Source organism: Drosophila teissieri, chromosome 2L, assembly GCF_016746235.2.
Source record: "Drosophila teissieri strain GT53w chromosome 2L, Prin_Dtei_1.1, whole genome shotgun sequence".
NCBI lineage: Eukaryota > Metazoa > Arthropoda > Insecta > Diptera > Drosophilidae > Drosophila > Drosophila teissieri.
In genome coordinates this window covers 6,089,062-6,364,839 of record NC_053029.1, presented here as the reverse complement: position 1 = coordinate 6,364,839, position 275,778 = coordinate 6,089,062, and the positions used below count along the sequence as shown (strand labels likewise).

The 275,778-nt window shown below is 43.5% G+C and overlaps 34 protein-coding genes and 1 long non-coding RNA gene across 52 annotated transcripts; 16 read left to right on the top strand and 19 right to left on the bottom strand.

Moving 5' to 3' along the window:
* Positions 1-8,410: 8,410 nt before the first annotated feature.
* LOC122624594 (UDP-glycosyltransferase UGT5) lies at positions 8,411-10,282 on the bottom strand. The gene is made up of 2 exons (XM_043804234.1): positions 9,592-10,282; positions 8,411-9,536 (listed from the first exon to the last, which is right to left on the bottom strand). Exons 1-2 carry the CDS (start codon positions 10,272-10,274, stop codon positions 8,606-8,608), a joined length of 1,614 nt encoding a protein of 537 aa, XP_043660169.1. The 5' UTR covers positions 10,275-10,282; the 3' UTR covers positions 8,411-8,605.
* A 14,174-nt stretch (positions 10,283-24,456) lies between these two features.
* Positions 24,457-27,248, bottom strand: LOC122618833. The gene is made up of 2 exons (XM_043795425.1): positions 26,792-27,248; positions 24,457-26,545 (listed from the first exon to the last, which is right to left on the bottom strand). The coding sequence occupies exon 1, from the start codon at positions 27,246-27,248 to the stop codon at positions 26,820-26,822; it is 429 nt and encodes a 142-aa protein (XP_043651360.1). The 3' UTR covers positions 24,457-26,545; positions 26,792-26,819.
* Positions 27,249-27,323: 75 nt separating this feature from the next.
* Positions 27,324-57,807, bottom strand: LOC122618824. Its single transcript, XM_043795412.1, has 12 exons — positions 57,262-57,807; positions 45,760-46,016; positions 43,570-43,675; positions 39,419-39,650; positions 39,201-39,348; positions 34,468-34,647; positions 32,518-32,657; positions 32,208-32,415; positions 29,309-29,530; positions 28,861-29,093; positions 28,008-28,146; positions 27,324-27,817 (listed from the first exon to the last, which is right to left on the bottom strand). The coding sequence occupies exons 2-12, from the start codon at positions 45,986-45,988 to the stop codon at positions 27,324-27,326; spliced, it is 2,331 nt and encodes a 776-aa protein (XP_043651347.1). The 5' UTR covers positions 45,989-46,016; positions 57,262-57,807.
* Positions 57,808-76,584: 18,777 nt separating this feature from the next.
* On the bottom strand, positions 76,585-77,416 carry LOC122626438. Its single transcript, XM_043806700.1, has 2 exons — positions 77,006-77,416; positions 76,585-76,953 (listed from the first exon to the last, which is right to left on the bottom strand). Exons 1-2 carry the CDS (start codon positions 77,314-77,316, stop codon positions 76,905-76,907), a joined length of 360 nt encoding a protein of 119 aa, XP_043662635.1. The 5' UTR covers positions 77,317-77,416; the 3' UTR covers positions 76,585-76,904.
* A 5,493-nt stretch (positions 77,417-82,909) lies between these two features.
* LOC122626488 lies at positions 82,910-84,096 on the top strand. Its single transcript, XR_006326706.1, has 3 exons — positions 82,910-83,067; positions 83,130-83,381; positions 84,021-84,096. It is a non-coding gene; the product is annotated as an uncharacterized LOC122626488 (long non-coding RNA).
* A 431-nt stretch (positions 84,097-84,527) lies between these two features.
* Positions 84,528-87,172, bottom strand: LOC122626487 (mucin-2). The gene is made up of 4 exons (XM_043806764.1): positions 87,157-87,172; positions 86,781-87,099; positions 86,466-86,654; positions 84,528-85,625 (listed from the first exon to the last, which is right to left on the bottom strand). The coding sequence occupies exons 1-4, from the start codon at positions 87,170-87,172 to the stop codon at positions 84,608-84,610; spliced, it is 1,542 nt and encodes a 513-aa protein (XP_043662699.1). The 3' UTR covers positions 84,528-84,607.
* A 7,465-nt stretch (positions 87,173-94,637) lies between these two features.
* Positions 94,638-100,261, bottom strand: LOC122626547. Its single transcript, XM_043806843.1, has 2 exons — positions 98,263-100,261; positions 94,638-98,202 (listed from the first exon to the last, which is right to left on the bottom strand). The coding sequence occupies exons 1-2, from the start codon at positions 100,126-100,128 to the stop codon at positions 94,771-94,773; spliced, it is 5,298 nt and encodes a 1,765-aa protein (XP_043662778.1). The 5' UTR covers positions 100,129-100,261; the 3' UTR covers positions 94,638-94,770.
* Positions 100,262-109,428: 9,167 nt separating this feature from the next.
* LOC122626217 (testis-specific serine/threonine-protein kinase 4) lies at positions 109,429-110,883 on the bottom strand. Its single transcript, XM_043806391.1, has 4 exons — positions 110,693-110,883; positions 110,227-110,632; positions 109,846-110,156; positions 109,429-109,791 (listed from the first exon to the last, which is right to left on the bottom strand). The coding sequence occupies exons 1-4, from the start codon at positions 110,724-110,726 to the stop codon at positions 109,532-109,534; spliced, it is 1,011 nt and encodes a 336-aa protein (XP_043662326.1). The 5' UTR covers positions 110,727-110,883; the 3' UTR covers positions 109,429-109,531.
* Positions 110,884-111,146: 263 nt separating this feature from the next.
* On the top strand, positions 111,147-112,144 carry LOC122623056 (B9 domain-containing protein 2). The gene is made up of 3 exons (XM_043801970.1): positions 111,147-111,512; positions 111,586-111,937; positions 112,008-112,144. Exons 1-3 carry the CDS (start codon positions 111,425-111,427, stop codon positions 112,099-112,101), a joined length of 534 nt encoding a protein of 177 aa, XP_043657905.1. The 5' UTR covers positions 111,147-111,424; the 3' UTR covers positions 112,102-112,144.
* LOC122623050 (tectonic) lies at positions 112,104-114,120 on the top strand. Its single transcript, XM_043801957.1, has one exon. The coding sequence runs from the start codon at positions 112,104-112,106 to the stop codon at positions 114,099-114,101; it is 1,998 nt and encodes a 665-aa protein (XP_043657892.1). The 3' UTR covers positions 114,102-114,120.
* Positions 114,121-117,063: 2,943 nt separating this feature from the next.
* On the top strand, positions 117,064-118,959 carry LOC122619697 (telomerase Cajal body protein 1 homolog). The gene is made up of 4 exons (XM_043796786.1): positions 117,064-117,204; positions 117,266-117,953; positions 118,012-118,200; positions 118,259-118,959. The coding sequence occupies exons 1-4, from the start codon at positions 117,195-117,197 to the stop codon at positions 118,920-118,922; spliced, it is 1,551 nt and encodes a 516-aa protein (XP_043652721.1). The 5' UTR covers positions 117,064-117,194; the 3' UTR covers positions 118,923-118,959.
* On the bottom strand, positions 118,941-119,742 carry LOC122619707 (actin-related protein 2/3 complex subunit 4). Its single transcript, XM_043796799.1, has 2 exons — positions 119,103-119,742; positions 118,941-119,030 (listed from the first exon to the last, which is right to left on the bottom strand). The coding sequence occupies exon 1, from the start codon at positions 119,607-119,609 to the stop codon at positions 119,103-119,105; it is 507 nt and encodes a 168-aa protein (XP_043652734.1). The 5' UTR covers positions 119,610-119,742; the 3' UTR covers positions 118,941-119,030.
* A 642-nt stretch (positions 119,743-120,384) lies between these two features.
* On the bottom strand, positions 120,385-145,278 carry LOC122625892 (stathmin). Of its 3 annotated transcripts, none has more exons than XM_043805942.1 (7): positions 145,097-145,278; positions 144,303-144,391; positions 123,036-123,205; positions 122,787-122,972; positions 122,569-122,715; positions 122,086-122,241; positions 120,385-121,967 (listed from the first exon to the last, which is right to left on the bottom strand). In XM_043805942.1, the coding sequence occupies exons 2-7, from the start codon at positions 144,328-144,330 to the stop codon at positions 121,881-121,883; spliced, it is 774 nt and encodes a 257-aa protein (XP_043661877.1). In that variant the 5' UTR covers positions 144,331-144,391; positions 145,097-145,278; the 3' UTR covers positions 120,385-121,880. The 3 variants fall into 3 exon arrangements, with proteins under 3 accessions (XP_043661877.1, XP_043661876.1, XP_043661875.1); XM_043805941.1 differs by lacking the exons at positions 144,303-144,391; positions 145,097-145,278 and adding exons at positions 132,392-132,475; positions 135,369-135,496; XM_043805940.1 differs by lacking the exons at positions 144,303-144,391; positions 145,097-145,278 and adding an exon at positions 123,878-124,317.
* LOC122625891 lies at positions 124,489-126,694 on the bottom strand. Its single transcript, XM_043805939.1, has 2 exons — positions 126,588-126,694; positions 124,489-126,530 (listed from the first exon to the last, which is right to left on the bottom strand). Exon 2 carries the CDS (start codon positions 126,361-126,363, stop codon positions 124,594-124,596), a length of 1,770 nt encoding a protein of 589 aa, XP_043661874.1. The 5' UTR covers positions 126,364-126,530; positions 126,588-126,694; the 3' UTR covers positions 124,489-124,593.
* A 1,904-nt stretch (positions 145,279-147,182) lies between the features above and the next one.
* On the top strand, positions 147,183-149,450 carry LOC122611748 (prolactin regulatory element-binding protein). The gene is made up of 4 exons (XM_043785041.1): positions 147,183-147,623; positions 147,680-148,627; positions 148,687-148,849; positions 148,903-149,450. Exons 1-4 carry the CDS (start codon positions 147,483-147,485, stop codon positions 148,986-148,988), a joined length of 1,338 nt encoding a protein of 445 aa, XP_043640976.1. The 5' UTR covers positions 147,183-147,482; the 3' UTR covers positions 148,989-149,450.
* Positions 149,451-149,692: 242 nt separating this feature from the next.
* LOC122611747 (Krueppel homolog 1) lies at positions 149,693-163,905 on the bottom strand. Of its 2 annotated transcripts, none has more exons than XM_043785040.1 (4): positions 154,443-154,686; positions 152,511-153,232; positions 151,048-152,405; positions 149,693-150,975 (listed from the first exon to the last, which is right to left on the bottom strand). In XM_043785040.1, exons 1-4 carry the CDS (start codon positions 154,669-154,671, stop codon positions 150,657-150,659), a joined length of 2,628 nt encoding a protein of 875 aa, XP_043640975.1. In that variant the 5' UTR covers positions 154,672-154,686; the 3' UTR covers positions 149,693-150,656. The 2 variants fall into 2 exon arrangements, with proteins under 2 accessions (XP_043640975.1, XP_043640974.1); XM_043785039.1 differs by lacking the exon at positions 154,443-154,686 and adding an exon at positions 162,631-163,905 and having other exon boundaries at positions 149,694-150,975.
* Positions 163,906-173,335: 9,430 nt separating this feature from the next.
* Positions 173,336-174,914, top strand: LOC122626014 (E3 ubiquitin-protein ligase CHIP). The gene is made up of 6 exons (XM_043806112.1): positions 173,336-173,733; positions 173,812-174,010; positions 174,069-174,210; positions 174,277-174,382; positions 174,436-174,492; positions 174,560-174,914. The coding sequence occupies exons 1-6, from the start codon at positions 173,611-173,613 to the stop codon at positions 174,800-174,802; spliced, it is 870 nt and encodes a 289-aa protein (XP_043662047.1). The 5' UTR covers positions 173,336-173,610; the 3' UTR covers positions 174,803-174,914.
* Positions 174,915-175,109: 195 nt separating this feature from the next.
* Positions 175,110-176,386, top strand: LOC122626349 (non-structural maintenance of chromosome element 4). Its single transcript, XM_043806579.1, has 5 exons — positions 175,110-175,309; positions 175,363-175,580; positions 175,637-175,804; positions 175,868-176,197; positions 176,253-176,386. The coding sequence occupies exons 1-5, from the start codon at positions 175,213-175,215 to the stop codon at positions 176,316-176,318; spliced, it is 879 nt and encodes a 292-aa protein (XP_043662514.1). The 5' UTR covers positions 175,110-175,212; the 3' UTR covers positions 176,319-176,386.
* Positions 176,387-178,598: 2,212 nt separating this feature from the next.
* Positions 178,599-185,974, top strand: LOC122620922 (thrombospondin type-1 domain-containing protein 4). Of its 7 annotated transcripts, none has more exons than XM_043798625.1 (11): positions 178,599-178,653; positions 180,575-180,608; positions 180,996-181,071; positions 181,384-181,895; positions 182,065-182,246; positions 182,418-182,575; positions 183,739-183,940; positions 184,005-184,186; positions 184,244-185,251; positions 185,315-185,465; positions 185,525-185,974. In XM_043798625.1, exons 2-11 carry the CDS (start codon positions 180,583-180,585, stop codon positions 185,656-185,658), a joined length of 2,631 nt encoding a protein of 876 aa, XP_043654560.1. In that variant the 5' UTR covers positions 178,599-178,653; positions 180,575-180,582; the 3' UTR covers positions 185,659-185,974. The 7 variants fall into 7 exon arrangements, with proteins under 7 accessions (XP_043654560.1, XP_043654569.1, XP_043654552.1 ...); XM_043798634.1 differs by having other exon boundaries at positions 178,607-178,857; XM_043798617.1 differs by having other exon boundaries at positions 178,607-178,862.
* A 137-nt stretch (positions 185,975-186,111) lies between these two features.
* LOC122626552 (acid-sensing ion channel 5) lies at positions 186,112-188,198 on the bottom strand. The gene is made up of 11 exons (XM_043806848.1): positions 188,068-188,198; positions 187,904-188,009; positions 187,754-187,845; positions 187,448-187,700; positions 187,185-187,385; positions 187,007-187,125; positions 186,791-186,945; positions 186,674-186,736; positions 186,486-186,592; positions 186,292-186,406; positions 186,112-186,227 (listed from the first exon to the last, which is right to left on the bottom strand). The coding sequence occupies exons 1-11, from the start codon at positions 188,196-188,198 to the stop codon at positions 186,112-186,114; spliced, it is 1,458 nt and encodes a 485-aa protein (XP_043662783.1).
* Positions 188,199-188,653: 455 nt separating this feature from the next.
* On the bottom strand, positions 188,654-192,107 carry LOC122615284 (lysosomal alpha-mannosidase). The gene is made up of 6 exons (XM_043790289.1): positions 191,912-192,107; positions 191,472-191,842; positions 190,949-191,419; positions 190,268-190,878; positions 189,982-190,208; positions 188,654-189,921 (listed from the first exon to the last, which is right to left on the bottom strand). Exons 1-6 carry the CDS (start codon positions 191,993-191,995, stop codon positions 188,728-188,730), a joined length of 2,958 nt encoding a protein of 985 aa, XP_043646224.1. The 5' UTR covers positions 191,996-192,107; the 3' UTR covers positions 188,654-188,727.
* A 1,506-nt stretch (positions 192,108-193,613) lies between these two features.
* LOC122613267 (lysosomal alpha-mannosidase) lies at positions 193,614-199,025 on the top strand. 2 transcript variants are annotated; one of them, XM_043787484.1, is made up of 10 exons: positions 193,614-193,911; positions 194,990-195,360; positions 195,422-195,627; positions 195,685-195,821; positions 195,930-196,063; positions 196,433-197,073; positions 197,134-197,354; positions 197,424-197,835; positions 197,898-198,340; positions 198,398-199,025. In XM_043787484.1, exons 1-10 carry the CDS (start codon positions 193,801-193,803, stop codon positions 198,962-198,964), a joined length of 3,243 nt encoding a protein of 1,080 aa, XP_043643419.1. In that variant the 5' UTR covers positions 193,614-193,800; the 3' UTR covers positions 198,965-199,025. The 2 variants fall into 2 exon arrangements, with proteins under 2 accessions (XP_043643419.1, XP_043643338.1); XM_043787403.1 differs by lacking the exon at positions 195,930-196,063 and adding an exon at positions 196,210-196,343 and having other exon boundaries at positions 193,615-193,911.
* Positions 199,026-199,925: 900 nt separating this feature from the next.
* Positions 199,926-211,171, bottom strand: LOC122613625 (uncharacterized protein C18B11.02c). 4 transcript variants are annotated; one of them, XM_043787893.1, is made up of 11 exons: positions 210,974-211,024; positions 208,110-208,851; positions 202,935-203,027; positions 202,774-202,861; positions 202,495-202,717; positions 201,835-201,922; positions 201,415-201,635; positions 201,167-201,357; positions 200,869-201,096; positions 200,490-200,806; positions 199,926-200,427 (listed from the first exon to the last, which is right to left on the bottom strand). In XM_043787893.1, the coding sequence occupies exons 2-11, from the start codon at positions 208,803-208,805 to the stop codon at positions 200,353-200,355; spliced, it is 2,220 nt and encodes a 739-aa protein (XP_043643828.1). In that variant the 5' UTR covers positions 208,806-208,851; positions 210,974-211,024; the 3' UTR covers positions 199,926-200,352. The 4 variants fall into 4 exon arrangements, with proteins under 4 accessions (XP_043643828.1, XP_043643846.1, XP_043643837.1 ...); XM_043787911.1 differs by lacking the exon at positions 208,110-208,851 and having other exon boundaries at positions 210,974-211,171; XM_043787902.1 differs by lacking the exon at positions 210,974-211,024 and having other exon boundaries at positions 208,110-209,066.
* Positions 211,172-214,110: 2,939 nt separating this feature from the next.
* LOC122622528 (RNA pseudouridylate synthase domain-containing protein 2) lies at positions 214,111-220,189 on the top strand. Of its 3 annotated transcripts, XM_043801038.1 has the most exons (10): positions 214,111-214,204; positions 214,338-214,616; positions 218,336-218,525; positions 218,582-218,804; positions 218,857-218,944; positions 218,999-219,219; positions 219,274-219,464; positions 219,516-219,787; positions 219,850-219,999; positions 220,057-220,189. In XM_043801038.1, the coding sequence occupies exons 1-10, from the start codon at positions 214,166-214,168 to the stop codon at positions 220,129-220,131; spliced, it is 1,728 nt and encodes a 575-aa protein (XP_043656973.1). In that variant the 5' UTR covers positions 214,111-214,165; the 3' UTR covers positions 220,132-220,189. The 3 variants fall into 3 exon arrangements, 2 of the variants coding, with proteins under 2 accessions (XP_043656973.1, XP_043656983.1); XM_043801048.1 differs by lacking the exons at positions 214,111-214,204; positions 214,338-214,616; positions 218,336-218,525 and having other exon boundaries at positions 218,665-218,804; positions 218,882-218,944; XR_006326304.1 differs by lacking the exons at positions 219,274-219,464; positions 219,516-219,787; positions 219,850-219,999; positions 220,057-220,189 and having other exon boundaries at positions 218,882-218,944; positions 218,999-219,140.
* A 1,069-nt stretch (positions 220,190-221,258) lies between these two features.
* Positions 221,259-223,866, top strand: LOC122626523 (gamma-tubulin complex component 4 homolog). The gene is made up of 8 exons (XM_043806818.1): positions 221,259-221,425; positions 221,482-221,626; positions 221,681-221,966; positions 222,030-222,189; positions 222,252-222,758; positions 222,822-223,191; positions 223,250-223,523; positions 223,627-223,866. The coding sequence occupies exons 1-8, from the start codon at positions 221,357-221,359 to the stop codon at positions 223,763-223,765; spliced, it is 1,950 nt and encodes a 649-aa protein (XP_043662753.1). The 5' UTR covers positions 221,259-221,356; the 3' UTR covers positions 223,766-223,866.
* On the bottom strand, positions 223,558-226,644 carry LOC122626514 (conserved oligomeric Golgi complex subunit 4). Its single transcript, XM_043806806.1, has 8 exons — positions 226,440-226,644; positions 225,644-226,380; positions 225,271-225,586; positions 225,090-225,220; positions 224,424-225,027; positions 224,182-224,367; positions 223,892-224,118; positions 223,558-223,823 (listed from the first exon to the last, which is right to left on the bottom strand). The coding sequence occupies exons 1-8, from the start codon at positions 226,524-226,526 to the stop codon at positions 223,781-223,783; spliced, it is 2,331 nt and encodes a 776-aa protein (XP_043662741.1). The 5' UTR covers positions 226,527-226,644; the 3' UTR covers positions 223,558-223,780.
* A 259-nt stretch (positions 226,645-226,903) lies between these two features.
* Positions 226,904-228,523, top strand: LOC122621235 (alpha-ketoglutarate-dependent dioxygenase alkB homolog 6). The gene is made up of 2 exons (XM_043799044.1): positions 226,904-227,039; positions 227,102-228,523. The coding sequence occupies exons 1-2, from the start codon at positions 227,010-227,012 to the stop codon at positions 227,768-227,770; spliced, it is 699 nt and encodes a 232-aa protein (XP_043654979.1). The 5' UTR covers positions 226,904-227,009; the 3' UTR covers positions 227,771-228,523.
* LOC122621230 lies at positions 228,468-229,770 on the bottom strand. The gene has a single exon (XM_043799031.1). The coding sequence runs from the start codon at positions 229,424-229,426 to the stop codon at positions 228,551-228,553; it is 876 nt and encodes a 291-aa protein (XP_043654966.1). The 5' UTR covers positions 229,427-229,770; the 3' UTR covers positions 228,468-228,550.
* A 123-nt stretch (positions 229,771-229,893) lies between these two features.
* LOC122621215 (unconventional myosin ID) lies at positions 229,894-245,671 on the bottom strand. 2 transcript variants are annotated; one of them, XM_043799010.1, is made up of 10 exons: positions 245,520-245,671; positions 244,749-244,947; positions 236,148-236,450; positions 234,847-235,066; positions 233,021-233,246; positions 232,571-232,954; positions 232,431-232,510; positions 230,917-232,323; positions 230,640-230,797; positions 229,894-230,583 (listed from the first exon to the last, which is right to left on the bottom strand). In XM_043799010.1, exons 2-10 carry the CDS (start codon positions 244,835-244,837, stop codon positions 230,415-230,417), a joined length of 3,036 nt encoding a protein of 1,011 aa, XP_043654945.1. In that variant the 5' UTR covers positions 244,838-244,947; positions 245,520-245,671; the 3' UTR covers positions 229,894-230,414. The 2 variants fall into 2 exon arrangements, with proteins under 2 accessions (XP_043654945.1, XP_043654953.1); XM_043799018.1 differs by lacking the exon at positions 245,520-245,671 and adding an exon at positions 245,367-245,511.
* A 510-nt stretch (positions 245,672-246,181) lies between these two features.
* On the top strand, positions 246,182-246,984 carry LOC122616506 (peptidyl-tRNA hydrolase ICT1, mitochondrial). The gene is made up of 2 exons (XM_043791985.1): positions 246,182-246,425; positions 246,481-246,984. The coding sequence occupies exons 1-2, from the start codon at positions 246,264-246,266 to the stop codon at positions 246,928-246,930; spliced, it is 612 nt and encodes a 203-aa protein (XP_043647920.1). The 5' UTR covers positions 246,182-246,263; the 3' UTR covers positions 246,931-246,984.
* Positions 246,920-249,546, bottom strand: LOC122616497. Its single transcript, XM_043791973.1, has 5 exons — positions 249,420-249,546; positions 248,801-249,352; positions 248,595-248,738; positions 247,336-248,350; positions 246,920-247,283 (listed from the first exon to the last, which is right to left on the bottom strand). Exons 2-5 carry the CDS (start codon positions 249,340-249,342, stop codon positions 247,152-247,154), a joined length of 1,833 nt encoding a protein of 610 aa, XP_043647908.1. The 5' UTR covers positions 249,343-249,352; positions 249,420-249,546; the 3' UTR covers positions 246,920-247,151.
* Positions 249,547-250,354: 808 nt separating this feature from the next.
* Positions 250,355-255,757, bottom strand: LOC122611477 (long-chain fatty acid transport protein 4). The gene is made up of 4 exons (XM_043784606.1): positions 255,567-255,757; positions 252,011-252,640; positions 251,746-251,947; positions 250,355-251,686 (listed from the first exon to the last, which is right to left on the bottom strand). Exons 1-4 carry the CDS (start codon positions 255,671-255,673, stop codon positions 250,745-250,747), a joined length of 1,881 nt encoding a protein of 626 aa, XP_043640541.1. The 5' UTR covers positions 255,674-255,757; the 3' UTR covers positions 250,355-250,744.
* A 712-nt stretch (positions 255,758-256,469) lies between these two features.
* LOC122625953 (leucine-rich repeat protein 1) lies at positions 256,470-258,133 on the top strand. The gene is made up of 2 exons (XM_043806024.1): positions 256,470-257,130; positions 257,194-258,133. Exons 1-2 carry the CDS (start codon positions 256,558-256,560, stop codon positions 257,905-257,907), a joined length of 1,287 nt encoding a protein of 428 aa, XP_043661959.1. The 5' UTR covers positions 256,470-256,557; the 3' UTR covers positions 257,908-258,133.
* An 11,079-nt stretch (positions 258,134-269,212) lies between these two features.
* Positions 269,213-271,614, top strand: LOC122622059 (lipase 3-like). 2 transcript variants are annotated; one of them, XM_043800219.1, is made up of 4 exons: positions 269,213-269,646; positions 270,170-270,347; positions 270,406-270,761; positions 270,931-271,614. In XM_043800219.1, exons 1-4 carry the CDS (start codon positions 269,434-269,436, stop codon positions 271,489-271,491), a joined length of 1,308 nt encoding a protein of 435 aa, XP_043656154.1. In that variant the 5' UTR covers positions 269,213-269,433; the 3' UTR covers positions 271,492-271,614. The 2 variants fall into 2 exon arrangements, with proteins under 2 accessions (XP_043656154.1, XP_043656146.1); XM_043800211.1 differs by having other exon boundaries at positions 269,225-269,646; positions 270,406-270,767.
* Positions 271,615-273,147: 1,533 nt separating this feature from the next.
* Positions 273,148-275,068, top strand: LOC122626165 (lipase 1). Its single transcript, XM_043806319.1, is given in 4 exon segments — positions 273,148-273,660; positions 273,718-273,808; positions 273,811-274,259; positions 274,323-275,068. Coding segments are annotated over 4 exon segments (1,263 nt in total). The 5' UTR covers positions 273,148-273,486; the 3' UTR covers positions 274,872-275,068.
* The last annotated feature ends 710 nt before the right edge of the window (positions 275,069-275,778 follow it).

Genomic DNA, 275,778 nt, shown 5'->3' with positions numbered 1-275,778 from the left:
GTCCGCCCATTCAAATGTGTCAATCAATGTGGGCATAGGGTATATGGTATATGGGTATAGGGTATACTATACTCCATGTGTTGGTATCCCCCCAAAGGGTTAATTGCAATTTGAATGTGGAAAAGCGTGCAGTTGGTGTCCTAATTATGAATTCTGCAATGCAACTTCACTTCTCTTTGGTTCGTGACAGCTTGGCGTCTTCGCCGTCCTAGGGGTTGATTGTCCCGCCAGTTCGCACAAATTGAACCGTAATTGTTAAATAATAGGGGTGCTGCCAACTGCGGTTATAAAGCAATCAGTGCACCGCAGTGCAAGGGAAAAGTTTTGAGATAACAAAGGAATTCGCCGAAGAGAGTTATTACGTTAATTGCAGTTCTCTCTTTGATGTGCCAAACACATAATTAGGTGTTTAATAATTTTTGGACATCCTCCGTTCGGTAGCTTTTAAGTAACTTCCACAAATTAATAACAATTTGTAATATCGAATCCTAACATGGATTTAAGTTGAATTGAAACCGATCTATATATATAGTTTCCAGCTGTATTGTCGATGTGGAGGTACAGTCAGTTCAAAAGCTCGTTCCCTTTTTGAGGTTAGGGACCATTAGCATGTCATCTCCTTCTTTGCTGACTGTCATGCATTGGCAATGACGTATTGGCGGAACTGCCACCTTGCCATGGAGAAGCCTTTCCAGAAATTGAACCCTGATGCTGTAAAACTGGCATCAAAGCAACCACAGCTGAGGCTGAGAATCCCCGGCATTCGGCGCTTGGATTATTCAGTTTGTTTGTTTTTTGATTAAGCGAATTTACGGCGCACATTCACTGCCCGAATGCGCCACGTGTGCGCCCCTGAAAGCGGAAATTGTGGGTGTGGGAAAGGACCTGCTGCAGTTGAGCCTGAAAAATATTTATTTAAAAAAACCAGCACGCTTGAAAAATGATTTTTGGCAATTAGCAGCAACGTCGTTCGCCAAGAGTAAAGAAAACATTTTCCCCCCCTTCACCCAAATGGCTGCCACCCACCCAACGAACAACACCCAGCCAACAACAGGACCTTTCGTCCTTTATTCGCTCTTTTTTCCGGCAAAGAACACGCGTCGCTTTATTATCCTGCTGCGGCGATTGCAACCTGAGGGATTCGGGAATAAATTATCTGGTTGCACATTTCCCCCTCAATTTTTTTATTTTTTTTTTTTCACCAGCTGCGCGTGCTGGTGCGTGTGCCACGCCCACCTGGCCACGCCCCTGTTCCGGAGACCACAACGCCAAGGAATATAGGGCTGCATAATAATGTTATTAAATTAAATATTTGCTTTGGGGTATACGATTTCATAATTTAATTAATTTTTTACATGCCTGCTTGACTCGAGCGTCTTGAAAAACTTGAATGAAGACGGAGCGAGGCCCGGAAAAATATTGAATTTTACGTAGCTTGTTGTTTGATAAATGATTGCCATGGTTGCAGCTTGGGTGGCGGAGGGCGGTGGGCGGGGCTGTGGGTGGTTGCGGTGCTGCAGAGTGAATCCGTAAGTGAGTGCTGATGACGAGGGGCCGCCCAGTGGGTGGTGGCTGCCACTGCGATTGATTTCCCGGCTGGGCGAGGTGAAATCAAAAAACGAGGCTTTAAGGAGGAAACGCTTAGGTGGCTTCGGATACTGGACAGCATTTGGCTAAAGCCCGAGATGAGATAATCACGCTTATATAGGAGTATATATACTATATATACTGTATATTTTAAAGAATATATAGCTATGTAGCTTTTGTGTTCTTTACTAAATCGTGGTATTTTTCGGTTGTCCTTTTCCTGTTGATGTGCCACTTTTCAGCTTGTTAACTACGCCTTGAATATTCGCTTCTTTTCTTTTCTTTCCCAAGAATTTCCTTCCCTTCAATCTTCTTTTGCTGTAACTATCCCATTTCTTGTGCAGTTAGCAATGCTTTAGACCGCCTTCTCCTCGGGATCTTGACGACTATTAAGAAACTCATCTTTTATACAATTTGCGAGCATTGAAGGCCCGCGGCTAGAGCCTAAAAACAGGATCCCCTGCGTCCTGCCAACTCCGCCAGGCTGAACCCATTCGAGAAGAACGTGGAGCACGAGCAGAACTTTTAGCTAATTTCATGGAATTGTTTGGGGACTATGGTGCGCGTGGGCGAGGGGGGCGTGGAGGGGAAGTGGCAGCAGCTGCAAATGCAACTTTTACATACATTCTATGCAATTTGCCACGGCTCACATTTCGGGAAACCCCCGCTGCAGCTCCCCGCGCATTTCTCATTCATCTTTAAAGCGAGGGACGGAGGACTGGGCACTATGCCCATTCAGTGCTAGGAGGTTTTTGAAAACGTAAAATTTCTAATTTTATTTGCCCAGGCAACTATACAAAAGCATCCTGGCGTGCGCTTATTATCCTGTGCGTGCTGCAGCCACCCCGCCCCCGCCAGATCCTCCCGCAAGCATCCCTAGCACCAACACTGGCCCAGCTGGGCATTGTCCTGTCCCAGGACACGGGCGCCGTTGTTGCCGTTGTTGCCGCTGCCGGGCATTTGCTTTTAATGCCTATTAAGCCTAGCAATTAGTGAAGTATTGGTTTTTGAATGGGATGCATTCGGCGTGGGAGCCCCGACGGACGGGGATATACTTTTGGCAGGACAACGGAGTGTGTATCCTTGCACTCGGATACTATGATTTATACGTAGTCGCATATAATTGCCAGGCCATGGCAGAGCAGTTTGGGTGCTTTAATTAGGAAGGGAACCCAGGAGGAAACTCTTTATGAAGATTTTAAGTAAAAATACCCTTTGCTAATAGAAAAATGTATAAACTTTACTTATCCAGAATGTTGAGTTACTCAGATATATTTAAATGCGTTTTGATAGTTCACCACTGATGAAATCATACTTAGTCGCACCAGAGTTTGCTAAACAAAAAACATTAAAATAATTTCCAGCAAACTATTTTCAGTCACCTACCTCGGCAGCTTCTCCTAGCTGCGGGCCAGAACATCAACTTTATTTAAATTAATTTAATTAAGTTTAAAATTTTACGAAAAAAGGAACGGAGCCAACAACAAACAGGTAGCCCGAGGCACATTTCGCAAAAAAGGCGGCAGGACTTGGAGAAGCAACAAAAAAAAAAGAATCGGAGCACAGCTCGGAAATCTGACGGAGGTCCTTCCACTTCTGGTGGTGGTCCGCTGTCTTTGTTTCCGAATCGTTCGCCTCGGGTCACGCGATTTGGAGTCGCGGAAAGAGGCGGAGCTGGAATTGAAATGCAAATGTCAAATCCCTGGATCCGCTGCTCTTCCATTTCCACTGTCACTTTGGAATCGTTGCCCTCATCTCATGCCAGTCACGTTTCTCGATTTGTAATTGAAACGAATCTTATGCCCACGATGGAATTTCATTGTTTCTGAAGTTTCGCATAATGGCAGGATTTCAGAAACATTGCCGGAAATGCAAAATGTTTAAGTCATCGTATTTGTGTAAATAAACAATATAACTCATATAACTATGATTTTATTTCGATTGCATAGTTGGGCATGCTAGTTTCAAGGAACTCTTGCCTTAGTTCAATATATTTCTATGTATAAGCTTAAAGCACTATTTACCTTTGAAAGATATCCTTTTTAGGGATATAATGACCCTTTGAGACCATATCAACAAGCGCACTTCCAAGTTCTTGGCAAGAATAAATATGTCAACGGAAAGTTTGCACAGTTTCTGCAGAAAAGTCCTTCACCCCCAAGGATGCAGGCCTCCTGTGAGCGGAGCCATAAGTGTGTGCGATGATTTCTAATTATGACTTTTGGCCCCATTCAATGGCAAAGTTATAGTTTTCACTTACCCCCAACCCCCTGTGTGGAAATAACTACTGTCAATGGCTTTCTTGCTGGATTCAATAACAATTAAAAGTTTCGCACTTGTAAAATTATTTTAAAGCAGCTAAGAGTAGAGCAAATTGGGATGCATTCATTGGATTCATTGGATATCCTTGGTTGCAGAACAGAGTTATAATCGCTGAAAAGCTGCTAAAGTCGTACGTTTCAGGATACTCACTTTTCAAAAATTTGCTGCCAAAAATCGACATTGTTATTCGGTTATATTTAAACAATTAAATGGGCAAAATTAAATGGGCTTGAATGAGGCTTTGAAATGGAAATGGACCAGAATCAGGCAAAATCCATTAAAGAGAAAATTTGAGAGTGAAAGGGCTAATGGTATTAGGTTCTTCTCCATTTCCATCTATAATTATTTCAAGAAATCATGCATTATATTATTTCGATTATTAGCTATGGTAATGAATAACAAAAGATTTAATTACTGCATTTAATTACCTTTCCTGTAGAAATACTCTTGTTTTGTGGAAGTGCGTATTTACAAGAAATTGGAAATAGTTCGCATAATCAAATTACCATAAGGTTAATGCAGTTTGATTTATAGAACTCTCGAATGAAACCTTAAAATAATTACAGCTCTTCAACAGCAATCTGCCTTTGCAGTTGCCCCACTTATTTCATCTGAGAGCGTTAAAAACCGAACTGCATAGATGGGTGGAATGGAGCAGCGCTCAACAGCACTCGCAATTTCCTAGGCAAATGAAGGAAATTTTGGCTTTTCCATTGCTTTTCAATGCAACTGCCCCCACTCGACTGCCACTGCAGCTCCCGATGTGGAGGCAGGCAACCCAGCAACCCATGCCTGTGCCGCGTCATTTTGCTCCATCATTTGGAGCTCCATCTTCATTAAAAGTTGCTCCTGCTCGGCTCAGTTTTCAATTAAACTAAAGCGCCTCGGGCTATGCGATGCATTGATTCCATTTCAGTTTTCGTTGGCCTAATTGCAAATTAGCTTGCCGATTAACCCCCAACCCCCCAAACCCCACCCACCTATACAGCATCGTCCCACTTTTCTCGTTTTTCCTACTTTAGATCGCGCTCGCTTTTTGAAGGGCGGAAATCGCGTGGCAAGCAATTAGAGAAACTGTCAAAAAAAAATCCGACAAACTATTTTTAAAGCCAAACAACAAATGAAACAATTTTCCATGTCAGCTTGGTTGCCATCAAATTTCAAACCGATTTTTCACTAAATCGACAGGGCAACAATCCGTTGACAAAGGCGAAGGGTTCTCAGGTTTCACCCATGTCACTGAATAGATTATGGAATTATTCCATAGATATGTAAATACACAGGGAAAATCTATAATGTTGTAAGTAAAAAAGGCACTAGAGAGTTAAATGACAGAATTTGAGAACTCAACTGCACAGCGCAATGCAAGCGTAAATAACAACTTTCAAATCTTGTTAACAATTTAAAATTGAATTACATTCGTTGGAGATAAAAGCAAAAGCCTAAGGTTCATGTTCGCTTAATACTCTATACTGAATAGGAAGTGCAATGATGTATAGATACTCTTCCCGAAGACAGTTACATTCCCCTTTACTTAGTGATGACCATCATTTCATTAGAGGCAACGCGTATCTTGCTGCAACCAGGGATATTTTTTATAGGGTGTTGTGCAACAGGAAACAGGACCAAGTAAGGGCTCCTCCTATTTTTCCCATGCAGGTAACAACCGCACCTGTGGTCTGAATGCGATTTATGGCTTGAAGTGCGGTTAAAATGGTAGTGGCCACACACACATTTTCGATCCCCTAAACTGGCACATGTGTTCGTTAGGTTAAGGACAACATTAGGCTCGAATTCGATTTCAGGTAGCTGGACCGATATTTTATTTCGTGGGAAATTGCTTGAAAGTAATTATGTAATTGACTTCCATCGCAAGAGGCGGAGATGAAAAGCGAAAGGCGCCTTCATCCCAACTGTTTTATATTGTTGGCCTGTCATTTCCCAAGCCTAAAGAAAAAAAGAAGGACTTCTTACCTTTTTTATTACCTTTTCTTTGTTTTTTTTTGTCTTGGCTTAGCTCGCGTCAATTGTCAGTTTCCGTTCCCATTTGTTATTTTGCGGGCTCACGCACCTTCTTCCTTTTGCTCAAATGCCACATGTGGCAGATTATGTCATTTTGGGGGCCTTTTTCCATGTTTTTCTCCTTTTTGGCCGAATGTCAGGAGCCTGGAAAATGACGGCAAGGCATTAGCAATTATTAAACGGTTCATTGCCTCGACTGAAATTGTCAGGAAGAATTTTCCTAGCCTTTCTTTTAATTTTCAAAATATGTCGGCCAGAAAATGTTAAGACAGTAGAAAGAAACCAGTCAGCTATGAAAACATTTTCGCTTTGCAAATGTAGTTCATACTGGGCATTTATTGATACAAGATATTTATTAAAGTTTATACCGCATTTCATGATACAAGATATTTATCAAAGATTATACCGCATTTCTTGATACAAGATATTTAACAAAGATTATACCGCATATCTCGACCTGAAACAGTACATTTCCAACTCGAGGATAGGCAAAAACATGCTCTTATAAAGAAGTCGACTTTATGGCAGAAAGAAAGGGAATTTGGGAACATTTTCCAATAAATACATTAAACACAGATGTCAAGACATAATTAATCCAGCCGGAGGGAAGACAATTTCACGCCGCAGACCTCGGGATATCCGCGATCTAATCCAATCCGTAATCTACCCCTTGGCCCTTCACTGAATGGGCGAAATCGAGTGGGCCGTGAAACCGATATGTTTCAATCAGTATTTTTTTTTTTCGGGGTTCCCCCGGCAATTTGCACCCCGCACGTGCCCGGTCGCATTCCCCGAACGGAGTGCAATTGCAATTACTTTCAGAGCTCGAAATTTAACGATGGGAAAACACAAATTGTACGGTGAGCACTTGGTAGGAAATTCAATTTCAATGAGGCTCATCAAAGTTTTCCGCTGCGTGGGAAAGCGGCTTGTTGTGGTTGATTGCTTAACTTTCGCACATCCATTACGATATCACCGCCGATCTTCAGAGATGATGAAGGTCGTCCTTCAGCAGAGGGGAGTGGCCATAGAACTGCATTATGCCGCATGTCCTGCGATTTTAAATTACTTTTGCGGTGAATTATGGCGACAAGCCCAACGAGGCTACCACCACAGCACCACATACAGGATATATTCGATTTGAATTCCTTTGTTTTTCGCAAAAACCACTTCGCATTGCATTTCATTTGTTTTTCATGAGCGGCAGGGAGTGGGAATTCGCATACAAATACGAATGCGAATGTGAATACGAATGCGTTTGGTCGCAGGCTTTGTAGGTAATTCAAATTTGTTTGTGCGTAAATTGAAATGCTACGAAAGCGCATAAACATTCCAATCAATTTGTTGGCAAATGAATTATGCATTGAAAATTGCATCGTTTGGTTTTGGGCGTTACATGCGTGGGCCTTCATTTCATTTGGGGATAGCTAGTATCGAATAAATGCATTGACGAGCTGCCCAAAGTTAAAGCTGCCATATGCCATTGATTTCGGCTACAGATATGCTTAATAGTTTCACAATACGCTCGGTTTCCATTCTATCACCGAATAGAATGCAGGCATTTGCATTTGAGCTAATTTGATTCAATCGACATTCATACATTGCATTCATCACAGCATTTGGAGACTTTTCAACTAAAAATTGCATTATATCCTTTCAGATCTGAGTTCGTTATAGCATTTAATACTATTTTATAACTATTCCCCTTCTGTTAAAAAGTCCACCTCCTATTTCCCACCTGTTACATACTCTTCACCACCACAATATACCCCTTTACTGGGCGACTAATGGGCTTAAAAGGTTGTGTAAAAACAAAACGAGCCAGCCAAATGGCACTCCCTGGTGCCCTGGTGGTCAAATAAAATCAATAATCCTTAAAAATACAATATTTTACGCAAAAACATATTTTTTAATAGGCTGCACGCGACCAAAAACGGCAGAGAATACATTTTGCGAATGCAAAAAACCAAAAAAAGAAGAGCGCTCATAAAAACGAGCCAGGGATTTGCAGAATGCAGTTTTTGCTTTTGTAGCCGGCGACCAATTTGCAATCAAAGTAATTTTAATGCAAATTTTATATGTTGCCGCACGTATAGTAGTTGCAGCGCAGATAGCACCGCGTTGGCCACCAACTGAGCCCCGGAGCAGCGTGAAAGCCGTAAATAAAAACAAAAAGTGACCGCCACTGGAAAAGTCGGAAGAGGGTCGCGAAAAACTGGCGCTTAACTGCGGACCGGAGGGTCAGACAGTCAGCCGCCCCACTTCCCCATTTTCCCCACTTTCCCACTCACCGAAAGCGGTTTTGTTTATTTAAATGATTTTATGACTTTTGCGAACACCAAATGGTGACAACTTGTGGCCCTGAAGTTCAGTGCGGCCAAACAAAGAGTGCCTGTGAAATGAAAAAGAATTTGTTCAAATATGAAAATCCATAAAAACGAATATAAAATTTATACATTTTTCTTATATTTTTGCGACTAGTGCATTATATTCCGTCTCTGCATTTAAATGCAAATATCAAATTCATGCTATTAAATACTAGTTCCGGTGCGTTTCCGGTTTTAAAGCGAAATGAAAAATTGGTTTGCATATAATAGATTTGTTTTTAATCTTGCTTTTTTGGTAACAATATGGCAGGAGTTGGGCAGCTTTTTGTTATAAATAACTGGCAATACTAGCGTTGTTTCTTTTTGAGCTTACGTTCTTGATTAACTTTAGCCTTTTTAGAACTCTGGCCAAGTTTTTTAAATAGTAAACCAAAAACTAACTTAGTAATAAAGCAGAGAGCCACAATAGTGCCGAGGATCACAGCATAGACGTCCAGGTTATTGGCTTCTATGTAGCTCATGTGCACCACAGGACTCTGGATGTGCGCTGCTCCATGGTGGCGCATCACGTACTCCACCCAGTAGATCAGGGTCTCCCGCGCACTCGTGGGCCGATCCCGATAGAGATTGGAGAAGGACTTCACGGCAGTGGCGTACTTGGGGCTCTCGAGGACCTCTCGAATGCCCTGCAGGAAGCTGTCCTCCTCCAGGGTGAGCAGGCTTTGCTTTACTCCAAAGCCCTGCCTCACCATGACATCGGCATTGGGGGGCTGATCTCCGAAAACCGGAAGGGCCAACATGGGTTTTCCATGGTACTGGGCCTCGGTCAGGCCGCCCTTTCCCGCGTGGGTGATGAAGAGCGTTATGTTCGGATGTGCCAGGACGTCGTCCTGGGGCACCCACTTGGAGTAGAGTATGTTGGCCGACTTGCCCGGCACGTGCTCCAAGTCGTCCCACTTCCAGATCACCTTCTGCTGCAGCTTCGAGAGCACATTGAACATCTTCTGCACCGTGTCCGCCTTCAGGTGATCCTTCTTCAGGTTGGAGCCCAGACTGAGTAAGATAGCTCCTTGTGGAGCTTCGCTCAGGAACTTTTCCAAGTTTTGTGGTAACGCATCGGGTTGCTCCTTGACTTGTATGCCACCGACTTCGATCACAGCTGGCACATTGGGGCGGATGGGTCCTTCGCTGATGCCGTGCGAGGCGAAGAAGATGAGCGAAATGTTTTTGTGCAAGTCATGATAGCTGGGCAGAGTGGGGTCATCTGCATAGATATCTCTGTAAAAGTTTGGTAAAGTGGGTACTGCGAGTTAAAGAAAATGTTGATTCCAACCTGTAGATCTTGGTATTCTTCAACTCGATCACGAACATGAACAGCCGATTGGCCAGGCTGCCCAACAGGTTGAGTCCACGTTGTCCAAAGCCAGGGGATTGGCCACTTTCAATGTTCATGTTCAGTGCCGGCACATAGGAGACTTCCCAGGGGTTTCCCAACATGTAACCCAAAAAGGATGGTGGATTCGAGACGGCCACCACCACGGGAACCTTCAGCTTGTGGGCCAGGGCCAGTTGATAGCTGTTCATGAAGTAGCCCACCATGAGCAGATCGAACTTGTTGTCCGGGTGCTCGTAGAGATCTGTGACCAGCTGGTGCTTCATCACATCGCCTATCTTGGAGAACGCCTCGCTTATCTGCCTGACCGATCGGAACATGGACACAATCGCATTGCTGTTGTCCGTCTTCGAAATACCGCCGACCAGAGTGCTGAATGCCTGGAGGGCATCCTCGTCCATGGGCACCAGAATGTGATTGATATTCTTGTGCAGAGACGGCGGTTTCAGGACCGTCACGACAGTCATGTTGTGGCCCTGCTCGGCCAGAATCCGAGCCATCGACATCTGGATCACCAAATGCGACGGACTCAGGCTGGTGAACAGACCCAGAATGTTGGCTCCATGGGCTCCGGCAATCAGAGCCACTATCTGGAGGGCAAGGCACCTCGAAATTCCGACCATTTCACCACCACGGCGTTTGCAAGTAAACTGGTTCAGTAGTAAATTTGGTTTCGCCTTAAACGAAATCAAAAGCACTGATAAGACTTATCAACCAGCTTGGAGTATCTCGCAATCAGGGGGTGACTTGCTTGTTTTCATATTTGAATACCTATTAATTGATTGCTAATAGCACTGTAGTGCAAGAGTTCACATTAATTTGGGGCTATTAAAGAGCTTTTGCTACCTAAGAGCAACCAGACGAGGATATCGATGTTACTGGAAGCTAAGTAGCTGAAGTGCATAGACTACGCCATATGGGTGTTCAAAGGATTACTGCTTGCCTCGCCCTTAAGAATACCCTATAGTCTGCATCGGGAAGATTACAAAGCATCTGTTATCATCCCCACAAAACCCAACCACTGAGAAAGCCAGGCTGTGGCTCTCTTCTTTTTGTACACCATCATCATCACTTTTAAGCCGTGACAACCGTCAGGGACTTAAGCCCCTCGTTTGAGCTTCCATGACTTTGAGGTCGTAGTCGTAGACGGAGCTGAAACAGTAGTGTTTCATACACGATAATGTATAGACGTTCACTTCAGATGACACATCAGTCTGCCGCAGATAAGCCACTCACATCGGCTGGTTTGTTGTGCTAGGCTACGATAACCCGTTTAAAAATTAAGTTATGCAATAAGTTCACAAGCAGTCGGTGGGAACGAGTTGATAATGGGTTCCTTATCACACAAAAAGTGATTGTAATTATTTGTATGCACTTTTCTAGCTCAGTTAGCAATCCATTCATTGCGGTTAGTAACCCCAACTTAAGCGGGAAATCCAGGCTCTATTTAAGCCTAATTTGGCAACATTTGCAAAGTATTTCTAGGATTATTGTTGCAACATTCAAGATACTTTAGAATTTTCTATGCTATTCCACTATTTTTTCTATCTAAGCTGGAGCCTGGGAGTGTAGCAAACTGATTTATCAATGCGAATCAATATGTATTTAGTTTTACGCACACCATTAATCTATTCGATTATCTTCCGCTTAAACAACAAAACTAATGGTTGCCATGTGCGTGACGAAGGCAAAAGGGTGGCATCCTGTGGGCGGGCGTGGGCGTGGTCGTGTTCGCATTTTCGTACCCATTTAATCGTCTGTCTGCCCTGCAAATTCTTAATTAACACGCACACTCGAAGGCCCACAAGGCACACAAATAAATATTTATTGGGTGCGTAGCTCGCTTCGCGTTTTTGTTGGTCAGTTTTGCGCCAAGATTTCCATTCGCAGCAGAGCCCGCATTTACTATATATCCTTTTTAATCACAATGAGGACATTTTATCTATATTAACTGCGAGATTTATCGAATGCGCTGATGAAAACCCTTATTTCACAGAATTAAGATAGATGCTGCATTCCAGAGTTCAAAATATCCAACGAGTAAATTTTCCTTTTTGGACGCCGCTTAGTTAATAAAACTAGGCAACATTTAATGGAGAAAACGCGGCTCCGGCGAATGTCAAATATTTGATTAGCCCCATTACAACCACCCCTCGAACAGTCCTTGGGGATCCCAGAGCTCCGGCCCAACCCCAACCCCATCCCATCGAGTGACCCATATGCGAACGCAAGGGTTGTTCGTTCCACGGAATAATTCATTATAATTCTCGCTCATTAACCCATGGTTCCATGTGCGCCACTCGCTGCTCGGCAAAGGACCAAGCAGCCGAAGGAGAAAAACACTTTTCATAATTAAGCATTGTAATTTTTGTTTGTTTCTGGTGGCCTCGTACCCCAATGCCACTCTGCTCCACCATATCCATACCATAATAAAGCCCAAAACTTGTTTGTGGGGCCTCCGTGATGGGCGTATGATTGCTTTTGAATTGCGGCTGACCCCTTGCTTTCCCCACTCATATTTCATTAACTCATTTACCATTTACCATTTACCATAAGTTGGACGATCGATTAATGTTAAATTCAATTTAGCCACTGAATGCATGTACTCGCACTCGGGAGTGTTTGAAAAGCTTGTCAGTTATGGGTGCCAGAGTTGAGGAATTTTCAATTAGTGCAACCGAAAAATGTCCGCTCCCAGGATTCTCCTGCTCCACAAAAGCTGCCGTACATTGGAATTTTCATAATTATGCAGAGCTGGCAGGAAGTTGTTGAATTTACATTAATTTTGTAGTAAATTTAATTAGAAAACAAACTTTTCGCCTGCCTCATGTCATATCGAAACGCGCTGGCTGTCAGAGAACTCCTTTCTGGCTCGACTGCTATTCGAGAAAACCCGTCATTAGAGGGTAGCTACTAAATGCGAACTTACGGCCCAAATGTCTATAATTTCTATGTACATGGCAACCGAAAGCTGATCCCTTCGCACCGCAGTGCTTCGCAGTGTTCGCAGTGCTCCGCAGTTTGCTGAGCATTAGTTATTACTACCAACTATAATTTAAAATAAATGCCAAAGTAGCCGGGCTCTAAGCCGCAGAACCTCGAACCTCGAACCTCCAACCTCGAGCCTCTCAGTCCAAAACGAGCTATTAAGCCCACCCCGAAACCACCCAAACCACCCAAAACCACCCAAACCACCCAAAACCACCCAAACCCACTTCACTCCTTCGGTGCCGTTGCTGTTGGCTTTATAATAAATTTATAAATGAAAATATGAAAAATGGTCGCTGCGTGTTTTTGCCAAACTAAGCAGCAAAAACAAGCAGCAGAGAAACCTCTAAAAATTCTCTCTAAGAGCAGGGAAAGCTGAAAATGCTGAAAAGGAGTTGGAAAAGTGGGTGAGTTGGGACTGCAATCGGGTTTGCGGATAGGTCATCAGTGGGCCGTGGTCGATTTTTCAACTTTTCTTAAAGCAGCCGCCTGCCGAAGTAAGCTGTTGTTATTATAATGGATATTTTGCCATAAAAATAAATGTTTCACATCTCTGTGGATGTCGATGGGATGTCCGAGACTTAAGCACTTAACGGATAATAGTTTTTTTTAAACGATTGATCCATTGGAATATAGATAAAACTTTCCTTTAATGCAAATTTGAATAACTCTTTAGTATTTCGCGTATGTGCGATTCTTCTGGACCAAGTGACCTGAAAATGTTTTTGTGACATTTCAATTTGAGAGCCGAGAATACCCAACTTAACGAACTTTATCTTCAGCTGACCCGTGGCTTTCCACCATGTACAATTTCATGGATATAAGGTATACCAAAAATACTGGAAAATAAACCAAATGGGGACAGGGGGACAGAAGAAGGGGGGTTGGAAAATGAAATAAACTTTCACTGTATGAAGAGGAAGTGGACGAGAAAAGAGCAAATGGCCGTGAGCATCAGCAGAACAAACAAACACATCCTCGTCCTGTCCTCATCCTGTTTAAAGGGCACATGGTCACCAGCACCACCACAAGCGCAATTTTGATTAGATGTTGCCATTGTGTGTGTTCGTGTGCGTGTGTCCATGTGTTTGTGTGTGTGTGCAAACATATATTTTATGGCTGTTGTTGAATTCTACGGGAAAAGTTACTGCTCAAGGGCTTTGCACCATGTATCAGGAAGCAGCCGCAAAGTTATTAGAACGAGGATTTTCATCAACATCTATTCCAATGGGAAATCTATAGATTATTGATCAAATTTCCAGCTTACTTCTAACGTTAAGATGGGATGTGCCTGTTTTCTTTAAAGTTTATGTACGATTTTGATTTGATAGATTTATGTAAAATATTTCATGTCTAATTGTTCGGATTACTTAAAGACTGGCTGCAACTTTGAGCTTAAAGTCCATGGCTGCCTGCTGGGTGATTTAAAGTGTTGCAGAAGGTGGACACTTTCTACGGCGTCTCCACTTTGGAACATGGCTATAAAACACAAGAGAGTGTAAAAACTTTCGCCATTTTCTTTGCCAACTTTCCGTTGCATTTGCACAGAGCAAAATGTCTTTTTGCCAAGTAGTCAACGGTGCATATAACTCAACAGGAGACTGCACCATCCTCACCACCACCCACATCCTACAACCAGACAGCTCCACAGCTCCCCACTGGCTCCATCTATCTTGGCAGCACCCTCTGGCGGCAACAGCTGCAACTGTGCCGGACTAAGCTGAGCGTAAAAATAGAAAAATTTGCATATCCTGTGACCCACTTATAATCATTTTTCATACAACGCCAGCGAGGGAACAACAACAACAGCAGCGCCGCCAGCGCAATATTAGCCAAGAAGCCCGATATAGAATGAGGTTATGTTTGCTCTCGGCCAGCCCCCTTTCCCCCAAAGGAGGGGCATGCCCCAACCTCCTGGAAGCAGCCACACACACCCATACACACAGCATCATTTGCATAAATTGTGCATGTCAAGGTGTGGGTGCCCAAAGACAAATAAAGTCGCTCGTGGAATCGCAAAGGAGCAAAAGCACAAATTCGCCGAAGGAGGAAAGAAACGGATGAGCACTGTGTGTTTTCCCCAATTTTCCAATTTCCCATCAACTTGGCCCGAGTTATGGACTGCATTCTATTTCGGTGCTCATTAGCGTAGGCACAAACTGTCAGAGTAATTAATAACGAAAAAAATATAAAAAATCAAGGAATGAAAAGGCAGAGTGCTAAGTATGTTTATCGTCTCCATGCGCCACGAAATGGAAATTTATTTGTCTGTAATTAAACAGAAGATGCACTTCATACTATATATAAATGGCTGAAAACTGTCGCATCAAATAAAATTTGATTGCCTTCGAATCAGCAGCAATAACGTTGAAATTAATCAAACCGTTTTGGCATTGCATCGATATCTTAATCAGAATAATGTGCACACTCGTTTATTTATTCGAGTCGGCGAAAACACGGCTGTGCCACCGAATTGGGTCAACAACTCTGGCTGCCCTCTGTAAATAATCAGCTTTGATCAAATTTATTTTGGCCAAAACCAACCATCATGCACATATTGTACACATAGTACATATAGTGCATATAGTGCATATAGCATTTGTGCAATTCATTGCAGATTGCTCATGCTTCACTTTGGTTTTGCTGTTTGCTTTTGCCTTTATGCAGATTTGCACAATTTTTCATTGCAGGACTCACACACAAAGCGAATTTCGTGAAGCGTCAAAATGTATTCAAATATTCTAATCAAGTTTCGTTGGCCACACAGTTCTTTATTCACATGTAATGCATCAAATAAAAGTTGTACATAAGTGCTAAGGACATTTTTGCCAACACGGATGCGCATTAGGGTGGACCAAAGTGGCCTAAATGATTCATGATATTAATAAACGTTACATTTGTAGCGATATTGATATAAACGCTGTTATATTGAATTGATTTCTCAATGGCAGTTTCCAAACTTGTCGAATTCAATACCAAACAAAAATCAATACCAATGCTGCGCGTTTATGCCCAAAATATAAACTTGACCTATACTCATTCGCAATTTATCAAGTGCGAGGCATTCGCTGGAAGTTTAAAGTCGAGAATATGCAAATTCTCAACTTTATCGAACTTTTGGCCAGTCAGTTCATTTATCTCACTCCCTCCTGCCGTTGGGGCAGCCAGCCACACTCATAGATATCGCTTATATCAATCGGTTGCAAGTTTTCGGTTCGCGCCGAGAACGTGACGTGAATGGGACTTAAGTGATTTTAATAGTTCACGTGCTGCTTTTGACAAAACGCCGACCAGAGGCGGCGGCGGCTCCAAGGCGAGGGGGTTTCGACTGTGCGGCTTGGAGTGGCGGCCACTTTCAGCCAGGCACCATGCCAGTACTTCCGCTTCCTCCACCACCCTGTATACACCCTATTCATACATACATACATCCTATCCCCCGTTCCCATTCCCATTTACATCCCATTGCATCCCCATCGAAGGCAGTGGAACCACCGACCACAATTTCCGCGCGGCTTGGCCCGATTCTCGGCGGTCTAAGTAAATTCAGTTGCCTGATTTGATTTGCAAATGCCGCGCGCAAGGAGGCACGTGACTTAAAACTGTCAGTTTAGCTGGAAATATGTATTGTCCTTAGCCCCGTCTTTCGCTAATTGGAGATGCGATCGTGATTGGGTTCGGGAATCGTGTGAGCGGCCCAGGACAACCAACTCAAATGATAACCCTTCCAAAGTGCTTGCACTAACTTGCATGTACTTGTTGCCGATTAATGGATAAATATATGATCTAAAATATATGTAAACTAATTATTAGAGGTACTGACAATTTGAGGTACTGCCATCTCTAGTTCGTAGACCTTTCCGTATACCTGCACCTTCCTTTCCCTTTCGAACTGAAATGCGTGTAATGGACACGCGCCGGCTGACTTAATATCAATTTCGACCACGACCCTCCTCGTGTTCACTTCTCGTACACTTTTTTCCTGTACACTCTCCGTCTGTGGAAGTTTTTAAGTCAAATGAATTTTTTATGGCAGGTCGGTTGTCTTACGTGTTTTGGGTTTTAAATTCTGCCCACCTGAGTCCAGCTGGGACTCAGAAGGCACAGAACCATTTCGAAATAAATGACTTTAAAATACTTTCGATTGGACGGCGGGTAGCAATTTGCAAATGGAACTGGTGCAAAATGTGGCTTTAGTTGGGAAATTATATATCATGTTGCTGGAAAAAAAAAACAGAGGTGCTAATGGCATTATGAAGTCATCAGAAGTGATTTGGTAGAACGACTTTATAACCCATCCCCCAAAGACAGGACTTTCTATTTTAATTTCAATAACAAGCTCTACGCTCCCCGGAGGACAATTTCAAGGAGCAATCCAATCTATTTGGAGCCTGAATTTTCTTAAGCCAAGTTCCTGTATTAAAATTGAGTCGTGCCTGCCACAAACTTGTGCAAAATTCATGCAGTTTATTGAAGGCCCAACCGAAACTGCGTGTTTCAGGACTCCGGGGAAATAGAGCCTACACTGAATACATTGGCCAGATGTGTGGTTAACTCGGCTTTTACTTGCGAGTTTCCCCCTCTCGGCAAACTTGTCAGTTTGATTTTCCTCCGATGATTAAAGTTTCTCCAGCAAATTTATGACGTCGCCTATTGTCTGAAATTCGAACCTGAAGAGTCCACTTAGCGCCAACTAATTGAAACTTTGCCTAATGCCAGTTTATGACCCAAGCGGGTGAGGATTGCGAGGGGGTATTGCTGACTTACCAGATTATAAACAGCAAGCTAAGACTTGGCAATAATTTGATAATTTAATTGCACTTAACCTCGTTGAACCCAGCCTCCTTGCATACGATTACGTGTATTGCAACTGCTGTGTGTGTGTGTGTGAGCGTGTGTGTCCTGTTTCTGCGCTTGTGGTTGTAGTTGTGCTGTAGATGTCGCCGTGGCTGTGGCAACATTTTACTACTGGAAACGTATGCATAAATAAGTTGAGCGCAGAGGCCTCACTTCGCCTTCGACCCCTAACCCCTGAACCCATAACCCCTCACCCCTCACCCCTCCCCTCCGCCACTGCCTGCGATTTGTTCGCCATAGCCGCATAATTGTCGGCCATGTATCTTACGAATGCAAATTAGATGCAAATGTTAATAATCTGCGTGGATGAATTTTAATGAGCAACCAAAGTGTTTGGCGACTTGTCGCCGGCGACGCCTCCCCGACTGCCACGCCCCCGCCCTCGAACTTCTCCCAGTCAGCTACTTTATAGCTGCACAGCCCACCGAGTACGACACTTGGCCACTTGGACACTTTGGACATGGAAGTGTCTGACATGCTTCAAGGATTAGCCCTGACCAGTGCGTTTTTGGCCAGGACGAAGACGTAGGCGTGGAGCTAAAGGGGTTGAGTAAGTGCAAAGGGCATGGAATGTAGAACAGGTTGTGCTCATTATCAGGAGAAATAAAGCATTACGATTTCATGGACTACCCCACTGAGAATTAAGTGTCTTAGAAACCAGCTCCTAACTCCAATTTCAAGTAAAGGTTTTCCAAGTTAAGCAATCTGTTTAAAGAGTAATAGCACTGTTTAAGTCTCTGTGTTCAGTTTCTCAGTTATTCCTGCCTATTTATACCTATATAATTTCCGTCTTGTTAGATAGTCCATTTGAGGTGGGGAATTCTCGGAGTAACCCCAGCAGCTGTGCCCAGCCAGACATCCAAGAGGCTGCGGCTAATTAACGCCGCTGTAAAAATGGATCCAACCCGGGCCAGTGGACTCCAAAGGACGTGAGGCAGCGGGAAATGACATAAAAAGGCAGGGCAAATTACACGTGCCACGGGAATGTGGCAATGTGGAGATGTGGCGATGTGGAGATGTGGAGTTCCGCGGAGTGGCACGGATTGGAGTTATGGCTTCTGACACTTTTCCGATGCCAAATTTAGACGCGACCAGCCGGGTGACGGCGTCTGTATGATTTCCTCTCCATTGCCCTTTTGGTCATGAGCACGAGCAGATCTGAAAATGAAAACAGATGTTGAAAATCAGTTTCATATTAAGGCCAACTCATGTGGAAACTTAATTGTTGCCGCAAACTCATCGGAGCCAGACTCCGATCTATCACACTCGATGTCCTCTGCTTCGAGGGTGTTCAGAAGCACTGGCTTATCAAACTTAAATCGACAATTTATTACAGAATCGTTGATATATGAACAGAAGCACTAGCAGCTTCTATTATAAAAAAGGTATCACAACACAATGCTTTTGATTATGATAATGGGCAATTATAGAAACTTTGTTTTAAGCGTTAAAAATTACACACGAATTAAACAATTTGCGTCATAATGCAAATGGTTATGAGTCAAACAAATCGCTTTGCACAACTAATGCAACTTTCCGACCCTGCCGAATCGATCACCGAATTAGTATGCATTACATTAATTTGGCGAATCAACACACTAACAGCAAAAACAAAGGGGCATGAAATTTCGACATACGTCGCGCACATGATGCATTTCCCACATCCCGTGGCAGGGTTGGAAAATTAGAGGAGGGTGGGGGATGTTCTGTGCAACAACTACGCAATGAATCAAACAAATACACCTGGGACTGAATGCGAAAAGCCGGGGATGATTTGGCTGGACGGGAGAAAGATACGGATACGGCGCCGTGGAAACAATGGAAAAATTCATACGGAAGGAGGAATGTGAAAGGGAAAATTTTTATTTATATGCGATTAAGTGCAATGGCAAAGCGACGGGGAAGCGAGGCGAAGGGCGAAAGGGAAATGAGAGAGGCAGCATTACAAATAATGGATTAAATCACATTTTGGTAACCAACGGAAGGAACTGGCAGGGGAAATGGGATGTAGGATGTAGGATGAAGGGGTCGGCTTAAAAGATATCCATCGATGCAACTCGAGGACGTCACGGGAAAAATAACAAATGGAGAGGAAGCAGTAAGTGAAAACTGTGATGTGGTTGGCGGCAAATTGCAGATAAGCATTAGCAAGTGAAAACCTCAAGCGGGAAACCAAGCGTCTTGAAAAAAAGTGAATTTCAATGTGGCCCGTAAAAACGGAGGTCATGCCCAGCATTTTCGTTTTCCTTTGCCGCTTTTCCCGTCTCTGGCTAATATTCCTGTCCTGGTAATCCTGTAGCCAAGAGTGACTCCGGCCACGGGTGACTCCGTTGAACCGAGAGCAGGATTACGACCACACATTAGCCTGGCATGGGAATCTGTTCCGCTAAGCCGACATGACCAATGGCGAGCACTTGTTAATTTCTCATACTAATTTCCCGAAATGTATTTCTCATCTGGGGAGTTGCCGTCGTGGTGCGCTGAGTTTTTTAAGGCATTGCGCCTCTTCATTAATCACGGCGATCGGGTTTTGAGCACGAACCACAACGACCCCGCCACTATTCGCCATCATTTTTTAGGATTTTTCGGACTTAGCGCAGCTTTCCCAGTGGGAAAATGGTATGCCACTGCCCTGAGTAATGTAAATTTCCCCTGGGTTGTGTGATAAATTCGAGGGTTAGGCGCATGATTAGCGCATTTGCCCCATATATCCGTATATCCGTCGAAAACAATCGTGCTTGGCCTATGAAGAAAGCTAGCTTTATAACTATTTATAGCTCAAATTACCTGGACTTTTCCTACTACATATTCTCGGAAAATAAATCTGTCCATTTAGTTCAGTTTAATATATATTGCATCTATGCTAAACTAAAGTGCTTCTGCAAAAATATTTTGTTTAAATCAAACAATGTTTAGAGTGAAAGCTGAGATACATAATTTCCGTTTAGGTATTTAGGCTTTTTACTCATTCAGTCTCCCTGCCAAACCACAATATCAGCAGTTCCTCTTATTACGAAGAACTGCTGCCATTATCAAAATACCAACATAAGCATCCCATTAACTAGATACCAGCCTGTGAGCAGGGGACTAAGGGGACTTCCATCCACTAAGCCAAGTCGTCTGGACAAATACTTAGATACCCTCCATTCGGTGTTTTGGAAAAGCCGGCAAAGTAAAAATGGGAAAATATGCTTTTTATGCCAGTGGCGCACTCTCGTCCTTGGGTTTTGTTGTCCTTTAGCGAGGCACTCCACTCCAACAACTGTGCAAATAAGTAAAAAGTAATCCTAATTACAATTGCAAGTTATAAATAAACATGGACAAGGGCAACGTCGCTGCTGCTGCTGCTGCTGCACAGGCAACACAGCTCGAATTTCGAAAGCAGATAATAATGTAAATCCCCTAACAAGCCATAAAAGGGATAAACCTTGCGAAATGAAATGAGTGAGTAAGCCCAGAAACGGCGAGTCACATCTGAGTTTCTAGGGTAAGTTGCTTTGTAGCTGCTGATGGAAGAAGGGCTCTCCGAAAGACAAAAAACCAAATGTTGGCATGTCCTTAGAAAGCTGGAAATAATGTCATGTAAGCACCCTGACTTTGGGTCGTTATTTTTATATAACTCTTGCAAAACCCATTACGCAGTAATGTAAACTATGTCATACAACTTTTATAGCACAGCTAGGATTTACATTATACACATTTAATGTTTGGCATACAAACATCGTACTTTAAACTCCTATTATATTAAAAAACCCCAGTTGATTAGATATAAGCTGTAAAAGGGCTCTATTCTATCTACAGGAATTATTTCTAAATCATATCATCACCATACCCTCTTCCAAAACTTTTTTGTGAGCACATAGATCCCGTTTGAACCCCTCTGGTATTAGTAAAACATAATTAAAAATCTTCTATTCATCATATGTGTACAAAATAAAATTGCTTTCAATAAAGCAAATTGCCTAAATAGCGGAGTTCCGGTTTACGATGCTTCCCTCCATTCACGTCGCATAATTACGAGTGTTCCAGGATCGGATTCAGCAATGAAAGCCCATTTCTGACAATCCAATTCACCTCTGCAAATAAACACGAACAACCGAAAGTAGAAGGGATATTTCCAAGCCCTTTTTGACTTTTCTAAAGGATCAACTACATTCGCAAACAATGAACGGATGGGAACAATGGACAGCAGACTACCTGGTAGTACGGATTGGTAAAAAAAAAAAAGAAAAGGAAACCCGTCATAATCGTTCGGCGTGGCCAACTCACCCGTCGGACGCGGAGATCTGCACCCCAGCTGGTTTTGCACGGGGTCTTCCCCCTATGAAGCGTTAAATTGAAGCAATTTGACACTTTATCGTTCTAGTCATCGCCGCACACAATGCCCGGGGTGGATGCCATATTTGCATAGGGAAGTTCTCCCGCTTCGGAACCGCCTAAAAACAAAGTGGAATACAAAGTTGTCCGTTTGTCTGTCCGTTCGTCCGTCCGTCCGTTCAGTGCAACTAATGCAATTCATGCGATGACGTTTCCCTTCGATCCCACCTCCATCAGCATCTCTCTATGTATCTGTCCTTTGTTTGTATTTGTGTTTGTGTTTGCCCATGTCCTGGCAAACGTCCTGTCTGTCAATTTGCATGTTACCTTGCATCTCACTCGCTTTTAACTTACCATCTCGCTTGCACCCATCCCCGCTGCTTATCAGCAGCAGCTTCCTTCCGCACGTCCTTGCCAACTTCCTTTGTCCCGCGTGTGCGGGTGGGGCACTTGTATTTGTTTATCTAACTATCAGACTGCTGCTCTCGCTCCAATCTGCTCCAGCTTCAGATTCGAGTGTGTTAATTGCTCCACCGCCGCCACCCCCTGATCCTTGCCTCGCCACCCCGCTGCACTTTGTCCTTTGCCTTGTGTTAATATTTTAATAGCAGACCTCAGACTTGCTAGTCTACCATTTAGTTTTGTATTCCTGCTAATGCCCAAAAATCATTTGCTCACACATCTGCAAACACTCGAGCTGCCTATTTAGATGCATTTCCAGTTGACTTGTGGGCTACTAAATATTATGTGCTGAGGGATTATCATTCCCCGAAAAGTAACAGATTCTTCTGAAATTACCGATCAATGCCGTAACTTGATTGATCTCTTCCATCACTTGATTAAATAATTATTTGTAAGAATTATTCATTACAATAATAATTTATACATATAACTGATTACGTCACGCTATTTTTTATAGCCGTGTTAAATGGCTCTCGAGTGTCCAACTGCCCAAGGCACACACTTGAATGGAACGAGAAGGGGCGGTTCGAACCCTTTTTTCGCAAATATTTTCGAAAGGTCCACATAATGCGACAAATAAAGTCATTCAGAGGGACGGCAGACGACAAACGACAAACGACGACGAGTGTTACAAATTGAAAGCCTGTTAAATGAACAACGGACACAAAACCGAAAAGTGCAATGAGAATAAATAAAGTTGAATAAAATCAAATAAAATCGTTTAACACTCAGCGCTCGGCGATGGCTGTGGGTCCCAACAGATTTACTCCAGTTGACAGACAATGCGACGAATTGAGGCAACTTTTCACGCATTTTTACGAACAACAGGCAGCATCCATTGGCCAAAAGGATGGAATGAACACATTTGCTCCGTTTACCCTTCGCAAAGGGCTTTCAACTAATTTCGGCGGGCATGTTTGACAGGTGGGACAGATGGTATGTATGGGCCGCGAATTGGATGGCTGTCAATCAGCCATTCACAAGTCCATCTATTTATTCGTTCGCTGGCGTCGAAAAATCGAAAGTGTCAATTAAAACACCGCCGAGTATTTGAATGCGATTGTCTTTATTACATTTGATTTAAATGTTTGCACTGGCGTTCCCTCAGAGTATGGAGTGATTGAAGGTGCACTCTAATTCAATCAAACAAAACACATTAACTAACTAATAACTAATAATCATTTTGACAGTCTGAAAACTCATCACTCGAAATCCTCTGTGGAAAACTCCTAACTGCGAAACATCAATCTTCGAGACTCCATAAAACTTCATAAACATTATACATTTACTCAACAATTTCGAATAAACTTCGACGTATTCAGTTTGAGCTTGTTACGAACTTATGTAAACTGCTTTGAAGTCCGAACGATGGCATATTTATTGAGCAAAAGCGATGAAAGGTTTATATTTAATTTACATTACGTGTTGACCAGAACTAAACAAGAGTTTTTTCCGTGTTTGCGTACAACTTAAACAGCGGCATTTGATGGGGGAAATGTGAAAAGCTGTGTTGATATCATCTGTGTACACTTCCGGTCTCCCGGCCATCAGTCGTCGATTTGCGGTCAACAGTTTAATTATATCGCATTCGATATGTGCCTTCAATCAGAATTGGCGTGGAATTAAAGCAGATGGCAAAGTGAGAGGTCTTTGACTCACCCCGAGATCGGGAATAAATAAAAGAACAAGTACTGCACTCGATTAATGCCTCCGGGGACATCAGGGCCTTCTGTACTATTTAAACAGCAACTTATGTTTTGTTTAACTTACTAGATTGGGTCCCAAAGGACGGTTACTTTGCCTGCTCGCCGTGATGAACCGCATATTGACAGATTTTATAGGGTATATTCTTGCGAGGTTGGAGAAGTTGGAGATTGTTTACAAGAACTCCGTTGATGGGCATTTGTTTATCCTTGGGAGTATGTCTGTTTATGCAGTGCCCTAAAATAACGCAGTGTGTGCTGAGTCTTCGATTGCCGCACATCTTTCCATTTCATTGTAACATTAAAGTCTCTTGAAACATAAACCACAAAGGACATGTCATCGAGCATGTCAGAATTACACTGGCGAAAAACCCCACCTGAATTCAAAATCGAAATCCATTAGCAGAGAGCCCCCAGTTTTTAAATCGGTCTGTTTTCAATCCAAGCCAAATTAAACACTGATTTGTTGCTGTTTAAATAATTGAATACTATATATTTGCCTTTGAAAAATTTACACATAATAAATGCATTTAAATTAATTTAGAAATTAAACTAGTCGGTTTATCGACCGCCAAGCGCACCGTAAATAAACAATTTAATGACGTTTGCCGTGATTTCCAAAAGACCGGATAACCATTACATTAGTATATAAGTTTTTACAGTGTACTTTTATTAATTTTTACAAAATGTATTTTTAACTTAATGCCTAATCGTTTTATTTAGCTTTCATTACGTTTTTAGTTTTTTTTTTGTAATTTACACAAGTCTTGTAGGTAGGTTCGTGATTTGTTTTTGCTCAATAGTTGAATTTTTCAGTGGCGGACAGTGGTTTTTCTTGCAGTGTTCGATCGTGTCTTGCTGTAGTTGTTTGTTTTTTTTTTCAGTGGGCCAGTGTGTTGGCAAACCGTTTTGGTGCAGTGGAAAGTCGAAAGGTTTAGAATTTGTGCAGAAAGTTGAGAAATACATACGGACATATCTCGAAGCCTAATGTTATTAAATACTTTTAAATATTCTTGTAACCGCTTGCTTAATTTTAAGTTGTATATTTTTTCTTCTTGTTGTTAAAAACTTTGCAAATTGTTGCACAAACATTTTAAACGTTGTTTGTGTGTGGAGCGTGTGCCTGTTTGTTTGGGTTTCTTCTCTCGGCTTTACTATTTAAACTAATTTTTTTTAGTGTTATTAATGGGTGTCGAGTGTCTCGTTTCGTTTATACTTTATGCTATTTCCAACACGCCTATTGTTTGACTATGTATCCGGTTGTTTAAAATTATTTTACCTTTTGCTGCTGCTTTATTAAACTACTACGAAGCTACTACGTTTTAACTCTTAGTAAGTTTCGGGTGATACTAATGCTAATGCGCATTAAACTAAAAAGGAACATATACATGATTATCCATTAATATTAATTATAAATACGATTCTTGTTTCTTGTTTCTTGTTTTATATTCATAGTGCTTTCTTTATAGTCAGAGTCATTTGTTTTGCGGGTAGTACGTTGCGATAAATTAGAGTTAGCACTGAGTTAAGAACTGAATACTCGCATCCGCGCGTGTCTATAAATATAAATAGTTGAATATTGAATCACAAAATCATTGATGAAAACTTCATTTTTCTTGGTTTTAGGCGAAGTCGCTCTGCACGCTCTCTTGGTCCGTTAAATTCCATTACAATTTTATCATCAATCTCCCCGTGGGATCGGGGATTTTCCTACGTAATTTTGCTCAACGCGTCATCGTGTTTCCATCCATAGCAAACAATCTATGTCTATAAGTTTATACACAGAAAATGTACAGTGGGGCTTAAGTAGTGTGAGTGTAGGCGCTTATAGGGTTCATCAGATGGTTCATATCATATATATGATATCATATATAGTTTAGATAGTTCATATAGTTCAGGTTTAGTCGGGGTAGGTTCACAGGCATGTACAGTTAGTTCGCAGATCGCAGTGTTCTTCCCGAAAGAGTACTACAAATCAGTTAAACATTATTATAAGCTAGTTAGTCGTATAGGTGTTACTCAATATAATATTTCTTGCTTCGTTTTATAAACAAATTGTGTCGCTAAATGCTAGACCTTAAATTCGTCTTAATATTCTCATGATTCGTGTATAATCTTGTCGTGAGTTTTGCATGATGTCCTCGATTTCTCCTCCTTACACCATTCAGCTCCTCTCAGCCATCATATGCAGGTTCTTCACTACCGGTTCCTAAACTCGTATATTTACAGGGTGTTGTGTGTTCTTAACATGTTCCATTAGCTACGTTGTTGGCATATTCTCGACCCTACTCTATAAATGATTGGTAGGCGACGACTTGACTTCGTTTCGTTTCCGATTCAATTCGATTTGATTCGTTTTCGATTCGTTTTCGATTCGATTCGCTGCGTTTCTTGTTTGCTCAGTGGGTTCAATTGTTGGGCCTTCTAATCCAACTATTTGTGCTTTACTTGTTTGTTGTCCGATTCGCCATTTTTGGCGTGGACTTAACTCGGTGATTTTAATTGCGGCGTAACGTCCTCTTTTTAGTGCTTGTTGCATTTTCAATTCGATATCCGTTTAGAGGATCTCGCTGTAGATGATATAAAAGTAATAGAACAAAGGAGTTAATGGATGTCTCATCTCTAACTTTCTTAAGGAAAATACTCTAAGTAAACTTTGAAATATAACATAGCTAGAAGAAAACAGTTCTTTCTTAAGGAAAATACTCTAAGTAAACTTTGTAAATATAACTTAGCTAAATGAAAACAGTTTCTAATGAGTTTCGAAACCGAAACGAAGTTCTGAACAATTGAATTTGTGCACTAATGGAACTCACCTCAAATCCATTCAATATGGGGTTTTCATCAATGATACCACAGCCTGTTGTTTGGTGCCCTCATGACACCGTTTGCCACTCCGCCCCCCAGTTCATTGTCCGCATTTCCGCACTTGGCGCCGTCCTTTCCGCTGCCACTGCCACCGCCGCTGTTGCTGCCACCGATTTCCCCCATCAGCCGGGTGACACTGCCCGAAGCCTCGCCAGTGGCGGCCACCGCCTTGGAGCCTTGAGCCTTCAGGTGCACGCCCACCACCTCGTCGACGGGCAGGGGCACCCCATCCACGGCCTTGAGGTGCTGCCGCTGCTGGAGGCCATCGCGCAGGTGCTTGCCCCCCGTGGCGAGTTTGCTGTTGTGCAGGGTCAGGCTGTACTTGGGCTTGGTGGTGCCGCCTCCGCCTCCGTAGCCGGCGGCCGTGCTGGCGACCAGGCTGAGATGCTGCGGCTTCTTGGGCATGGTGGTGCTGCCAGCGGTGGCGGCGGCAGTGAGCCGCTTGGGTGCGGCGGCCACCAGCTTCAGCGAGGCTTCGAACTAGAGATTGTCGGGGTAGCTGCGGAAGTTGTAGGTCCTGGCGCGCTGGAATTCCGCTGCGGCGGCCGCGGCTGCCGAGGAGCTATTCCCGCTGCTGTACGGATTGATCATGGGTGCGGTGGCCTTGGAGTTCATGGTGCCGATGCCGTCATCGTAGATGCCACTGTGGTCCGGCCCAGCGGTGCTGCAGTGGCTGCTGTGGCTGTGGCTGCTCTTGCCGCCGCCGCTGCTCACCGTGTTGGTGTTGCTGCTGCAGCCGCTCCGCTCCGAGCCCGGTCCCTTCAGCGGCTTGAAGATGGCCGTGGTGGCATAGTACTTCTCCATGGGCGGCGGCGGCACGGTGGGTGGTCGCGGGAAAATGCTGCTCAGCGGCGGAGGCGGGGTGCGCCGCACATTCACATAGCCACCGCCGCCGGGCGCGCCACCACCACCCATCTTCGACGAGGGCATGTAATCCTGCATGTGGGGCACGGCGTAACCACCTTCCGGCACATCTGTGGTCGAGCAAAAGGGAAATGGGAAAAGCAGAGAGAGAGGGGAGAAAAAGTCAGCTTAGTCAGGGGAATTGCCACAAAAATTTATTTGCATTAGTTGCCGGCGACGCCATATTTTATGACTTTGCGCGCCAGCCAGCGGAAATGGTTAAAAGGGGTCGAGGGGGGAGATTCGAGGGGGCTTACACACCTGTATAGTCGGGCGTCATATTACACTGTAAATCATTAACCGCCGCATAGCCGTTCACACCACTCGTGTACATGTTCACATTGAAGGGCTCGTGGTAGAGGCTGTTCTTTCCAATCGAGTCGTTGTCGTCCACATTGGCCTGGAAACACAGAAGGAGCACAGACGTAGGGTTAGTTAAAAGGCAGGCAAAACTCGAAGGACCAAGGACCTCTAATGCCTTAACCTAACTTAACAGTCGAGTTGGCCCATAAATCGTATGGCACCTCATGCAGCTCGCTATGCAGATTTATGCCGAATGTCCCGCTTTTGTGGCTAGATTAAAGGGTTAGTTGATTCTCGCACTCGATTAAAGCACAACTTGGGCAAATAAATTCGCAATCCTGGCCAACATCTGTTGCACTGACTTCCAGCTGGATAGTTGCGCGACTGAAAAAATCGTGTGCGTCTTTCTTCGGTGCGATGATAAAGTTTTCCGCACACAGAACTCTTAATTTCCTCTCGAGAAAAACTTCTTTAATCGAATTTGCCCACCTCCATCCCAACTTTAAAGTTTACCACCCTACCCCCACTCACTGGCCACTTAAGCCTGACCCCGTCGCAAATCAAGAGAGCACGCACACTGTCGCCGGGCGTTGAAAAGTCCCATTAAATAAATGCCGGACGGAGGGCTTCGCACGTAGGACTAAGCAGTGTGGAAACTCCACGCTACATTGAACAATTATGTGGGAATGCGAGACAGGAATTTCCCGTCCACTACGCACACGTATCCCACTGCCCACTGCCCACTACTACAAAGTGCCCAAGTGCCCAGTGTCCCCATGACCACTACTCCTCCTCAGTGGTCCATACCCACCTTGATGCTGTTGCCATTGGGACGGTGCTTGTCCACGTTGCCGCCGAGGGTGTTGGGATTGAAGCTGTACTGGAAGGCGTCCAGGACGTTGCTGCCGCGGGCCCTCTTCGTTCGCGAGACAATGAAGAGGATGATGGCCACCAGCAGGATGATGATGGTGGTGAGCACCACGATGACCACACCAATGAAGTTCGCATCGTTCGGCTCCTGATCGATGGGGCGTGGCGCAATTACTGCAATCGAAGCGCAAAAAGAGCAAAGTGCAAATTGAAATTTTAAATTAACAAACGCGCGCGCGTCGAAACGAAATTAAATGTAAATATTGTTCAACTAAATAATTAGCCAGCATCCGGAGCAGCTTGCGCTCCCGAAAGGCCAAAAAGGGCGCAATGTGGGCAAAGTGAGCTGTTAATTGGATTTATCAGGCTTGTCGGCCAAGGCTACTTACATTGCGGCCCGTTGTTGTACTTGTTGTTGCCGCCGGAATCGCCGCCCGCCGCGGCCACGCCCTCGCCCAGGCCGCCGGCCGCACCGCCCACTCCGTTGGGCTTGTTCCGGTTGGCCTGGTGGTACTCGCCGCCCTTGGTGTCATCGTGGACATCCTGCGCCTGGCTGGGCGAGTTGCTGCGCTGCTGCTCCTGCTCGTCGGTGAAATTTCCCATGGCGGGCACTGTGGGGTTAAAGGACGAAACGCAAGGAGTTAGATTGGAGCTCATTTGAAGCCTTTCAAGTTACGAGATATAAGCGGATTAGGCCATGATCCGCTTTATAGCTGCAGTATACAGCCCTGACTCCTAGCCAAGCGACCTCAATGGCCTAACATCCCCCAGGGCAAGTTTTTCTAGGTACAACCATTCAACCACTGACCACTTAGAAAAGTGCAGATTGTCGCATATAAATGGAAATTGCTACTAATTAGTCAGCTTGAACTTGCAAAACCCAATCGATGCCATTTGGTTTATCTCTAAGTAAGTTAGCTAATTTGCCATGTGATAATCCATTTGATCCTAACACTCCTGCAACCCCGCATAGCTAATATCCTGTGAAGCAACACCTGCACCTGCGTCCACCCTGCCCACTTTCATCCAGACTCCGCTTTGATCTCCCAGGTAGCCAGCTCCCGGTTTTCCCATCGCAGCTTATGTTCTGCAGAAATGTTTTTTATCCTGCAAACATCTGGGGGGCATAACAAAACAGAGATGCCTCCTCGAGTGGGTGACCCCGTTTCTTAGACAGTAAATGGCGTAATTACTGTGTGAAGTTCTTGCGGGGACATCGTCGTGGAGTCGAGGCTGCTGTTTTGAGTTATGTGCCTGGATCTCAGACAGCGCTGGATGCTGTCTTTTGTTTCGACACTGCCATTGTCCTTCGGGTGGCAGCGTTTTTTTATTTTCGCTTTTGCCGCCTGCGAAGGGAGTATCCGACTGAGCGACCACAGGGCCATAAAACGTTTAAAATAATTAAAATATTTCGTGCCACATTTATCACACACAGTGGCTAAAAGAGTGAGAGGGACAGAGAAAGAGGGAAGGGGAAGGGGAAAGGACACCGGGGGTAATGGCGAATATGCCGCATATCCTTTGCTGCCGCTGCTGCTGTCGCATGCCCTTTATAACTAATTCCCTTTGTGTGTCCCCGGGGCCATTCTCACTGACGGTGCCCGTCATTGTTTTTCTTATTTTTCGGCCTTTTGTATTTTTAGAAACCTTTAAAAGCGTAGAAGCGTACGTAGAGTACGTAGAGTACGGCTCCCCGACAACGGCGACGGCAATCACCGCGAGCAAATCTCACAAATTGGGGTTAAATCTGTGCACACTCGCACAGTGCCTGATAAAAATATACGCATACCCTCGAAAGATGCTTCCCTGCCATTTTTGAACGTGCGTTTTTCTTTTGTTTACCCTTACCCTAGTTTCTGCCTCTTCGAGGCCTGCACTCGAGGCGCACGAAATATAAAAAACAGCTGGTTGCCCCTGGTGTTCCACGGCTGCAACCCACTCTCGCTTTATAAGGTAGAGGATCCCATACCAACCCATCCCATCCCATCCGAAGCCATCAAATCCCATGCCATCCCATGTCGTCTTGTGTGCGTGACAAATGCTTCGTGGCGACGATTCTGTTTTCTGGCTAGTCATGTAATTGCTGCACGAATGCGGGGAACTCAGCATGGGAGTTTGGTTTTGTTGTTTAGTTTTGTGGTTTCGTTTCTGGTTATCCTTGCTTTTTGCTCCCTGTTCTCACACACAACAAAAAACATTTCGCCTTGTAATGCTTTTGGCAAACCACTCAGGACTTTTGATCCTCGAGGATCATTCGAGTGGCTTTGCATTCTTTATAAACCAGAACTTGGGATCGCTGGTTTCCTTTGTGTGTCAGCTTGCTGAGCCTCTTATGCATCTTAGGCACTGAGATCTTTTGTTGTGCTTCATTTCGAAAACCTTTTCTAATATTTTCGCTAGGCATTCAGCTTATTTCCCACCCCTAGCCCGTCTAATTGACTTATAAAAACGGAGCTGCATTCGATTTACGATCAACTTCCCTGCGTAAACGATTAGGTTCCCCTATCAGTGCCATACCAAATCCGAGTGCCATCTGCCGGAAAAGTGGAAAGTACAGGAAATCCCTATTCATGCGGCACGCTCTATTGAGCTCATCAATCATGAAACTTACATATATCCCCGTGCCCTATTTCACACCTAACAACGGAGGGATTTACGTGGATTCTCCACCGAAAACACAATGAATTTAAGCGATCTTTGGTTCACTGACCGGAGCTGCAGTAATTGATGGAGGGTTGAATCTGGGGATTCAGCCCCTTGAATTGTGGAAATTTAAATCGGGACATGAATTGTCCATGGATATTCATGGAAAAATAAGCTGAAATCTGTATAGTTGTAGCTACCCTTGAGTCTCCGCTTGTTTACATTTTGCAAGCAGACGGGTTTTGCGCATTCAATTGACTTTAGTTTTCCAGCCAGAGGAAAATGTTTGTGTTCGTTTATCTCGGTGCCTTTCCCAATACCTCCACTCCCCTCCCTCTGCAGTCCATTGTTATTGGCCAAAATGTTGGAAAAATGTTTTATCCCCTGTTAGGAGTAATGCACTGCTCCTCCCCCCAAATCCATCAGCCCTTGGCCCTCAGCTCTTAGCCGTTGTGTTGTCGCATAATCGAGAGCTCGAGAGTGAAATGAAGCTGAAAAATGCATTTGTACGTATGCAATTCCATTTCCTCCAGCCACCTGCCTCACTTGGCAAATGCAATTCTCTGCAATTCACTGCAATTCACTGCAACTCATTGCGATTCTGTGCCAGATTCATTCGTTTCTACGTCTACGTGCCACACTTACCGGATATAAAGCTGATCTCGGAGAGCATAATCCATTTGACGGCAAAGTACAAATTGATTTTCAAATATTTGCCCACCCGGTGGTGCAGCTTGATGGTCACATCCCTCGCATGATCCATTATGGTATCGGGCATATAGGAGAACTGCACGGGTTCACCCGAGAAGTAGCGACCTCCGATGCTGAAGAATACCTTGGCATGCACAAATACCTGGCAAGGATATGGAATATGGGATATCATTTAGTTAGTTAGCAAATAAATAACGAATTTTTGGCTATTAATATTTCCAAAAAGACTAGAATGCGTGCTCACCTGAACATCCTTGGTGAACATATTGTTTGTGTGCAGCACGATGGCACTGAAATTGCGCACCGTATCGAACTCAAAGACTATTTCAACCGGTTTTCCCAGCAGTCCGGGCGTATCGTTACGCCAGCCAATCCATTCATAACCTGAAATGAATAAAAACCCATCAAAATGAAATAAAATGAACATTTTCCCCAATGTGGGGTTTGTGTGTGGGGGGGAAATCAATAGAGCAGCCCTGCGGAGGACTGACATGTAAAGCTATTTAAGTCCCCAACCTGGCATTGCCAATGGCACATTTGGGGTGAAGTTTTCCCCAAATGCCCCCAAAACAAATAAATGCTCACGGCAGGCGCACGAAAAGGGGGTTTTTTCGGGTTGGATTCGGTGTGGGTTTGGGTTCTGGGTCTGAGTTCTGGGTCTGAGTTTGGGGTCTGACTTTGGCTTGTTGGTCGGTAGGAGGGGGTAGACTCTGTGTATAACTAGAAATAATGGCCAATGCGACATTTAAGCCATTTTTTCAGCCGCTGCCTTGTTTGCGTGGCCCTAATTTCAGTGGGGTAACGGGAAACGGGGGTAACGAGTCCCCTACGTGGGGGGCTTAGAGAAAGGACTTCAGGGAAGTGAAGTTGCCCTTTTCCATCCAACGTACAGAAATCATGCAATATTAGCTTGCAGCCACTATACATATGCTTATGGGATTGGAGGGCAAGAGCTAACCAGAATTTATAGAATGCCCCCTTTGGGGCATGCAACATGCCACCACCAGCCAGCCAAGCGGCGTATTGATTCCCACTTATAATGCAAATAAGCGCAAGACGAGCAAATAGTTGCCATAAAAGCCGAGTTATGGGAGTGCCGGGTATTGGAGTCGGCATCGGAATCGGAATTATGCGCCGGAAACTTTGCCGTTGCAATGCGTTTGGGTTTACGACTCCGTCTCCGTCTCGAGCTCGTCTCGAATTTCCGCAGACACAGCGACTGCATGTCTAATTGTCCAACCGAACTTTGCTCCTGCGTATAGTTCTCGATTCTCAATAATTTCGATTATTGGCCATTTGCCAATGTGGCATGGGGCATGTGGCAAGGGGCATGGGGGGCATTCAATGGAAGTCGCGGGGCGGGGCGACATGGAAAAATATAAACTGGCTGGCTTCGCAAATTCCAGAACTTTTGCATTTTTGGGGCGGAAATGAATGCCAGAGTTGCCATAAATTATCAACTATGCATAATGTTTACATTTTTTACTGCCGCCTTTCGGCGCACGAGATATGGGTGAAAGGGGGATAGGGGGGAGTAGGGGCGTGGCAGTCTATATCTTGGCCTGGTATCCGGCAAGTTTTACTGCGACGCCAGCAAATGGCCCAAAGTTATTATTTATTTTTGCTTATTGTGTTGTGCAGTCAAATTATTGGCGCGGCCGAACTTTTCCCCCATCGATGTTCAATGAAGTGAGCTTTCGGCGGCGCATTGGGGGGTCAGATTGGAGCCCATGCTTCGCCCGTCTCTGAACTTTTGTCATTATTCGATGTTAATCAGTTTTTTTCTGTTGCCATAAATCTTTTCGGTTTCAATGGGCCATCGCCGCACTGTGGGCATGGAGAAATGGTTCTTAAATGGGTGAAAGTGTCTTATTGAGGGGGGAAAGTACTCGAAGATTGCAAGATCTAGAACTAAATATTGGTTTCTTCTGCTATTCCTAATATTATGGCATCCAAATTCTACAACTTCTATGGTTTTTTCTTCTAACTTGCACCACAGTGCTTCGTGTGAATTTGTTAAGAGAAAGTTATGGCTGCGGAAGGCAAACCTTTTAGACTCATAGTTTTCAGTTTCAAACGGAAAACGGAAAACGGATGGGCCAAATGGGACTGTTTTAGCCGAGAAAATTTCTCATATTTTCGGGCGAATTAATGCAAAAGTTTCGCGCCAGTGGCAAGTGGTTCAGTTACTCACCCTTTCCGAAGCCATGGATGTCGGTGCGGAAGTTATCCTTGCCCTTCTGCCCATCCACCAGCTGACCAAGTCCGTCCACATAGCGATCGCCCTGCTCGTTGCCATCGTAGGTTTTGTCCGACAGATCCACCTCCATGCCGCGTTGCACGCCCTTCGGAATGCTGTACGACACGATGCCCTCTGAAAATGGAAAGGAAATTTAAATTTCGAGTGTGGAAATTCTGGGAAAAAACTTCAGTGAAAAAACTTTAAGACTAAAATAAGGAAAATAACGAAAACAAGGAAACCCGAGCTGCCGACTAAGGGGATTGAATGCGAGATGGTTGGGGAAATCACACACAAGACATGTCAAATACTCGTTACGCGTCACGTGGGTAAGACAAATGTCTGACAGAATGCACAGTTCTGTGGCAGAGCTCTACACTCAGCCAAAAATCGGTACTACAGAGGCTGAGAGACAAGGACGAACTTGAAATTTATTAATATTAAGAGCTGGCCCTGCCTCAACTTTGAGCTACAGTGTAGCTGCCTCCCTAAAACCGCGCTAAATTAAAAGTTTCCACTGCGCACTCACTTCCCCAAGAGAAGACGAGGGAGGCATTCGGTGAGCTGCCCTTGGAGGTGTGGAGGATATTGAGTTACTTGAAACATAATTTCGTTTTGTGGCCACTTTAGAAGCACCCCCCCTTGTCTGTCATTCGGTTTCGGTGGTTATGTTGGGCATTAATCGAAGGGTATCGAGCAACTTGCTGGGTATAGTTTTTCAATGTCAAAGTCAAGCGTATTACTCTGCGTCTTGGGTGAGTCATGGGTTGTGGGGGATTAGTCGCAGTAAGCCAAAGTGCGCAGTGGAAACCAAGTAGCCGAAAAGCTAGGGCTTCAATTCACCGACTAAGGATACCAATCGGCCGGCACTCGCCAACAAACACCTGACACTAATTACAAAATCGAATGCTTGCCCCCCCAAAAAGACAATTAGATCAGATCCAGAAAAGGAAAAAACCAACAACTCGGGGTTGCCAGGCACTCGATATAATTATACCCTGGCCAAAATGGTGTGCACCGTTTGAAGGGGGGAAAACGCCGGCACACGTTTAACTAATTCACTAGAATTTCTATTTCTATTTACACAAGCGGGTCACGTGGTACACACAGGACACCCAGACAAACAAGCTCGCAGGATAGACAGTCGTAGGAATTTTCCAATAATTACCAAAAATCACATAATTACACGTAATTAGGGAACTCCCACGCACTGCGTATGCACACATGAACTCATGCCTATGTGGATAATGATGATGGGGCGCTCAGGTGGGCAAACGACCCTTATCCGATCATGATACGGAATATGGAATAAGGGATATGGGAGTGGGTGGGAGTGGGTGGTTCGTTCGTTCGAACGAAAATATTAATTATTATTCAAGGCCTTCGGACTGGCTCGCTTAATTACATGAATTACGACGCAGCCGGCAGATAAGAGCTCCACCACATTCTCCGCCTGCTGCTGCGACACGATATTAAGCCGAATGTAAACGTTATATGGCATATTTAATTAACTGCAAAGACATTCGGGGCAACGCGTTTTACAATTGCCTCGCTGCGACGAAGTTCACGCAATGCCAGCTCACGGAGCTCATGGAACTCATGGAGCTCATGGAGCACATGGAGCAGCCATGGAACTCATGGAGCTCATGGTGCAACCATGGAGCACTGGGGGGCAGCAGGATGAATGCCTCCACCTCCGCTGTCTGTGTGCCTCGTTATTCGCGTGCCTGCATGCGATCCTTATTTGCGTGTCGCGACTCATGCGGCCGAAAAAAAAGTGAGCAAAGTAAGGACAAGTCCTTGCTTAAGTGCGTGGAGTTCTGTTTTTTGTTGTTTTTTTGCCTGTATTTTTTGGTCGCCAAGACAGCGAGCAACTGCAATACATAAAATATATAAAATGTAATTTTTCTCCGCCTTTCTTGGATGTGGCACGCAAGCCAACGGTAACGGCAACGGCAGCGGCAACAATGTCAACGCGCTTCTGGCTGATGACTCAAATTGAGGAGAGGATATATCCAGATGGATGGCTGAGTGGTCCCAGTGGACTGGCCGGAACTCAAAGGGAATTGGAAAGCAGCCTTAAGTGTGGACAAAGCACTACCCATTTAGCTACACCCACCTGGCTGGCAGCTCTACTTTCAATTGCCCAACCTCTCTTCAAGCTGGAAAATTTCTTCAGCCCGCCGTGCGTTTCAACACCAAGATAGTGAGCTAGTGACTGGTGACTGGTAATGCCCCAAAATGGTCATAAATTATGGGCCCCTCGAACAGTGGGCTCCATAAATCCCCGACTTAACGCTAATCAGTTGCTGCATTTATAATGCACTTGGAGCATATGCAAACCCCATTCCCCATTCCGATTCGACGATATCAAGCGAGCTGTTGTTAAATCGTAACAAATTCCAGCTTAGCCACGCTTTGGATGTCAATGTGGGGAGATAATCTCTGGCCGCTCTGGCCTGAACCCTATTTTTAACGATTGTGGCGCTTTAACCCTAAGTCGTATGCTTCGGGAGCGGCACTAGGTGAGGCCAAAGCGGCCATTCAGATGCCATCGGTCTCCGAAATTTATGGCCTGAATTTATAAACAATTATGATTCGATTCGGGCATGTTTTCGAGCAGATTAATGATCGCGTAATGAAATCGACGCGACCACAAGCAGGAGATTTATTGATTTCTTCGCCCACTGTCCGTCCGTCTCTCTGTCCGTCCGTATCCCTGTCCGTCCGTATGAGCGTCTGGCACCTGTCTAGACCCATCTGCTGTTGTGCCACTGTGGCCATTGTGGCCCACTCTGGGCACAACAATCCATTCCCATCTTATCTTGTTTAATTTGCATATGAAATGCGCCATGTCGGCTCTCGTGCTCACATTCCCCGTGGCAAATCAAATGATAGTCCGCAAAATGTGAGCGGTCAGGAAGGTTTGCATGTCTGCCACATCCATATACACATTACCATCTACCATCCACATTCACATATCCAAATCCAAGTCCCCCTTTTCGGCGCTAATGGGCGTGTCCGCCCAGTTCCAGTCCGGCTCCCGCGCACACAAATGGCGCCACTTATCAGGGGAGCTCGTCCCATTCCCAGGGAGCCAAGTTCGTAGTTTCCAGTTCCTACCACCCTCGCAGAAGTCCCGGCTGCAAACACTGCGTTAATTTACGGAATAATTTTCAACTTCCGCGCCTTTTTCCGCTCCTCGGGGGAATTGTGGGACTTGGGGCACTACAAATTGTCATTAGGCGCGTTTCGCTGGCCAGTTCTGTGCGATTGCCGCTGCTGGCGGCGGTGGAAGAGTCTCTGCCCAGCCTATGGAAATCATAGAAAAATTTGTTTGTCCAGACTTGTTTCTGGCTCGTGCACTACTTGACAATTGCGTGCAAAACATCGACAAAGTAAAGGTTAGGAGCAGCCGACCAGGTTGGTTGGTCATGTTGTTTGCGTACACTGCGAAAAAGTATGGCTCTTCACCTGCCATTTAAATCATCCTAAGGATGCAGTGATGGCCGTAAGTCGGTAGCGATCTGATAGCAATGAATATTACTAATTAGATATCACATTTTAAATCTGATGTTACATTGTAAGCTCGTAATTTTAGCAGTGCATTAAGTTGTTTTGGAGTTTTCATGTTCTTTTTCCATTTTTTTTTTTTTTTTGGTTATCGGACGACAGACGGGGACATGGTGTTCAGCGTGCCCGGCATGTCGTCGTCTGGGATTTCGATTTCGGTCGGGTCTAGCCAGGAGAATTGGATTGCTTGGTTGGGTATTGGTATGGGATGTTTTTCCAACGTCTGCACGCGATATATATTTCAAGTACAGTGCTCATGGCGTTGAAGAGAAGAAATCGCGACCGTCAAGTTGCGGTGCCCATATGTTGGGAAAGAATCAGGAATGCGCTACACTTGGTTCCACGGAGCGTAGCAGTCACCTTGATTGGATTACGTGGTTCGGGCCCGACCCCGACGTTGCCTGCATATTCCTTGTTATGTGGTGTTTATAGTTCTCTGACTTGGGGCATGGACTCGCCTGTGGGTCATGCCACATTCGGGGGAGACTTTGAGGGCTTTCGCGGAACAAGCGCATAAAGCGGTAAATAAAGTCTAAGGGAAATAAAGTCCAATGGAAATAATGTCTAATGGAAATAAAGTTTAATGGAAATAGAGTCTAATGGAAATTATGAATTTTTAGGGGCGTCTAAGTTTGCTGGCACATGGTAGTCAAATAAACAGAACTTGCAGTGAACTAAATGGTTTCCTTACGCTAAAAACTAAAGTACTAAAGTACTTTTCTAGTGTTATGCATTAGATGCGAATGTTTAGGGGGACTGACACTTTAGCTATTTAAAGTGGCTTCGAATCGGAGATCATGCCAAGCCTTATAAGCCATCTGGAACTCGAGCATCTGGACACTACGCACTCCGCACTCCTCACTCCCTGCTCAAAGCAAATGCCATGCCACGAGTGTCCACAAGCCAATCGCGCGAACACTTAAGCCGCTTTTGCTCCTCTAATTGCAAACAGGCTGCCCCCTCGGGTTTTGCGGCATGATAAATTAGCGCTGACACTAAAACCCTGTTAGCCCCTCCACACTATCATTGCTCATGTCGCGCTCCTATCGCCTCCACACTACGATTCGGATTTGCATTCGTATGGAGATTCCCCTGGACTGGACGAGTGGACTCACCTTCCCACGGGCAGCCGACGATCTCGGCGCGCAGACAGACGGTGCGATCGTACTGGCCATACGGATAGATGCGGATCTTGGAGGCGAAGATGATCGGCTGCAGGGCGTTCTCCACCTCGCTGTATGTGTTGATATTGCCGGGCAGAATCTGTTGAGTAGGGGAATGGGATTAGCTTAGCTGGCGGAGCTCCTTCACTTGGTTCACTTGGGAGACCTACCTCCTTGCCCTGGATGTTCTTCCAGCGCTGCCACTTGTCGAAGCCCGGTCGCCAGTACTCCAGGACATAGGCCTCGGTGTACTCCTGGCCCTGACCCTTGCCAAAGCGACCCTGGGTGCGGATCGCCGTGATCACGTGCGTCTGCAGCAGATCGACCTGCAGGTACTCCTTGAGGGCATTCGATACCATGTGCTTGGGGCACCAGGCTCCGCCGTTGTTATCGGTTTTCAGTCTGCAAGGAGAAAGAGAATGCAGACGGCACAAGTTGATTAATCAGGCTCCCTCTACAGTAGTCGCTAAAAACCAGTTGGTGAGTGGGGTGAAGGGGGAATTTTTATAAATTAATTGACATTAAGCGTTCGGCACCACATGGAGCCCCCCTTTCCACTCAGCCCCCAGCCAGCCAGCTGCCCCAATCGCAACCACTGGCGTTTGTGGTGCGTCGTCTGGCAGCTCGTCTCGTTCGTTAAGCTGTTTGCGGTTTTAGACACAGCAGGATGTTGTCTGTGTAATTAAGGATTAATTTAACCTATTCCCGGACGGACGAACAGACGAACTTTAAGCAATTTTCAGCCCCTCTGCCAAAAGCCATCGATACGTTAACCACTACTACACTGTCGACTCTTGGTTTATATTTCAATTAAGTTTTACATGCTTGATTGCATTTCGGCTGCCTTAATGCCCGGCCATTACTCATGGGCCTGCTACCAGGCATAGGCATGGGCATCGGCATAGGCCTAGACCCACTTCGATCCCAGTCAAGTAAAGTCAAGTCAAGTGACTTGGTGTCGGAGTTGTAGCTGGAGTTGGAGCTGGAGTTGGAGATACTCCTGGCCTCCTGTCGTCGTTGGCTTCGTGGCAAATTGCTTCATTTGCTCGGTCGCTCGAACCTGCGGCTGCCAGCGGGCTATTGGAATTGAATTCGATTGCGTTGTTTATTTGCCGGCCAACTGGGTTTTTAAGTGCATGCTGGGGGACTGGGAATCTCTAAAAAAACTCTACAAAAAAATGTTCATGCAACGCCCCTTGCCTCGGGCGAATGGCCATTAGTAGAGCGCTTCCGCGTGCATTGAGACATCGTTTAGTTGCATTCGCATAGAATAGCCATGCAAATGAATCACTAAGAAGCCTTCTCGCCCAATACACATGCCAAATACCCCGTAGAAGTGTGTCTCGAGTGGATAAAAGCGAGGCGCTGGAAAATTGTAATTATATTACTCCCACAGTCGGGCAGAAAGGTCAATTTAATCTTCATAAAATAAGGTCCTTTCTTTCTTTTTTTTGCCCAGCAGTCCAGCCCTCAAAGGCAGGCAGCAAACAAGGCAGGAAAAAAAAGAAAGAGTGGAGAGCGGAGCAAACAAACATCATTTAAAATGCTAATATCCGCAGTGATGTGCCTTTCAACTTGACTTTAATTATTGTTATTGCCGGAGTTAACAATCTGCGCCACCGTCGACTGCTCATTCCGAGCGCTGATGGACTGGCTAACTGCCTGTGCCTGTGCTGGCCCGCAGGACTCCAAACATCTAATCGCTGCGAGGTTTTGGATTTTTTCCCTTCTCATCGCCGTAATATGTAAAAGGTTGTAAACGTAATGGCCTGGCTATGGCGATGGTGGTGGACGATGGGCGCGGTAATGAAAATCAAACAGCGCCAACTGTCATTAAACTAATCTCCGTAATTCAATAGCCCCAGACGGGACGACGGGACCACAAGCCGTCATCGTAGTCATCGCAGTCATTGCAGTCATCTCATGGCCTCCCGAGGACCCCGATCCCCATTCCGATCACCATCCCGATCCCCGGCAGCAATTTCTCGTAAGTGCATGTTGAGACCCCCTCTCCATTCCACGACGGAATGAATTACGTCGAGTTCCTTTCGAGCACATCTTTGCGAGCTAGTTAGTCTAGTTAGGTAAGTGCACGGCAGCCGCAAATTATAATGCTGCCTGCACTTTTGAACTTTACTGGGTTGACTCTGTGGAACTTTCGGCTAAGCAAATTGCAGTTCGCCTGATTGGGCATGCCGGCGAAATTGTGAGTTGCGGCTTGGGGATTGGGGTTCGGAGTTTGGGGGTTTGGGGGCTTGGAGTGGGCAGAAGATCGAAAGACAAAAGAGAAAGTTGCTGGCAGCGCGGAGTTGGAGTGGCAAAGTGTTTTCTAGCACTGCATAGTTGCGCCACCCAAGGGGGGAAATTAGTGTAAGGTGAATTGGGGAAAAGTTCTGCAACTTCAACTGGAGCACTCTTTAATTGGAGCTCCAAGGAGTAAGAAGCAAGGAGCTCCGCTTAATAAATACATATATATATATCTCCTTCAACATTTTCTCCGCGGGCACTTAGCCGCCGAGGAATCGCAATCTGACATCGTCTGTCAATCGGATTCACTTGGCGGTCCCACGGACCCTCGACTGCCAATACCCCACATCCACATCCACGGCCACGAATTCTGAGATCTCCCCACCTCCCACCAACATTCAGGTGATTCAGTTTGCTGAAGAGTCTGCCCGCATGGCAAACTTATCGCTGCCCCAGTCCGATCTCAGCTTTCGTGCCCCGTCCGCTGCTCAAATGGTCCTTAGTACAAATTCCGGTTAATCTGCCACAGAATGGGGAAAACGAAAAAAAGAGGCGAACACAGCCAAATATATTTTGTTTATCTCCGACGTGCTCAACACGCGTTGTCTTTGTGGTTATATTTTAGTACCGCCATAAAGGGGTAATGTTAATGATGCCTTTGTGGTGGTGCTGGTTGTATGGTGTGTGTTGTGTGGTGTATGGTGCTTTGGTGTGTGGTGTATGGTGTGTGTGGTGCTTGGGTTGTCAGTCAGCCCTGCTCCAGAGTGTTTTTTAAGTGCATGTCTATAAAGGCGGACAGACGGCGATTCTTGCGGGCCAGGCACTAAAAGAAGGGCTAAGAATGGATCTTCACCTTCGCCGCGCACTGTCCGTCGCTCAGTCCGTCGAATGTGTTTGCATTGATTTCTGGCCATAATTCATGCGGTAATTGACATGTTTATGGCCACGAGCATGCTGGCCCACTCCGCCAAGATATTCCATACTAATTACACGACAAGTCAAGCCCATCTGATGGTGTCATCAATCACGGCACTGCTCAACTGCTCAACTGGTCAGTGCAATTGCGAAACTTCCGCCTCAATCTGTGTCCCGCATCGCCTTACTTGGCACTTCCTGTCCAAACCCCTGGCTATTCCATACAATCCGCAGACCAGCAAACCCGTTCCAATGGCCCTTCTGTTCGGAGGCGACAATAAAATGTAAACAAAGCCGAGGAATGGAAATTAAACCAAACTCGTCGGTGGAAAACCAATCGTCTTCCACTCCAAACCTCGATTGGTTGTCACAAACTCGCTTGCACTTTGATCGCAACTCCAACTGGGATTGAAAACGAGTTTGTGCATTTCGGAAATTGCATTTAATTAGCTGGGCAAAAGGGCTGGTGAACCTTTCTTCGGCCATCGACTGCTGTCACATCCATTAAACGCCGGCATATTCATGAAGAGATTTTCCATCAGCGGTTGGGATGATCTTTCATGGCTGAAATATTATCTCTCGCTTAATCGACAGATATGCAAAACTGGCGATGGTATTTATGGGAGTTCGATTTCGGCGCTTTGTATCCGGAGTCCATACTACTCGTACTGGTATTTTGATGGGCAAACTGTTTGTGTCATAATGTAAATAACGTTGTCATTGCCGAGCCGCTGGAGCGGTGGCCAAAGTTTTCTATTTTATTGACTTCGCCTTATCGCCTAACGAAGTTGTCTATAAAATTAGCAATTAAATGGACACGCAGGCCAGCGGCATCGCAGATAAGCCCCATCCTCGACTTTTCCATCGTGGGGGTTAAATGGTTAATGAGCCGGGAGCTGTGGCAGCTGCGGGGTTCCCAATCGTAAACCAATATAGAGTCGTGTAATCTCGAAACCAGATCGCAGCCGATATCGATGATGAGTCTTAAAAGCCCAATACTTTGGTGCTGAGAAATTCAGCAAGGAGTGCTTACTGCTTAGTACTAGTTCGTGGAACCCGTTCTTTTGATTCTTTTCCCTGCCCAGGTACTTTTCCTTTGACCTGCAGCTTTAGGCCAACCTCTTCCATCAGTTTTGGCCATAGTTCTGGGCCAGCTTACCTTGCATGCTGAGGTCCAACGAAGCCCATGTCATGAGCCGAGCTCGCTGTGATTTGAGCATCTGTTATGAGTAACGACTCCATGCCCAGGGGCACATTGCACGTGGCTGGAAATGAGAGGAAATCGTATTTTTAACGTTAATTAATGACGACGAAAGCATTTAAATATAGAGCCCATGCATTGTGGTCTGCGCAATGCCATCGAATATATCAAAAAGGCCTCAAGTGTCAGTTTGAGTTTGACGCTGCTTGTAAATGCCCATGTCTGTCGCATTTGCAGCCATCTCCCGCCTTAAAGAATATCGCATTTTGAGTCAACGAAGCACTTAATCATTGCCAAAGTCAGCTCTGGACTGGTGGAACGTCAACTACCTTACTTAATTTATGGCCCACCAATTGCACTCGCCCTCCCATTTGCCTTTGCTTTGATATGGAGGGAGTCCTGAGGAGCACCGCCAGAATCCTGCCTCTGACAGTCGCCCGCTGACATTTTCGACAGAATCAACACTGATTTGACATGACTTTTGTTGCCCGTGCCCAGCAGGCTCACCACGGACCAATCCCATTCCCAATCCCAATCCCACTTTTGATCTCGTCCAGAGCAAGGTTGCGTGCATTCGTTTAGAAGTTTATAAATAATCACACGGCAAAGTGAGCGGACTTCTCAGGGGGAGAAGTCAGCCAAGCAATTCAAAGTGAGCTCTGTGATGTGGATGTTACTACGTACATATGTACACTACTGCGTACACTGAAGTGTAAATGAATCTTATTTTTAGGTCTTTTGACTGCCCAAGTTAATTGCAGCTCTGTGGGACAATATTATTTGCCATTTTATATTCAGAACTCGCACCCATACTGCATATGTACAGAAGAGCATAGTGTGTGGTATATGGTCGCCAAGTTTTGCCATTCCCATCGAGAAGTTAGCTTCCAGTGCATTCACACTTGATTGGGTTTGATAGCCGGCTACGCAAATGAAGAGCGAAGTGCTCGGATGCTTGGATGCCTAGACGCCTGGATGCTTGGATGCCTGGATGCATGGGCCAGGTTGGGTCAAAAGCCAGAGCTCACACCCCGACTCTCAATCCGACATGCACTGCATATTGCAAGTGCATTCACTTGGAAAATTGTTGCATGTTTTGCTAACTCAACTCGCTTCGATGTGTCTAGCCCCAACAACAACAACAACAACAACAGGAACAACAACCTATAGCAGAGTGCTCCTTTGGCATGTGTTTGCTTTTCTGGCGGGGATTGGAATGGGGATAAGTGCAAATATTGCTAGGGAGTTCTGGGTTCTGGAACCCGAAATGAACATGTTTATAGATTCGTATTTATGTATTTGGCTTGCTTGATTAACTATAAATATTATGGCAGCAAGATTTCATTTTCCTAGCTTGCTTGCTTGGTGCGGCATATTGTGTCAGCAGCTGAAGTTGCAAGTTGAATGTCTTCAATGGATGTCTATGGAATGTGGCATTGATGGCACCAAACTTTCGGGCTTATTTTCGTACTATTCGATTCACAGTTTCCCTCTTCCGGCATTGTAATTATTGTAATGAAGTTCCGTTTTGGGAAATCAATGAGGCAGCTCCTTCCAGGCCACTGCTTTTGCCCTTAGCCCCCAGGCACAACTTTTGGGGACAACTTTTCACTGGCCACCGCCTCTCGTGTGAGTGGCACGGAGTTTATGAGCCGCCGACATGCGATGGCCATTGAAATGGGACGTAATCCTAAGCCAGTGCGCTATGGCTTCATTAAAGCAGACTCCCATGCTGCCATGCCAAACCATACCATGGAATACCATACTATGGAATACCAAGCCATGCCTTAAATGCGGCATAAAAATGTCAATATGCCTATTAATGAGCTGGAGTTGGAGCCAGGAGCCATGTGGCCAACTTGGAGAGCCAGCAGTGGCGCTGCTGTCCAGTTGTCCAGTTATCCAGTTGTCCAGTTGAGGACTCCCCGCGGAGTGCAGTCTTCTGGCTTGGCAGAAAACCCCAACTGCGTCGCCTGTCGCGAAATGACGGGCCGCAACAAAAATGCTTTCAATGTCAATTAAATAAATAAAGCCAAGCACACAAGGCCGCCACCCATCAGCGATGCTCATCTTGGGCATTTATCTGGGCATCTTGATATATTCGTGGGGTTATGCCTTCTGACTTCTGGACTTCACCCAGGTACTCACCGATATCGAATGCCATCGTCGTCGGCGCGTTGAGCATTAAGCAGCCGCTGGCGATCACCAGCGTCCAGAGACCGAGCGTCCAGCGGGGGGCGCGGTTTGGTGGGCGGGGGGCAGCGGCTGTGGGCGTGGTTGTGGTTGTGGGTGGTGAGCGGGTGGGGTGGGAAAGGCACTGGCGGGAGAACATGCTGATGTTGCTGGAGGTCGCTTCACTTGGCGACGTGTGCTTCATGGCGGTGATTCTAGAGTGGCAGTGAGATCTGGAATGAAGAAAAATAAACCATTTAATTAAATTTAAACGGAAACATGAAATACTAAAGTGATAAAGTGATATGACAATAGGTTATAGGTTTAAACGATCAATTTGCTGTGATAAAGATTTTAGGCTAAATGCTACAAGCGTCTAACTCTATTTAAAGTAGAGTACAGGTTTTTGTACTCTTAAGAGAAGAAAGAAAGTTCGGAAAAAAGTTAAGAAGAAAGTTCATATAGAGTTAAGTTAATAGTAAATATTTGTTAAAACTTTGTATATATAGTTCGCAAACATTTCTTATTATCATGGAAATAAAGGGTTTAGATTGAACTCATTCATGGAGATTCCTCAAAAACAGTGATATATATCTACTAATTGAATGAATTTCTCTGCGTGTACTTTGCTCTCACTTCGGTTAGTTATCGCATCGTTCTGCTTTAACTGTGCTCGATTCGGAAACTTAATTGCCGCCAGAAAAGCCAAAAGCCTGCCAAATCTGCAACAGCCTGTAGTCATCCTCTGCGTTGACTTTTTCCTGCTCTCAACTTGGGGCGGCTTCAATGGATGCAAAGTGAATGTGCGTGACGAGTCAGGAGGCAGTTGAGCGGGAGGGGAGTTGTGGAGTTGGGGAAATGGGGAAATGGGAAAATGGGGTAGCCGGGGGATGACTTTGTGCTTTTCATTAAACATTATTTCGCAACATTTTCTGCCGGGGCAGACATATGAGCAGTGCCATAGAAAGCGGCCACAGCAAACAGACTGTCCGTCATCCTCCGGCCGGTTATATCCATTCACCACCGCCGCCGACGACGACGACGAGCAAGCCAGTTTTCGCTTTAATTTAACGCCGACTGTTTGGGGGGGAAAAGCGGGACACAAGCGCATTTTCAGGCAGAAGCTGCCGGGAAACTTATTTAGCTTATGCAAAGCGTGCGGCGAAGTTGGCCAAAAAGGGCCAAAGGTAGTAGAAGGGCCTAAAGATAATGAACATGCCGCCCGGCCAGTCAACCGGCAAAAAGGGACATTCCTGGCCCACTGTTTGTGTTTAGTTTGCAAATTTCTTTTGATGTCTTTTAATTTTAATGGGGCTCGGATTTGGATGAGGTGACGGCTAGCCTAAGTAAAACTCATTAGCAGCATGGAAAATGGGGCCTACAACCGGAAGTTAGACCCTGCGGAATGGCATCGATTTCTCCAGGATTTCTCCGGGTTTTCAACTACAGTCTCGCCAGAGGTGCTGCATAGGTTGTCCTGCTGCTGATTCCGATCTTATAAATGCCCCAGCATCCAGCTTGTCTTGTGTTTGCGTAGCCAGAGCAAAGGTAACCCTATCTGCCTGCCAGGCATGCAAAAACCTTCCACGTCATGGGGCAATTTGTCACGCAGCTGATGCTGCTGGATAGCCAGATACATCCTATACATCCTATACATGCCATACACCCCCTTACACACACATGTGTGTGCTCCTTGGGCTCTGGTCGATAACTCAGTGCTTAATTGCTCATCTTTCAACGTCCAGGCCCAGTTCCCTGTGGTCCGGCAACAAATTGGAAAAAATTCTCGACAGAGCGTAGAATGCCTGCAACTTGCTGCAGACTCACGATGTAGGTTAAATTAATAGTGACACTCGCCGCTGCACCTGGCGGTGCTTTTTGATACCACTTTTGATGCCACTGCCGCAGTCGATTTCCACTGGCGAATAATTCATAAATTGAAATGTACAGTTAGTTAATTACACGCTCAATTGGCTCCAAAAGAGTGGCATTAGCCGCAATTTCCACCGCCTGTCGCAGTGTGATTTATCGCCTATTGGTCGGGTAATTGCGATGGAGAGCGAGGATCCATGATCACAGCAGGTGGTGTATCTTTCGGATAGAAAGATACACAGATGGCATGACAGAAAGATATTCGAGTTGAGCATGAGTTTAGTTAGTTATACGCAGTCATCACTCAAAAGGGCCTGCATTTGAAATGTCAACAAATAGCCAGAGAAACTTTCTGTGGGAGTCTGCGGAAACCTCGAAAAACAAATTGCTGACCGAGCGCTGAAATTTAAACATCAAACTTGTGCGCTGGGCGGACTTCCTGATTAACTTGAAAGGGCGCAACGGAAAAAAGGGGAAATCTACTAAAAATTCAGCGAATTACACAAATACCATAAACCAATTGATTAATTGATGAAGCACAGTTTTCATGGAAAAGAATCTGGAGCGCACATCAGACGCACTCGAACCAACAGATACAGATACAAATGCAGATACAGATACATATATGTACGCTGTAGTTGTAGGCCACATGGCCCGTCGCAATTTGCATAAATCGAAACACAAAAGCGAGTTTACTGCGCTGGAAAACGGGAGCAAGAGATATTTATCTTGCTCTGCCCGCGACGCTCCGAGTGTTTGAATAAGTGTCAAATTAAATTGATCAATTAAGCAATTGACGTGCTGGAGCGAAAAAGGCAAGGAAAATGCGCCAGCCAGCCAGCCAGATTTTGCTGCAACTGGAGGTGGGTGGTGGGTGGTGGGGTTGGGTTGGGTTTGGGTTGGATGGGATGGGGTGTTCAAGGCAACTGCTGCACACACAACAAGTGACGCAAATTGTGCAGGATGGGTCGAGCTGGGCTGCAAAATGGGGCTGCATTGGGGGTCGCTAGTTGCGAGTTGGGCGTTACGAGCTGGGAGTTGGGAGTTGGGAGTTTGCCGTTGAAGCACACTCTGGCTGGTGACAATTTCTGTCAATTCAGCGACGCTAATCAAGCCCGAGACAGCACAGCATTAAAATGGGGTGTTTAGTAGTGGGTTGTGTTGTGTTGATAGGGATGGGGTTTGTGAGGGGAATAGGGGGGTAGCCCACTCCAGAACTAGACAAATTGGCTGGCGTTGGGCGTTGTTGAGCTTAGAGCCAAAGACATGCGGGCCAGTTCCGCATCCCAGCAGACGGCAGGCAGCCAACGTCATATAATCCATCAGCTCGGCAGACAGTTGTTGCAACCGAGGCAGCAGTGGCAGCAGTGGCAGCAAAGACGACTCCGAGCTCCCCTCAGTTGTAATCAAATCAAATGACATTGCAGACATGGGAGGCAGAGTTAGCAGCAGTAGCTTTTGTGGGAGCCCAAAACGGAAGGCAGCTGCCTCACCAGGACCGGGAAGTACGAGAGTACAGCAAACTGCCACTCGTTGCCAGCCAACACTTTTGTTGATTTAATAATAAATGGAACCTACGATTCGGTTGCGTAGTATGCCCTTTCCCAATGCCAAAGACCTTAAAGACCTTAAAGCGGCAAGGGAACAAGGGAACCATGAAGAATCACATTGAATCGCATTGAAAAGTTCCCCACCTTCGATGGCAATTTGCATAGCAGTCGCAAAGCAAAGACAGTTGACAACTTTTTTATTTCCACTCTGTCTGTCTGTCTGTCTGTCTGGCAAGGAAGTGAGCTGTGCCCCTCCTGCGTGACGTATTTGTCTATTATTGTGACAGGCTCGGAGGACCAAAAAAGCGCTCTCCACGTTGCCAGACGTTTGAAGGGCCGTCGAAAAGTCACGACGGCAGTCACTGCTTGGCATCGGTGGCACTTAAAGTCCGTTTCTATTGATTTTCGACGGCAGGCGGGCCAGTTCATTAAAGTCACATCAGGGGCGGATGTACACACACACATACCAGCCATACTCGCCGCCCACAAAACCTCAAATAGACACGGCTACAACTGCTGGGGCAACAAACAAACGGGGCAGCCCACAAATCAACGCCTAACCGCAGGGGCGTCGGACCAAAATCGGGTTGGGGGGGTGGCACAACAACAAGAAAAAAGGGGGCCTGGGGTGGACCGAAAAAACGAGACGCCGCCATTTTGTCTGTCGCCCGTTGGAGGCGCGGGCATTAAATATGCAAAAAGCAACATGCGAAAAAAGTGTTGCATACTTTTAGTGGCTGCGTCAAACCGCAAAAAGGCAGCGGAGCTGAGCCAAGCAGCGCGAAGCGAAAGCGAAAAGAGGAGCTCCCAACAGGAAGCCGGAAAAATAAATAGAGGAAGCAGCAGGAGAGAGAGAGAGGGAGAGATAGAGGAGAGAGAAAGGCTTTCCCTGCTTCTTTCTTTCTGCCTTTCTTCCGTTTCTCGCCGCCTCGCTTTGCTCTCCTTCGCGAGCCATTCATTAGCATAGACACAGAGAAGCAATATTGAATTTCTATGCCTGTGTGCGTGTGTGCGGATGGGGCTCGATAAGGGGGCGTGGGCGCAGGAGGCGTAATGGGCGCAGGGGGCGCAAGGGGGCTCAAGGGGCGTGTGAGGTCGCAAGGTTGCGAAAAAATGTTTCACGCTTTGCCGAGCCGAGGAAATCACAGCGAGGCAGTGGAGCGTGCGAAGGGAAAGGCTGCCTGCGGGGCGAGCAGGGCGTTTTCGGTTTGGGAATGGGTCCTGACAGGCTCAAGCAGCGCCTTGGGATCAAATTAGTCGAGTTTTTGAAAAAAAAGAAAGCAACACAAAAAAAGAGTGCGGCAAATTCTAGACTTTATGCATGATAAGTGGCGGGTAAAGTGCTCGAGAAGGGATTGCAGCATGGGGGGGCAGTCAAAACGCTGGAAATATGAGAGGATAAGGCTGAACTGAAGGCCCAGATGGGGCAGCCCGACAGTCGTCACATGTCAGTTAGACAAACAGGAAGTTTGCAACGAGGAAACGCAAGGATATTGGCAGCAGTTACCCTAGGAGAAAGGGCGGCGAATGATGGGCGGCTGAGGGGGCGGGTTAGAACTTGCAACTCATGGAGGACGAGACGTGAAACAAGAAGAACTGAAAGTGTTGGGGGCTAAGGTAAGCGCCGCTTGAATGGATACAATCAGGGAGCATCGTACTCTGGAGGCTCACAGCCACAAACAAGACTTAACTTTTATATTTATTAATATTTCAGTGAACCGTCAGGAGTTGACAATCTTTCGGTAGCCGTAAGCACTTAGTTATATTAATTTTTAATGGTAATTCTAAGCGTGGCAAAGCTGCAAAGACATCTTCAAAGAAGAAAGTTCAAACCATCATGTATAAGGAGTTTGGGGAGTTTTCAATGTAAACCCTTATAAATAGTGCCGTTTTTGATTAATAACAGACTACGAATCAAACTATATGTAGGCATTTAAAGGAGCATACCCCATTTTCAGTGCTCTTCGCCGGATAAATTTCCGACTGGATCATGTAGATACACTCTTATCTGGTAATATGCGCCTTTCACAACTCCTAACGGCTTCAAAGGCATTCCCAGGGTGTGGAGGGCATCAAAGCGGATCTCCTGTCTGGCTGCCTCGTTCCATGCCCATCATGCAACCCCACCAATTCCACCAACCCCGCCGGACTACTCAGGTCTGTCAATTGAAGGAGCTGGTTCAAGCGAAACTTCGCCGGTCGCTCCGCACAGAGCACATCCTGTTACCCGCTTTGTCTGCGGTTTGTCATCATCCACATTGTCATCGTCGAGTGAATCGTGAATCGTGTGTCGTGTGTGTGTGTGGCCCTGCCCAGCCTGTGAGGGAATTTTTATGAATTATAAGCCGGGCTTCTCGACAAAAAACCCCAAACGGCGAAATATGTAAAAATGCTTTTTGAAAACATTTTCGGAGGAGGATGACAGCGACAGCCAGCGACATTGACAATGAGGCGGTAGTAAGTGGCTGCCAGGCGCTCGCAGCAACAAAGCGCTGATTGACAGGAAGGCACATCAACCAGGAGACGGAGGAGGAGGAGGAGGAACAGGCAGGAGGAACTGGAGGTGGAACAGAAGGACTGGCGGGACGAAATTCCATCACACAGATGGAACCAGAACGGGTGCAGACTGCTGGAGTTGCAGATGGAGATGGGGGTGAAGGGCTGAGACAGAAGATGAGGATGAGGATGAGGCAGTCGTTAGGCCGATCAACGGAGCGTATCCAGGACATGTGGGCTGCGGAGGCCTGAGCCCAGAGCTCTATCGATTTTCTGTATTATTTGCTGGCCCCGCTAAAGGGTTCGATGTGGAATCGCCTGGTTCGCCCCCGGTTTTCGGGTTCAGTGTGCAAATGCAGCTGCGACTCTGGCGGGCTGGCCACTCCAGCCATTCCCATCTTTAACCTTTGTCTCTCGGCCGTGGCAGCCAGACAAATTAGTGATGCATGATTAAGTTTTACTGCGCGCACAGTAAGTGATAACAACAACAGAGCACTGCGTGCTGGTGGCCTCCCCATTCCCATGCCATCCAACCAGGTGGTGCTCCGCCAGAGGATGTGCTCATCAGCGGCTGTACATGTGATCGAGTGGTAAAAAGGCCGCACAACTAATTGCAGATACTCAGAGTAGGGTCTAATCACAGGGCTACTGGCTACTGGCTGTTTGCATTGTAATAAACCACAATTAGCTTGCCGACCGCAAACCGAAACTCAAGTTGGTCCGTTGGCCAGCGGACTTGGCTTATTGAAATCATGCATGTACAGTGTGCCATGTGCATACGAGTACGATTACGAGTATTTCCAGAAATTGTGTCACAGCCGTTCCGTTTGACCAGGCGGAGCTAGCGGTTCTTTAATAGCACCCGGAACAGGGCGGCGAGTTGAAAAACAAACGTTTTGGGGTTCGCCTGCGGGTTTTGCTGGTTTTGCGGTTGTTAAGCCGACCGCCGCTTGTTTTGGGCTGCTGTTTTGGCCCATTGACGGAAAAGCTTTATTGGACCGGGTCCTAAGCATGTCTAATACAAGGAAATGAACATTAAACGAATGAGTCGCCCAGCCAAAATGGGGTACTAATGAGGGGCAGAGCGGTTGTGGCCACATTAATGTATATTTCCCAAAATATTTTGCACTTTTACTATCTTTACTAATAAACTAATCGCACTTTCTCATAAATTTTGTATTAGATTAGTGTTTTTTATAACTAAAAATCCATCCGAATCGAAGTCAGTTGTTTTTGAGTTCATAGCTCAAGATGTGCATTCTTAATGGTATATTTTTGTATACACCCATTCGCTACCCTCGAAAAAAAGGAAAATCAATTAGTTTTGTATTCCCATGGTGGTTTTTTCAGTTCCATTACATCTGGAGGAACTGAAGTTGGCCCTTATCCCGTGGTTGCCATGCCGTTCCCATGCCGAACCCTTCCGCTGCAGCGAGCAACACCATTTGGCTCTTAACCCAGTAAACCTGGCCGTGCTCTAATTAAGCAAACATGTTGCCCATTTATTAGCAACCCTCGAAGTTTCGGCCCCAACCCCTTAATGACAAGGTTTGCTTTGAACATTGTCGACACCTGACGTGTGGCCCTCGATGGTATTCTCCTGGGAAAGCGGACCACGACCTTCCATGGCACAGGGTTGATCTGTCCTGCAATTGGGTCTACAAAACGGGACAAAACACACCCAGCATTTGTTACTAGATATCACAGAACGTGTTGACTGCTAGGAATAACGTTGCATGTATGACAGAGCTTTGTCAGCTTGGTCGATTACAGCAGTGGACACTTACAAATGAGTCCAGTTGCGATGCATATGCTGCCTCGATTTGTGTATTTGGCAACTTAGAGCCTAATTACCGAGCCAAATCATTTGAATCTAAGCTGAGACCTCCCGCATTTCGGTGGTTCTGTGGGTTGGGCTGCGTTGGTTGCGTTTTTGTTTACTCCGAGGAATGGAAGTGGATGTGGAAATAGGGCTGGGCTGAGTCCAAGGCAGGGCTAATGACGCTACATTGTCTTGTGATGCGTAAAATGTTTGGATGGATGGATCCAAGTCCGCAATCGACGATGTGTATTTTCGAGATGAGCGCAAACGGCGGCGACTTGCTTCAGTGCCCCTGACAAATCGACGGGGAGACGACACACAGGCCTCATAATGCATACATACTACGAGTATACTATATGTTGAGACTGCCCTATTCAGTGATCAGACATGCGGGAATTCGTCGTCAAGTTGATGAGCGGCGATTCATTTCCGCCGCGCATCAGAGGGCCAATTCAAAAACGCTGAAATACACATTTAATATGCAGCGATCGCAGTTTTGCGCAGTGAACTGTAACCGAAACTTAATTAGCTCGATGAAATCCTCGCCATAGAAGTCACTTCACTAGGGGCACACCCGGTGCCATTTGCATAGAGAGTGTTCTTTGGGCAAACAGAAGGGGCCCAGATAAGGGTCACTCCTCTATCGAAAGGAAGTCAAGCAGGAAATCTTAATGGCTGTGTGGTCCGACTTGAGGAAAAGGGTTTCGGTCATGAGTTGTTTGGAAAGGGAAAGTGTGAGAACGCTATCTGGATCGAAGATACCGAGGGCAACTTTGATCCAGCCACAATCTATCGTCCATGCCCATTCCCAGCAATTGCCATTAAATTCCATTAAATTTCTTTGCATCAGATTTCCTTCTTGTTGTCCAAACTCCTGACAGCTTGAAATATTCGGGATACTTTAACGCACTCAACTTTTTCTGAACTAATTAAGCGCCGCAGCAGAGCAAAAACCCAAAAGGAAACGAAACTGCTGAAAACCTCAAGTTGAGGGCTTTGAGCTCCCAAGACCAAGACGAAACAACAACAAATGTGGCCAACACACAACAGATTTTAAGGGACTTGGAGCTGGCGCCAAGTCATTTCATTTGAAATCATTTCATTGAAGATTTTCAGCTGCGGATGTGGATATTTATGGGCACTTTGAGCTGCCGAAACACTCAACGTTTTTTCTCACAAGTACTAGACAACGGCAGCAGTAATTATTTTACAAGTTAACACAAAAACGCCAACGAATAAAAACTAAAAAAGGAAAAACGAGCACAGGCTATAAAAACCCCGTCCAAATGAAACTAACAAACAAAAATGCGGAGTGGCAGCCACGAATTACTGCTCCTGGCGGCATTTATACCTGCAATCGAAGAAAATGTGGCACCTGTGCGCCGTCTTGGCATCTGTGCCTCCAGTTTTCCCAGTATCTGTATCTGTATCTGTGTATTTGTATCTGTATCCGTAGCTGTATCTGTTTCTTACAGAACGGCCATGTCTTTTGTGCGCCGCCTTCGGTGGCGAGCCAAACAAATAAACTTGCGGCCAAGTTATGACAGTCGAGGGCCGCAGGAAACATTATTCTTAGTTAGATGCTAATTAATTAGGAGACGCGGAGGAGTTGGAGTCTCCTCCACCAGTCTGCCTCCAATTCGGTGGCAGCCATGTGGGCAGCGACACGATCTCGTCGAACCAGCGGCAAAAAAAAAAAAAACGCCCAAAATGCACACGAGAATGACACTTCTTGGGTATAAATTTGGTTGATTGTTGTGCTCGCCAGCCCCTGAAAAATGACCTGGGGGATGCGATGTGTACAGAATGAGGTTAAATGGAAGTTGAATTCGGTGGAGAAGACACTAATATAAATTGCCGCACGTCTGTGGAATTTTACTTATTTAAAGAAGAATTATACCTTGGCATTTCAATTTCAACTTAAATAGTTCAAATCCGACAAGCAGCCTGATATATTGTCATTAGATTTAATGGTCAAAATAAACATTTTGTTATTTATTTTTGACATTGCCTGAATAGGTGGCTTTGTTTAGATTCTAATGAAAAGAACTTTTAATCAATGCTGCTTAAATGGATCCTTATTAAAATTGCAAAAGAACATGGTAAATATTGTTGCCCCATTTCCAGCGTAATCCCAGCTGACAAAAGAAAACATTTTCCCCTCCAAAAATTGAGATACACATTTTCATTTTGTTGGTAGAGGGACGCAGGTGAATAAACGAGATGTTGGTTTTATGTACAAAATAAATTCATAATAATTCCCATGAATTTTGCAAACTTTGCACACTTTGTGTATTTATAAATATAGTTTTAATACACCTTTTTAGTTTCGGGAATTTATTTCACATTTTATTCAACAGATTTTAAATGCATAACATATTTTTAGATTCAGTGGCAATGAAATATTGCATTTCTTAATTTCATTGCTAATCAATTTAAACAATTTACTGCTAACTGTTTTAGTTGGGCAAATGGCTAGTTTGAAAATGTTGAATACAAAATTGTATACAGCCTGTTAATATTAGCTTTTGGTTGTTGTGTCTTCTATGAACTTCTTTACTTTAAAATCATATTTATTTTAGGCGCAGCTTAAAGCACAATGGAGATATCTGCGGCAAATCTGTTCATTGGAGGCATACTCAAACGTCTCATTACCATAATATAGCCAACTCGATGCCGCCTGGGCCCACAACTTTTTCTTTTTCTACAATGGCAATAAAGAGTTCCCCTCGCAATCGACCGCGAAAAGTTTTTTCAGCGGTATTATGATAATGATTGCGCCCCAAACGGCGCTTGGGGGCAGATTGAGGGACTCGCCCCGTCCGCCTGCTGCCAACTTGTTTACACAAATTTTAATTGGTGTAATTATGATTTTTACACGAAATTAATTATGCATGCGCGATTGCGGCTGCATCTTCGCGGGCTCGCGGTAATCGCTACCCATCGGATGCCCAATCTCAATCTTAAGTTTCTAAACCATCCCAAGTGAGCAAGAAAAATAACTCGAGTTATTTACAAATAAAGTTGATTGGGGGGGCGAAAGCGAAAGCGAGCTCTGTGGAACTTTAATTGCCAAACATACTTCCACTTAATTACCCCGAAGAACAGCGGGAAAATTATGAAATCCAGGGGCCTCATTGCGTGTCTAGCGGAGTGTGAAGTTGCCAAAGACGCGAGGTTGAGTTTGAGGTTGAGATGGGGAATAGCTAGATACATAACTGCATCTGCGAGATAAGAATCTGTGTGCAACAGCCGTCGCGACGGTGGCACAAAGTGTTTGGAGAAAGATCTTTCTTTGGCAGAGGAGATAAGGGCCGTATCTCAGCGTTTTACGACCTGCCGCCGCTTTTCTTCATCGCTTCTTATTTATAAAATACAGCAGGTTAGTTTGATTAGCCCCAGATGTTGACAGCTCGGCTCTTTCTTAATTTGTGTTTAATTAATGAGGCAAGGGGACAGCCACTGCTGGAAATGGGGAGAACGGGTTGGAAACGAGATCTTTTGATCTCTGGAATGCGCCCAAATGAGATACATTTGATTGAGCAAATATTCTGGGTTCCATTTGGGATGAATGAATTATTTAGCTAATAATTGACATAAACTTGTTTCTGCCACACTAATTGATTGTTTGCAACTCAATATTTATTTATGCAATGCGAATATCCTGTTTATTAACATAATTGCTTCGAGCAGCACTGATTGTTTTGAAGTTAGGCCTTTCTTCACTCCCAAACTCACCTAAATATTCCAAGAGTTTTGAATTAGCCTTTGCGTTGACTTAAGGTGTATATTGATTGTATTCCGTTTGCAGTTAAGTTTGTAGCAAAAAAAGCAGCGATTTCTCTACTTCAATTTCAAGCACTGTTCACTGGGGCAGCAAAAGATACTCTATCTGCTGGTTTTTATTTTGTTTCGATATGTTTGAGCACTGCGTGGGCATTTTTCTCAGGTAACACATTTCACACACTTTGCCGCACGCTGCTGGCGGCCGCAGGTGCACAATTGCCGCATCTTGGTTGCCACTTGCACCGTTTCTTATTTCTATCTAATTCGTATTCGTATCTCTGCACTCGCGCTGCGCGGATGGCGTATCCGTATCTGTCGGATCTCTGGGCAACTGGCTGCCAGCCGATTAAGCCTGAGATGATTGCTAACTGCGATGATTCGCGACCGCGTTGCAAGTAGCCAAGGCGTTCTGTTCTTCTTGCCACGAGCGCTGGGTTGAGACTGAGCGCCGGAGGAACTGACGGGGGCACAAACGGCGACGGCGACGGTGACTGCGACTGCGACTCTTGTAACGCGCGGCACGAAGGTCGACGAGCGATTGAATCCGAATCCGATTGAATGTAACGTGCAGATACGGATACCACCACCACGACTCCGTTGCATGTAAGTGTGGATGCTAAGAGAGCGAGCGCCTCTCTTTTGTGGACTCTGTTCGGCCGACGGAGCAACTGACTACGTATATTTGGTGTGGAGAGCGCTGTAAAGGACCTGCAAGGCTTTTTATTATCAAATTAACAAATTTAAATCATAATTTGGAGTTGTTTCTAAGTAGAGTTTCCCAAAAACTTAGCATACACTTTAATTTGTATAATTATAATGTATATTTCGGGTTAAAAAGGAAGTTTTTCCGCTCTCTGTCTGTAGAATTCCCCCCAATGGTTCTGAATTTACCTGTCCAGGCGACTGGCACTTCACCTGTGCGCCGAGAAAAGCGCCCAGAAACTCCAAATCCGATAGAGTTTTTCCGCTCTCTTCCGGCGAGTATAAGAGTTTTCAACGCGGCGAAAGTGGAACCAAACAAGAGCGAATTCGAACTGTTGATTTGTTTTTACCTTCCCCGACTTTTCCTTCGCCCGCTTTTCCCGGCGAATACGCCTTGCAGTCCAAATTGGAAATGGCGGACTGCCGCCAATCGCGGACTCTGATGCACTTTGAGCCACAGATCGCATATGCAACTTGTCATTATGATGATTTCCAGCTGAAAAATGGGATCTTGCCACATATGTAGCTGCACTATATCATATGGGCATGTGTGATTTACGAACTCTATACCTTTATGGTAGGGTATGGGGAATTATAGCTGCGCACTTGTAGATTGTATCGCAGAGGTTGTGGGTTGATTGATTGGTCGCACCAGTTGATCCGCACCTTTGTTCTTCGCCACTTTCGAATGTTTGACTCAGTGACACAATTTCGAGGGGCCCACAACGAATTCCTCGAGTGGATCGCCGCTAATCAACTGATATCGCCACGGGCCAGATCGGCTATCAAAAGGCGAACAGCGTTTGGAAAGGTGTTATCTGGAAACCGTAACCAATTTGTATCATATGTAGTGGCTGTTTGTGAAAGAAGCACTGCTGCTGTTGCTTTGTCTGTTTTCTTTCTTTTAAATAAAACATGTTTCTTAGCTGGTAATATGAACTACGGACACCCAGAAAGCTATGAAATGGCAGCTTATTCTGTAATACCCTCTGCAAGAGTATGAAAATTAACTAAAAAGTATCACAACTATGTATGTAAAATCAAAACTTCCTTTCCCCCAGTCAATTTAACTTTGTAACTAATCGTATTCGATAGGTTCCTTGCATGTTCTTATCAATTGGCCATTTGTCACATCCGAGTATGCAAACAAATGTGCAACATTGCCAACTTCCAACCATAACTTATACCCAGTCCATTCAAAGCCGTTGGGCATGCGCTGTTTGTCAAGCGGCTTGTTCGGCTGCCCGGCAGTTAAACAAATCAGCGGACGAGCGGATGAGCGGCGGCCTAATGGCTATGAACAGAAATTTACACAAAAATGCAATCAGCGCGACTGACAGATAAACAAAATACATGCATAGATATTTGACAAGCAACTGTTGCGTTATCACGAGTAAATATTTACATAGCGTGTACAAGGACTCTGTGAATACAGCAACCCCATGCGGAGATAGTGGCAAAGTATCTGCTGCCACATTTGTTTATTGTCCTAGACCTTGCCTACTTCAAAAGTATTTATAGATACTGACATTCCGGATCGCCATTTTTGAGCAACCTAGAGCGGTTTTCAAAGATTAGAATGTTTATCAGACATATTTGTATCGAGTATGATCCTCATGAGGAATGTAGATGCTTCTATCCTTTGTGGTAAGACTTTACAGTGTAGATAGATAGTGTAAAGGTGGCATCATATCGAATGGTTTTGTATATATCTGGAGACAAAGAACTTCGCACTGATAGCCAGATCTAACAAGCAAACATAGGCCTCAGTTTAGGCAGTGATAGTATCTGAAAAATACACTGAGTCCTCGTTTGTGTAATGCAAGTATCTGCTCATGATAACGCGGCAGTTGTAGTCCACTGCCCATCGGCGTGGCACTCTGTATTCTTCGGCAGAAGTTTGTAAATTCATCAGCCGCGCACTGATTGCATTTTTGTGTAAATTCCCGTTCATAACCATTCATCCAGCGATTCGTTTGACTGCCGGGCAGGCGAACAAGCCGCTTGACAGACAGCGCATGCCCAGCGGCTTGGCGAGGACTGCGACTGAGTTATGGATTGAAGTTGGCAATGCTCCGGCTGTCGGCCGTTTGTTTGCGCACTCGGAAATGACAAATGGCTAATTGATAAGAATAGACATGGACGACACATTTGGCGTTTCCTGCAGGAAGCAGTGCCCAGTACCCCGCCGCACGGCCTTCTAACGTCGGTCCATGAAAAGCAGAAGTTTTCCATTCCGCCTGATACACTTTAAGGCTCGCATCTCGGGCCCGCCAACTGCCAAAGTTTCCACTGACTTGGCTCACAAGTTTGCCCTAATCCGCCCCACTCCACCATGGAGCCACTGCCGCCCCCCGCCCTTCGCCCCCCTTCGCGCACATCGATTCAATTGCCCCTCCGACGCGGAGGCTCGCCATTCAGCTCACGTACACGCATATCAATTGTTACTGCTGCGAGGCTTTGGCAAATGATGGCCCGGGAATGGGTGAATGGGTGGATGAGTGAATGAGTGAATGGGTGAATGGGTGAATGAGCGAATAAGTGAATGGGTGGATGGGTGAGTGACGGGTTGCCTGGCACAGCTATAGCTTGTCTTGGCCCAACTTCGACAGCCGATGCCTGCCCATATTCAGATTCTATATTCATCATATCGACTGTATGCACTGAAAACAAGTTCATGCGTTTTTAATAAAACGCATTAAAACGTAATTAATAATGGAAAAGTTACGAGAAATTTGGTGTTTTTGCTCTGCGGAAAAGAAAGGAACATACATAAATATATGAGTTGATGGAGGTTTGAATAGTTTTAAGAGGGCTTATATCGGTTAAGGATTAGTTCGGCGTAGATTATATAATTTTTTAAGTGTACTATAAATATTTATTGTACGCTGTATACTTAATTGGAAAACTATAAATATTATGTACTATGTAAATTAAATAATATTTAGAACCATTTGTTAAACTTTAAATAAGCAGCTGACTAAAAGGAAATGCTGCCTTTGAGAAGCAGAGTTAAAATCTGATTCCTGGCAAACCCCAAATGGCCGAAGGACTCTTCAATACAAAGTTCCATAAACTGCGTTCCTAAACAGATTTTAATAACTCACTCTGCTCCAATCTGGCCAGGAGAGGAGACTGCCTGCCGGCGGGCATCCCGTCCATCCATCTCCCGACTTCTTTTGACTACTTTCTAATCCCTGAAGCGCATCAACAGCAGCAGCAGCAGCAGTAGTAGTTGCAGCTGGAAAATGTTCTGGCAAGTAAGTGGAATTGCCCCCACCCGTTGGCCAGTTTGTGTGCCGACTGGACGGGGCTTCTGCTCTTAACTCGTTGATGTGTTAATTGACCAAAGGTTCGTACACACACCAGCTGCAGGCAGTGGCAGTGGAGGTGAGATGGGCGTAATGGGATCTGCAGATAGTCGATATTAAATCCCTGTAAAACTTAATTAGAAATTCCATTTTTGGCTTTTGAGAGCATTACACGTGACGCGTTACCAATTATCGACTCAATTCAGTTCGCTTCGCTCTGGTTATTTTTGGCCAGCCACCCAAATCGCTTCTGTGGGGGATCTATAGTACTATCCTCTGTACTCTGGACTGCTGGACTGGTGAACTGCCGAACTGCTGGACACAACTCTGCCTGCTCTGCGGATTGCGACTGGTATCCCCGTTGCGTTAAGCTGCCGTATATACATCTCCAATTAAAAATGCCTTTGAATGGGGCGATGCGACTGGCAAAAATGATGCCGGCAACAAAAATGGAGCACTTATAACATTTACCCCACTCACACAGGACTGCTCTTTTCCCACTGATGATGCGCTCGTGATTCACGGCACTAAGATTGGGATATGCTATAACTAAATAGATAGTAAATAGTTCAAACTTCTAGAATCTCTAAGTTTCCCATTAAAATGGTTTATTTTTTGTTTTAGATCTCTACTGCTTAAGTGCTATTCGCTGCGCTGTTGGCATGGATCTATTTGGTTTGGCTGGCAGTGAAGGGTCATCCCCAGTTGCGAAAAGGCCAACTGAACCGCACGTGCGGCTGCAGCGGAAATGCGTTTGCAAAATGGCGCCGACGTGCGTGCTAATGAACGCCATCACGTCAGCCGGACGGACGGACGGACTGGACAGGTAAGCAACAAACAAAATGAAGGCTCAGCCGGGCGGGCACGGCATCAATGTTAATTCGACAAAGCAGTAGGCGATGCCAGTGCCAGTGCCAGGACCAGGTGATCCCAAGCCCTGCGCATCCTGGACGGCACACCCAGTTGTCTATTGAAAAATCACAGGCCTGAAATTGAACACATTTTGTCCATTTTGCGGCTGGCGATGCAGCAGCAGCAGCAGCAGCAGTGCAACAACACAACATTGCAACATCGAAACATCACAACATCGCAACAGTGGCAGTGGCAACAATTGAAGCTACCCAGCACAGCTACCCAATTCTGAGCGGAATTGGAGGGTTTGTTTAGTATGCAAGGCAGCGTGATGTTAACGTAAAACGCAAACGCATTGCGAAATTTCACTAGATTGCGATGGCCGGCACTAGGATTTGGTTTTCGGGCTTGGGTCGGAGTAATGACAGTCAACTGTCAAAACTTTGAATGCATGAGCAGCATGATGAACAACTCGGGCGGCGTCCATTAGCCGAGCACGCCCAACAACTGCGGTAATCTGATGGGGATACTTTGGGGGAATATTCGAAATTTTGCACAAAATTAGCAAAATCGGGGGGATAGCAAACAAGTTTAAAGGGGGAGCCCAAGTTTTGACTGGGAGTCTAGGAAAAAGCTTGTCACCTCTTCGGAAGTCATGATTCCGTTCGGGCAAAGTGTCGGCTTCCTCTGGCAAGCGGAAATTTCAGAATTTAAATATTATTACAGTAAAGCCTGTAATGTTACGACTTGGCTGACACTTTACGCAACAACGTCGGCCCAAATGGTCGACAGCTGTCATAAAAGTGCCACGGCTGCCCACTCGAAGCACTAATGTTAGCTTTTTGCAATTAAATAAAAATGTCGTAAAACGGTTTCAAGTCTTTACGACTTCTCGTGGTCTCAGCCCTTTTGCTAGGTGTCAGAAATGAGCGTTAAAAACCGTCTAATTGGGAATTCATAAACAAAAGCGGAAGCGCCCAAGCGGCGAGAGTACGACTCTGTAAATGATTTTGAACGTGACGCGGTAAAAATCGAATAAAATGATTAAAATATTTACAATGATCCATAAATTGCAGGCGTAAACTGCCATTGCACGTTTGCATAGTAACTTGAAGTTCGATATTCACAGTGGTAAAATTCCTCAATTTTCCGTCCAATTTCGTTAATTGAATTACGTTTTTCATTTAACATTACAACTAGATATCATCTAACTTCTAACGCTTCACCATCTGAGTAATAGGTATCTTATAGTCGCGACGCTCGACTACAGCGTTCTTCCTTGTTAAATCTGAATGCACATTTTATCTATACAAGGGGTATCAGTGAGTCGTGGCACTCGTCAACGATGTTCCCTCATTGTTACAATGATTTTGTACTTTTAATCTGCGGAAACTGTTTGTATTATGCAAACCTTTTTTTTCGCTTTTTTTCAGCGTTTTATAATTCATTTCCGAAATGCACTAACAGAATGTCCGAAGGCATTTTTTACCTATAGACATAACATGCAAATACTATTGGCCATCGAGCTTTTAGCATCACTGTAATAGAATTATAATATGCCGCCCCCAATCCCATGGGATGTGGGATGCGATGGCTCTCAAATCACCCACACAATCGAAATTCCAACATGTCACTGGGTGGTGACCACTGATATAGAACCTTTGTGCCTCGCACTGGATTTGTATATGCAACCACTGCGATCAAAGTTCACACAAAATCACATAGTATAGTAGCTGTGTGTGTGTGAGGGGACGGTTATACAAAGTACAAAGTGGGCGTGGCTACGGCCATGTTTTGGTCTTGGGCCTTTATGTCAGCAACAATTTGCTGGCATGACGTTTTTCATCACCGACATGGGCCCAAAGTGAACTGCTCTCAGTGGCGTGTCGAATAAATTGTATTTAAATAAATAAATTTTCCATTAACCGCAAACATGGATTCTGGTGCAATTGCATAAATGGAATGTAATAAATGAAGTAGCCGCTGGGAGACTCGGGGAGCATAGCACTTTGGGGGGGTGGGGCACTATTGTTGTTGTTGTTTTTCTGCGGTAGATGGCGTGTTGACGTGGTCGCTTTTAGGATACCGATTTTCAGGTTACATGATTCGCTTCCATTTCTAGCACTGGCGGCGCCAGGATTCGTTTTATGCAGTTTTTTTTCGAACTGAAAATTAGTTTGTAATTTGTTTAGTTTACATCGAAAATTGCCGCACATCGCAGTTACCAACTAAACATTATGTTTTGCGGTTACATTGTGTTCATTGCCATAGAAGTTGTTCCAGTGTTGCCAGTGGTAAGTGCTGCGAGTGGTCGCTTTGAGTTTATAAATTTGAGGCAGTGGCAGGATCGGCGATTTACTATTTACTTTAGTTTTTTGAAATTGCAGTTAACTTGTCTGTGCAGGAAGCTAAACCAACTAAGCTTGACATTTCAAATCTGCTTGTCCTTTAAAATTTTCCCAAGTGACACTAGCAGTTTTCCTGACAACGTGGAGTAACCAGCACATGGATAAAAATCAAATTCTCAAATCAATTTTCACAATAGCTGCAAGGACATAAAACTTCCCCTTCTCGTTTACTATCCGCTCTCGACCGCCACCTGTTAAAAATGCAATCTCATGGTTTCTACATGAACAGAACTGACAAAAAGCAGGGGACGGATAATAAAAGTTCAACTAACCGCAACGGATCAGGCATGTCAGCCAAACTTCAAAATGCCACACACAAAAAAAGGCAGACATTTTGGCAAAAGGAGACAGAGTTGCAAGTGTCAGGAATGCAGGTTGAAACCTCTGAATGCATTGATGAATTCGTGTATTGGCATTTTTATTTGCATACTTTCGAAACACATTTGTATTCATTCATTTCGGATACAGAAGCAGAAACCGACTGAATGGACCAACTCTTTAGCTGCATGCATAAAACTTACGATTTTGTGGCAGTCATATGCAAATAGCACTCGAATTTGGCTTAGTTGCACTCGTAATTAAATTTGTTTTAATTCACCTGGACATGAGTTTAGCATACCTGGCTTTCCTTGACTCCGGCAGATGGCATTTTAATTGAGTGCGTCCAGAGCCGAAGAATGCTCCATGAAAATGATAATGGCCAGAATACGAGTATTGGCCAACGGACGACAGGATCTGGTGTTAAAGCGGCGTTCATTTCACGGCGGAACAATAATTCACGCCGCTCCTGCGGACTCGTATGCCCACACAAATGCAGACGTTGGCGCATAAATATTTAAGCCCAATGCGTTTTCATTCCACCGTCGTTGGCAAATAAAACAAACTGCCAATGAATATTCCTCCAACGAAAGTCCTCCCAGGTGTGCTGCTGTATCTGTGTGTGTGTGCCTGTGTATGTGTAAGTGTCTGTGTGTGTATGAGTGTTTGTGTGTATGTGGAAAAGTGAAAAAAATGCGACGAAGCGTCAGTTGCCATTTTTGTTCGGCACACGTTGCGTATGAATAATTTATTTAATGAACTTGTAGCTGGAACTCGCCATGACTTTTGCTGCCGGCCATTGTGCCACACTGCCATATAGCCAGATCCAGATACAGATACCCAACTTCCCAACTGCCCACCTGTCCGTTTCGGTAGCTCAGCGAGTATCCTTGTCTCTGCTGCAGATATGTTGTAAGGCTCTTTTTGTTTTTCTTTTGTTTCCGGCGATTTGTTGCCGGCGAACGTTATGTACCGCTCCGCTACGTTCCGATAGTTCTTTTTCCATTTCCCCCCCCCCAACCTCACCCTCAGTGCTTCCGTTTTCCTGACATCCCGAAAAATACGAATACTTTTTGGCAGCGTGTGGGGACGGCGGGGAGTTTGAGCAGTTTCCACATACTTATTACTTATCATTTAGCTGTCACACACAGAATTCAGTAACAGAGTCTTCTTCCAAACAAAGCGATTATATATTTACTGATATTCAGAAGAAACATCGAGAGCCATCGAAAAACATTGTCCTTATGAATCGCCAGCATCTTTAGAGTCCGCCCTCGCTGTCGTTCTTCGCAATGACCCCTGAACCCTGGAGCTGCTCGTTCGTCTTTCTTGCGAGTGAAATTATTTATTTATAGTTCATTTGCGAGTTGGCATTCAAAGTTGTAATGTGCAACGAGGTTTCAGCCCGTGGACTCCGTGGCGCAGAATGGCGAACGGAGGAGCGGCAGTCGGATCAGTACTCTGGCCAGGAGCTGGGGGAATTTATGTGTGCGGCTAAGTACGACGACAAATTGACTTTGGGAGAGGGTCAAGTTCCTGGCAGACGGTCGAGTCACAGCGAGCCAGGAGCAACAGCTCCTTCGGCATCTGATAGATACTTTTCGGTGGACAGTCGGTTGCCATTTGGGGCGGAGGAATCCTTCAATTAGCACGGCCATTTAGGGCGCAACCGAGCATTAAACAATGAGAGCGGGCCAAGTGGGAGCTGCACTTGCTGTCGGGGGTTGTGGGCCTCAACAGGCATTAAAATTGCATTTCCCTTGACGAGGACGATTATGCTAGCTAACCGCAGGATGCACAGAGCACTGGCTCAAAGCAGGCTACTTAATTTAAAATTTTAAAATCCTCTTAGGCAAATTCCATTGACCACACTAAAACACACAGAAGCCGCAAGAGTCTGCTGCAGTCGCCGAAATATCTGAGCCAAAGCCCACTTGATGCGACGTCCGGAGATACATTTGTATCGCATTGTGTGTGCATGAACACACACACAGAAGCACACAGAGATACACACTCACCGACAACGACAGCTTGTTGTCACATTTACAATATCCTTCAGAGTTTATTCAAGCACACACAGAGAGAGAGAGTCGACAGGAGCTATTAGATTTGTAATGTCTTTTGTCTGAGCTTATTTGTTTTCAAGTTTTCTCCTGTCAAATGTTTCTGTATCCGCAGCTGCAGCACTTCATTATCCACACACGCACGGCTGAGAGTTGCAAATGTCCTGCCACTGACAGCCTCGAGTGTCCTGCCCATACATCTATGGCCATATCGAATTTGCGTCCCAGCCGCACGAGTCAAGTATCTAACGGATACTTTGAAGCCTGCACAATTAATCAAGTGTATACTCGTCGTATACATTCCCCAAGTCAATGAACCTGACCCGAACATATCTCCGCACAGGTCAACGATTAATTCCGACAGCAGTATTATAGTATAGTGTTAATTTCCACTGAGACATGGCGGCACTTCCTATAGTCAATGCAGTTCCTTGCCAATCTCGATCACGGATGACTCACTGGCTGCCATTTTCGACTTTTGACTTTCGACTTTCGGCAGTTCAATGAACCGCCTCCTCCACCCGCTTTTCAGTGCCCCCCTACGGATAGCGGAGCTCAAAGCACCGAGCTCAGCGGCAAATCATTAAAAATGTATTTTCAATTTCGTCGCAACTGTGAGCAACAAGCGGGGCGGAGCGGGGCGGAGCGGGGCGGAGCGGGGCGGTGGTTTGGCTTGGCTTGAAAGAATCCGGAATCCGGAAGACAAAGGGACGGAACTGCTGCCTGCAATATCCCAATGTCGCGTCGCACTGTGCTGGCAAAAAAGTGGCAAACACTCTGCTGCACCGCTGTCACAGGCGGAAACGGATGACATCCCCCGCGAAAAGGTTGTTAGAGTGCATCTCCGGCTTGGAATTGATGCGACTTTGGATGCAAGCAGCCACCTGCATCCATGAGATACACGCCCACCTGCAATCCGAAATGCCGAGCAGCGCGCTTAATTAACCGCCGACTTAGTTAAGACTCGCGGCCATGCTTCGCCCCAATAAAACGCATCATCAACAAGTCGAGACCGAGTGTCTTTCACTTTGCAATCTTGATGATGATCTTTCTGCCTTACAGCCCCCTCCCCCCTCCACTCTTCACCATCTACCAACATCTTGACTGGCGGAGTAAATTGCGTGCACGCCTTTTTAACCCAAATATGAAGTGCCCCCTCCGCTCCCCATCCCCCACCCCTTCGCGCCGCTTCGCCGATTGTCGCTGGCTGATAAGCCAAGTCGCGTGCTTTTGTTGTGTGGCAACAACCAGCTGGCAGAGGTGGCAGTGTGAACTACTAGACAACCAGCGACTATCGCGAAAAGGCAATCTGGTGTGTGCTCTTAAGACCTATAATGTGGTTAGATACTTGCTTAAAACTGGCGAAGTTTATTAAGGAAAATGTCTATCAAAAATGCAGTTCAATAAAATGGGTACTAATAATTTTAAAATATTTAAGACGTAAGTATCGGTCACAGAAAAGTGAACTGACAAGCAAAGTCTATAGCCTGTTTTCTGTAACACACGCCATTTTCTTAAACTTTTGGCCTTGAAAATTTGTATAATATTTCAAAATGCAGTTTTTTAAAGTTAAAAATTGTATTTATTAAAAAAACTATCTGATCGCAGTGCCATCGCCATGTGGTCGTCGGCGTCCGCGTGGATTAATGAGTCGCGATCAGCGATCTGAGAGAACGGCGGCTGGAAAACATTTACGTGACTGAATTTTCAATTATTTTTTATTGCACTCGAGTGCAGTGGATCGGGGAACAGGACGGGGGGCGGTGGGCAGCGGTCGGTCGACTTGGCCTTTAATTGCAGGAAGTTGCATTTTGAGTGTGCAATTTATTAAGAAACTATTTATTGTTGAGCGAAATTGATTTTGAAAGTCGTGTGACTGCCTCGTTGTGTGGCACAGGGTTTCCGCGTAATTAGGCTGCGCACATGCAGTTGGAGTTCGAGTTGGAGTTGGAGTCCTCGAGGTGGCGCGGTTCTAACACCTTGCCCCAATGTGTTCCGCTCGTCATCCTGCCGCCGAGCTCCATTTGCACGATCTGCTCTTTGATTTCCTGCCACACCCACTGCTGGCCACTGCGGCATGGAGTGGAGTGGAGTGAAGTGGAGTGGCTTCGCAATTAATTTGAAATCTCAAAATGCAGGAGGCAGCGGTGCGGCTCTCTAGCTCATTGCCAACTTTGGAAGAGTGCATGGCGAGCTGGCGTTGAGTAATTGGACTCGCTTTGATCTCCTATAAATAGCAGTTGGCACTTTGAAGTGCATCGGAGTCAGTTTAATTAAAACTGCGCCTATGAAAATAAACAGACGACCAAGTGCCACCGTTGTTGGGCAGGTCGACCGGAGTTCTTCCACATTTGCCACATTTCCCGCACTTTCCATACTTTCCACACTTTCCACTCCGCTCAGCCGCGCTGCGAGTTGAAATACACTTGGAAAAGTCTTCGCTATCGGTTGCCTTGTCCAATTTCCGCATTTCCCCAGCCAGGCGGCCCTGCGATTTCATCGAACTGGGTCAGGGAAATGCGACTTAAAGAGTTCGCCGCCCCAAATCGCGACCATGCCATATCTCGCCCATTGCGCCTCATTAACCAAATTAAATTGCCGAGCTCGGCCTGAACGTATATTGTCTTTGGGTCAGTGGCATGCCGATTCCCAGCTTGGATTGCTTGGATAGCTTGGATAGCACAATGTGCCACCATGAGTGGCCGCGGGTGGGGCACGCAAGCGATGCAGTGAGCCGCAAAGATTCCGCTGCGACAAGGATGGTGGCGCTTCTTGCCGCATGACGCACTAATCCGTAGTTAAGAGTGAAGCAGATTTCCCTTAAGCTTAAACTTCTTAGCTTAAAAAGTCATAGAAAACCCACCACATTTATATTTACTTAATATTCATAAAATAAAAAGTCATAGAACACCAAACACATTTATACTTATTTAATATTCATTGTATACTGTTTGTTTGATTCTGTTTATATCGAAAGTATACATTAAATGCATTGTTGATTGTTTGTTTGTTTCTGTTTATATTTAATATATTTAAATAATGAAATCTGCACTGATATAATATTTGGCTTGTACTCTATATGCTTTGAACGCTGTGTTCTGTTCGTTACACCGCAGATATTTCATGAACTTGCACCTAGAGGCTGTCTTAGACTCCATCTGCCACAAGGTACTGGTACTCGAGTACGAAATCAACACTTCTGCACCGCCAACCTGGATATCATGGGGAGCCCACTCCGCCTAGGTGGATGGGAGGATGCAACGGCAACATATCATTAATGCAATCAATTTGAGGCGCCCATATGCGTAAACCTCAGACGACAGGAGCTGCACTACGTAGTGCCGCACTACGGCGACAGGTGGCGCCCAGCACTCACTTCTTGTCCTGACTTTTTCGCTCAATTACGCGACTCTTGCCCCTCCCACCCCTCTCCACCACACCAGCTCGATTGTCTTTCCGGCGGCGTGTGGTTTTCCTGCACCACCTTGGTGGTTTCGAGTGCTCCTCCAGTGCCACCAGCTCTCGAGACACGCGCGCCCCGCATCGATTACGCAGACTGCCAGCATCTCGGCATCTCGGCATCTCGGCATCTTGCCATCTTGGCATCTTGTTGTGTTTTCCATGTAAATACTTGTAATTTGTCATTTAACGCAACCTGTCACGCCCCGTCTCCTCCAGAGAATTCGCCGTGCAAACGGGATGGGGATGGAGTGCTCCTTGGCAATGGGTCATTGAGTTCTAGCGACGGAGCGAGTAGGTAGACTATGCAAATGCCACCCATTAATCTTCTAATTGCAATTATTAATAGCAGATTACTTGAAACACATTGAAATAAAGCAAATTCAAACAACACATACGCAACCGAAAGTGCTGAATTTATTTACTAATGTAGTGTACTAATATTGTACTAATATTTTGTACTATTTTGTCAGCTTGATTACTGATGCTGCGATGGCCACTGGTGACGTGCGAATACTTAAAGTATCTCAATTTCGTTTTTGGTGAAGTGCAGATATTTAAAGTATCTCAATTTCGTGTTTGCAGCATTCGTAAGCTCTTAGTGCAACAAAGAGCGATCCTTAATTGGCTCCAGACACACATTCGGATTGGGGTCAGCCTGGTGAGTGGCTCGTTGAGCAAGCATTTTCACTCACGCCAGCTTTTAAATCATTTCGACGCCACGCAACGTCGAGCCTGAGCTCCAAAAGAGCCTGTCACCTCCCGTATTCAACCCCACTGGCTATAGAAAAATTCCGAAAGACCCATTTTCTGGGCTCCGAAGATCGCATGCCATCGAGTGCGAACAGCAGGGACTTCCCTTACTTCCCACTCCGCACCATCTTCTTGGGCTGCAGTGTCAAAACATGCCGAAATGGAAAAAATAAATAAAAAAGGGACCTGAAACCACATGCTGACAATGGCATGAGCCTCATAAATTGCCACTATCTGCGGGCATTGTATCCGTTTGGCATTGCTTTTGTATCGCGCCAGCGAAATAAGCTGCTAATTGAATTGAATTCAACTCTGGACTTGCAGTTCGATACATTTGGCACCGAGAGCTTCCACTTGAGCAGCTAATGAGTGAGCAAGTGCAAAATGCCTTTACTTCTAAATCCACGCCTCTTTCAGTTCTCAGCCAATTAAACCAGTATCCTGTCACTTCCCCTTGCAGAAAAGTCATTTTCTCTTTTTATGCCCTTCCAAGAAAAAGCAACAAGAATTGGGTGGTGTAAAATCAATTTTAAGTATATACTTATCATTACTCCACTTTCACATTTAATAGCAGCAGCTTTATTCGTTTTTAGGCTAGAAAAACTGGGAATAGGTTTATAAAATCCCATGTTTCTGCTGTCGGAGGGTATTCAGAAAGCAGCGCAATAATCTTTTTAGAGCTCCTCACTCGTTCATTTGATTGCAGTCCGTTGAAATAACAAGGCAAGTCTGTCTGCTGCGTGCAGAGACGCCCTCATAATCAAGGAGGATCCCCCTGCTCCACAGGAGTCCCAAGCCAAGTCGTCTGCGCAGTCGCAGCCATCGGTGGAGTTCTCCGTCCACTGGGAACTGAAATTAAGAATGAAGAAATGAAGAAACGAAGGGCAAAAAAGACAGCGGCACTTAAGCGAAAACAATTTCACAGAAAACGTGCGAATGTTTACTCAAAAGCAAAAAAGCAGAGCAAACGACAAACGAACAGTGAAACTGCTAGCAGAAAAAAAAAGAATATTTCTGCGAGGAAGTATTAAATACATTGTAAAGTTATTCACCCTAACGAGCTGCATATCAAAACAGAAACTAGTGCTTAATACTGGAAGGAAACTTTATGATATAGATGTGCATAAGTCATATTTAAACCAGTCCTAGAATATGTTAATCAATTGATTAGAATAAACTTCTGAATATCTATCTTTGCCTGAGAACTTTTAGAAATCATAAAAGGTGTGCAACTTCCTTATAATTAATGAAACTTTTCTATTTAAGAGCTTCTTTGTCATTCATCTGAAAGTGGTCATCAATGATTTATGAAATTCCAGGTGAATAACCAGTGCAACGTATTTTTTCTCAGTACATCCAGAGAACTGAGGTAGCCCAGTGGCGACTTGGCCCACATCAAGTATTCCTTTGCCGCTCCTTCCAGCGTATTTCAATCAAAATCAAGTGCAGATCTCCATCAGCGCCGAGTTCGGCTTGCATGAAAATTACACGCACAAAACACACAAAACTAATTTTCCAACAAATTAGACGCGCAAGTAGATGTTGTAGATGTTGAACCACCCCAAAAACTCATGCCACCCGCTTGTTCATAATTTATTCGCCATTCTTCTCCATTTTTTTGTGTGCTCTTTTTTTTTATTGTCCAGGGCAATTCGTGTGCGTAATTTGCCTCTGTTAAGTTTCAATGTGTTTTTTTTCCTTTTATTTTTTGTGTTTCGCATAAGAAAACTTTACTTTGATATCCGCTGGGGTCGGCCTGCTGCTAATTTGGGCGCATGATAATTGGCCGAACGTGGGGGAAAGGTTTCCCAGTTCTCAGTACCCAGGTCTCAGTTCCCAGTTCCCAGATGTCAAGCTCCTGACTCCCAGATTCCTGATTATTTTCGGTCGACATACGGAATGCTGCATTTGATGCGAAAGCATTTTCCTGCCGCATGCATCGCCGCACATCGGGAAGTACTTAAAACCGGCCCACGTGACATTAATAAGACCTGCCACCAAAAGGGGCAGTCGCACTACCCCAGATGGGCAACCTTCCCACCATTGTTAAACACAACTTTTGTGACTTCAACTAAAGTTTTTTTTTGGGTTCTATAGCAAATAAGTAGTAGTTGTTTGCCTTTTTAAGTAAGTGTAATTTCCATTGGTATTTTAAGGCAAGCAAATCAAATCTAGCAAATTACGCATTCGTCGACTTGTAAGTAGCGACTCTTAAAATCAGTGAACGACATCACAATCATTTCATTGAGCCGCATTATTTCCCATTCGCTTTGTACCTTTGAGAGGGCTCAGCCTCAATTGCAATAAATTTCAATTATTTACTTAAATGCACATTAAGCTGAAATGCCGCCGTTTGTCCACGGCTGAGTGCATTATCTCTGATAATGTGAACGGTTGCCGGCTTTGAGCTGATTATTAAAAGGTTATTACGATTCTGCGCGGGCCGGCACTACTATATACTACTCCGTATCTACTATATATGTGAACTTCATTTAAATTCTTACAAAGGGGTATTTGTTTGCTACTCTATGTGGCACGGATCGAATTACAAACAGGAAGAAAGTGTACAACATATAATTGCTCATATACTTGTACTCCTCTAAGTCGTAATAAACACTGGATTCCTGACAAAGAAAAACAATAAAAACATTGAAATAATATTAGAAATAACTATAATACACTGCAGTTTTAACTTATTGACCAATGACAAACTATAATAATTTTAATACTTGTATACTTGATCTTGACTAATTGCTGCATCTCCACTACAAGTTCTTATACCATAAGTGCTGAGCTTCAGCGAAATTAAATAATTAAAACCATAAGCAATGCAGTTTTGTGGAGATTTCAAGCAAGTGCCCAGAATTTAGACAGCTAAATCCGGTGAAGAGGATCCTCCGAGCTGGATCCGCACCAGGTGGCATGGTGGCAGCGAATCTCATTCGCCAACTGAATCGCAGGCGCTGAGTTTTGTTCATTAGTGTCTCCACACGAGTGCGTTGCCCAACTGCCGGTTGGGTCGGAGCGCCAGGACCTTAGTGGCTCCAAGCCCCCCTCCTACCACACCCTCCCTAGCAGTGTTTTCGGTTCATTGCTCTTTTTCCCCGTTTTTCGGGGGCATGGAGCTCGGTGGCACGAAGCACGAGGCACAGAGCTCGGAGCGGAGAGCTCCTGCTGCGAACAGTTGGAGCTCTGGCGAGTGCCGCTGGTGCTTGAGTGTGTGCGTAGCCCCCATTAGCCAAAGGATTTATATTACAAGCGCACACATAAAAAGCACCGCAGGATATTCGGTTTTATTTGAATTTAATTGTAGTTTTAATCCGACAGGACGAAGGTAGGTAGGTGGGTAGGTTACTAGTGGTCCATCGGACCACTCCACTCCACTCCACCACAATCTCAATCCCACTCCACCTTTAATGATGCTGTGCCCGGCGCTCACAGCGTGTGCTAATTTAAATTAATGGGAATGCATTTTTAATAATTGCAGGGCACACCAGTCGTATACTCGATTTGGGTTCGTGCCGCACACGGTCGAAAGTCAGGAGCGCGGAAAAGTCGGTCAAGCACAAAAACCCCAAGGACCAAGGACCCTCAACCGAGGGGACTGCCCCTCCTCCCCCCGCACGAAACATCAATAAGGAGCGGGATCAAAGCGGCATAATGTACAGCGAGCGGTCTTTCTTAGTGAAAGTTTTTGGGTTATATATTTTAGGTATGCATGAAATATGCAAACATTAGCAAAAAGTAGCCCAAAACAAAGTATTCCGAATACGCCTAAGAGAAAGCGAAGTTAAAGCCACATTTCAAATGAATGCCTAAATGTGGGCTGATTAAATCCAATTGTATAACTAGCAATGTTTTTGCACTCCAAATGGAAAAATATGAGCTCATAAAAAATATCTCCCCTTTGAATAAGCAGAACCTGATGACAGTTTGCTCGGAAACTGATAAAAAAGAAAAACTAGCCACACAAGAGCAAGTTTGTGGGGAGGTAGAAGTTCTGCAAACAACTTGTTCGCTTGGCCAAATGCAATTCTTCTGAAAAAGGCTTAGAATATAGAGTGTGCTGGCTGTTGGCCATTGTTGTTGAGATTTACTGACAAAAGCACCAGGCCACACATACAAAAAAAAAACAAAAATTTGATTAAATGTACGTAACGCAAACTTTTGGCGCACTCAATATTTTCGGAATGGAGGAAGAGGAACTGAATGTTTGGTATAAAGTTGAGCGACAAAAGTTGAAAATATTTGTTTCCGCCGAGATACATACAATATTCATAAACACACACAAATTTATCCAAATGTGGCAACAATAACAAAAGGCAAACAACTAAGATAAAGTTCAAAGGAAACATGGTTCAGGAAAAGGAAAGAGAGGGCATTATCGCCGAGATGAAAAGGAAAACAAAATAATAAGAAAGTTATGTGAGCAAAATAAAAAGTTCTTCTGCGGCTTTGACTTTCCCTTTTTCCTGCTTTTCTACCATATTTTCCTTTTTTTTTTTTGGTTTTGCAGTTAATAAAATCGCTTTGGGAGCACACGCAGATGCCTGAGGGCCAAGTTAAAGTTGAGTATTTGTGCATTTGATATTGGGCTTAGAGGTATTCGATTATTTGGCAGATTTTAATTCCTGAAAATCAGGAAAAGAAAAGAAAAAGATACTTCTATCTCAGTGTTATGTTTGAGTCATGGCGCCTTGCTGAGAAAATAAAAATCAAAATTGCAAAATGAATTGCATACATTAAAGCGTATCACTTGGCGTTCGGCTTTAAATTGATATTACAAGTGTATTTTATACTGTCTGCCTGCTGGGGGAAAGCCAGGAAAGTGGGGGAAAGTGGGGAAAAGTACGTGGAATAACTGTGCCACGGCCCCGTTTGTTGTTTTTGCCGCTGCCACGTTGTTTTCCCCACATTTCGTTATGTTTCAGTCGGTGGGGCGTGTTCCATTCATTTCCTGTTGCGCCCTAAGTTATGCAAAGCATATGGCGAAGTGAGCAAGGACGCGGGGTGGCCAGGATGCGGATGTGGATGTGGATGTAGATGTGGATGAGCGTGGATGGCTAAATGGGCGACAGGGCGCTAAAGTAAGCGTGGCCAAAGTGGAGAGATGGCAGCGGAAGAGGTCCTGAATGCGTACCAAAGAAAATCCAGCTCCGCACGGAAACCATCTCCAATGAAACATTTCTTGAAATTTGAAACTTTCGAGTTAAGCTTGTAAAAAAGATGACTTTAACAATGATAAGTTGGATACTTTCAATATGAAAACGTGCTGTTTGAAATGTTAAATAAACTTTAGAAAAAGTCACTTTGTTCTTAGCAAGCTCAAAATATTTATGTTGCTACTAAGACATTCATTATACCAAACATTACTATTACTCAATGAGTATGAAAGTATGTATACATATGCACAAAGTTATAAATTAGTTTGATATTGGCTAACCGTATTTTTCGAAAATTTTGCTGGCTTAAGTTCATAACCTAAGACTTCCAAATATATTTAACAATCTCGCTGCTCCCCAGATTTTCCATTTCCACAGAGTTTTTGATAGCTGACAGCCATTCCGTTGACATTTGTGAGACGCCCCGAGATGCAGAACCGGAAAGTGAGTGCTCGTGTTGATGTCTGAAGAAACCAGCCGAGTGGAGGCTCCTCCCCATCCTTCTCCCCATCGTCAGGCGATTGTAATTGGTAGCAGATGTTGGTGGCATTGTTTCGCTTTTTTCAATCATTCCCTATTCGTAACTGCAGGAGGTGCCACCATCGAGTGGTCGTTACTGTCGAAAGCAGCAGCATATTAAAAGTTCGATGGCCATGGAGTCCACTTACAATCGATCCAAGCTCTCTGACCGCTGTTCCTCCTCCTCGGAGCAGGCCAAGTGCTCGTCGGGCTGGAAACGTGGCATGTAGATGTGGAGGGCACGCCGCAATCCCCGTGATGTGGAGCGCAGATAGAGCCTGGCCGGCGGCACATTCGCATCCAGAGCCGCCTTGGCCGCTCGCCGCTCCGCCTCGCAAGTGCTCCCGTAGCGGATTCTCTTGAAGCGGTATCCCTTATCCGCGCTGGCCGAGCTGGAGAGCCGATCCCGCGGACAGGGTCGCATGAAGTAGGCACCTCTGGGCCCCAGGGAATGGTACATGGCTGCTAACCAAAAAGTGTGCCTTAAAAACTACACGCTGTTAAGTTATTTGACAATTTTTTTTCAAGTGTGATTCCATTTCAAGTGCCTACTTATAAATGTAAGATATAATAATGATAATAAATGTAAGTTTGTTTGTGGCTTATACAACTAATGCCAGTTTTTTGTGAGCATTAAAAGTAAACAACCTTATATGCAAACAAAAAATGTTTCCACTGCGGAAGTTAAACTCATTAATATACGCCATAAAAATAACTCAGTAGCAGAAAACGGTGAAAAATGCTTGACACACCATTCCGATTCCGCTGATTACCATACGGCGAAATCGCAATAAAAGTAATTATTTAGATTACATTTCTAACGGACGTCGTGTCAGACTAATGGTGGAAATGCGCATTTTGTGGGTGGGATTGGGGGATTGTGGGCGGTGGTGCGGTGGTGCGGAGATGGCGATGAGGGATCGGGAACGTCAAAAGTCAAAGAGAGGCGAAAACAGACAGACACATGTATAAATAATAAACACGTCGGGAAAATGGTACACAACGAAGAAAATGCTTTGGAAGGCGGCAGAAGTTCGGGATGGTGCGGGTTTTTTGGCGGGGACTCACATCAACATTAAAAATGGATTTTAATGTGTCGCCTGTTTTGCCCATTTGGCTGCTTGTTGTCGCTTTTAATGTCTTTCATTTGGCAGGCAAATATTCTGGCAGTGGCGTGACCCCTGACCCGCGCCACCCACCAAATACCACCCAGCCATCCACCATTCACCACCCACCATCCACCCACCTGTCAAGCGGGAACAAAAGACCATTAAGCTAAAAATCTACATTGCGTTTGTAAATCATAAAATGCTGTCAAATTCCCAAGCCCGCCCCGTTGTTCGCCATATTTGTCTTTGACTTTCAGCTAATTACTTGTGATTTAATTTGAAATTGTAATTAGCCGGCAAAATGTAATTTTTCTGATGGCTCTGACAGCCGGGTAGCTGCCAAGGATCGGTCTCATGTGTTGCTGCCTTAACGCCTTTAATTTCTAATTGAAAAACGTAAATTAATTAAATATTTCATTAAATATCTAACAAGTAATGTGACTTATTAGTTATGTTGACAACTATGAAGCTCCTGTTAAGTTTATTAGGGAAAAACACAGCAAATATTCACAGATTTGGCCAAGAACATATTTGTGTGAAACATTCATCTAAGTTTGGCCATTAATTTCTGTGGCAAATTTATGAGAACTTGTAATCGATTTGATAAGAGCGGAAAACTGGCAACATCGCCAGAGAAACCTGTCAGCTGCAGACCCAGATCGAAATGAATTTGCCTTCCACAATGCAAATTCCCCAACGAGAACTTGGCGTCCCTCGTCCAGGGTAAGAAAAGCGCAGCACCACCTGGCCACCAAATCCAGGACCAGGACACACGGTCCTTCCATCGTCCAGGTGCAAGGAGAAGGACTTTCGGGTACAGGCAGTCAACCAGTCAGCCGGCGAAAGCTGAAACGCTGCTATCTAAAGCTGTTAATAAAGCGCACATTAAAATATATACGTATCTAAGTATCTCAAAGATACAGCTCGGCGCTCCTGGTAAGCCAAGGTGGAGCATCATGGGTTGGGTTGGGTTGTGTTGGGGCATTCAAATCAAAAACCGTGAGAATCAAAGGAGCGGACAAGTGGAGCGGAAAGCTTTCAGTGCGTGAACATCGCCGGCAAGGGGCAGTTACGGGGGCGGGGCGGTTGTGTCCAAACCAAAGACTGTTGGGGGCACTGAAGTCCTGCAAGGAAGCCCCGCCTCCCGGTGAGTTGTTGAGTTTCGTTCTTTTACCTTACGTTTCATTTATTGCGCAGGAGTTTTTCCTTTTTCGTTGCGTTGCGTTTCGTATCGTATCGTTTCTTTTTTGTAAATTAAGAAGAATTTTCCCTCAGCTTTTTACAGCTTCTCAATGACTGACTACGCTCATCCTTCGCCAGCCCGAGCGGCTGGAGTCCTGGAGTCCCTCAGCCAGGCCGTTGGCGTTATAAAAGCCTAACGCTTCATTGCACAAACATAGTGGAGGACCGGAAGGCAGTCAGGCAGGCATCGTCTATTCTAAAGGCCTAAAGGCACGGCGGACAGGGTGGGCCACAGCACTCGGCTCGGCCAAGAGGAGCGGCAACTGGAGCCGGCGGTGTGGCATCGGGATGGATGCGTTCACCACTTAACGGAGCACACAACTTGGCTCGGCTTGGCTTGGCTTGGCTTGCGGTGAATACTCGGCTCAAGAGTTGTGGCTCTCGAGGACGAGAGGGGCGTTATCATTTATGCATACGTGAGCATAAAATACTTACAGCAGTCTTTATACGCTGTCTGCGGTAAAGACAAAAATTCGAATTAAAATTAATTAATACAAGGCAAACAATAAAAAAGGAGTTTGAGAGCCTGGGAGCAAAGAGTATCTGGGCCAACGCCTCAAGGGAAAAGCTGTAAATAAGCTACTCAGCAAGTGAAGTCTTAAAATCACGGCATTTGAATAATGTCCTCCTTTTTGTTAAGTTTTTTATTACCTATATCTACTCTATTTACTTACTGTAGAGAAGCAATTAAAGTGTATATTCGATAGATTCACAAATTCAAAGGAAACAATGTAGCTATCTTGTGATTAAATATTTTTATCTCAAGTGCAAATACTAAAAAAATAATTAAATGTCAACAGAGATAGCGCCATAAAAATTAACTCGTCTTTCTCCGAAGATTTGCATTAGCTAACCGAGAAAAATGTGCAGCCGCCCACTAGAAAATATGCAAAGAAAAATTCAATCAGCCAAGCAAATGCTCAGCAGATCCTGTCGGCAGGACGGCAAGTCCTTTATGACCAGGCGGCCTTATAAATTTATCAGGGAGCAAACACATCGCAGTCCTCCGCCAATTTTACCTTTTTCCCTGGGCACACGTTGTATATATACCTTTTATGGACCCACAAATAAACGTACCTTTGTCGTGCATATTGCCAAAACGTGTCCTTGGATACGTTCCGCACCATTCGTGATGGTCTAAACATGGAAGAAGGAGCAGCCAAATTCTCACGCTTTTACCGGGTTAGGTTGTAGAGACTATTAACTGTCAAAGTAATAGGTTAAGTGCAAAATAGACACACATATTCAAAACATGTTTATCCCTGCGGCCAAAAAGGGATATACTGTTCTTTATATTCTTTATATTTTATATAACTAGGCAGGCGATTCACTTTTCATTCTCACACTCAACAGAGCTCCTTACCGCTAAGATGTATGTGTTGGATCGGTTTAGATAATATTAACATTACCGAAAATTGGAAATTTACACCTATTAAAATACCTCTTGAAGGCTTTGCTATATTTCTTATCAGGTGCAACTCAGTTAATTTTTGAGAAGGTGGAAGTTAGGAAAGCATACTTTTGGGGCAGGAAATTTATTGAATACAAAAAAATCTAAGAAAACGCGCCAGTTTGATGATATCGCATGTTTAAGAAACAATACCCGCAATGAGAAAACTGTATTTTAATTTGAATTATATTTTAGTTACAAGTGCAGGTTGTTTACCCCTTTGCCCTTTCCAATGTCTACTGAAGTATTGGTTCTATTAGTTAAAAAAAAGGGGAAGGGGAAGGAGAAGCGTGGGGCATCATAAGAACTTCTGCGGCAGATGCGGGCTATTATCAATGTTGCCACTTCATTCAAATTAAGGCAGGACCCTCTGACTGTCGACCGTCGACTGACGACGACTGTGACGGTTGCCACAAAAGCGTCTTTTGCCTTTCGCCTCAATGTTCAAATTTTAATCGCATTTCTTGGTCGTGGCCGAGTCCTTTTCACTCGCCTGTCCTTTGGCTTCGACACTATTGTCAAAGTGTTTGTGGGCTGAGGTCCTTTGGCCAAGAAGGCGCCGAAGCAGGAAAAGGGTTTTTTCTGCTTCTGCCTCCGCTTCTGTCTCTGTGTGCCGTGTTTCGTGCTTTGGCCCGCACGTCAGCTACTCATTTGTTTTTGTCTTCCGTTTGCTGCGTTTCCCGCAAAATGAAAATGGAAATTGGTTTTCTCTCGGTTACTTACTGTCCTTACCAGAAGCACCACCGCCACCACCCCAGCAACAACAAACAGAACGGCATTCATTTAAAATGTAAATAAAGTGACAAATTACCTGAATTAGTGACACAACATTCAGCGAGTTTACGTTGCTCGTTTCGAATGGTTTTCGCTCCGCACCTTGGTTTTTTTTCGTTTTTTTTTGTTTTTTTTCTCTGGCTCGTGAAGTATTTACTTTTGTTTTTATTCTCCACCGCCCCAATTTAGCTGTTGACTTTGGTTAGGTGACTTCTTAGGGGCAATTAAATGATTGCCCTTAAAGAGCTAATCGCAGCAGAAAGAAAACTGACTATATATGTATGTATGTGTATGTGGAATGCCACCTTTTCACTACCATATTTCCAAAGGAATTTCCCAGCCATCTATTAAATTCAATTATTGCCCAAGCAAAATATTGAATCAACGAGGGTAAGCCATGTATATAAACTTCCCAGTGGCGCCCGAACAGGCTTAAGACCTTCGCACAGCTGTCGTGTAAATATTTAATTTACGAAATTCCATAATAAAATTTTCCCTCATGCCGACGACGTTCTGTTCTGCTCTGCTCTGTTCGGTTCTGTTCTTTTTGTTGCTCCTTGGAGGCAGCTGGGTTTTCATTTCGCATGCCAATTGTTTGGCAAGTGTCAAAATAATAACAAGCCAACCCCCACAAGCGATGCGATTTTCGGGGGAATGCGGCATACGAAGGCCAAGTGTCAAAATATTTCCGAAATTTTTTATGTTAATTTTGAATTAATAAAATAAATATTAAATCAGTGCGGCAAGAAAACGGCGCCAGGGGGTTGACAAATGACAAATGGCAGGGGCATTCGAGCAGACGACTATATTAGAGACCAAAACCACTAATTTATCCCCAGAGAGAGGGGAGATCCTGGCAGCTGTTGCCCATCCACCCACCAACCCACCTACCCACCCACCCATCCATCCACCCGGTCGAATCCACCGAATCTGAGCCCGATGAACCCACCACCAACAAGCTGGAGTTGGCTTTGATTGGAGCTTTGCTCTCTCCTCCCCCCGGCGGGTCGTCGTTAATTTAAATTTCCAAATTTAAAGATCCCTGAGCCAATTTGGTTATTGTATTATTAAATTTAACACTCGCGGCTCGTTGATTTTTATGGGATCCGCGGCATTTTCATTCCTAATTGCTCAGCCAACTCTTCCATTCCGGAATCCCTTCGGCTTCGCCAGAGGCACCAGGCTGCTTATTACCCAAGCTTTTCATTTCACAATTGGGGGCTTAATGTTTTATGTGGCAACTAGGTTACAGTACATTGCTTCTTAGCAGGACAAAGCAATATCGATTTTTTGCCAACTGTCAATTCTAGTAATGTTTGGGCCATATTCTAAGTATTGAGCCATTAATCTTAGGCATAGTAACTTATCAAGAAGTTCTCTTTTCTGAAAAGTATTTAAATATTCATAAACATTTACTTGACTTGACTTTAAAGTGCTCCATAGTGTGCCATGAAATAACATTCAAGCCGAACTTTCTACGACAGTAGGTATGCCGCAGCTAAACGATCAGTTGTAATTTTTATCTGGAGCTCTCAAGTCAGGCCAAACAGGACTGAAAATCTCTGAATAAAAATTCACTATCCAAATTCCAAGTAAACACCTTAAGCTTTTCCGTTTCTTAATCCGTGAAGCCTAGGTGAGTTTTGAACAAAAGAAAATACTACATAGCCGATTCTGTAAAGAAGCCTCTCTCTAAAGCAACATCATGTGCGGTTATGGGTGCGGTCCCTATGGCTATGGACCCTCGGGTCCTTGCGGCCCATGGTGCGGACCCTGGTGTGGTCCTTGCGCCCTCTCACTAGGACCTTGTAGCTACTCCTGCTGCGGCGGACCCAAAGGATGCGGACCGAGCGGACCGGCCTGTTGGCCGTATGGCTTGTACACCTGCTAGGCTTCAGAAGGATGTCAGAAACGTGTGAGCCATTCCCCAGGAAATGTAATTCAGTACAGGTGAGTGTAAGTTACTTTGTTCGTGTGTGGGGGATGCTGGGCAAATTGAAATTTTCTTAAGGGCCAATACAAAGTACCGAGCGTTGGCAATAAAAATTTCACCGACTTTCGGCTGGGGGTGGAGGGCGGTTAGCGTGTTCGAGGGGCGTGGCAGTTCAATAAATCTTTTGCAAAAGGGCAGGCGGCTGCTGTGGCGCTCGTTTGTAATCAAAACTCTAATTTGAATTCTTCAGCTGCAAAAGGGTGAAGCCGATTTTATTTTAGAGACCTGCCGAGCGTTTCCGTTTCCAAAAAGAACGCGGAAAAGTGAGGAGCTGTATATGCGATGCGGGGAAAGAGGCCATGTGTTAGGCTTTATTGCGAATTTTTCATTCCTGTTCCTTGTTTATTGGCACTGATTTTTGACCGCCTACTGTGCGAGCTTTGACTTTCAACATTCGGTCCCATTGATTCTAGCCAACTGGAAAAGGAATAGCGTCCAGTAAAATTTGGTCTATATATCTGAAACTGCGAATATCCCCATGGTCAGAAAATTTTTCATGCTATTCGCGTTTTATTACTATATAGTACAATACCCACATTTCTCGTATTTTAGAAGATGCAAGCACTATTTAATCCAACTTTTCACTTTTCTTTCAGCTTGGAACATGACAATCAGATTGGATAAAATAATACAAATAAGTTCTTGTTTTTCTCATTAAATACCATAATAAAATGTGTTGTTTTTCTTTTTAAAGGGGAAAAAGGAAGTTACACCTGTAACAAATTTGTTCCACAATCCGTTCCTGAATCCGTGGACTTAGCATAAGCCTTTTACAGAAAAAATGTTGGAAAAGCCAAAGCACACCACCTTGTGCTTTTGAACCTATGTTCTTTCCATTGCCAGACGTGTCTTGGCAAATTGCTGGTGGCTAAAAAAGCATGTTTGCAGCCTGTTATTCGCTTTGAGACCTGAATGTACCGAGTCGAGTTTTAATGTAATGCGTTGTCACGTATACATTAAGCTCTGAACTAAAGGGAGTGCGGCTATTTTTTTATAATTCCCAACTTGTTTACATCAATTTAACTTCAACCTTTTTTTTAGCTTGTATTAGCTTTTGCATCTAATGAAATTTTATTTAATTTTAAAAAGCAAACGATCGGGCACAAATTTCAAGGTGGGGGTCAGTTAGTGCTTTTCGAGGCTATTTCGTAGGTGATTTCAATCAGGAAGTCATCATGAAGTTTTATGCTTGGGGCTGCACGCAACGCGTGTTCTCTGGCAGATCGCAAATGCCCTTCAGACCGTTGAAGTACTTATCGCCGCAGCTCACCAACAATGGCTTTCCATACCGGCAGATATAGTAGTCGGAGCAGCTCTTCAGGGAAGCCAACATGAAGCCGTCGGGCTTGTTGCGGCACACGTACTTAGTATAGGTGGACATGCTGAGCTCTTGCGCTTGAGGAGCCGACACCTGATCGATTTCCAAAGCGGGACGAACGGCAGGGCGCACGGGTCTCGCTGGTCGCACTTTCACAGCTGTTGGCCTGGCCTTCGAAGAACCGGCCTTTGCTGCCTCACCTGGTGAACAGGTCGTGGTTGTAACTTCTGGTGCACAGGCTGTCGTGGTTGTAACTTCTGGGGCACAGGCTGTCGTGGTTGAAATTTCTGGAGCACAGGTTGTTGTAGTTGTAATTACTGGAGCACAGGTTGTTGTGGTTGTAATTTCTGGTGCACAGGTTGTTGTAGTTGTAATTACTGGAGCACAGGTTGTTGTGGTTGTAATTTCTGGAGCACAAGTAGTTGTAGTTGTAATTTTTGGTGTACAGGTTGTTGTAGTAGTTATTTCTGGTGTACAGGTTGTTGTAGTTGTAATTACTGGTGCACAGGTTGTTGTGGTTGTACTTTCAGGTGCACAGGTTGTTGTAGTTGTAATTACTGGAGCACAGGTTGTTGTGGTTGTAATTTCTGGTGCACAGGTTGTTGTGGTTGTAATTACTGGAGCACAGGTTGTTGTGGTGGTAATTACTGGAGCACAGGTTGTTGTGGTTGTAATTTCTGGAGCACAAGTAGTTGTAGTTGTAATTTTTGGTGTACAGGTTGTTGTAGTAGTTATTTCTGGTGTACAGGTTGTTGTAGTTGTAATTACTGGTGCACAGGTTGTTGTGGTTGTACTTTCAGGTGCACAGGTTGTTGTAGTTGTAATTACTGGAGCACAGGTTGTTGTGGTTGTAATTACAGGAGCACAGGTTGTTGTGGTTGTAATTTCTGGTGCAGGGGTTGTTGTAGTTGTAATTACTGGAGCACAGGTTGTTGTGGTTGTAATTTCTGGTGCAGGGGTTGTTGTAGTTGTGATTACTGGAGCACAGGTTGTTGTGGTTGTAATTACTGGTGCAGGGGTTGTTGTAGTTGTAATTACTGGAGCACAGGTTGTTGTGGTTGTAATTTCTGGTGCAGGGGTTGTTGTAGTTGTAATTACTGGAGCACAGGTTGTTGTGGTGGTAATTACTGGTGCAGGGGTTGTAGTTGTAATTACTGGAGCACAGGTTGTTGTGGTTGTAATTTCTGGTGCAGGGGTTGTTGTAGTTGTGATTACTGGAGCACAGGTTGTTGTGGTTGTAATTACTGGAGCACAGGTTGTTGTGGTTGTAATTTCTGGTGCAGGGGTTGTTGTAGTTGTGATTACTGGAGCACAGGTTGTTGTGGTTGTAATTACTGGTGCAGGGGTTGTTGTAGTTGTAATTACTGGAGCACAGGTTGTTGTGGTTGTAATTTCTGGTGCAGGGGTTGTTGTAGTTGTAATTACTGGAGCACAGGTTGTTGTGGTGGTAATTACTGGTGCAGGGGTTGTAGTTGTAATTACTGGAGCACAGGTTGTTGTGGTTGTAATTTCAGGTGCAGGGGTTGTTGTAGTTGTAATTACTGGAGCACAGGTTGTTGTGGTTGTAATTTCTGGTGCAGGGGTTGTTGTGGTTGTAATTTCAGGTGCACAGGTTGTTGTAGTTGTAATTACTGGAGCACAGGTTGTTGTGGTTGTAATTTCTGGTGCAGGGGTTGTTGTAGTTGTTATTTCTGGTGTGCAGGTTGTTGTAGTTGTAATTAATGGTGCACAGGTTGTTGTGGTTGTAATTTCAGGTGCACAGGTTGTTGTAGTTGTAATTACTGGAGCACAGGTTGTTGTGGTTGTAACTTCTGGTGCACAGGTTGTTGTGGTTGTAACTTCTGGTGCACAAGTGGTTGTGGTTGTAATTTCTGGTTTACAGGTTGTTGTGGTTGTAGTTTCTGGTGCACAGGTTGTTGTGGTTGTAATTTCTGGTTTACAGGTTGTTGTGGTTGTAATTTCTGGTGCACAGGCTGTTGTGGTTGTAATTTCTGGTTTACAGGTTGTTGTAGTCGTGACGACGTCTTCTGGGCACAATGTTGTAGTTTCCTCGGCACACGGAGCTGCGGCTATCGAGCCTCCTACAGGCGATGCATTCTGATACTCAATGCAGCCGGTGTTGTAGTTGACACATCCCTGGACCGTAGCATCGAAAAAGCGGGAGCAGACATTGACGAGAGCCACACCAGACTGACACTCGTAGTACTGGGAGCAACTTCCGGGGACCAGAGCGCGGAATCCATCGGGCTTATGAACGCACACGTAGCGGCGGTAGAGTTGGTTGTCGATCGCCTTCACGCCCGGCTGCACACTGGCGGCATCGATGCTGGCTACCGAAAGGGCAGCACAGGCAATTACTGCAAGGATAAGATGGTTTAGTCCTTGGCAGACGCTTTGGTCTATAAATTCGTTACCTATGGCAAATTTCATTCTATCGACAGCTATTCCTTTTTGCGACTCCTTTGCTTGCACAATATCAAGTCTTGTACAGACCAATAAGCTGTAATGACTGTTTCGCAAGTGCACCGCCTTTTATATGAAGCACTCTGTCACACCTTATCAGAGTTTCGACTAAATTATAGGAAACCTACTATTGCGACTTTGGCGGAAAGCGTGATCATATGGAATGGTAATTGAATGGCTTCCGTTATCTCTCTAGTACGTGCGTTGCCCAAAAAAAATCAATTTCTTTAATTGTTCTCATTCAGCGGAACTGGAAACGAGAAGACATGGTTTCCGTTCCTCCTTTTGATCATTTAATGCAAATAATTTAGCATTTTAATTGCAATTCCTAATTGGAAACATTCGAGCCCTATCGTATATCAGAAAAACCTTAACTTGTTTATTTAAAATTGATTCACATTATATTATGCTCATATAGAGACATTTTTAACATCGGTTTCTTAACAAAATTTAACAAGAGAACCTAAATTCTAGTTTGTTCCCTTTTGAGAATATTTGAAACGAAAAGTATGCTACAGAAATTGGAAACCCTAACCTTCAAAGTGCAGGATCTGCTACTTCAGATAACAAAACATGCACACAACATATAATTATAAATGGTTTCCGCATGATTCTGACTCAAGTGAGTCAAACCAACGAAAGATAAATATAGGTACTTGATTTTGGTTTTTATCAACACGAATATAAAAACGCAGCATTCTTACCAATAGATTCTTATCGGCAATCAATAATTTTCATCGAATAGCAAACATGTGTCGGCCCGACAATCTTAACATTGTATCAATGTTGCGATAGTTTTAAACGTACTACGTATTTAAGTGAGCCGGAAGAAAACACCAATTGTTGTTAAAGTTTTAATTTATTTCTGCCAAATTGGGTAATAATAAAAAGTAACTCCCATAGCTGACTATACGATCTGAGTACTAGGCTCCAAGGACCCACTCTCATCTCCCCTGACTGGTGTTTCACATTGCCCCAGTGCCAGCAAATCCCTTTTTAGGCAGCCCAGCAACCCCTTTAAATTAGTCCACCTTGTTGAATGGCCCAAAAATACTAAAAACACTGGGAAAACGTTGAGGCAATTTGCGTTTGCGACCTCAGCGCTGATTATGACAACGACCAGGGCACATTAATGCTGATGAGATGTTGCCGCTAAGTAGCATTCCCAGAACCCATCTCGTTCCCATTTGCAGTCCCATGCCGGTTATGCCCGGGAATCAGGTAAGCAAGTGCTCCGAAATCTGCTGGATGTGGATGAGTGGTGAGCGGTGAGCGGTGGGCGGTGATCCCGCGGAACAAAGAGAATCTTAGTGGTTGCTAGGCCAGCTTCAACATTCTGCCACATTCGCTCCACCCACTCCGGCTGTCTTTTTCTCTTGACTTTGCAATTAAATATGCACATTCTCATTAAAAGTTTGCGCCATTAATAAACGCCAACAGGGATGTAATTTAATACGGTTAAAAAGCACAACACACGTGTGGGGTAAGTGGAGCCAGGAACCAAGAGCAGCGAGTCCTGGCTGGGTGGGAATTTGGTGGGCGTGGTGAAGCATGGAGCATGGAGCATGGAGCACCATGCATTACATTAAACATGCAGACATGTGAGAGCCAGACCCGCCCACTTGCCCACCTGCCCACATGCCCACTCGTCCTCGCATGGAACAAAGCTCATAAAATTTGCAAATGTAAATAATTTTCTTAACGAAATTTTCACGTTTGCCCGTCTGTCTGTTTCCGGGCACCGACTCCTTAGCTCTCTGTGTATTCGTGTCCTCATGTCCTTGTGTCCTCGGCCGCATTAAAGCTCGTCAGGATCGGGCTGCAAATTTGTCAACGGAACAGGACACGACACATATGGCCAGCTATGGAGGCGGCCTGCCCCGCCCGACATAAATAATAAATAATTGAAAATGTCTCACGGGAATGGCGTTCCATCGCCTTCGCGTGAACTTTGCCAGCCAACAACTTGGCCCTAATATTAGAGCAGGTCGATGTCAAGTCGTGGCCACCCTGTACATAGTTGCAAGTGGGGTATATCGCTTTAGTGCTCTTCATTGGTTGGTAACAACATCATCTCAGTTGTTACAATTTTCGGGTAATTATAAAAATTGGAATCCGATAAGATAGAGCGTGGCTTCTGCCGACGCACGCAATTAGCTAATATAGGAAACTGGTCTTACAAAAGCCAGTTACATGTGCCCTGCATCATCAAGCATCCCGATAGATTCGATGGAATCTTTGAACTCCAATCTATTGGCCCGAAGCACGCCGAGCACATGACCCGCAAACAACTAGGCGCTGCGTTGGCAAATTGTTGACAGCTCGCCTTCTTGGCCCGCCCGGATGTGTGTGTGGTGTGTGTAGTGTGTGTGGTGTGTACTCGCTTATTGCCTCGGTTTCTTGGGCCAATTCCGGCGGGAAATTAAAGTAAAAGTTTATGATTTTTAGCCGTACGCACTTTGGCCACTGCCACGCCCGGCCCCTCGTGTATTCGCCCACATGTGGGGGCGGAATTGTGGCTCATTATGTATTTATGTCAATTTCTGACTCTCCACACTATGCCCGTGTGTGTGTTTGTTTGTGTGTAGTGTGTGTGTGGCGGGGGGGGTTGGGGTCGGAATGACATGTAAAACCTTTTTGGGGGAGCCTACGAGTGTGTCTTGGCGGGGAAATCCCCCACCTGGCCAACAAGCATTTAATGACCTGGCTTGCTCTCTTTTGGGCCGCGTTTAGCGTGTAAATTCACTCTACATTCCCGAGCCGTTACAATTTTTACTCCTTCAGCAATCGTAAATGTGTGAGTGAGTGTGTGTGAGAGTATGGGTGTGTGTGTGTGTCTACCCGGCTGTAAGCATATTTCAGGTATTTTTATTCCGGCATTACATTTTATGCACTCACATATGGACTCTTTTTTTTTTTTGCACAGCATTTATGCTTTTTTCGTACTTTTACACGCTGGTGGAAAAGCTGGAGACGCTACTTGGGGCTGCAAGGAGCATTTGGGGTCCAGATATTGTAAAGGGATTTGCGCCGTGCGCTTGAAAAACTCTGATGCTGTCACTGAGAGCGTCGTAAAAATAAGTTTTTATTTGGATTTAGCACAGACCGTCATAAGTCATACGTTTTCCAGTGGTCCAGTGTCGCCTTCGGATCGGAATTAATGGAGCGTTCAAATCATATTTAAAGCTATTTTGAGTACCATCTTCTGCGTAAAATAATATTTTTAAAAAACTGTATAATTGGATGGGAGATTGATGAGAAATAAATATACTTTACCGAGTCAAATAAGGTACCTTTTTAACACATATCAAATACATTATAATATTTCCAACTTCTTATAGCTATAGCCTACAGAGCGGGATGCATAGTGCAGCTGTAGGACTGCTTTGTGTGGTCCTTGTCTCGCCTGTGCCACTAATGTATCCCATTTGTTGCTATTCGGACTGCTTTTTACATCGAAATGGGGCATCTGAAAGAAGACGCACAACCCCACTTGTTGCTGAAATGTTTGAGTGCAGGTCGGCATCGATGTTTGCGAAACTGTTTGCCAAATTCCGATTTCGGGCGCCTGGCAGGAGGCAAACTCAAGTTTCCGCTCCTTCGCTTTGTTTCTTTTTTGCAGTGAAATCATTAAACTGATTTATATTCCGTTTGACTTGAGTTCCGCACTACCTCATACCCTGCTCCCCTGCTACCCTGCTGCCCTGCTCCATTCCGGCGACTGAATTCGAGTTCAAGTTGGATAAAAGGGTCGCCAACCCACCCAAGTCAATTTGGCATGTGTCGGGGTTGCTCAAGGGTTAAGTGATTTCTTTTTCCTTTCTACGCTTTCTACGCTGCTTTTGTTTCTGTCTGCCATTTTCGCCATTAAATCAAATCAACTTGAATATTTATTGATAAAGGTTTAGCGCCTCTGCATGGGAATTTAAAAAAAAAAGCTTTTTATGAACTTAAAATTATATAGTTTTTGTTATTTGGAAGTAGAACCAGTGCATGCATTATATAATTTCTTTATCGAAACACATAGATTAAAATATTATATAAATATTTGACATTCCAATCAAACAATTATTGTTAAGCTCCGAAAACGATGATGCAGAATCCTGGTTTAATCTTAAGTAATAAATTGCGAACATCTATGAAACTACGATATGGCTTGTGTAATTCAAGGTGTTATAATTGACGATTTAAGAATGGCTGATACACGATTGCCATGTTCAATGGCTGATACACAAATTGCTTTCCCACTTTTTCCAGACTGGGTGTAACAACACCCCCTCATTCGGAGCTGCGATGTGTTGCGCATTTTCTGTTCTTTTCGTCTATTTTATGAAAGTGGAAATAAAATGAAATAAAATATTTGGCGCTTGATTTATTCAGAAACTTCCACAGAGATTTGTATGATGGAACAGGAGTTGGATTGCCGCTGCTCTGATGTAACATACAGCGTGTGACTGACTGCGTATATATATGCATATATATAAATATATGTATATTGTGTGTCCTGTGCGTTTGTTATTAAATAAATTGACTGACATATACACACGCACACGAGGGCACAATAGTCCAGTCAGTCACAGCTGAGAGGAAAGCCGAGCTGAGTCCTGGCGCTGGATCTGCTGCTGGCCCTAGGTAGTTCATCATGTCATGAAAATTGTATGGAAATTTAATTGAAAACATAAGCCAAGGATAACAGGCCAAAAAGGACAGGCAATCACACACCCACGGACACATCCTGCCCGAAATGGTGGCCACTTGCCACATTGGGGCCGTGGGAGCGGCACGGAGTTTTCCCGCCCCAAACTCTGATTTTCCGTCCCCTCCTTTCTGTCGGTCCTGCTCATTGTTTCCTGCCGTGCACAGAAAGTGAACGAAATGATATAAATAAATAAACAAACTACAAGATAAAGCTATTTGCAATTTGATTGTCAATTTTCATGAGCCCTAGAACGGCAGGGTGGGGCTGGTGGGATCCTCTCGGCTTTGCGAAAAGTTGAGTTTGGATTGTCAGGACGCAGGACGCAGGACGTCGAACGCAGGACGTTTCCGCAGGAAAAACGAACATTTTTCCCTGTGAGAGTCGGTTCATCTGTCAGTGGTTAAAGTCACTTACTCATTGATGCAGTCAATCAAATTTCATGAGTGATTTTCGTTATGCCAAGGAAACTTTGTTGCCCTCCTGTCAATTTTCATTTACATTTTTCGCTTGATTGCCTCGAATGGCATTTCATGTGCTTTCCATTTAGTTATTGCCTCACCATTTCCATCCAACTCCAAGTTGAATTGCATTTGGTCCATTTTATTTTCTTCTCTAACATTTAACACACAGTTATGAAGTACACCGCCCCACTCCGCCCACTGGCATTTGCAATACACTTGAAACCACCCACCCACTCATTAAAATGACCACTTCAAAGGCCACACCACCAGCCCCTTCGAAGCCTAGCTGAAAAAAAAAATAGGAAAAAAATGAAACCTAATTAAAAAGCGCTTAATACTGGTTGAACTTACTGGGCGTGTGCTAATTTCATAATCCAAATAAAGTTTCAATTAATTTGGCCGGCAAAAGTTTGAATAAAATTTCCCATTTGAGTTCTTTTCACTTTTTTTTTGGGGATTATGAAGTGTTTGGCCTCACCAACAAATTGAGCGAACAGCGAATTGTGTAATTGGGGGAGCAATAAAATCTGTATGCTCTTGAAAAGGTACCCCATATTTATCAAAAAATACATCTAGGTTCCCAATGCAATTAACAAAAATTAGAAAAATTTTCAAATACATATTAGCAGAACGTAAGGCAAGCTCAGGGAAAGGACTCAAACATCTCAAGGAATAAAGATTGCTATATATCAATGTCTCGACTATCTGATACCCGTTATCCAAATAATCAGTTCAATAATTTTATAGAGAAGGTGTTTTTCTGACTATAAACTAATAAATAATCAATGAAATATGTCTGACTGTTTGACTTTAAACTAATAGTTTATCAATGAAAGATGTCTGTTGTAACTTATTTCCAAATTTAGTTAAAACTCTAGTTGAGACTTGTAAAGGATAAATTAGGCACTTCATGTCCCTAATTTAAATGTGGTCTCTCATCTTATATACAGGACAATCGCATTCAAATGAATGAATGACCCCAATAACTTCGAATCAAACGCGAAGCCCAAAGTGGCATTAAAAATTAACTGGCAGCGTCAATTAAAAAGAGCAACTATCGCGATTAGTTTCCTAGGCAAGTTCAATGGCCAAAAAGCAATCTTACAAGTGCAGATAGCCGGAGTATCCACGGGATTCCGTGCGCATCAATGGCGACCTCAGCGCGTTTATTGAATGAAATCGAACGGACGGCGAATGGAGAAGCGATTCGATTCAATGGAGTTCCACTGGCTGGTCAGCCTGCCATAAGCCTAATGTAAATCCCCCCCAGCTCCTCCGCCCTGCGCCCAGCAATGTCGTCACAGTCTACAGTGGAAACGTCCATTAGCTAAGCAGATTAATTGCTAAAAGGTATTTAATTCGTGATGCTTTTATATTTCGCCGATTTCACTTTGATGCCCCCACTACTCCCCCCCAGGCATCTATTGGGATTTGGGCCAACAAATCCAGCCAGCTATGCCAGCATCCACAGTGCTTTCTTTTCTTTATTCTATTCAGCTCTTGATTTTATTTTATTTTATTTTCCCGACTCACTTCGCCGATGTGCTTTTTGCACTCCCTCAAAATATGGCGTTAAGTATTTCGTGTTGGCTTCCCTTTTCCTGGATTTTTTCTCGCTTTTTAATGCTTCATTAGCTGCTAATGGAAATTGTGTAACGCTGTGTGGAGGACAAGTCAAGATGCTGGCAAGGACTTTGATTTCCCTGTGCACGAGAATAGCTCAAAAATCCTACGAAATGTGGGTTTCCATACCCAACTGCCATGGAGTTCAATGTGGCGAAATATACAGCGACTATTTAAGTTAATGCTTTCAGTCTTTTAATGTTTTGCCTGTAGTCTCGCTGCAATGGAAATACATTGAATGGCTGTCGTCCCGTGTTTCCGGCAAAGAAAACGCTCTGCCACGAAACTTGTGTGATTTATGTGCAAATATAGTACAAAAGCTATGCAAGTTTTATGCCGCGGACGAGAAAAAGTCTATGCAAGTGGCAATGAAGTAAGACGTCAGGTAAAAAATTAAAATTACCGTCGCAGCTGTTGCCCAGCCAAACAAACAGAATGACGAAGGACGCAGGACGAAGGACGACGGGCCAGCAACAAAAAAATGTGTAAGGATATAAAGGAGGGACTGTGGGAGTGCTCGGTAAGTTGGAAAAACGTCAGCTGCATCGGTAGTGAAAGCGCTGCTGGGAAGTTTCACGTTTAGCTGGAAAACTTACTACTTTCAGCTAGTATTGCAATACACAAAACAGCGTCAGTTCTATGCGGTTTATTTGTATACAATTTCTGCAATTTGTAGTTCTCTAAGTCGTTGTATTGTATCATAAGAAAATAGCTCGAACGATTTTGATAGTGAACTTGAAATTTAATCCAATGAATGCGTTAGAAAATAAGTTATGCTGTTGCTAAATCACGTTCTCGTACATCTTGGGGTTGCGCTGGATGTTCTCCTCCATGATCTTCTTGTGCATCGCCTCCCAAACCTCCAGCCTGGCCAGCACATCTGGGATTACCTCGCGCACCTTGAGGCGATTGAACTCGGGCCCGTCGCGCATATCCACGTTGGTCCTGAAGTTGTAGTTGGGCGTGTAGCCGTTGATTTTGAGGAAGTGATCGAAGTAGAAGGGCACGATCTGCTCCTGCATGTTGTCCACGGTGAGCAGCGAGGTGTGGGTGATCTGGTCGCCGGTGTAGCCATCCTCGCGGAAGGCACGCACAAAGTTCTTGGTGTTCTCGGATATCACCAGCACCTCCTTCTCCTCGGGAATGATCTTCTTCTTGAGGTACAGCCTTGGCAGGCGACCCTCGCGCTTGGGCTTCTGGTAGGGCGGCTCCAGGTTGCGGCGCACCTTCTTCATCTCCATGTCGATGCGCCGCTCCACCTGGTAGGCCTGGTAGGAGAGCTTCTCCCGGTAGCGGCGTCGCTTGCGCAGCGTGGCCTCCACGGACCGCACCTTCTCGATGTCCATGTGCTCGAACTTGGAGAGTATCTCCATGACCACGTCGCTGATGGCGGCCACCATGTCAGCGGCGCTGGGCAGCACGTCGCTGGTGCCGCGCACCGAGTCCGGAATCACGCGGCGCCACACCTCGGCCAGCACGGCGCGGTGCTTGTTGAAGTCCTCGTCCGCTATCGTCTCCTCGATGGGTCGGCCGAGGTACTGGTGGACTCGCTGCTCCATCTCGCGGGCACGGTCCTCCATGAAGAACTTCTTGGCGGACTTGCGGGCCACGTACTCCTGTTTCTCCCTCAGATCCTTGGTGCACCAGTCGACGAAGGTCTCCAGTCGGCCCTGCAGCTCGGTGTGAATGGACAACGTAAAGTGCATCTCCAGGAGCAGCATGAAGGTCTTGGTCTTGAGGCTATCGAGACCCTGCAGAAAGGACTCGGCGTCGGGGAAGACCTGCAGGATGGGGTGGATCTTCTGCATGTAGACGTCGTAGTAGAAGGCGCGGATGGCCCAGGCATCGTCCTTGTCGCGAACCCGAATGTTGACTATGCCGCGCTTCGCAATGGACACGTCATACGGCTCCAGTTCCAGGTCCTCCTCGTCCACCTCCTCCGCCGCCGCCTGCTCGTCGTCGGCATCGCTCTTGGCACTGCCCTTGCGCGTTTCTTTGGGCACCAGGTGTATCCAGTCGTGCTCTGCGCGCCAGTCCTGGTCGCCCATCAGGTAGTGGAAGTTCTGCAGCATGATGCAGCGGATCCAGTGGCCCTCGATGAACACAATATCCATGTTGAGCATCATCAGCTCGCGCTCCAGGTCGCGGTACTCCTGCTTGAGCTTGTCGGTGGTCTCGTAGTACGACTTCACCTGGTACACCATCGTCATGGCGGCGTTGTACTCCTTCTTCTTCCACTTGGCGAAGAGTGCCTCGTAGAGATTCTTGGTGTTCTTCATGTCCACCCAGTGGCGCTCGTTCATGCGATCGTAGATCTTGGTGCGCACCATCTGGCCCTGGATCAGCAGGGACTCGTACTTCAGCCGCATGGCGTCCTTGAGCAACTGGATGCTGGTCTTGAACTTGAACGACTTGATGGTGGCGCGACTCTTCAGCTCCTCAATGTAGTTCTCGTCCAGATCGGTGATCACCGCGCCGTAGTACTTGCGGCTTCCGGGACCGAGCAGCGTCTTACGCACATCCGGCACTTCCACTTCCAGCCGCAGGCGCAGGCTGTTTCGCAGCCGGGTGCTGAAGGTGAAGAAGGTGTCCTTGGGCCCCAGCATGTCGGCCTGCTCCTTGTGCTGCCCCGAAAAGGGCAGCATGCGGTAGGGATCCTCCTCCTCGGCATTCACGTCAATCACCGCGGCATGGAAGCGTGCGCGCCGCATCTCCTCGAAGGGCACCAGTGGCTTCCGGATGTAGTCGAGGGGCAGCTTGGTCTTGTCCTCGATGACCATGTAGCTGCCGCTGTCGTTGGACAGATCGGTGCACTCGGAGCTGGTCAGCGAGCTGAGACAGTTCTCGATGCTCTTCAGATCCTCCTCCAGCTCGGCGACCACCGCCTTGCGATCCACCAGCAGGCGCTCCTCGCCGGGCTCGATGTCCTTGGTCTCGTAAATGGCCTCGCGCGTCTCGCGCAGCAAGTCCAGATACTGTTTGCGACCGGGGAAGTCCAGTTTGGCCAGCTCCTCGGGATCGCGCGAGTGGAAGACGAAGTCGTATGGCTGGCACAGGTCGGGCACCACTTCGCCGGCAGCCTCCTTGTTGTCGGTCCGGGTGGCGGCCAGGTGCTGGGTTATCATCTGATTGAAGTCGTAGCTGGGCATGGTCAGGTCCATGTTGACGTACTTGCTGCTGGGCGGCTTGGCGCGGGCAAATTTCACCACCGGCTGCGGCACCTTCTTCTCCACCTTCGTTATCTCCGGCATTACGGTCTTCGGCTGATACTGAACGTGCACGTTCTTCACTTGGGTGGGCGCCCAGTGATCGTGGTGGTGTCTGGCCTCGAAGATGTCCGTGTACGGGCGCTTCTTCGTCCGCACATTGGCAAAGCGCAGCTTCTCCGGCTCCGGTTGCTCCAGGAGCGGCAGCGCGGAGTTCTGCAGCACCTCGTTGAAAACCGCCGACGGAACTCGCTCTGCGGCGTAATCGCGTTTCCGTCGCGGATGAATCGTCAGCGTCTTCTCCCGCTCCTTGGGCGCGGGCATATTTCCGCGCCATCGTGCCGGCTGGGACTCCTTGCCGGCAGCAAAACGTCCCATGGCGGTGGCATCCTGCCCAGAAGTTCCGGCTTTCAAGGAACTGGCAGAGCATGCGGCATTGCGAGCGCATCCTGGGACCAGGAATTGAGTGGCTGGCGATGGTCCTTTTGGTGGTCGGTCGCATCCGCCCTCCTGACGCTGCTGTCCCTCGCCCTCGTTGTATGCAGGCTCTGGTGTGGGCACCCAGTCCACGTCCAGTTCCTCCTCCACCTCCAGGCAGGGATCTGCCGCTCGCAGCTGTTCCTTCTCGATGCACGGCAGGCCGAGCAACTGCATCCGGGCGAGTTTCTTCTTCTGCCGCTTGGACTTGGCCAGCTGCTGCTTCATATCCAGGTACTCCAGCGTGGTGTTCACCTTGGTGGCGTCGAGCACCTCCATTTCCTCCACCGGAACGCGATCGTCCGGCACAAGCACCTTCTCGGGAAACACATACCGGATGAGATTGAACTTCCTCACGTTGTACGCCGGCTTCGGTTTGACAATCTTCAGGTTCTTGCGCAGCCGCCGGTGGTAGTGGAGTCCCAGCTTCTGATTCACGAATTCCCTGACCGCGCTTTGCCGTTCCCGCCTTCGCACCAGCAGGGGCTCCGGCGGGAAGAGGTCCAGGTTGGGGTCATCGGGGTCAAGAACCTGTAAAGAGGAGGAAAAATTATATATAAACGATGAGTAACATCCGGAAGCGTCACCCACCTTGATGATGCCGCGCTCCACGTCCAGCTTGATGGGCTCCTTGTGCGGCACCAGCTGGTTGAGCCAATCCTCGCGCGTGAGGCAACCCTTCACCGTCCGCTGGCCCTGCATGATTTGGTGGCGATGCAGCTTGCCGCGCAGCCCGTCGCCGTGCTTGAAGTGGAAGCCACGCAGCTGGAACTTGTCGCCGATCTTGCCCACCTGCAGGTAGTCCTCGTCGTCGCTGCTCTGCTCGCTGGGCGTGGAGCCGACGCTGCCCTCGATGCTCTCGTCGCAGGCCAGCTGCTGCTCCGCATCCGGCATGTACTTGTGCTTGCCCGTGCGCTCCAGATAGAACTGCTGGGTGACCCTTGCCTTGTCCCGCCGCACACAATCCTCGCGATGCATGATGGCCTTCAGACGCTCCGTTTCCGTGAGCGTCTTGGGAAAGACCTTGCGTTTCCGGATGATGGGCTTCAGCTCCACGTGCTTGCGGAAGCTGCGCTCGATGGCATCATCGATGACCGCCACATCGGCGCGCAGATCGGCCTCGGCGACGGTGCGACCCTCGATCTCCTTGATGGCCGCCTCCTGCTTGCGCCGCTCCTGCAGCTGCTCCTCCTGCCGCTGCTTGTTCCGCAGATAGATGTCCTTGTAGCGGGCGGCCCGGCGCCGGCCCTCCTCCTCGATCTTCAGCTTGTTGGCCGGCTTGTCCGGACTGCGGTACAGGTGCACCAGTCGCGGCGATGGTGGCGGCGATGGCGTCTCCACGGGCGTGTCCTTGATCGTTGTATTGAAGCGCAGCGGCACCGCCAGGCGCTCCTCCTTCAGCTCCGCCTCCACATTCACCTTGGTGTTCTTCTTCGCCTTGCGCCGCGCCATGTAGCGCTGGACGCGCCAGAAGGTCAGCGCGTTCTGCTGCTCGATCTCGTCCTGCTCGTACGTCGTCTTGTAGTCCATGCCGTGAAAGTCCAGGCGCAGCGGATTCTGCAGGTCGATCACCTCGCAGATGTGCGTGTCGGACGTCTCCGATGCGGAGCTGGCGCACAGATTGTCGCCGTGCTTGACCAGCTTGCTGATCAGGCTGAACTCCTGCTCCTTGGTGAGCGGCTTGTGGCGCAACGCCACCGGATTGACCAGGCAGTGGGTCTTGCGCGGATCCTGCGTGAGGAAGAACTTCTGCCGGGCGGGCGTCAGTTTGGCCAGCTGCTCGTAGTCCTTCGGACACTTGCCGATACGCGGCCTCGGTGCTCCGGCCACAAAGCTGGCCGGGCACGGTCGTCGCCACTCCTCGCCCTTGAAATGCGGTGGACGCGTGGAGGGCGTGTGCACGGAGTCCACCAGCTCTTCCGAATCGGGTTCTCCATGGGAGGACTCCCGCAACGAACCGCTGTCGCTCTGCGCCTTCTGTGCGGTGCTCGTGGTGGAGCACACGCCCTTGCGTATCTTGACCGTCTCGATGCCATCGCGGAAGTGGGAGTTGCTCGAGCTGGCGAAGTCGCGTCCTCTGGCCCGGATGATGCCCTTGCCGCACTCGTCGCGCTTGTGCAGCTCGGTGCGCTTGATGTTGACGTCGGGAAACTCCAGATTCTGCACGGTCAGTATGTTGTTCGAGTCCCGCTGCCCGAAGAAGTCGATGTTGCGGAACTTCTCGATGGTCCGCTCCTCTCGCGTCTTGCGCTCCGGATGCTTACGCGGCGGACATTGCCGCTTGCCGGTGTCCTCGCCCTTCGGCTCCGGCTTGGCTTTGGTCTTCGATTCCATTTGGGATTGGATCGATTGCAATTCCCTTTCCTTTTTGGTACGGGCACGCATCTTTATTGTGCGATTCACCGTCTCCATGCGGTAGTTCTTGGCCGCCACGCTATGGTGCATCATCGACGTCATGATGTCTTCCCGATTGCCCAGTATCCAACTAAAAATATATAACCTGGCTATATGTAACCAAGGATAAGGCAAGAGGAAGTATTTCAACAGCACAGTCCACACATCTGTGAACTGGACGTAGTTCGTTGAAATTTAGAGACAAAGCTGCCCAGTTGTGCCATAAAACAATATAGCGAATGCTACTTATTATGAGCACAATTAATAAGTAAGAGTGGGAAGTAAATGAAAATAAATTGCTGAACGGATTGTAGCCTTTCTCTGACATATGCGACATTTTCCTGGAGCTCTTTATCGCATTTTCAGAAGTTCGCTTTTTGAACGGATTTGAATACCAGTGGGTTTTTCGCCACCGCCTCCATTAAATTGAATTAAGTGAAAATTGAATCCAGCGCGCAAAAATCAACCTGACAGGCACCACAAAGGCACGGATGTTGCGAAAATGAAGGTTGGCGATGATTCTGATATTAATGGCACTGATGATGATGATGAGGATGATGATGACGAGGTGGTGGCCGGGTCTGAATTCAAACCGTTCAACATTTCCGTTTAATACGGCTTCACTTCCGTACAAATTTAATTAAAAACTGGAATTTTTCTTATTGCGCGTGCTGGTTATACAACTGCCCACTCCACAACGACCCCACACACATGTACATATGTGCATTCGGAAAATAATGAATAATTTAAAATGTCTGCACTCTAAAAAGTAATTAAATTTCATCACAAAAGAACCAACAAAAAATTAATAAGTACAGTAGTGCACAAGGCGATCGACTTCCTCAAAAACGAGAAATAAGATGAACTATTTATCGAGAAATTCTGATTTACAATTCTGATTAATGCATATATCATTCTGTTGTATTACTTATGAAACTAAATATTTATGAATTAAATATATTTTGAAAAAAAATTGGGAACTGTGCGGATTTCTAGATATTAAAGTTGTTTCTTCTTTTAATTTTCATAAAATAAAAAGTTTAATGTCTCTAGTTCACTTACTTTTTTTCAATATGATTGCTCATCATGTCTAGAATTATGAATTATAGGAATTATGTAACAGGTATAGAAATCTGTGCACATCTAATAGTGATTAAGTGGTGAATTAAGTACACAGCCCAAATGCAATTGCTGTAATCATGTTCAATAAATTTGCAAATCCGCTTAATTCAATTAGTGTTTTGTCTCTGGCTAATTTACAACAGCACTTAGCATTCGGCAGAAAGTATCGGAAATTACAATTGAATATTAATTGACTTTAAGCTTCAAGTACAGTAAGCACTCGAACGACTGATAAACGCATTGTTGGTTAAATTAAATTACGTTTACAAGCCGACACACACACACACGTGCATTCAAACACAAATATGCAGACAGATACACATACATACATATGTGTGCATAAGTACATTGTGGAATGGAAGTTTTATAAATTGAATATAATATATGCAAGTTAAAATTTTGGTTTGTGCGTTCAACAATTTGTACAAATAATATTATAGAAGGAATATTAAGTTGTATGTAAGAATGATATAAAATATTGCATAATTGGCAGCACATTGAATAACCCATGAATATCTCTATTCATTCTATTCATTCCCATACATTCTTTTTGCATAACTAAATAAATTTGCACAGAAACTAAATGAGTTCTTGACTTTTTCTGACAGATGATGGGCAGTATGGTTATAATAAATAATATATATATTTTTAGAACATATTTTACTACTTTCAGGCTCACAATTCCTGTGAACAAGGGCAGGGATTCTACCTGTAACACAAGACCCCAAAATCAGCCGGATTTTCACGTGGATGGTAATGGCAACGCGTTTATTAGCTTTTTAGCCTTCGGCTGAATACTGAGCCGTGTTGTCAGGCGAGCATTCGAGATTTCAAATTAAATTAACTTTCTTTCATTTTAGTGACAAACATGCAAAGCATTCGATTCGATTCACTCCGCTACCTTTCGTGTGAATTTCTTTTCGACATCCATTTTTTTCCATTTTTTTTCAATTTGTCTGCTAAAACTCACTTTTGTTGTTACATTTCATTTTCTTTGAGTAATTTAAAACCGACGTCGCCTGAATCTTCGCAAGCCACGGTGGAAAACAGATAAAATAGACTCGGATGATGTAAATAAGGACGAAGCTGAAGGGTATGCTCCTTGGAGACCCATTTTCCTGAGTATTAGGTTTCACTGACTGCTTTTGAGCAGTGAAAATTTGCCATCTTGGGGGAAAGACGTTTGTGGGAACTTTAAGGATGATGTTGCTATAAATGCACTCCCCCAAATGTTACTTCCTTGCATGCCAAAAATGGGTGTTATCTCCAAACAACATTACTATATCTCAGGCTTTACCAAAATCTCCATGGTGAATCCCAATTTTCGAACAAAAAAGGCAATGTTACAGGAAATGGCATGTTTCTTGAAGTTATGGGGAAACTTTTCTTATCAATTTGTTCACACATGCGGAAAAGAAAGCTCTCTGTTGGTCCGTCCATTCACAGAAGGCTCTAAGAACTATGTATGTCCTCTGTCCTTTGTCTATGTCCTGCGGGTTCCTTCGTTATGTGCGGCCAGTAGACGAATGCAATTGACGCTGCAAATTGCATTACCCATACATTTTCCACTGCTCACACCGGGCAATCTCTTTTAGCAATGCATTGGTTTATGACGAAGTGCCGGCAAGTCTATCAATTTGAACGAGACTCACAAGGATGCACAAAGGAGCTTCATGCTCATCACAAAAATGTGATCAACTAAGGTCAGACTGACTGGTTAACAGAGTCAGACGGGAATCATAAAAGCAAGCCAGTGAGGTGATCCCTGATTCCTGATCCATATGAACAATTTCCGAAAGTTTCTTAAGTTTTGAAACCACCACTTTCGATGGCTTCCAAGCCACTGATGGCGGATAGTAAAGCATTGCGATGGTTCTTAACTTACTGATGATACATAATAAAAGAGAACATGGCACAGCATGTCAGGATGGAGCCTTCGGTTGGCTGTGTGGCCATCGATGGGAAATGGAAAATGGGAAAAGATGGGGAGAAGCACAAATGCTTTTAAATGACTGACCTGCGCTTGGCTTTTTGCAGCTGTAATCAATATGCAAACAAACCATTTGCCGCATTAATTACAAAGTAATGCAGCAGCGAGCGTGAAATGTAAAAATAAACGGCAGATGCTCGCGATTTGCTTGATGACTTGCCCGAGGATTGGTGGATTGGTGGATTGGAGGACTCAGCCACGCTGGTGTGGTGGTCACAGTGGGTCGGCAACTGGGTTTTGGATGCTGGGAATCATTTTTGGAGGGGGCTCATTGGGGTCATGCCAGTGGAGGGAGGGAGGGTCTGTGCTGAATGACCGCCATGCGCATGCCAATGATGAAGCCATTAATTTGCAATTAAATCTATGATTGCAAATAAGCGCAGTGAAATATAAGCCAACTGTATGCAAAAAGAAGTTGGTGAAAGTGGCGGAGTTGAAAAAATCCCCGAGAAAGAAGGTGAACGGACACGTTGCACGGGCTGCTGTTTCGTTTATAACTGCGATTGCACTGAATCACGATTGTGTATCTTGTGGATACATCTGTAGTGAAGCAGGTAAGAAATTCGTTCATTTGGCATAAGTTGTTCCATACTTTAGAGCGAAGTTTGTTCGATTTCAAAGTCCACTAAATGGGATCCTAAACCCCTGCGAGTATCTGTGTGCATACAGTTGGCCCAAACGTTTCTCCATCAACTTTGGCGGACATTCAATTAAAAATTACTTTATTTGCAATTAAATCGTATCACCAGCTTTTTACCGCCATCTGCTCTCCCGCCAACTCGGCTCGATTTTCCAGTTTTTCCTCAGTGGCTGTTTTGTTTGTGTTGCACTGGTACACTGCTACACTGGGTGGAAAAACGCTTGGGTTGCATTTTAAAATGCCATTTACTATCATGACTTTGTTGCTGCTGCTGCTGTCATTTTCCAACTTCCCTTATTCCATATAGCAGGGGTAGGGGTCTATAGCAATAGCTACCTATCTATGGGGCTGGCACACAAATCACGGCAATTTATTTATGACACTATTTACAAGAAGCAAAGGGGGGCAGACAACAGCTGGCCGTGGCCGCCCCATAAATGCAAGGACAACAAAATTGAGGGGCTCCCGTTTGCAGAAACTTAGCCTTCCCCTCCATCTGCCAGCAACCACAGCGCCCTTGTGGGCTCCACGTGCACTCTACTTAAATAACAATTTCAATATATTGAAATTTACTTTGTCACATGAAAGCTAAACAGCTTGCACTCAGCGTCAGTCACGACAACGGAGTCCTGGACTGGCACTCTCTCTATATATATATATGTATATACATATATATATTCTGGCACCATCCTGTCAGCCAACCTCTGGAGCCCCGTGGGGTGATGACTTCCTCTCTCATGCCTTAGAAACTTTTGAAATGTGCTGGAATTGCGGGTTTTTTATGTTATGATATTTACATTTTCATATTTATAGACTACGACACACCGCCGAGCGTTTTTTACTTTTGCTTACGATTGCCATAGTTTCGCACAGAACTTTTTGTCACTGGGTGGAGGAGACATTTCCAGTTCCAGTTCCATTAAACATAATTAAATTGAAATTGCTTCTCGGAATAGGTGTTTGCCAATTTGCGGCTCTGGACAAAGGCGGTTTTCTTTGTCTGCGTTCCGATTCCTAGGAACTAATCAAATTGCGGCTTCTTTCGTTAACTGCTAATGCATTGAAGTACATGTGGCTGGCGATTTAAAAATACCCATAGAATGCATATAAGTAAACATATATTGAATAAAACTGTGAAACTGGTTACCCATCAATCATTTTCTTAACTCAGTTTGGCTGAGTAATCGAGCTAAACAAGCCTACTCTACTAGATCTATCTCTCTCATAGAATTTTGTTCTGCTTATGAAAACTATTTTCTTAAAACACAATTAACCTGAAAACTATAGCTCACTGCTCTTTTTACACTTGCTTTAGCTGAGCAAGGGGTATCGGTTAGTCGAGTCACTGGACTATAGCGTTCTTTCTGGTCTTGTAATATTTTGTTTCACCGAACGCTTGTCCGCTGGCCCTTCTCTTATTTCTCCTATTTTTATTGTGTCCCATTTCGAGGCTGTGTGCAATTTTTAAGGTGGTGCGGGTGAAACTGAATGACGATAGGGGCTGGTCGTTTGGTTTGGTGTCGCCGTCCTTTCAAAACGACATCAGGTGTTGCACGTTGTGCAAGAGCTTATCTCAAATGATTTATAAACTTCCAAAAGTACCGAGGCCAAAGCTATTGTCATTGCATAAAATATGCTAACAGTACAGAAGTAGGAGGCTCCACATCACAAAAAAAAATAAAAAACAAGAATTCAAAGTAAACCAGATGGAGTCACTCCAGGCAGTGAAAACGCCCGAAGGAGGAAATTCCGGAGCAGAAAAACGCCATATAAGAAGTGGTTCTTGCGTTCGGTTCATAAAAACTTTGAGTATAAAAGCTATATTCAGTTAAAAGAATATTTCAAGTTTTTTTAATACTTCTCTTATTGTTTTGTGAACAGTAACTTGGGAAATAAAACAAAAATGGTCATTACTTTATATTTTATATATAAAGGATTCAAAGTTTGTTATGTTAATGGGAAATCTAATCTATTTTATGGAACTTCAATATGATTATTTCGATAGGTATATTTTCAGGTGCATAGTTAAAGGAAAGAATATCCGGGCTTAAACTTATACCGACATACATATACTCTGTGCGATAATAGAATGAAAAGCGACAGCCGCCCATCAGAAACCAGAAACGGTAATAAATTTCATTTTGGCAGTTGCGGCGCCCACGGCTCAGAAAAATAAACTTTGAAAAATACTGAGCAGCAGAAAATAACATAAATTAATATTCAGTTAAAAATGTGCAAATATTTCACGCACGCATGTTGCTCCTTTTTCTTTTCCCACATCCCCACGGAGATTGCGAGCGGCAGGATGTGAAGGGAGTGCAGGAGAAGAGCGGAAATGTGTGGATATCCCCCTTTCCGCACTTTACGGTCAGTGGATTTTGTAATTCTTTTTTTCGTTCACCATTTTTTTTTATTTTTATTTTACTTTTTGTCTGTTTTTTTGGGGTTAAATTTATGAATTATTTGCGCGCTTGCTGTTGAATTTATTAAATGTAAATGCCGCTTCGTCTGCCAGCCGAGCATTTATTGGGGAAAAATACCGTAGCATACTTTTCTGAGCCAAGTGACTTATCTGCGGGCCAGATTTCATATGGTCGTGGCGAACTGGAGAGCTGTGCAGAGCGGATGGCATGAAAAATATCGCCACGAGGTAATTTACATGCATTTTTGCTATAAATTAATGCGACTGCAGGTCATGCCAGTACCTAGAATATGGATGTGTACAAATGAGTACCACTATAGTGCACTATGACTGCGTTTTGTGACATATGAATGTTTTTTTTTTTGTGAATTTCGTCAGTGCATCCGGCTGATTATTCATAGAATTTTACATGAACTAGTCGATGTATATAGAAACATAGAGATTTGCAGAGAAAAAATAAACAAAACAGTGTGATTTATTATAACGGGTGTTTTTTTTAGAGGTATAGAACTTTAAGTTGGCATTACTGTTCAAGATGGCGACCGATTTAACAGCTGTCAAGTGATTTATTCTCAGTTTGGTTTGGCAATTCGTCATGAATAGACTCACGCCTGAACAACGCTTGCAAATAGTGCAATTTTATTTCGAAAATAATGGTTCTGTGCGGAATACGTATCGCGCACTACGTCCATTTTATCGTCGACAAAATCGTCCATCAGAGCAGTTAATTCGATTAACCATGGACCGTTTTCGCACCGCGTTTACTCTTATTGATAACTCGCATCCCCAGAGACGCCGTACGGTGCGTACAGAAGAAGCTATTGCTGCTGTAGAGCGTAGCATTGAGGAAGACCCGAATGAGTCCATCCGCCATCGAGCACAGAAATTGGATCTGTGTCCATCCACTTTATGGAAGATTTTGCGGAAGGATCTTGGTTTGCGTGCTTACAAAATCCAACTCGTGCAAGAATTGAAACCAAACGATCATCAAGCAAGGCGTAGATTCGTCGAATGGGCCCAAAACGAGATTGCTGTTGTTCCCGATTTTCATAAGCGAATTTTGTTTAGCGATGAAGCGCACTTCTGGTTGAATGGCTACGTCAACAAACAAAACTGCCGCATTTGGAGTGAAGCTAATCCTCAAGAGTATGTCGAAACACCGTTACATCCAGAAAAACTGACTGTTTGGTGCGCTGTATGGGCTGGTGGAATCATTGGTCCGTACTTCTTCAAAAACGATGATGGCCAGAACGTTACAGTCAATGGTGATCGGTATAGAGCCATGATTACTAACTTTTTCATTCCTGAATTGAACGACCATAATGTCCAGGAGCTGTGGTTCCAACAAGACGGCGCAACGTGTCACACAGCTCGTGCCACAATCGATTTATTGAAAGACACGTTTGGTGACCGCCTAATTTCACGTTTTGGACCTGTGAATTGGCCTCCAAGATCTTGTGATTTAACACCGCTAGACTACTTTTTGTGGGGCTATGTAAAGTCATTGGTCTATGCGGATAAGCCACAAACGCTAAACCATTTGGAAGACAACATTCGCCGTGTTATTGCCGATATACGGCCAAATATGTTGGAAAAAGTCATTGCAAATTGGACGTCCAGATTGGACTACATCCGAGCCAGCCGTGGCGGTCATATGCCAGAAATCATATTTAAAATGTAATGCCACAAGATTATCTTTCATGTCAATAAAATTCATGTCAATCGAATAATCCATCGTTGTTTTATTGCAATTTAAAGTTCTATACCTCTAAAAAAAACACCCGTTACAAGCGTAACGAGTTTAAGTTTGACCAGACTTACAAAAATGCGAATCATATGATATATCTTTAATAATTATATATGTAGATCCTGGGAACCCAAGAGACGAAGTAATGTTAATGACATGTGGACACATGAGGTGGGGAAAAATGAGAAACAGACTCAACGTGAGAAGGTAAAGGTTGTACGTATTACCGCAAATGAATGGCCATTTCATTTGCATGTTGGGGACAACAGAAATGAGAGAACGTCCGAAGCTAACCACAAAAATGGACTTTGCTTCATTATGCACAAACACGCCAATAAATGTAACGAGAAAGATAGTAGAAGAGAGAAGGACGAGGCAAACAGGACGAAGAGTCGACGAGTGTTTTTTCCAACGAAACTCTTAATCGCTCCTTTGCAGGCTTAAGCTGACAGTTATTACGTTTATGCCGGCGATTTCCCGATCTCTCAAAAGCGTGGAAACCCAGTTTATGCGAGTAATTATCAATTCCCAGCTAATAGAGATCTTATGAGCTTCTTATAGTAACGAGATGCTAAAATTGAGTATAACAATTTACAATGATTTCAGCGCAATATCAGATTAAGTGTCTGTATTTCCGGAATTGTGTAAACAGCGTTTTTCTCGGTGTACGCATGCACTATTTCAAAAATATTTGAGGCATGCCTTTTTTAATGACTGTGACTTTGGCTGGCCAACTCGGGCCGGTCGTACACCTCTAATGGCGATTGCATCCATATGATGACCTGAAGTGACACAAACCACAATGCCAGAGCTCTCAGCTGGGAGCTTGGAGCTTGCAGCTTGGAGCTGCTGGCTTATGGCTCTCAGGATGGGGCAGATCCTGGCGGCTGCTAGCTCCTTTTGACTCTCGCAAATTTCGCCCAACGTCGCATATTTCAGTTGTCATTTTTGCTGTTTTGTCAGTTTTGCGTGTGACACAACTGGCGACTCAGGGGGGCCCAGAATGTGGGTGGTGGAAGGCAGAAGGTCCTGCGTCCTCCCATCTGTGTGTGTCCATTGCAACGGCATTTCCGCTGGCAGGCGACGCAGCTGCGGTGGCAACTGCCACAAACAATTTTGACATTTGCCGAGCGGAATTGCGAAGAGCAAGCCCCGAGCTGAGATGCCACCATTGCCTCCAGCAGGATGCTCGCAAGGATATTGTGAAATCAACGTGATTACAGGACATTAACATGCATGCTCCAACAAGCAGGAACAATTCAGGGGAAAGTGCAGAGCTCACATGTGGCACGTGAGTAAGTGTGCCACATTATGTTTTGCCTTATGGAAAACCGTGATTATCTTGTAGCATGGACGCAACCAAATGACTGACCTTTTCAATTTCAGTCAGTTTGCAGCATTAAACATTGCAAACTAACTTATATATGCAAGTAAGATAGTTGTTGCTTATCTAATAAAATTTATTTGACCTAAATCGAAAATAAACGAGTCCGTAATGTGGAAATTTTGTCAACTTTGTTGCACTGCACCAAAAACGAGTACCAACTATTTAGTTGGCGAGTACCAAGGGTCCTCCTTGACCTGCGGAATATTGTACCTGATCTTCACGGGAGCCAGGATGTGCATGATCATGTGCTTGCACTCGCTGGAAGCTGACGGCGATTTCGGGAAGACCAGCGATTGGTTGATGCGCTTGAGCAGGATGTGCACATTGGAGCCATCGTAGGGTAGACGACCAAAGACCATCGCATAGCAGACGACGCCGCAGGCCCAGATGTCCGACATGAAGGGATCGTAGGCCACGCCTGCAATTATATGGATGTTGGAGCAAAGGATAACGTTAAGGATTCGAGACTCACCCTTGAGGATCTCTGGACTGGCGTAGGCGTAGCTGCCGCAGAAGGTTTTCGAGAGAATCACTTGATTGTCAGAGGTGCGGGTGTCCTTACGCGCGAATCCAAAGTCGATCAGTTTCAGATTCCAGTTCTCATCCAGCAGCAGATTCTCGCACTTGATGTCCCGGTGCACCACTCCCTTGCTGTGGATGTACTCCACGGCACTCACCAGCTGCTTGAAGAGCGTGCGCGACTGCGGCTCGTCCAGGAACTTTCGCTCACGCACGTAGTCCAGCAGCGTTCCATTCTCGGCCAGCTGCATGATCAGGTACACCCTGGATGCAGCATCAGGAGGAATGGAACAGGAGCTCATCATCTACGGGCTCAAGAGCGGGAGCGACTCACCTGTGACTGGTCTCGATGCTCTGATAGAAAGTTATCAGATTTTCGTGGTGCAAGCCCTTCACCGCCTCGATCTCCCGCGGCAGGAACTTCTGCGTGTACTCGGTTGGAGCCTTCACCTTGGAGATGATCTTGACCGCCACCCGCTTGCCGTACTCCTCCGAGAAGCCGATCTTGACCTTGGCATAGTTACCAGTGCCAATTACCTTGCCGAGTATAATGCCGTGCTCCTCAAGAATGGTTTTCTGTGGCTTCGACTTGTCGTCGGGTTTTGCCGCAAGTGCACCCGATTGTGCCGCTGGTGGCTTCGGTTGTGGCGGCCGGTCACTGAAGGTGTAGACCTTCTGCTCCTGGCGACGACCCGAGTTCTGGTCGGTGACAAGGTCCTGCGATGAACTAGCGCCAATTACTGGCGGGAATCGCATGGGTGTTTTGAGTAAATCGAATTGGAAACGCTTTAAGCACATACCTTGGTCGTTTTTCCGTCTGGAAGATGTCGCCATTAAAAGGGGTACCACGAGTGCGGTTCACCAACGACGCCAATAATTCGGGAATATCGTGAACAAACAAAGTGTCATTAAATATTTATCATATTAGGAAACCAGAAATTTTGCGACCTTTTCTTTAATACTGTGACATACAATGAAAATATACATATATTTATATGTGTACTTAAAAATATTTCCAACTTTTGATTAGTCTATCTAAGATCAGAACTTCCATTACAAAAGTTTCCTACAATGCTACTCAACTAAATTATATACAAAATTGATTTCTTAAACTATAAGTGCATAACAGGGAATATAGAAAAAACCTGTTAATAATAAATAGCTATTACTATAAATATATGACGGGTATAATAATAATAGTAGGCCTTGCGAGCGAAAACAAACTCATGTCGATAACAGTATAAAGAAAATAAAAACTTGTATTTTATTGAATAGGAATTTTTAAATAATCGTTATGAATAACAATGATCCTGTCAACGCGAACCAGTTCCTTTGCCTTTCCGCATGAGTTGGCAGCACCCGCCCCGCCTTACCGTTACTTTGACAACGGTCAACTGCCAAAACAACGAACTCAAAAATTGTACTGAACGCCAGTCACTTGTATAAGGCAGTAATAAAAAGCGACCAAGAAGCCGACTAAAAAGCCGATTAAGAAGCCAACTAATATTAGGTACAGAGTAGTAGATGAATTGATGGCGGAGGTGCACATAATCGGGCAAATATTGAAAGCAGTTGACTTTGCCGAGCCGCACCTGTACTGCAAGTGGAGTCTGCAGAGCGGTGAGTTCCCACGCAGCAGATGCGCACACCTGTCCTCCGGCTCAATTAACCTGATTGCTTTCCATCTCGGCAGGAAACGCCTGGCGCCTGGTTCAGGGCGAGGTGCAGGGTCAGAGTCACGTGGCAGCGCACCGGCTCCAGAGCAGCTCGGACTTTGCCCAGCCCCTGGACATCCACCTGAGCACCGCCTCCGTCCAGGGTTGGCCTCGCCTGCTGGTGGAGGTGTACGCCGTCAACGTGCTGCAGCAGTCGTGGCCCGTCGGCTACGGCTTTGTGCACGTGCCATCCACACCCGGTGCCCATCGCCTGGAGATCGGCACCTGGAAGGTTGCTCCCAACGGCCTGTGGCAGTCGCTGCGCGAGCGTTTCGGTGGCGGAGGAGCGGCCCTCAGCAAGACGGATCTGCTCTACTCGGGTGTTGAGCGGTGAGTCAAGGAGAAGCTAGGAGAAACTAGGAGAAACATTGCTATTTCATTTGTATATTTCCTCGCCCAGCTACAAGTTGCAAACTCTGAGTTCTGGAAAGGTCATTGTAGAGCTGAACCTAATATTTCGGAAGTTCGACGAATACGGCGTGGAGTTCAAGTAGCCATGAAAAAACTGTTGCTGCTAGCCGTGCTGTGCCTGGGCACATACCACACGCATGCCATTAAAATTGGAATTTCGCACAACCACAATACCACAATATCGCCAACGGCTTCCACTACCACGGAACCCCCAGCCACGACTGGTGCGCCAAGCAGTGAAGCGGTCAGCTCCAGCAGCACACTGCCGGAGGCGGAGGTGACCACCACTACTCCTGCAATCACCTTTCCACCGCGGGTCCCACAGAAGCCCAAGGTGGCAGTGGCATCGCCAACCACTTCAACGGCTGCCGAGGCGGAAGCGCTACCTTTGAACTCCACTGAAGCAACCTCCTCCTTGCCGAAATCCGTGGACCATACCTATTACTACTGCGCCTGCGATCTTCAGGCAGACAGATGCGATCTCAACTGCTGCTGCGACAGCGATTGCCCTCCCGAAACGCGCCAGGTTTTCAACTGCTTGCCGAGCTCCTTGCTACCGCAGCTTGAATCACGCTTGGAGGACTTCCAGTACACCCATGGCTTGCCCACCTGCCAGATCAACGATGGCTGGCTCTGCGTCTTTCGCAGCAACACAAAAGCAACCACAACTCGGCCGCAAGATATGAATGTCGATACCTCGCAGTACAGAAAATGGAGAGATAACTTGGAGTACCAGGAATCGGACTACACACAGTCTCGTCCATTAGCTGGGCACTACAAGTTCGGGCAGCCCCTTCAGTTGTGGCAGCCAGAGACTAATCAATTGGCCACCTTTGAGTTGCCCGCCGCCTACGAGAGTCCCAATTGTCGGCTGAAGCAGTCCATCTGGCACTTGCAGTCGATCAGGAACGTCTGCAGGATGAAGGACTCCGCGCAGCTGCAGGAGACTATCTGGGGCCTACTGAACCAGACATCCACCTACGAAGTCCTGTCAAAGCCACGCGATCTGGAGGAACAGGAAGTAAAAGGGCTGATTGTACAGGTGTGCCTAAAAGAAGCGGAGAAACCATTGCGTTGTCTGGAGCGAGGGAACGACACCCAACTGGACATTATAGTGGATCAAGTGGATCTGCAACTGGTTCACAACTATACAAATATTCTAGAAGCGAAGCTCCTTCTGGAGGAGGCCAAACTAGCGGAGGATGACAACGAGCCACTTTGGCTGCGCTACAATGTTGAGTTTATAACTCGGAACGAATCGCTGGCCAAGCCCACTTCCGGTCCACTCGGTTACCTACCTGGCTCGCCCGTAATCCTGTCCAGAATGTCACCACAGAACAGCAGCCAGGATGTGCAGCTAATGAGCTATCATCGTTCTAACCGAGATATCAAAGAGTTTCACTGGCTTTCCCTGCCCTCCAGGAAACCACGAGGGAGCAGCTGCCAACGCAAACTGGACCACAGGGAAGCTCTGCGCTTCGGCGTGGACCTCCTTACCCGCTGTGAACTGCACCACGCGGCGCCGCTGCTCCAGGAACACGCCAACCACACCGAGTACTGCCAGAACTTGCAGGCCACGATTTGGAGCCTGCTGCTGCCCCACGACTCCACCCAGCTGGAGGACGTGGCCAAGGTGTTCGTCTCCCAACTGGGCAGACCGGAGCCGGACAAGTGGCTGCCCATGCAGCTGCGCTACCCGGAGAACGTCCACGAGATGCCACCGCCCGTTCAGGCAGTTTACGACGAAATGAGGCAGAGCCTGAGCTGTCGCAACATCTTCCTCAGCATTGGGTACGAGTTCCACGTGGCAGATCTGGCCCTGGTGGAGGGCAGAGCGCCACATCAGCATGTCTTGCAGCATGCACGCCTGGTTCTGGGCCAGCGGCATGATCTGGAGTTCGACACCAGCGAGATGGAGGTGGCTCTTCCTCTGAGCGTTTCCGCCATGTTCTACCGGATGCACAGGAAGGCCCTGAGCAGTGGAGCTGCAGTGGCAATCGCTGGCCATTTGGTGCTGCTGGAAATGATTTATCTAGGAACGGTCGCTAGGCTAGTATTTGGATTTGTGAGATTTTTGAAATGAAACATTTAAAAATGATAAAGGTGCGCTTAAAAGGAAGATGCATTTTTATTAACATGGCTTTATAATGCAGCAGATTTACTGTTTAAGCTGCATAAGCGGTAAAGTATAGAATATATCCTTGCTTATATTTGTTATAAACATTTTCCTACATAAAACAGTTTGAAAAGAAGCGAATTTGTAGCGAAATTCCTTTAAAATCTAAATTTACTATTTAAAAATCGCTGTTAAGCGGAAAGTGTATATTGGCGCTCTCCTCGCACGGTCACACCAAAGACATTAGAATAACAAGATGCGTAACGCCATACGATTTTTTTGCACACGATTTTTTCGTGGTGGCTTTTCAAGTGGCTTTTCGCTCTCTCGAAATTTTATTCAAAAGCCAGAGAGCGGAGAGCTCTAGAGCCACCAGCTCTCTTGTACGCATACAGCGACAGCTGACCACTGTATTGGTGCACACGTATGCACATGCATTGTAAAAATGACAAAATATGCCCTTCATCTTAGAAGTTCTTAGACTTTAAATCTATATTATTTTTTATAAATTGACACCACTTAAAAACTCTAGTCTTGCATTGCCTTAACATAACAATTATTCAAATTTAACACAGAAATAATAATAGCACAATCTATGTACAAAAAAATGCATAATAATTTTAAAAGATGACTTTATATTACAATAATTTTCATTAGAGTATTCACCGTGCGACGTGTGAAAAATATAAGAAGACAATGATTCTTCGGTGCTTATGTCCGCACTTCGTGCTTCAAGAAATCAATTTTGCAATAAACAGATTCCATATTTTTATTTATTTTATAAATATTAATTTTTTAATATGAATTATTTGTATGAAATATTTACTTTTGAAATGTAATTTCTTTTTTTGGAAATTCTTTGTTTTAAATTACAGTAGTAATAATAATTTACTTTGTATACGTTTTAATTATTTACTGTAGTTATTTAGTCAAATTACTAGTATGAAAATTAAGCATTTTCAGTATTTAAAATGCAACTAAGATTCATTTAAATTATTTTCTTATATTTCATTTTGTTGTTTTTAAAACAGCCCGCAATTATGGGTAGGCAGAAAAGCGCGCCAATTTTTTTTGTTTTTTCTTTTAATACGTTTTTTTTTTCTCTTAAAACGTTTGCTTAAAGCTGACTATACGTATAGCTCCTCGATTTTTTTAAATTTCGCTATATAATTGTATTTATAATCAATTAAAGTCGTTTTGTTGCATTGGTAAAGTACGGAAATATATTACATATATTACATATTAATAATTATCAATATAAATATAAATATAAATATGTAACCGGTAGCTAATTCGAGCGGCGATTTTATCAAACGAATATTAAAAAAACTTCTTTCAAACCATAATAGTTTTGAATCGAAATTGACCAAAACATTAATCAAATTCGTTTCTTAGATCAAAATTGATTTCGGCCCGAAAATCGTCTTCTAGCAGAAGCACGCACACATACACACTATCTCCTTTAATGTTTTAACTCACACAAGTAAGACAATTCTATTTTTAGATTTTTACGCTCTCAATTTTAGGCGAGCGAAAAGAGAGCAATTTTGGTCGTCACCAAAAAAGTGGCTGCATCAAAGACATTAGAATAACAAGATGCGTAACGCCATACGATTTTTTTGCACACGATTTTTTCGTGGTGGCTTTTCAAGTGGCTTTTCGCTCTCTCGAAATTTTATTCAAAAGCCAGAGAGCGGAGAGCTCTAGAGCCACCAGCTCTCTTGTACGCATACAGCGACAGCTGACCACTGTATTGGTGCACACGTATGCACATGCATTGTAAAAATGACAAAATATGCCCTTCATCTTAGAAGTTCTTAGACTTTAAATCTATATTATTTTTTATAAATTGACACCACTTAAAAACTCTAGTCTTGCATTGCCTTAACATAACAATTATTCAAATTTAACACAGAAATAATAATAGCACAATCTATGTACAAAAAAATGCATAATAATTTTAAAAGATGACTTTATATTACAATAATTTTCATTAGAGTATTCACCGTGCGACGTGTGAAAAATATAAGAAGACAATGATTCTTCGGTGCTTATGTCCGCACTTCGTGCTTCAAGAAATCAATTTTGCAATAAACAGATTCCATATTTTTATTTATTTTATAAATATTAATTTTTTAATATGAATTATTTGTATGAAATATTTACTTTTGAAATGTAATTTCTTTTTTTGGAAATTCTTTGTTTTAAATTACAGTAGTAATAATAATTTACTTTGTATACGTTTTAATTATTTACTGTAGTTATTTAGTCAAATTACTAGTATGAAAATTAAGCATTTTCAGTATTTAAAATGCAACTAAGATTCATTTAAATTATTTTCTTATATTTCATTTTGTTGTTTTTAAAACAGCCCGCAATTATGGGTAGGCAGAAAAGCGCGCCAATTTTTTTTGTTTTTTCTTTTAATACGTTTTTTTTTTCTCTTAAAACGTTTGCTTAAAGCTGACTATACGTATAGCTCCTCGATTTTTTTAAATTTCGCTATATAATTGTATTTATAATCAATTAAAGTCGTTTTGTTGCATTGGTAAAGTACGGAAATATATTACATATATTACATATTAATAATTATCAATATAAATATAAATATAAATATGTAACCGGTAGCTAATTCGAGCGGCGATTTTATCAAACGAATATTAAAAAAACTTCTTTCAAACCATAATAGTTTTGAATCGAAATTGACCAAAACATTAATCAAATTCGTTTCTTAGATCAAAATTGATTTCGGCCCGAAAATCGTCTTCTAGCAGAAGCACGCACACATACACACTATCTCCTTTAATGTTTTAACTCACACAAGTAAGACAATTCTATTTTTAGATTTTTACGCTCTCAATTTTAGGCGAGCGAAAAGAGAGCAATTTTGGTCGTCACCAAAAAAGTGGCTGCATAGTGCAAAACTAATGTATGGCCGTTACGCATCTTGTTATTCTAATGTCTTTGGCTGCATAGTGCAAAACTAATGTATGGCCGTTACGCATCTTGTTATTCTAATGTCTTTGGTCACACTGTGCTTGAGCGGCAAAAGTGAACGCGATGGACGATTGTAAGTGAAGTTTTGAACATAAACAGCGAAAGATAAACAGTAAAATAATGATTCCCCCAAGCCGTCAATCTAAGCACCAGCATGGGCGATGTGGAGGCGTCTATGCTGAATCACAACGTGAGCTTCAGCAGCACCATGGTCACGTCCAGCGGCGATCTCTCGTTGCCCAAGCTGAGCGTGACTCTCTCGGAGGCGGAGATCCTAAAGCTGCGTTCCCGGTGTCCAAAGAACGGCGTTGCTTCGCCGGAGGCATCTGTGCCCATTGAGACAAGCTTGGCTGTCGAATCTGCGCAGGAGGATGTGGATGCGAATGAAGAAAGCGTCGTCCACTTAGAGGACACTTTGGAGCCGACGTTGAACGGCAACCAGGTGCAGCCGGAAGAAGCAGAGCCTGTGGCCGATCCTGCAGCCGATCCTGCAGCTGATCTTGAGGCTTATCCTGTGTATCCCGAGTATTTCAAGGGCTCCATTGTTGAGCTTGCCCGACGCTGCTGGACCTCGTCGACGGAGGCCCAGCACTACACCAAGGGCTGCTACTGGTCACCGGACGGCACGTGCCTTCTGGTACCCATTCACCTCGATGGCATGCACGTCATGGAGCTACCTGTCGATCTCTACTCCACACCAGCGGTGCAGTCGACACGCCCGCTGAGCAAGCTCCAGTCGGCGGTGCACGTGCCCGAGGGCGGAACCGTCTACGACTGTGTGTGGTATCCGCAAATGAACAGCCTGCAACCAGAAACCTGCTTGTGAGTAGCCACCTCTCTGGCGCTTTACCCAATCTTACATCAATTGCATTTTTTCCAGGTGGCTTGCCACGCGGCAACACGAGCCCATACACATGTGGGATGCCTTCGACGGCTCCCTGCGATGCAGCTACAGCGGATATGATGCCGTAGACGAAGTGATGGCGGCCATTTCCTTGGCCTTCTCCCACGACGGCGAGAAGATCTACGCGGGATACAAGCGCTGCATCAAGATCTTCGACACCAGCAGGTGAGCCGGCTACTTAGCTCCGTAGACCATGTAATCCAGCTCCAACTGCTCCCCACAGACCCGGACGTTTTTGCGACGATTACCCCGTCAAGTTTGCCATATCCTGCATTGCCCAGACCACTGCGCACCCAAACACACTGACCTGCGGCAACTGGCATGGCTACATCCAGCACTTTGACTTGCGCTGCAGCCACAAGCAGGGTCCACTCTTCACGCTGGGCGGGCACAAGGGCGGCATCACACAACTGCGCTACGGCGAGATTGGTGCCGGGGAGTGGCATCTGTTCAGTGGAGCTCGCAAGTGCGAAAAGATCTTGCAGTGGGACATGCGCAACTACAAGAAGCCGCTGGTGGAGTTGAAGCGCCATGTGGACACCAACCAGCGCATTCAATTCGACTTCACAGCCGACGGCCATTGGCTGGCCAGCGGCGACACATGGGGATCCGTTAATGTTTGGGATATACAGAGATGCGGAGATCCCTCGATACTGCCCCTGCATTCTGACTGCTGCAACGGAGTGGCCCTCAACCCAGCTATGCCGATTCTGGCCACCAGCTCGGGGCAGTTCCACTTTACAGACAAAAGTGCCCATGGGGACAACGTCACCTTGAACGGCTCGGAAACGACGGAGTTGCCGGCGTCGGTCGAAGTGAATCAAAATCAGCGGGAAGTAATCTACGAGAACGCAGTGGTCCTTTGGTGGTGCGGCCCAACTGGATAGCATATAAAACTGGTGTGGTCGAGTAAATAATACAAAATCCGTCTTTATTCTTGCATCCATTTGGAAATACTAAAGCATCATGACCGGGTCCACCCTGGTTGCATTCACCTGCAGGGAATGGAAGGATGTGCACGAGTTAGTTGGTATCTGCACCATCTGATGGCGTGGTGAAGCACTCACCTAAAACCGTTTGAGGAACTCCTCGGCGCAGGTGCGTGCCCTGGCGTTGACCGCCAGTTTCATCTCGCTGATCTCCTTGTCGATCTCCTCCATGAAGCTGATGACGAAGTCCACCAGCTTGTGCTTGTACATCTGCTCCGTGTGAAAGTTGGTAATGAGGAAGCTAATGTCGTAGCCCTCGATGGGCTTGCGGCGCAGTATGACGAACGACTCGGCGCGCCGCATCATGAACCTGGTGAACTTGTGGCACAGGATGCGCTCAATCTCGTCCGCCTGCTTCACGGCGATGCTCACGCGCACCGAGTTGATGGACGGCTCGATCAGCACCTTCTCGCGCTCGTTGCGCGACACCACCACGGGCGTGAGCACCAGCTCCTTGCTGGAGCAGATCTCCACCTCCGGCTTGTTGTGGCGCTCCACCACCTGCGAGGGGAAGTCCTGCAGGCACATCGCCGCCGTCAGCGAGTGGCGCACGGCGGTCAGGTAGGGCTTCAACGTGGCTGCCATTGTGTGTGAGTGGGTGTCCGGTCGTTGTCGGTTGCCTCCGGTCTGTTGTATCTGCACTTTTTACTTAACTTATTATGATTCACAGGCCCTGGAATTTATCAACCCGAAACAGTGTGACCCTGCGCCGCTGTCATGAAAACACCACTGCTGAGGTGCGGCCACAAAAACATAGGGTGGATGGACTTAAGCAAACAAAATAATTTAGGGAAATTTATTAAAATATTAATATTGTCTTTATCGTTTTGAGAAAAACAAGCAACAGAAAACTTGTACATTCAACACTAAATGTTGAGCCCTATTAAAAACTTGTTTATGTTGTCCAGTGCTAAGCTGGTAGGAAACTTGACTATGGAGCTCTTAGCCGAGATCCACCCCGCTGTTCCATTCCATTCGTTTCTTAACAGTTTGGAATTCTTAAAAGTGCAACAATTTAGGTGCCCTTATTTTTAAAATCCAATTTAAGTTTTAACAATTTAAAAGCAAAGCTAAACTCGACGTTTTTAACTTAAAAGTAAAGAGTTACTGAAATTTTAAAAATACGTTTACTATCTTATCTTTTTGAAGGCCGAAAACTTTTAGTAAATTAACCCAAAGAGGAAAAATGTTAATTTGGAAGAAAACAGCATACACCAATTATAAATATTTCATTTATTTGTTTTATGCACTTTTATTATACAATTGTTATAAGTATTTTGCTCGCATATGGTCAGTTATTTGTGGCTTATATGAACTTAAATTACGCGTGAACCTAGAAAGTGAGTTTTTAAGCAATCGTCATTCAATACTCAAAAATGTTTCGGCTGATTATTGCATTGGATTAGACATTAATATATCATAAATTGAGTAAATATCAAAGCATTTGCATCAATTGTATTGATGCTTTACGTTTATATTTTCTTTGTATTTGTTTTTTTTTTGTTTGTTTCTTGAGTATGCTTGAAAGTTTTCGTGTCTGGGTAATTTGGTGTCCTGTGCGTGTAAGTTGCTTTGCCAATGCAATTTGTATTAAGAGATTTATGTTATTGATATTCATTTGTAGAAGCCATAGTTTTACACGAGTACACGATACATATATAACGATATATAAGATTTAAATTTAAGCTAATCTTTAAAGCGCCCTTTGGTGCAAAATTAGAAATAACTCGCAGGTTTTGGAAAAAATTTTCCTAAATATTCCATTTGGTTTGCCCTAAATACTTTTTCTTTATTATAACCCCCACATTCACTCATCTTAAACCCATTTCTAAAAATAACCCGACGTTAGACAAAATATGCATTTCCATATAATATTACACACATTAATGTATGCTTATATGTATGTTAGTATCTTTTCTTTTATATTAATGTCTATATCAGCTTGTTTAGTGTTTGTGTTGTATGTAAATAAAACAAAAATGCGTTTCGTGTGTTTTACATGGTATTTGATTTTATTGAATTGTATAAGCATTTCTTATGTATTTTTTCTGTTAGACATTTATTTTATAGATAGAAAATGCGAAACTTATAAAAACAAATTATTCGTTAGTGTAAAACTATATTCAGCAAGTATATGTATCTTGTTGTTGCAAGTTAGTAAATTAAAATTAACACTAAAGTATACATTAAATTAATTAAAAACATTTTTCAAATTTTTACTCGCGAAAGCCTTTCATAGATGCAAATACAGCGTGCTATTATTATTTTGAGAATACCTCAGTCGATGCCACAGCAATTTAATAAAAAAAATAACTTGAACATTTAAGACTAAGACTTTGAAAATGATGCATCCAAAACTAGTAAAACATTTTCGAAACTAAGGATAAAAAGTTTTAAACTTTCAACTGAAATGAACGTGAACTTTTAAAAGAATTTAAAATTTTAAATGTTAAATGACAGGCATTCAACTTGCATAGGCTCTTTTTTGCCTGGGCTTTTAAGTTTAAATGTAGATTTCCTTTACTAATTGTTTTTTGTATTAATTTGCCGTAAGCATTCATTTCTTTTCGCTTTATCGTAGCTTATTCGTGTAAGTGTTTCATTATAGAGCTCGTGAGAAAATGTTTTGTTCTTAAACGGCTCAACTCGCTCAGCGGTATCTTGAGACTTTGCCCTCCTCCTCCTAGCCCTTCGTTTGCTTTCATAATACTTGGAAATTTTGAGAAATCGGTTTCAGTTTTAAGGGTTTTCTTGCTTAAATATGTGTTGGTGTATTATGCAGTGTTGCTGTTCTTTTTTGTAGTCGCCTTTCGTTTGCAGTGGGTGAGCACAGCTCACGATCCAAGAACGGCCTACTTAGCCGGATGAGGCAATGGCGCTCTGCTGACCATCCAAATCCTGGGTCTGTGCCTTGTTTTGGCGCACCAGCTCGGCACGGCGTTCCTGAAAAAGGAAATGAAAGCAGTCAAGGATTAGTATTCGTTAGCAACCGGAGGTGCAACTACTGCCAAGTGCTACGCAAACAATAAGGCAATGGGTCGCTTTCACTGGGGAAACGTACGAGTTTTTGAACTTTTTCAATTTTTTTTTGCAATTCCTTTTCGCGATTCTGCTCGGCGGCGAACAATTTGTTCTCATAAATGCGCGCTTTCTCCTCGAGCTTTTGACATTCCAATTGATCGTTCTGCGATTTGATTTCGGCAATTTTGATTGTGTTCTAAATGAGAGGATATAAGAAAAATGAAAAACCAAAATTATATGAACGCATGATAACTTATTTATAGTTTGTACACTCAATGACTAACTAAATGGTATGTAAATGCATAAAACGAATCTACAGGACTACAAAGTCCAGTCAAAATGTCCAAATGATGTGCCATTTCAATTTCATATTCCAGCACTGAATGTAAGTAATGTATAATTGTTTAGACTAAAGCTAAGTAACGTAATTCGAAATAATTATGTACATATATTCATTAAATCATGGTACTATACTGAACTAGTTTTAATGAAAACTTTTGGCCATGCTGCTTCACACACTCACATGCTCCTTTAGGCGATCCAACATTTTCTTGATATTCTCATCACGAAGAGACTGGGCAATCTTCAACTTTTCCTCGATGGCCTTCTGCTCGTTGGCCTTCTGCTGCTCAAGAGTCTCACGCGTCTTCTCGATCTCCTGGGCATGAATCTTTCGATGAATGTAAAATAGTTACGAATGGTTAGTTAGGAATTTTATTACAATGGGATGCAACAGGTAACCTTTAGCTTCTCCTTCATGTCACTGATGATGGCCTCTCGCTTCTCCACATGCAGCTCCATTTTCGACTCCAGCTGCTCCTTGGTCTGAGTAATAAACTCATTGGTGATCTCATCCTTCTTGCGAGTCGCCTCCTCGACCTTAGCCAGCTTGTTGGAGATGTCGGCCATCTTCTTGGCTTCTAGAGACTGGAAAACATTTTTGTTCATTATAATTTCGTTAGGTCCAGCTTTAAGTCTTAATGTACTTACAATACGACGTTCCTCGGCCGCCTTAAGTTTCTGCTCAATCTCCTCGACGCTAACATTCTTGCCGGGGGTGACCGGCCGCTTTGGAACGGCCACATTGGGTGCCGGCTCGGCCAGGATGACCTCATAGCTCAGCCCCCCGCGGGACTTCTCCTGGCAGCGAATCTCTGTGGCTGTGGAAGAAAGAAAAAAGCGAAGGGAGACTTAGAGAAATTCAATATTTGTGCACTTGGGGTGCATCGAATAGTTGTGGTTAAGGGTGAACCTCGTTCAACCCTCCAATTGGCTTTCCCTCCATCAATATGACATGACGTCATTTTTACGCTTCCTCCCTTAAAAACTTGACTTAAAGGTTGTTCTTTTAACCAGTAAGTTATAACCAGACTCTAGAAGGAATAACTAAATCCTTATTCTGCAACGAAAAATCCTAATCAACATAAATGGTTGTCTGCTCAATGGATATTCTGACTATCTTAAATCTTAATTTGTAGCAAAATTCACATACAACTGGACAAACAAGAACGAGATCCATCATATGGGATGCAGGACAACGGGAGGACATCTAATGAAGTGGCAAATGATTTGTCAAAGCGAAAGTATATATATATATATAGTTTCCTTGAAGATGAATAGGGACAAGAGGGATAACGATAACTAATGATGTTGCCACGGCAGCCGCCAGTGGACACCTTTTATGTGCCATATCCATATTATTGTTGACACACATTTTGCTATTATTACGGAGTGTCAATGGTGGTGACACAAGCTTTCGAGCAATCACAATGAGTGCGTAGAGATGGTTTACCCAAAATGTGTGTGTGGCTTAGCATGGAGCCATTCCTCACCAATTCTGTTCTCTAAATCTTCCTTCCTCATCTTCTCCTGCATATCCACCAACGTATCCTCAGGCAGGTGCAACTTCAGCTCCTCGGCGCTGAAATCCTTTCTCCCGCAGACGGCGCAGTTGTAGTTCTTCGAAGCATCGCCGCCGTTCAGCAGCTCCTCGCCGTTGGAGAATTTGTCAGGAATGGACCGGCCCTCATCAAGACAGTAGTCGCAGTGCATGACCTTTGACCCGCACTCACTGCAATCGTACCGCCGGTCGAAGTCAGGGCGACTTCGCTCACATCCCATACACTTGGTGTGCATTGTGGAGAAATTGGAACCCATTTCAAATGATCCTATATCTCAAATATCAACTGATCGAAGTGCAATTTGGCGTCGTAACTGGGTTTATCGGAATTTGTAATGCTTTATTTATATTTTGTTCAGCTCTATACTCGGATGTCGGAGAAATGGTTTTCAATAACAAATACAATCAAGTCTGGCCCGGAATAAAATGGAAAAGCGCTGCCTACTAGATGTGCAAATAGGATTTGGTGAATGTGCTTTCACTAGCAGGCGGAAACCACAAGAAAATCCTACCTATAACTTTGCAAAACGAAAGAGATCCAGATTTCTTTTGGTCAAATGGCACACTTGTTTATTCTAAAATACAGCATTTGTAATTGCGAAAATACCGAGACACATTTTCTACAAACGATGGCTAGGAGACGTTGTCCTATTCATCCTGCATGACCATATCTATTAAGTCGGCGATTTGAGAAACAGCCGATTCGGAGAAGTCGGAACCCGAAGCTTCCTCGCCCACATCACCGTTCTCATCCTCGCAACTTTCCTCGTCCTCGTCCTCCTCGAATCCGCCTAAGTCCCCATCATTTTCTTCGGCAGGCAATTCGCTGGCCTTTTCCTCTGGTGCACCAGAAGCACCCACCGCTTCATTGCCAGACTGATTACTATTACCACTTTCCAAATCATCCGAGGCGGAATCAACGTGGGGAATAGCATCGCTTAGACTTGGGAAATAAGGCGAGCTGCTGGATTCGACAGACCCTTCAATTGCCTTGCTATCGGCTGCCACATCCGCTGGGACGTTCTGGTTGGCCATCCAAGTTTTGTACTCAGCGAGACCCCGGTAGAAGTGTTCCATCAATTCCATGGGTTGTACAGGATACAGCAATACTTCGCCATTTGGTTTGAAATTGCCTGACGGCTCGACTGCATTGGGCATCCTCCCTTGGGTGGCCGACAAGAAGTTCACAGGCCAGGGCAGACCACTGGGCAGCTGGATTAGCTCTTCGTCCGCCAGCATCGAGCAGAATATGGCCTCGATGAAACTGGCTTTAAGCAACTTGCTCTCCCACTTTTGGCCATTTGCTTTATCATCGCCCACCAATTTCGAGCACAGAAAGCGCTTATCCTTCAGGGGCGAAGCAATGACAGTTGAGATCTTCTTGGCTGCCTGACATCCTTGCGCCTTCACTTGCGTCGGCACCTGCCGTTGCTTGGCTACCACAGATCCCGCCTTGCCGCTGCTGGAAGACGCAGCCACCGCCGCTTGAAGAGCCATCCCGATGGGCTCCCCGGTACGCCTAGCCATCGGTCTGCGTACCATTGCGGTCTGCCGGTCCACCAAAGCGGGCGTGGCAGCACGCATCCCAATAGCTGATGTAGCTGTAGTAGAAGCAGGGCCGATTGCTCCTAAGCGGGCCAGCCGATGAGATCCGGATGCGCCGCCCAGACGTTGCCGACGATCGGCCATGCTTGCCACCACCTGATCTTCGATGACGCGAACGTACGACTCAATGGCCTCCATGTCCGGCAGTCTGGAGTTGCTGTGCTGGACAAGCAGCGCTTCGGACTGCTGCAGTATCTCATGGCAGCGGTCGGGAAAGTCGGCGGCAGTCGAATCCATAGTGTCCAGCTGCAAGACCATTAGGGCCAGGTTGAAGGCGGCCTCAAAGAGCTGCTGGGGCCGCTGATCGTTCTGCGTGTTGTTGCCACCTGGTGGGGCACGAACGCTTGCCGTATTGGGGGCTCGAACCGGGGGCGTATGGCCGGAAACCTGCGACAGCGTCTGCCCCATGGCGCTGTCCGCCAGATGGAGGGCATTGACCAAGGTCAGGTAGGCCTTGTGGTCGCGGTGGCTGCGATGCGACTGCAGCAGGTGCTTGTACAGATTGGCGGTGGTCAGGCCGCGCTCATCGCACAGGGCGCACTTGAAGCTCTGTTCCACCTTGTGGTCGCCGTAGAAGGGCTCGCCGCCGAAGTACAGCTGGTACTCGGCGTAGGCATAGTACACGCTCAGCGGATGGTAGTACAGATGCTGTGGCGCCTCCGGCAGCCGGTTGGCATCGAAGCACTCGCCGCACACATTGTAGTCGGCGCAGAACCAGCAGCTGTAGCGGCGGCCCAGGAATTCGGATTTCGAGCAGTTCCTGCAGCGGAAGCCATAGTGGCGCTCCGGCGGATAGCACACCCGATCGGCCATGGAGCTTGAAGAGATTCTGGTGAACGGCAATGGAAAGTGCGCTTCGGGATTGGTGCACGAATGCTACTGTGTAATAGTAAGCTCGTCGTTGGCCAATAAAGCGCAGAGAACGTTGGTGAACAAAAAACGCAGAAGTTGCCTAATTTTGTTTACGATATTAGAGCAGCCTATTTAGAATTGGAAAAGTGAGCGGCCGTGCCTTTGATTCATTCGTTACAACTTACTGTTTTCACAAATCACCTCAGACTTTGAACAAAACGCCTTTACTCGCCAAGAACAATTATTTGACTGACCTACGGTAGCACATCGAACTGAAAAATGAGATTGAAAGCTAAACTCCCAAAGGCGCTGCCAACTCGATTCTATCAACACACGTGGAAATTCCGATAATAAGGGAACACGTGCACGACGAGAAGTTTCTTTTCCTGAAGAAATTTCTGTGGCCTTCTAAATTACTTTAAGTAGGGATATGTAGGGATATTAAGATGTACAATTGAGTGTATATAGCAAAAACCATATTTATTTGCCTAGTTTATACCTATGTATCTGTTGGTTTATGCGCTATAAAAACGTGTACTTCATGGAAGTAGCGTGATTTTGATCAATATTTGACTGAAATCATAATTATTTGTATTATTACGCTTTTGCATGTAAGTCCCTGCATTATTTGTAAATTCCCTTGAGTTTTAAGATATGTTCCCACTTTTTTAAGCAGGAAGTATAAGTAATGGGTGTCTCAAAGTTGGAACAACTTGGATAGAACATTCGCATTCGTTGTTTATATATTGCACATGGTTGCCAAGAAGGCATATAGTAAACACACTGAGTCATTACTGTTTGTGAAGTAATGCATTTTATGTTTCGTGGACTGTATATATATTTTGATTATGACTTTCCGTTTTACTCTACGCAGGCATTCAACCTTTTTAGGTGAAACTAAAAGCTTTCATTAAAATAATAAGCATCATTATAATAATGAAAAGCAGCGGAAAATGCATCCACAAACACATGTAGGTACCATATGCAACGCAATGCTGGCCTCAATTACATTTTTGCAAATTACGCGAAAGAGAAAGCACCTGCGTGTATTTTGTATTTCATGTAGTTTACAGAAGGGTCTTCAAAATTTATAAAGTAAAAAGAGCCGTTGACATTTCACGGTTTTAATTAAGAACCCAGACCCATTTCAATAGGGTCTGGGTCGTGTTGATGGGCTGGTTAAATTGGATTTCCATCAACTATGTCGGCCCTTCGAAAACATTGTTTTCGGCATAAATGTTGTGTTAATATTTCGGCTTACATCACAAAATAGTTAAATCAGTAATTTTACTTACAAACAATAGTCCATGAAACCACTGAGAACCAAAATTGTTGCGATTAGTGAATTGCTGTAGGATTAGTGAAAGTTAATCTCACGAAACTCTTGATGTTTTCAGTGTAATGGCCAAACGAAATAACACTTTAATAATTATGGCACAGAGCCGGAAAATGCGGAGCAATGAAAATGGAAAATGTGCTCAAAACTAAGAGGATGAAAATTTCACAGGCCCTTGAGAAGTTTGTGTCGTCGCCTTTTCTTAATATCCCTAAAAGCATTTTAATTTGCATTTAATTAAATTGCTCGCATGAGTCAGCAGAATTGCTTGCAGAACGCACACTAAAGAGTTTTCCCATTTTCACCCCATTTTCCAATTTAGTCAAACCAGTTAAAGTCAAGCAGTTACATATATTTTCACTTCTGTACGAAAGTTGTTTCCATTACGTTTCCATTAAGGTGGATGTGTAAGGTGATTTCAAATAAATGAAATATTCTAAAATAGGTGTGCCCAACAATTTTACTTACTATTCAAATGCAAATTAATGGCCACCATTGTAAAGTGCACACGGATACACGAGACGACGAATGGAATTTTATAAAAAACTAACTTTTTGTGTTCGTCTGGAAAAGCTGTTGTCGCTCAGATATTCGGTGGCCAACTGAAGGGAGTAGTGACTAAAAGTGTGATGAAGCCGGCAACGGGCCACAAGCGACATAAAAAGGTTGGCTACACTCGCACACACACATATACACACACTTTGGGCCTGGCCTGCAGGATCTGCAGTTTTTATTTCAGTCGTGTAGCATAGTTTTCGGCCTGCGCTGCAAAGCCAAAAAGCCGAAATACAAACGGCGGCTGTCGCTCGCAACGATGTGCACATATTGCTGTTGCTACTTTCCGGCGACAGACGACTGCCAAGTGGACCCCTTGCCCTTGGTCCTCCGGTGGCCCCCACCCATGGAGCCGTCCATTGGGATGGAGGGGACGGGGGGAGGTGCCCCTAATTGCTTTCGGTTGCCAGCTGAGCACGACGATATCGCCGCGAGGACCAGCTGATGAGTCAGCCAATGTGGAACTGCGATGCAGGCATGCGGTACTCACAGAAAGTTTATTCGAGTTGGAGTTTTGCTATTATAACTGTTATAGCATCAAGAGATCGAAACTTTGGAGTAATGTTTCCTTGTTTGGCGGAAGTTATCTGAAAATGTATGTTCCTAACAACTAGAGTTTGAATTTCAGTTGAATGCATCCAATATTATCGAAGAAATTCATTCAGCTAAAAAATATGCTGTGCAAAGTATTCCAAGTTAATCCATAAGATACACAACATGACATTCATTAGAGATTATATTAAATCTACTTTTTTTTATTTTTTGGATAATAAGTACTACTACTTTAAATTTGCCCATTGATTTTCTTGGTGAGCATACTAGGAAAGAGCATATTTCTTGAAAGAGTATAACATGTATGTATGCTACAAAGTTGCCCCCTTGATTTTTCTTTTGTGGCACGTGACTTTTAGCCAGACGCGCTGGCATTGATTGCCTCAAATGTCGCTACCAGGACAAAAAGACGACTTTTATATTGGAGTCTGGAAAAAACTGCAACTAGCCAAACCAAAGAGAAGAGACAAGTTAATGCTGAAACTATACGTTTAGAAGCTGAGGCAGAAATCGATGATTATTTTGTAGTTTAAAAGTACTAACAACACAACAAAAATGTAGAAACTTTAGATTTCGCACTATTGCATGTGGCAGGTCCTTTTTGTGGCATGCACCGTGGTAAGCCGCTGCACGTGCTGCATTAGGTAGTTCAGCAGAACCGTCTGTTCGTGGTTCCCTGGGGTTTAAAGTATTGGCCAGGAACAGGCAAGACGTGAAAAAAGAGGCTACTACACCCACTTAAAAGTTTTTGCATTATATAAAGAGACCTATTCGCGTGCCTATGTAATCCGTAGATATGTCTACATCCTATGTAGTCGCCCTTCTTCAGCAACTGCAAAAGACGCAGTGACGTGTTTATTTGCAAAAACAAAAAAGAAGCAGTAAGACATAATAAAAAGTCGGGCAACAAAAAACACATTTGTTGGCCGGCCACTGCAGTTTATCACCTTGGAAATGCGGCTAAATGGCTATACAACTACCACCTTTCCTTCACCTGTGTATATAAATGGGAATGTGTATGGAAAAGGCTAATGCACTATTGATTTTCCGATAGTTTTCCCAGCGCTATGTACATTTTCCTCTATTTTCTGTGCTTGTTGTTGGTTTTCTTCGCACTGACGAGCGAGAATGAAGAAAGTCCTGTGGGTTGAGTCAATTGATAGGTACTCTATAGTTTACTCCACTCTATTTCCTGGTATTTTCTAGATATGATTCTCTTTGACAATTTTAAAGACACTCTGGCGGCTAAATTCATTTTGAGAGCTTTTGGTCAAAAACTGGAAACACCAGCAATACTCATCTAAGATGCGCATGTGTGTGTGTGTGGAAAAACACGAAAAAGCGTAAGAGGAAAGGCAATCCAAAGGAGGAAAAACTTAAGCATACTTATGTGCGCTTAATGAAGGAAACGACATAAAAGCCCCGTCTAAGTAGCCATTGTTCCCGCGGAAAAACGGGAAACACAAGGAGTGAAAACTACTACAATACCGAGATGCACAAGAGTCGCTTAAAACAAGAGTAAATAGTGTTTGCATTGAAGGCATTTACTCGAGTCCGAACAATGAAAGCCTAATTTCCACGAAAGTCGTCGCCGGATTTAGAGATGAAGGGGGAAAACTCAGCATGGAAAATGCTGAATTACAGGTAATGGTTGCGCACAACTGTTGCTTTTCAAATTATTTGCTGTACTTTCAAAGCTTGGACTTAAAAGGCATTGCTTTGTTGAATAAAATTGAGAGCATTTAAAGAAAACAAGGGAATCGACTATCTGATACCCGTTAATGTATCGTTTGTATACTTTTTATATTATAAATATTGGGAAAAAGAAGAAGTTACAAATCTCTTTGACATTTTCTAGAATCTCTTTGTAATAAAAAGGAAAAAGGGTCAACTGCTCCATATTTATGCTAGCAATTTCACAACTAAAGTTCAACTTTCATCTTTAATGACAGCACTTGCTCTTAACCATGACTCAGATCAGGGGCATCTAATTTTTTCCACTAAGTCGCCATATATGTATGTGCGTGGTACGTGTCTCGTAGTTCGGTTTTATGAGCGTTCAAATTAGTTGGTCGCCATCGTAGTTTTTGCCATTGTGGTTGTGGCAGCTTAACTCCCGTGACGCCGGCGATGGTGTATTGTTGGCCAAGATTGTTTTATGGCCGGTGGTCGTTTACTTTATTAGTCGCCAACATGCAGGTGTGGTAAGCGTCCTTCTGCCACGCCGGATATGTCAACATACGAGTGTACGAGTGTGTGTGTTGTGTGTTGTTGTGCTGGATGGCCGGCTGTAATTAAAACCGAATCTACGGAACCAGATACCGAAAACAGTCGTCAATGTGGCGCCGCAATTAGAAGGCGAACGAAGAACTTTCCATGACGAACTTCCATTTAATCAAATGCTGCTCTTTGATTGAAGAGATTTGGATGCCCTTTGGTATTTGATTGATTTATAGCACTCAACAAATAGTCAAGAAGAATTCTAAAGGCTTGCATTCATGGCACCACAAAAAAGTAGTATTTTTTTTGCATTTTCATGAGGATATTGCGTACCATTCCGCATTTCAGCAACACACACAACGTCTGTAAGGCATAAATAACAATTTTGAGGGCAAAGACCACTGTTGTCTCTTCCGAGGACAGCAATGAAAATATTTGCCAGCAACACATAGAATAGGCATAAATCCATGGCAGCAGATGTCAAGCCACTTTTGCCTCTGCTCTATTCAAATATTTCTGGTTCCCTTCGGGGTCCTGAACATTCGCATTGGAATGTGGCTAAAAGCAGAGATAGGGCGATTGGGAGTACTGGTACTGACTCGGTGGGTTTCATAAAAACACATCGAAGGGATGGCCATGTTCACTTTATTCTTATGCAAGTCATAAATTGCAGGGCGTTGCAGTGAGATGTTTTAAACGAACGTAGAAAACGGAACGAGATAACCATTTGTCCTCAATGCCCCAGCTGCACCCTTTTCCACTTCACACGGATTTCCCATGTCGCCCATTTTGAGGTCAAATCTCCTCCAATCCCATGCAGCTCTCATTTCCCGCCGCTTTTCCCCACTCTGCTCGAGACATTTGTGGATGTCATTTTCACTGCGTTTTACTATCAGCGCATGTCCCGTTCTCACCCATTTTCCGCCTCTTGAATTATGCGGTTTGCTTTCTGAAATTGAGTTTTTATAAAAACCATACTCGTATATGGTTTGCACTACCACATAAGTATATGTGTGTGTGTGTCTGTGTATTCACATATTCATTGCACATTTTTTGCAGCAAGTGCATTTTATCTGCTTCACGCATTGCTGGCCAATAAATTTAACACAAGAACATAATTAAGTATTTAAGTGCTCAATCCAAGCACTTGGATGTGCTTAAAGTAAATTGTAATACATTTGCATTCAGACCTATTAAATACATGTTTGTACTATACTAACATTTCAATATTATTGGGTAGTTTAGAGTAAAATGTTTTATTTATATAAAATCATAAACACAACAATGTACTATATCATTTTCATTATAAAAATTTCGTATACTTACTAATAAATTTAACTTTCTTGCTGAGACGCGGCTGCTTGGAGCGAATCTTATTATTTTTCTTGATTGGCGCAGATCTTCTCGACACTATTTTTTTACATGTTCCAAAGATAAATGCCGCATTTTGGATTTAAAAAATATATTTTAACTCGTTAGAATGACATTAACTTATTAAATACTTTTTGGTAACCGTTTGACCCCTACTTATACTTATGAAAATCATTGTAGTTTTTTGTGCACTACAGTCGGATTACCGACCTTTTGAAGTCTCGACCATTTTCTTTGATGTTTAATGATTTGAAATAAATAAACCACAATCTTCATATTAAGTTTGCACCTTTAAAAGAGCCATGCAGAGAATGTCAGTGTCATTGTTGAAGTGTTTGATTGCCGGTAGAGCGGTGGGATTGTCGTAATGGGAATGCAGCCATGAATTATTCAACAGCAGCCCACGAGAATCCTGCCCAAGTGGGCGTGAACTTAATGGGGAGGAGTGTCCTTTCCGCATAGCAAACACAGCGTAAGGATCTTTGCTCACCAAACAGAAAATATGCAGTTTAAAATTTTGACAGGCAAAAAAAATGTGAAGATCTTCACCTTATTTGTCTACCAAAGAAAGTCGCACTGTTGTGGTTAATAATGTCTAAACAACTGGGTATCTGATAGTCCAGTTACTTAGCATTGAAGTGTCGACTAAAGCTGAGGATATTGGAAAACGAAACCGTGATCCAATTTATTGGCATCTAGAGGAATGCCAAGGACAAACTCGCCCAAATATGCAACTTCATTAAGTTTTTCTCTTGGCGACATTTGCGAAGCAGCTGAGCTGGAAAACCAACTAAAGAAATGAAAATTAAGTAATGTTATGTATGCGTCTGTTACGTGAGTAGCATGCAAAAGAAAAAGGTGGGGGACACAAAAGGACCTCAGGAGCCTGCTGCTTGAATAATATGGAAAAATGCGGCTGCTACGTGTCAGAGTTGAACATGTAGTGATGAGATACATATATACTTGTATATCTCGTAAACCGAGTTAAAAAGTTGCTTTAAGCCTCGGGTGAAATACGGAAACAAAAAACTCAGTTATACGAGCTGCTAAGAAGAGTGAGAGAAACTAAGGCGTAAAGGAAACAATCGAGTTAATGGAAGCCGCACTACTGTACGTGATTTAATTACCGCCAGTCAGTTAGAACTATAGACGCAGGCAAGTAGACAGAAGTTAATTAATTGGTGTTTAAAGTTATTTAAAAGATAAAGTGACTTGTCGATATTATAAACGAAAACACAGCAATCATTGGAGAATTTCGAAACATTACAAACATGGCCTAATCTAATATATGCCTATTAAGCCTAAATCTTGGTAGTCGTCTGTCCGTACCTCAATTTTGCATCTGGTTGCCCCAAGAACATTCCAATTTCCTTGCCTTGCAATGCACTTCAAAATTCATCATCCTGTTGCTAGCTTCATCCTGTCGAGAAGATTTGAATGTGACTTAACCAAATTAATTTCCTAACCGACCTCAAATTATGTAGATGACCGTTGGCTCTTCGTCTTTGTGTGGTGCGATATTGTTTCAACTGATTTATGCCCCAAAGGAAGAATCTGTCCAGCTGTTCCCCTAAACTCGAAAGCTCTAAATGTTATTAATGCAACTTCTGGTGGGCTTTTGCGTGTCGGCCAATTGTAATTTATCTAATTGCTTGCCGGATTATTCATTTCTCTAATGAAGTTTGCCATGCTGATGCATTGTAATGGATTGGGATCGAAAAGCATAGAGGCGATGATGCTTCATAATTAAACCCAATTTATCAATTTATAACCAGAGAATCTCGGTTGAAACAATCAATATACACGTATATTATAGATCCCATTATTTGAAAACGTCAATTATGTGTACATCCCCTCTTAAATGCCACATCGTTTAATATCAAATGAATCCAGCTCATAAAGTTAACATCTCAATCGTCACGTCTACAATGACAGCCAGAAGTTATGCATTGTGGCAAGCACCTCAGAGGACCTTCTCTATAAGGCGGTGGTGCCCCCTTCCATGCCACCCATCGAAATAGGCAATTTCGCATGTCGTCAGACTTTGCTGCCTCTATACATGGCCATTTTCATTGTTTTTTTTTTGTTTTTTTATATATAAGAGCCGACCCGGCGCTGTCAATAAATCAATATACGCCGTCCTTTGTCGTCATTTCCCTTGTGTTGTTGTGTTGTTCGTTGGTCCGTGTGAATATTGCGCAATCACTTTGCCTAATATGTGTGAGTGTTTGCCATTGTTTGCGGTGATTACTGCGTTTTAATATCCCAATAGAATAAAAATAAATATAAACATGTATATAAATCAGCACATAACCGCACTAAATGTGCAATCTACAACACATTCAAATGCACTGAAATGAGCCCAATGTGTGCTGCCTAAATTAAAACCCAGCTCCACCACCAGCCGACGCTTCGGTGACTCACCGTTGCCGGCTGACTGGCGCCTCAAGCGACGTAGAAAAGGAAAAACTCCTTGCGGCCTTACCCCTTCTTCCTTGGGGTTTTCTACATATTATATTCCGTTTCCGTGCCAGTTGCCCATGCTAGAGCGAGATTTTTCTACCGCTTCGCATATTACACAACTGGTTATCCAAAGATCTCTGGCGTAGTAAGAAAATCCAATGCCAAATTAGTTAATAAGTTAAGAAACAGAAAGGAATAAGAAGAAAACAGCATAAAATAATACTATCCTATTATCTTGAAGGTACTTTCTTCATGTTTTCGACTTCAGGTCGAGTTAATTTCTTGCAGTGCACCCACATTTGCTGACATGCAGATTGATGTACATACATATTGCCTATTTTTGGGGAGCCTGGCTTATTGTGCATTTTACGGACCGACTGCAGATGATCAAAAACACTCGGTTGGACGATAAGTATCGGGTCAAACGGTTACCAGGACTCGAATGCGCAGCTCCATCCTTGATCCTTACCCGCTGGCAGAATTCCAGGTGCTCGGCACGTGTGGCAGAAGCACTGCATCACCGAGTCGCGTACTAATCCAATCAGCATCGTGGAATCTGGTTTCTTTCTTTTGCACAACTAAAGAACTGGTAGTGTAGATTGCTGGGATATGTCGGGATGGTCGGTCTGCTTGTTGCCGGTGTATTTTATATATATTTATTCGCTCCTCTCGCCAGCTCAAAAAATCAATTTGTTGCACCGCGAATGGGATTCGATTTGTTTTTTTTTTTTTTTTTTTGGTTGCAAGAGGGAGAGCAACCACTTGCTGCTGAGCAGAATTGAACTTGATTGAATCGATTAATGCGTATTGCAGCAGTGTAGCTGCAAAGTGTGCTACGAAATTTGTATTTGATTGCGCGACGGTGTGCCTTTTTTGTTATTGTTATAGTGTTGTTGTTGCCACGGCCCTAAGTCCTGTGTGTCCTGTGAAAACGAGAGAAGGTGGCGACGATTCGTAACGAGCACAGCGAAAGACAAAGACCAACTAAATTATGCCGAAGTTAATTTTTCAGCAGCAAGCGAACGACTGACGACCACTTTTTGCTGGCGCCAGCGTGGCGTCGAAATTGGATTCGGATTCGGAGTTTTGGCGTCGGCGTCGTCGTCGTGGGAAGGCAAGGACAGTGCACACAGAAAAGGACACGGCACACAGGACACACCAAGTCACAAGCGCAAAGAGAGAGCGCAGAGCGGCCAGGAGAACGAGAGAGTGGAAAAGCTTTGAATGTTTGTGGGGGTGCATCTGGAAATGCACTTGGCACTGCCAAATATTTAAACACAATGTTAAATCTACGTGGAAATAATGCTCCTATTGGAAAATAAAATATTGTATCGTCTGACTGACAGGACTTTGTTTGGAAATTTCGAAATTTCAATAGCGTCGTTTTCGAAATTCCAAGCCTGCGCAGTGGCGAAAAGCGGAGCAGCAGTTGGTACTGAGAGCTATCGATTGGGAGAGCGGAAGAGGGCGCGCTGAGCCGCAAAAATGCATTCGGAAAACCGGCTGCTTCTTGTATACCGAACCATTGGAACCTTAACCCAAAGCAAACAAATATGCACCGACACCAGCGAAACTGTTTAGCACACTTGAAAGACTTACAAAATACTAAAAGCTTCAATTACAAAATTAAACGTTTGTTAAAGATTAACTTGAGATTTTATAATTTATGTTATTAGAATTTATTTATTTGTAAGATTTATTTTGTAATAAATACGGAATAATTTAAGTATTTATTTATAGTATATTCAATATTTTGATTTTCAACACTGAAAAAGTTTTGAAACACTTTCCAACACTTGGTTGGAAAATATTGAAAGTAAGCTAATAAATTTTAGAAATTTGTTCGCTCGAAGTCTTAATTTCTTTCCTTATATCTGTAAATATTATTCATCATTCGCGTATAAACTAAGTTCGAAAACGAAATTAATGTTAAATTCAATTAGGCGCACTACAAACGTCAAAAATGAGAGGGCGACGAAAATTTGGGGGAAAGCGGCAGAGGAAGTACAAAGAGAAAAACTGTCTAGAAACAATAAATAAAACAGCGATGACTCAAATGCAAAACTGGAGATGAGAGAAATCGTAACTATGGGCCAAAACTATTCATTTAGGAGAACATTAATTTTAGAGCTTATTTGCTTCTTCATTGTACACTTTTTTAAATATAAATATTCTAAGATATATGCCAAACAAGTTAACAAAAAAATACAGTTGGTTCATTAAAATATGTTTTAAAATTAGCATGATTTATATAAATCATTAAAGTTCCTAAAACTCCAACTTAAATGTTTAAATTTATATTTTAAATTGAGGTCAACATTTTGTTTTATTTCCATAGCTGATTAAGGCAGGCGTCAGAGGCGGTCAGCCAGGACACGATGAGGCTGACAAGGACATTGAGCCGCAACTTAAATGGCAGAACGGCGCCAGCAGAACTCACCACGCTGCAAAAGACCGATGAATCACAATGTGGACCAAGGGAAGAGTGCAAGGGGACGAGCACTGTTCGTGGTTTTCTTGTTTGGCGTAAAAAATATGGGTTTCCTTTAATTTATATGTTTACCAATCATGCAAATATATATATATATTTAACGGCAGGGAGCGAAAGTTAAATGTACACTTGATAAGTTTTGAAATAAAAGGATCTGGCCCGGTCCGTTTCTCAAAATCTTTGTCCGTTTGTTTGTCCGTATGAGCGGCCAAGTTAGATTTAACATACAGAATAATTCGAATTTTAAGTAATCGATGGGTCAAATTAAAATAAATAAATATATTAATTATATTAATATATATAAAGAATAAAAATATATTTTTATGACGCGTTTTGAAATTGTACAACCCATTTACATATGCATTTCAAGTTAATGTTTATAAGGTAAAGCTTACTCTTTAAACTTATTTATGTTTGGAAAGACAGTATAAAAATCTCACCTAAAATGAACCCTAATGAAAACCCTAAGCTGTAAATTTAATAAAAAAAATTTATAATCATAGGACAAAAAAATTTGAATCACAGCTTGCTGGGGAACATGCTAATCTCTGCTATTTTTGTCCAAGTACACAGACAAATTTTTGTATAGATTCGCTGTCTGCTGACGACTTATTTTGTTATTGCCCCAATGCATGACTCACAGGAACCCCCCTCGTGCACTCCAACCATCCCCACCCGCGTGTACACCCCTCGGTGCCTTCAGTACCCGAAAAGGCGCAACTAAAATGTTTGTAATAACAACTGTCGCCGTCGTCGCCAGCCTCGTCGTCGTTTTAGTAGTCTCGTCGTGGGCTGTCGTTTGCTGACTACAACCCCCTACAACCCCCGGCGGTAGTGCAACTGGCCTCCCCCAATCGATTTCCCCCTCTTGTAGGCGACAGGTAGTGCAAACTGAACAATGAACAGCTGAGCAGCGGCGGTTGAAGTTCAATTGCATGTTTGGGGCACATTATAGGCACAAGTCCCTCAGCAAAGCATACTGGCACCACACACTATATACCATATAGCATATAGCGGCTGTATATCACAATCTTTCGCCACTTTATATTGGATTGCAAACTTCGAGCCTTTTTGGGCTTACCTACTCTGCCAGTTGCGTTTTATTTGCTTTTGCTTTGGAGTGCTTTTTTGTTTGATCAGGACTTAATTAGTCACTGTGGATGTTTCTCTAAGATCTTAGCCATTTTTACATTAATGTTTTAAATTATTTAATTCACCAACACTGACTCAGAACACCAAATTAGAGTAACACAATACACAACATTAAAATATAGGTATCTAATAGTCGAGGACCTCGACTAAGCAAAATCTTAGCTTTTTCTAAATGATAGGTTAAAACTAAAGGAACAACCGTTCTCCGTTTTTAGAAAACCATCTCTGCATTTATTTTTGCAAGTGTATTTTATGGATTCAAGTTCAAAACGACCGTCTGTTCCGGCTGTAACTGCAAACCCAAATTGCCGGTATCAGACAATGCAGCCAATGTACGCTTCTTGACATGCTCCTAGGGACGAGGAGTTCGAGCAAGGACGACGTTGTAGGACACTATTGCCGTTTATCGAGGATATGAATCGTCGGTCATCACCTCGTAGACGGGACCGGTGCCTTTGCGTAAGCCAACCCCAGCTGTGGCGTCCGATAATGAAGAGATCAAAAGGATAAAATATCTTGCGGAAGTTCGGTTCGCTATAAGGCGACTACTGCGGCATTGGCCATTGGCATTTCCTTTTGTGTTTGTGGGGGGTTTTTAGGTGCATGGGGCTCTATTGGTAATAGAGTAATTCGATATTGAGTGTGGCAGCCACTGCAAACTCTGAGTTTTCCCGTCGCTTGCTATTGATTTTCCCTTGTGCATCTCAAAAAACTCCTTGCTGCAAGTCCCAAGAATGCTTACATACTTACAACGGCATCCAGATTGTTGATTTCACACTCTTTCGGTACGATGCTATCAAAAGGATTCAATGGCTGCTGATTTTTTCAGGACGTCGTTGACAATCCAAACCCACACCCGCAATATACAAGGCCTAAGCCGGAACAAGTAAAATCGGCGTAGATGGATGCAAAGAAAACCACTTGAGGAGTTGTGGACCCAGACGACGGCGACGATTATGAAGATTTCAAAGCTTCAGTAAACGAGTGATGCATGAAGTAAGTCACTTTAAGTCTAAGAAGTCGCGGAAATGCTGGAAATATTAAAATCACTAATTTAAACGCAACGAAGATGACGTCTCTGAGTCCACAACACCCACCATCGAAGTTTGTATCGATAGAGGCACAAAAAAATAAATAATTTGATTGTAGCACGCATATGTGGCCATAAATTGGCCATTAGACTAGAAAGTCCGAGCTCTTGGGGGATAAATTTAGTCGACTAACATATACTCATTACTCTGTTTATTAAATATACTGCAAAAACGCTTTAAATTTTTGGTCTATATGAGAGTTTCTCATATGTTGGAAGAAGTAAACTTGTAAAACGATTTTTTGTATATTTAACCTGAAACCTGCTAAGCTAAAAGTCTACCTGCCGCAATCATCTTCGATTCTCCCTTTTTTAATAATGTTAAAACGTTTTGTTGCCCACAATGACAAGCGAAACACTTGAAAATCAAACGTTTTTCCCCCCTTTGTATGTTCTGCCCTTTTTTTGATGCGCATAAAGAGCGTTGTGCAAGAGGATTTCGCAGTGGCAATACGCAGGGGATCTGGGTTCAGAGTCCAGAAGGGTTATCCTTTATATCCTGCTCCACCGTAAGCAGGTCGAATAAATTTGCTGGCGATTTGAGGCGCAACAGCTTAACGTCAAGGATGCTGAGCAAATCAAATTCTTGGGCGCAAGCCACACTGCGTCAAATATGTTTTATATCCTGCCGCGTCCCTCGACTTTTCTGTTTCGCACTCCGCTATTTTATTTTTTTTTATATTTTTAATGCCTACCTCCTGTGGAATTTGCGAGGTGCAGCCCCGTTTTAAACCGCCGTGTTGTTTAAAGTCAGTCTTGTATGTGCACATAACTTTTTATGGGTAGAAAGGGCAACAGAATTTATCCGCACACACCACTGCCGTTCTCTTTCGCTCCTAGTGCCACCAGTGTGTGTACTCCACGTTAGTGTACGGATGCTGGAAAATTTCTGTTTATGTCACTGGAGAAATTTACGTGCTACCCATCAACGTCGGCCGTCTGGCAATTGCAGCACTTTAAAGAACAGTGTCGAGGGTGATGATATCTGTCCGCCTGTATAACCACTGAAATCTCTGGAGCTTTAAAACATAGGGCTACGCACATCGCTGATGAATTTGCGCCTTCAAAAACATGATCAAAAATATTATCCAGTAGGTGGCGTCTCTTGGCAAATGTTAATATAAGTTTTAAAAGTTGTCAGGGGAGCAATGATACGTTCCTTCTTGTTTTTTTATCACTACCTCAGAGTATTGATCGCACATCAATGCCATTGGTTTTTAGTCTCAATTCGCTATTCCTTCGAAAGACTCATTAAATATTACTTGAATAATGTTTTCTAGTTTTCTTTACCCGCTGAACTTGTGTATAATTTTTTTTGGGGGATGTTTGCTTGTGCTTTTAGGGGTTGAATCACCTGTAAGTGTGTTGTGTTCCACCAACATGTTGCAACAGAAGCCCCAAAAACGACAGGAAGCAGCTCACCAAAACACTGCCTTACTGTTTCAATGTTATCACAATACAAACTATACACTAGTCGAAATATATATTCTGACTTATGGACTGTTGCAGCCTTATGTTTTTGCTTTTAGTTAAGTCTAGTGAATAAGATGACTAGTTAAACAGGTTGTTTGTACACACTATTTTACAATTTTTCTACATGATATTATAGATTCAAAAGGAAAGCAGACAGCATTCAAGACGACTCTGCTGTCATTTCTGGTTTTTCCTAGTGCAAAATCCATTCGAATTTAAATTGCGAACGGACAGCACTGAGAACTCAACCACCAACCAGTTCCCCATCGTAATGACCACCATATGCCCACCAGTTCTCCAATCCTCCAAGCAATTCCCTTCGCACACGTGACGCTTAACGCGGAGTTCGTCCTGCAACGTGCGTGATGCACACACATCATTATTAATACATTTGCACACGTAAGTTAAGGAGCGAGCGAAAAAGGATAAAAGAAAGTGAGTCGAGGGGGTGTTCAATTCAGCTTCAATTCACCTTCAACCCCAAATGGCAGTCGGCTCCTGTCGCTTTCCCCAAAGCCACTTGTAGCATGGCCTTTTGAACTTTCGGAGTGGGTAGGAAATGAAATGCAGAGACGAAATCGAGTTCACAAATTAAATTCAATGCCCCATGGGTCCTCCAGGACCAAAAGCTAGTCTTTATAGACGCTACTCGTGGAATAAATTGGGTTTTTGTGCAGGGGAAAATGAGACATTTTCAACGCTTCTTGATTGGCACTAACGGTGAAGTAGATCTAGCCAATTAAGTATTTACGCCCCTGATTAACGGCCTATTTACGGACTATGTTCCACATTTAAGGTAGCCAAGCTTTTACATTTCACCAATAAAATATTTCGTTAAAAAGTAAAGTCTTTTCCCGCTTTAAGAAACAGTATCATGCTGCAGGTTGCTCCTGTTCAGTCTAGACGTCGTCTGCTGGGTATAAAAACGTATATAAAGGTGTTTGGTGGCCGAGTAATTGCGAAAGGATTTTAAGGATGCCGTAAGTGCTCGTTTCTCAATTTTATGTTATACGCATTTTTATGGCTGCAGGTGGCTGGACACACGTACATACACTGTTAAACCGAATAGTTAAACGCTATGCGTTCTTAAATGTTACAACAGAAAAAGGAAAATAAAATTCCCCTGGATCTGCGCCACAAACTTCCTACCAAATTTCTAATAAACTTTACAGCGGTGCGTGCCTAATTTTTTGTTGTATATAAAGAACTTACTAAACTCCATCCCTTCATTCAAACTTCTGTGCTTTCAGCTGTCATTTGCATCACTTAAACAACAATTACGTGGCCTCAGGACATCGCATCTCCTCCTTGAAGTGAAGGACCAAGGGAAGCAAGCAAAAAACGAGGCCTTCTGGTGACAACCGAGGAAGTTCCACTCCCCAAAATCGCAGACACAGTCCCGTCTCCGTCTCCCTCCGTCGTCATATGAATAAGTAATGCCTGAATTGGTAAGCGAAATCTGGGGGAAAAAAATAACCTTAAGGCACAGCCGCATCGCCTTCCATTTTGGACTTTGATATTTGAGAAAAATATGATTTACAGAGGAGGAAAAAACGGAAACTTAACATGGCAAAATCCCGATCCACGCTCGCGGTACAGACATGCAGCAGACACATGACCGGAGCCTTGGGACAGAAACTCTGGCTGGAGTTCCGAGGTTCCTACTTGTCCTGGATGCGCTGCATTGTTGCCGCATTTCACAGGCGGAACCGCCGCCACTCAACTTCCGGTTCAATAAACTTTTGCGAAAAGTGTTCGCGCACATAGTATGCCTCTGACTCTGACTCTGCCTTTTTCCCGCCTGGCCTGCCCCCTATATTCTCCCTACACAATTGTATATAATGATAACGATTTTCCCCATACTTGAACCCCTTTTCGCTGTGAGTGTTGCACCAACTGACATTTATTAACGGCCTTTATGTAGGTCTCCTGCGTTAGAGAGTCGCACTGTGAGTGCAGGCAAAGTTTGTTCCATTATTAACCTTTTCCGGAGTAAATCGCCCAGTATTGCGCAAGGACCACGAAGTTGTGTGGCTAACCGTGCATTTGCTGCGTAATCGTTTCATGTGGCAGTTGCAATTAGAGAAACAGTTCCCTAAATGCTCCCAGTCCACACCATACAATATCACTTGGCTTCATTTACTGGTTTTTAAATCATAAGGTGCCACTAACTGTCCATATATGTAAATATATTTGGCTTCACCTTATGCTTGTCAATCAAAAATTAATGCAATTTGATGGAAATAACAAGCACAAAGCAATGTCAAAATATTCCTTTTGCGTAACTCGGTCAACAGCAATAAATCAGTTATGAATTTATTGGCAAATGTCGCGACGCCAAAGGACCACGTGCCCCACCTCTTGGCCACACAAGGCGATGGCTGTTGGTAATTACAAAGCCATAATACACAAATGCCACCGCTAAATATGCGGTTAATGATTCCGGGCTCCATTTCCGCAAAAGTCGTCATCATCATCAGGAATCAGGACGTGGAGAACGATAAACGAAAGCGTATCCTTCATTTAAATGAATTTTATTTTGGATTAGGCAAATGAATTCAGCTTAAAGAGCGCTGGTAATATATTTTTAAACCATGACTACTTTAAAAGCTTAACAAAGACTTAAATAATTAACGAACATGAATTTGTTATGTTACAAAATGTACTTTAACAAACTGAGATTGGCTTTAAGTAACTGAATCCTTGGCAAAGTCCACAATGTTCGACCAGAAACACAAATGCAGTGAAGGAACGTGCAAACATGGTGTGCGAGTTGCGAGTTGTAGTAGACCTCCACCCCCCACTTCTACTTCCCGACTTGTCCTAATCATGATGTATTCCTGTCATGTGGCTCCGGAACATGTCTTAGTCTCAGCATTCCCCCGGCTGAAAACTCACTAACAACTTTGGCATCTGTATTTTGCAACGAAATTTGTTATTTGAACTAAATAAGACAATGAGACGGCTCTGAAAACCTGCTACAGAAAATCAATATCCGACTTCCTGCACTGTATACAACTAGAGTCCCTAATGAGTTGAGTTAAAAAACCAAGCTCGCCAAAAATGATTCAAGTGCCATAATAAATAATAAGTAACAAAAAAAAAAGACAAATAATTTAATTTAATCATTGAAACAATCCCACAACAAAATGAAATATAATCATGAAGAGATAAATATATATTGTGCAAAAACTTACCTTCTGTATCAACAGTGTTATTCACCATTTTCAAATTTTAAATTAAAAAGGTTAAAGAAAATAGATGAGTTATCACAGTAACTAATGCTCTGCAAATATAGTGTAAAAATAATATTGTTACAAAAACTATAAATGCAAATAAATAGTTTAATGCTTAAACGAAATTCTTGGGCTAAACTCATAATTAAGCGACTTAATTATAAGGTACATATAAGCTATAAGCACGGCCTATAAAACCTTTAACTGATAAAGTTTAATACTTTAAACAATAAAAGTGTATTTTCTCTGTGTAATTGCGAAGTTATGTACATATGTACGTATTTTGTTAAAGTCAATGTACAGGATGTTTGAAAATATAACAGTTGCGTTTTGCACTATTTAGTACAACGCATTTGTACATATGTATGTATGTATTTCAGTTCGGCACAGCTAAATCGTTAAATACATACATACATACAAGCTTAAGTACGTTGAGGTGAGTGTAGATATGCATATAAAAGAAATTTAGATAGTCGCTGACAGCATTTTCAACTTCGTTAGGGCATTCAAATTACATTTAAGTTTATATATGCATGTATCATATGTACGATGTACCACCACACAATGTACATATAATGCGTACATACACACCGATCTGCACTTTGTTACGGGAAAAACGAAGAGGTACAAAGCGCAAGGCAAAAGCAACAAAAGAGCTCTGCGCGAGTTGCTGTTGTTGCAATTGCGCAGTTGGGAAAAAAGGGATCTTGCACTGGATCAAACCAGATTGCATTCGAGTTTCAGGGGCCACTCACCTATAGATTGCTCTCCAATAAGATAACTTTTCACACTCACAGTTAATAATAGTATTCAAATAACAATAGACACACTGGACACTTTTGAATTGCTAACAGTTAAAATACGTTGAGAGAACTCCGGCAGTTGTTTTTTACAGTTGTGATCGCGTCGGCGAAAATTTAGCGAATGAGCAAGGAAGAAACAGAAAGCAGAGAAGAAAACGAAAGCAGCGACGCAGCGTCGCGGTCGATGGGCACCAGCTGTGCTTTGTAGTTGTTGCTGGTCGGGAAGCTGTGCGAGTGGAAAAGAGATGGCGACAGTGCGTCTATTTGTTTCTGTTTGTTTTCTTTTGTCGGTTGCAATTCAAATGACAATTTTGAATTTTTTATGTATGTACGCCCCAAAAGTTCGTTGGCGTTCCCAAAAGTAAGGCCCTAAACTTTGCGAAATAATTACCAATAAATGTTGTAATACTTTAAAACACAACAAAATTGATCAAGTCTTCTTCATCCAAGCTTATTTATGTACATACATATTATGTATCTATGCGTATGTAATATGTGCACATATTTACATGTGTATGTATGTAAGCTGATGAATTTTGATAATCTATGCTTATGAATGTCAAATGATGTAAACAAAGGAAACAATTATCCAAAAAATGATATAACAAAAATGTTTAATACTTTTTCTCCTACTTATTAATTTGTTCCTAATAAGGAAAACGATTACTTTGTCTTTACTTGGTGATGGATATATAAATAACTGTTTCAAGTTACGTATGATCATACATATGACTAAGCAGATGTATATGTATGCATACATATATGCACATCTGATTAAGTTCTTTACGTATTTTATGATGAAAAATTATTAACATTTATTTGATCTTCATATAATAAGTATGAATGTATGTAAATAAATAAAAATAAATACATACATAGTTCTTCTGAAATACAATGACTACGACGCTTAGTGCCTCAAAATGTGTTTTTACTAATAAATAAATGCACACATAAATCAGATTAACAAAATTGACAAATCATTTAAGCCACCTTGACTTCGATAAAAGTGAAATTTGATCAAAGTGCCGGAAAAACTTGTTCACGCACTATGAAAATAATTACAACAAAACTAGTTCAGGTGCGTAGACAGTCAACAGTAGACAGTTTTCACTTTGACGCCCATTAAAACAGGCTTTAAATTTAAATACAGCCTATGGGAAAAATTGATGAGAAATCGAAATTGAAATCTGATAAAGTTAGCAGCACAGAGGTGACAAAAGCCAGTAAATCGCAATAGAATAATCACCCAAGAGGAAATTTTAGATGCTGCAGATTTGAACAATAACTCGTTCAACACGTTTCACACCTTTGTCTGATATACATGCAGACATATGTATGTCTGTATGTATGTACATAACTCCCACGTAAAGGAGTATATAAGTATGACTTCGAAGTCGCCTTTGTGCCGCCCACCAGTGATTGAAGGTCGTCTGCTCAAAACAAAGAACCAGGAAGACCTCTGCTGAGCTCCACCGCATCAATGACAATCCTGAAAAATGATATTTTCTTGTTGCACTTTGAAAAAAAGAAACGGATGTAATTTGTTTTAATTTTTAATTCTATTTTCTTGCTAGTACAATAAAGCCTAGATCGATGTTAAAGTCTACAAAACTGGTACTGGGCACGAGTTACTGCGTCCGCGGTACAGGTTGCGAGGAACAAGGTACATGCAAATTAGGTACATGGTACATTGTATAAGGTACAGGGTACAGGGTACATGTTATGTAGTGCGGTGGGGTACAGACTATAGGATACTTTGTACGTTGTCCAGAGTACTGGGTACTGTCTGATAAATCAACGAAGTATTGAATATGCATACAAATTGCATACACAAATTCATTTAAAAACGCTAAGCTTCATGCGATTAATTTCAAAGTTATCCATCGATTGGGGACCAGCTTTCAATATTTTGATACTTCCAGCTGTTAACGTTGTCCATCAGCTGTGTGTACACCGCAGCAGTCTGGCAGCCCTGTTCGCAGGCTGCAAACAGCCGACTGCTATGGCACCCAGCACCATCTAGCCATGTCAATTGATGTATCGATGAATCGATAGCTCGCCCTGCCACCGCTATTCAGTGTACGTGGATTTTTAAGACAACTTTCTCGATCCAAAACACAATAGGAATCACATAGCAGCCCCATGAGCAGCGTCCACTGAAGCGACCCACAATTCCCAGCCAGCTGAGTTGGACAGCCGGAGTTCGCCAGCGGTCGACCCAATTAGATGTGCCTGCCCCGCGGCCAGAGCTGATAAACTCGACTCAATCACTCCAGCCCTCGCCCCCAAATAACCCCGCCCCCTCCGGCGTTCGGTCGATTGTGATACATTATTGATAATGGCCCACACCCGCCGTCCCAGCGACGGCCTGCTGGCCCGCGTGAACTTCCCGCTGTACGCCGTGGACATGCTGACCAGCCGCCACATTCTGGTGGCCGGCGGCGGTGGCTCCAGCAAGACGGGAGTGGCGAACGGCTTTGTATGAAGTGGCCCATCATCTCTTGATGTTTCTAATCCTGCGTCTCATCTTTCCAGGAGATCTACGAACTCTACCACAATGGCAGCCACTTCTGTGCGGAGGAGGTGCTGCGCCACGAGACCGGCGCCAATGTGGTGATGAACTTCGCGGTGCGCAACGGCGGCCGGAGGGGCTATCTGTGCGCCGGCCAGGAGGCGCACTGCCAGATGTACTACGTCCAGCCGCGCGTTCAATCCGAGGAGGATGGCAATGGCAACGGTGTCGGCGTCGGGGACGGAAAGCCTGCTCCGGAAGAGCGGCCGCATGAGAACGGCAATGTGCGCCAGCGAAACGCACACTCGGGTGTGGAGCCAGTGGCCAACGGCCATAGGCCACCGCTGTCCACTGCCGACATATTGCGGCAGTTTCAGCGACTGCACTTCGACATCCAGGCGGCGGATGTGGTGCAGACGGACTTCCTCAAGGGCGCCGAGCCCCTGCAGCGCGTGGTGCGCATCAGCGGTAACGGACGACTAATGGCCACTGGCGGCACGGACGGAAAGCTGCGCGTGTGGACTTTCCCCCAGATGACGCTGGCCGCCGAGCTGGCGGCACACAGCAAGGAGATCGATGACCTGGACTTCAGTCCCGACAGCAAGCTCGTTGCCAGCATCTCCAAGGATGCCCAGGGCCTGGTGTGGGACCTGGCCAGCGGCCAGCTGCAACACAAGCTGCAGTGGAAGACGCCCGAGGGGGCAAAGTACCTGTTCAAGCGGTGCCGCTACGGCACCGTGGAGGCGCAAAAGGACCACTACCGCCTCTTTACCATCGCGAATCCACTGGGCAAGGTGGGAAAGCAGCGTGGCTTCCTGCAGCACTGGGACAGTGCCAGCGGGCAGCTGCGTCAGGCTGTTGCCATTGACGAAAGCCTCTCGTCACTGGCGGTGCGGGACGACGGTCGTTTTGTGGCCGTCGGCACGATGTTCTCGGGCAGCGTATCCATATACATTGCATTCAGTCTGCAGGTGAGCAGAGACTTTTAATCACACTGCACTTGTATGTCTAACCCGCTCTTTTTGTACAGCGCGTGCTCCACATTCCCCATGCACACTCCATGTTCGTAACTGGCCTTCAGTTCCTGCCCATCACCAACGAGGAAGGACCGCCCATCTCCAGCGACACGGAGGCAGCCGTTCTGTCCATTTCCGTGGATAACAAAGTCTGCATCCACAGTCTGCCCCAAAGGCGTAAGCAATAAGCGAGGAAACTTTGAAATTATCTCACTGCCAACTTCTTTTAGGTACAATTCCCGCCTGGATTGCCATCGCCTTTCTGATCGTCATGATTTTCGCCGTGTTCGTGCTGTGCTCATACATTGGCATCTGATGTTCAATGGCCAGAAGAGAGTTAATCAATTTGCATTATTAGTTTGTAAACAGGGTTTAGTTTTGTTCAATAAGCCACAACTCCCCTCAGCACTCTGCGTCGTCCCACCCTCTCCCATCATGTTAATTAGTTTAAGTGTATAGTTTGTGCCGGCTGCCTTATCTCTTATACTAATTGCAATGTTTGCTTAGTTGTATCATAATTTGCTTATCTCTCTAGCCCCCGCAAGTGAAGCGATGCTCGTTTGGCAGCTCTGACAGTTGTACATGATTTTTTTTAATTTAATTGATATTTCACTTAAACGAAGGCAAACAGAAATACTGACTGCGGCTAGTTAAAGCAGTCAAATGAAATGTAAAACCATTTTTATAATCAAAATGTTAGCTAATCGAACTGTGGTGGGTTTAGCACACCATTCTTATAGTCACAAGTGAATGATATATAAATGCATTCAGTAATGAAGTTTCGGTTTTTTATTCGTTCTCCATGCGAGTGGGAACTCCTATGTAAGTGGGAACTTCCGTCGAAGTTTGGTTTCGGTATGGTACTGACCGCTTAGCAGAGACTTACTTCTGAAGAAAGTCCTGAATCCTGATGCAACCATCGGATTTTCACAACTAATTTGAATTTGATATTTCCAAAACGAAGTGGGTAAGCTCCTGTTTGAATTAACTGGAAACCAAAAACGCCCAATAAAATAAGCACACACCGATTTTGTTTATTTCACGCTTGTTTATTGACTTTCAGATTTCATTTGCGTTTTTTCATGCAATATTTGATTTTACAATTTAAAACTATGTATTAACTCTGCGTTTACAAAAACTATGCTGACGCTCTTAATTATATTTGTTATCTTCTGGTTTGAAAATGTGTAAACCTAGTTATGCTTGCTTTCTTCTTGTTTATCAGTTCAATATTCTCCGTGTGTAAAATTAAAGTTACCGATCCATTTTTCCTCAGTTTTCAGTTTTCCCTTATTTAGTGTATAAAATGCATATAAAATGATGGGTACATGATGATGTCGAAGATGCGGTTGACACTAATGGTGGAGGGGTAGGAAGAAGTTTGGCGAGCAGAGTTTATAATAAATAAGTATTATATTTTAGGTATTTTATAAATATTAAGCGCCAATATGGCCTTTGTTTTCTTTCGTTCTCATTCATTCTCATATGTGTATAATTATGCACGTAACTTATTATTGTGTACGGTTTGGGATTGGGACTCGTTAAGTGATCGTTAATATATGTATAATTAACTTAGTTATGCTAATATGCTTAATATGCATAATGCCAATTGTTGCAATTTGACTAAGTGACAACACAGGAAAACAAACTATAACTACATGCTATATGCCAAACTAAAATGAAATTTTGCAATAGTGGGGAAACTTTTTCAAATCAAAACACTCAACAAAAATCGGATCAAGCCATTTAAAACGTAATAGGAGGTAATATTAATTTTAAAACAAATTTTTTCCTTTTTTAATACTTTTGGCATTTTCATTTTCACCGCTTGAAAACTATCTCTCTGCCATATCCATCCGTCGTCTCTGTGGTTCTTTTTTGATTCCAGGCCTAGTCCCGGACCTCAGAGAAAAAAACTTAAGCTAATTTCAGTTAGAATTTGTTTGGACAGTCTTAATGCTGATTGGGGAGTGGCCTTGGATCCCTACGATGCCTTGGCGAACTGAATGACCGAGCTCATCCGTATCACCTTGGAACCGGGTCCATCCCCGGCGCCAACGGAAGCGACGCCACTGGCGGCGGAGGAGCCATCTCCGCTAGCCTTCTCCGCATCCATGTGGCCATCGTCGCCCTTGTTCATGTAGTGTTTGCGCTTGCGCAGCGGCAGCGTCATCACGTTCCGGTCGGCCATCATCAGGGAGTCGCTCTCCGGCGAGGAGCTCCGCTCGGGCGACTCCGTGCTGGACCGCAGACCAATGGCCGCCTCCACGCGTCGCACGATGTCCGGATTGGGTAGAGCGGATCTAAAAGGGAGTAAAGTGAACAAATTTGTTTTAGTTTAACTCCCAAAAGGAAAAGACAAGCGAAATACTCACTCATATTTGGGCACTGGTGCATAGCCCTTGTGCAGTCCGTGGCGAGCGAGATCGCCCCGCTTGAAGTGCTCGATCAGCACGGTGGCTTCATGGGTGTCGTCGTAGTTGGCGGCCAGATCGCTGACGTGCAGTGTGGGCACCAGTGGCTGGTGGTTCGGCGCCGGCTGCTCCGCCGGCGGTATGGGGACATGACCGCGGCGCAACTGCATCATTTGCCAGGCGGCTGCGTGCACATCCTCGTCCTGCACGTGGTCATCGTTGTCGTCATGGCGACGCGCCATGCTGGCCGCTTCGAGCAGGGCGGGATTGATGGTAAGACCAGCGGCTTGGGGCTGCAGCTCGAGTAGACTCGGCGGCGCCTGGTAGTAGTCCACGGTGCTCTCTGGCACCTGACCCTGGACCTGCTGCATGCTCAGGTCGGTGGGCTCCTCGTCCGCATAGGTGCTGTGGGCGGGCTGGGCGCTGGACACACCGCTGTCCCGGCTCAAGGCATCCGCCTCCATCTGGACGGGCAGGTAGTGGGCCGATGTGGGTGGAGGCGAGGCCAGGCTGCTGGCCGATGGCGAGTACGTGGAGCTGAGCGAGCTGGGCGAGAGCGGCGAGGAGGTGGGGATGGAAAGGGTGGCTGCGGCGGCTTTGGAACCGCGCGGCTGGCGCGCCTGGCGAGGTTTCTTTGTGGCCGGTGGCGAGCTGGGCGGCGAGGGGTTGCTGCTCTCGGAGTTACTGCTGCCGCCTTGCAGGGATGGCGATCCGGCGGAGGAGCCGGCGGACGTGGATGCTGCTGCCGCTGCCGCCGCCTCCACTTCGTCGTCGGGTACTTCGTTGGCATGGCCCTTGATGTGGGCCTCCATCTCCTTCTTGTTCTTGAACGTCTCGTCGCAGATGGTGCACTTGTAGCACTTGGAGCCGTAGTGCTGCACGCGATGCAGCTTCAGCACGTGGTTGTAGCCAAAGTCGCGGAAGCAGATGTCGCAGTGGTAGGGCTTCTCGCCCGTGTGCGTGCGCGAGTGCACCTTGAGCTGCTTGGAGCAGGTGAAGCCTTTGCCGCAGCCCGGCTCCGGGCACTTGTACGGCTTCTCGCCGGTGTGCGTGCGCATGTGGATCACCAGCTGGCCGGACTGGATGAACGTCTTCTCGCACACGGAGCACTTGTGCGGCCGCTCGCCGGTGTGGATGCGCATGTGGCGATGCAGCTTGCCGGAGTGCTCGAATGCCCGGCCGCACACATCGCACTTGTACGGACGCTCCTTGGTGTGGATGCGCCGGTGCACCTGCAGGTTCTCCTTCACGCTGAACAGCTTGTGGCAGAACTCGCACTCGAACGGCCGCTCGCCAGTGTGGGTGCGGTAGTGGCGGATCTGCAAGGAGGCGAAGGAGATACGTTTATTAATTTCCATGTTTTGTTGTTTGAATACTACGTAGATTTGGTTATCTATCTATAGATATGACTAGGAGACACTTACCAGCCTGGCGGGCACGGCGAAAGTCTTCTGGCATACGTTGCACTGATAGGGATCCGCACCGGCAGCCACATTGGCCAGCGGCTTGATGGTGGGACTCTTGGGTATGCCCACCGGCAGACCCGCATCATTGAGTTCGATGGCCGCGGATGAGGCAGGCACAGCCACGCCGCCTGCAGCGGCGCCATTGAGGGAAAGATCTTGGTTCTTTGCGTGCGACTTGGTGTGGGAGGTGTGCGCGGACTTGCTGCCAAAGGTCATGCCGCACTGTTCGCACTTGAACTGCGGCTTGCCGGCACTGGACTTGCGCACCTGCGTCACCATGGCTGCTGCCGCCGCCGCTGGGAATCCGCCGGCGGGTTCTGTCTTGATCCGCTGTGCCGATGAAGCCGCCGTCGGTGCTGCGGTAGTAATACTATCATGTTGCTGCTGTTGCTGCTGCTGCTGCTGCTTCTGGTGCTGCTGGATGGCCAGTTGGTAGCTGACGAACTGCTGCTGCTCCTGCTGTTGCTGGTCCTGCAGCTGCAGTTGCATTTGTCGCTGCTGCGGCGTCTGCAGAAGCTCGAAGTGCTCCTGCTGGCCGCCGGACGGCGGTACTCCGATGGAGGTGGTCGTCGCCGTCAGGGGGGGCGGCACCTGGAGGCAGAACTGCGCCTGACTAGATTGTTCCGTTTTTATGAGCAGCTGATTGGCGGAGTAGTAAACCATTTTGGTTGTGGCTGAATCTGAAAGAGAGATGAATCCACGTTAGATTTGTGACAAAAAAAAAGATAGCAAGATAGTTGGTTCAAATCTAAACCTAGTTATTATAAAATAAAATTACATAAATTAGATACTCTTTTTGGTAAGATACTCGTATTAACATCCTAGTGGTTGATTGGGCCATGGATTTTGTAGTTAATCATCTAGCATATTATCCAGATTAACCATAGTATCTAACATCTAACTCCCTTTCACCTTTTACATCGATTCAGATTCTGCGTCTCAGGGAAAACAAGGAGGCAGATAGAAAGTGCAATATACGGGTGGTTAGGAAAAGCCCCCGTAGGAGGCAAAGGAAAAAAGGGCGTAAAGGGGAAAACCCACCCCGTGGATTTATACTACGCACTTTCTGTTATTGCCGGCCGGGGTTTTCCACAACAAGGAAAACCCGAATGAGCTTATGGGGGGAGGAAAAGCGGAGGAAGACGCAAGAGCGGGAGAGGGAGAGCCCGAGGAAGTGGGAACAATTTCATTGAGAACCCTGCCTCGAAAATGTCCCACTTGGGATATTTGCGAGTTTCCAACCGGCTTTTCCCGTTGCCATCCTGCTCGCTCTCACTATCTGTCTCAGTCGCGCTGAGTCGTGCTTTTCTTTTCGTGTTGTTGTTATGATAGTGTGAACCCCACCACTTCCCCCAAAAACCAAGAATTGCGTATACCAAAACAAAATGGCGTCGTGAGGGAACTTTTTCGTTCAGAACTTTCCCGAAAAGCATCTCAATTACCTTTCGCCGGCGATTTCTTGATGGCAACAGCCTTCGCAGGACTCTTGGATATGTCGAGCAACTCAGTGCCCGATTTCTTGAGAACATCCTTGATCCAAATTTGTTTGGGAGCCCAAGATTTCGTATCATTCTTGCTTTCAGTCATCTTGCTACTGCTTCATGTGCTTCCTAATAATACTTTTCGATTGTCAAAGTCCAATCGTTCAATTGCACGCAAGTCTAATTGTGTGACTTATAAATTTGTAGAGATCTTTACTTATTAAATGTGAATACTTGTAAATTTATTCATTGATTTGGGGCAAATTTGCAAAATCAGACTTTAGCTGAACTTGTGTCAGTTTTTCAGTATCAGTCCCTCGTTTTGTATATAATCAGCAGTCTTAAGATTTATTCATTCATTTAGTAGCGCTCGTTTTATGACATTTTCAGACAAGGATTTTCATTTGACGGGTGATTTTCTCCTTGATCAGGTTCTTCTTGATGATTTTGATGATTTTCTTCAAGTCCTTCGACTGCTGCACGGGATAGGTGTGTTGGTAGTGCTGCATATTTTGCGGAGGCTGCTGTTGATGCTGATGGTTGCGGTATTGGTGGTGTTGACCGCCTTGGCCCGAGCCCTTATTCATGCGCATTTTCCTGAATGATCTCAAAATATCGTTCATTGAAAAGTCGGTCATTTTCGTGGTGTTGACCACACACACACAAACACAAACACACACGCACACGCACACAAGCACACGCACAACACCCGTACAAACAACACTTAGTGCGGAGTAGATTGGGATTTGGATTATGTTCACATCGCCGCTCTCGAGGTTTTCGGTTCGATGGTGTGACGGAGACTGGTGGGTGAGTTCCCGAAAAATCAGCCTCAAACCCCGTCACGGAAAAACCAACCACCAACAAGAAGAGTGGTCCCATTGGATCCGAAATTTCCCTCAATTGGAAAATGTTTGAGTGCAATGTCAAGGGGAATTTTCGAGTGTTTCTTCTTCTGAGTGTTTGAGTGTTTTACGACCACCAAAAATTCCCTGAGCTCAGGGAAATTTCGTTGGTATCTAAGCTAACTGCGACATGTTTTATTCCAAACTAATTGAAAATATGTATACAGGTATTGAATAAACTTTGAACTTGAGTGATTTCATTTAAGTGATGTAATTAGTTGGGCTTTCATAGATAAGATTCTAGCATTTGAGCCATAAATACAACGAATTAGGCAATAAGTTCTGATACTTCTTATCGCAGTCTTATTGTTATTATTTATCAAAGTAACAAAGTTCAACATACTTGCCACACTTAGCATACCAATTAGCTTACAGTTTCAACAATTGTGCGTTTAGAGGCCGCAAAATCTCAGGGATCTATCGAGCTGTCCATCCATAGAAAGCCAACGACCAGTTTCCACCTTCAACAAGCGAACATTTATAAGAAACCCTCCCAAAAAAAAATAAAAAACAGAATGAGCACGAGAAGCAAATGTTGAAATACAAAAGTTTCGGTGAAGGCAGGTTCAAAAAACTTTATCGGCTTTCGTTGTTATTGTGCCTGATGTTTATTCGGCTGGCTGTGCGTTAAACTAGCGCAAAAGTTCATTAACATTCGACACAAAAACTATTTCTGAGTGTGTGTGGAGCGTGGTGTTGTTGTTGTTGTTGGCGGTGGAGGGCAGAGAATATGATCAGCGATCCCCCAATTCGTGTGCTCGTGCTCTTTTGGGCTGCCCGACCAAAAAGTTTCTGAAGGTACGAACGACACAATATTTCGGGGGAAAAAAGATACATTTATCTCTTATGCGTTTTTGGGGGGCAGCTAGAACGGGGAAAACGAGGGGAGGGGGTCAGCTGTGGCTCGGAAAAGTTGAAGTGCCGTTATTTTGTTGGGATAGCTCTGAAATACAGCGACTTGAAACTGGTCTTGGCTGGAAGTGATCGCCGTGTTTGGATAGATCAGTAAAGTTGCTCGGCAGGCAGTATGAAAGCTAGACACAAACTTATACTTAACAGATATCAGCTTTTATTTATACATATGTATTAAGCAAAACAAAAACAACTAAGAACAACAAATCTTTATGCTTTAAATATAAGGAAATTCCCTTAAGTTTACCTCCAAAAATACGCTCTATTTACACGTAGCTTTCTTACACGTGGAGATACATACGCACAGATACAGATACATAAATTGACTTGGGCGGTTTGGATTCGGTGTTGGTTTTTGGTGTCTTCTTTGTGGACTTTTGATGGGGTCATTGAACACTTAAATATAAGCAAATTGTAAGCTTTTCCCTCCGCTTCTCCCCCTCCGTCGAATGCGATTTGTTTATGAACTTATTTCTGCTTCCGTCGGGAGTAGCCATTCGAACCGGAGGACTGCGGTACAATTTTACATATTCTAGCGGAGGTTCGATGAGCCTGATAAGATAAGGCGATAAAACACGACACGCTCGCAGTTTTTCAATTCAGTGGAAGTCTCTCAATGAAATTGTACACTAATGTTGGAGCTCTGGGCGGAATTATCACACGAGAACTATTAACAGCGATAAGATATTGAAATTGAACATTGAATTGGAGTGACTGGAAATTCCCGGGGGCGGAATATGGCCGGAAGAATGGGAAATTCCACCTTCTGTTTATAGGCATTTAATTTGCCTTAATTGTGGTTAAATTTCTTATTTATAGTCTAAAGTTGGACTACTAAGATTCGAGTGATAGAAATGATACAAGTTTTAAAATAGATATGCCTAGAAATTGTAGGACTGTTTTATAGATATAAAGTTTTTCAATACGAATTTCGAAAATGTCCGAATGGAATTTATATTATCTTTTCGAAAACAAAATGGGTTTTCTAAATAATCTTTGCATATGGAACACAGCGTTACTGAAACATGAGAGAGCTGTATGACTGAGCGAACATGCCAGATTTAGAAATTTTAGCATTCCACTTTAGTGTTGTATTTATATTGCGAAGGTCTAGACACGAAGTCTGAGCTTAGGCTGCGCTGCTGCTGCTCTGCCGCCGCCTCTGTCGTCGCCTCTGCCGCAGTCCGCGTCGCCGCTGCCGAGCCACGCACAATTTGCGTGGGCTTAGCGGTTGGCCTAGGTCAAAAAGCAAAGACACGCACGCAGGCAGTCAGGCAGCGAGTTACGGTTAGGTACAATGAGCGAGAACGCTCACACACACACACACACACTCGCACTCGCGCAGAGGTGGGGTATAAGGGGGTGTGAGTGTGCTTCATAATCGCTAAGCGTGGCGTAATATTCCCAACTTACGTTGCGCTAGTTGGCGAAATTGAATACTAGCGCTAGAATGCGAAAACAGATATCACATACAAACATACATACATTTGCAGAAGGTGGCACTCCAATGACGTGTTTTCACTTTTTCAACATCTGCGTATCTCTATATGTACATACATAGATACATTCAAATGTACTGATGTACATATGTACATACGTAGAACGCTTGCTACAGAAATGGCGCAGCCAGGAAACCTTCCCTTTCGTTAGGCCATCCATCCAACACAACACCACACCCAACCACTGGGCGTTGTTGTTTGTGTTGTTGCCGCCACTGCAACAGTCACCGCAAACAACATGCTTACTCATTGCAGAGAGCGAGAACGAGAGAGCGGGGTGAAAAGTAGCAGAAGAAGAGCGAGCCAACACGCGCATTGATTGTGAGGCTGTCGAAAACTCGCGCACGACCTCCTTACGGCAGCCCGTGTTGCTGTCGCCCGACGAGCGAGTCGAAAACCCATGCACGCCCTCCACGTGTAGTTCAAGTTCAAGACAACAGCGAGAGCGAGCAAAAGCAAGAGCGTGTGGGTGAGTAGGCACGACGCACACAATGTCGCTGCGACTGTGACGCGAGTGTGAGAGTGCAGCGGCCGCGCTGCCTGCGTCGACGCTGCAGTTGGCGCTGCAGGCGAACTTTTTCTATGACTGTGTGTGTGTGTGTGTGGTCTAGGCAACTTTGCATTGCATACTTTTTAAACACTTTTTGCATTTTGAAGGATTTAGTTAGATTTCAAGGTATGGATTAAAATAGGATGGATTGAAAATATTTATATATATTTTATCAGACATAAAAAAGAAGTAATGCAACCTCTTAAAGAAACTGGTTTCAGTGCAGTGGCAGAATTGCCTAACGCAGTTCGGCTTCAACTTGAATTCTGCTCGATAAAACGCTGCCATCAGCGGCAAGCGACGTCGCTGGCGACGGAGCAACCTCAATCCAGCCAAGGGTTAACGAACTACGAAAAAAGCTCACAGCGATATTTTTTCAAAAAGTGTAGAGAAAAGAGATCCAAAAAATAAGTATGTATGAGTGTCTTGGTGCCGCAAGAAGCCCCAAAAAACACTGCTTTTTGTGGGGGGGCGGGGATTCAGATCCAGATACAGATACAGGAACAGACGCAGATACAGATGCGATCGGAGCAGAAGCGAGACAACCACAGTCAATACATAATGTTTTGTGAAAACCCCAAAATAAGTACGATAAATAATACGAGCAGAGATCCCAAAAAAGAAGCAACAAAGGGGCGGCATGCACAAGTGCCGCCTTTACGTGCCGAATTTTCTGTTCTTTGTCCAAAAAGGGGATTGAATTCACTTTACATACTCGTTCCTTTTGTTCTGCCACCAAATTGAAACACGGTTTTTACGCCACCTTAAAAATAACCAGACACACGCATTCGGGTGAACATTTTCGGTTGTTTAATTTTTGGGGGAGTGCCGAAGCTTTCCATATTTTGGGAGCTGCATTAGGGGAAGGCAAACGAGTTAGCCGAAAGCTTCCGGCATTACGGATAAACACTCTGACTAACGAAATCGAAGGGCCCATCAATTTCGGGGGTGTGTGTTGCCAGAACTGGTCGCGTTTAAGTGATCGTGATGCGCACACATCAAATGCCAATTTATATTCTACACCAGTTACCCAGCGGAAGATTCCGAACGCGGTGTGTATCTTGCGGATACATTGAATATTGAATGTGTGTGTGTTATTTTTTGGCAAAAACAAGTTTGACAGGTTGATTGCCATTAGCCACAAAAGTGGTGCCAAGTACTTGCTGGAAATGCAGCCCTGTTTCCGAATGCACTTTATTGGACTGAGCTAGCTGCTCTTGATTAAGCACATTGTTATGAAATATTCACATATTACTGCCCATTTTCGACGCCTTGAACTTGAGTTTCGAAGCAGCGCAACTGGCCTTCAAGCGAAGCTCGGTACAGTGAGCACTCGGTACGAAAGAGCTCAGCTGTGGCGTGTACAGCCAACGAGCAGCGTCAAAAGCTGACGCGTCGCTGCAGTCTTGTCCTTGAACTTGGCAAACATTTTTGCTGCTGTATTTTGCACACACACAAACACACACTCTCTGCAATTCGAGCATTTCAAATGCACACAGCTGCAGCTGCAACGAGGGCGCATTGCTCATGTGTGTGTGCACACATACACGCACGACGCTTGTGTACAAATTTAAGTATCTGTGTGCCACACACACGACCATAATGTGGACACAGTAATTTAACGTTTTTATGAAGAACATTGAATAATCATTGCTGAACCTAAAATACATTTGTATTTCGAAATTCGCCTTTGTCAGAGTGAGATGAGAATTAAATCACTTTAATCACCAGCTACTGTTGTTTCGGAATTTCGCAAAATTATTCATTTATTTGGTCAACTTCTGACTTTAGAAGAATTTTAGATTAGACCTCTTCATTTTATTCCAGGTATAATTTAATCAGAAGCAGAAACTACTTGTAATATTCAAAGAAAACCCCTAACTGATGAAATATTTTTAATGAAAACTTAAATGCGAAGAAAGACCATGATAAACTATCATTCGCATTTTTAATAGATAACAATAATCTAGGAAACATGCACAGCTGTGTGTTTCCCATTTAGCAGAGCCTTATCATGGGCTTTTTGACATGGGTATACTCCCTTATATCAATAAAGTTCCCAAGAACTTGGCTGGGTACATTTCAATAACGAAATTCACAAAACACTGACCATAGAAAACTTCTTGCCGAGCAAAAACTCTGTATATATTGGCAGAACCGGCAATTAGGAACAAGAGCCAAGAGAATATAAGCTGCTATAAAATTTGTTAACCAAGGTCAACATTTTTTTATTTATAAAAGTATCAAAAGAGCAACACTTGGAATGGCGAGAGGGGGAGGGGGAGGGCGAGTGGTCAGACATCCTAAATATATGCATATATGTATGTATATACAGCACTCGAACTTGATAAACAAACAAGCGATAGCAGCAACAACGCTTCCGAAGAACTTCCAAAACGGCACCAGTAACAAATTCACCAAAAATATGGCGGATTTGATAGGAGGCAGGGGCAAGGGATGGGGGTAGGGGTAGGGGAGCCATGGGGGTGCCTATAGAGATACAGAAATTTTTGGCAGCACACACAGATACGCGTGCACGCACACACAGGCGCAGGTTTTACGCATGTCTGCGAACCGGCTTTTTTCGCTTTATTCCCCATTTGCGTTAGAATATCTGGACGCGAGTCAGTGCGTTGTGTGTATCTGCCAAAGATACACGGATACAGATACAGATACAGATACAGGTACAGAGCAACAAAAGTCTCCCTACTTGTTTGCCGCCGCGTTCCAACATAAAATTCAATGGGGTAGGCAAAGGGTAGGTCCGTCGCCTAATCAGCCCGAAATCGTGGGTTTCGCCACGAGTTGGTCATGTGACTTGGTCAACGGCACAAAATGTGGCAGAAAATATGGCGAATATATAGCGAAATGCTATATAGCCTGCATGAAATCGGAGAATTTAGAATGCCTGATAAAGCGTTCGCTTCATTTGCGCTCTTCGCTTTCGATTTCGCTGATATTTGATCGCAGTTTGCACATTTACGACCAGACACAAGCCACATTGTTGCTGTGTACGGCTCTAAAAATAAATTCCAGTTATAAATATCGCTAATTTGTTTTATTGCCAAAGTGCCAAGTTAAAAGTGCTAAGAATAATTGCGGAATGCAATCAGGTCCAAAGTTACAAAACGATACGATTAGAAAGGGCAAACTCGATATGCCTAGAATGCTTTTTACTGATACAGTTTGGAAATATGATAGTTGAATAATGATGAAAACATACTTAACAAATATGGATTGCAAATTTGCAAGTTATCAAATGCGGCAGATACAATTCGATGGAAGTTCGCCTGCTCCATCGACCGAAACTCACTATCACTCGTTAGCATTTCCGCCTTCCAACTTTTTATGGCGAAATCGCCACATACTCGTACAAGCACATATAATCGGGGAATCGGTCATATATCTTGGCATCCCCATCCGCAGCCCCAACTTCAGCACCATACAATCTGAGCACGGCACCATTCATAAAGCAGCTGCTCCCACATCAAGCGTACATTTGAATATCGCGAGAGTGATTTGATAAGAGTGCCAACAGGTGGAACGTGAATGAACGCAGCTACGACAACCGAAGTCAGTGCGGGCCGAAAAGAAAGAAAGTCGAATCAAATCGGCTTGGCAATGGCAATGGCAGCGATAGCGATACCAGCATTAACTTATTGTGTTTTCCTCGCTTTATAATCGGTATTTTTGTTTTTGTGCCCTGCGACGACGACAATTTCCTGTGAACATAAATACCTCAATATCAATTCTCCGAGATTAAAACAGAAAAGAATTTTTTCGCCACCTACTAGTTGGTGTACTCTCCGACTTTCCAATTTGTTGAGCTCGTTTATTTATTTGTTCTTTCGCCTGACGTTGGCACTGACCTTCGGACACAAAATTGGCAAATGATTTGATAAAAGGTGTGATAAAATCAAAGTTATGTCATTTCTGGCCAACACTAGCATCCGAATCTCCAATCATGACTGTCAAGTTGAGTACTTATTATTCACCACTTGAATTGTCATGCTTATTTGCCTAATGCTCTGGTTACTGCCCAAATCGTCCTTATATACTGCAGGTAATCGAACTGTAGGAAATATGTTGAAGAGTTATGATCGTATAATAAAAATAATAAATGCTACAGTTCGCAAATGCTTTCGCTTTCTATGGGGCTTCTGGTAAACGGATCACCTTCTGATATGGTTTCGCTATCACAGTTTGATGGCATGATCCTGGTCAAGTGTTAAGGCCCCAGAACAGTGAATCATCACATGAGTCACCAATGCTTAGGAAACCCCTCTTGAGGATCGAAAGAGCCATTATCAAAAGTGGCGAATACCTAGAACGATTTATATTAGCCAATTGTCATGATGACTCAAAAGGTCGATTCTTAAGCTAATTGGGTTTTGAGTCACCATGAAACAGCTGGTGTTTTTGGGGACTTTTTTCTATGTGCCAAGAGATACTGCATTGCGGTGCTTGGTGAAAATGACCAGAGGAAATTAAATGGGGGCATCATGGGGCGTATGTGTGATTTTTTGTACTGATTGCGTATTTTTAGATCTGTTATGATACTTTTTTGGGGCTTATCATTGCCATATTTAGTTTGACGTAAGTGGCGAGGATTGCGTATACGACACGTTGAACCATAAAAATGGGAGTTTTTAAGTTTACTTTTTGGTATGCTGCCCTTACTGATTTAAAATTTGTAAATAATTTTAAATGTACTGTATAAAACCTACTCACCATAAAATTGATCAATAAAATCCGTAGAATTCAGTTTATAAGTCCTGCTCGATCGCAAAGGTAATCCAAGTTGGCTTTCTGATGTGTGATCACTTTTTTGGTGTTTCTCCAATTTTGTTCCTTTTCTCTTTTTTGCAAGTTCTGAGGGAGTCGCGCGTCCAAACACGCAAATCGACCAGAGGCAAGTGTTTTCCGCCTAAACTTGTTCACTTTTTCACAGCGCCGCGTAACCGTAATCGCAATCGCAGCGACAGTTCTCTGCCTCTCCTTCACTCTCTCTCTCTCTCTCTCTCCTTTTCGCAGTCAACGATGACCAATTACAAAATCCACTGAGACCGTTAGAAGAGGAACGTTTCTGTTTTTCGTTTCGCAGTAATATTGCTATTGTTTTTGTTATTGTTATTGTTATTGTTGGTGGTAGCTGGGGCTAGCACTGAAAGGCGCTGAGCAAGCGATCGTACGTATACTTGATGTGCGGCATTCGGGTACACTCGGCTCTCTTCGGGCGAGCCACTCGTCACTCGTCGTCACTCGTCGACAACCTTCGCGCTTTGATATTATAAAATTATTAGTTTCAAGTTTAGAATCGTGCTGCTCTCTTGCACCACTCGTCTCTGAAGCACTGATGTTGCTTTTGTTTTCGCTTCTGCCTTTGCCTTATTTGCTCTTGTTGTTCTTTTCCGATTTCCGTGAATATGTTCTAGTCACGAGTGTGTGTGTATGTTTGTGTGTGTGTGTGTGTGCGAGTGTGTGTTATTATCTGCTGAGCAACTAGCAATCGTTGTTGTTATCTCTGCGCACATTCATTCACACGCCACTTTAAACAATATTGACCTAGGTTGTTATGTAGTATTCGGGCTATACATACATATGTACATAACGTTATACAGGTTCACTAATTCACTAATTCTTAGCACTTCCTATTTCTGTTTGTGTCAGCTCGCCGGAATTGAACTTAATTTCGGCTCTCCGATATATCAGAGCTGCTGTCAGTCTTTAGTTGTAACGTACACACAACGTAAAAAATTGATTTAGAAATTGCACTTGCGTTTGAAAACTATAACACTTAACGACCACCACTTTACTTCTACTTCATAAGGCAAACGAGATCGATTGGTAGGTATATATAGTATTTAACGATTTGATTGGGTTCTTTGCGAATCGCAGCTGCTGCTGGGCATTAACTTTCTAAAACTACTCGAGGTCCAAGTTCCCGTGAAATTCGGAGAACGTCACGTCCGTGCGCGTTGCCTGCTCGTCGAGAAATACGAGAACCGAAAAATTCGCCGAGAACAAAGCTCGCTGCGGCAGCGGCGTCGACTGCGCAGCCAGCGCAGAACGAAAGTCGCTGCGACGCTCGTATGCCTATGCATGTATGTGTGTGTATCTGCGTGAACCGGCATTTGCCGCAGCTGCCAAAGCACACACACACACGCACACACAATAATTAATAAAGGTGGTTCGCCGCCTTCGCAGTTTTTGTATAATTCGCAATTGTTGTTGCTGCCACTGCTGGCGGCGACGTCGACTGCGACGGCGACGGGGGCAGCACCGCTCAACTTACTCAATAAAATTTTTATTATGATATCGCCGCACACGTTAAAAATGTCGACGTTTTGAATTGTCGTTGGGCTCTCGTTCTTATCGCCGCACTCAAATTCGCCGGATGACGTAGCCCTTGGAATAAGAATAGTCCGAACCTCAGATTTGTTAACAAAGAGTATGGCCGTTTTAAGATAGTCAGTGACTTGGATTTGCCAGTCAGCGTGCAAGGTTCATCGATTGGATTAGATACAGATCGCAAATGCGCATAAAAAGCTGCCCCCAAAATGAATTGTGAAGTAGACATTAAGGTCCATGATAAGAAATGTTAACCCAACAAAGTAATATTGTTTTATGTTACGTACAGTTCAAATATAGCTTTCATATAGAACATTTGTATTATCCGCAGCACAAGAATATGAATGAAAGTTATTATTGTTCCAGGAAAGCATTATTTCAGTTTAATATTCAGTTAAAACAATACAATAAAAGCTGGTTACAATTATCGAATGCAATTAGCCATTTTATACATGCTAAAAAGTTTCGTTCCCATTTGCCATCCAATCCCAGACAGCATTTACTCCAACCACCCGCAAAATGCATTCGTATTTTGTTTTATGTACATACATACGTATGTACATACATTTGTTATTACAAGGAGTGTATTGACCTGCGATTTCTTTTGTGGCGACGATAGCGTTGACAAAAATGAAAATGACAATATTAAAAGAATGGCGTGTATAAATAAACGGCGCGCTGCAGAATTCGAAGAACCGAGAAATTTCTTAATTTCCATGGGCGCAAAAAAACCAAAAAAAAAAAAAGGAAAGAGCCCAGCAATTTTTGTTTTTTGGCGGCGAAAGAAAGCCGAACGCATTTCCTGCGCTGCTGCGGCGCTGCCACCGCGCTGCTGCCGCGCCACTGCCGCTGGCAAAAGGGGGGCGAGTGGATCGCGGGGGTCAGACGGTGCAATAAATTCGAGCTTCATCCCTCCTGCGACAAGAGCAACAGCAACAACAACAACTGCGACAACGACAACGACCAGCAGCAAACTCAAACCCAGAAGGTCTGGCAACTTGCAGAAAGGGCAGCTGCGACGCCGACAGCGCTGCCTGCAGCGGCAGCATCGTGCGCAGAGTTCGCGTGGCGGCCGTGCAACAGTTTTTGACGCCATCGAGAGGCCGTGCAGCGGTTTTCGCACATGCTGCACATGGCTATGGAAAATGGAAATCATGCATGCGCTTCATCATGGCGTGGGTATCCTCCACGGCCACTTCTTCCCATTCAGCCGCTGCGCAGTCGCTGGGCACAGTGGGCGTGGTCATCGCATCGAGTGCCAAGAATTTCGTCTAATTCACTTTGTGGGTGGACCCACCGCCCAGAAAGAAAGCATTCATTTTGCTGTTCAATTTGTTGGTTGCACAGCGGTGCCGGCTAATCGGCAGTACTTGTTTAAGTGAAATGCCGCAAAATGGTGATCTAAAAATAGAAAAAAAAATTTTAACTTGATAGTCATAATATATATGAACATATGATGAACAGATAGGAATATTATTGCACTTTTAACATGTGTAAGCGGGTGCATTATGATGTGCTTTTGGAATGTAAACAATTGTTCAAATCCTCACTTCACCACAAATCGCACAAAGGAGTTCGTTGTATTTTCAAAAACAACAAAGCGTTAATTTTTTTTAAATAACTTTATGAGCAGACAAAACGACGTTAGAATGTAGATGCTAATCGAATAGTTGCATATTTACCTTATAGGTTCCGAAATAGAAAACAGTACTGCGTTGCTAATTAAATTGAAAACTAAAATTAGAATACCCCCTGCAAGGGTAAAACGAAACTTCCAGGTACGAATCTTTGTTTTTTTTTCACCAAAATGTGAAACGCGGTTCATTGTGGGCGCATTTGGCGTTCCGTGAGATTACGAGCTTGTTAGCGTTGTTTACGCCTAGATAACAATGACAAAAATAGTGCGCCATCCAGAATGCGGTTGAAATTAGATACGGGAGGGGGGGTTGGCGGGGGTGGTTCGCAATCAGAGTGCAAATATTAGGGAGGCACAACGTAGATGTAGTGCCAACACTCGTGTGGAGCATATTACATCTGCCGAGTAGTGCGCAACAAGTTGAGTGTCATGGTTACCGCAACTTTGTAAATGCCCTATTATGCACTAATGTACATATGTACACACGTATGTACCCTTTCGCCCAAGATACCTACTGTTCTGCTGCGCTGAATGCTTATCGCGCGGGACTTGCATAACTCGGTTGGCATTAAAACCACCGGTACCACTGGAAATTTATGGCATATATCAAAGGTCCAGCCATGCGATTTGCATATGCACGTCTTAGTAAATGTGGCTAAATAATACACAGAGTATAGAGCTATAGTAATGGATTTATTCCATCTGATGTAATTCCTATTATTGCGATTTCTATAGTGCAATAAATTTGTTTACCAAGATGCAAAATCAGCGAAGGCAGAGCAAATACAAGGCAAATAGACTGCGATTAGTTGACTTGGTCCGGAAAACGCTCTCCACGCTCACTGTCTAATTTGCATGTTTATAGTTCCTACAGGCAAATGCATAACACTTCACACATCGACAATAGGTAGTACATATGTATGTATGTACATATGTGAATAAATGCATCTGGGTTTTCATTGTCAATGCCAAATGACGTAGATGTAGAGGTCGTTGTAGATATGCAAACTAGGCCTATGGTTCTACAATTTAAATGCATATAGCAATATAAATATGTAGTTTATATGGGCTATCAATTTATCTGGTAATTATTACCGATCTATGTTTCCTTTTAGGCAAGAAACTTATTCCCTTCAGTGAGCATTTAAATTACTCATACGTAACGTATGCCAATGGAATTTTATGTAATACGAATTACAACTAATTCAGTGCATTCAATGTTAATATTTCGAGCTTTATACTATAACTGCAAGCTAAGGGTTTCTAAACAAAAAAAAAACATGGTTTACTACAACTTAAGCTGTTTTTCAGTTGTTGTTTACATAAGCAGAAACGTAACTTGTATTAATGACAAATTACGAAAACAGGCTGCACGCGAAGAGAAAAGATTACAAAACACATTTCGCAGTTGCTTTCATTTGTTTTTCCGACTAATCCATGCATATGTACATTCATAATGCACTTGGCCTCAAACCGCAGGCGCCATTTGTTTCTCGGCTGCTGAATTATCGCTGGGGAATTGTCGGTTGCATTAGGCATGCAGTTCGTTATCCATATTCACTGCTACATACAATGTAGCTCCACTGTGCTGAATGATCGATAACTTGTATCGATAACAGGTGGCTTGCGCTGAAAGGGTTGATGGAAGGGTGGCGGGGGGCGGCATTGGCATTCTGCACGTAGACAGACTGCGTCAATAATAACTGCATTAAACGGCAGTGCGCTCTCGCTCTCACGCCCTTACTCTCTCCGTATCTTTGCTCTCCCTGCACTTACACTTACATTTACACTTACATATGTGCATCTGCTTTTCTCGCTCGCTCGCTCGCCCATTCGGTTCATTGACCGCCAACACGTGCATCGCAAACTATTGCACGTCCTCTTCCATTTGCAATGGACAACGGATGTCGAAAACCCATGCACTGCCTCACCACATTACACGTTGCATTTATCGCCTGCACATGCTGGCTGCACCCCTCCCCCCCAGCACACCACCAGCACACCACCACCGCTCGCTCCATCTCTGTCGCCCAACTATAGAACGGCTTATAATAGCTAGACAGCACTCCCCGCCCGCCCCGCTCATTCATCGTTCGCTGCAGTCGCTTGCTGTGTCTTGCCGCCTGATTTTTCGATTTTCCGCTGTTTGCCTTTCTGCCGCGCGTGGCCTGCACTTGTGTGTGTGCGTATTTATGTGTGTGTGTGTGTGAGCTCGTGCCCCCCTCTCCTCTTCTTCTTCATGCTGTTCCTATCTCAAGGCAAATTGCAGTTGAGGAATACGAGTTCATAAGACGGCTAGAACTTGAAGTTCTTGAAAATTGATAAACTACTTAATTGACAACTCGGTGCAGTTTCATTCATTAGATGGTGAGTGGTGAGGAATGAGGAATCCTGTGTGTCAAAAATTACGTAATAAACTTAAATACTTCGTTACAACGTAAACGCAACGCGGAAGTATTGCCAATGTAGGCAACCTTGACCAATCCACAAGGCCAGTTCCAGCCCGGCCATTGACTTCGTAGCTTCAGTGGGCCGGACGGACGCACCTCCCACCGCCACCCACTTGACGATCGGTTTCGAGCGGCTTTTACGAGCACACGCGCCATGCAAGCGAACGTAAACGTCGCAGGTGAAAAATGCAATGTGCCGAACGTAAATGCAAAACTGCAATATTTTCTATTATTTATGATGACACGATCTATTAGTGCAGCGGGCATTGTGAAAATTTGTGCACAGATTTGAGTTGAATTTTACAGATTTTACTCATGGTAGTTTCAGCCAGCGCTGGATGGGGAGAACGTGTTTGTTATGTAAAAATTAATACCCTAATATGCCATAAACACTCAAAGTGAGAACCTTAATATATTGACTTTCGACATTATTTAGAGAAGTAGTTGATAAGGTTTGCTGGGTTGGCGTAAAATTAGTAAGTGATATCAGCTTACATCGCTATGAATAGCACGAGTACTATAATACTAGAAAAGCCACTTAAAATGGGATAATAAAAGTTTGTCGATCATTAAAAAAAATGTAAGCAATATTCTGAGATTTGTTGGTGCGAAAGTGGTACATACTGGTATACACAACTTAAATTCAAACATATCATTCTACTTATAAGCTTTTTTTAGACATGATATAAATGTAACGTATTTTAACGTATTCATTATAGAAGTAATTGCGGTATAAAAATAAATTTGTAATAATCTTGTCAGCACGTTAACAAGTAATCAAAGTGCAAGCGATAAGAATTTGTATTTAATGAACAAATACATCAACGTAACTCGTATTGCCATGTAAGTCACTTGATGTGTTTTGTCAGTTATAAGAAGCTACGGTTATAAACTTATTTTAGGGATTTTAGTAATTACGATGTAAGAAAAGATTTAAGAATGTTTGGTGTGGGTAAATACTAGTAAAACTAAAAGCACTTAGATAACTATTTCCTACGCTTATAATAAAAACTTTGCGTAATTGCGCCATCTAAATATGCAATCAGTATAATGACCTGAAATGTAATAGGCTATGCGATAATGCATTACACATATTACACGGTTATTGCTAGATTGATTATCCCTGCGGACGGCAGCCCACGTAGTGACGAAGCACACCGGGAGAGTGCGCGTTCGTTGGAAAATTAGGCCGGAATAAGAATTATTTATATAAAAATAGTAGAGAATGTTAAGTTCGATTGCTATTCTCTGCTCCTTGCTGAAACATAAGTTCATTATATTAATATATTTAAGGGTTTTTCTTTCATTATTAGACTTCTGCAGGGTTTCCCTATCTCGAGTCATATGAATATGTGTCACTTTGCTCCACCTTGAAGGTATTCCACCCCGTGAGTTCTAAACTAAGTGCATGTCACGCACAATCCTCCAAAATCCTCCTCACGCAAAAAATTTCCTTTTCTAGTTTTGGGGGTTGGTTTCCAGATCTCCAGGATTTTCCTGCGGCTTCTGCGTCTTAGTATATTGGTTAGCTGGCTAGCTATGCTTTTCCTTGGGTCAACGACCTCGAACCTTGCCAATTTTCTTTTCGATTTCTTGAAACCGAAATTTTCCTTCTCGGGGGTGGACTTGCCGGAAAGGATGAGGTGCGAGGGTGGTTTGGCCCATTGACATGCGCGTACTTTTCCTTTCAATGAAATGGGGCGACTTTTCGATGCCTTTCAACATACATAAGCTTTGACCGGCCGGCTTAGTGAAATGATATCCAAGAATAGGGATTATGAACCCCAATAGCACTGCATATAGACAGATAACAAATTTTAGACGCGTAGAATATAGATTTTTTTAACCTAAGTGGAGCAGCACTGTTCTCTGGTTTTTTAAACCCATTTAAACATGCAAAGACTAAAGATCAATTGGATCAAACATAACATTGCCACTTGAGGGAAGATATATGTGGGTATGGGCGCCACATAGTTAAGTAGTGCCTCCCCCAACTTGAAAAACTATTTAAATAAAGCTCCATCAGAGATCAGCATAGTATGTACACACATAAGTTGAATGTTTCTGACATAAAAATCATGGAAATGGACAGACTGCGGGTAGAATTGAAAACCAGATCGTAATGGAGTATAGAAAACTTCCAGCAGGGGAAATCCCCTGAAATCCCCCAACTTACATAATACTATGGATACCGTTAACCAAGAGGTCACTGGCCACAGCCAAAAAACAAAAAAAAGATAAATAAATAAATAGAAGCACTTGTACTCCAACCAGAAAACACTCACACGCACTCACATGCGTACTCACAGCCGGTTATGTCATGCTCATTGAATGCAATTGGAGGGAAATTCTTGTTCCCTTTGAGTTTGTTTCAAACGATTTGAGGCAATTTTGTTGACTTCACTTGGGGGAATTTCCCTTTTGAAGGCATTTGAGTAGAAACTCTATTTGTTTGAGGGAAATTCCCAATGCGCTTGCCTAAAGCGGTTTGAGTGAAACTTGAATTGTTGAGGCGGGATTTGGATATTTCATACAAGTTTGAGTGGGAAAAACTTAATGTGCAATACAATTGAAATAGCTTTGAGGGAAATTCTGCGTGGTTCTTAGAGACTAATTCCAATTGAGACCGGGGAAATTTTTCGATTTGGAAAGTGCTCAAGTCGTGACCCATTTTCGTACAACATTTGGTGAAGAGTTCAAAGACCTCTTCTTATGGTTCGTGGACGGGAAAAGGGAACGGCAACGGAAAGGGGAAGGGGAACGGGAAAAGAGGCGGACAACCCCAAATGCGTGGGGCTTATTTTTCAGTTGTGCTTTCTGCTTTCGCTTTCGGTATCTAATTTAGTTTTCACATTACACTCACGAATGCGAACAGCTAGTGCAACTGCTTTTCGGGTGTTTCTTTTGGGGGCTGACATGATGTCATTTGGGAAGTTCGTTTTATTTATTATTTTTTATTTTGTGGGGGGACGACGAGGGTGGAAATGCATAGGCTCTTTGCTTTGTGCCCAAATTTTATGCGTGTCCCAGGCCAAAAAATTACCAGGGGGTTGCTATTCGAACCCATATGCCAAGCAGAGTGGTGGACTCCAGTGGGTTAGCTTGACCCATTTAAGCCCATATTTGTTTGACTCCAAGTTACCAATAGAAGTTCTTATTTGATAACCGAGATTGACAGAATTATTTTGCGTAGATTCGTAGTGATTTAGAATAATTAAGTACACCCACTTTGGATACATTTTATCTATAAAACATGGGGTATCTTCAATAGGTCCCTAGAATTATTAATAACAAATGTTAGAGTACATGTTTAACTGCAACCATTTGCTTTTTACCTATTTAGTTTAGGGAAATAGTAAAAAAGAATATTGCCTTAATAATACAAAATTCCGAGAGTTTAGTGGGAATATTGGTTCCAGATCTAATAATTCCCTATATCCTATGCTTCAGCTTTTCCCCCTATAGAACGGAAGCTACAAATCAATGCCCTTGCTTTTGATTTAATAAAGAACTTAAAAAAGCCGAACAAATTAAGTGAAACATAATCTTCGCCACAAAGTTCCTCCCGCTGTCTTCGGATAATCGGAACAAGAAAACAAATCTTTGACAGAGGTAAAGTTCAAGAACCCCATGAAAACATCAACACGCATATGAGCATGAGCGTTGTTGCCTCGACACAGACACCACTCCATGCCATAAACTCACTGGCTCACTGGCAGTGCTATTGGACGGAATCCCTGCCTCCCCGCCGCCAAGGAAAAGCCCCTGCCCCAAAGTTTTCCCCGCACTGAAAACGAAAGTGAGTCGTTCCACCCACAACAAAGCTCGGGTGCCTTCACCCTCATATTCGGGCGAACATTTCATTTGGCGCTGTGCAAGAAGTTCATTGAACTTGGTGGAAATTCGGAAGCAGAACAGAGCCAACGACAAACTCCCAACGCCCTCGCCTCACACCCAGAAATCATTTCATTAGTTTCAGTTTGGGTTGCTGCTTCGGTGGTGGAAGCTCCATATTGCTCCATACCAAACCAGTCCAGCCCAGAGTCCAAAGCCCGCCAAAGTGATGGAAGTTTGAAAAATCGATGTCGATCCATGTTTACAGAGTAAAACATCGATGCATCTCCTAACATCGGTGTCAACAAAAACATCGACAAAAAAATATAAGGTCTATGCATCGATGTTTTTTTAAATAAATTCTTTAAAATATTTAAAATATAGTTATGATATCAAATTTTTTTAAATAAAAAAAAAGCTGAATTATGTTTATGCTTCTTTAGCAAGTCTTTTTTATTCATTGAATTAATAAGGTGGATTCTAATTGAATTATCTTTGCATAGCAGATCGTGCAATTACTTTCAAAGTATGTGCAAAACATATCGTTATTCTCCTTATTGATCTTATGGGCAGTACGGAAGAGGTATATCTTGTTACTGGTGTTTGCAGTTTCAAGTTGTTTGGCGCACTTGTTGCATTTTACAATAATGGTGGAGAATTTCCAGCAAGAGCTTGTCTTCTGTCTTGTTGTTATTCTGGAATAAATAGATTGAATAGAGAATAAATAAATTATATATCCATGTTATATATATTAAGTAACTAATATACTTCGCCCTTGCAATTCTATTTCGTCACTTGAACTCCAAATACAAATGCCATATGTTGTAAAATTAACCGACCGATATTTTGTTTGCCAAGCATCGATGCATCACTTAATATCGATATGAACACAAGCATTGAAAAATATCGACAAGAACTCGATGCTCCATGCATCGATGTTTTTCTGCATCACTTGCCCGCAGCTTCTCACCATGCACCCTTTACTCGAATATTACATATACGCACATCCACTAGTTTAGAATGAGATATCTGATAGTCGAGAAACTCGACAATGGCGGTCTGTATAGTTTTTTAAATTTGCGAACGATAGTGTGCCAAAAGTATCGCTTGGGTGATGACAGTGCAATCGATGATTGTGAAGCTTTTTTTAAGATTGTGAGCTTTGACAACTCTGGAAACACATCGATTAACGTAGCTGAAAATTGTTTTATGTTTAATTAAATACAGGCGGATAGCCCGAGTTCTATTTGGTGTTATGAGCGTTCAAACGTCACCACCTTTGCCCACTTAAAACATTCTTTACTGTGCAGTTCGTGCAGCAGTTGCCCAAGCCTTGAAAAGGGGAATCAAATTTACTACAGCTTCGGTGTTGTTGCACACACACTAACTTTTCATCGGTGGAAAATCAAATTCGGGACCAGACGTGGAAGATTCGTCAGGATGACAACCAAACACATTTATTCCACGACCAATTTAACAGATCAGCAATTGAAGGAGCAGGGAAATTGCCTATTTGCTGCACGAAAATATGACGACGCAATAAACTGCTACTCAAAGGCCATCGTAGGTGTCCCATATATTGTGTTATTGTAATGTGTACTTTGTTGTCAACATATGCACTATGCTCTATGTTATGTGCAGATTAAGAACCCCACAAACGCCACATACTTCACAAACCGCGCCCTCTGCAACCTGAAACTCAAGAGATGGGAACTGTGCTGCCAGGACTGTCGGCGCGCCCTCGACATCGATGGCAATCTGTTGAAGGGACACTTCTTCCTGGGCCAAGGACTCATGGAAATCGACAGCTTTGACGAGGCCATCAAGCACCTTCAACGGGGTTAGCTAATACCTGGCCTTGGATGTACTCTACACTAACCATATACCAACAATTATAGCTTACGATCTGTCCAAGGAGCAGAAGCAAAACTTTGGCGATGATATTACACTGCAGTTGCGACTAGCCCGCAAAAAGCGCTGGAATGTTATGGAGGAGAAGCGAATACAGCAGGAAATCGAGCTGCAAAGCTATTTAAATCGGTAAGTTGCCATTAGAACACTTAGTTACGGAATAAAGGCAGTTTAAAACTTTATATTATATTTCAGCTTAATTAAAGGAGACATGGAAAGCCGTTTGGCTAACTTAAAGCTTAATGGAAATGTGCAGGATGAGCAGCTGAAAGACAAGCAACAGGAAATTGAACAAGAATGCGTAGGTCGTACTAAATTATTGTAAAGAACGATTTGTAATGATTACTTTTTTAGGACGACCATATTCAAGAACTAAACAATATATTTTCTAAGGTTGATGAACGTCGAAAGGTGAAAATTTTAAGCTAACCAATTTAAAAAAAAGAACGGTTTAATTATTGTTATAAACATATTGCAGAAACGCGATGTTCCCGATTTTCTATGTGGCAAAATAAGTTTTGAAATATTAACGGACCCTGTGATAACTCCATCTGGAATTACCTATGAACGAAAGGATATCGAAGAGCATTTACAGCGCGTTGGGCATTTCGATCCTGTCACACGCGTTAAGCTCACTCAGGATCAACTAATACCAAATTTTTCAATGAAGGAAGTGGTTGACTGCTTCATTGCGGAGAACGAATGGTCTTTAGATTATTGAGTTATGTATTAAGTTGACATTGTCATTGTAATTGATTAGATGTTAGAACCCAGTTCCCGTTGTCTAAAAACCAGATTAGTGATAATAAATGTGGATCTGCAACTGAGATTTATATTGTAATTGAATGATTTGTAATTATTGAAAAATTGAACAGCTGATTGTTAAAAAATCAAACAAAAACAGCTTTTGCACGATAACAGTGACCCATGTTATCGATAAGCAGTTAGCGGTAGTGTGAAAACAGTATCGTTTCCAAACAGTCTAAACTTGGTTATATCTTGACAGCACTAAATATCGATATACAGTTGTTTACAGATTTCTTGAAATCATTTTCAAAGGAACTTCTTGTATTCCATTCCAAATTGCCATTAACTTTAATTCGTTTTCTTTGGTATTTAATTAAGAATACTATGGATTCGTCACAAAGCCAATCCCAAACGGAGGGGTCGGCCCAAGATGCACGCATTTTGTGTCTGCAAAATCTAATCGAAAAGAATATTGAGATAGGTAAGTTAATATGTTACAGTATGTTAAATCTTAAATAAAATCACTAATTGCAGAGCAACAGATCGAAAGCACTACCTTTGGCCAGTCTATCGCGGCCATAGAGGAAATCATTCGAACAGCCAACGATATCAGCAAGGGACATGAAGACCGCCGTACAAACTCCACGGAACTTGTCCTGGACACGGAGTTACTGCGTCGCAACCACGAAGTTGTGGGCAAAGCTATCCAACACAACACCAACTTTACGGATCGAATGGTGGTCACGGCGATCGTAGGTGCACCATATAGTCTATTAATGCCTTGCCGTAATGCTTGATCCTTTGACAGAACGATTTGGTTTTCAAAGAGCACGAAGAGGATTGGGATGCAGTATGTTCATTGGCTATTCAGTTCGGAAGAACGCTCTTTACCAACGACAGTATGCTGCCCTTCATAGATGTTACTCCAAAGGAGGTTGTTCAAAAGCAACGTGCTCCCCGCAAACAGAAATCTCAAGTAAATCAATAGTTAAACAATTTTCCACAGTACTATTTGTTCACATTACTATTGATCTTGTAGGTAGATGAGAAGCGTCCAGAAAAGAGTGACCAATTGGAACGCAAGGACGAAGGAGCAGCGTCCGTGACCCACATGATGAAGCAAATTAGACAAATATATCGAGAAAGCGATCAACAGCCGATTCCGTATTTTAAACTAATTTGCAATCCAAACAACTTCATGGAAACCGTTCAGAACGCCTTGCAACTATCCTTTCTTGTCAAGGAGAACTATATATCCATCGAAAACGGCGAGGATGGTTTGCCATTGGTCCGCGTTGTCAATTCAAGATCAGTAGAAGGAAACGAACCGGCTCAGGCTATTTGTTCCATCGATGTTACCTTCTGTGAGGTTTGTACCGCAGCTTATGTTTAAAATATAAAAATTGATAAGAATTACATTACAGAAAATGGTTAAACACTACAACTTACGTGAGCCAATGTTGACAAGACTTCCAGTTAGCGAAAGCTAGATACATAAATTAGTTTCTAATAGTAGTTTGTAATGTTATGAATAAAACACACAGAACGCTTAAAGTTACTCATCTCCTGGCATTCAATTTTTTTCTACCGACGACACATTAGCACACATGAATGTTATAAATAATCGGGTAATTGAAAGTGTTCTTCCCCCCAAACATTAAGTAATTAACGTAATATCAACACAAAATCATTAAATGAATTTTATTACTCAAACAGTTACTTCATAGTTCAAACAGTTCCCCCAATATTTTACTACGAATCCGCCCCTGCCATTATGTCAATTTTTATGACCGACCGCCTACAAATTGTGAAATATGTAGTAGGGGAAATTGTGAAGTTATAGCAATAATTGGAAACTAAGTATTAGATAGAATTGACCTATACTATCATACTGTATATATACTACTATATAATCTGCTTTACAATCTGTTTTGGATTTTATTATAAATGTTACCTGAATTCAATAGGTGAGATACTAAGAATTACACTACTACATGGCACAGTGGAAAAATGAATGACCAGCTCTATTCATTAAAAAATCACTCCTGCGCCTGAAATAAGTGCACTTTCGGTGGCACAGTGTCATTAATTGAATTCCGTTAACTTAATTCCACAAAGAGAAATTAAGATTAATTAAGATTTATTGCACAATGAAGCTTAGGGTTAATTGCATCTTTGCGGTCGACGGAGTTTAAAAGGCTTTCCGTGAAGAAAAGCCTTTATAAAAGGGGCAGTGTTTCTATTCAAACTGAATATAGTAGATCAAATTACTTAAAGCACCATTGTACCGAGATTTTGGGCTTTCTACTTCGAGGAAGCTGAAGAGAGTTGACCTTAGTGCACGAAACTAAGCTAATGTGTAATTATATATAAAACCAAAATGAAGATTTATTGCTCTATATCAGCATAGCAACAAACGACCTAATTAATAGCCACCCAATCTTGAAAATACAAAATTAATGATGCACAAGCGCAGTTTCAATAAGTTGCCAAGTTGGGCTTTGTGTTAGTAAGGTCCACATTGAAGAGATCTACTTGTATGAAAAACCAAGAAAATATATAACACTGCTATGAGTTTCAGCAAAGGCAAATAAGGATTTTTATGTCATAGCTTTTAAATAGAGGATGAAACCAAAGGATAATCTTGAAATTGAAATTACTGAATGGATATTTGTTTTGTATGCTAGGAATATGTTTTTATTTCCAAACTGCAATTTAGCTTTATATTAAAGTAAGTTCATATTTTCAAGTTTTATTATTTTTTATCTTATCTTAAACTTATTAAGTTTTTGCTATTTTGGGACCCTTCTTCTCATAGTTTCTGTGTGGGAAGCTCAAGTCCGGATTGAGTTCTGCTAAATTATAACCAATTTGGGCTCCATAAATTTCCTCGGATCACTTTCGCATTAAGCGTTTGCGTAAGGTTCGAATGTACATTTGTTCTCGCATTGATATTCCGCTGAAAGCTACATAAAGTTAAATGCATACATATGCAGAGACATCACCCACATTATTGTAACTCACCCGTGGTTACAGGCACACCAGCGGTCAGCTGAATAGCATTGCGGATTTTAGACAAAGTGTAAGCTGTAAACTGTGTGGGGTTCTTATGTTTATTGTTAAAAGAAGTGTGATATTTATATTCCTCGCAATACTTCAGTCTTAATAAAAAAAAAACTTTTAGGATTATATCTGGTATTATCTTGCCTTCAATGTTATATGAAGTTGACTTTTTACAAGAGATAATTTAACTGGAGAAATGTGAGTTAAGGTAAGAATTATAAGTAAATGTAATAAGAAAGGCAGAATAACTTGTTCATGCCGCATAAAGTAAATAAAGCTTAACCTAAGTATTCAGCTTCTGATCAAATATTTATAACTAATTTTCGTATCTAATAAATAGTATCTCAAAGTTCGTTTAGCTACTTTTTCGACCAGAAGTGTGCCGTGGATGTGCGCCTATCTGTATGTACGCACGTTTGGCTCCAGACTTTTGGGTGGCGCTGGCAATCGACGCTATGCCCATGTGAGTGCTGTGGCTGGGTTTGGGGGATGGGGTCTGGGTGATGGGGCACCACTCCTCCGCCTCCTCCTCCTCCACCTCCTGCTGCTCCGGGGGAAATCGGGGAGCCACGGGTGCCGTTGTTAGCACCACTCGATCGCCAGAGCTGCGCTGATGCTCGCTGCGCGCTCTGCCTCCAGCACTTTTGTTCCCAAAGCGGCTTTCCCGAAAATTCAGTTCGGATTTCAGTTCGGATTTGAGTACCACGCGATGAAGACGACGGCTTCAATTAATCCAGAATTAGGCGTGCAGTGATACACGGGGTGCTATATTTTTTGCCAATATCTAATCGAGCGAAAAATGAAGGAAAGCTTGGAAAATTGAAACAAAGAAAACCCTGTGTTTCTTATTGAGTGATTTAGTTGCAACATTTAAGCTGAGATCCTTTAAGTTGATAGTCAAAGTAATACCCAAAAACCCAAATTCAAAAACCCAGTTTAAGCTTGTTTAGTGATCGTAACGAAAGAGTAAGGTATTCCTGATAATTGATCGTTTTGAGTGACATATCCTTTTCTTTTCTTTGAAGACCTTTTCAGTGCACCTACATCTTGACAATGGTTCGGTTTGTTAACTTTTGGCCTCTTCAAAGGTCCGAAGACACTTTGAATATGGGCTTAATTGCATTTTGGGAAATGCGTTTAATTGATTTGGGTTTTCGTTTTTTTTTCTTTGGGACAGACCAATTCACCTCGCTCAAATCGAGTCGTTATCTGCCCGATGACAGTAATCACTCAAGTACTGAATGCATAATGAAAGAAAGCCCTCTGTCGCTGGGGTTTTCAATTTCCCGAAAACCCAACATTATTTCGCATGCCTTAAATGTGGCAGCGTAATTGCAGTCATTCGGTTTTGGGATCGATCGGATAATAATACAGCAGGCAGTGAGCCGCAAAAGTAGTTGTCCAAATCTGACAGCGAAATCAAATGACAGGCACTCGCACTTTCCACCAAAATCATTCGTTAAACCATTTTAATTTAAACAATCCCATCTGCGCGCACACACATGTTTCAAAATAGTTTCCCGTTTTGCTAATTGCGGAAGTTTCACATGTAGTTTATGGTGAAGCGTCAATGACGAAATACAAGAATGCTAGGAAGATATGACATGTGTATCAAAATATTTTGGGGTAATTTGCCTTCCATGGCCGAACGATTGAACATTTTCCAAACACTTCAGTTTAATGCAAGTTCTGAAGTTCCTCAGAATATCCGCACTCTTTGAATTGAGTGTTTCTGAGTTCAGTGGCATTGTGAAGTGCTAATGCCATTGCAACACACATGGGCAAATGCAGTTTCACTGCACGATTGGCTCAAAATGGCTCAGAATGGCCCTATTGACACAGATAAGTGCGCAAAGTCCATTGTGACATTAGGAACTCGTATACCCGCCACTCGTACACTTCTAGGGTATGCAATTGCCGCCCAACGAATGTGTGTCACTGGCGGCAGAGCACTTTGCTCTTTATAAGGAGTCTCTTCTGGAACTGCTAATAACATATATGTACAAATATGTATACAATATGACATGATATGTCATTAAGGCCAAGATTTCATGTAGCTTATGTGTAAAAGCTGAGCTCTAACTATGATAATATTATACTAAGCTTATACTTATTCAAAATAAATGGTTTCCAGACGTTTTCAGTCTCCTTTCAGAAGAGGTTGTATATAAGAACTTGATTTAAGCGACATTCCTAAGCCCCAGCTTGAGAACCGAACTGATTTATATTGTAGTTATATAACATATCTGATGTGCGTATTCGTAGTATACGCAATAGTTGTGTGCTCATACATAGCTCCAAAATGTTGAGTGGGTGTGGAGGCTTCTAATGAAATACGCCCTTCCCATTTTTGTTCACGGATGTTGGTAGTGTATGCTATTTGCTATATTGTATATGCTATATGCTATATGCTGCCGAAAGTACATCCATTCCAGTCGAATAGTCACGCTCGGTTTAATCGTAATCAATGAAAATAATGGAACTTGAGTTCCTCTGTGCCGAGCTGCTAATACAAAGCCTGTACATGCGTTAAAGATCGCTTAAATCGCTGGCGAATTTATCTACAAGTACATAGCAAAAGTATCCAAATATATGTAAAATATTAGGCTTTAGTTTATGGGAATTTCAAGATAATTTGATTTAATAATACTTTACAATAAATGTATCTCCTTGACTTTTTCAGGCTTAGAAATGGCGAAGCTGTGGTTAATATTCAGGTAAGAAAATAGTATCTCGAAACCCTGTGAAGCTCAATCTCTTCCGAAAACCGAGTAAATGGTTTTTTTCAATAGATACAAATTTGATGGCAAAAAGAGGGCGGGGTGAACATCTTGCTCAGCTGGATTTAATCAAGATCTGTTTGCCCTGCCGCCGAACAGTGGCTCGTTTTCACAGAAAACGCTGTAAAAAGCGTAGATCTAGATACTTCAAAGAAGTTTTTTGCCTTTAAAATTGCACTGATGTGTTGGGAATCAATCGGAAGTGATTCAGAGATGAGATTGGCTTGATGAAACATTCAATTTCCGCTCTTAAGCTTTTTTTCAGTACGCAAAACATTAATAATTGGACTATATTAATATTACTTTATTTAATTATATTTACAGTATTCTTACAATTCTCGCAACGATACACGATTCTAATTTTGTGCAGGCAGATTTAACAACTAAAGAGCGAATAAAGGTAGGTCCTTCGATATGAACTAAAAACATTGAAATTTAAATGTTAAATCTAATTACCTATTCAATGCATACTCGAATTTACTCAAAGTTCGATGCCCATTTGAAGTGTTATTATAAATTGAAAAATATGTCATGTTGGTGTTGATAAGCTAGAAGTTCAATAAATTTGATTAGACGGCGCACATTTAATGTCAAACTAATGGTGCTTCATGACATAAATTTGTTGTTAAGTGCTTTATTAATTGTCATGAATTTATGAAATCTATATACTATATTGTTTTTGGCTTGCTTTGTATATGTTTATGCTGAACAGAAACATCAAGATTGGCTTAGAGAGCACCGAAAGCCTAAAACGAAAAAGAAAATCTCGAACAACTCATATTATGAGCTAGCCAACTTGTGGCATACGAGAAAAGATCCATCGACCAAGCAAAAACCAAATAACAAAAAAGACTACTTGGAGAACGAGACGACTAGTAAAATATCCAACAAAACCGACGAAAAAGTATTAAGGTCAACGATTCTATTCCTCAATGACACCCATCCAAGTACAACGACATCCAAATCCGCTCTGGAAACCACTACATTACCAAGTGTGACTACTAAGGATCTCTTCGAGCGTGGCAGTGTTGCAACCACACGACAGACTCCCAATGTGGAGGAGGTGGTCGTCTCCTCTGCCAATCCACCGAATGAGGCAACCACGAGGAAGGCGAAGAAGAAGGTGTATCCATATCCACGCTGGGACAAGTGGAGTGACTGGAGTTCCTGCTCCCGCAGCTGCGGTGGTGGCGTAAAGCACCAGGTTCGGAAGTGCATAAATCGGTGAGTTATCATCATATATACTACTTCCCAAAATATGTACATATATGGGGCTATGTTTGGATAGTTTTCCACTATCTTTACTTACAACACTGAACTATATTCTCTTTTACATACATTGGCATGGTTTGGGTTAACATCGCTAAGCACTCCGCTCTTTTTCCGATTTCAGAAACCTATTGACGAATAATCAGCTTACGAGTAATGCATGTGTTGGATACTTCAAGCGCTATCAACTGTGCAATGATGTGCCATGTGACGAACAATCCCCGGATTTTCGGGCCTCCCAATGCTCCACTTACAACGATAAAGAGTTTCATGGTCATCGATATAGGTGGGAGCCCTATGTGAAGGGTATGCATTAACCGCGTTCAGTAATATGGTTTCATTAAAAAAAGTAAAAGTATAAGTAGGTCCCATTACCCATAACCTACCCAAAAGTTTCTCTATATATTTTATTTTAAATCCTACAAATTGTTGTAATCGAAGCTATTAACACTTCAAATTGTTTATAACCATTTATAGATGACGCTGAATGCGAGCTGAACTGTATGCCATTTGGAATGAAGTCTTTTGCCACACTAAACGAGTCCGTAATTGATGGAACTCCTTGTGGCCATCCAGCTGAATATTTTAGGTCACAATTTTGGGATCGCGCTGTTTGTGTTGATGGAGCTTGTAAGGTAAAATAACCAGTGAATTCAAGAATTTGGTCAATTTATATTTTATTTATTTTTAAATATATTTTGCTAATTTCCTTTTGCAAACCAAAATGAGATAAATGTGCCACCACCAGCAACAAAGCAGCGATCGCACAATAAAAGCACTCATTTTCCGATACTAAAGCTTTTTCAAGTACAAGAATCGCATTGAAAACTTAGTATTGGTTTTACATTGAATCCAAAAGCACGCAACATTTAAAGTGATCCGTAATGAAATTCAACTGATACATTTAAACACATTTCGGTGTATATAAAGTGTTAAGGCATACTTCAATTTCAACCTTGATTTTAGTGATTTTTGATGTTCGATCTATTAAACTGAGTGCCTGAGTTAATTCAACGATCGTATATTAAATTTGAAGTGAAGCTGATAACCAGTTTAAAAATTTAAGATTTATCCAGTATAAGCTATAATTAAACACTTTTTTTGTTATAATTATTTGACTAGATTTGAATTGATTTGCCATTAAATGTAATTTGCATTGCAGTCTGGAACCCTTTTAACCTGGTTTTTTAATTCAGTTGAATTTGTCCAAGGCTTCGAGTTTTCAAAATGATTCTTGAGAACCAGAATAGGTCAGCAAATCAAAGTAGAAATAATTTCGTGAAAGCAAAAAAAAAAAAAAACTGGAATAAGTCCAATGAGCTTAATTTCAATGAATTATTTTAGTAAACACACATTGCCGCAGTTGTGCGTACAGCAAGTCCATCCAAAAAAGCAATTGCTTATAGTAGAACATATGCCCCTTAATATGGCTGACTTAATGTATTTTGTACGCATTTATTTTGTTGTTTATCTTGTATGCTTAATAAGTGGCCAATAAATAATGTTTTTGCAAAGCCCACGAATTCCACTCGTATTACCCTGAACTTACTATATATAAGGCGTATTTTTAATGTTCCTCTGCAGAAGCTGAACATAGTTTTTGTGGAGTGGATCGCTATAAAGAATACTCAACGTTTTATATATAGATAAAGTAGATCAAAAATTAATCGGTATCACTGATAATGATATCATTAGTACCCTTACTGTTGCTGGTGAGTAAGCACAATTGTTACTGAATATATAAAATTCTATAATATCTATAATTTCTATTATTTTATAACAACTATATCCCATTTAGGCGGTGCAAGCCAGTGGCGAAATTGATGGACTGTATGCGCACAGTGGATCCGTGAGCTGTGGAGGATTGCTGTGTCGTCCCATCACGGGCATCTTCACGCGGGATCCTCTGCCGGAACACGCCTACATACATGTGACCACACTGCCAGCGGGTGCCTCCAATATCTCCATAACTGAACTCAAGAACAGCATCAACTTGCTGGGTAATACAATACTTCTTCCAATATTGCATAATACCCATGATTCCCTTTCGTTCTGCGAATCCAGTGCTGCGCACCTCCAAGGAGGTGTCCATCTTCAATGGGGAGAACTCTGTCTCGGAAAGTGGATCCTATGAGGCGGTGGGTGCCGTCTTCGACTATCACCGCATCGATGGAGCCGAGGACAGCAATGGGGTGACGGAGTGGATCACGAGTATTGGGCCCATCCGGGACTCCTTGCAACTTATGGTAGTAGAGCAGCTTATATAACGCTCTTGCTGGATATCTACATGTGGTTTTCTTTAGGTGTACACCAAGTCGGCCAATAACACTGGTGTGAAGTACGAGTACATGCTGCCCATAGTGTCCGAGTCCGAGGAGAACGAGATGTCGCTGGAGAGCAGCGATGGCCTGCTGAGATCCGGAATCGAGGACACCAGCTCATCGAGTTCATCGAGGGCGGGACGCAAGCGTGTCTTTAATTGGAAAGTAGTTGGGTTCAGCAGTTGCACAAAGTCCTGCGGCGGCGGCACCCAGACACCCATTATACGCTGCATTCGAAAGAATCCACTGCGTTATTACTCGCAGCGCCGTTGCATGCACTCCGTGAAACCGGTGTTGAACGAGAACCTATTGCACTGCAACACGCAACCGTGTCCCGCGTACTGGAGATTGGACGATTGGGGCGAGTGTCGCTGCTCGTCGGGTGTCGGCCTGCGGCGCAGGGAGGCTAGTTGCGTCCAGGAACTGGCTTCCGGCCTGGTCATACACGTGGATAGCGCCGCCTGCATGGAGGATCAGCCCGCCACCCAGAAGCAGTGCGAATGTCCCAAGAACCGGCGACGCAATTTGTCGCGCTACCGCCTGTCTGGCAGTGTGGAGTCCTTAGGGAATAGCAGCCATGTGAAGAGGAGCAAAATCGATGGCACCGACGCACTGGCCTTTTGGTTGGTGTCCGAATGGAATCAGTATTGCTCGGTCACCTGCGGCACGGGCGTTGAGTATCGCACCGTATTCTGCGATCGCTCCAAGGCCGGCGAGCAGCGTTGTGATCCCAGCACAACGCCCGAGAGTCGTCGTCCGTGCGAGAAGTCCGCCTGCCAGGTGGGCGATTGGTTCACCGGTCCCTGGTCCTCGTGCAATGGCGACTGCTTCGATCTGACCCGCAGCCGCGAGGTGCTCTGCATCCGCAACCAGCTGATCACCGAGCACAATGAGTGCACGCCGGAGCTGAAGCCGCAGTCCGTGGAGAAGTGCTCCCACGAGGAGGTGGAGTACTGCGCCGCCCGTTGGCACTACTCGGATTGGTCAGAGGTATGCATTTGATTGGTGTTTCCTTTTGTGTTTGCCTTGCTAATGTTGCATCGTTGGTTGCAGTGTACCAAGGCCTGTGGTGGCGGAACCCAGCGACGCACTGTCAGGTGCTTGGAGTACGACATCAAGATGAACGCCTTGCGGGAATCAACGCATTGTCGGTACACGAACAGGGATCCCATATTCCGCAATTGCAATGTGCAAACGTGTGAAGGTGGGTTTTTCATCTTAAATATATTGTTGAATTTCTATGTAATATTATTAACTTTACAGAGGTTCAGAAAGCTGAAGTGGCTCCAGCCTGCGCGGATAAGTTCGCCAATTGCCAATGGGCTTCGCAGGCAAAGTTGTGTAGCTACGATTATTACCGCGATAATTGTTGTCTCTCCTGTACGGGTGGCATTTAATCTTACTTAATTTATAAACCGAATATTTAACAGAATAGCTGCAAAATATTATCAAGCTTTACCCCGCATATGACATTTTGTTAACTCTAGAACTTAGTATTTCTGACACTAAAGCTCAAAAGAAAGCTTGCAGGGAAATGCAAAAGTTAAATGATCTATCAAGAAGAATGTATTAACGCAAATGAATAACAGCATACTAAAGTAAACTAGATGAAGACTAAACCATAATATTTAGTGAAATTATAATAATCATAAATGTAACATTAAGAAACGAAAAAGGATGTTGTTTCATACGCAACCACATGAATTTCAATAAAAACGGAGATTAAATGAAGGCAGTTACTTTTCTTGCTCTGGAAATGAATGAGTTTATTAATGTAATAAAAAATGCAGTTTCTTAAAAACATTTAAAAAGAATATGAAACAAACATTTAGGTTATGGTATACGCTTTTTTAGAGGGTGTAACCACGTATTTGCCAGACTATCCTAATTGTGAAGAAGTATATGACTTCAACCAATCCCAAAACACTAAATCCCAGAAAAAGTCCGGCTGTTCCGCCAATTGAAACTAGAAAAGGAGCAAGTTAAACAAAATATTAAATTAAGAAGTATTAATTTATGTAATTAGTTACCCATAAGATCGGTCAGTGAGAATATAACTTGTCTCCTTAGTCGACTTTGTGGCCAAGTTTTCACTGAAACAGCGCTTCCAATTCCTCCCAGTAATTGCTTTGCTCCGGACATGGGCTAACAAATTAATGGAATATAAATTATTACATTTTTCTATGTTTTTTATAAATTTAATAAGGTTAGTCCTGTGACCTACATTCATGGCCTTCATTGTAATCACCGAATCATGGCAGTTCTGTTCGCAGTAACAAGTAGCTGGTTTCTCGTGTTTGCCATTTTCCTCGTACAACTGCAGAAAAAAACCTAAAAATAGGTAAACATATTTTATACTCAAATAACATTATATCACTTAAAATTGGTTCATTTTATTTGTAGTGTACTTACTTGCATGGCGGGGAAAGCACGATCTTAAAGTTTTATAATCGCACACAGGTTTGGGATTGGCGACTAAAGGACACAGTCAAGATTTTCAGATTTCAAAAAAGTATTAATGAAACTTACTGCGATTGGGATAAAAATGTGGGATACATTTGCAAATTTTATATGCCAGATTGATGCGGCACTCTTGCTGACAAATATTTCTGGTGTAGAAGGAAAAATGGGTTAAATTGTATTCGTGGGCAAAACGGCATCTTCTCATGGCCACCGTGGTATCTCTGGGAAATATTGCATTATTTTAGGTTTTAGTATACCTACTAAGAGGTCCTGGGAACTCACTGCTCTAGGTTATCCTCGGCAGTAATCTCTTCGGCGCTGAGGTCGTACAAGACACCATCGATAGCATAATCGGAGTTGGCATCCACCTTCATTACGTCAAATGCTGAATGTGCGAAAGCCTTTCAAGTGCACAGCACTCAATAAACTATCTAGTTAATAATTAGTTTAAGGAACTCACAATTATTGCAGGACCCTTGAAGCCTAGTAAGGCGTATTGCGTATCCTTCTGAAAAAACGAACCAACCTGATATGGAAGTCGCACGTTTTCGTACTCATATTTGTTGTACTCGGGATGCTTTCCGTAGATAAAATACCGGGAGCTGTATTCCTCGGTTAGTATAGAATTGCACAGGTAGCACAATCCCCACTCGGTAAGAACCTGTCGGAAATAAATATAAAGTGCACTCGAAAGCTTTAAACTCAAAACTAGATTTCAAGAACCTGGCGAACATGTATAAACATCGCACCATCCATACATCGTATGCGTTCATTGAAATTGGGTTCATAGGTTCTATCGTAGGTTAGATTGTGGATTAATTCGATGTAGTGTTCCGGTTTCAGACCTATGTCCTTAATTATTTGATCGATCTGCTCGTTTTCGGGAATGTTCTGAAAGTTGATGTACGTCGAATTGGCCAAGTTCTCGAAGAAATCCCACAAAATATCCTTTTGCGGCCCCTTGATGCCATAGTTACTTGAAATGCATTGTAAATAATATGAAAGATGGGAGAAATATTGAATATTTACCGACAATATTCGCCGAAATATGTGATATTAAGTCGATCCACTGGACAAACTGTAACGCTCGGCAAGGTGGTATTCCAAAAAATGAAATTACGCTACGATTGAAAACAATGAATTATTTGTTGATTTTAGTTCTTAAGTATGCAGCAGTACTTCGATGCCGATATGTATGCTTTTGGTGTAGTAGCGATCTATAGATGCTAAGCAGACAACGATACAAAAGTATATCGAGGCAACCAGCAGGATTAGCCACAGGAATCTAGAAACACAAACATAACTTCATAATTTATAATAGGTTTTAATCATTTTTAACTCACTTTTCGAACAGTAAAAGCATCGAATCCGTGAGGTAGCGAAATCCATGTATGCAACAATTGTTGAAATACAATACAAAGTAATTAACAACAGTTTTCGACCACTTTCTGTATTTTGAGTTCTTCGAAACCATTATGTTAAAATTCTAAAGATTTCTTTTTTTTTCTCATTAAAAACAAACATTAAGAGTATGGTTCCAGTTCTTGGGCGACTAAATAATAGTTTTCTGGACAAGAAATTTTATACCAAATTTTCCTCTTGGAAAGCAATGAATTCTTTAGCGTGACTAAGCTCGGAAATGGCTTTCTGCTATTAGGCAGCAGCTAACTTCATTATTTATTTAAAACTATTACATTTTGCACTTGTGCCACTCTGCCAGTTGGAATGTTAGATGTTTATTATGCCATACCTACGTACGTGTAAGCCATTATTTCAAATAAACTGCTGGTCAGCTATAAACAAATCGCATTTTGTTAAACTATTTTTTTAAAGAAACTCCTCGGAGGAACACAACAAGTTTGTGTTGGCATATATGAATTGTATAGCAATCTACTATCTAAGTTAAATTCACCCAGTTTTAAAATAACTTTTAAATGCATAAGCTGTTTTTATTTTTGCATGGACTTTATATTCTTGTTATTACTTCATGATGGAATAGTTAGCTATTTTTGCTGGATTATAAATGTGCGAATCTGCATGGGAACCAGTGTGACTACGAAGGCGGAGGCGTTCATCGTTGAATTGGCCAGCAAGGGAGTGTGAGGAGCATAATAGTACTCAACGGAGGAAGGAATAGTACCGGAGCCATCTTGGGTAAATTTGAATCTCTTCACGTCCTCCAACAGCATATTGCCATCCAGAGTGGTTTCCCAAATCTGATCTCCACCCAGCGACTCGAAGAGCGGGTAAATATTGAAGCTAACTACGTTTCCTTCCGTGTTGAAGTTCTCCACTCGCATTAGTACTTGGTCCTTGGAGTAAGGTTCCAAGGACAGCAATTCGACGGACTTGGGAAAATCGTAGAAATCGGGAATCAAGTGACGGTTTACAGAGACGACGCCATTCGACTTGCTGAAGAACTTCCAAAAGTGCTGGTCCAACTGGTGTTGCAGCAATCTCTGATTTGGTTTCCCAGAAGCAGCTTCCAGGATTAGGGAGATCTTGCCCCTTGCAATCAAACCAGTGCCATATTGTGTCTCATTCAGGGCTTCGCCCACGCCAAATGCGTCATCGTTCAGGAGGCGACGATGGAGCATCAGCTCCAATTGGCCATCCTGCAGGCTGGATCCTCCCTGGGCCCTGTCATTCAGCAGGGTGATTCGTTTCTCGTCATCTTGCAGGGAAATTTGACCAGTCACTGGGTAATAGTTACCACTTATGGCCTCCGACATATCCGGATCGAAGTGCTCCCGCTGGTTTCTCTCGCGTTTCAGCATTTCCCGACCATTTGAGTCGGTGTAGAACTTGCCCTTCGACGATATATTGCTCGAGAACCGTGTGATTATCTCCTTGCCAATCTCATCATCCGTGGGTATCGGTCCGACTAGCCATTCGAATTCTACGCGACTCACGTCCTCATAGATCCGGATTACCTGGGAAATCCATTCGTTCACATGCTGATGGACTTCCTTGACCCTGGTGCCATTATAGAACGACAGCTGCACCTTGTTGTTCAGTATTTCAATGTCGCCATGCGGACGGAAGACATAGGCGCCGGATGATCGGTTGCTCGATTCGCCATTGTTGCCGCGATAGCCCTTGTATATCCCAAAACACTGCTCAATGTTTTCTGTCAGTCCGTTCATTTCCACAGCTTTCAGGCCACCCGTTGTGGTATCAAAAGTCAGTCTAACCAGCTGAAATGTGTTAGTCAAAGTTATTGGTTTATATATCATAAGATCAAGCTATATCCTTACCGAAGTCTCTACGGTTAACTCCTGCGACTTCTCCTGGACTTGCTCTACGGGGAAATAAACTTGATCTTCTGCAGTATTTTTCGGTGAGGGTAGTACGCGAATCAAAAAGTTGGTTATTTTATCAACGCTGGCTTTGAAAACCAACTCGTGCTGGGTGTCATTTGGTCGATGCTCCAGGGCCAAAACTTGCCAAGGCACGGGCACCACTTCGGAAAACACTTCACGACCTATTTAGAGTTTTAGAAACATTAGTTATTATTGCAATGCATTGATATGGAGGGCATACCTTTCTCATCGGTGACTAAGTAGTTCTCGTTCTTAGCCGGCACACGCACATACTGCGTTGAGGTGTGAGCCAATGGATTAACTAGGGTCACAAGCACATTGTTAGCGGTGTTCTGGGTGTAGGCACACACACTTATGTTCAGTTCCAGGCAACTGCTGAACTCCCCGGAGCTCAGATTGGTCAGCGATCGTAGGGCATCCCGGGCACTGTTCTCGGCCCCCACGATGGCCTTGTACAACATGCGATCGTAGTCGCTGGCCACCGCCTGTTTCTCGGTACCCGTAACAGCATCATGATGCTGCATGATGCCCATGGCCTGGCTGAGATTATCCAGGTCCTCGGAGTGCTGGGTGCCACTCAAGTTGGCCAGCACACTCAGTTGCTTGACGGTTTGGAAGAAGTGGTTGCCATCGCGGTGAAAACGCTTTTGGGTGGGTCGTGAGGTGAAGTATCCGGTCCAGTAGGAGTGCGAGTCGCTGGCGTACGGAAAGAAGTCCTCCGTTTTGTTTGGCCAGGTTTGCATCAACTGATGCAGTTCGTAGAGATAACAGGAGGGTGTGGAGTAAAACACATTGACTTGGGAGCCCGCCGATTGGCGATCGTTGACGTACCTGATAAGTATACGAAATAACACCGATAAGAATGAAAGTTATGTTGAATACAATCTATTGTTGTACTCACTTAATAAGCTTGTCCATATTCTTGAAATTAACTGCCGCATCTTCGTACTGGAAATCATCTCCCATGGGCACCATGATGTGAGTGGATCGATAGGACTTGGACATGTTCTTCACATAGTCTATAAAGTCACTGACTCTGGCATCCACGTTGTTATCATAGCTCTCGCCATCGATGATTGGAGCATCCTCGCAATTGATATCAAAACAGAATCCCGGAGGAGCCGCATAGTGATTGTAGAGCATCCCGGTGAAGATATTCGAACTCTTTAAAGACTCGCTCGACTGCCAAATCATCTCCATTTCCAGATCCAGCATACGTTGCTTCTTGTCCACGTAATCCATGCGAGCGAAAAATTCACCATTGAATGCCATTTGTGCGAATACGGAAGCCATTTCCCGGGAGTGACCAAATGGATCGATCTGCCAACCAACTGTGGGACGTCCACAATCGCCAAAGTTATCCTTAAGATATCTACATTAGAATCAGTTATTATATATCTCATAGTTTATAGTAGTGAACCTACCTTAAGCCCAGGTTAAACTGATCAATAACACTTTGGTAGTGAACGGTGGCCTCATCGTTCATACTCCAAGCTCCTCCGGCGAATTCCAAGCGTCCTTCGGCCACCAACTTTTTCACTGCCCTTTGGACAGTTTGGGTTTGCTCCGAAAACCATTTGGCGAAGAAAAACGTTTCCACCTGGATGAAGCGCCTCTTCGAGTCCTTCAGCAGCTCCTCCACCACGGTGTCCAGTATGTATTGCACTCCAGCGTGCTGAATCTTATTCTGGCTTCCATAGTAATACTGATCCACTGTCTTCAGCCATCCCACGTCGTCGTGTGAATGGGGCACCAAGTGCACATTGATCATGTTTAGTTTGGGTGCGGGACATGCCTAGAATTAGAGGAAATACTTTATGATATATAATGTGGCACTACATTATGTACTTCAGAATTTGGTTACCGCAAATCCACAGGTCGTCTCGCATATCGCTGTGTTCAGTAGGAACAGAGTGATAAAAGCGAGGGAGCCACTGAAGTATTCCATTTCGGTGAACGCAGAGCTCCTCGGAGGGGTCTTATCGCTACCGTTGAGTCGAATAAAATGAAACGAGAAATGAGGCAACTCCTTAGACCCCAGCAATGTGCCACTTGAGGCGATAAACCTTGTACTGCGATCGCATTAACTTGAGTGGGATTATGAAATTAAAATCCATTTAGGACCTCCAGCGATAAGTTTTTACAGCTCAGTACACCCTAGATAGATGGGAAATACTTAGTATTATTGGTTTGTTTGTACTGATGCCAGTAAACCCGCATACACATTCGCTAAATATAATATAATGCTTATGTATGGGAGTGAACTTTAGGTTTGGCGCTTATCAGCTGAACTTTCAAAATAAACATACATATTCGAATTTGTTTATGTTTCATTTGTAGTCAACGACTTTTGTATTTTGCATTATAGTTCTTATCACTGCTGCAATCGTTTCAAGTAATTAATTATTCAGATTACGAATGGCAACCGCGTAGCTTTATGAATTTGTACTCGATCAAGTGGTACATACATAAATACGAGTACTATAGGTGGTCTTGTTAATTCTGGAAAATCTACTATTCGATGTACTTTTTATAGAGCTACTTTTTTATAAAGGTTATGTGTGCTTTGCTTTAATAATGCGGTTTTTATGTTTTTTCTATACAACCAATTTTTCTAGGGATGACTAGATTATCTAAAAAACTCTATAATCCTAAGTTTCCGAGTTTTGTTGGCGAACGTGGTTTAGAAAATAATCTTTTACTTTCCAAGCGAAAAGTTTAGGAAATGCCATCGATTTAGGTCAAGTACAACTTTGGAGGTCAATTCATGCCCTACCACCTGTTATAAGGCAGAATAATGGGATTTATATAAATAGAGCTAAGACTTCCGATCATTAGTATGTAATCACTTTGCAGATATTTGTAAATATTAGTGCAGATCTTGGTTTTATTTACTTAATCAACTTTAGAGCTTTATTATACATAAAATCTATTTCTAGTGGATAAACACACAACAAATTCTATTGATGTTCCTAGTTATGAAATGGGAATTGGGATTATCAGTATTCCATCAATCATCTCTCGCATCTACATTTACTTCTTCCTTCGATCTCTTGAACTCACCTTAGGAACTACAGCTTACTAAGTAGTTATAGGCTTTATAGTTTTATTGCGGTCACTGGGCAACCATAGTCCAGCACTATTATTACCTCCTGTTGCTGAAGTGCACCACTCAGACCCTTTCTCGAGTTTTCGATAGTAACATGGCTTACTAGTTATCACGAATGCACTTGTATGGGATCGGTTTTCAGAAACCAATTAGGCACTTGAGCAATTTATGGTGTGAAAACGATTAAATGGATCAATCTAAAGCCAGTTTAGCAATCTTTGAAGGAATACGCGTACTTAAGAGCGCGCATGTACATACTCGTACTTTACAAGCCTATCAGTATTTCTACCCGGCGAATTACCGCACATACCTACAAAACCATCCCAAGTACAAACATACATATGTGTGGGAATGGGAATACTTGCTCACTTTCTCAATGTTCGTATGCACACGAGGCAGTACAGAATCATTCTCAGTTCTCAAGTGGAAGTAGGTCTCGAGCTGAGTTTGCGGTCTTGGTTTGAGCAGTCCGCATTGAGAGGCCGATGCGATCGCTTGGGACGGTTGGAACTTCCTCTATAAGTCGGTGGTTCCTGCGGAACCTCTGTGTGTGTGTGTGTATATATCGGTCTGTACTGAGCAAGTGAAAAATCAAGAGTTGAATGTAAACTGCACAAACGTAAATAAATAATACGAAAACTGCAATGTCTGCGAAGACGTCGGTGTGGCTGGCATTCTTTTGCGTCCTCGGTTGCCTAATTCACGATGCCGATTTGCGGAGTATTCAACAAAAGGCATCCCAGTGCGGTTATGAGGTAAGTTACTCAAGCCATTCTTGAAAAAAAAGGCCTAAAAGTGGTGGGGCATGCAACATGTTGCTTGCTGCGCAGCCGAACAAGTACAGAAAACTCATACAAGCCGAGTTTAAAGTGCGAATGAGTATATATACAATTTGCCGGCAATCTCAGCCTTTATTTCTGGTATGGTAAAATATAAAGAGAGGCCTGTTTATTTTATAAGCATTTCGGTTTTGCACTGATAAGCGAAAGAGAACAAGAGAAAACGCTATAGTCGAGTTCCCCGACTATCTGATACCCGTTACTCAGCTAGTGAAAGTGCGAAGGAGTCTTCAGCACTGACAGTTTTTGGCGGTTTGTGGGCGCTAGAGTGGGCGTGGCAAAAAGTTTTTTGGCAAATCGATAGAAATTTAAAAGACTAATACAAAAATGAAAAATATCAAACATTTTCAATAGTGTGGGCGTGGCAGTTTGGGCGTTTGTGGCGTTAGAGTGGGCGTGGCAAAAGATTTTTGGCAAATCGATAGAAATTAAAAGACTAATACAAAATGAAAAATATCAAAACATTTTTTAAAAGTGTGGGCGTGGCAGTTTGGGCGGTTGTGGGCGTTAGAGTGGGCGTGGCAACATGAATCGACAAACTTGCGCTGCGTCTATGTCTCAGGAGTCAGTATGCTTAATCTCAACTTTCTAGCTTTTGTAGTTCCTGAGATCTCGACGTTCATACGGACAGACGGACAGACGGACAGACGGACGGACAGACGGACGGACAGACGGACATGCCAGATCGACTCGGCTATTGATCTGAATATATATACTTTATATGGTCGAAAACGCTTCTTCTGCTGTTACATACTTTCAACGAATCTAGTATACCTTTTACTCTACGAGTAACGGGTATAAAAATGAGAAGGAACCAGACAGTTGAGTGTGGATACACTGCACTTACTGAACTATTACAAAATGGTAAAACAGATAAAATAAATAATATAATTAGCTTAGTTAGATGTGCTGAGTGATTAAAAAAATGAAAAAATATACTTGTTTTGGAAAAAATACCTATATTAATAACTATATAAATAAATTTTAACTACAGAGCTGCCATGCTACGAAACCCAACATGCTGAACGTGCACCTGGTGGCCCACACCCACGACGACGTGGGATGGCTGAAGACCGTGGACCAGTACTACTATGGCAGCGAGACCAGCATCCAAAAGGCCGGAGTCCAGTACATAATCGATTCGGTGGTGGAGGCTCTGCTCCGGGATCCCGAGAAGCGATTCATCTATGTGGAGTCTGCCTTCTTCTTCAAGTGGTGGAAGGAGCAGAAGCCCAAGGTGCAGGATGCAGTGAAGATGTTGGTGGAGCAAGGAAGACTCGAGTTCATTGGCGGCGCCTGGAGCATGAATGACGAGGCCACCACCCATTACCAGAGTGTGATTGATCAGTTCTCCTGGGGATTGAGGTATGAGTCCAAAGGCCATGCTAAACTTAAAGTGGCTATTAACTGAGTTTTCCAATTGCAGACTTTTGAATGACACCTTTGGAGAGTGCGGACGTCCGCGGGTGGGATGGCAAATAGATCCCTTTGGTCACTCCAGGGAAATGGCATCCATGTTCGCGCAAATGGGCTTCGATGGAATGTTCTTCGGCCGACTGGACTACCAGGACAAGGACGAGCGCCTGATGACCAAGAATGCGGAGATGATTTGGCATGGATCTGCCAATTTGGGTACTTAACTCTCAGCTATGGTAAAACCTTTTCCTAAATCTACTTGACATGTTGCAGGAGAGGAAGCGGATCTGTTCAGTGGCGCCCTCTACAACAACTACCAGGCACCAGATGGCTTCTGCTTCGATATCCTTTGCAACGATGCCCCCATCATTGATGGCAAACACAGTCCCGATAATAATGTTAAAGAGCGCGTAAGCACTGATAACTGATACCATATGTGGTATATTCTATGTTTTACTTTTGGCATTGGTTGAGCTTCTGTTACGTCATTCATTCGTGTATCCCATTCCCATCATTAGATCGATACGTTTTTGGATTTCGCCAAGACCCAATCGCAATACTACCGCACCAACAATATCATTGTCACAATGGGCGGTGATTTCACATACCAGGCTGCCCATGTCTACTATAAGAACCTCGACAAGTTGATACGGTAATTGCATATTGTTATGTCCTTGCGCAGCTAAACTGTTAAAGAAAGCCCCTTCAAATTCGAAATTGTTCTGTCCAAAACTGTGCCGTCGTCTCCATCAAAAATCCAGTTAATCCAGTTGACTGCCATGTGTGTGTTAAAAACAGGTGGACACTTTCCTGGCGTATGTTACGAAAATGGCCGAACACTATCGCACTCCCAACGTGATTCTGACCATGGGTGAGGATTTCCACTACCAGAACGCCGATATGTGGTACAAGAACCTGGACAAGCTGATTAAGTAAGTAGGGGCTTTCCTTAACAGAGCTGACAGCTGATGAGATAAGGCATGGTCTTCACTATATAGTGCCCCTTTTTACCGATCCATAGATATGCCAATGAACGCCAGGCAAATGGTTCGAACATAAACCTTCTGTACTCCACTCCGTCGTGCTATCTGAAATCGCTTCACGATGCCGGCATCACTTGGCCCACCAAGAGCGATGACTTCTTCCCCTATGCCTCCGATCCACACGCCTACTGGACGGGTTACTTCACATCGCGACCCACTTTGAAGCGCTTCGAACGGGATGGCAATCACTTCCTGCAGATTTGCAAGCAGTTGAGTGCCCTGGCGCCCCAGAAACCCGAAGAGTTCGATCCCCACTTGACTTTCATGAGGGAAACGCTCGGAATAATGCAGCACCACGATGCCATAACTGGAACCGAGAAGGAGAAGGTGGCTCTGGACTATGCCAAGCGAATGAGTGTTGCCTTCCGCGCCTGTGGAGCTACCACACGGAATGTCCTGAATCAACTGACGGTCCAATCGAAGGAAAATGTCAAGGATACAACGGCCAAATATGTTTTCGAGTTCAAGACCTGTGCCCTACTGAACATCACCTCATGTCCCGTGTCCGAGGTGAACGATAGATTTGCCCTAACTCTGTACAATCCGCTGGCTCACACGGTCAATGAGTATGTGAGGATTCCAGTGCCACAGTCCAACTACAGGATCATCGATAACAAGGGTATGTTGCCAAGCGAAAACTGCCAGAGGTTCTATATCTACAGGTATTCATTATTTTCAGGTGTTACTTTGGAGAGCCAAGCAGTTCCGATTCCCCAAGTGCTGATCGACATTAAGCACAGGAATTCCACAGCCAAGTACGAAATCGTTTTCCTAGCTACCAATATTCCGCCCTTGGGATACCGCACATACTACGTTGAGAAACTGGATAGTACTGAGGGTAGCACTGTATCCAAGGCTTTGCCGAAGGCAACTTCCAGCGTTACAGTGATTGGAAATAGTGTAAGTTATCCAATTAACAGAGATGTATATGTATCGCTTATATTAATTTATATTTGTTTATGTTTCTAGCACATTCAACTTGGGTTCGACACGAATGGTTTCCTTGCGGAAGTCACAGCTGATGGCCTAACCCGATTGGTTAGCCAGGAGTTCCTGTTCTACGAGGGTGCTGTTGGAAACAATGCAGAGTTCCTGAATCGATCATCCGGTGCCTACATCTTCCGACCCAACGAAGACAAGCTTCACTTTGCCACCGACCAAGTCCAAATCGAAGTGTACAAGGGCGATCTGGTGCATGAGGTGCATCAGAAGTTCAACGACTGGATTAGCCAGGTGGTGCGTGTGTACAACAAGGATTCATTCGCCGAGTTTGAGTGGCTGGTGGGACCCATTCCCATCGATGATGGCATTGGCAAGGAGGTGATTACTCGCTTCAACTCGGATATCGCGTCGGACGGCATTTTCCGCACCGATTCAAATGGTAATTCCCAGTCATATCATAGGTGTTAGAATCTCGATTTCAAGCTAAATTCCTTCTTACAGGTCGCGAGATGATCAAGAGGAAAATCAACCATCGCGACACGTGGAGTGTGAAGATCAACGAAGCAGTGGCCGGCAATTACTATCCCATTACGACTAAAATAGATCTGGAGGACGACACAGCCCGCATGGCCATCCTTACGGACAGAGCCCAGGGCGGCAGCTCCTTGAAGGACGGATCCTTGGAACTGATGGTGCACCGTCGTCTGCTGAAGGACGATGCCTTTGGCGTGGGCGAGGCCTTGAACGAGACCGAGTTTGGCGATGGACTGATTGCTCGAGGCAAACACCATCTGTTCTTCGGCAAGTCCACGGACCGGGAAGGTGTTTCCCTCAAGGGAATCGAACGGCTTACCCAGCTGGAGAAACTGCTGCCCACATGGAAGTTCTTCAGCAACATGGAGGCTTACAGCGCCGACGAATGGCAGACAGCCTTTACCAATATCGTAAGTGCACCAAATACATTACAATTATTTTACTATATTTGAATTGAAATCTTGCAGTTTAGCGGCATTTCATTGGTGTTGCCAAAACCCGTGCATCTTCTTACCTTGGAGCCCTGGCACGAGAACCAACTCCTGGTGCGCTTCGAGCACATCCTGGAGAACGGCGAGGATGCATCCTACTCCCAGCCCGTGCAGTTCAATGTGAAGAACGTGCTGAGTGCCTTCGAGGTGGAGGGCATCCGCGAAACCACTTTGGATGGCAATGCCTGGCTGGACGAAAGTCGACGACTCCAGTTTGCGCCGGATCCTGAAGAAGCCGCCGTTAACACATATGCCACATTTTCGCAATCCGCCGAGTCCGTTCACCTGCTAAGTGCCGAGAAACCCATGTTGGCTGTTAAGTACGCAGATGAAGCCCTGCCAGCTGGACAACTGGGTGCCGAGAGTAACCGCATTAGGCGCGAAACCGACTCGCAACAGGACAAAAAGGACGAGGGACGCAGCTCCAAGGCGACTGAGGGTCCTTACAACTCCTTCAAGGCAGATAGCAGCAATCAGGAATATATTATCGAACTGAGCCCCATGGAAATCAGAACATTCATTGTATACCTAACACCAACGTAAAATGATTTTAACTGTAGAGCAACGAAAGTGTATGTTTAATAAAATTTAATGAGTAATCTAATCTAGGGATGATTTGAAATGCATGGAAATGACCAACTATTTCGGAAGCTCTGCTGAAGCTTCCTTGAATTTTTTTCTATAGCTATACTTACTTACTAGTATAACAATACATTCGGATTATAAATTAGAATGACCAACAATGTAAGTTTCAAGGAAAGAAAATCCTTTGTCCTCAGGCGATGAGACTTGATTTATGTGTTTTGAGTTGTCTTAAGAGCGTACGTTTAGAATTGCGGTCAGAGAAGATTCCCTGAGATAATCATCCATCAAAGAAAAGTATATGTATTTCAATTCTTTAAACTAGATCAAACCCAGGATATAGTACACCAATATAACAAATGCTACCCCTTTTTATTACTCTGCAGTGAGAATTTTCACAGAATTGCAATGCAGATGAGTTAGTATTAATCATGCATTCATATTTAATAAAGCTTACCCCAATTTTAATTTTAAGCCAGGGGCGCGAATCCACTTAAATATACATGTGTGGTGAACGAGCTGCAGTCATTGCACAAATGTTTAATAACTTTCGTGCCACAAGGGGTAACAAAAGTCCATTTGGTACATACGAGTATAAGGGTGCAAGTGCTTGTATGTTTACCCTCTTTAATAAAAAATGCATCTATTACTTTTGAAGGAGAACGAAGTAGTGGAACGCCAAAGCGCATTTTAATGAAAAAAGTTGCAAACTTTCATGGCAAAGGGGCAAGTCGTTTGTTCTTATTCCAGATTTAATTGCGTCTAGTTTTCTCATTCGTTGGGTTTTCAGGGACTTCAATGTTTAACCACAAACCATCCAAACACCATTTAAATATATGTTTATTGAAGGCTGGAATTCCTTGAAGAAAAAGCGTCACATTTTCTAAGAAACATTTGTAAAATTTTATTTATATTCACTTTTCCGTATATGATTTTGCTTTACACTCATATAAACTAATTTCTATAAAGTTGTCTATTCCGATTACAGTATAATATATTGCCTTTCACATATCATTAATTCAGATAAGTGCATGTCTTGTATACATATAAATATACCTAGTATTTTGTAGTAAAAGCTTCGAATTTTTTGCACGTCTTTTCAGCTCTTTGATTAGCCTATTTGTGGTTGATTGTGAACTTGATAGGATCCTAGTATGCGTATATAATAATACAATCGATCTAAACGCCTTTGTGTACATAAATATTATATTATCGTATAACGCATTAACAGAAGCGTACGCATGCTATGCTATCCAATCTTAAAGGCACATCTTTTATGTATGATATATATAATTTTGTTGATTTTGGTCTGTTTGGTTGCTAACATACGCGTATGCAGTATTGTGTACTCATGCCGAGTCTAACTGGTCCCAATCGTTGCGGGCCCAACTCGGTAGCTCCGTTTCGTACTCCCATCCAGGGCCCTAAAAAAGATAATTTTCATATTAGAGAGTTCATATATTAGGCCTTGAATACAATCACATACCTTGTACTTCCATGCGTGCAGATACATAATAAGATCCTTTGACTTCGGATCACGATAGTGCACTTTGCACTCGTAGCAATGCTCATCCACTGTGACCTTGTTCACATTGCAGCCACCTCCGCTCAATGGAATCTCCACTGCCTCCAGTGGAGCTGGGCAGCTGTCCGAGGAAGACTTCTGTGCCACCAGTGGATACTCCTTGGCTGCATTGGTGCGTTCTATTAGTTTCACACTACTCTCGGACTGCTGGGCCTCAGTGCAAGGTGGTGTGGTTTCCCGGGAATTGACGCACCCATCATCATCGCTGTGATGAACGACTGCAAGATGTCATAAGATATTAGATACTCTGCAGCATAAGATAGCAAATAGGTCGACGCACCGGAAGTGTGCTCACTGCTGAGACTTTCCCGATCGGCCTCGTCCTTGGTGGTCTTGAACATGGATATATCCGAGTCACAATCGATGCCCAGCCAGTTCTCCGCGTTGTGTATGTTTATGAGATCTCGTATAAGCTCCTCGTCTGACTTTCCACCGATGTCGCCGGATCGTCCCTTTAGCGGACCAAAGACTTCGTGATTGTACAGTGGATCATTCAGAATGGGATAACCTTCGGGGAAATAAAAAGCACTTTCATTTAGTAACCTGTGTTGCGAACAGCTGCTTCGAGATTATCTCACCTAGGTACTGCAAGTGCACTCTTATCTGATGCATGCGGCCAGTGAGTGGTTTGCAGAGCACCACACTGGTGGTGCCGTTTTGGGAAAGCTTCTGGAAAGTGGTGGTGCAATCCTTGCCCTTTGACGACACTTTGCACACGCCAATCTTGTAGCTAACCACTTCGATGGGCTCCTTGCACTCCACGATGCCACTGGGAATTGCACAAATGCTAGCTAAAAAGGTCTTTGCAGTTGGGCACTTTACTCACTCTGGAAAGACGCCTTCCACGCGGCAGATGTACTCCTTCTCCACCTGGCGGTTGCGAATCTGCTGCTCCATTTGGCGCGCCTTCTTTGGACTGCGTCCGAAGAGTAGAAGTCCCGATGTCAAGCGATCAAGTCGGTGAATTGTGCGTAGGTTCTTGAGATTGAACTCCTTGGCCAGTATGAAGACTACGGTGTTGTGCCTATAACGTCCACAGGGATGTACCTGTAAAAATGGAGGCACAAGGAATGCTTAGATATCTCGTGTAATAATTGGCTGATCATTAAAATCGGCGTATACAGATGTGCAGGAAGTAGGTTTTGTCTGACAGTAGTAGTGATAACATTAAAATACAGCCTAAAGTCGAAGTAGTTAACGATTTCTGTATTAAATGTGTAACATGGCGGTCGTTTAAGCCACTTACAGGTATCGATGCTGGCTTATTTACAACTACAATGTCCTCATCCATATGCACAATTTTAATTGGTTGACAAGTCACAGGAACTTCGTGTCTGTAAAGATAGCCATGAAACTGGGGTTAGTTCGATATATCATCTCCGTCGGCTGTATCACTAGAGATCGGCAAGATTATTATTAAACTAAACGGATGGGCTACTTTTATGAGGCCATTCATTGGCTCACTGAAGTCGGTTTTAATGGGCTGTAACTTGAAAGGCTTTTCATATTTATGGTTATGGGTGTAAAAAGTTTATGTTACTTTTTATTTCCTTCTAATGGTGTATAATAGAGAAAAAGTCTTTCATTTGACTCACTTAGTTTGGTTTAGTTATGAATTGTAAGTATGTTTCAGAAATTAAGAACAATTATTCGTAATATTAAAGTCAAAAAATAATAATGAGGTTTTTGAGTCATTAGGCATTTATAAACTATGAATTATTTATTGGTATTGATGATTTTGGGACAGTACAAGGTACATCAGTCTCGACAATGTATATCATTTAAAGCGTTACTTTGCTTTTTAGGTGAAAGACACATTTAGAATAAATAGACGGGTTATGGAGAAAGTACACTGAACACATTATGAAAGTTTGGCAAAATAGAAGAAGTATGAGCTTTAAATTACCTGTGAACAATATTTGCGAGTAGATCGTTATGTTTCAGCCGGTAGTCAATGGGTACCTTCTCAAAGTTGACTGTCAGTGTGCCAGTTTGAATACAACGTTCGTATTCCTCGGCGGGATGTGCCCGAAATTCCCGGGAGAATATATCCAATATCTTTTCGCCCACCCAGCGTCCCTTTGTAAATGTTGTGAATGTGAAGTAGTACGGATATACCTTGCGAAGACCTACATAAAAATGCATTCTATACAATAGTTCTTCTGGGATGTGGAGAATGCCTTACCATTTTCCATATAGTAGGACGTTTCCTGGTATCTTTCATCCGTGAATCCCGGCCTCTTAGCCTTCAATGCTTTTGTCTCCAACTTAGCCTAGAATAAAATGACAACACCTTTTAGTTTATCTTCTTCACAATGAGATAAAACCTCATTGAAAGACACTTACTTTCTTTAGTTCTTTTATTTGATCATTATCATCTGTTTTCCGCTTCTCTGGAACCTTGATTTTCAGATGCTCAGAGTCCCTTGGAGAAGTAGTCTGTAATGAGTAATACATAAATAAGTTACTAATTAAGAATAAATATTTTACTAACATATTTTGAATGAGCTGCACATTTAACAGCGAAAGATATTCTCAAAATTTCACCTCAGCCTCTAAACCTGACCGCAATATTCCCGAAATCTATTTTCACCTTCGCCTCCATTTCAATCGATATCACTTTGTTTATTTCCCCTCCATTAATCTTTAGAAGACCCAATCCATTTGGGTTAAAGTGAGATGCTCTTGGTGGGCAAGTCAGCAGGTCTTATGTTACATTATGCTTTATATTACGTAAGTTCGTGCAGATACGTAAATATTGTTCTAGGAACACATATATATATTTATAAACAGTTTGGGATATGTACTTGGCTTCGACGCTTATATGTCTGGTGCCTTCATAGAGCTACTATTGGCTGACGCTTGTCTTCTATGCGCGGTACTCGAAGGTAAGCAGGGTATATTGGGCAATTTAAGATAGATGTACCTTAAATTGGGAAGCGAAACAGACCTTTTACTGCCCTATGGGGGAACATTTTAGTATAAGAACGTAAAGATGAAGATAAAGTTTCACAAAAATTAAAACAAAACTGAGTGAAAAATATTACATTATCTTAATGTACACCATTTCGTAACCATTAAGTTTTCAGTAGTAGTTAAAGGTACTTGATTCTACATATCCATCTAAGCACCACCGAAAAAAAATCCTTGAGCAGCTTCTGCCCTTTTTAAAAGCCCCCACAAGAGGGTATATGCTTTTCAAGTGCCCGGTATCTGCTAGTCGCATTACTCCATTATGGCATTCCGCTGCTCGTTGCTTTCGTTGGCAGTGCGCCCAACGGGTGATGGAAACATGTTGCATGCCCAAAAAGTCGCGCGGGAGAGCCACGGACCACGGACCACAGCCACGACCACGGGGGATACCATGGGATACCATGAGATACTATGAGAACAGAGATCTCGTCTCCGTCGTCCGGTGCGGGGTACGATTCTCAGCGAATCTCCCCCCAGTTACAATGGGTCTAAAACGCGTGGATACACATATGCATGACCGTGTACACCGTGCACATTTGAACAACAGTCTCAACCCAGAACAATGCACAGAAGATACACTCGAAGTATATGAATACGTTTTAAATTTAGATCATTATGAACAGCGGAACATATAGTAGCGCTGCTGTACTAACCCAAAATAAACCTAAAACCATGGTAAAAGCTAACTGCAAGTATTTTTTTTGGGTCGTGTCGATGATATCTTATTTACCATAAATCCCAATTAGACTTTTATTTCTCGGCATCATAATGTGTCAAAAATTTGATTTAAATCGGATTTAATAGCAATGGAAACAGCTCCTCTTTGTTTTTGAAAATGTAAGGAAATATTGAATGTTTCAGATAGAATTTCTAATTTATTGCCGGATGTAAGGTACTGTGAAATAAAATGTTTAAGTTACGAGCTCGAAAACTATTTCTTACGTTTGTTAGGCGTTAGAAAAGCATCATGACTTGTGCAACTCATCAGGAATTCTGAAATTCCGGTTAAAATAAAGTAGGTAAACATACGATATGTATCCGCAACCTTAAGTATCTCCGCTCATCTCGCGCCATGTAATTGCCAGTTTTGATCAACTTGAGATGAGACTAGCAGATAATTGTTTATTTTTGTTTAATTTCAGCAGTAAACACCTGCTGGCAACGAGTTAGCGTTTATACAAGGCAACTAAAGTGATGTACAAACAGGCGGGCAGTAAATATTTGCTATGCCACATTAGTGCATGTCCTCCACTAAAAATAAATCAGTTCTGATTGACACAAGAATTTAAAACACATCAACTAATAACATCCGAAACCCACATGGTCTTGGCATCGTTCAAAGTCGAAAAGTTTCCCCCTTTTGTTTTTTTTTTAGAAGAATAATAAAAACTCGAAATCTGACTATCCCGAAATTAGTTGCCTCAAATGAAATGCGTATTGCGCTCGTGTGTTGGCCAATTACCGGTGATGATATCCATTGAACACAAATGAATGAAGACCTCCTACACGCTTTCCACGTCCACTCATCCATGGGAGCTGAGTATAAACGAAGATGATCAATTAATTGAATCATTCAACAGCGGCGACCTGTTGCCAGCGATCTTGGCGCACGGCGGTCCCCATTCCCATTCCCATTCCCATCCCCATCCCACATGGCACAATCACATCCACATTCACATATGATCATTGCTAATGTATATGGAAATTCTATAAGTATGTTAGATGTATATATATAAGCAGACATTTGCATATATTCATGAGCATATGCACATACAGCTACTGAGATGAGCCGCATAATGCATATCCAATTATACCTGATGGCTGCGATGGCACAGAGTATATTGGTTTCGCCGGAACTGCCACGGAAATAGCTTCAGTGAAGTTACATTCGATCATATTCTAAATTCGTTCTTTTATGCCATCATGTTTGCTTGCATTTCCGAGGTATTTTCGCTGTCGGCAAATTGTGCAAAACACCATTTGGCTCTTTGATATCAGCGAGTGCGGTGTGCGGGGGGCGATGCCGGCCGCTTGGAAAATATATGTACGAGTATTATAGTGTCTCATTCTGGCACCCGGAACATATTTATGAGTCCGCCCACCCCAAGGCTGTTCATGGAGAAGCTGCAGGGGCGGGTGGCGACGGGGGCGAAGTACAAATCGCGGGCGGCACGCTTTTATCGCCTGCACACCAATGTGTTGCGCAAGGTGCGAACGGATCGGCGAATGTCTGGAAAAGCGGAAAACTGAATGCTGAATGCGGAATGGTGAATGGTGAAAACTAAGAGAAGTGAGCAGTACACGTGACCACCACCCACCCATGGCCATATATTAATTATCTATTTTCAAGAGCACTCATTATACAACGGACATTCTTATTTAACATCAATTTTAAAAGTGATTACGCATTTGTTCCACGCATGGAAATGTATATTCATACAATACGCTGCTTCTTGTAAACAAAAGATTTTTCACAAACCTGAACTACGTCATTGAAATGGCTGATATAATAAGCATAAGATAACTAGATCTGGCTGCTAGAACATCGAAGAAAAATGGAAAACAATAAAAAACTTGGACACAATATGCGCATGTGACACTGAAAATGGTTTAAGTTTCTAAAACTGCAAATGACATTGGCGCTTTGCTGCCAGTAGACTAGACTTTAGTATTGGAAACTCAATTTTAAAAATGCTATGTTTCGAGTTTATCGAACTTTCATAGATACCAAACCGACTGCAGCCAACATTTGCAGCCATTCGGAGAATTGTGATGGCGTACCAGAGCTAGCAATTAAATTGCCCAAGTGATTTGTATCGGGCTTAACTGTATAAACTTAAGCCAGTTTCGATTGAGTAAACTAGATTCCAGTAAGTGGGCTTATTCCAAACAAGGCAACTTGTTGACGAATGCATTTAGCCGGACAAGTGTAAGAATTCAGACGATCTCAGGCTGCAGGAATGGTCCAATGACATCCTACTCAAGTTGTCCCATAACGGCGCTTCTTGCCTACTTAGCCATAAATGATGCGATTTTCCAGTTCTTGCCGAGATCAAACTCTGAAATCCTATGCTATATACTCGTATATGCCGACTTATGTGCATCGTGCATTCGCTTGCAGTGGCTTACGTCTGGGTTTCTCAAGTGGTTATCTCAAATGGGTTATAATGAATCATTTCAATAATTCTATCAATAGATTTTGAGGCAGATTTCTTGGAAGCCCTTGTAGCAATCAATCACTAATGCAATCAAATTGGTGTGGGCGATACTTTGCCCCTTGTACCAGCCACATCCATCAGATACTCCCCGCGTATGTATCTATATCTACATTTGTATAAACGTGAGCTATCTCGCAGATGCAACTAACTTGATTTTCATGGTCACTCGCCGGCAAGTGTAAAGTTATAGACACTGCGCCATGCAAACAGCCCATGTGCATTAAACAATGGAAAACATCGTACATCTACATCTGGGAGCCACTCCACTAGTTTAGCTATATGTTCGGAGTAAGGCTATAGCCGACTACGAGTATAACCTTGACCAGCTGCTCATTCGGCTGCCCGCTCACCACTTGGCTTATGAAATCATCGGGTTTCAAAAGATAGCCACTGCGGCGGCACTGCAAATAGCGGGTAAGTAAGTAAGTAGGTATATTATAAGGCGGCTTTAGCCATGCGGAAAATCTACAATCTGAAAGCCAAGAGCTGCGTGTACGGGCCGAAAAAACGCAACTGGCTGGTAAAAACAAAAAAACGGATCGAGAAGATTTTATTGTTAAATAATGTTTAGTCCACCAACACACACACACACACACACACGACCATATGCTTTCAAATGTGAAATAATTTGTTATTAATTTTGACATCGCTGTCGGCTTGAATTGTGCAACACCTCGTTATGGGGCAACATCGGCGCTTGGAAGAGCAATTAGTGGTGGTTTGGTTTTTATTTGCTCACTCGCGGGATTACATTTTAATTGTGGATTATAGAAAGGAAATCGAGTGCACTTCGTGCATTAGGTGTGAAATTGTAAATCACTGCCATGTTTCGTAAGCAAAGAATTAATTATTGACAAATTCGTAAGTGATCAAAGTTTTTATTTGCAATTGCAGCTTATTTATAGTTACATAAAGAACTCAAGTACTTTCTATGTTTATTTCTTGATTAAACAAACGAAGCAAAACAGCGATCCATCAATTATTTTTCTCATTAAAAAGATTTGTGTTTCTTGTTGTTCTTGAACTAAGAAACATGTACATATGTATTTTTTATAACAAATGATTGAATATGCCAATCAAGTAGATAAATCTTAAGCTGAGCGATCAAGAAAACAAAAAAAGCTATGATAATCCCAAAAAGCTCCTCCCTTCTACAAGAAATATTTCCAGCATAAAGATTATAGCTTAAGGTGAGACCCTATTTGGTACATTAGCTAACCACCTTTCTAAATTTTCCCTCAGTGCACCTGTCTGCGTAATTTAAGTACTAGCCTTCGCTCAAGTGCGAATAGCGCCTATCGTTACAAGTACTAAGCAAACTACAACTCACCTTTTTATTAATCGGCACCTCGGCACTTGGCAAAACCTGGATGGCTGGGAGCGGAGGAGCCGGGCTGCGCAGCAGGTTGAGATTGATGGACGACAGGTGATTCAGTTCCTGGTGCGGCAGGCAGTTGAGTGGCTGGACCATGGAGCAGGCGGCAGGAGCTGCACGCTGGGTCATCTGCACGGGCACCTGGACGGGCACTTGGGCAGCCGTCTGCTGGTTGGCCAAGTGGCCAGCCGGTGCTCCTCCAGTGGCGGCCAGTAGGGATTGCTGGGCAGCCGATGTCAGGGGAACGCCACCAAAGGCCGTGTGACCTCCGCCGGCGGCGGGTGCATAGTAGGCTCCAAGTGGCAGGGAGGAGAAGTGCATGGCGGAGTGCATGAGTGCGTTCTGGTTCAGCTGTCCGGCGTTGAGGAGCTGTGGTGCCAGGTGGCTATATGGGGATCCCATGTGGAAGTGTGCTCCTGGAGCGGCGCTTGGATGCAAAGCGGGCTGCTGGTAGTTTGCCGGCGGTGCTGCTGCCGTGTTGGGCGACAGTTGCTGCTGCATCTGCGGCTGGCCGGCGAAGATGCCGCCCACCGAGGGGGCGCCCATCTTGTCCAGAAACGGTGACTGCATCTGCAGCATCTTCTGCTGGTGCTGCTGGGCGGCCAGGGACCAGGGCAAGTACCAGGCACATGGAGCCGGGGAATTCTGCATTGCTAACACGCGCCTATGGGCTATTATTCACTTCACTGAGAGGAAACTGCAGATGGGATGGGTTGGGAATTTTCGAAAATGACATTAATATCGGTTTGCTTGGTAAACTTTGTAAACTTCACGGATACGTTGCCGAGTTATACGATCATCTGTTTACATTGATTGCGCAGTCCATGCGAAAGCATTATGGCTCTTAAAGTCAATTACAAATCGTTGTGTACGTGTTTACCAATTGTCTTGGCTGTACAGATGCTGGCTGCTTGGCATCGACTGTTTTATTTGAAAACTCGAAGCGATTTTAGGGTTGTATAATGCGAATTAAAAACCTAAACAAACTGCTTATTTATTTTTTATAGTGTTTATGAACATCTATTCCCGGGTGTATAATACTTGGATATTGGGCTCCACGAAATGTGCTAATTTGTGGTTTCTATTAGCGGATTGCCGTTAAAAAATACACCATCTCATCCAAAAAAAAGTCGGAACAATATGTTGATTAGCTTTTGCACTGCATTAACTTTTGTCTATGGGGCGATCATGTGCGCTGTAATATGTTTCTAACAATAATATTTTCATTGGCCACAGAAGCGTTGGATCAAAGAATTTCTTTGCTTCTTTTCCCATGGGGCTTAAATGAATCCTATACAAAATCATATACAAAATGAAAGCCAAACGATAATGGAAACTTTGAAAATACATTTGGAATACACGCGGGGGCCATCTGCTATGCGGCTACTCTAATTGCACGAGACAAAGTCTAATATATCCTCTAAAATACGTATAAACCTACATTTAGACGCATACATGCGTCTGTCAGAATTGAGAATTCTGGCAAGAAGAAATGCGTATGGGGTGCCTATATATCGTGTTCTATGGCTGTGTAATGGAATAATACGTATACGCGTACGAGGCAAGGCATTAGGATATCGGCTCAAGATTTTGAACGTTTGAATGTTTAGAAAGCATCGGCATCGAAATCAGGTATATACTACATACGTCATATGTGTGCGCATATATACCTCACCACCTACTGAGACAAATGGCACAAATGCGCACGTGTAAACATTTTCATTTGCGCTAGCAGCTTGTGCTAAATTAAGTTTTTGTATATTACTAGGTCCCCTTTGCTATCGACAAAATACCAGAATTTTAGAGAATTATTCGAGATTTCGTGGTGCCTTAGGAGGACGCAAGAATGTACATAGAGACGCAGATATAGGCACCACTCATTTTTGTCATCAGTCTTCTTTTGTCTTAGTTCCATTTTATCAGCCACAATTGTGTATCTTCATCTTCGCGAGTGGTTTTAGTACTCAATTTCTCAAACAAAAGTCTTGCATAACTATATTATGTAGACAATGGGAAGAAAGAATTTTCAAAAAATAAAATCAACCTATATATACGTACGCGCGTGTGAACGCTCGTGTGTAAGTCCCCAGATCTCAAAATCACCAGGATGACAATAGATCATGGGCTTAAAAGCACGAACAACAATTTAGTGAGAGCTACTTCTATATTTATAAGAAAATTTTGGTATATGTGCGCTCGCAGAAGGTAAATTTCGTTGCTAAACTATTGGTAACGAAAATACTAAACTAAAACGGCTCAAAGAAATTCATAGAGCACAACACAATATTTTTAATGGACCATTTTGTGCCCCAATGGAGAATGTTATTAGTTTTGGGTTCTCCTATTAATAAACCCATAATAATCTGTCTATATAGCAATGAATTCTGATAGAGGCCTAATTTTTCGCACCATTTCCTTCAAAGTACCATAGTTCAGCCACTAAAATTCCAATAAAATGTGTCATAATATGATTGGTTATGGAAAATAGGAATTATAGTTTCTCTTATGAAAACTTGTATTCTCCTGCCAAAAATGTCGGCGCTTTTTGATCGTTCACAACAGCTATTATGTTGTTCAAGTTCTGACGAAATCATGTTCCTTTTTGTATTTTTAGTGTACTTTGTTTGCAGGCTCCTCACATTAATTATGCTTTGAAAAATAATAGAACCATCACTTCCACATCGACTTCAGTTGCATACTGTTTTAGATCTATTCTACAACGTTCGCAAAGTAATCAACGCATTTTGAATGTTTTCTAGGCACAAATTGATTACAAACTCGGGGGAATCACACGCGAAGGTAGTGTCACGTTTTAATACCTGACCGACGATGGCATTCACGCGGCAGCATCTAAGTCCACCGAATCCAAAACACCGAATGAAACACCGAAAGCTGAAAACTTGGCGCAAACATAACAAACTTGGGTTGCCGTTCGCCGCCGTGGTGAATTTGCCACTGCACGGTGGGGTAGACACCATGTTTGGATGTACAAATTTTGTGCTAAACGTATTATCCAATTTACGCAACTCTTGAATTATTATTGTAATATTGTATTAAAAATGTAATAATTTAGGGTTTCATTATTTGGATGTTAAAATATACTTAATAATAATTGCATACATTTTTTATACAGATTATGGATATTCATTTATGTATAAGTAAGTTTCTGTAGAAGCCTAATATGACAACATAATAAGAATACCTAGTACCATTCAACTAAATAAATAGAAAAAAAAATTTTTTTTAATTTTTAAAATTGGTTTCTCAACTTAGTAAATAACAAATTCTTTCTTAAGAAAACATTTTCTGTTCGCTCCAAATGGTTTTTTGTCCACTGTTTAGTGGTAAGTTTGCCTGCGATATCGAACTTTCGTAACTTGTTTGATGCAAAGGTAAGTTGTAAGGTTTGTAATGTTTATCTTTTAAATTTTATTTAGTATCCTTTTAATTCTTCTTCTTAAAATAATTTAAAATCAAGTTCATAGGACTCTTATTATTAGGAAACTTGTCTTATGCCACAACGGCACAGAGAAAAAAAAAATCAATTTATTGAGCATTTTCAAGTAATTGCAGGTGTTATTAGAATGTCTGTCTATTTTGAAGTGCACCAATTAAAACCTACTTGGGTAAACTTTTTATTTGTTGCCAAACAATTGAATTAAACATTAATTTGATTATTTTTTTCTGCTAGCCTTTGTTAATCCAAAATCCACCTATCCTATTCAAATTGGTTGTAGTTGCATTTGAAATGGAACTGCAACATGCAACATATGGTTGCCTGCTTGCAACATTTCAACATTACTTTTTTAGCATATTTCTAAAATAAAAGGGACTTTATAAATTAGGCCAGGAATTAGTTTTTCAATGGTGCTTTTTCAATACATACTTTAGTTTTAAATGGTCTTAGAATTTTGAACTTTCTAAACAAAAATTGGTTTAATTACATACGATCTGGAATAATTTGCTCTTGAATTTTTCTATCAACTCACTGATGTGCTTGCAAAGCCACAGGGACCATTTGACACAATTCCTCTAAACAAATGAATGGTAAGTGTCCTCTGGCACACCCACATTTACTCATATAAAATCCACTTTGCTAGAATGCTCGAAGCAATTTCATATTCAAAATCAAGTCTCTGGTGTTGCAGCTACAACCTTCTTATATCAGTTACGACTTGCACCAAATAATCATTCGAAAGAATTCCCTAACACCTACATACCAACATGTATATTTTGAAAACAATGCGTTTGCCTTTTCCGATTGAAACAGTGATAAAAAAAATAATAAAAGAATGTTGAAGCTGATGATGATGTGAAACAAAAGATTGAGAGATCTGATTCACCAGAAGTGAAATTTGCAAAGTAGAGCTTATGACGGTGAAGAGATTTTTAACTTAAAATTGAAAGCTTTTTTCCTTTAATAACTGATTTTCAAAGCACTCAAATTTATGGATAATCGTTCAAAATATATTTTCGACTTTCAAATAAGGACATTCACTAGCCATCCGTTTTTAGCGCCAAAAAGTGGGCAAGAAATAGGTCAGCAAATTAGAGAAAAAGCCTCTTGAAAAATTCCCAACCAAGCTCATGTTGATCATTAGATAAGCAAAGGCCATTGAAACGACTCCAAGATAGTTACATTAGTTTTAATAATTTTTTCCAATTAGCGGTAGCCGAAACACAGAAGGCATTATGTTTGATCAAATTTGGGCTAAGGCTCCGCGAATTGCGTGTTTGACTGCGTGACTTTTGTTTTCCGAAACTCACCCACTTTCGCACGGGCCATTCCATTCAGATCCAGACGCCATGGACTATATGGACTACGAGTGTATGGACTATATAGAGTGGAGGTCTCCTTGAAACGCGGTTGGTCACGAAAGCGAACAACAAAGAAAAGGCTTGCCCGTCATTTGAGGCAACATTTAATGGCCACTGGCTATGGGGCTATATGGCTAAAAAGCTATAGGGCTCATCCTGAATAAACAGGGGTTGGTATGGGTGTGTGTGCGTGTGTGGGTGTGTGCGAGTAAGTTAGTGTGTGTGTGTGTGTGAGGAGTTGACGTTCGTTTGTGAAAACGAAGAAAGTGATTAAATCAGCACGATATTTTGTAGGTGTGCGCCAGCTCACCCATTAAATTTCTCCCCATCCGCATTGGTAAGTGTGTGTTAGTGTGTGTGTGTGTGTGTGTGTGAGCCCGCACACACACCTGCACATTTGAGCTACTGTTCTAAATTGACTTTTCGCCTGGACAAAACTAAAAATGACGGCATCGCGTTTTTTTTTTGTCGCTTTCATAGAAAAGCTTTGCCTCTAAACATGCCCATCAACCGCGTGTTTATAAACAACACAGATCTTTTACCAACCTGTATATAAAGTATACGTAGGGTATATATAGAGTATATATAGAAAGGTGTGCTGGGCCTCGTATTACTTTACCACATGCATGTTCGCACACATGTATGCAGTTACCAAATATGGGAACACGTTAATGTAATTAAGCCTTAAGGCTGGATAAGAAGTAACTCGGCTCGTATATTATACGCGATATTGCAGGCAGTTATAAATTAGCTTCTTTATGACTGCTGCTAATCCTGATTCTCAATTCGAGTGTTCGTTATTTGGGTATTCATTTGAAAGAACTGAATGCTATCAGCGTCCAGCTTGAAGATTTCAAAGTTACATTTCAATATCTAGCTTTTTAAATAGTTCCTTTAAAATCCTCTAGCAATCAGGTTTCTCACAGAGTTCCTGGTAAAAAGACTGGCAAAAGAGTGAAATCTAAGTCTGTATTTGTAAGTAAGCGAAATCATGTGAAAGAACTTTAAGTTGAACCTTAATTCGCATATTGTTCTCCAGCATTTCGAAAACGATTTCGAGTGGTTTTGAAACCTCAGCAAGTTCCGTGCAAATACCCCTAATGCGGTTCAATTGCCGCGAATCAGTGGTTCACTCGCTTATCGATAGGCAATGTTTTGGTTTTGTTCGCTTTCGGCATAAAAACGTTGTTTTCATGCGGTTTTTGCGGCAATTTTGTGGCGTTTTTCCTTTGGCAAGTGCTGTTTGTGCTATGAATTAAAGTAGCTTTTAACTTATTTAGCTAAATCAACGCGTAAAGCGGAGTGTTTTTGTATTTCGAGTTAAAATCTGCGCACGTGTTGACTAACTTGTTGTTACATTTATAGCGTTGCACAGATATTCTTACAAATCGACGGCCGCAAATCAAAAACTATAAACAATTCTCGTGCCTGGCGAAAATGGAAAGCTCGAAACTGTTGAGAAACGCGCAGACCCAACATGGAGATGCCTCCTCCGTGGACGTGGAAAACATATTCCTGTACCGGCGTATGCTGTCCACAAATCCGACTTCTGGAGGCAATATCACCGATCGGGAAGAGTCTCCCGAATGCGTGTGGTTTCCAGATGATACGGATGCGAGTCCACCTGAAAGCGAAGATCCACCGGTGAGTAGTGATGATATCTATTTGTGACCTTCCAGTAACTAGGTTAATGATACTCTAGTCCGGTTACTTAAAGTTTGTTCTAATATATAATATATCATGATTTCAAGAGTACTGATAACTGAGTATATCTAGTCTACTTCTACAAAAGAAAACAAAATTTTAAAAAATATATACGTATGCATATTAATTGTATTTTTCATTAGAAAATACAAGTGTGCATATGTACGATATGGTATGATATTTAAATCGTTTTCTTCATTTTATACTATCAAATGTATAGCAACTTTTAAGAAAGCTACTCGGAATTAGAGTTCGTTTTAAAAAGATAAATAAACACATTATAATATAACACTACAGTTGGAAGTATTCTTATATAACTTTTAGATCATTTAAAAAGTTATTCTTATATAACACTACAGGTACATATGTTTATAACTTATTTACAAGAATATATAAAATTCATCTGGACTTGTGCACATTTTTCTACCATGGAGTGTTCCTCCATTACTAATTCCCATTTATTTACCCGCTTTACAGCGCCAAGTCAGCGAGAAAACCGCGATTTGCGACCAGTTCTCGAACTTTGACCGATTCGCAGCTAGTAAAAGAGCATATTTATCTTGGGGGAATCGAATGCCCAAAACAATTTAGTCGGGTCTGCTAGCAAATTGTGTGGATTCGGATTCCTGTCCTCACTTATGCAGTATTATTGGTGTCGAGGGAAATTTCAATGCAGCAGCTCCAATCGCGCACTTAAAACTTAATTAAAAAGCTAATCAGGGAGTCGCCAATGCAATTTGCTGCATTAATTTAAACAATTAATTAGGGCTGAATTAAGCGTCAAGTTGAAACTTACTTGACGTAATAAAACTAAGGTTTTAAATCTTATAAAAGTTGTCAAACACGTTTGCCCACAGCAAATTAGGGTTTTGATTGAAGCTGAAAGTGGTGGGTTGTATATATTCTTCAGAATATTTGAGTAATTTTGAAGAAGGTTTCAAACAAATTAATACCAATAAGTGAAGGCAAAGCTTAAACATCATTGCGTGACTCCCACACATTCGTGTGCGAAAAATGGGTTTATTTCAGTTTTATTCTATTATCTTAAAGTTTCGACAGTCATAAAATTGGATATAAACATGCGGTGGAGCAGGAAGGAGTAGCTGCACCCAGGCACCTGGAGATTTAAGCTACTTTTACGAGACTTTGAGTCACAAATGCCCCAGTAAAGGAGACTGCAGTGGCTGCAGCAGAGTCAACGTTCTGGCCGGCATAGAAATTTAAAGCCACCCTTAGGCGTCAGTACATTCTTAAAAATTTAGGGCTCTGCTAAGATGTGCAACAAAAACCAGATTTTAGACAAAACCCTTAATGGCCCCACAAAAACCGTACAACCAGGCAGGTTTTTGGGCTTTTTGTTTGCTGGTTGTTCTTCTTTCACCTCAACGTACGTGACAGTGGCAAATGGCCTTAAATATTTAGCCAGTGTGTACACTTAAAGCGCAAAGCCGTTCCTAATTCTCTCTCGCTAATTAAACAATCAATAAACTAAAAACCGACCTCCTCGGATTAACATGGTGTATGCATACGCAAATATACATACACATGTAGGGGGATGATTCAAGGATATCGTCTGGGTTATCGTGCTCACGCAAGGAGTTAAGTTATGTGTGGGGACCAACTGGACGGAAGTCGGGCGGACGGACTCGTTTCACTTACCTACGTATATATTTTACCGCGGATTTGTCATAATTAGTTCTTTTTGGGGGGGCCTCAGCGGGTTTCTAGTGTCCCGCCATCGCGGTGGCTGCCTAACGAGCTACTTTTGTCAAGTTGGTCTGTTGGTCGTGATGTTTCCGCAATTATTAGTGTCAGTGCCTTGTGCTTTCAGCAGGGCGGGTGGGTTGGTTCTATGGGTATCCTAAGTGCGGTCCTCATTGTTTCCGCGATGCGCCTTTTGGGCCAGTCGTTTTCATAATTCTTACAATACCATGTAAACACACATTACGAAAACCGCCGTGGTTGGCGGCTGGAGGATACTGGTACTGGTACTGGGTTGCAGGAAGAGGAAAATCCCTCTAAGACTTGGTCCGCTGCAGTCCTTGCCATTTTCCATTCCACTGGCACTGGCTTGCGCCATCAAACTGAGGAATTAAAAAGGAGGAACGGCGGCTTTTGGGCTAAGTGGCTTTGCGGATCAGGACCACTTTGCGCAATTAACTAAATTATAAATGTATAGAAAAGTAGTAATTAGGAACACATAAGCCGTGTGATTTGAACATTGGAAGTATCTTTAATTTTTGCCTTTTTAAAAACTCTTGCTTGGCTTTTTGCACGGAAAAAAAAATTTTATTTCTTTTAGTTTATTAACAGTTGGCTGTTTTGAATAGGAATTCAAAACAATTTTATGATTAGGTTTGATTGTATCTTTATTGTAAGTTATAATACAATCCTCAACGATTTTAATTTTTGTTTTGTGGCAATGTTTATATAACTGACTTGGAACAATCAAATGTAGATTTCAGACAATGAAACCGGTAAAAAATGTAATTGAAGTGAAATAAATATTGAATATTTGTCAATGAATTTCCATGATTCAAGTTAAAATCATAAAGAAAATAAAAAAACCTTTAGAGATGGCACTTTTAAATCCTTTGTGAAATCTCCAAAGCGCCAAATTAACGCAATGCTGCTCCCCAGTAAATTGGTCTGGCAACGCCGTGACAAGGTTGCGTGTGTTATCAATGTAGGTGAATGTGAAGAAGAAGAAGCGTGGGTTTGTTTACAAAACAGCGGCAAGCCAACATGTAAGTTGTAAGCTATAAATTGTTTGTGTTGTTTTTACCCACAAGAGACGAGCATAAAACGCCACCGCAGGATGAGCTTTTTCTAAAGTTCATGCAGGAGCACAAGGACACCGCAAGGACCTCTACGCGTGGCTACAGATTGGAAGTGAATGTTGCTTGCCCATTCCTATAATAATTTGGATGCATTGAAATGTCATCAAGAAATGTGATAAGCAGCAAGGACGACAGAAGAAGCTACATCACTCAGTTGATAATTCAAGCGATGATCGGTACAATGAACTTAGAGATTCTCGAAGCTTGCATGTAGAATGTGAAAGAAGTAGAAGATCGCAAAAACGATGGAGTTCATGATATAAAAGCATCCGAATTGCACAGTCACGACAACAGAAACAAGATAAAAGACTTCTGGAAGCTGGAGGAAGCAGAGCAAATGGAGTGAAAATTGTGGTAGCTTCAGCCACCCACCAAATAGAAGGAAAATAGAGTCCTGTTTAATCTGTTTTATTATGGACTTTTGTCTATGTTTGCTTCCTGGCTGGAACATATTGGCTGGTAGACCAGTAACTAACAGAATTCTGCTGGTTCGAAGCCAATTTGGTAGTTTTTGTTTTCCTTTTCGTGTCCAACAAGGAAAAGCAAACAGCCTGTCTGAAAATTATGCTTGGCCAGCGGAAAGAAAGGAAGGAGTTGTTGGCACACAAAAACCTGAAACAAGGCTCCTATGTGTTAAAAGCTGATAAGGTGATAAGCATATATGTACACATGTATGTTGGCTTTGGCACGGAATGCTTTCCTATTATCTGCATCCTTAAATCCTAGTGATTTTCTAAATAGTAAGCAGCTATCCAGCTTAAATCAAAAACTATAAAATTTCAAGGTATTTTTTATCACTCTATTTTATTTATCTTACAGATTCCCATATCAGAGGAAAAGTCTGAAACGCAAACAAATGAAACTCTGCCGGAAAAACGAAAAGCTAGCGGCGCAGATGAGGAAAGCAGATATGTGAAAAAAGTAAAATTAGATGCCAATGGGCTTAAAACCAAGCGTCCTGGATTCAGCGATGAAAGATACGACGAAACTTCGTATTATTTTGAAAACGGTATGCCGAAACCATTAAAAACCAATATCCTAAATTAGTATTATCACAATCTATAGGTCTGCGAAAGGTGTATCCCTATTTTTTCACATTCACCACGTTCGCCAAAGGACGTTGGGTTGATGAGAAAATTCTGGATGTATTTGTGCGTGAATTCCGAGCTGCACCGCCGGAGGAATATGAGCGCAGTCTGGAGGCAGGAAAATTGACTGTTAATTATGAGAAGGTACCCAAGGACTATAAGATCAAACATAATGATCTGCTGGCCAATGTGGTTCATAGGTAAGCATCAGTAGGAAACCTCATTTGAATATGCAACACATTTGCATTCTAGACACGAAGTCCCTGTTACTTCACAGCCCATCAAGATAGTGTACATGGACAAGGATATTGTGGTTGTGAATAAGCCGGCATCAATACCAGTGGGTATACTAAATTAAACGCAATCGAATATAATAACAATCGCATTTCTTCAGGTACACCCTTGTGGGCGATATAGACATAACACGGTGGTTTTCATTCTGGCCAAGGAGCACAATCTGAAGAATCTGCGAACCATCCACAGATTGGATCGACTTACTTCTGGTCTTCTCTTGTTTGGACGAACTGCTGAGAAAGCCCGCGAGCTGGAGCTGCAAATCCGAACTAGACAAGTGCAAAAGGAGTATGTTTGCCGCGTTGAGGGACGCTTTCCAGAGTAAGTCAGAAATATATCATTAAAATATTGATTCATTTGGCATATCTATCTCAGTGGCACAGTTGAATGCAATGAGAAAATCGATGTCGTGAGCTACAAGATCGGTGTTTGTAAGGTTTCACCCAAGGGCAAAGACTGTAAAACCACATTTAAACGAATTGGCGAAGTGGGTAGTGATAGTATTGTTTTGTGCAAACCACTTACAGGACGAATGCACCAAATACGCGTACATTTGCAATATTTGGGTAAGTCATAACGAGATAATTCCATGCAATTATAACACTCGTATTCAACAGGCTATCCCATTTCAAATGATCCCTTGTACAACCACGAAGTTTTTGGACCATTAAAAGGAAGAGGTGGAGATATCGGTGGAATAACCGAAGAACAGTTGATCAGTAACTTAATTAGCATTCATAATGCCGAGAACTGGTTGGGCTTGGAAGGGGATCAAATCGTATCAGCGAATATAAAAGACGGAGCAACAAGTACTTCAGTAGTAGAAAATCCTATCAGTAGTGGGACTGCCACTTCTGTTATTGTGGAACCCCTTGTGCCAAGTAACGAAGTAAGTAATTTCAAATATGTTTACAATTCTGGAGAATACAATGTTTTTACTCTACTGCACAGACTGCCACCCAAACGTGCTATGAAGAGCCAGACAGGTCGTTTGATCCACAAAAGGCAACTTCGGACCCTCAATGTTCCGAATGCAAGATAAACTACAGAGACCCCGGCCCAAAGGATCTCATAATGTACTTGCATGCATGGAAATACAGGGTTCGTTGTAAACTCTGCCTTCTAAGGGTTTATTTTTAAATGAAAACTTATTTACAGGGTGTTGGCTGGGAGTACGAAACAGAACTGCCGGACTGGGCTTGTAATTCGAATATTGATTACGATCGATTGTAAATGAAAGAATTCCTTGCAAACATGACGCTTAAGTAAAAAGTTTAATTTTTACAGAGTATACAAAAATTGTGTTTCCATATTAAAGCTCTTTGTTTTTTTTTTGTAGCATTGATTTATTTGCCATATACTAAATTTTATATTTAAAATGAATGCGGTTTTCCTCCTTTTGCTTGGTTTGCCAGTTGCATCGATTGGACAGCTGCGAAATAATTCAGTCGAAGATATTGATCCCGAAGTACTGAATCATTTTCTGAAGCAAGGAGATGTCCTCGTCGAATATTATTTATCGTCTTGCAGCGGATGTCCTAGGATGCGAACCATCCTGGATGATACTCTGCAAGAACTTCATCTTACCACTCTGCGCGCAGTAGTTTCGATTGACTGTAGAAAATACTTTAAACATTGCATAAGAAGGCAAATTAATCAATATCCGCAATGGCTTTGCATTGAAAAAACTGGAAGTATAAGAGTTATTGATAAATCAGAAACCCTCTTTGAATCAATAACTAAATACCAAATATCAAATGATAATTCAACATATAATAGTTTTCCGATGCAAGTAAACGAAAGCCACTGTATAGCTGGCCAGGTATTTAGGCTAAGTTATAATAACTTTTACTCCTATGTGAACAATGGAACCTTCTTCGTTAAATTGTATTCACCAAATTGTGTGTCTTGTATCGTTTTTTATGCAATTTGGAAAGAACTTGCTTCAGAATTGGTAAATGAAACCAGTGTTTGCATTGCGGAATATGACTGCACAAGTGGAATGCAAATTTGTGAGAACTTGCAAATTTCGCGAGTTCCTTCCCTTCTTTGGTTTAGAAATGGAGAAAATGTGAAAAAGTACATTGGACATCTTGATAAAAAGGGCTTGAGAAGTTTCGTTTCCCATATGATCAATCAAGAAAACCCATCTGCTCGTCAAAGTACTTTTCTAATTTTTTTTATGTTTATGATCGAACTATGTTGCACTGCACTTATGTTTGATAATGATAATGATAACGTTTTATAAAACATAACACAAAAAACAAGCAAATTAAATTTAAGTAAATTAAATTTGAGAATTTTAAAAATGTTCAATAAATAGTTGGCGGGAAGGGAATGCCCCCAATTCTGTCGATTAATTGGTTCTTATCGATAACCAACGGCTCAGAAGCTGTGTCATCTCTGTCGGACATCTGGCGCAAATGAAATACAAATCCCGAATTATAGCAGCGAAATAATGATACACGATTTGCTATTGGCTTGCAGGAGCCATAATCCGGAGAAGCTAGGAATAAAAGCATTCCATGTAAGCAAAACGATCCCAGCGAATTACTTCCAAAGCCTTACACGCCAACTTTCCAGGACACCACAGTCATTGACCAGTTTATACATCCTTCCGAGAGGGAGATATTTATGAGCATTTTGAAAATGATTAAAGTTTACCAAGAAGTCGAAGAGTTTACCCATTCGATGGGTACGCAGTCCAATACACTTGAAGAACTTCCAGGTATAAATGGCAACATGCATATGCTTAAATAGATTTTAAGTTGTTCTACCGCAGATCTTTCGCGCGGTTACTACTTGCTCAATTTGGCCAAGGGCATTGAAGTGGCTCTGGAGGAGTACTACGCGGAGATCACTCGTCTGGAGAAGTATTGCTTTGGAAACCAGCGCACCTCGCTCTCATATGTCCACGATGCCCTGCAAGTCAAGTTGCCACTGCTGGTGTTCCTGCGTAACCTCATCATGGAGGTCCAGGTGCTGAAGTTAAGAGGATGCTGCTTGCTCCATTACCTTAATCAACAGTCCCAGAACGGCGACATTCAGCTGGAGAAGGCTATGAAGAAGCAAGTGACAACTAACATACAAAAAGCCTTGTTTCTATAATCCGAATGCTCTCCATTATGCAGAATTATTAAGCCTGTTAAGAACGCGTTTTTCTCCAGCCTGGCTCGCTGGCTGTTATTTGGGGTGATCGACGATGTCCACTCGGAATTCTTCATTAAATTCATTTCAACGGATGCGGTTGATGGTAGCTTATTCAGCAAATCAGCCAGTAGCTCCCTAATGGTAGGAACTTTACAAATAATTACCATAAACGTATGTTATAAATAGCACATTTTCTTTGCCAGAGCGCAGAGAAAAACCCAGAGGACTACATATGGCAATACGAGGTCAATTTGTCGCAGCTGCCAGGATTTCTGTCCTTCGTTTTAGCTGAAAAAGTTCTGTTTGTGGGACAAACAGTGCTGGTATTCAAAATGCGGCGCAACGTAAAAGTAAAAGACAAAACAGACCAACTGGCAGTAAAACTGGCTGAGTTGAATCGTGATGATATCTATCAGCTGTGGAACGGCAGGGAGTCCGAATTCTTCCAAATGGTTGTTGATCTGTGCAACGATGACACAATCAATGTGTTTCGCGTCGAAAATGTTATTAACGATATCAAGAATTACGTTAGCACCCGCTTGTCGGAGATAGCTGTGAATGAAGTGGATCTGGAGCGGCAGATGTCACTGATAAAGGACTTCTTTTTGTTGGGCAGGGGAGAGTTCTACTTGGAGTTCTGCTCTCAGATGATCGGTAACATGGAAACATATCGCGAAGAGCGTTTTAAAAACGTCACTAGATCATTTGAGGTACTATTTAACCGTATATTCTTTAATATGTATATTACATGTACATTTTTACCTTATACTCAGATTGCAGCTACTGTTACGGGAATCTCAGATGACTTGGACAAGTTTTCACTTAGCTGCCAAAGACCCACTGGTGAACCAGATGAAAACTCCGACTTTCATTTTCTGCAAGGCCTCAGTCTGAAGTACGAGTACGAGTGGCCATTGAATCTTTTGTTCTCCCCAAAAACTATTGAGCGGTACAACAAGATATTCAGATTTTTACTGATCATTCGAACTTTTCAATACGAAATACAAAGGGTCTGGGCCAAGCAGACTTGGAAGGCAAAGAGTGTGGATGTGCCTTTAAATAGTAAAATCATAAGTCTTCGCAACTATCTTATGTTCTTCCTGAACAACATGCAGTATTACATTCAAGTAGATGTGCTTGAAAGTGAGTTTTTGTACGTAACACTAAACTGCTAAGAAAAATAACTCGCATTTTGTTACAGGTCAATTTGGAATTTTGTTGAATGTGATCAAGAACAAGACTGATTTCGAAGAAATACAAAGGGCTCACACTATATTTTTGGCAAATGTTCTTTCCCAATGCTTTCTGCTTACCGAATCGGAGAACCAAATGAATGTCACCGGGTGCCAAAACCAAAATCCCATTTATGGAACCCTTCTTAAACTCTTTAGCATATGTGAGGAGTTTGCGCGAATGACCCAAACGAAGAATCCGCCCGATGACTTAGTGGCTGAAATCGACCGACTCAATGAAAGGTATGTCCTTACATTTTGTTAAGCGAGTGATAAATAATGTCAATCGTTAATTTACTTTATCAATTATCGTGGGTAATAGTAATAAAACTTTGTTTTTTTTTAGTTTTGGTGTTCAAATTGCGAGCCTTATCCAACTATTAGTCGATGTAAAATCAGCATCTTGCTTGGGTCCGCTTTCTCAACTGCTTTTGCGATTGGATTTCAATCATTGGTTTAGTGCCAGTCATAACACGTCCGCATGAATAAAATGTTTTTGCCTAAAGTTGGAGTCGCTTTATGTCTTCTATACGAAAGTCGTTTCTGCAAAACAATCGTACGATTAATAAAACTGAAGAAAATGTTATATTTTAATAAGTGTTCACTCTTACCTTAACGTTAAAAATGTGCGAACTTCGTTAGGTGTTAGATGCCAAGTTGACATCTCTTTGTTATTCTCGGGATTCCAATACTCTGCAAGCTCCGAAATCTTGTCCAGATTGAGAAGGGTAGCAATTTGGGAAATACGTGTCATCTTATCCCTGACCGACCAAGATGTTGCTCCTGTCAGGTAACTGCCCAAGGCACGAACTTCCTGATCAAGCACCAGACCGCCGAGCTTTTAAATAGAACATAATCTATTATTAATCCGCAGGTTTAATTTTCCTGCTTGGTTACATACTCTGTTAAAGCTGATTTTTTTAATAGCCCGTTCCAATTGAATAGTCACTTCGGTCGCCAAAATGCTAACGAGGGCATCATAGTTGCGCGGACTCAATGAGTTCTTAAAAGAGTTGAGGAGTCCATCCAATTGCACTATGAAAAACTGGACGAACGTCTCTCCAGCTTCGTAAGCAGCAAGTTCCTCCTAGAACAAGAGATTGCATTAAGTTCTCATTTAGATTCCTGAGTCCTAGCTCTTACCTCATTCAAATTGTGACTGTAGTTCAAGAACTGATTGATCCAGGGATTGAGTCGTGGCTTTATAACACTGGACCGCAGCTGCTGCATTCCAAAATCAACCGTGGCTTTCAACGCATCCCGAACTGCTTTAAGTTCCGTGAGGCAGCTGTCCAGCAATTGACGCTCCACCGGCGTCGTTTGTGGAAATGTGCCAGCAATTTCTTGTTCCATCGTCTGACACAGTGTCTCAATATACTCCGTCGATATGTCGGCATTGTTTAGCTGCACCAGAAAGTTGGCTCGACCTCGATCGGCATCGCTGGAATGTAGTTTTCCCTGCTGCAGGGTCGTTTGGATAGCATTATACGCCTGAGCCAAGTCGATGTAGCCCGATGGGTAGCCGCTTTTCAAGGGCGCCTTAAGTGCGCTCACAAAATCACCATCCAGGCAGGCAGCAACGTTGTTGATCACAGCACAGGTTCCGTTTATCGACTGGGTTGTCAAGGCCCTTCGAATAGATTTGCGAAGAATGAAGAATATATCGTCCACCATGGATGAACACTGCTGCCCAGACTCGTAAGTGTCCAAGCCGATGGCCTTAAGAACGCTCTCCTCCATGAAATATCTACAAGTATATATATGCATTTAGAACCGTTTAAGCAGTTGGAAATACTTTTCGAAATCTACCTTTCCAGGAGCAAATAGGTACTCAGAATTTCCTGCATCTGGCGGCGCAGATCGGAGTTCTTCATGATCTTTTCATAGCGTTCCATTATCTCCAACTGCTCCTTTTCTGGTACACACGTCTCCACATGAACCTGCAATTCTTATAGTTATAATATATTCCATAAGAGCATTTTCGCCTTGCCTGTAAGCGTCGACGCATAAATCGGAAGTACAACTCGACCCTGGCGTGCATGACTGTTATTTCAGCTATAATGGCATCGATTTCCTTGGGGTTTAGCTTGTCCACCGAGCCGCCAGAGGGTTTCCTATAATGACCCAGTGCCTGGATACTGTTGCTCCCGAGAGTTCCGCCACCGGCCGACCGCTGAGTGGACTCATTTACTTGCTTGCTGCGGTACTGAATCTGCCGGTTCTTGTTGAACTCCATTAGAAGATTCTTAACCTCCGTATCGCATTCATGCTGCAGAATGGCCACCATGTCGATCAGAGACGATGAACTGCAGGAGAGTCACACATTTAAGAAGATTCTTTCTTGCCATAACTAAGCTACCTACGCTTGTCCGTAGAATGCTTCGATTATCGGCTGATTGACTTCCACCACCCTTGCGAAGTTTTCCAGAATAGCAGTCAGTCGATCTGCGTAGGCCAATTGCAGGCGTGATTCCGCCTTGGCTATGTCCTGGGCGTTCCTTAGTTCCTTTTGAGCCTTGTTTGCCAACTTCTGGCAAATGTAGAGCGAGAACTTTTCAATCCCAGTGCGATGGCAACCAACAAGGGGAAAGATTTTGAAGAATCTTTCCACAGAGGCCAAGTCATCGGCTTTGACCGCCTCATCGAAGCGCTTGGCAATCAGGACACGGGTCTTCTCGGTGGCATCCTCCAGCGTCTTGACCGCATCGCTAACCGACGTAATGGAGCCCTGAACGTCGTCGGCGGTGCGCCGCAGCAGTTGCTGATCCATCGCCAGGAAGCGGGCGATGTGGGTGGCGCTCTTCTCGTAGTCCTCCTCGCCGATGGCCTTCACCACGCCCTGGCTGCACAGGTGCAGGTCGATCAGATCGTGCACCCGCTGCTGGCACTCGGAGGCGCGACACCTGGCCAAATCCAACCGGCGCACCTTGGCGCTCACCGACTCGGCCAACTGGGCGGTGTTTACAATCTGGTCGTTCAGCTTGTTGGAATCGCTGTCCACCGTGTGCAGCAGGCTGAGCGATCTCCCAATGCCACTCATTCTGGCCTCAATCTGACATTGTTTGGCCAGCAGCGACTCCAGTCTCTCGTTAACTTTTGCCTAAAACGATGGAAACACATGAGACTCAAGTAGAGTTTTGTATTGACTTGGCATTCCACCTCTTCGTCGGCAATCCGCTGCAGGGTTTCGTCCACTTCCTCATTTGTGCCGATGTCTAGAGCACCCAGTTGTTCAAGAACACTCATCCTGCTGCCGTCGGTCCGGATTTCCGGATCTTCTATATTTATTGATCCTGTTTTCCAATTGGATAAATGATCGGATACGTGGAATGAAAAATTTGTTTTGCTTTGGAATAGCGATGGCAGTTTGCCGTTCTGGGTTGGATGTATCGAAATGTGGTATATCGATAGCTCAAAATGCTGGCAACGCTGTTTAAATGCTGTTTAATTCAAATTAAATGAATTTAAAAGGATGAATCCTCGAATCGAGCTCAAAGAATTTATATTCCGAAGAAGTATAACTATTTATTCTTTAATCAAATACAATCTTTCAAAGCTGCAAGCTCAAAAGTAAAAGTAGCAGTCAGACCAAACGTTACAGAAAATACGGGCACCCTCGATTTCCTGAACAGCTGATGCAGAATTCAAAGCTTAACAAAAGTATTGATTTGCAATTAAAGTAGAATTAGCTTTAGCGTAGCATACCGATAGATAAGCGTAGGCCTAGTCATGGATTTCACGGGCTTTGAAGTGCGCAAGGCAAGCTGATCACCCCATGAATCTCGTGTGAAGTCCTCGTTATCCTCGCTTATCCTTTCCAGTGCCCACCGACTGTCATGTACATTCCGAACTTCATCACTTCCGAGGAGGAGCAGCGCATCCTGAGCCACATCGAGCGGACACCGAAACCTCGATGGACGCAGCTGCTGAACCGCCGGCTGGTCAACTACGGCGGTGTGCCGCATCCCAACGGAATGATTGCCGAGGAGATTCCCGAGTGGCTGCAGACCTATGTGGACAAGGTCAACAATCTGGGTGTGTTCGAGTCGCAGAACGCCAATCATGTTTTGGTGAACGAGTATCTGCCGGGTCAGGGAATTCTGCCGCACACAGATGGACCACTATTCCACCCCATCATCTCCACCATTTCGACGGGCGCTCACACTGTGCTGGAGTTTGCCAAGCGTGAGGACACCACTGTGGAAGCAGAAGCTGGTGAAGATCAGCCGCCTGAGATGGCCCGTGAAGTGCGCTTCAAGCTGCTCCTGGAACCGCGCAGTCTGCTCATCCTGAAGGACACGCTGTACAGCGACTATCTGCACGCCATCTCCGAGACCAACGAGGATGTGCTCTGTGACCGCATCTGCAACTACGATCTGTGCGAAAACACCTACAAGATCGGGGATCACTTAGTACGCCGATCTCCGCGCATCTCCCTCACCATCCGCAACGTGCCCAAGACCAGCAAGATGAAGCTCAAGTTCTGCTAGGTTCATTCCGCCATTAAATGTTGTTTGGCATTAGAGATTACAGATTACACAGACACACAGATGTTGACTAGCCGCACGTTAAACGAACCCACTGAAGAGATCCCTGGGATCCAAGAACTATGATAATCTGCAACTCGTATCTTCCGCTAGATGTTTAAGCACTCCGCACTAGCAGCACACTTGTTCGCAAGCAAATCCATGTTGGCCCACACAAAAGTGCTTTATTTATACCGCTAGCATTGTGTACATATATATAAATGTTTGTATTACGTATTACGGAGCAATAAGTTGGCCTGATCGGCGGACAGGCTCGAGCTGTATCCTCAGAATCCACCTGTCCGCCGGCGGCCTTTAGATTTAGTTGTGCGAGCAATTAATGGATGCAATCCATGGCCTAGATTTGTGAAATATGTGGTTAACTTTGTATATGGGTATGCGCACCAACTGATTTTGGTTATGATTGGCCCAAAACTGTGCAGATTATACAGAATTTATGCAAGATCTTTATGATTAAAAATGTTCCTTACGTTAACTACTAAGCAAATCAATTGTAACCAAAGAAAATCATAATGATGATCAGTTGGCGAGGTACCCCTTATATGTATGTTGAATGGAGCAGCCAGCACACTGGCTGCACACTCGTGTGCTCCATGCTCCGGCCTCCCGTGTCCAAGTGTATTTTTCTAACCGTTTTTTCCACCGCGCACCGCAAAAAAGAGCGAAGAGTTGCCAATAAACGTTATCGTCCACCCACTCATCCGTTTACAACGCCTTAATCCACTAGGCCTCCGCATCCTGCCACTCCAGCCGGAACTCGCGCTCAAAGACCAGGCGGTCGTACAGCCGCACCTCGCTGATCCTCGCCGAGATGTCCAGCCGCAGTTCGCTGACCGCCAGGTGGAAGTTCTGACGGACCGTTCGCTGTTTGTCCGGTGTCAATTGATTGAGAGGTTTCCGGAAGATGCTGATGATGCGCTGCAGATGGTACTCCACGCTGGCACAGCGACCGATGCAAACCCACAGGTTCTCCGGATCGTGGATGTTACCCGGGAAGCGGGTGCGCTGATCGAAGGGCGCCTTGCCGGACAGCAGAGCTCTCACCTCGGCCACGATCTCCTGGTGCGTCCTCAGGTCGCGGGTGCTGAGGGTGGTGAACTCATACTTGTCGCAGAAGTACATGAGCTCGGAGATGGCCACCCACGACTGGGAGCAGAGTGTGGCATGGTGATTCGACCAGTTGGTGTAGCCAGCTGGACTGGTTGACTTGGTGGCCACGGCAGCGGTTGACGAGGAACTAGCATTCGGAGTCGGAGAAGTGCTCGGTGGGCTGCCTGTCTTGGGTTTGGGCGTATCCGAACCATTTATGATGGACCTTCGCTCTGTGCGCTGCAGCTGCTCCATTTCCCGCTCGTGCTCCTTGGCCCTCAAATAGGCCTCCTTCTTCTGCTGCAGCTCCTGCAGCTTGGTCATCTTCGGTGGCGACAAGGACTTTGTGAAGATCGAGGGCGATGGCGGCAGAGGAGCAACCGGCTCGCCGTCTGTGTGAGCAATCGGAGAGCCGTTTGTGTCCAGCGATGCACTGCGTCCGTACTTGGCCCGGTAGCGCTCCAGCGTGTCCAGCGAGAAGCTGAGCTCCTTCTTGATGGCCTTCTGCATGGTTCTGGTTTTCTGGCTTTATGTAATCACCTTGGGTGCTTCGATGCTCCGAATTGCACGCGTTCCCTTCGAGAATTTACAGGCGAATGCGAGCACACATTCCGCATAAAGAGAGGCCGATCTCTTTATTTTTATCTTTTATCAATCGGCGGCGAGCCATGTGCACTTTATTTCGGTCTCTGCCAATACATTTTGATCGCATTCGCATACGAATGCGTGCGGATACGTTTGGATTTGAAGCACCATTTGAAAAAGATTCATAGATGCAGATACTCGCAGATACTCAAATGCCGAACGCACAATTTGGGGAACTCTCATGACGAAACCGAAATTTCGGATGGGTTCAATTCAGATCAAGGTTGGGGTAAGGAACTTCAATAGGAAAGCAATCCTTAACATTCCTATAATGTTATTTTCATCTAGTTTATAACCTATTCATTTCTAATAATGAATGCTCAATTACCACCTTTCAAGTACAAAGTTTACATCTTTTATTTCGTATATTATTCAAATAATATTATTTGCAAATGGCACACATATGTTTGTGAGTTTTCGCTTTAAGTACAAACATTTTACTGATCGTTACAATTGGGTTCTTTCGTGTGTGCTGTGAATCATATTTGAAGAAATGCACAAAGTACATTTAATACTTTTCGTTATCTTGTCGGCCAGCTCAACCGGCGGAGGTGGTCCTCTCACATGGATGTTAAATGTTAAATAAATATCGCCTTAACGCATACGTAATAGAAAAATGTACAAAATTACAATCGTGTCGTCGATCAAATACACAGAACAGATAAACAGATAGCACTAACTAGAGGACGTTTTAAAAACTACAAAGCGGGTGTTTGGCGGAAGGCACGGTATACACAGAGTCGTCTTGTCCTCGGCGGGACAAATGGGTCACAAGTAGAAAAGAGGGCTGACGAGCCCCATCTTAAAACTAGGTTCCATAATTTACAGTACAGATGGGTGGAGTTCATACCGCCTAAACGCAATACGCCGCCGGCACCTCGAAGATGATGTTGCCCTCTTTATGATGGAAGTTGGGCACCTCCACATTGGACGCCGCCTCCACGGTAATGGTGCGAGCCTTGTCCTCCAGGCGGCAGGCAATATTGGTGCTCACATTCACACGCAGCTCGGTTCCCGTGAGGCTGAAACGTAATCGATATTAAAATCTGCCAAACAGACTAATTGGGGTTCCACTTACTCATGGTATTTCTTGCAGACAATGCCCACCAGCTCGCCAATGCGATCTTCCTTGAGGGGCGTGTACTCGCCCTGCAGGGAAAACACCAAGTCCTTGTTTTTCGGCGAGTGGAAGACGATCAGTTGATCCCGACCGGGTGAGACGCTAATGGACGTCAACTGTAAGTGGAGTCAAGATAATAAATTAATATTAAATTGATACATTTTAAATCACATTTAAGTAAAAGCATTTATAGTTTTGAATTGTGTTAACATAACTAAAACCGAATTGTACTCACCTCCCTAATTTTAATGTTGCGATCCATGTCCTTGAATTTCTTCTTGATGCCTTCCAGTTTGTAGATGGTGGAATCGGAAACGATGAAGGCGCGATCGGACTGCTTGTTGCGATGGTTGAACTTCTTGGCGAATGAGGAGAAGAGCACTTGGCGGAAGGTCTCTCCGTTGGCGAGGTGGTTCTTAATGTTCCTTACGCTCGCATTGTATGCATCGTATCCGCTGTTGTCCTGCGAGTTGGCCAGGTAATCGCCCAGCCAGCGGCGCGCTTGACCCCAATAGGGTCGTCTTCCGGCCAGCGCTGTGGCGGCGATAATCTGCAGACGCAACTGCGGCCACTCACTGCGAGGATATTTGTGCAGGATCATGTAGGCTCGCCAGAAATCGAAAATGCGGTGCAGCTTAGCCTCCGCCTTGCGTCCGGCGAGCGGCGGCTGGGGCCACTGGATGCTCTTGCCGTAGTCGCGCATCTGCTTGGCTTTCCGGAAGCGGTTGGCCAGCTCCTGGACGTAGCTGCGCAGCTTGTAGGTCTTATAGGCGCGCATGATCGTAATGGCCGCCTTCATCTTCTTGAAGTTTCGCCTCACAATCCATCCACGCACTCGCTTCTGGAGCAGCGTCACAATGTGTGGTATCATCTCGTTCCTCTGCTGCTCCAGGGCAAACAGGGTGTGTGGCGAGCGTATAAATATCTTTGTGTGGCCATACTTCACGTCCTGGGCGAACTTCTTCTCCTCGATCAGCACACGGACACCATCGCGGTCGGTTCCCGCCCGGAAATTGGGCCATGTGTACTGCGAGATCATCTTGTAGCGCAGCAGGAACTTATCATAGCGCTGGCGATGAACGAATCCGGCGCGACGGACGCGCAAGTTCTCCAGTAGGCCGAGGTATCGCACCTGGTGCTGCACGCGCTCCTCATCGAAAACTGTGGAGCTCTTAAGGTCATTGGGCTTGATGCAGCGCACATAGAAGGGTTCCTTCTTCAGCAGAGTAACCACCAGATCGGCCATCGATCTCTGGAACAAGGTGCCGGCTGTCAGTGGCCTCTTGGTGGTTTTCTTGATATCCTGTGCTCCCTCGGGCCACATCTCGCTCAGGTTGGCGTCCTTGGAGTTGTGCAGCAGGCGCTTAAAGTCCTGGTACAGCGTATCCTTGTTCTTCTCGATGAATCCATTGATGTTGTAGATCACATCGCCGGCATAGTGGGTGATACGGAAATCCTCGCGATGCTTCAGCTCCTTGTCGGTGGGCTTCAGCTGGCGACTGGTGTAGTGCGGATGCTTGCTCAGGTTCTTGTCCATGGCCCCCAGAAGGGTGTCGTCCGTCACCTTGCCCACGCTGAGGCAGGCCTCGTCCATGATGGCAATGATGCCCTTGTGCGGCTGCTCCACGAGATCGCAAATGATCTGGAATCGAAGGAGTTTTGGGTTAGTTGATTATACTTATTTCACTTTGTGGTATTGGCAAGAGCAACTTTAACAATTCAAAGTATGCTAATGTCATTCAAATTCACCTTGTTGTTGAAGTATTCAATATTGGTCCATTCTATGCCCTCACGCTGGTACTCCTCTTGCTCCTGTTTAAGCACCAGTTCTTTGGGGAATAACACGGATCATTATGATATATCCCGAATAACAGACTCCATTATCATACCTATGAATAACTGCTGCAATTTCTCGTTGCAGTAGTTGATGCAGAACTGCTCAAAGCTGTTGCAGTCGAAGATCTCGAAGCCGTAAATGTCCAGCACACCGATGACCGAGTTGAATCTCGCCTGCGTCTTGCTGCCGCGGAACAGGATCGCCCTGTTGATGCGGGAGATGATCCAGGTGAAGAGCCGGTCGTAGATGGCCTTGGCCAGCGCATCCTTTCCGTACTCCGCCTGCGTGGCGTTGTGATCCTTCTGCATCACATTGCCACCGGCCGCAATTACCCGTGTGGTCAGTGCCGTGGCCAGTTCCGATTCGGTGACCTGGAGCAGCTTGGCGGTGGACTTCAGGTGCTGCTTGTTGCTGATCACCAGGTCATCCTCAATGGCTGCAATGCGGAAACAGGAAATTAAGAATTAAAGGAAATTGGGATCTTAATCTTCAAGCAACTTACTTTGGAACTCCACATTTCCCAGATGCAGGACAGCGGCGATTGTGCGCCAGATGGTCTGCACCTCGTCCGTGGAGAATCCCAGGGTCTTGAAGGCGTTGCAGGTGCCCTTGTAGTCGGACTTCTCCGTCAGGATGTCCATGCTGCCCTGGTTCAAGTAGTGATACTTGCCCGTTTCCTTCTGCAGCTCATATTGCCGCAGTTCGTTGTCGTTGGCTCCACGAAGCAGCTATAAATGGATGAATTGGTGGGGGGTATTAATTAAGCGATTCCAACTATTTATAATTAACCCAACTTGGTCAGTGCAACATGACCGCATCCATGTCCCAAGAATTTGGCACACCAGACAATTAGCAGACGTGCTACATGCAATTGAATTTCCGTTTCCTGTCGAGCATTTGTCGGTTGCCTTTTGTATTTGTACAAGTTCTAGAGCCTAAACACGTGCTATTAAATAGTATCTTTTAACATAAATAACTTATAGCTAACTACATTCTATTTTTGCCGAATAAATCATGCCAGATAGGTAAATTGATATCAAATCAGTTGAGTCACTTGGCGACTTTGAAAGATCTTTGGCGTTGGGCAAGCCATAAACTAGGTGATCAATAAAAATCTACATGCTTATCAGCGTTTTTGCAGGTGTGAGTTAATTGAGCATTGCGCACTTCAAGATACCCTGGCTAGTCATAAATTATATATTGGCCAAGTTCGGAATTTATGAGCGATGCAGCCGAGGCTGTAAACCAATTCGTAGACCTATTTCTAAAACAAGCATTCCATAATATGGGCAAATATTTATTTTGACTCAATTCAAAAATAAACAACTTGCACTTTTCAACAAATAAACGAATGTTTCCGAACTCTCACAAAAGCCAGATGAAGCCTTCGAACGACTTGATGAAGTGTTTCCAGATGATAAATGTGCTAAAAGTGTTTCGAATTGATCAAAAAGCTACACATCGGAAATAGCGATCAATTATCACCTCAGCAGGCTAAATTTACCAGATCAATGGGTGGGTATTATATATTATATATGGAAGTTGGTTAACGCCTTGAATAATGAATAAGCGATTGAGTCGTGACGTGATGATTTTTCTTGTTTATTGAATGAGTCTTGGCTACGCCTATGTTATCATTCTGCGAGTGATATCATCGATTTCTAGCTACCTAGGAAGTGAGCAATATAGAATAGGCCTCCAGCGGCCATAGAATTTAATTAAATCAATTAGCAGTTTGAGACTTTAAGATAATTGGCAGAGGAATCTGCTGTTTTTGGGTCAATTAACGAGTGCTGCAGAAAGTAAAATTATTAAATTACTAAGGCAAGTGTCATGGTCTTGTTTTAATTTCTTTACAGCATACTCTAAAATATTTAAATATTTTTATAAAGTAGATATAAAGTAGAGGGTATGTGATTTATCATTTCGAAGCTTTATCAGTTGCCAAACAACTTAGTCATCCGACTGGAAAGTCTAATGAAGTTATATTAACACTAGGCCACATACAATGTACATGAATTCCCCTCATAAAACTGTCTCAACACCCAATTTAAATGCCCACAATTGTTTACACGGTAGTGGAGGGGAGTGCTGCACCCACAGAAAGCCAGCGACAATAACTGTCTAAGCAGCCGAAAAAGAGCAACTTCATCACGGCCACAACAAGCGGACACCCCCAGGTAATGGCAATGGACGCCCCACTGGCCAGGCACCCACCCATCCCACGAAGTGGAACACCTGTCGTCACCTGGCACGCGTCACGCTGACTCGCTTGGTAAATAATCGTGTACTTAGTGCCACACACGAATAGTTGGGACCACCACTCACCTGGTAGAAACTGTGGAAGTTCCGCTCGCCGGGCTGCTGCTGCACCACGCGCGACTTCTCGAGGAGATAGTTGGTGATGATGCCACCCACGGGATCCGCCTTGTAGTCGAACTCGATGTCCATGTACTTGCCGAAGCGGCTGGAGTTGTCGTTGCGGTTGGTCTTCGCATTGCCAAAGGTCTCCAGGATCGCATTGCTCTGGATCAGCACGTTCTTTACTCTAGAATATTAGGGGAAGATTATTTAAGATAAACGATCGTTTCTCATTAAAGCTTTCCTATGAATATGATTTTTGAATTTTAATCTGCCTACATAATTAATTTTCATGCCTGCAAGACTATAAAAGAAACGCTCATTAAAACCAAATCGACATAATTAAAAAAGGAAATCAACACAATGAATACGTTTTTAATGCACATAAATTCTTCTCCCTTTTGTGGCCGAGCAATTTGGGAAATGGCACTCACCCTAATCCCCGAAACTATAGTAAATGTCGTTTCAAATTTCATTCGAGGCACTAAAAATTGGCAATTTAGAGAGGGCCATTGTGTTCTGGGGCTTGGCCATGGAGGTTTCGGCGCTTGGCTTTTATGGAGCACCTTAAACTACACCCAAGTGATAAAAGTTTCCTTTGCACAAAGTGGTTTGGGTGGGCAATTAGTGGGGCAATTAATTTGGCAACTTAAGCTGCAGTCCGGCCCACTGATGTCATCCGGGGTCATGGGTCACGCGATGACCATGTCAGCGATTATGACCCATCTGGGAAATGCTTCATTAGCCACTGGCAACAGGCACCTGGCACTCATCCCAGACCCAGACTCCCTCAATGAGAGTTCCATTATTATTCCATTACTGGCATGCAAAACAATGGCTAATTGTGGTGCTGCTTTTCACTGGGACCTACATGTTATAGATCGGTTGGAGGTTCCCATTGTCTGGTTCACAGTATTGTGAAAGCCGAAAGCGCGCCATCAACCTATGTAAATATGTAGCCCAGCTTGGTGGCCACTGATTTTGATCCACTAATTTACAATGTAATCAGTGCAAACTGCTTGGGAAGCTTTGTGCTAGTTAAACATATTTGCATTGCCTGGTATTTGGTTCTATTAGTTGGATTTCCCGTATAGAATCCCTAATTAAAATTGGCCTTCTTAAAGACTTAATCAAGGTTTTACCTATCGAACAAGTTGTTTAGTTCTTACTATAATAAATTTTAGTAAGCTTCTCTCCTAATCAGTTAACTTTATATCAGAGTATTTACTGGGAACTTGGTTTGTTTTTAAATCTTAAGCATGACTTACCTCTCGATTTCGTTCTGACCCTGCGTATTCGTCACCGCCGCAATGTACTTCATGATGATCTTGGAGGCCTCCGTCTTGCCCGCTCCAGACTCACCGGAGATCAGGATGCAGGTGTCCTGCTGGCGCTGCTTGAGCACCCTGTAGGCGGAGTCGGCGATGGCGAACACGTGGGGAGCGTTCTCGAACAGCTCCCGACCCTTGTACTTGCGAATGGTCTCCGGGCCGTAGATGTTCATCTGTCTGTAGGGATTCATCGAGACGCACACCTCGCCGATGTATGTGTAGATGGACCCGTTCTGGAATCTGGAGGAAGAGTAATTGGCGGTCGTTCATTAGTTGTTGCAGTGTTTGGATACGCATTTCCCCGAGATTACGAAATACATTTCAACTGGATGCGTGGCAAGTGAGTGGGAGTGACAGGTGGGGAGCCACCACCCGTCGTTGGCGCCTGCAGCTTTCAATTCGAAAATTGCTTTTTCAACATGCGGGTCTATGCGATATACACGCTCCACATGAGGCCTACGATCGATATAATCGAGCGATGTTATGTATGTAGATCAAATTGTTGATCTCTTTTCCCGCTTTTTGATTGACTGCAATGGGGCGTACATGTGGATGCATTTACTCTGCATACACTCGATGTGTAAGGCGCCAAAAGATTGGGCATACTATATAAAAGTGTGTTGTGTTCATAAAATGCATTCGGTTCGCTAAGTGGGTCACTTTTTCTATCGATAGACAATGGGTAAAAGAGCTTGAGAATTTCAAGTGTTTCACTTGGAAACTACTATAACCAAATCTTTAGTTGATAAGTAAGAATTTCAATAAGTCTTTGCCATGATACAGGTTATCTTATCTGACGCGACAGTGAGTACTTGAAACTATCAATTCAACTGGATTATTGTTGTAAGTTTGATACTAAGATGTGGAAAAAGATTGAAGCCATCCATTTCATTCGTGTTACTTGTTTAATGAACTTTGTCACTTCACAAGTATTTGTATTAAAAATGTGTTCAAAATTTTAACATAACCGCGCTGTTTTCTAGGTTTTTTTGGACAATTCACTTGGGACTAATACATTTCGTTGGAATCGGAAAATAATGAAGCAAGTTGAATGCAAATTACGCGTTACGTTTCCCCAGAAAATTACCCAGAGCGTTCCGAAAGTAAGAGTTACACCATCGGCGACTGCTGATTACCCCAGATGAGCCACATAACCAAAAGTCCAGCCCAAGACTGTGCAACAAGTGGGCATTACAAATGGCTGGACAGACTGTGTTTTTTCCTCCTACCAAAACCAGAAAAACAAAAAACCCCAAAATGAAAATGAAAATGAACCACTAAATTAGCAGACAAAGAAACGGAGAAATTGTTTCAAGCCAGAGACGAAGTCAGAAACTAAGCCGAAACCAAACAGCCAACAGTTTTCGTTAGCCCGAAATGAGGGAATGAAAACGATTAAAACAATACACTTAATACGCGCATTTGTTTGTATTTATGTTTTGGCTGCTGGTTTGGGGCCCATTTTTCCCTCGAACACATATGTTTTTACTTAACTTTTCAGTGCTTATTTATAGACGGGTGTGCGCTGGCTTTTCAGCTTTCTGTTTCGTGTATTTTGTGGGCCTCTGTGTGCCGGCACTTCTGTTGCCTCTGCCGTTGCTATTGCCTTCTCCACACATCTAGACTTTTGGGTCAAAAGTGTGCGACGAGTGACAAACGACAAATGGCCATCTGAACTCCAGCCAAATGCATGGGCAATGTCCAGGAAAGTGACGCCGTTTAGCGCGCCTCTTAACTTCTTTTTGGGGCCATCACATTATGCCACATATGAGTTGCACTCAGCGGCAAAAGGGCAGGCAGCAAATGGCAAGCCTCTTAGCGGCAAAGGAAACCCAATCCGCAACAGATTTCTACCAGTATGAGTTCCACCCCACAACAAAACCATATTGACACCATGTGCACGCTGTACTGCGAAGGGCGGGAAGGGAAGTGTGTGTGTGTGGGTGGGGATCGCCCACGGGGCGTATGATTGACATCATGTCAAAATTTGCTTTTGGCCCGCATGACCAGCACACTCGCCTTTTGCGGAGGAGGGCCTAATGGGGCTATAGAAATTGTTGGCCAGGTACTACACTTATGGCCCAGACTCAATGGAAAGGAATTGTGGGCTTGATGGCACCGAGCATTTCAATTTGGTTTCAGTTCGAATTATCGGGGTCATTGGTCGGTTTGAATGAGAAAAGAAACCACATTAAAGGGAATCATAAAATACAAATACCATCATGTAAATGTGAAATAATAATATTTTTTATGGGTTTCTGATAATCCAATGAGTGAGCAATGAAATTAAAAATGCTTTATGTTCCATAAACAATTAAAATAAATAAACTGATTAGCTAGCCCCAGCTTACAGCATGCAAGTACTTTCAGCATGCACATTTTAAGATAATGATTGTATAAAATATATTTAAAATATATCTGTAAAAATATCCTGAAAATTATAGATATTTGTCATAGGGAGCATATAACAAATGCCTTATCTAGCTAAAACTCTGACTCATAGTGCTTGAAAGCCAAAAAACCCCCAACTGGCTTATCACTTCAGAATTCACTGCACCCCATTTGTCATCTATATATGTGTAGTATATAGTATAAAGTTATCTGCCCTCCAAAAATTACCAAATACTGCTCATGTTTTTATTTGCCCAAGTGCCAACAGACGATGTTGGGCTCTCTTTCGGATTCCCCAAGCAAAAAACATTCATAAATTAAAAATCATCTTGCTGGCTTCGCACATTTTCATTTTCATGTTCATTCTTTCGCGCACTTCATAAACGCGACTGGTTGTATTCACTTTAACGACTGTGAGTGTCTTTCCTTATTCCGATTCGAATGACGTAATCGAGATAAAAGCCAAAGAAAATAACTAAAGTAAGAAAACAAATATATCGACGCTTGTACGCCGAGTATACAAGTATGCGAAATTCCTGAATACTCAGCCGCAGTTTGTTGTGATGCATTATGTGCTTGTATGTTTCACTTCGATTCAAATTTACTAGTTTTATTGACTCATCATCCTGAAACTGACATTGGCATCTTATATTATTATTTAATAACAAATTGTTAGCTTCAAGTGCTAACTTCATGACTCAACATCGGCTATTCAAAGTGCGATTTGCATATAGCCATTAGCCATTAATAATTTGCAACGCCTTCTCGCGCCTCCCGCTGGTGAATCACTTACTGCTGAAAATCGCACTCCAAACGCAGACGGAAAATCAATAAGTTAACAGTGCACTTTTCATGGCCAAAAAGCGACGAACATGCGTTCGGAAAATGTTTGCTCTGGGCTGACGTCATCAGTTGGTCAACAAACTTGGCTCTTAGTGGGTCAATGTTTCTATTTGCCTTAATAGGGGTTTGTTTACGCTGTTATCTAATTGAATTTGGCCGATTTATTGACTGAAACTTTGGTGTAACGTGGAGATACCATAGTGGAAATGGTGGGTACACATAGTAAAATATATTTATATATATATCAATTGATAGATATTCTATTACACAGTATATAAACTAAGGGAAAGCGTTTGAAACTAATAGATAAAGATATAAGTTTATATGGTTCTGTTCCCAGCACCCCAGACTACAAACAGATAGAAAACATTAAGTTTAATGGAAAAGATTCTCTGAGGAATCTCTGCGCACTGATAGGTCAAGTCCCTTGCGAATTTCTTGAACGTCTGCCAATTCATGGGAACCGCAGCAGATCGCCGGCCAGAAAAGCGTTTCCCTCTCATTATGGAAATCATTTTGCTTTGCCCCGTTTTCGCTGCCGTCTACTGACCATCTGCATCATTTTCCCCAGACTCTTTTCATCGTTGCATTTCATTTTCCTGTTGGAAAGGCATTTTTTCTGTATTATTTTCCCCTCAATTTGCGCAATGCAAACAATTGCATCTGGACCGCGGCAAGGAATTAACTTCAATTTACACCCAGGCCAATCAATTAGCAGGAGCAGAAAAGTCTAGGAAAAGTCTGGAAGGCGGCGGGCCGCTAAAGATTTGTGTAAACGAAGTGCAGATGCCACTGGATTTTCCTCCCATAGAAATACTTCCTGTAGAAGTATTGAAGTTATTGCAATGCGAATGACAAACATTGCCCGGCTTTGGGTAAACAAACAGAGTGGGGAATAGTAAGGCGTCGTCTAGACGGGATTGGGATTGGTATTGGGATTCTCAGGTCGTTCTCCCTGCTTCTCCCGTTTTCCCAAAGCTTTATGCCTTTCTTCCGAGAATTCGCGCACTAACCAAGTTTATGGCATGGAAAGGAGAAAAACACCGGCAGAAAACTGTGGTTATGCTGGGTAAATGATTTGATTTCCTTTCCGGCACTCGTATCAAAAGTGCTTATCTTGGCAAATTGAGGGGTTTGATAGCCGCCTTATCGTTGGAATGCCCTCCATTGCAAGGTGAAAAATGGCCTGGAGGATTGGCTGGGTGTTTACCAGATGAAAGGGGCTCCCTTTGAACTGGGAGCACTGCAATGCTCCTGCACAAATAAACAGACAAACTTCAATTGCAATCGGAAATCCCAGAAGCGCTACTCTACTCTTTAATAGCTTTCTTCCCCTACAGAAGAACGCTCTGAATTGTTTACGTTTCACGGCTTCTTTAATATTTTTCCACAAAACGAAGGCACACGGCTATCAGCTGGGAATGTACAAATAAATATTCGATATATGTAAGTACTCTTATAAATGGAAACCTAATCCAGTGGAAGGTCTGCCCGCTGCCATTGCGTAACCAAGAGTTCGCTTATCATCTTGCCAGTAAGTATTGCCCATGGCTATCGAACTATATGCTATATATAGGTGCCTATATGGCGACGTGTTTGCTGGAAGTTGGCAATCTTATCGCCACTTTGGCACTGCCCAAGAACCCAGTACATAAATAAATACGAAGGTGGTACTTTTAGTAGCTAAAAAACTGAGAAATTTGGGGTTTTTACTTCACTCCTGATAAATATGCAGTATCAATTTGGGCTAGACGATAAGACCTAGACCTATCAAGTGCTGTCCTCTGACAAATTCCCCAAAACTCTATCATCATTGATCAACAAGTCAGCTTTCCTAGAAGCCATCACTTGCTCCGTTTTATTGGCTCCGTTTTGCGATTTTTATTTGCCCATAAAAACTCACTTGGCATTGCACTCAAACGGAAAGTATTTCCCTGAGTGCACTTTATTGTCGCCTGTGGAATACTAAAATCAAAGCCTTGACCAAGCCAAAAACTCAATAAAATAAACTCGCTAGGCGCACAAGTTGGGGAGCAAAGTGAGTAGCATTTAAATGAAAATGAAATGCAGTTTGTGGCTAGCATTGAAAGTGGATATCGTCGTGTCTATGAATCATCAGTTTGTTGGCCAAAACAGCTCACATTTTGTTCACTCGATTTTATGAAGTGCCTAATGGGAAGACCCACTTCGAGCTCTCAGGAAATTTGCTTAAGTGGGTGTGCCATGATAAGCTTATAACACTGATAGCAATGGAGTGTAGTACAGTCTATAAAGGATTTTAATAATTTACGGTTTCAACGCTTCATGATAATTTATATGTATTGGCAGAGACTCGAAAGTTATTCGCCTTGCGTTGTAAAAATGTCACAGCATTTTTGCCATGCATACATATAAATATGTTTAATAGGCTTCTTCACCTCGTCACATTTATAGAATTTGGAATTTTTCGTAATTTTCGTTGTCAAACAAATCACTTAATAAAACCCAAAAATAATGCTCCAGATTCAACGACCCCAGTGAATGTTTTCCCCTAGAGAAAATACGATTGCTTTAGCTGCTAGATCCCTTTGAAATATAGGCCAAATAAATGCGTAAACAATTGTCGAAAATGAAAACAGAACTTATCAGCTAAATAGACTCGAAATGGGGCACTTGAAAGTGTTGCATGTGATGCATTGGGTGTATTGGGTGCTAAAAGGGTCAGAGGGCAATCGATCAGGGATTTTATGGGCCACTTGGCCCTCCCATGAGGACACTCGACTTAATGACAGTCGTAAAAGATCAACTTGTTCCGAATACTGCGAACTTGGATTGCGTCTGCTTCTTTTGGGGGAATCGAGGAATATGTGGGATCGTTTGGGGCAAAAGAAACAAGTTTTCTTTCAAACACACACAAACACACAATGGTTTTTTTTGTTTCCTCTATTTGGTGGGTGAGTCTCTCGGCCAAACTGACGCCATCAACCGGTTCGTATTTTGGCTACGCCATGGCATTTTTATTTATTTCAGTTTTCTTATGGCTTATTGTTGACTTGAGTATCTGCAAGATACTCGTACACAGTGTGAGTCACATCCCATGCAAATATATTTCCCTTTTCTAATAAAATATTGGATTTGCAAGCTGTGTATGTCTGATGTCATGTGGCGAACAAGTAAACTACATATGTGCAGCGAAATGCATTCGTTTCCCCATTTGATCGATGCCAAATGAAAGTGAGTTTATTTCGCAGCATTTCTTTTATTTCTTTCACGTTTTTTCATTTTTTTCTTCGCGCATTTTCCAATTACGTGTGCGTTTTTCTCCGGCTTTTGGCGCGTTTTTGACCCCCAATTTGTTGAGGGGGTTTTCTCAACTCGGTTGCGTTTGAGTTTTCCGGCTTTCCTGTTAAATATTTATTAACAAACAGCAAATTGATTCGAGTTATGCCACGATTATGCCGTGCAGTAAGACATGAAAATCGCGTTTGCTATTGCCAGCATTACTGTGATTATGTAATTAGTCCAATTTGAAAAGCTTAATTTGATGGCGATGCTTTGATAAGCGTTTTTGTGAGCCACCAAAGTGGGTTAACGCATCTTTGGCAGTAAGTCTGCTTTAATTACAGTCTTATGCAAGCCACTAATCAGCCATGGCGATTTTACCAGCTTTAAGTCAGCTGGGTTTCCAGCAATTAGTTTCCTTTGGCGATGGCAATTTCAATTATGGCTTTTGTCTTATCATACAATCATCATCGTAATTGTGATGAATCGTCCGAGTGTCTTTAGCAATTAAGTGTATATAAACAGATTAGATGAATCAGTGCTCGGAACCGTAACACCATTTATTTATAGGCATTGCCAAATATTTGGAAAAAGAGCGACCAAAACAATCATTTAAATATCAAAGAGCTTACTCATTACCATAAATGTCCCAGCGAAATTCCATATTTCCACTGTTTTGCAAAGCTTTTGCTAATCTGTTGAATAAATGTATGTGGTGGCGAGAACTTTTACCGATAACGATCGTTTCCACATGAAAGTTAGCCAGCCATGCAAACCAGCGACCCGCGGAGATGGAAATGGATGGGGATCCATTCGTGCTCCATTCTTTCATCCAAAGGAAGCGGTTGCAACAAGTTGTTGACACTCGGGCCGAAATGGAATGAAATCAAATGAAATGATATATGCTGTCCGTTGTGGGTTGTGCTGCGTGGTCGTCGGGGGGTTAAGGAACTTTACATAATGGTCATGTATGAAGGTAACCACCTGGAACCACAGTGCCGGCCACACAAATATTGACACGCGACTGGGCGGTTGGAAGTTGTTTCGGAGTGGGAATGTGACAAGAATTTCACTTTCGTAAACATTTAACTTAGATAATGGTAGCTGTGTAATCTACAGATGCAGCTGCCACTTGGAATCTACTAATTTGAACAACAACATCGATTCTTTGAAAGGAAATCATGCAGCACATTGAAAACTAAATCATTTTCTTATTTTTATACATGTAGTTTGTAGTTTGTTTATATAAAAACCTATTCCTTTGCTATTTAAATTAGAAAATGATATTCCCAATGACAAGGTATTGTGTTTATCACCAACAAAAAGCCTTTAATTATACTAAATAGATCCCATTTCTCGGGAATTCTTTCCCCTTTCCATAATTGAATGAAAATGCCGCTAATGAATGCATTTAAAACCGAAAGTCATGGCACAAAAAGCAGAGTTTAACACTCCAAACGAGCATTCAAATGGGTCCATTGAGTGCCCTCTGGAGTGGAACCGACAAGTCGGAGGGAAGGGGTTAAATGGGGGAGATAAGGCCGGCTTTAATTGAATCGCCGATAAACAAATCCAGTTTAATCGAGGCGGAAAAGCACAGACCGAGAAGCACAGGCCAACCTGTTTTTCCGCTCGCCAATCGATCAAAACAGAAGCCTTGAACTAGACCATCGACAGGCGGAAAAGTGGTTTTCCAAGAGGCGTGGAGTTCGCGGGGTGGCGCTTGGTGGCTTGTGGAGGGGAGTAAGTGGACAAGTTGGCGGAGGACAAGGCCACCGGAGGAATCAATAGACGCGGTGGTCAGCAGACAGCTTGAGTTATTCTTAATGGCTGATTGCTAGTAAGTACTTTATTTTCCAGGAAGAGGGTTTTTCAACGACTGTTACTAATTTTGTACATTAAACCTTATATAGTACGTAATATTAAAGAAATATATTAATAATTTCTTAGACAAACTATATAAGTTAATAAACAGATTGAAGTTCTATACGTTAGTTTTCATTGCCATCTCCCAACTAAAACTAATTTAGATGGCTTACTCACCGCTTTCTCAGGTTATCCATGAACTTCTCCATGGTCACTTGGTCGAGGAGGACAAAGTCCTGCACTCCAGCTTCCCGTTGCATCGCCATGGTGTCCTTTGATCCTTTGAAACACAGGATTTTCTCTCGGTTCGTTAGATTTTCGCTCGCGAGCGGAGGGAGCGATATTCCGGGGATCGAGGGGGGATGCTAATTGCCGGCTGCAAAGGTGAGAGTCAGAAACTCAGGTAAGAACGAAAGGAGTATCCCGAAAAACACGCCGTTCACTTGGTTTTTGTTTTGTTTCTTTTCTTGATATTTGCTTGTTTTGTTTGCCTCGCCTTTCGCGTCTCGTTTCGAATTTTAACTATATATATACAATATGTATATATATTCAGTGTGGCTGCTGCTGCCAAGCGATTTTTTATGTTTTATGAGCCAATTCGAAGCGCTACTGCTGATGACGACGAATAATTCGCGGCGAACTCGAATTCAGCGATCAATAAAGAATAATTCTGGATTTCTGGACCGATCGAACGCTTCCAATTGGAATCGAGCAGCAATAAGAACAAGAACAAGAACAAGATCGCAAGCAGAACAGATAAATACAACGAGAACTCGATCAACAACCACTATCTACCTCACTGTTTATTGAAAACCGCAAGTTTCGCGACGCCGCACGATAATAAACATTTAGTTTCGGATTGTCCAGTTTTTGATATATGTAAGCTATATCTAAGATCGGCGCAAACTAGTCCGGAATGTGCAGCCGATGATCAGTGTGATGGCCCACCTGGATTCAGTTTCGTGTTCGGCGGATTAATAACAATAATCGGCCGTCGCACAACCGCCGTTCGACCGAATTCAAAGAAAGTTGCAGAGGGACTGTGGAAGGCGATTTCAAAAGGCGATAGCTTATTGGACCTCAGAGATGTGACTACGAGGAAGTTATCGAGGCCTAGTGGTGGTCTGAAATTTGTCGTCGATAGTTCCCTAGAGATGTAATAGTTAAAATACGTATATTGCAATACGAATATTGTATATTAAATTGGTCATTTTTTATTCATCAAAATGGTTTACCTTACCTTTCATTTCGATATTACGTTTCAAAACGTTTTAAGATTATAAAACATACTTTCACATAAACCCAATACTGCAGATATTATTATATTTTTGTTGCTTTTTACCTGTGTAAGCTTAAGCCGAATATTAAAAAGTCAAATACAACATGTTATTCTTTAGAAATATTATTGTAATAACAACTGTGTACAATCATAAATTAAAGCATAAGAGATCATTTTTAGGCAGTCTTGTTTATTTTTGTTTTCTTCTAAAGATGGTTTGGATCTTCGGAATCGCGTCTTAGCGCGGACGTCAACCAAGAGTCTTACCTTATGAGCTTTTCACACTGTGTCTTAACATAACATTAGGCAAGTGTGTTCGGCCACACTGCACTGAACTCACCACGAACAGCTGTTCCACAACCGTCGTTCTCGTAACATTTAATTTAGCTAAAGTCGTTGAATATCGGCATAAAATGAATAAAATCACGAGTGCCTTCATCAGAGTCCTGCGCCAGAGCAGCTCCTCCGGCGGCACCAGCGCCCTCCTCGGTCGCCAACTGTCCTACAAGAGTGATTTATCCCTGGACAAGCTCTATCCCAGCGCGCGATTGCAGATCTACACGCCACCGCCGCCGGTAAGTGGATGCAGTGCCTCCAGGGATCTCAGTCATTGATACATACATCCCTCAGGCCAGCGGCAGCGACAAGTTCAGCGGCTTCATTCCCATGGACAGACTGGAGATCACCTACAGCAGGAGCTCCGGACCCGGTGGTCAGCACGTGAACACGGTGAACACCAAGGTGGATGTGCGCTTCAAGGTGGCCCAGGCGGACTGGATACCCGAGCAGACGCGCCAGAAGCTGCTCAAGGTGCTGGCAAACCGGATCACCAAGGATGGCTACTTCTACATCAAGAGCGACCTCACGCGCTCCCAGCAAATGAACCTGGCCGATGCGCTGGAGAAGCTGCGCACCATCATTCGCTCCCAGGAGGCGGTGGAAGCTACCCCGCCCAGCGAGGAGACGCTGGAGAAGCTGCGCCGGCGCCAGGAGCGAGCGGCCCGCGAACGACTCCAACTGAAACGTGGACGCGCCCAGGTGAAAGCGGATCGGCAGGGACCCAGCGGAATAGACTTGTAGTTTTTATCGGAAATTGTTACACAAAGATGCACATTATACATATACACTTAACTATGCTATGGACGCCATTGCAGGTTAGCACTATCACAGATTTTGTATGGGCATACCCCCTGCTGGAGTATAACAACTAATTAATTAACTTTACAAAAAAAAAACAATATATTATTTAAATATTATACGCAATCTGTGAGAGTGGCAACCCAAATGGACTTGACAACATTCTAGGGCTGTTCATCAACTCGAGCTGGTGTGACTGTAAACCTCTTGGAGCTGGTCGCTTGGATGGATGCTTTCCTCGCTGGCTCGTCTTTGTCTTCCTGCACTTGTGATGGCATGCTCGCGAAACGTGGACGCTGGAATAAACGAAATAAGCACTCGGAATGGACAGCACTGTGAGCTACTTACGGGTTGTGGCGGACTCAAATTGATAGAGACCTCGTGGCTCCTTTGCGATGGCCTGCTCACTACACTGTGGCGATGGCGGCGCTCTGCTGGTGCTATACTACTCCCAATTCTCGTCGCATACAATTGTTCCAGGCGGTGGATGGTGGAGAAGCCGGCTCCAGGCGGTTGTGGCATTGAGAAACTGTGTCGGTTGCTGAGCGGCGACCAAGTGTGCTGGTAGGTCGACTCGTCCAGGTGGCGCAGGAACTGACGGTTGAGGGAGCCCATCGCCTGCTTGTCTTCGGTGGCCAGGTTGGCCATTAGCTCGTTGAGAATCTCCGACTCCGTCTCCACTTTTCCATGACGCGCCAGCTTTATGTCGTGCTTCCAGAACTGCCGGTTCTTGCGCCCAATCACCGGTGCGATCTCCTTGACTTTCAGCACCAGGATGCCCATGAGATAGACGCACAGCACGTTGGACAGTGTAAGGCACATGCTGATGCCGCCGAGCACGGCCAGTTCCTTGGCCTGGTTGTCCGAGTAGCGGCGCGACTTAATCACATCCACGTAGAGGGAATCGTCGTGCTCGAAGAACTTGTAAATGCAGGCAACCGCCCACAGGAGACCGGAGTTCACCGCAGGTGGCAGCAGCGAGGCTGATATGGCCACGCCAACCAGGGAGCCAATGTTGCCGCCCAGGATGCCGATGGCCGCCGCTGCTCCCGATGGAATGGCCGTGAATACTCCAACGACCAGAGAGTGCAGATCGCAGCGGGACAGCATCTCCTCCGTCAGCCCCTCGCCGATTCCGTACTTGTGATCCGTGGTGCACACAACCAGGCCGAAGAGGAAACCCACCAGCGTGGCGGTCAGTATGCCAATCAGCTCGTTCAGCATGCCCAGCCGGCGGAGCGATCGGTCCTGGATCACAGTGCCGAATATGGCCGCGATTATGGGACCCATGAGCGGGGAAATGAGCATGCTGGAGGCGAGGAAGATCGTGCTATTCTCCACCAGGCCAAAGCTCGCCAGAACTCTGGAAGGGAATGGGTGTAATCACAGGTGGCCTACTACTTGCAGATATAGAATCCTATTGGATTTCGAAAAGTGCTACATCATTTTTGGTTACGAAATTGTATTACAAGCTTAGTTCCATTTAATGAGCTGAACTATTAATTTCTAATTAGGGTTTATTGATTTCAAACGTAGATTATATTTATGTAGTGACACTTTTCGAAATCGCAATACTTTAAATATATATATTTAAAGTAGTTTCTTACGCTGCTGACACGAGGAGTATGCAAAAGTCGAAGGTAATGGCCGCATCCTGGCGCACATCCCTCACGATCTGGGCCACATTTAAGCGGGAGCGCACCGAGTTCATGAACCGATCCCAGATTCCCTGCTTCTGGGCATTCGTGTGTCTGCAGAATGTGCATCCTGTAAACTGTAATCGCTTGGAGCTTCCCATTTTCAGCGGACTTACTCTGTGCTAGAGGGCTGGTCTTCCTGCTCCTCCGTATCCTCGCGCTGAGCGTAGGATCTGTGGGCCAGGCAGCTGACCACGGATATCGCCGAGCCCTCCCGATCGCCGATGCCGAATTCCTGCAGAGCCTCGTAGAGATTCTCGTAGCGCTCGTCAAAGTCCATGGAGAAGCTGATGTGGTAGGCATTGCCCTCCTGGCTGGGCAGCCAAACGGCATGGGGAATGTGAAATTTCTGCAGGATCTGGCGCACCACCTGCTCCTGGTCCGTGTCCAGCGGCATGTCGAGCAGCTCATCGTGCGACGTCTGAATCTGGATCTTTGGCAGCGGGGGATTCGGGACTTTGTGGCTCTTCGGCTCCGGAGATTCCCCGCTCCGAATGGTCGACAAGCTATCAATGGTCGAGGTTCTGCTGGCGGTGCCCATGGCCCCTCCCATGCCCACCTCCCCATTGACCACCTGCACGTACCCCTTCTTCAGGCGCTCCTCCTCCGCCTTGGTGGGAATCGTAATGCTGAGCAGCACTGCCGCTGTTCCCGTCATCGTTGCGTTTCTGGAAGTGAGGTAAACACCTCACACTCTTTATGAAATCGATCTAGTGCACAATCATCCGCACTCACACGTGGACAACTGGGCGGATCGAATCCGCCAATGCAACTGCAATAATCTTCTTTGTACTGGAAGCGAGTTGAAGCCCCGCTTGTTATTGCCGCCACTGATAACGGTTCCCGACTAGGTGCTGCTTCCCGCCGATCTGCCAGTCACCCGGAAGAGTCACCCACTTGACCATATTTAGGATCTACGAGGGATCGAGCTTTTGCACCTCCCGCCTTCCAAACTATTTAAATTTTCCATTACGAAGTTTGTTATCAAATGGAAACATTACGCATAAGTTTCAGATTTCCTAAAGATTCAGTACTGATTGCACTACACCCATAAAATAAACATCATTTGTAGTCCCAAAGAAATGGAAATAATCGTTTAGTTTTTTAAAAAATTGGTTTTATTAGTATCTTCACTACTTTATTATGTTTTTCTTAATGAAAGATTTATTATTCCATTAAAATATTAAAAAGATCTGCACCATTTTCCGGTTGAGTGGAGCTACAAATGATAGCACTGGTTAAAAAGCGTACTGCTAGAATATAATTACCCATTAATTGCCGTCAATTAAATGCATATCACTAATCGTGTGCTAATGAACGAGCAAACAGTAGTTAGTTGTATTATCAGCTTGTCAAAGATCATAGAAAACGGAATAGACCCATAATTAAATTAAGGGCGCATCTTCTATAAAGCGTTATTGTCGTTAGCTGATTCACTGATTATATAATTCTATTAAGCATTCTCGTTAATTTCATGCTGCACTTGAACGTCGACGAGGTTCAAGTTTGGTTAATTAAATACTCACGTCATGGGTATATCTCTATGAGTATATCTCTGTGCATTTCTATAGATCGGAGAGTCAAGCGAATCAGTCGCACATAATCATTTGTATGCAGGTGGAATGGTGTCATTCTGCGGCACGATAAACTGAGAATTTAAATACGGTCCGTGGTGAAGGAATAAACTTTATTTGATACAAAAACATCAGAGCTTCTCATATGTACAGGCAAACGCAGCGAGAATGGAAGTGTAAATGCCACTAAAACTGACTAAACAATAGCTGAAATTGCACTTAACAAGGTTCTTTAGCATGCTAAAAACAATTAAAATGCGTGTAGGGGGCTATCATCTACACAAATGCACATACAACTACATTTGCGATATATATGCTTACGATATACAAAAGTGCAATGTTGACATGGAAATGGAAATCTCTCCTAGGCTAAATGATCTCTGGTGCCGGTTTCCCCCGTTTTTCCTCTCCTAGACTTAGTCTTACAAACTAATTAACAGCATATTGGGCAATAGGCAAGGCTCAGACACAACTCTATCGCAGCTCTTAGAAGCGGATCTCGTTGCGCTGGACCTGGTCGTAAACCTGGGGCGTGAGCAGTTCGTACCGCCCCTTGGATGTCTGGTAGTACAGTGAGTCCTTGATGGCGTTCGGGTCGTAGCCCTCCTTCTGCAGGTCTACCTTGCGCAGCTTGAAGGTTCCAGTCAGGTCCACCTTGGTGAGCAATCGAATGATCTGGGGACGAGCGTAGGCGGGCAGCACCTTGGCCAAACTAGCGGCGAAGACGTCGAGGTCCAACTCTCGCTCAGGATCGTAGATGGCGGCCATGCCGGCCCTTCCCTCGGTGTGCGGAATAGTCACGCCGTAAACCACGGTGTCCTTGTACCCGGCCACATTGCTGACCTGCGCCTCCACCTCGCTGGTGGACACGTTCTCGCCCTTCCAGCGGAAGGTGTCACCGGTGCGATCCTTGAAGTACAGATAGCCCTTCTCGTCGGCAACCAGCAAATCTCCGGAGAGGAAGGCCATATCGCCGTGCTTGAAGACATCCTTGACAATCTTCTTGGCGGAGGCCTTTTCGTCAACGTAGCCGAGGAATTCGCGAGAGGGATTTCCCTTGACGATCTTGCCGATGAATACGCCTGGCTCGTTGGGAGCGCACAGCTGGCATAGGCCATTCCTATCCCTGATGGGCTCACCAGTGTCCTGATCGGCTCGAATGATCGAGATCGGGTAGATCTTGGGCAGGATGCGCGACACAAAGCCGATGGCGCCCACCGTGTTGTCATGGTTCATGATGTTCGCATTGCCCTCGGTGGCGCCATAGAACTCGCCCACCTTGGCGATGTTGAAGCGCTGCACAAACTGTGGCCAAATCTGCGGTCGCAGTCCGTTTCCAAAGACTAGACGCACTCGGTGTTTCTGGTCGTATTCCGAGGGCTTCGTAGCTAGAATGTAGCGGGCCATCTCACCGATGTACTGACCAATCTGGAAATCACAAAAGCCGAATTAGAGAGTGATTTAGTTAGGCCATAAATCCCACTTACTGTTGCATTGTACTTGGCGCAGTCGGCGAAATAGTTGGATGCCGAGAACTTCTTGCGAATGGAGACCGTGGAGCCAAAGAGCACCGACTGACCCATGCACATGATGCCTCCAGCGGTGTGGTACAACGGCAAGGGCGTGTAGAAGATGTCCTCCTCCTGGAAACCCATCGTGTAGTGGATGCCAGCGGCGATGAACAGATACCTAAAGTACAAATTTGTTTGTAAGTGGCGCAGTACAATGAAGTTAATAAATTAATAGACTCACCGGGAGTGAGAGATAACCGCTGCTTTCGGCAATCCTGTGGTGCCGGAGGTGTAGATGTAGACCAGTTTGTCGTGGTGGTTCACATTCGTCTTGTTAGGCTTCTCGTAGCTGGCGGTGCTCAGCAGAGCGTTCAGGTTCTTGGCCTGCGGAATGTTCTTCTCCGTCTGGCTGTTGTTGTTCTCGTTGTTGAACTGGAAGAGCGTGAGGTTGGCAGGCAGATCCTTGGCCACATCGGTAACCGCCTCCAGGAAGTCCTCGCCGTAAATGAGAGCCGTGCAGTGGGCCACCGTGATGCTGTGCAGCAGGGAAGGACCGCGCAGATTGGTGTTGATCAGCGGAGTGATAACACCGATCTTGGAGAGACCCAGCCAGGTGGCCACGTACTCGGCGCGGTTCTCCAGCAACAGGGCCACCACATCGCCCTTCTTGTAGCCCTGCGCCTGCAGCACATTGGCCACTTTGTTGGCGTGCTCGTTCACCTGCCGGAAGGTCCAGCGCTGCGTCTCACTGACCACAGCCACCTTATCCGGATGGGCACGCACATTCCGCTCGAAGACCTCCGCCACCGTGTAGTTGAGCCGCTCATGGCGCTTCGTGTACCTCAGCAGCTTGATGTAGGCCCAGAGAGCTCTGTTAAAGAGAATGGAGTTTAAATTGGATTAGTTACATCCATTGGTGCCAAAAATCAACTATGTGTTATGCTTAAATGAGCAAGTTCTATATAATTATGATGACTAAACAACATTGTTGAATCAGCTCAGACAACGTTAATAATATTTATCTTGTTAGTAATGGAAAATCCACAAACCACTTGTAAGCCCAACGGATATTGATATGTTCCTCGGTTTTGGAGGGAAAGTGTTTGATTAGCTGCTGGTCGAGCGAGGGTAGTAGCCGTGCCGGCATTATCTTCCCCATCAATCGCGTGTGTTTTATGGTTAGTGGTTGGCGTCTGTATAAATAGCCCACAGAAATCGAAGCTCGACAAGCGCAACAGCCGTGATGCGATAAACCCATAGATAAACCCGCCTGAAGTGGCTGCAATCCAATCCGAACGTGGTAACCAAGTACGACCAAGCGAGCCGCAACTTAATGACGCTGCTAATTTCGAGCTGAGTAAGGCAAAGTTCACGGGAAGGTTGCGAAAAATCGTATTTACTTTGCCAGTTCCAAGGGCTTTTGGATTTTCCGGTAGGACGCCACACCTATGTACATATATCTACATTTATCTGCTACTGACAGTTGCATTTTCATTTTCAACCGTATAATCATAGTATCTTATCTCTTAGGAGGATTAAGCAATAACTGCTGGTTGACCCATGTTTATCAATATTGAAGAAGCTATCGGCAAAGTAAATAAACCTTCAAACTGAACGAGGCAGATAATGTGTATTGACTTACAGGTTGAAGTAATCGCACTTGTATTAACAAGTGCGAGTTAAGAAATTCGAATTATTTGTAATGATGTATATTTGCTATACAGATATGTAAAGCATACACCGTATTAATTGATAAACTATAAGAAACTGCCTCTGTAATTCTTGGATAATAGCTAAAGTCCACAGCCGATTCCACTTGAAGATCTAGCCAAACTGATGTTTCGGTCTGCGTTTCCGAGCACTTAAGATCTACAGAGATTTGATACGATAGGTAAAAGTGTGAGGTAAAACTAATCCAAATACAATACAGTTCGATGGGCCCTGTATTAGAAAGGGGAACACACCTTGCACTCGACTTGGGACTCGACCACAACGACGATCTCAATTTGAATTCGCTTTGCACCCGTGCGTACTTTGCACCGCCAACGGGGCAGTGAAGTGTCGATAAGATTGCCCGGCTACAGCTACAGCTACAGCTAGTTAACTTAGCTTAGCGCTTAACGCACATTAGCCGCGTATTTATAGCGGTTTAATCAGGCCTTATGACCCCCATCGAGTGCTTTGTTTGGGCATTTTTGGAGTTGCTGCACATGTTTGCTCTGAGATAAGTCAACTTGCTTGCTTGCTGGCCGAGCAAAACGAGCCAAACTTCGATACGTGGCCAAGGCTGACCGGCCGGACTTGAAGTTGGTCTTAAGAATCTGTTGGTGGGTAAATTGGAAACCAGTGTTGGCCTTGGCATGGAACTTGATCTGCTGCGTTTGACTCATTAAGCAAAAACTGCCGAGCAAATTAAATGCTGAGAATACTTGCTGTTTTAATGGCTTTAACTATAGTTTTCGGGCCTTATTTATGGTCGAAAATAATTTTGTAAAATGCGTTGCAATGTGTGAATTATATAGCATGTTATTAAGAGACTTTGGAATGTTTTTGAAGGCTAGAAGATATCAATTTCAATTTTAATTGAATCTTGAAGTACTTAGTTAAAATGAAGTGCGAAGATTTTACTTCAATTAGCCAAGGTGTTTGGTTATATGTTTTTTTAGTGTAAAAACGGATATAACCAATATATTTGTGCTAAATAGCAATATCTATAGCCGTCAGCTCTTCGGAATACGTACACAAGTCAAAAGGCGACACTTCCGCTTTTTTAATTATCGTAAGGTAAAGCCAGACACAAAGTATAATGATGATATATACATAATTTTGACAAGCTTGTCGTTCGTTTGTTGCTCGGCCTACAAATGGAATAGTTTGAACATGAACGTGGCTACCCTGGAATTGCAAAACTTCCACTGCAACCATAAAAAAGTGAATCATACTATTGTTATTTTAAAATCTATAAAATCTTATATAAACCAAAAATTTAAGACTGAGACAATTTTAAAAGTAATGGTACTTAGCTGGCTAAATACGAGTATTCTGCATACAAAACTATCTTTCTGCTAAAATTTCAAAACTTAGGCAGACCTGGCAACCCTGGAAAACTGAAAATTCCGAGACGGAGGCGACACTTCCGCCATGATAATTACCCTAGCTTGTGGCTCCCTGGCGTACGTTTTCAAGAACAGATCGGTTAGTGTGCCAGTGGTCTTCCGCCTGACGCACTCGATCGGATTCGGATTGATTAGTATGCGCGGAGGGTTTCGCTGGGCGACGATCGTACGTAGTCAATGGTAAATAAAAGCGAGTTTTGTTTTGGTTTCTTGTTTTTTTTTCTTTTTTTTTGGGCTGGGCGACCTTGAACCTGAAGAAGTCAATAAACTGCTCGCAATTGCTGCTAGCAAAAACTAATAATTTGCGTTGACCATTCGTCACAATGGTGAATGGATAATTTCCTAGTGAAGTTTTCTCTTTTACGGTTTTCCCAACCGACAACTGGAAATGAATGCTGCGCAGCTGGCGACCCAAATAGATGGAAAACGAGTTTTTTTCCCTGTGGCTTCGCGGTTTCGTGTACGAAGTGAACCTCGCAGTCGGCTGATTTTTCAATTCGCTGATGTTCTCAATCGATTCACAAAAGAAAAGCCCCACAGATATGGTATATTGTGTATTGAAATGCGAGCCGCACGGGGGCGGTATTGTAAAATTATCACTGGACCGTCTTGGGTACAGTGTGCCCTCGCCAATGGAGGACCCCCCAACACCCCAACACCAACACCAGCAGCAGCACTCACGTCAGATCGCGACTAGCGGTCGCACCCGCTATGTAGAACCATCGCCAGCCGGGTTTGGTCAGCAGCAGAGCCACCAGTGCGACGAGCACAGCAAATATCCAGCCCATTGTGTGGAGCGTGTAGATGACGCAGGCGATTGCCAAGCCGAAGGCGACCGTTGCGCAGAAAAACCGAAAAATGACTAAAAACCGCTGGCGGCGTCGTCGCTGTCGATCGTGCGATCCGCCCGTTATCGACTTTCGATCAGCTGGCCGCTGCGGTTGCCAGATCGGCGGAAAGGAAAGAGATCGTTAGTATTCGAATTGGTTATGAAATTCAAATTAATTTCGAATCTTACATTGGTGCTGTAGAGCGCGCAGTTGTCAATGTTGATTATCACATTGCTGTTTGCATAGTTGTCCAACAAGCTGTTGTGCTGCAGAGACATTGTGGCAGAGAAGAAAATCTGTTATAACACTTTTTACAAGTTTTCGTTAAATATTTCAAAAACCTAGTCAGTGCATTGGAGCTTTGCAGATTTGAGTGCATTGAGTGACCACTGTACTGCTCCATATGTTGCACCCATTACTTACTGTAAGCTCAGGCCTCGGATGACCAATACTGGAGCTGTTGTAACGCAAACGCTGATATCGTTCGTTGCGCTGTCACAAGAATCCATTGAACATGTAGAACGGCAGAAAGTGACGGCGCGCCTTGCGAAGTAGCATTTTCCGGTGTTTTAATGGGGGTTTTTAAACGTGGCTTGTTTTGGTTTGGTAACTTGTCCTGCGCCGTTTGATTTCTTTTCAAGAGCTTTTTATGCTGCACTTCGAAACTAGTTCCAAAAACCCAAAACATAAGCTATCGCTATGCGGTCCACCCCCAACAATCGCATGGCAGCGCAATAGTACCAGCTGTCCTAGACACCAGGTGGCAACTCTTGAGACCAACACAAATGTTTTGTTTTATTTAGCGGGTTTTTTTTTGTTTATTCTCTAAACACTGCCTCGCCATGAAAATTTTGTGCGAGGTTCAGGTGGTGAATCGCAGCACTCAGGCGAACAAGACGCCGCGTGCCGTGAAATCCACACTGGCCATCGGCTATAAGCAGAGCGCCAGAGATGCGAATGGGAACACGAAGAAGGAGCTGGAAATGGTGCTCTTCAGCGGGCAAAACAAGACTGGGAATCGCTACAAGGTAAAGGATAACATTCACGCCGTGCACACCAAGTTTGTGCTGGATGGGAAGGCCACCATTGGCTTCCTACAGCCGCCAGATAACCTGCTGATCAAGTGCGATCCCATCCAGCTGAAAGGATTCCTGCAGACCCTCAAGCTGGGCATGGATGGCAAGGACGCCATCAATTTGAGACTGAACATCGCCGCCGCCACGGCAATTCCGCAGAAGGCACAGCCCCAGGTGCGCATGGTAATCAGCAAGCGCAGCGAGTATCCCATCAAGGGATTTCCGCGCACCCTCAAGTCGCTGACCATCAACAACAGCCAGCTGGTGAAGCTGAGCTTCGAGATATGCACCCTGCGCAACCTCACAAAGCTGGATGTCAGCGGTAACAAGCTGACCAAGGTGGATAGACCAATAAGTTATCATCGTGGCTGGAACTAAGTTATGCTTTATGTTGCTTTTTAGATTCCCATGGAGCTGGGTCGCCTTGCGCTCACCTCGCTGCACCTGGGCAGCAACTTGCTGGGTGAGCAGAATGACTGGTGCTGGCTGCGGGGCACTAAGCTGAGTCAGTCGCTCGGCGAGCTGGATCTCTCCGGCAACGGGCTGACCTATTTTCCTCCGCCGCTGGTTAAGTTCCAGGCCCTCGTATCGCTAAACCTGAACAACAACCTGCTCAGTCGGCTGCCCTTTGCCATTCGCCGGTTGCACGCACTGCGAAAACTCTACGTGTGCAGCAACAAACTGGAGTCCCTGCCCTCTGCCGTCGAGGATCTACGGATCGACCTGTTGGATGTGTGGGGCAATTGCTTCAAGGAATTTAATGCAGATGCCGCGCAACAGATGTCTCAGCAAAAGGTGGCCTCCAACTCCCCGCAACCTCTGTGGCTTCTGGCAGCCCGGGCTGTGGATAAACATAAGCTGCCTTTGCCGGCAGGCTCTGTGCCCGCTGTGCTCATCGACCTGATTTGTGAGGCTCCCAGGTGTCCGTGCGGTGAGCTCTGCTACGCGCAGCGCAAGGAAGACCTCTTCCAGCGGGTTGTTCAGCCGAAATTCACCTCCATCAAGAACCTCACATACAGTCGCGAGCATCAGATCTATGCGGATGTAGTCCTCTGCGGTTCCAGTTGCAGTGCATCCGTTCAGCTGAAGGAACTCTTTAGAATAATCTTTTCCTGATTGGATCAGAGGCTCGTATCTGGTGCATATTTTTAGCTATTAGTCAAAGATTTATTCAAATTATTGGCTTACCACATCATTGGTTAAACGTATTTTATACGTATTTTTATATATTTAATCATTATCTTGATTTATATTACTCAGTTATGTTTTCATTCACCATACACATTCATCATTTTGTTAAACTTGTACTGCCAATAAATGCGAATTTACGATTAAAATAGAATTTATATGAAAGCCCAGTTATATTCTTTGTATTGAAGGTTAGTCGTCTTAACTTGGTTTGTAAAATACTGCATAAGTTACTATGTTTTATATGTATAGGCTAAACAACTTGAGGATACGGCATTGATTTCTTTTTGGGCAATAAGTTGAATATTCCTTGGATGCAGTGAATCCTCCTTTTCACCACAATTTCCGTGGCATAAAGACATTCACACGCACGCTTGGTTGCTTACTTTGTTTTCGTATTACAGAAGCTCGTTGTTTTTATTATTAAAAGCTTCGTGCGTATGTGACTTGCATAAACGATTTTTTATCAGTCGGCTCACCTACTCACTCCACTTTGCGACTCCTTGCTGTTCCACCACATACGTCCATCCGATTTACTACACTACCTGGTTGTCACTTTCCTTTCTCGTTTAATGATAAAACAATCCATTTAAAAGAAAGATGCATTTTCTTTTTTATTTTTAAATAATTATGTTATGTTTAGTACCCAAGACTGTCCCAATATATCGCTCACGTCAAGGACTTTACTTGTATATATTCTAATCCTTTGAAAGGGTATCCGCGTATTGGATAACTCATGTTCCCTTGGGCCTCCTTATCATTTGCTGTTCTTTGCTGTTCTTTTGCTTTTCTTTTGCTTTATCAAATCAAAACTGGGAGGCGACGCCACTTTTTTAAATAAGCATAAACAGCGACACAGCCTTCAAGGACCTCTACCACTCCAGCTCCTTTGCAGGGCTTTAATGTGCAGCTGGGGAATCAGGCGGCGAAGGCAAATATCCTTTCAGGGCCAAAAAGGATGAGCCATGACTTGTGGCAAACTCGAGCCTAACTATAAAAATGTTTATCAGCATTTGTCTGTTGGTGGGGATGGGTGCTCCACCACTTCTCTAGGCTGCCCCAAATCCAATTTTGAGCAGCATTTAAGTGTCCTTGCTCCGCTTCCGCCGCCCGTTCTCCATCTTCATACCCGCCACTCCCCTTGCAGACTTTCCTTTTTGTTTGCTATGCAGATGCGTGAGTGGGTGGGTTGGGTGGTTTTGGCTGGTTGGGCGTTTGTCGATTCGTGTGTGGGTGTGTAAGTGTGTTTGCCCACACGATGTCCTTTTTGCTGTTCGGCCCCGACTTTGTCGCTTTGTGTGCGCAAATATTTGGCATGACTTTACATTTGACTCGGCCTCGGCCAGGAAGCCCAAAAGAGGCAATAGGATCGCCTAATGGGGGCAAATCTCTGCTATGTGCATATGGAATTTTCGCTTATGGTTGAATGTGATTGTAATGTTTAATTGGAAAAATAAATATGTACATACGTAGTTTATAAGTGTTCAAATTGACATAACAGGTTTTGGATATTTTATTTAGGGGTTTTAATAAATAATAATCTAAGAAAAGGTTTCAAGTTTAAACTTAAAAGGCTAAATTACTTGAAAAAACGAAGAGTTTAAATGCTGTCCCATTCCACTTTATAATTTCCATTTTGCATATTTTGCTCTGTGAATTTCAGGCCTTTAAGGGAAAGCACGAGGCCTTTAACAACGTTGTTAGCTGGCAAATTTGTATATTTTATACACCCATAAATGTAAGAAATCCTTATAAACCATCCAGACCATATAAAAACGTTCCGAAAGTTGGTCTGTCTGGCCTCCAATCCCATTCCCAATCCCATTCCCTCGATAAAACCAACCAACCCCGGAATCATTTGCACTGCGCCCAAAAACCAAAAGCCAACATCAAAAAATGTGCCAAGTCAGCGCAGGGAATGGAAATTTGGCGAGTCCCCCACCCGAAAAATGCCCCCACTGCCACATAAAGTCCACGTTGGGAGACAGTAAAAACTCCATTAACTGTCATCAAAAATGCATTTCGCATGCATCAAGCCGAAAATGGTAATGGCCAGGGTATCATCAAATAGAATAGAATGAAATGGCGCAAATCAAAACACATTGGCATAAATCAAAGGGCCGGGCTAAAAACAACAAAAAAAAAGAACTGAAACTGCGAGACCACTTTTATGGCTAATCCTCGAAGGAGGCCAGAGATGACTCCCCTGGCAACATTTTTATGCGCAAATTAACTTTGCAATTGCCGGCTGGTTTTTTTGGGGGCAGTGCCAGGGTGAATCTGAGTGAATCTGGGGTGGATGGTTGTCTGATAGTCTGGGTGTCACTCCCCCTGCATTACATAAAATTTATCCCCAATTTGCGTGCACCGGGTAAACATTTTATTTGACTCGTCTCCTTTCTCGGCGCGTCGCTCTGCTCCACTTTGGCTTATCAAATTTTATTAGCAGGCCGGCAAATTGTGCAACAACAACGCAGCAACACCACATTATGGCCCAAAATAATCCGTGGAGCCACAAGCTACCCCAAAAAATACCACCACAAACATAGACCAAGTGCAGCCCCAGTTCTACGACCTCCTCTCAAGGTATGATTTGTCGCCGGCTATCAATTTCTTTAACACAATACACCAACAACCCCCCCAAAGGAAAAGCTGGAAAACCGGCCGGAAAAGTGCAAACACACGCGAAACTGTCGGCGACCCCCTCGCTTTTCCCTCACTTTTCTTTTGGGGCGCGTGCAGGGATCTAATAAGAACGTTTTCATAGGCTTATGACCGCCTTCCATGAGCCAAAGTCCCGAAGTTCCTTCACTCCCCCCGTGTATATTTGTCTTAATAATATTTCACATTTACCCGCTAACTGTTACAGCAAATTTAGATAAGAGCCACAGAAAATCAATAAGCTCGCTCGAAGAATTTGCCGAGGGGGTTGGAAAAAGTTAACTTACCTTGGGTAGAGACTGAAGGAATGCCTCTAGAATGGGATCTTAAGTTGATAAAGTGGACAAAAAACGAAAAAAAAATATAAATTAATAACTCACAGCTAGGCAAATAAAACCAAAAAAAGATTAATTATATACCTGATGGGCCCATGATATTTTACATTCCACTTTATGCGACTAATAGCACAAAATAATACCTTGACAGTAATAAAAACCCATGTTTTTTTAAAATATGTTAAATTCTGTTTACTATTAAACGATGCAAGAAAATCATCAAAAAGTGCACAGAAAAACCCTTCATATTGATGCTTTTATGCATATAAAAATACTCGGATTGCTATCCGAAATCAGATAAGAAACCCAATCTGTTTCTAAGCAAAGGCCACCTCAATTGGGTATATCATTTCCTTTGGATTTTCCATATTTATGTACGATACCAGAAAAAATCAATCAGAATGGGCAATCCTTGAATATGGAATCGAAAGTCACTGAGGCGCACTTTTGTTGGGCAAATGGTTCCAATACCCAAACTCCAGAATCAATCGTAAAAAACTGACCAACGCGGGCAGTTAGATGGAAAAAATCAAATGCTAGACAAACAGCAAGGAATTGCGAACACTCGAGCAGGGGGGAAAATCAATTTTCAATTTAAAATTTAGATGCTCATCCCCTCGATTCCATTTGGCTTGCCATAAAAGATAAAGATGAAATGCGTTCGAGCGCAAAATGTAAATAGAACTCTCGTTTAACCGAAACTCAGGCAGGCGAATGAATGCCACAGGTTGTATTTGTGTTTGTCTTTGTGCTCCAGTGGGTGTTGGGTGGTTGGGCGGTGGGTGGCACTGCGTGTTGGCCACGAAGCGATTTCAAAGCAAAATATTGCCGCATAAATCTGACGCAAAAAGTTTTGCTCTGCGGTCAGCAGAGGCGGGCTCTCCTCTAGGGTATTCCGGAAATTGAATGGGTAGATTAGGCCATTCCACAGCTATAATCTATAGAAAGCTATGTATCATAAAAAATACTCGTATAACACAAGTGTCATATTTATTGCTTTACTTTCCTTTAGTTCCTTTAGTTTAGTTAGTAAAATATGATTAAGAAACTTAAAATGACAATTTATAGTCATGTTTGAATTTTTAAATGTTATATTCAGCATAATTGCGATTGCATTTAACATTACTTATTAAGTAAATTTATACGTACATACATATTAGTATTATATGAACGCAAACAAGACTGGGTATCCTACGGTCGAGTCTAGTTCTTTGGCCTTTCTATTGAATTCAAGTTGGCAGATATTTCCCTTTGATTTTTATCGTGTGGTGAGTTTTTTTACGAGCTCCTAGGCAGCTCGGTTCGACTGTGGTCCTTATTGTTGTTCCCGCTCCGTAGTTGATTATTTGCCCAGTTTTCCGGAGGGGGATGGGGGAATGGGCAGGGCGGAGTGGAGCGTGCATTTCATTAGCCGAATGTATCTAGCAGATACCGTATCTCACAGATACCGCATCTGTATCTGGGCGCTTTGGCATTTGGCAAACGATTTTATGCCGCACCGCTTCGACAAACAAATTCAAATCTGTGACTAGGAAATTGCTTTTGCCTACTTCCGACTCCTTCTGCCATCCGAATTATTTGTTTAATGCAACTATTTAGGAAGCGTTTCCAATTTGAATGGCTCCCTCGTGTAAACAGGGGCTGGGAGATGATTAAAATTTAACAACATCAAATATTTGCAGCCGTCTTTGATGGGCTACGAAAATGTTTAATAATAATATTAAATGCATAATTCATTTTGGAGCCCCGGCTAATAGGAGTTCGTTAAATTTAATGCACTCGCCGGCATGTCTTTGGGCCAAAGTAAATGTTAAATATCAGAAGCAGTTAAGGGCGGCAAAGTGGCAGGGGGACTCGACTTTATTGCAAGGTTCCTGCGAAAATTAATTCATTAGCATTTTATTACTTTGGCATAGTGACGACAGCAGCCGAGTTCTTGGTTCCCGCTTTCCGCTTCCTGTTTTCTGCTTCCTGGTTCCCGGCGATGATGACGTACCTCTTCCCTATAGTACCATTATAGCCAACTCCCAACGCCATCCACCATCCACCACCCAGCCATCTTTACTCCATGATCTTCTTCGCTGCTTTGATGTGTAATTAAATCAATAATCACTTTGCAGTCGCCGTCGGCTGGGGGAAGTTTATTAGTTGATTGAACCAGCAGGTGGCACAGGTGGAGCAACGGAGCTGTCTGGGCTGGGAATTTACTGCCATGCTAGTGCAACTAACTTTAAACTTATTATTGAAGCGATTTATAGAGGGGAATGAAAGTCACAAGCCAAAGTTCTATACTATATAATTCATAACAGTCCCTTACAAGCAAATGCGATCTGAAAAATGGTTCGTAAACATGAGAAACAAAGCCGAAAAAATAGAAACCATCTGAAAAATGGTTTAAAAACACGAGAAACACAGCCGAAAAAATAGACCCCGTCTAAGAATTTTCCATTTAATGCCCAATTAACGCATTTTCCACTTGGGATTCACCGAAGCGAGAGATTTGTATACCTTTAACGGCAAAAGGCAGAAAAACAAAACGCAAACAGGAATCGTGAACGTGCCACAAAGCAGAAAAGGCCACAGAGCCGACGGAGTTCCAGATCCTGGGATCCCGCGACTCCTCTCCTCCACATCTCCGGGTTTTCTCGGTTCCCCGAGTTCGCCGGGTGCTCCACCACAAATGGGAATGCGCAGCATTTGTCGCTTGGCTGCAATTGCAAGCTGCATGGAAGAAAGGAAGTGGGTCTGATGGCGATGGTGAAAACAGGAGCTGCACTTCATTAAAAAAGGATACCGGGGCAGAGGCAACTTGGTCGTTAGGAAACTCCCGACTTACAATCACAAACACAAGCACTTTCGCAAGGACAGCCGCACAGGCTGCCTCGAAATGAGTGATGTAATGTGCCTAACAAGGATCTCCCTTCCATCCTCCTGCTCCTCCTTATCCTCCTCCTCCCCGTTCCACTCCCACTTGCTCATTGTTGCTTGTTGACATAACGAATGCCTTAACATTTTTCGAGTTGCCTTCACTTCACTTCTTCACCTCAGCTCTGCCCCGCCCCTTTACAGTACGCCCACTGTGTGCGTGTGTGTGTGTGTGTGTGAGGGTGCACTTCCGCTCCACTTACACATAACTCGCCTCTGCCGACGTCGCTGCCGCTGCGCATCTGGAGATGGGCAGTAGTTATAGTACTGTAGTATCGATATGGTACAACAAACTAATTTCCATAAACATGTACAGATCTTAGAACAGTTTCTTATAAGTGGCCAATTTTAAATGTTTTTTTAAAATGCTTCAAAGATTAATATATATTTCAAATAATTAATAGTTTAAAATCAGATACTGCCAAATAACCTTTTTTTTAAACTAAATGGTATAGTACGAATATTTTTTGTACAGAGAATACTGCAGATAGCAGAATATAAGTCAGATGGTTCTGTATATAAACATTAATATAATTACTTTATAAACACATCCTTACAGAATCATCTAGATATATCTGGGGATAAGTACAATATGGATTATTGTTGAATACCTTAATATCCAATGTACATTTTTTCCTTAGATATATTGAAATGTATTCCATCTCTATTTTCATTTATTTAATAGAAACATTAAAATCCCCTATAATTTATTAAGATATATTGGTATGGCTCCTGCCTATAGTTTCATATATGTAGGGATAGTTGCAATATTGATCATTGTCATACACCTTTAAATTCCTTATAAGTTCTTTAATATATTGATATGTGTGCCATCTCTAGCTGCTCGGCTGACGTTGGCGGTTTGTCGAGTTAATGACTTTGGCAGCTGGGAGGAGCGGCAGTGGATGATGGCTGATGTTTGGGCCTGTCAGCGGCCCTGAGGCGTGCAAAAATCATTTTTCTCGCACATTTTTATAAATCACCCTGCCTCCCTGCCGCCAAACAATCGTCAAAATTTATTTACATTTTTCATTTCTCACATTTCCAGGGGCAGCCGGCAGAATTGCCTATAATTTCCAGTGTAGGACTGCTGATCCCTCAAGGTGTCGCTTAGCAGGAGGGAAATGGAAAAGCGGGAAATTCCGACGTGTGACTACAGTGGTGCCTGCAGTTGACAGTTAATTATTGGCATAAATCGCTGCAGATGTTGCGGCCACTGAAGGGTTAAGCTCAGACGCATGGAATTAAATGTATTTGAATGTTACGTGCGCAAATGTGCGAAAAAATTGGATACACGATATACATTCTGGTCTTTGATGTCTTTAAGGCTTAAATTTTATATTAATTAATTCATCTTCTTGTTAAATGCATGTATTATTATAGTCATTTAGATTAAGCTAGATAGATACACTTTTTATCTAAAGGATTTATTTATTTATTTAAATCGATGTGTTTGCACTAAAATATTAAATTGAAATAAACTGAAATAGTTTTCTGAGCCCTCTTTCATACGCCGTTCTCATTTTAATTTCTTGCTCGACATGAAAATACATTTCTATTTAAAGGTAATATATCAAGCCCCCTTCTTTTGCCAATCGAACGGGTATCGCATTACAGGATGAGGATAAGGATTGATCCTGTTGCTCTTTGTTCTGCTATCCTTGAGCCAGCCCTCACTTATCGTGCGTATGGTGCTGCCTTTTCAGCCGCTTATCATGGCCCAGCAACTTGAAAACAATAAATATTTTATGGGCCCCTTTTTGGCGAGCGCATAAATCTTGTTCTGGAAATTGATCCGAGCAACGAGCTGAGTACTGCGAAGTACGTACGTGTTTCGGGGGGTTAGCACTGAGGTGCAGATACAAGAAGATACACCGATGCCAGATACAGATACAGATACATTTGCCACATTGACACACTGAGCACTTACGGGCTCAGCCTCGCAAGCGGGTATTTGCGAAATTTGTCTTCTGGCGAGGGAATTCCCCATCATACACAGCATATCCAGCATACCCTTCGTACCCATCCATCCACCCCATTCGCAGAGGTCCCAAAACGCCCGCATCCTTTGAGATTTGCACATTGATTTCGCCCCCCTTTCGATGCGAAGTGTTTAGTAGGTCGCAGTTTCAATGCTTCAACAGATTTCTTGTGTGTGCTTTCCTGGTATTTTCGGGGGCTCTTTTGAAGTTAAAGTATTTAGCATTGCGGCAAAGGAATTCAACTTGTTGCCACAGGCAAAGTGAAAGTCTTTTTAATACAATGTACGCCACAGAAATGGCATATTTGAGAGCAAGTTAGGCATTTTGTCTGAAAAATTCAAGATAAGGTGGTCGGAGATAATCTAATATCTTATGTAATTTAAAATTTTAGGTAGCAAAAGAAACTATTTTAATTTGCGATGTTGTATGAGAAGAAGCAAACTGACTGCCTAACCCACTTAAATAATCATTTATTTTCTAATCGCATTAGGTTTTTCCCAAATATTTAGATAGACATTATCTTCAATAAATAGTTTTGCTGACTCACTTTCACATCGTTTTCGAATAATATTTGTGATGGGATTTCAATTGATTTTCTGAGTTTCTACGCCAACTTTGGGAACTAATAAAAGTTTGAATATAACTTTTCAAGTCAATCGGCGTCAGTTTGTGGCAGTTAAATCGCTGGCAGCTTGTGGTGAGTGATTCAAATGCCCAAGCGGAAAATTAATATGGCTGAAAATACCATGAATTTGTGGTGTTCGCAAGGGAATTGCAATATTTGCATCCAGAAAAATCTAACTAACTGCCCAATGAATAATGTGAAAATGGACTTCAAAAGTCATTGAATTGGTCAAAATCTCGATTAGTGATGGGCAGCATGTTGCCAGCTGCAAAATGTTGCCGAAACAAAACGAGTTTTGAGTTTTGAGTCGTATTGCTTTTCATATGATAATGCAGTTTGTAGCTGACATTGCAAATGCCCGATTGCTGGCGAGTTGAAGGGGCGGGGTGGGGCGATAATAACATGCATAAATTTATACATTTATGCTCGGCAATCCATTTAATGAACTGCGCATTGTTCGCTCTGATTTGCATAGCAAGTAAGTGCGTAGCTGTCGCCGCAAATGTAGCTGTATCTGCGTAGATACACTGAGAAAAACTCAACAGCAAGGAAAACAAAGAAACAGTAAAAGCAACTAGGCAGCAACGAAAAATGTTTTATTTTATTTAAAATAAATTCTTAATATTACAAATATTTTAATTTTAATCAGTAACTATTAATCAATTTTGGTTGTGTGTTGCGTTGATTGTATGATGTAATACTCGTTAATTATTCGTTTTATATTTTAATATACCAAAGAATAAAATTTTATTTTCTGCGAGTGCATGCAATGCTTTCAGTGTGTGTAGTATCTGTGTGACTACCTGCCACTGTGTGCGAGTGCGTGTTTACTTGCTCGTTAAATGCAGAATGAGCTACACTTGGTAATTGAATAACACTCGTTGCTACTTAACTCAACTCCCGCAAATGGTCAGCGAGATAAGCAGAGATTCCCCAATTCATCTCTATCACAGCATTTATGTTTGTTTACCTCTCGCAAATACGAAATTTCTAAAATTAATTTCATTTCGTGTGTCCGATTTGGATTCGGTTATCGTGCCCTTGCCACGCCCTCCGCTCAAGTGCGATAAAATTCATAAATGTGTATAAATAGCAAAAATAACACTCATATTCCCCCGTCTGGCGTCGTTGATTGCACTTTGATCGGTAAATAATTAATAGGTAATCGCTTATTTTGCTGCCGGCGGTATGCGAATGAGTAACTTGTTGACCAAAAACTTCGGGTTCGCTGTGTGGAAGGTTATTATTTAGTGGCTTATGAACAAGAATGAAAAATTCAAAGCACAACTGGTTAATATTTTTCAAAAATTGTGCACTAATTTGAATAATTCAACTGGCTGCGCCGCTTATTTAAATATTTATAAATAAAAGAAGCTAAACGAGTTTTAAAAATGTGTGGGGATTTTGATGTTAACAAGATTTAAATATTATTAAGCAATATAAAAATGTAAAAATATTTAATTTACAGTCATGTATTCATATATAATTTTTGGTAATTTATTCAAGTTTTTTTGAAAAATGTGCATGCTACTTTACACAAATAATAATTTTAAGCCATGTGTAAATTGATGTAAATTTATTTATTAAGGCCGCATACCTTTTTTAAGTCAGTTCTGTTGTTTAAGCTTATTATTCAATAGTGAATGTGTCGTTTTTCCATAGTTTGCAAAATGAAACCTTCATTAGCAATCACTTAACATGCTTGATATCAAAACCAATACCAGGGAAACTAGAATTTTTTCAATAAATTTATTTTGATTTACGCAAGAGCACTTAACTTTTGAAGTTAAGGTAACGGATATATAACGCATATAAACTATTTAGACGAGTGTCCCATCATTGAAATGCCACATAAAAAAATGTGTTTATTGGTTCTCTAGTTCAAGCTAGCTTGAAATCTTAGTTTACAATAAAGATTTACTTGTATTCTAATAAACTAACGTAACTAATGACTTATCAATATAATTGAGTGTGCCGGGGATCAAGGAAAGTGGTTGTGGGCTTTCCAACTCACGTAATTTATTTGAAGGTCTGCTAAGCCAGATGAAAAACTTTGCATTGCGTTGATAGTTTAATTGATGGTTTTTAGTTATATTCTCAGTGCTGGACTTTGATTAGTTTTAAATCAGTGCTAATCTTGACAGAACTTATTTTTTGAAGATTACAACTTGGGATCAAGGGGTGCTAATCTGAAAAAGATACTACTTAGTTTGTGTTTTTTTTTGTATTGCATGCATCTGGAAAATGAACCAGCAATGAATCACTGTTTCCAGAACGCGTGGTTGTAATTAATAATTTTTCACATTTTTCTCTTTCCGGCTGAGCAGAGCAACAACCAGTTGCTATTTTTTCATGGGGAGCGTTGAGTTGGCGTTGAGTTGAAGAGCTGAGCTGAGCTGAGTTTGGGCGAATCAATTGGCCTGGCAACATGTTGGATTGTTTGTTTACCGCGCCGAGCGAATGTTGCCAAGGTGGATCCCCTTGGGGCTATGGAATCGAAATCAAAATCGGTATAACGACAAAACATCTTCTTCAGTTGCCGCTGGGGGCCGGCGGAATTGACATCTCGTGCGTAAGTGGTTCCAAAGTCAAGACCATTGCGAGCCGGACTCACGGCTTATCATCCATTCGGTGGCCAGTGACGAAGGCAGTCAGGTTATCGGCGGGTTCAGCTACTAACACTGTGCCCCAGTGAATCAATTCCCTCGAAAGTATTGGACGAGTGCTGATTGTTCGAATATATGTCGTGTGGGCAAGTGTCGAATTTCTCGCGTTCACAGAAGGTTTCTTTGTTGCCGTCAATCGGGACTGCCATCAGTCAACAATTGTGCCTCGCACCGATCGCATCCGCAGAGCCCATAGACCCTACATCTATCTATTCTATAATTGTATACACGCTGAGCTCAGTCGTAAAACTGCTGAAATAATGTCGGCAAAAGTGCCAATTGTGGCCCTTACTCTGTGCCTACTGCACTCGGGCCTCGTCGAGGGCATATCACTATCCCTCGGAGACATAACCCTCTTCAACGTTAACTTCAAGACGCCGACCTTCTTGGGCAGATCCGTGGCGGTGGACAGCAATGTGCGGCTGGAGAACGATGTGGATCCCAATATTCAGGAGGATTCACATTTAAATACGGTAAGTTAGTGCCAGTAAAGGCTAACACCTGTAAAATGTCAGTAGTAGTATTACAAACATACTGCTGAAAAGTGTTAACCGATTTGCTTAAAATGTTAGTCACATGTGGTCATCGTACTAATATTGCGGTGTTACGTTTGCGTAGAGAGCTTTGGTTTTATTACCTTTCCCTAATTATTAAGAAAAATAATTTGCTTAGTGAAAATTGACAGACAGATGTAATCATTAAATTAAAGTGTGGGTATAGATTCATACACTTATACAATTTGATTTGTTCTTAACAAATGTGTTAGTCATTTCCTGCTAATGAAATTTATGTATATATCACGATAAAATAAATACTATTATAATCTACTTGAAGAGTGCAATATATACCCGAACTAAATCAAAAACATGAATCATATGTGGGCATTGCTATTGTTTTTTAATTAAAATAGAACTGAAATGGATACAAAATGCATTAGATACAGATACATTCTTCTTGAAATGAAAGGTGTTATAATTTTTTGTTTTCCTTTTGCAGTATAATCTGATAAAGAAGTACGGCTACCCGGCGGAGAATCACACCTTGCAGACGGACGATGGATACATCCTCACCCTGCACAGGATCGCTAGACCGGGAGCAACTCCGGTGCTTCTGGTGCACGGACTACTGGATAGCTCGGCCACCTGGGTGATGATGGGACCGAACAAGGGACTCGGTAAGATCATAGGCTATCTCCGCATGTCCCATGCTGATTGCGTTGCTCTGTTCCAAAGGTTACCTGCTCTACGATCAGGGGTACGATGTCTGGATGGCCAATGTCCGGGGCAATACGTACTCGAGAAGGCACGTTAAGTACAGCACACACCATGCCAAGTTCTGGGACTTTACATTCCATGAGATGGGGAAGCACGATATACCCGCCACCATAGACTACATCCTCAATGCCACGGAAGTCAGCCAACTGCACTACATTGGCCACTCCCAGGGCACCGTGGTGTTCTGGATCATGGCCAGCGAGAAGCCCGAGTACATGGACAAGATCATTCTGATGCAGGGATTGGCCCCAGTGGCGTTTCTAAAGCACTGCCGCAGTCCGGTGGTCAACTTCCTGGCCGAGTGGCACCTATCGGTGAGCGTAAGTTACCCCATCCTACTTATCCCATCCTTGCAAAGAGCGTTTTCGCATTGGCAAACACTTTTTAATACAGTGATATACAGTGCAAAACATCTTTCTCCTCCATCTCGTTTCCTTAAACTGTTCCATGTATACTTATATTATTTTCTTATTATTATTTCAGTTGGTGCTCAAGCTGATTGGCGTGCACGAGTTTCTGCCCAAGAATGAGTTCATCAGCATGTTCAACCGCATCATCTGCGACGAGACCACCATTACGAAGGAGATCTGTTCGAACGTCATCTTCCTGACCACCGGCTTCGACAAGCTCCAGCTGAACGAGACCATGCTGCCGGTGATCGTGGGTCATTCTCCGGCCGGAGCCTCCACCAAGCAGATGCAGCACTTTGGGCAGCTCAACAGATCCGGAGGATTCCGGCAGTACGATCACGGATGGCTCCGGAACCACTGGATCTACGGCACCATCGAGCCGCCCTCCTACCACCTGGAGAATGTCCGGGCCAAGGTGGCTCTGTATTATGGCCAAAACGATTGGCTGGCCCCGCCGGAGGATGTGGACATGCTGTACCGCAAGCTGCCGAATGTGGTGGAGAAATATCTGGTGGACGACAAGGAGTTCAACCACTTGGACTTCATCTGGGGCATCGATGCGCGGGAACTTTTGTGGGACCGGATGTTGGAAATAATGCGAAATAATGAGAATTCAGTTATTAAAGGGGTATAGGAATATGGTTATAATTTAGCTATTCACAGTATATTATATTTAGGCTAGTTAGGTATTTATTGTTGATTACAAATTAAGACGACTTTTAAATGATCAAAGCCAATAAAAGCAAATTATAATTAATACATTTTCAATATTATTTCAATTTCTTATTTCTTTTCAATAAAGGGTAAAGCTTTTATCAGTTAATTATTATAAATTATATTTGATTTTGCTTCTGCCAAGCAATAACTTTGCGAAATTTACATGAATGTAAATATATCCATCAAGCAGATGCTCCACTACGTACAGATGCGGAACTCTGGGAAATTCCAGCAGTTTGACCACGGATTGTTGAACTACCGGCAAAGGTGGCAGTTTATTATTCCAAAGGCGATTGGTTTGCTACGCCGGAAGATGTAGAATTGCTCTGCCAGAGGTTGCCAATGTGGTGGAGAAGTATCTCGTCCCGGATGAAACCTTCAACCACTTTGATCTGGTCTGGGGCAAAGATGCAATGAAACAAGTCTGGCATCGAATGCTTGCAGTTATGCATCAGTAGCTCCATATTTCCTATACAGTGATGGCGAAAGTATTACTAGTGTGTTTGCAAGTCGATTCTAATCCATGTTTTCATATTTAAATGATGTGAATGAAACAAGAATTGTCAAATAAAAGCATTCGTCTTTACATCTTTTCAGTATTTAACAGTTTAATTCATAAACTGTGTTTTCCGCATTTTTGTAGAAGTCGTCAAGTCGCAATTAACTTAATTAAAACAAATATATTAAATAAACGCATTTGCATAAAATCCATTATATATTCAATAATTTAAAAAAAAAAATAATAGAATTTCTCTAGCCACTTGTGTAATAAAAAAGCTATCGCTTAAAGTCACTTCCAATGAATTTAATTGAATTGCCTTATTTACTTATTTAAACCATTTTAATCGAATAATTAAGGAGCGTATTAGCTAAATAATTATAGCAAAAGCTTGGCAACCGGTTTCGCTCAAACTTTGTTAGCTTCAAATTCTATGATCGCTAACAATTATGTGTGACTTATCAGTTTAGCAATGCGCTATTCAGCTTTCACATCAATTTTACACGACCTTATCCAACTGTCAAGCTGTTGTTATATCCACTTCCATTTCCACACGCCGTGCTGGGGAAACTCGTTTAATATATTCTAAACAATGAGAGATTGCTATTTTATGCATATTGATTGCCCTGATTCACGTGAGATCTAATCGGGTCAAGGAGGGGAGCGACTAACTAGCATCGCTATCTAGCCAACTTAAATTAGCTGCTCTGATCAAAAATGGCACACGACTAAATTCCATTGCTCAGTGGCAATTGATCGCGCAACGGAAGTGGTTCTAGTTCTGAAAGCTTTACGACTGCCAATTAGTTGCAGGAAGTTTACTCAGACAGGACTTCGAAAAGGATTGGGAAAAAATACAAAATTATATGTGGGATAAAGTCTAAAAGGGCTTTGAAAGGATATTAGAACTATATTAAGAACTATGAATAAAATGGCACAATTGTTGTCATTAATTGGACTGGAATCCCAATAATAAAATAATAAATAGGAAAATAAATATGATAAACATTAAACCAAAATTAAATAGAAAAATAAATATAAATTTAAAAATGTAGTTAATACAAACTTTAATATTTAAAAAAGGACTCAAAACTATATGCGTGTGTAATAAATAATAATAAAGATACCTGTGATAAAGATACGTGATACTAAATAAACTGCTATAAAATGTAAAGCGATTTAAATTAATTAAGGAACCAATAAACTTTTACTTACTGTGCATTGCAACTAGACTAAATTTGAGAGTAAACTAAAGTGTCTGAAAAAAGGAAGCAGCAATAAAACCTTTCTCAAACCGATTAAAGGCAACTTAAAACAATTTCCCACATGCACTATTAACACAATCAGATCCGGCCCAAAGCAATTGATTGGCCAATTTAGTTGGCTTAAATTAATTCCTGCATTTCAAAGTGCATGCTGCAAATAGCTGTGATCAAAGTTAAGTTTCAGGAGGGCAAAATGTTTAGAAGCTGTCACTTAAAGTACTGGTTCGGCAGTTTGATTTGCCTTTTCATTTTCTGTGATACCGCGTTTGGCGACTTGATTAAGGTGGACAAAAACATATTGGAGGATGCCAACCTGATCACGGTAACCACATACAATTATCATATATAGTTCAAATGATATATTTTAATAACCAACCAGCCGGATCTGATCAAGAAGTATGGGTATCCGGCGGAAACCCACAAGATCCAGGCGAAGGATGGCTTCGTCCTTACGGCTCATCGCATTCCCAAGTCGGCGGACAACCGGTGTTGTTGGTACATGGTCTGCTGGACAGTTCGGTGGCATATGTGATACTGGGACCCAAAAGGTCCTTGGGCTTTCTGCTCAGCGATCTGGGCTACGATGTTTGGCTGCTCAACACGAGGGGCAATCGGTATTCACGTAAGCACAAGCGATACCATCGCTACCAGCCGCAGTTCTGGGACTTCTCCTTCCATGAGCTCGGCATGTACGATCTGCCAGCCGCCATTGATTACGTCCTTGCGAGCAGCAAGGACTTCGAGCAGATCCACTATGTGGGCCACTCGCAGGGCACCACATCCTTCTTTGTGATGGGCAGTGAGCGACCGGCCTACATGAAGAAGATCAAACTTATGCAGGCTCTGGCTCCGGTTGTTTTCTGGGACTACATCGACTCACCGATTCTTCTCACTTTCGTTAAGTACATGAGACCACTGGTGGTGAGTTTATTTAACTATAATATGCATGATATCTGTACAATATCATTAACCTATCATTATCAGTTACTCGCCAGATCGTTTGGAATTCACGAGTTTCCGCCGGAGAACGAAGTGTGGCGCAGTCTGATACACAAGATCTGCAGCTTCGCCTTCCAGAACACCTGCACCTACTTCATAATGGAGCTCATGGGCGTGGACAACGCACAATTCAACTCCAGCCTCGTTCCGCTCTTCACGGGACACTCCACCTCGGGATCATCGCTCAAGTCCCTGGAGCACTTTGGCCAGCAGATCCACAGCGGTGGGTTCTTCAAGTTCAATTACTACAGCGCCTGGGAGAATCGCAGAAGGCACGGAGCCGACACTCCGCCACAGTACAAACTAACTAACGTCGACTGCAAGGTGGCGCTGTACTACAGTAAAAACGATCGCCTAACATCCGACAAGGATGTGATTCGGTTACTCGACATCCTGCCCAATGTGGTGCTCGATTACCCCCTTCCCGATCCTCTGTACAACCACGTCAACTTCATTTGGGGCAATGATGTGAAAACTGTACTCAACGATCGCATGATAGAACTTATGCGGAAAGTGGACAATGGCGAAGTGTAGGGGATATTCTTTATTTAATATTATGCCAATCCAAAATGTATGTTAGTAAGAATGTCTTAGAGAGTAAGGCCCTCCTTTCTGTGTTACCTAAATTTTAATTCATTTGGTTTTTAAGAGTACTTAAGAAGGTTTTCAGTTAACTACTTAGTAAAATTTACAGTTCTACTACAACAAGTAATGCTTTTTAATATTGCTTAGCTAAGTCCTAAAAATGTGGTTTTAACATAATAGATAATATAAATAAATGGCCTAATTACTATTAGTTATCATAATTAGTTTACAAATAGCAGCATAATTTGAAAGATAGCGTTTTAATTGAAATCAAATAAATTTCGGTTGTTTATCTGAGTGGGCAGCGTTGTTGTGTGCTAACTTGAGCATCTTTAAGAGGCTTTATAAACCACAATTATTAAGCCCGAAATAACTTACTCCCAAGTTGGCTTAAACGTGGACAAACTGATGCCTTAAAGTAATTATTGTGAGTCCAATTAAAGTGCAGAACGTCACTTGAATGCATAAATATTCTGAATGCAAAGCTGCTGTAAATGCATTTGAAATTTTGTTGCTTTCTTTGCGCACTGACTCACTCAACAGCAGACTTATTGTAAATTACCATGAAACGCACTGAAACATGAAATCAGATTAAATATTTAAATCGGACAAGAGGCTTGTGGCGTGCCAAAAAAATAGGAGCTGCCAGCATATGCTGATAATATATATATACTTCTATAGAGCTGCTGCAAATTTATTGCAAGTACATTTTATTTAAAACTCCATTGCATCTGACACTTCGAAGTGGGGGAACTTCCCTCCAGGACTCTGTGCAGTTGCCAAAAAACCGAAATTGCCACTGACACCGTGCCATGTGTGTGTGTGTGTCCTTTTTTGGGGTGTGCCTGCCAACCAC

Excerpts from the sequence above, each read along its gene's own strand:
- LOC122624594 (XM_043804234.1), bottom strand. The coding sequence starts at position 10,274 with ATGGTCGGAATTTCGAGGTGCCTTGCCCTCCAGATAGTGGCTCTGATT. Across the intron at positions 9,537-9,591 it reads AAGAATACCAAGATCTACAG|AGATATCTATGCAGATGACC; the intron begins GTTGGAATCAAC and ends AAACTTTTACAG.
- LOC122618833 (XM_043795425.1), bottom strand. The coding sequence starts at position 27,248 with ATGCCCAAGAAGCCGCAGCATCTCAGCCTGGTCGCCAGCACGGCCGCC.
- LOC122618824 (XM_043795412.1), bottom strand. The coding sequence starts at position 45,988 with ATGAAGCACACGTCGCCAAGTGAAGCGACCTCCAGCAACATCAGCATG. Across the intron at positions 43,676-45,759 it reads GACGATGGCATTCGATATCG|CCACGTGCAATGTGCCCCTG; the intron begins GTGAGTACCTGG and ends TCTCATTTCCAG. Across the intron at positions 32,416-32,517 it reads TGTTCACCAAGGATGTTCAG|GTATTTGTGCATGCCAAGGT; the intron begins GTGAGCACGCAT and ends TATCCTTGCCAG.
- LOC122626438 (XM_043806700.1), bottom strand. The coding sequence starts at position 77,316 with ATGTACCATTCCCTGGGGCCCAGAGGTGCCTACTTCATGCGACCCTGT. Across the intron at positions 76,954-77,005 it reads TCAGAGAGCTTGGATCGATT|TAACGACCACTCGATGGTGG; the intron begins GTAAGTGGACTC and ends TGCTTTCGACAG.
- LOC122626487 (XM_043806764.1), bottom strand. Across the intron at positions 86,655-86,780 it reads TGTGCCGAGGAAACTACAAC|CTGTGCACCAGAAACTACAA; the intron begins ATTGTGCCCAGA and ends AACCACAACAAC. Across the intron at positions 85,626-86,465 it reads ACCACAACAACCTGTGCACC|TACAACCACAACAACCTGTG; the intron begins ATTAATTACAAC and ends TGCACCAGAAAT.
- LOC122626547 (XM_043806843.1), bottom strand. The coding sequence starts at position 100,128 with ATGACGTCGATGATGCACCATAGCGTGGCGGCCAAGAACTACCGCATG. Across the intron at positions 98,203-98,262 it reads TGGAGCGCGGCATCATCAAG|GTTCTTGACCCCGATGACCC; the intron begins GTGGGTGACGCT and ends TCCTCTTTACAG.
- LOC122626217 (XM_043806391.1), bottom strand. The coding sequence starts at position 110,726 with ATGGCGACATCTTCCAGACGGAAAAACGACCAAG. Across the intron at positions 110,157-110,226 it reads AGCATCGAGACCAGTCACAG|GGTGTACCTGATCATGCAGC; the intron begins GTGAGTCGCTCC and ends TGCTGCATCCAG. Across the intron at positions 109,792-109,845 it reads CAGTCCAGAGATCCTCAAGG|GCGTGGCCTACGATCCCTTC; the intron begins GTGAGTCTCGAA and ends ATATAATTGCAG.
- LOC122623056 (XM_043801970.1), top strand. The coding sequence starts at position 111,425 with ATGGCGGAGGTGCACATAATCGGGCAAATATTGAAAGCAGTTGACTTT. Across the intron at positions 111,513-111,585 it reads CAAGTGGAGTCTGCAGAGCG|GAAACGCCTGGCGCCTGGTT; the intron begins GTGAGTTCCCAC and ends CCATCTCGGCAG. Across the intron at positions 111,938-112,007 it reads CTCTACTCGGGTGTTGAGCG|CTACAAGTTGCAAACTCTGA; the intron begins GTGAGTCAAGGA and ends TTCCTCGCCCAG.
- LOC122623050 (XM_043801957.1), top strand. The coding sequence starts at position 112,104 with ATGAAAAAACTGTTGCTGCTAGCCGTGCTGTGCCTGGGCACATACCAC.
- LOC122619697 (XM_043796786.1), top strand. Across the intron at positions 117,954-118,011 it reads CTGCAACCAGAAACCTGCTT|GTGGCTTGCCACGCGGCAAC; the intron begins GTGAGTAGCCAC and ends CATTTTTTCCAG. Across the intron at positions 118,201-118,258 it reads AAGATCTTCGACACCAGCAG|ACCCGGACGTTTTTGCGACG; the intron begins GTGAGCCGGCTA and ends TGCTCCCCACAG.
- LOC122619707 (XM_043796799.1), bottom strand. The coding sequence starts at position 119,609 with ATGGCAGCCACGTTGAAGCCCTACCTGACCGCCGTGCGCCACTCGCTG.
- LOC122625892 (XM_043805940.1), bottom strand. The coding sequence starts at position 124,202 with ATGGGTTCCAATTTCTCCACAATGCACACCAAGTGTATGGGATGTGAG. Across the intron at positions 122,973-123,035 it reads CGGCCGAGGAACGTCGTATT|TCTCTAGAAGCCAAGAAGAT; the intron begins GTAAGTACATTA and ends AATGTTTTCCAG. Across the intron at positions 121,968-122,085 it reads TTGAAAAAGTTCAAAAACTC|GAACGCCGTGCCGAGCTGGT; the intron begins GTACGTTTCCCC and ends TTCCTTTTTCAG.
- LOC122625891 (XM_043805939.1), bottom strand. The coding sequence starts at position 126,363 with ATGGCCGATCGGGTGTGCTATCCGCCGGAGCGCCACTATGGCTTCCGC.
- LOC122611748 (XM_043785041.1), top strand. The coding sequence starts at position 147,483 with ATGGCCCACACCCGCCGTCCCAGCGACGGCCTGCTGGCCCGCGTGAAC. Across the intron at positions 147,624-147,679 it reads CGGGAGTGGCGAACGGCTTT|GAGATCTACGAACTCTACCA; the intron begins GTATGAAGTGGC and ends TCATCTTTCCAG. Across the intron at positions 148,850-148,902 it reads CCACAGTCTGCCCCAAAGGC|GTACAATTCCCGCCTGGATT; the intron begins GTAAGCAATAAG and ends AACTTCTTTTAG.
- LOC122611747 (XM_043785040.1), bottom strand. The coding sequence starts at position 154,671 with ATGACCGACTTTTCAATGAACGATATTTTGAGATCATTCAGGAAAATG. Across the intron at positions 152,406-152,510 it reads TCGCCGTGCCCGCCAGGCTG|ATCCGCCACTACCGCACCCA; the intron begins GTAAGTGTCTCC and ends GCCTCCTTGCAG. Across the intron at positions 150,976-151,047 it reads GCACCAGTGCCCAAATATGA|ATCCGCTCTACCCAATCCGG; the intron begins GTGAGTATTTCG and ends ACTCCCTTTTAG.
- LOC122626014 (XM_043806112.1), top strand. The coding sequence starts at position 173,611 with ATGACAACCAAACACATTTATTCCACGACCAATTTAACAGATCAGCAA. Across the intron at positions 173,734-173,811 it reads ACTGCTACTCAAAGGCCATC|ATTAAGAACCCCACAAACGC; the intron begins GTAGGTGTCCCA and ends TGTTATGTGCAG. Across the intron at positions 174,011-174,068 it reads CATCAAGCACCTTCAACGGG|CTTACGATCTGTCCAAGGAG; the intron begins GTTAGCTAATAC and ends CAACAATTATAG.
- LOC122626349 (XM_043806579.1), top strand. The coding sequence starts at position 175,213 with ATGGATTCGTCACAAAGCCAATCCCAAACGGAGGGGTCGGCCCAAGAT. Across the intron at positions 175,310-175,362 it reads CGAAAAGAATATTGAGATAG|AGCAACAGATCGAAAGCACT; the intron begins GTAAGTTAATAT and ends CACTAATTGCAG. Across the intron at positions 176,198-176,252 it reads TCGATGTTACCTTCTGTGAG|AAAATGGTTAAACACTACAA; the intron begins GTTTGTACCGCA and ends ATTACATTACAG.
- LOC122620922 (XM_043798609.1), top strand. The coding sequence starts at position 179,478 with ATGCTAGGAAGATATGACATGTGTATCAAAATATTTTGGG. Across the intron at positions 181,072-181,383 it reads CAACTAAAGAGCGAATAAAG|AAACATCAAGATTGGCTTAG; the intron begins GTAGGTCCTTCG and ends TATGCTGAACAG. Across the intron at positions 183,941-184,004 it reads GAACAGCATCAACTTGCTGG|TGCTGCGCACCTCCAAGGAG; the intron begins GTAATACAATAC and ends CTGCGAATCCAG.
- LOC122626552 (XM_043806848.1), bottom strand. The coding sequence starts at position 188,198 with ATGGTTTCGAAGAACTCAAAATACAGAAAGTGGTCGAAAACTGTTGTT. Across the intron at positions 187,701-187,753 it reads TATTTCGGCGAATATTGTCG|TAACTATGGCATCAAGGGGC; the intron begins GTAAATATTCAA and ends ATGCATTTCAAG. Across the intron at positions 186,228-186,291 it reads CTCACTGACCGATCTTATGG|TTTCAATTGGCGGAACAGCC; the intron begins GTAACTAATTAC and ends CTCCTTTTCTAG.
- LOC122615284 (XM_043790289.1), bottom strand. The coding sequence starts at position 191,995 with ATGGAATACTTCAGTGGCTCCCTCGCTTTTATCACTCTGTTCCTACTG. Across the intron at positions 191,843-191,911 it reads AGACGACCTGTGGATTTGCG|GCATGTCCCGCACCCAAACT; the intron begins GTAACCAAATTC and ends CTCTAATTCTAG. Across the intron at positions 190,209-190,267 it reads CTTAGTCACCGATGAGAAAG|GTCGTGAAGTGTTTTCCGAA; the intron begins GTATGCCCTCCA and ends AACTCTAAATAG.
- LOC122613267 (XM_043787484.1), top strand. The coding sequence starts at position 193,801 with ATGTCTGCGAAGACGTCGGTGTGGCTGGCATTCTTTTGCGTCCTCGGT. Across the intron at positions 196,064-196,432 it reads AACCTCGACAAGTTGATACG|ATATGCCAATGAACGCCAGG; the intron begins GTAATTGCATAT and ends ACCGATCCATAG. Across the intron at positions 197,074-197,133 it reads CAGGATCATCGATAACAAGG|GTGTTACTTTGGAGAGCCAA; the intron begins GTATGTTGCCAA and ends CATTATTTTCAG.
- LOC122613625 (XM_043787893.1), bottom strand. The coding sequence starts at position 208,805 with ATGCAGAATTCCCCGGCTCCATGTGCCTGGTACTTGCCCTGGTCCCTG. Across the intron at positions 201,923-202,494 it reads CTCGCAAATATTGTTCACAG|ACACGAAGTTCCTGTGACTT; the intron begins GTAATTTAAAGC and ends CTATCTTTACAG. Across the intron at positions 201,097-201,166 it reads AGTGCACTTGCAGTACCTAG|GTTATCCCATTCTGAATGAT; the intron begins GTGAGATAATCT and ends ATTTCCCCGAAG.
- LOC122622528 (XM_043801038.1), top strand. The coding sequence starts at position 214,166 with ATGCGGTTTTTGCGGCAATTTTGTGGCGTTTTTCCTTTG. Across the intron at positions 218,945-218,998 it reads ATAAGCCGGCATCAATACCA|GTACACCCTTGTGGGCGATA; the intron begins GTGGGTATACTA and ends GCATTTCTTCAG. Across the intron at positions 220,000-220,056 it reads TGCATGCATGGAAATACAGG|GGTGTTGGCTGGGAGTACGA; the intron begins GTTCGTTGTAAA and ends ACTTATTTACAG.
- LOC122626523 (XM_043806818.1), top strand. The coding sequence starts at position 221,357 with ATGATACACGATTTGCTATTGGCTTGCAGGAGCCATAATCCGGAGAAG. Across the intron at positions 221,627-221,680 it reads TACACTTGAAGAACTTCCAG|ATCTTTCGCGCGGTTACTAC; the intron begins GTATAAATGGCA and ends GTTCTACCGCAG. Across the intron at positions 222,759-222,821 it reads ACGTCACTAGATCATTTGAG|ATTGCAGCTACTGTTACGGG; the intron begins GTACTATTTAAC and ends CCTTATACTCAG.
- LOC122626514 (XM_043806806.1), bottom strand. The coding sequence starts at position 226,526 with ATGAGTGTTCTTGAACAACTGGGTGCTCTAGACATCGGCACAAATGAG. Across the intron at positions 226,381-226,439 it reads AGCGGATTGCCGACGAAGAG|GCAAAAGTTAACGAGAGACT; the intron begins GTGGAATGCCAA and ends CCATCGTTTTAG. Across the intron at positions 225,028-225,089 it reads ACCTATTTGCTCCTGGAAAG|ATATTTCATGGAGGAGAGCG; the intron begins GTAGATTTCGAA and ends ATATACTTGTAG.
- LOC122621235 (XM_043799044.1), top strand. The coding sequence starts at position 227,010 with ATGGATTTCACGGGCTTTGAAGTGCGCAAG. Across the intron at positions 227,040-227,101 it reads CGGGCTTTGAAGTGCGCAAG|TGCCCACCGACTGTCATGTA; the intron begins GCAAGCTGATCA and ends TATCCTTTCCAG.
- LOC122621230 (XM_043799031.1), bottom strand. The coding sequence starts at position 229,426 with ATGCAGAAGGCCATCAAGAAGGAGCTCAGCTTCTCGCTGGACACGCTG.
- LOC122621215 (XM_043799010.1), bottom strand. The coding sequence starts at position 244,837 with ATGGCGATGCAACGGGAAGCTGGAGTGCAGGACTTTGTCCTCCTCGAC. Across the intron at positions 236,451-244,748 it reads ATGGATAACCTGAGAAAGCG|ATTCCAGAACGGGTCCATCT; the intron begins GTGAGTAAGCCA and ends CTCTTCCTCCAG. Across the intron at positions 230,798-230,916 it reads GCAACATTAAAATTAGGGAG|TTGACGTCCATTAGCGTCTC; the intron begins GTGAGTACAATT and ends CTCCACTTACAG.
- LOC122616506 (XM_043791985.1), top strand. The coding sequence starts at position 246,264 with ATGAATAAAATCACGAGTGCCTTCATCAGAGTCCTGCGCCAGAGCAGC. Across the intron at positions 246,426-246,480 it reads TCTACACGCCACCGCCGCCG|GCCAGCGGCAGCGACAAGTT; the intron begins GTAAGTGGATGC and ends TACATCCCTCAG.
- LOC122616497 (XM_043791973.1), bottom strand. The coding sequence starts at position 249,342 with ATGACGGGAACAGCGGCAGTGCTGCTCAGCATTACGATTCCCACCAAG. Across the intron at positions 248,351-248,594 it reads ATACTCCTCGTGTCAGCAGC|AGTTCTGGCGAGCTTTGGCC; the intron begins GTAAGAAACTAC and ends ATTCCCTTCCAG. Across the intron at positions 247,284-247,335 it reads ATTTGAGTCCGCCACAACCC|CGTCCACGTTTCGCGAGCAT; the intron begins GTAAGTAGCTCA and ends CGTTTATTCCAG.
- LOC122611477 (XM_043784606.1), bottom strand. The coding sequence starts at position 255,673 with ATGGGCTGGATATTTGCTGTGCTCGTCGCACTGGTGGCTCTGCTGCTG. Across the intron at positions 252,641-255,566 it reads ACCGCTAGTCGCGATCTGAC|AGCTCTCTGGGCCTACATCA; the intron begins GTGAGTGCTGCT and ends TCTCTTTAACAG. Across the intron at positions 251,948-252,010 it reads GCGGTTATCTCTCACTCCCG|GTATCTGTTCATCGCCGCTG; the intron begins GTGAGTCTATTA and ends TTTGTACTTTAG.
- LOC122625953 (XM_043806024.1), top strand. The coding sequence starts at position 256,558 with ATGAAAATTTTGTGCGAGGTTCAGGTGGTGAATCGCAGCACTCAGGCG. Across the intron at positions 257,131-257,193 it reads GCGGTAACAAGCTGACCAAG|ATTCCCATGGAGCTGGGTCG; the intron begins GTGGATAGACCA and ends GTTGCTTTTTAG.
- LOC122622059 (XM_043800211.1), top strand. The coding sequence starts at position 269,434 with ATGTCGGCAAAAGTGCCAATTGTGGCCCTTACTCTGTGCCTACTGCAC. Across the intron at positions 269,647-270,169 it reads AGGATTCACATTTAAATACG|TATAATCTGATAAAGAAGTA; the intron begins GTAAGTTAGTGC and ends TTCCTTTTGCAG. Across the intron at positions 270,348-270,405 it reads GGGACCGAACAAGGGACTCG|GTTACCTGCTCTACGATCAG; the intron begins GTAAGATCATAG and ends TCTGTTCCAAAG.